This window comes from Corylus avellana, chromosome 7 (genome assembly GCF_965113065.1).
Source record: "Corylus avellana chromosome 7, dhCorAvel1.hap1.2, whole genome shotgun sequence".
Taxonomy (NCBI): Eukaryota; Viridiplantae; Streptophyta; class Magnoliopsida; order Fagales; family Betulaceae; genus Corylus; species Corylus avellana.
The window spans coordinates 19662601-19928152 of record NC_142496.1 but is presented as its reverse complement, the minus strand read 5'-3'; the positions used below and the strand labels follow the sequence as shown (position 1 = coordinate 19928152).

The 265552-nt window shown below is 35.0% G+C and overlaps 14 protein-coding genes across 18 annotated transcripts; 8 read left to right on the top strand and 6 right to left on the bottom strand.

Annotated features, from left to right (window-relative positions):
* Positions 1–16489: 16489 nt before the first annotated feature.
* LOC132184975 (2-oxoglutarate-dependent dioxygenase 19-like) lies at positions 16490–19986 on the bottom strand. The gene is made up of 4 exons (XM_059598782.2): positions 19726–19986; positions 19405–19640; positions 17010–17340; positions 16490–16914 (listed from the first exon to the last, which is right to left on the bottom strand). Exons 1-4 carry the CDS (start codon positions 19936–19938, stop codon positions 16669–16671), a joined length of 1026 nt encoding a protein of 341 aa, XP_059454765.2. The 5' UTR covers positions 19939–19986; the 3' UTR covers positions 16490–16668.
* Positions 19987–34477: 14491 nt separating this feature from the next.
* Positions 34478–35813, bottom strand: LOC132184649 (RING-H2 finger protein ATL11-like). Its single transcript, XM_059598364.2, has one exon. It carries the CDS (start codon positions 35683–35685, stop codon positions 34558–34560), a length of 1128 nt encoding a protein of 375 aa, XP_059454347.2. The 5' UTR covers positions 35686–35813; the 3' UTR covers positions 34478–34557.
* A 40504-nt stretch (positions 35814–76317) lies between these two features.
* On the top strand, positions 76318–78124 carry LOC132184795 (basic helix-loop-helix (bHLH) DNA-binding superfamily protein). Its single transcript, XM_059598556.2, has 3 exons — positions 76318–77126; positions 77457–77831; positions 77921–78124. Exons 1-3 carry the CDS (start codon positions 76689–76691, stop codon positions 78014–78016), a joined length of 909 nt encoding a protein of 302 aa, XP_059454539.1. The 5' UTR covers positions 76318–76688; the 3' UTR covers positions 78017–78124.
* Positions 78125–87700: 9576 nt separating this feature from the next.
* On the bottom strand, positions 87701–89077 carry LOC132184857 (RING-H2 finger protein ATL54). Its single transcript, XM_059598637.2, has one exon. The coding sequence runs from the start codon at positions 89028–89030 to the stop codon at positions 87945–87947; it is 1086 nt and encodes a 361-aa protein (XP_059454620.2). The 5' UTR covers positions 89031–89077; the 3' UTR covers positions 87701–87944.
* A 7751-nt stretch (positions 89078–96828) lies between these two features.
* LOC132185025 (uncharacterized) lies at positions 96829–99896 on the top strand. The gene is made up of 4 exons (XM_059598841.2): positions 96829–97253; positions 97372–97454; positions 97541–97743; positions 99641–99896. Exons 1-4 carry the CDS (start codon positions 96988–96990, stop codon positions 99773–99775), a joined length of 687 nt encoding a protein of 228 aa, XP_059454824.2. The 5' UTR covers positions 96829–96987; the 3' UTR covers positions 99776–99896.
* Positions 99897–103287: 3391 nt separating this feature from the next.
* Positions 103288–104879, top strand: LOC132185615 (uncharacterized). The gene is made up of 4 exons (XM_059599373.2): positions 103288–103664; positions 103802–103884; positions 103977–104179; positions 104599–104879. The coding sequence occupies exons 1-4, from the start codon at positions 103393–103395 to the stop codon at positions 104719–104721; spliced, it is 681 nt and encodes a 226-aa protein (XP_059455356.2). The 5' UTR covers positions 103288–103392; the 3' UTR covers positions 104722–104879.
* Positions 104880–107718: 2839 nt separating this feature from the next.
* Positions 107719–113329, top strand: LOC132184360 (uncharacterized). 2 transcript variants are annotated; one of them, XM_059597973.2, is made up of 7 exons: positions 107719–107999; positions 108267–108604; positions 108691–108963; positions 112186–112343; positions 112521–112626; positions 112720–112845; positions 112983–113329. In XM_059597973.2, the coding sequence occupies exons 2-7, from the start codon at positions 108413–108415 to the stop codon at positions 113103–113105; spliced, it is 978 nt and encodes a 325-aa protein (XP_059453956.2). In that variant the 5' UTR covers positions 107719–107999; positions 108267–108412; the 3' UTR covers positions 113106–113329. The 2 variants fall into 2 exon arrangements, with proteins under 2 accessions (XP_059453956.2, XP_059453955.2); XM_059597972.2 differs by having other exon boundaries at positions 108250–108604.
* Positions 113330–115148: 1819 nt separating this feature from the next.
* Positions 115149–118643, top strand: LOC132185648 (RNA-binding (RRM/RBD/RNP motifs) family protein). 2 transcript variants are annotated; one of them, XM_059599412.2, is made up of 5 exons: positions 115149–115661; positions 115789–115887; positions 116455–116745; positions 117034–117236; positions 118288–118643. In XM_059599412.2, the coding sequence occupies exons 1-4, from the start codon at positions 115257–115259 to the stop codon at positions 117172–117174; spliced, it is 936 nt and encodes a 311-aa protein (XP_059455395.1). In that variant the 5' UTR covers positions 115149–115256; the 3' UTR covers positions 117175–117236; positions 118288–118643. The 2 variants fall into 2 exon arrangements, with proteins under 2 accessions (XP_059455395.1, XP_059455396.1); XM_059599413.2 differs by lacking the exon at positions 117034–117236.
* Positions 118644–125479: 6836 nt separating this feature from the next.
* LOC132184817 (blue copper protein) lies at positions 125480–126803 on the top strand. The gene is made up of 2 exons (XM_059598590.2): positions 125480–125696; positions 126283–126803. Exons 1-2 carry the CDS (start codon positions 125531–125533, stop codon positions 126675–126677), a joined length of 561 nt encoding a protein of 186 aa, XP_059454573.1. The 5' UTR covers positions 125480–125530; the 3' UTR covers positions 126678–126803.
* An 8241-nt stretch (positions 126804–135044) lies between these two features.
* Positions 135045–135916, bottom strand: LOC132185137 (uncharacterized). The gene has a single exon (XM_059598950.2). The coding sequence runs from the start codon at positions 135735–135737 to the stop codon at positions 135291–135293; it is 447 nt and encodes a 148-aa protein (XP_059454933.1). The 5' UTR covers positions 135738–135916; the 3' UTR covers positions 135045–135290.
* Positions 135917–145905: 9989 nt separating this feature from the next.
* Positions 145906–178598, bottom strand: ISA3 (isoamylase 3). The gene is made up of 24 exons (XM_059597932.2): positions 178239–178598; positions 178065–178113; positions 177887–177955; positions 176280–176437; positions 174329–174407; positions 173217–173453; positions 172823–172927; positions 170325–170429; positions 168541–168675; positions 168317–168403; positions 167851–167908; positions 166049–166112; positions 162000–162099; positions 161132–161232; positions 154389–154440; positions 153844–153906; positions 150326–150415; positions 150167–150239; positions 149352–149431; positions 148926–149030; positions 148747–148845; positions 148573–148634; positions 146991–147099; positions 145906–146321 (listed from the first exon to the last, which is right to left on the bottom strand). The coding sequence occupies exons 1-24, from the start codon at positions 178361–178363 to the stop codon at positions 146211–146213; spliced, it is 2316 nt and encodes a 771-aa protein (XP_059453915.2). The 5' UTR covers positions 178364–178598; the 3' UTR covers positions 145906–146210.
* Positions 178599–179759: 1161 nt separating this feature from the next.
* LOC132184336 (FAM91 carboxy-terminus protein) lies at positions 179760–206281 on the bottom strand. Its single transcript, XM_059597931.2, has 12 exons — positions 206035–206281; positions 205413–205565; positions 204250–204367; positions 203084–203180; positions 202126–202232; positions 195193–195315; positions 194865–195018; positions 194045–194105; positions 193563–193942; positions 184843–186457; positions 182226–182587; positions 179760–180136 (listed from the first exon to the last, which is right to left on the bottom strand). Exons 2-11 carry the CDS (start codon positions 205538–205540, stop codon positions 182341–182343), a joined length of 3030 nt encoding a protein of 1009 aa, XP_059453914.2. The 5' UTR covers positions 205541–205565; positions 206035–206281; the 3' UTR covers positions 179760–180136; positions 182226–182340.
* A 32288-nt stretch (positions 206282–238569) lies between these two features.
* On the top strand, positions 238570–247233 carry LOC132185920 (uncharacterized). Of its 3 annotated transcripts, XM_059599735.2 has the most exons (16): positions 238570–238763; positions 238985–239054; positions 239791–239884; positions 240574–240752; positions 240876–240926; positions 241584–241640; positions 242965–243085; positions 243604–243670; positions 243787–243828; positions 244957–245062; positions 245181–245291; positions 245529–245600; positions 245695–245796; positions 245885–245931; positions 246085–246112; positions 246371–247233. In XM_059599735.2, exons 2-16 carry the CDS (start codon positions 239037–239039, stop codon positions 246482–246484), a joined length of 1209 nt encoding a protein of 402 aa, XP_059455718.2. In that variant the 5' UTR covers positions 238570–238763; positions 238985–239036; the 3' UTR covers positions 246485–247233. The 3 variants fall into 3 exon arrangements, with proteins under 3 accessions (XP_059455718.2, XP_088374341.1, XP_088374342.1); XM_088518215.1 differs by lacking the exon at positions 243787–243828; XM_088518216.1 differs by lacking the exons at positions 245885–245931; positions 246085–246112; positions 246371–247233 and having other exon boundaries at positions 245529–245595; positions 245695–245785.
* A 4230-nt stretch (positions 247234–251463) lies between these two features.
* LOC132184564 (homeobox-leucine zipper protein ATHB-16) lies at positions 251464–252722 on the top strand. Its single transcript, XM_059598244.2, has 3 exons — positions 251464–251656; positions 251746–252122; positions 252192–252722. The coding sequence occupies exons 1-3, from the start codon at positions 251596–251598 to the stop codon at positions 252555–252557; spliced, it is 804 nt and encodes a 267-aa protein (XP_059454227.2). The 5' UTR covers positions 251464–251595; the 3' UTR covers positions 252558–252722.
* The last annotated feature ends 12830 nt before the right edge of the window (positions 252723–265552 follow it).

The window sequence follows — 265552 nt, the reverse complement described above, 5'->3', positions numbered from 1 at the left end:
AAATTTTACGCCCCTGGTAACTTCTATTCCTAGATCCGCCACTGTTTAGCGACTTAATTTTTAATGACAACCCAAATGTTGTCACTAATAATCACTAATTAAAATTTAATAGGGGTAATTTTACTAAAAACTTTTGAATTTTCACTCGATTTGATAAATCCTCCCCAACCCCTCCTCCCCCACGCACAACTTCAAAATCTCTCAATTTAGTCCCCTAAACATTCAATTGCTCTCAATTTGAACCTCTGTTAAATTTAGACAGTTAGAAATACAAAAAAAAAAAAAAGACCAAAATATCCCTGATTTTTTTTTTTTTTTCAAATAAAAAAACATTTTGGAATTAAGGGTAAAGTTAGAATTTTCTAAAAAAGTCAAGGGTATAAACGTCATTTAACATTTAAAACCTGACTGAGGGGTCTAAATTAATTGCAATTGAAAGTTCAGGAAACTAAATTGAGAAATTTTGAAGTTTGGATGAGTTTATCAAATCGGGTGAAAATTCAAAGATTTTCAGTGAAGTTACCCCAATTTAATATTAGTGACAACAACTAGTCTTTAGCAAAGCCAGGAAATCATTATTGTAAGGGCCAAACTAAAAATCTCATAAACATAATTTAAAACAAAAATGAAGTAATTTACCACACAATATGTGTATTACAAAAAATATCAATAAAAATTCATAAATATGTGCCAAAATTGATATATTAGCAACGTAACATATCGGCTCTAATACAAAAGATATAAATTCAAAAGTACATGTATACAGTTTACAGAGAATCTGAGCAAATAAACAACAATTATATATATATATATATAAAGTCCGAATAGAAATAGCCATGCAATAAATCATATATGACTGAAATGCTTAATTTTCTGCTTTATTTATTATCGCTTTACTGTTTATAATGGAAAAAATAGGGGCATAAAAGAATTATGAAACATTACCAGTAAAAATGTCACCTAGTACTACCTCTATGTGAAGCTCGGTTTAAATCTTAAGAAGAAGATGAACTAAAGGGTGGCCTATGCACAGATCAAGACTATTAGAACTCCAACCATATTTTAATTTTTCAAATGTTTTTTGAACGAAAAACACATTCAAAATAGACAAACTAGCTAGTCTATGATGCAACAGTTTAGCAACACAAATAATTTTAAAACAAAAAGAAACAACAATAATTAATATATATATATATATATATATATATGTATATATATATATATATAATACAAATTGTTAAAATATATATATTGAAAGCCACATAAACTTGGCTATGATACCATGTGTTAGAACAGTTTTCAACACGGTGGATGCGCTTTCTTCGGGGTTTTCAATACGTCTTCGTGCACTCCAAATCACTACAAAAAAGGCAATATTGTCAAGAGGGTCCCCGAGGAACTGAGGACACTCCGATGCCAAAGTCAGAAAGTTTCTAAGTGAATTATTGTGCGCCGATAATATGTGTGAGGATATTTCAAGATTCAAGATATCTTAGTACCTTGTGTCGGGGCTATTTATAGGCTCGGAGAGATGAAGTAGACTTGGACTGGATCTTCTTATTTGAATTGGTTTGAGAGTCCAGAGTTGAGATAGAACTCAACAGCTATCATGTAGAGATAAACATTCAACAAATATTGTGTAGAGATAATCTTGAGTAGTCATCTTGTAGAGATAAGTAAGACGTCTTTATTCCAATATTATCCTAATTGGAATATAAAACTATCAATTAATTAAATAGTCCTTGATATTTAATTAATATCTTCATGGGCCTATCCTTGGCCATTGGGCCCAGAATTTGGTGGGCTTGTAGTGTGAATTTATTCCCAACAGTTACCCCCCAATTCCCTTAGCCAAGGTACTTGGGTAATGGGAATTTAATCAAAGCCTTTTGGCGGCTTGTTGTTTGACCTTATCCGAGACTCATGTCTTTCTAGTGAGTGTGCTTTGAGCTCCTTAGTTGGAGCTTTTCTGCTCTATTTTTGGCATCGCCTTAGTTCCCGGGAGCACCCCCTAGCTCTATCCTTTGCCTAGGGGGTTAAACTCATCCAAGTTTCGAGATACCCGGGGATCATGCCCGAGTACCTCTCCAATTCATAAAGATAATCCAAACCTGCACAATAACTTTTAAGCAGTAATTTATAAGTCTTTCAATAGACTAATCTTTGTTCCCCGTTCACCTTGGGATGATTCCTTGTTTTGTGACTGGATTGTCTCATGTTGCTTGTTTTTAGCCTAAGGTTGTCTCCTTGTCTTATGGTTGTCGAGAGTACCCCCCAACTAGTTCCTTTGCCCGGAGGGCTAAGCCTGTCATATCCGTGAGATACTCGGGGATCATGCCCGGTCATCTCTCAAATGCCCGTTTTTACAAACTTGGCTCCAGACTTGCATAATAATCTTCAACAATAATTCACAAGTCTTTCAACAGACTAACATTTGTTCCCCGTTTGTCTTGGGGTAGCTCATTGTTTTTTACCGGGTTGTCTCCCGTTGATTGTATTTGCCCAAGGTTATCTCCTTGTCTTCTTGTTTTTTTACCGGGCTGTTTCCCGTTAATTGTTTTTGCCCAAGGTTTTCTCCTTGTCCTTGTTTATTGCCGGGTTGTCTCCCGTTTTTGTTTTTGTCCAAGGTTTTCTCCTTGTCCTTGTTTTTACCCAAGGTTTTCTCCTTGTCTCCGGGGTGAATCTTGTTGTTTTTTACCTGGTTGTCTCCCGTTAATTGTTTTTAACCAAGGTTTTCTCCTTGTCTCCAATGGTGACATACCCGACTCTTCCATTGCCATATCCGGGAATGATATATCCGGTTCTTCTATCAAATATCCGGGGGTGATATACCCGGTTCTTCATTAAATCCCGTTTGACAAGCTAAGCTTTAACCTATATAGTAATCTACAACCATGATATACGAATCTTTCAACATATTAACTTTTGCTCACCTGTCGCCTTGGGGTAGCTCCTTGTTTTTGTCCAAGGTTTTCTCCTTGTCTCTGGAAATGAACCTTTGCTCCCCTTTCACCTCGAGGTAGCTCCTTGTTTTTGTCTAAGGTTTTCTCTTTGTCCTGTCTACCAAAGAGTAATTGTCAAAGGGGGTCCTTGGGGGACCGAGGACACTCTGATGCTTAAATCAGCATTACTCTTTATTCAAATCAAATTTATAATTGAAAGACAATCAAATAATAAAAGCATAAATAAACCAAACTCTGGGCGTACTACTGATAGTACTTCTTCAAATGCTACACCCGATCCCGGAAGTAGTCTTCCTTGTTTTTATCTTCTTTTTGTCCCGGATGTCTCGTGCTATCTATCGCCTCAAGAACATCAGCCTCATTGATGAACTCTTGTACCTTGCCCATCAATTCCTGTAGATTGCTCAGTGGTTTTCGCGCCATTTTCCTCATCACTGGCTCTTTGGTCAAGAGCCCATGATAAATTGCCGAGTATATCAGGTCATTTGAGGGTTCTTCAATTTCTGTCTTTTCTAGGTTGAACCGAGTTATGAATTGCTTCAGGGTTTCATCACTGCGCTGCTTCAGAGTCAGCAAATAAGACGGTGGTTTCTTCCGGATCCGTGAAGTCATAAACTGAGTTAAGAATACCCGGCCTAGATCCTCAAATTTGCCAACTGAGCCCGGGGGCAGCTTCCTGAACCAGCTCCGGGCACTTCCTGATAAAGTGAGGGGGAAGGCCCTACAAGACACCTAGTCTGGGATGCCAAGGAGGCGTACATGTGACTGAAAATCTTCCAAGTGTTCGATTGGATCTTCGACACCCTTATAACTCATCATAGGAGGGGCCTTGAATTTTTTAGGCAACCGGTATTCCCCTACCTGTGGGGAAAAAGGTGAACCGGTTCCCTGCAACATCTTCTCCACGAACGTGTCCTTCCCTTTATTCTTCCGCTCCAGGTTGATGAACCTCTTGTCAAACTCTGCCATCCTCCTGTTGAGTACGTCATTTCTATCTTGGGTACCACTGATTTTGCTATCATTCACCCGATTTTCCTCCTTTCGACTTGCATGTTGCTTGAAGTTGTCTTTTTGGTGTCCTCCTTTTGGTTGATTATGAGTGCTAACACGGCTGATGTGCTCTTCTTCGTCCCGCCTACCACGGGTTTCCTCGCGATGAGACTGCTCTAATACCCGTAGCCGAAGTTTTGCATTTTGCCAATGTCAAAGCTTCGATTTGCACTGCCATTGCTGCAAAGCATTCAGGATCTCCTATTTCCGGTTGACGAGGAGGTATGTTGTGTTGAACCGGTCCTTGCCGAACTATGGGATCAACAGGGTTGATGCTGATAACTGGATCTATCGGGTCAATCTGGCCGACGTGGTTGACCGGTTTCGGATTAGGCTGGACCAATGGACCAACATGGTTCGCTATTTCCGTTCGCGTAGCCACCATACCAGAATTTTTTCTTCCTTTTTGCTTTTTCCTTTTCTTCTTATCCGGGATAAAGTATCCCTGAAATGTAATAATTTGGAATAAGAATTACCTTATTCTCACAACCAATCAAAACCAAATTTGGAATTTAGATCAGAATAGCCTATTCTTAAACTAGAATAAGAATATAAGCTTAAACTAGGATAATCTATTCCTAAACCAAAATAAGAATATAAACTTAAATCAGGATAAGCTATTCCTAAACCAGAATAGGAATATAAACTTAAATCAGGATAAGCTATTCCAAAACCAAAACAGGAATATAAATTGAATAAGAAAAACCTGTTGTCAAACGCCAATTTTCTTCTCCAAATTCCTCCAACATACAGCCCTTCACGTGCTGTTATATATATATTTTTTTATTTCTTTTCTTTTTTCTTCTTCTTTCTTTTTTCTTCTTTCTTTTCTTCTTTTCTCTTTTTTCTTTTTCTTTCTTCTTCTCTCTCCAGCGCAGCACCCTTTCTTTTCTTTCGTTTTTTTTTTTTTTTTTTTGTCTACCAGATACTTTACGCACAAGGCTTCTTCTTCTACGATTTTCTTCGATGCGCAGATGTCGGTCAGTGACGGCGGGACTGATCGTTTGGACTTCAGCTAACGTGGATCTGCAATGTAAGAGGCAGATCGGCTTTGCCAATGCACACCGTGATGATTTTTTTTTTTAATGAGAAACAAATAATGTTTCCCACAGACGGCGCCAAACTGTTATAACAGTTTTCAACACGGTGGATGCGCTTTCTTCGGGGTTTTCAATACGTCTTCGTGCACTCCAAATCACTACAAAAAAGGCAATATTGTCAAGGGGGTCCCCGAGGAACCGAGGACACTCCGATGCCAAAGTCAGAAAGTTTCTAAGTGAAATATTGTGCTTCGGCGCACAATAATTCAATACGCTCAATAATATGTGTGAGGATATTTCAGGATTCAAGATATCTTAGTACCTTGTGTCGGGGCCTATTTATAGGCTCGGAGAGATGAAGTAGACTTGGACTGGATCTTCTTATTTGAATTGGTTTGAGAGTCCAGAGTTGAGATAGAACTCAACAGCTATCATGTAGAGATAAACATTCAACAAATATCGTGTAGAGATAACCTTGAGTAGTCATCTTGTAGAGATAAGTATGACGTCTTTATTCCAATATTATCCTAATTGGAATATAAGACTATCAATTAATTTAGTCCTTGATATTTAATTAATATCTTCATGGGCCTATCCTTGGCCATTGGGCCCAGAATTTGGTGGGCTTGTAGTGTGAATTTATTCCCAACAGTTACCCCCCAATTCCCTTAGCCAAGGTACTTGGGTAATGGGAATTTAATCAAAGCCTTTTGGCGGCTTGTTGTTTGACCTTATCCGAGACTCATGTCTTTCTAGTGAGTGTGCTTTGAGCTCCTTAGTTGGAGCTTTTCTGCTCTATTTTTGGCATCGCCTGAGTTCCCGGGAGCACCCCCTAGCTCTATCCTTTGCCTAGGGGGTTAAACTCATCCAAGTTTCGAGATACCCGGGGATCATGCCCGAGTACCTCTCCAATTCATAAAGATAATCCAAACCTTCACAATAACTTTTAAGCAGTAATTTGTAGTCTTTCAATAGACTAACCTTTGTTCCCCGTTCACCTTGGGGTGATTCTTTGTTTTGTGACTGAATTGTCTCATGTTGCTTGTTTTTAGCCCAAGATTGTCTCCTTGTCTTATGGTTGTCGAGAGTACCCCCCAACTAGTTCCTTTGCCCTGGGCCTAAGCCTGTCATATCCGTGAGATACTCGGGGATCATGCCCGGTCATCTCTCAAATGCCCGTTTTTACAAACTTGGCTCCAGACTTGCTTAATAATCTTCAACAATAATTCACAAGTCTTTCAACAGACTAACATTTGTTCCCCGTTTGTCTTGGGGTAGCTCATTGTTTTTTACCGGGTTGTCTCCCGTTGATTGTATTTGCCCAAGGTTGTCTCCTTGTCTTCTTGTTTTTTTACCGGGCTGTCTCCCGTTAATTCTTTTTGCCCAAGGTTTTCTCCTTGTCCTTGTTTATTGCCGGGTTGTCTCCCGTTTTTGTTTTTGTCCAAGGTTCTCTCCTTGTCCTTGTTTTAGAGGGTTGTCTCCCTATCCTTGTTTTTACCCAAGGTTTTCTCCTTGTCTCCGGGGTGAATCTTGTTGTTTTTTACCAAGTTGTCTCCCATTAATTGTTTTTAACCAAGGTTTTCTCCATGTCTCCAATGGTGACATACCCGACTCTTCCTTTGCCATATCCGGGAGTGATATATCCGGTTCTTCTATCAAATATCCGAGGGTGATATACCCGGTTCTTCATTAAATCCCGCCTGACAAGCTAAGCTTTAACCTGTATAGTAATCTACAACCATGATATATGAATCTTTCAACATATTAACTTTTGCTCACCTTTCGCCTTGGGGTAGCTCCTTGTTTTTGTCCAAGGTTTTCTCCTTGTCTCTGGATATGAACCTTTGCTCCCCTTTCACCTCGAGGTAGCTCCTTGTTTTTGTCTAAGGTTTTCTCTTTGTCCTGTCTACCAAAGAGTAATTGTCAAAGGGGGTCCTTGGGGGACCGAGGATACTCCGATGCTTAAATCAGCATTACTCTTTATTCAAATCAAATTTATTATTAAAAAACAATCAAATAATAAAAGCATAAAAGCATAAATAAACCAAACTCTGGGCGTACTACTGATAGTACTTCTTCAAATGCTACACCCGATCCCGGAAGTAGTCTTCCTTGTTTTTATCTTCTTTTTGTCCCGGATGTCTCGTGCTATCTATCGCCTCAAGAACATCATCCTCATTGATGAACTCTTGTACTTTGCCCATCAATTCCTGTAGATTGCTTAGTGGTTTTCGCGCCATTTTCCTTTTCACCGGCTCTTTGGTCAAGAGCCCATGATAAATTGCCGAGTATATCAGGTCATCTGAGGGTTCTTCAATTTCTGTCTTTTCTAGGTTGAACCGAGTTATGGATTGCTTCAGGGTTTCATCACTGCGCTGCTTCAGAGTCAGCAAATAAGACGGTGGTTTCTTCCGGATCCGTGAAGTCATAAACTGAGTTAAGAATACCCGGCCTAGATCCTCAAATTTGTCAACTGAGCCCGAGGGCAGCTTCCTGAACCAGCTCTGGGCACTTCCTGATAAAGTGAGGGGGAAGGCCCTACAAGCCACCTCGTCTCGGATGCCAAGGAGGCGTACATGTGACTGAAAATCTTCCAAGTGTTCGACTGGATCTCCGATACCCTTATAACTTATCATAGGAGGGGGCTTGAATTTTTTAGGCAACCGGTATTCCTCCACCCGTGGGGAAAAAGGTGAACCGGTTCCCTACAACATCTTCTCCACGAAGGTGTCCTTCCCTTTATTCTTCCGCTCCAGGTTGATGAACCTCTTGTCAAACTCTGCCATCCTCCTGTTGAGTTCATCATTTCTATCTTGGGTACCACTGATTTTGCTATCATTCACCCGATTTTCCTCCTTTCAGCTTGCATGCTGCTTGAAGTTGCCTTTTTGGTGTCCTCCTCTTGGTTGATTATGAGTGCTAACACGGCTGATGTGCTCTTCTTCGTCCCGCCTACCACGGGTTTCCTCGCGATGAGATTGCTCTAATACCTGTAAACGAAGTTTTGCATTTTGCCATGTCAAAGCTTCGATTTGCGCTGCCATTGCTGCAAAGCGTTTAGGATCTCCTATTTCCAGTTGACGGGGAGGTATGTTGTGTTGAACCGGTCCTTGCTGAACTATGGGATCAACAGGGTTGATGCTGATAACTGGATCTATCGGGTCAATCTGGCCGACGTGGTTGACCGGTTTCGGATTAGGCTGGACCAATGGACCAACATGGTTGGCTATTTCCGTTCGCGTAACCACCATGGCAGAATTTTTTCTTCCTTTTTGCTTTTTCCTTTTCTTCTTATCCGGGATAAAGTATCCCCAAAATGTAATAATTTGGAATAAGAATTACCTTATTCTCACAACCAATCAAAACCAAATTTGGAATTTAAACCAGAATAGCCTATTCTTAAACTAGAATAAGAATATAAGCTTAAACTAGGATAATTTATTCCTAAACCAAAATAAGAATATAAACTTAAATCAGGATAAGCTATTCCTAAACCAGAATAGGAATATAAACTTAAATCAGGATAAGCTATTCCAAAACCAAAACAGGAATATAAATTGAATAAGGAAAACCTGTTGTCAAACGCCAATTTTCTTATCCAAATTCCTCCAACGTACAGCCCTTCACGTGCTGTTATATATATTTTTTTTATTTCTTTTCTTTTTTCTTCTTCTTTTTTCTTTCTTCTTTCTTTTCTTCTTTTCTCTTTTTTCTTTTTCTTTCTTCTTCTCTCTCCAGCGCAGCACCCTTTCTTTTCTTTCGTTTTTTTTTTTTTTTTTTGTCTACCAGATACATTACGCACGAGGCTTCTTCTTCTACGATTTTCTTCGATGCGCAGATGTGGGTCAGTGACAGCGGGAATGATCGTTTGGACTTCAGCTAACGTGGATCTGCAATGTAAGAGGCAGATCTGCTTTGCCAATCCACACTGTGATGAATTTTTTTTTTTAATGAGAAACAAATAATCTTTCCCACAGACGGCGCCAAACTGTTATAACAGTTTTCAACACGGTGGATGCGCTTTCTTCGGGGTTTTCAATACGTCTTCGTGCACTCCAAATCACTACAAAAAAGGCAATATTGTCAAGGGGGTCCCCAGATAACCGGGGACACTCCGATGCCAAAATCAGAAAGTTTCTAAGTGAAATATTGTGCTTCGGCGCACAATAATTCAATACGCTCAATAATATGTGTGAGGATATTTCAGGATTCAAGATATCTTAGTACCTTGTGTCGGGGCCTATTTATAGGCTCGGAGAGATGAAGTAGACTTGGACTGAATCTTCTTATTTGAATTGGTTTGAGAGTCCGGAGTTGAGATAGAACTCAACAGCTATCATGTAGAGATAAACATTCAACGAATATCGTGTAGAGATAATCTTGAGCAGTCATCTTGTAGAGATAAGTAGGACGTCTTTATTCCAATATTATCCTAATTGAAATATAAGACTATCAATTAATTAAATAGTCCTTGATATTTAATTAATATCTTCATGGGCCTATCCTTGGCCATTGGGCCCAGAATTTGGTGGGCTTATAGTGTGAATTTATTCCCAACACCATGCATGTATATATATATAAAATACTAAAATATGAAAAAGAAAGAAAAGAGAGCGGAAGCGAAGAGAGGCGTATGGGCTACATCTTATATATTTACTATATAAAACAATATTACATAACTCTCTATTTATAAATAGACAGTGAGTAGTGACCAAGAAAGCCTAAAGTAGACATAAACAAATTAAGTAAGAGAATAAACCTTCCAAGAAAATATAATAACTTAGAATAAAAATATTCTAACATAAAGAGAAATAACTAGTTAAGGAAAATATTAATAAACCTAATTTAGAAAATATAAAATATTCCAACATCCCCCCTCAAACTCAAGGTGTAAGCTTGAGTTTGGAAAACAGAAGAAATTAAAGGCATCCAAAGTCGATGGTTAGATTAAGGCAATGCCGGCGAGAAAGGCTGAAAGTGACAGTTGGAGGAATACTGGAGAACGAAGACAAGCCGCTAAAAGAATCCGGTGAAGGGCCAAGCCGCAATTGACAATGAGGCCGGAGAACAGAAACTAGCCGTCAAAAATCCTGTGAAGGGCCAAACCACATTGTGCTAAGATTCGCCGACAAGAAAGACAAGAAAGGCTAAAAGTGACAGACAAAGAAATACAGGAGAACGGAGACAAGCCACTAAAAAAATCCGGTAAAGGGCTAAGCCGCAACTGACAATGAGGCCGGAGAACGGAAACTAGCCGTTAAAAATCATGTGCAAGGCCAAACCACATTGTGCCAAAATTTGCCAATGAATAAAGCCGTGGATCACAAAAAAAATTGGAGATCGTCATAAGAGAATGCTAGAAAACACCATAGAAACCTCATAAGACTTTTATTGAAAGCCATAGAAACAGAAACATAGCTCTGATACCATGTTAAAATATATATATTGAAAGCCACATAAACTTGGCTCTGAAACTATATATATATATAATACTAAAATATGAAAGAGAAAGAAAAAAGAGTGGAAGCGGAGAGAGACGTATGGGCTACATCTTGTATATTCACTATATCTAACAATATTACATATCTCTCTATTTATAGAGAGACAATGAGTAGTGACTAAGAAACCCTAAAGTAAACCTAAATTAATTAAGCAAGAGAATAAACCTTACAAGAAAATATACTAACTTAGAATAAAAATATTCTAACATAAAGAGAAATAACTTGTCAAGAAAAATATTAATAAACCTAATTTAGAAAATATAAAATATTCCAACACAAATAATAGAACCTCATATTATCTCGAAGAATCAAAGTGTTTTTATTCAAGGCAAATTGATTTCAAATAATATCCTAATAGCCTATGAGACACTGCACACTATGCAAGTACGGATGTGGGGCAAAGATGGGTATATGGCAGCTAAGCCTGATATGTCTAAGGCTTACAATAGGGTGGAATGAGCATTTCTGGAAGCAGTGATGAGAAGGATGGGATTTGATGTCAAATGGATTCGCCTTATTTTGATTTGTGTCAGCTCAGCAACTTATTCAGTTATTGTAAATGGTTCTCCCAAGGGTAGAATTGTTCTATCAAGAGGAATTCAGCAAGGAGACCCTATCTCTCCATATTTATTCATTTATGTGCGGAAGCCTTCAGTTCCATGTTGTCAAGAGTAGAGTTTCAAGGTACACTTACTGGTGTTCCTACTTCGAAGAAAGGTCCTCGTATCAGTCATTTCTTCTTTACAGATGACAGCCTTTTGTTTTGTAAGGCTACTCCTCACCATTGGCGGAAGATGTCAGATTTATTGCAGACCTATGAGAATGCATCGGGGCAACGATTGAATAAGGATAAAACCTCTATCTTTTTAAGTCGTAATACTTTGCCTGAAGTCAAACAAATTATGTTGGTTCTGATGGGGATCATAGAAACCAGTAGATATGACAAGTATCTTGGGTTGCCAGCTTTGGTTGGTAAATCAAGGTCTCAGGCTTCTAAAAGTATAAAGGATCGGGTATGGAAGAGAAAGCAAGATTGGAAGCTGAATTTTCTTTCTCAAGCCAGGAAGGAGGTATTATTGAAAATTGTCATTCAAGCTATACCTACATATAGCATGAGTATTTTCAAGCTCCCCGTTTTAGTGGGGCCACCAACAAAATAATTCTAGAATTCATTGGATGAGCTGGAACAAAATGAGTGTTTCTCAGTCACCGGGGGGGAATAGGTTTCAAGGACATTATGTGTTTTAATAAGGCCCTTTTAGCTAAGCAATGCTGGAGATTATTTCATGACTCGGATAGTTTACCTGCTCAAATCCTAAGGGCTAAGTATTTTCCAACAAGTTCAATTTTGGAGGCTCGGCTCAGTTCATAGCCATCATATGCATGGAGAAGCATTCAAGGTGCTATTGATCTTCTGGAAAGTGGGCTTATATGGCGGATAGGAGATGGGGTAAAGGTAGGAATTTGGGGAGAAAAATGGATCCCAATCCCCAATACTTTTATGATTCAAACTCAACCAAGATTCATGTCTGCTACAGCAAGGGTTCAAGAACTAGTTGATATCGACACAAATTGGTGGGACTTTCAATGCCTGAGTGTTAATTTCAATACGGAGGAGGTGCGGGCTATTGCTTCTATTCTTATAAGTGGAGTGGGTAATAATCCAGATGTGAGGGTGTGGAGGGGTACTGATTCCGGGATGTTCTTTGTTCGTAGTGCATATCATTTAGCTATGGAGTTAGAACACAGGAGTAAACCGGAGTGTTCTAGAAGAATGGAGGAAAGTGAGATTTGGAGGGTCCTGTGGCAGCTTCAGATGCCCAATTCTTATAAGAATGTTTTGTGGAGAGGTTGTCATAATATTCTTCCAACATGTGATAATCTTTTGAAGAGGAAAATATTAACGGATTCTTGATGTCCTTTCTGTGGAATTGAAGTAGAAGCGGCCACTCACATTTTGTGGTCTTGTCCTTCAGCTTCTGATGTGTGGGGCGCTTGAGAAGTATTTTTTCAGAAATTTCATTCTTCAGGTGCAAATTTCTTACAACTAGTAGAAGAGATGTATAAGAAGGGCGATGTGGAAATGCTCATTGTGTTTGCTAGACAGTCAAAGAATATTTGGATGAGGAGGAACGGGGTGATCTATGTGGAAGCTTTTACTAATCCGAATGATCTAGTTCGGATAACAAATCAGGCGATGGTTGATTTTAGTCAAGCTAATCTATCAACTACTCCAACTGTGAGGCAAGAAAGGATGGCACCATCATTAATTTGGACAAAACCTGTTGTGGGTTCGTTCAAGATTAACTGGGATGTGGGGTTCAATCGGGATACGGACAAATTTGGTATGAGAATCGTGATACGTGATTCTAATGGAAGGTTTGTAGCGGCTCATACTGTCCCACAGAATGGATGTGTTGATCCAGCTACAGGTGAAGCTCTGGCGTCATTTTATGCAGTGTCTTTTGGTAAGGAATTGGGTTTGTCATGTCTTGTTCTGGAGGAAGATGCACAAGTATTTGTGAATGGGATTAATTCTCTTGGAGCAAATATGGACATATAATTGAAGATACTCGAAGGGTGCTATAGTCTTTACATGGCTAGAGTTGTCAACATGTGGATCGAAAGGCAAACATGGCAGCCCATACATTGGCTAAATTGGCCGCCGACACTTTCATAGATAGGACTAGGGTGTAGGGGTGTCAATGCGGGCAGTTAAAAACCGCCCGCTAACCGTTTAACCATATTAACCGCTAACCGCCTAACCATTATAACCGCCCAGTGGTTAGCAATTAGCGGTTATTGGGTTTACTAATAGTAACCGCTAACTGCCTTTTTATATAATATATTTTTATAATTATAATTATAAAAATATTTATACATATAACATAATCACTTGATCATTAAATCACAATTTTTTTAAAGAATAATTAAATCACAATTTGAGTATTAATATATTATCACTATAATTTATATGATTATATCATATAATCACTTGATCATTAAATCACAATTTGAGTATTAATATATTATCACTATAATTTATATGATTATATATTTTATATCACATGATCAATTGCTCATTAAATCATTTGATTATATAATAACAAATTATACATATATAATATGACATAACTCATAAGTATACAAATTCATACTAATACAACAATTAAATATCTAAAGACTTATTTCCAATGTATGTTATAAACTTATAAGTATGTATATGTTATAAGTCTATATAAGTTTACATATGCATATGAATAATATAAATGTATAATATCAATACTTAATCATATAATTCAATGATAATTCAAATACTTTATTCAAGACTTCAAGTGAATTATATTATTAATGTACAATGATGATATGATTTGTATAATATTAAATTAAGTAATTGACTTTGGATTAAACAATGACCAATGTGTTACTTATAAACACAATTTAAGTATTAATGTATTATCATTATAATTTTAGTAATTTATGTATTATCACTATAATTGATATGATTATATCACATGATGACTTGATCATTAAATCATATGATTATATAATAATAAATAATACGTATATAATATGACATAACTCATAAGTCATAAGTCTATAAGTTAATTATATGATTCATGTACAATGATAATCACAATTGATTCAGTTGAATTAAATAATATATTACTTATAACTACAATTTAATTAAAGCATTATTAGATAATGCAAATTTAGGATTTAGGAGTTTGAACATTACTGTTTACCATTAGATATTAAGTTCAATTCAAAGAAAAAAGATTATAAGTAAATATGATAATAATTTAAATAATTAATCATATGATATAATTTAATGAGAAAAAAGTTAATCGGTTATGATTTAATATTTAAGGAAATTTTTTAAAAGTACAAGTAAATGTAAATTTTGGATCAAATATTTTTTATTTTTCAATATGGACTCTTTTTACAGCAATTGGGCCCAAGAAAACACTAAAAATAAAAAAAAAAAATAAAAAAAAAAAAAAAAAAGTAAAAAAAAGTAAAAAAAAAAAAAAAAGCCCAAAAAGCCCAAAAAAGAAGACCAAAAAGGCTCAAAAAATCCAATTTTGAAAAAACGATTAGCGGGCGGTTATCTATTTCACTAACTGCTAACAGTTAGGCGTTAGCGGTTGTGGTTAATGAAATCTACTAACCACTAAGGCGGTTACGATTAACGGTTATTGCCAATAACCGCTAACCGTAACTGCCTTGACACCCCTACTAGGATGTGTAATACCACTGGCTGTATTTGTGATATTATTGAGAGGGAACTATAAATCCCCTCATTTTGATTACTTCTAGAATGAGATTTCGTCAAGTTTGTTTTTTTTAAAAAAAAAAAATTATAACCTACGCTCACTTTAAAAAAATAAATAAATAAAAGTCAACATACTCTCCTCAAACTACCACACAATTGACAATGTTCTCCTTAAACTTTCAATTGTGAGTAGGGGTGGGCAAAAACCCACCCAACTAGCAAACCCGCCTCAATCCATCGCGACTTGCCCGGATTTAGTGATTTTTTTTGTTGAAACAGGTTGGATTTCGTTCAAACCGTGTGGGACGTTTGGGAGTTTCGGCTAGAATAAATTTTGGGCCGTGGGTACCCGGCGCGCTAATAACCCCAAAAGGAAAAAAAAAACCCTACTTTTCTAGTTCTAGGTTCTCTCTCACGCCTCCCTCTCTCTCTCTCTCTCTCTCTATCTCTCTCTAGAAAAAAAAAAACAAAAAACTCAAATCCTAAGGTACGTACTAGAATCGTGTCAGGTCAAACTCATCAATCATAACCCTCTAATTTTGTATTGAGTTCGTGGATTATGTTAAAAATTGTCTGTTATTATGTTGTGTATTGGATTCAAATCGTATCAAAATATGAATATAAGATTATATAAGTCAATTATAATCCGACTCCTTAAATTAAACGGGTCAAACTATTAAATCCTAATCCTTTGATTTCATACCGAATTCACGAGTCTTGTCAAAAATTATCAGCACTAATCTCATGGTCTTGCATTGAACTCTACATTAAAACTATTCGTGTGGCTAATAAACCTCTTAGGCTCCGTTTACTTTGACGTAAAATGGTTTTCGTTGGAAAACATTTTCAAGGAAGTCATTTTTCCTAAAAATGTTTTCTGCCGAAAATATGTTACGGTGTTTACCGCGAGCACGAAAAATCAAAACTTTTTTAGATATATTTTTTTTGATTAAATCATATTAAACTCTAAATTATGAAAATGTCCTTACCAAGTCTTAGAGGTGTTTGAACCGATTCCCACAAAGACTGCACTGCGACTCACCTGGGACCTGGCCGGACCCCACCTATACCCTATCAAGACCTCGTCGGGATCAACCTGAGACCCTGGCAAGACCCGCCCAAGATCCAATAGGGACATTTTCGTAATTTAGTGTTTATTATGATTTTGCGTACACACCAAACACCGGAAAATGTTTTCTGCTGAAAATGTTTTTTGACGGCCGGGACCCGCCTAATTTTCCATACATGCCAAACAGCGGAAAATGTTTTCCAAGAAATCATTTTCAAGGAAAATGTTTTCCGCCGAAAATATTTTTCGACGAGTCTTGGGCGAGTCCCACCGGGGTCCTGGGCAGGTCCCAATCAAGTCTCAGGCAGCTCCCAGGCAAGTCCCGGTCAGGTCTCGAGCAGGTCCCGGACGAGTCCCAGTCGGGTCCTGGGTAGCTCCAGGCAGGCCCCGTTCAAGTTCCAACGGGGTCTCGGTCAAGTGCCAGGCAGGTCTCGGACAAGTCCAATTGGGTTCCGGCAGGGTCCCGGGCAAAATAAGGCTAATAATTTTCAAGGTATGCTCTACTACTAAGGCAATAGCATGAGACTACTCCTTCTCCCTCCCCCGCTCTCGTGCCGATATGTTAGAAAAAAAAAAAAAAACAAAAAACAAAAAAGAAGACTACCCCTTTCTCTTTTCTTTATTGTTGGATGGGGAGGAATAAGGCTAGAGTATTACTTGCGTGGCAGTTGTCATCTCTAAAAGAAAAAGGAAAAACAAATATCATATCTGATTTGAGATAACTTAATTTCTGATCCATTTATGGATAAGGCAGTTGAGTTTGTATGGTTCAAATGCGAACACGATCCAAGCACGATTTGCTGTCAAGATGATTGGTTTTCTGAAGCACCAAGTAGTCCTTATATTTGATTCCACGATATGCAGAGCCATAGCTTTCACAATCCACCAACTCCGGCGCAGGGCTTACGACAGTATCCAGCGGTGGCCCGTACGCTGTTCCCAACGAAATTCTTGTCTCTTTGTTGTTCACCACCGCTCGGTGCACCACGCTCTTGTACTTCCCGTTGGTCAATATCTGCATATGTATATATATATATATATATTTTTCTCATCAATGCCCAAATTATATATTAATTGAAGCCCGTAAATGCATGGTGTATATATATATACCTCCATGTGATCTCCCATGTTGACAAGAAAAGAGTTGGGCGGGGGATCGTTGACGGGAACCCACTTCCCATTGTGCATCACTTGAAGGCCGGAAAGCTCATTCTGCATAAGAAGGGTCAAGATGCCGTGGTCTGTGTGAGGGGGCAGACCGATTGCAACCTCCGGCTCCGGGCACGGCGGGTACAGATTCACGACCAGCAGTTGAGACCCCACCTCTAAATCATATGTTTCCTCTATGTACCTTTTTTCCAATCCCAAGCTTTCTGATATTCCTCTCACCAATTCACTCGCCACTTCTCTGCTTCGCTTGCTAAATTCTCGTACGGTTTCACTGGAAGCATAAAACATTAAGATTGATATGAAATATTGGTGTTACTATGCACTCAAACCAAGTGGCATTAAATCTTTTTTTTTTTTTTTTCACTCTATTTGAAAAAAAAGGTAGGAGGGAGTGACTAATTGTTACTATTCTACTAGAGCATTACCATGATATCCGAAAATTGTCTAAGGAGGTGCCTAGACGGCGAAGAACAACAAGTATTCTCTCAAGACCAATTAAATCATAACCTAATACAACTTCATCGAGACATCAGTAGACTTGAAATAGCTAAAAAGAGTGTAATTTTCATTTTAAGATTTGAATTCACTCCTTAATACAACTAATTAAGCCATATTCTGATTCAGTCCCATCAAAATATATGTGAAACCCAATATTGATATGGAATATTGGTGGTGCATGTAGTTTGTGATGATCTTATCAGTCATTGCTTCCTAATTTATCCATGGAAGTTTTGGGTCATTTTTCTTTTTGGAGCTATGTCAGTTGACACTTACTAAAACGTGGACAGCGAGAAAGCAATTTGATACCCGCCTTGCCGGACCATAGGGAAGAGGATCGACGTTGCCAACGAAAAGGAAACATGAATCAGTTGAGGATATAATATCTTTCTTCTTCCTTTTATAATTAACAATTCAAATAATAAATATAAGAAATATTTTATATGGTTTACATATCTTAACAAGTAAATAGACTTAATGAGTTTTTGAAAAACTCTATACTTAATTTGGATCATTTATTTTCTATTAACAATAAAAAATAAATTAATTAATTCATATATTAATTTTTTTTTAAAAAAAAAAAAAAAAAAAAAAAAAAAAAAAAAAACAACAACAACAACATCAAGAGGAGTAGCTTCCACCAAGTGTAACCCGGAATAGAATTCTTTTCATTTCAAATGAAATTGAGAGTTTCCATTTAGTTTAACATAAGAGGTAATATTGTCTTAACAATAAAGTTTAAAAATAAAATTTATAATATTACCCCTTCCATGTAAGCCATAGAAGTGATTGTTGGGTTGGTCAAACCGAACCCAAGCGACCAATAATATATAGTGACCAAACTAGCCTGTTTGGTCTTGGTCGTTGGACCACCACGTACAACATGTGGTGCAAGCTAGCTACCATTATTCTCTCTTTTGTGGGCTGTCACATTTTGGGTCATTAACTTAATATATATATATCGAAGCAAACATTCAAGTTGAGCCAATTCAACATATAGAATCCCAAAAGATGCATCCAAGTTGAGCCGATTCACATGTACACAAAGAAATTTAACATACGTGTATGTTGTAAAGAACGTGCCTTGCTAATGCTTGCTGTGAAATCTTAATATTCTAAGAAAAGAGTAAGAGCTAGGGTTCTCGCTTAATTTCTACCTTAATTAGCTTAGCTCGCTGCTTTGCCCAAAAGACTACTGAAACAGTACCAGTCTATCAGTGTTGCCTCATGTCTTCGAGTTCTAAAACGAAAACCATGTCAATTTAGCAAGGTTTGGGTGGATGCTTTTGGCACATTGCACCCGGGGTTCGCAAAGTCACAATTGTGTTGGATCAGTCCTTCAACCATCTATTGTGAAAAAAGCTAAACTTTTTTTATACCATTCAAAATAGCACATCATAAGACATATTCTAAAAGTTGCACGTTCAACTTGAACTCATAACTCTGGCTCTAATACCATTTGCTAGATTGAGAGTTGCCATTCCTACTAAGATCAATTGGTGTTAAGAGAAAGAAACTCAAGTTTTTTATGAACCTCGACATCGCACCAAGTGGTCCTGTTTTTGAAGTGGTCGCAGGAAGAGATAGGTTTCGGCTTCTCTCACTGGACAACAACTAATTTTTAAATAAGATGATCAAAGGTCTGATTCAACGTGTAGCACGTTGTATCCCGAAGTCACAAACTTGATATTAGAAGGAGGTAATTAATGATATGTTCTATTTTAGTTTTCTGCGTTTTCGTTAAACTATTTTATTAGTATTGCCTAAAAGTAAAAGGTGCAGGTTGCATGAAAGGCTTCCCGTTGAATATAGTTTGGGACTCAAAAATATAAGATACCTGAAACCAGCAGGTTTGTGAGGAGCACGGAAGTTGGGATGAACCCACACCTTTAGATAGTCCCTCCAGAAAAATGATGTGTCAATATTTGTGTTGAAGCTTGTTCCATAGCTTATGGGATCAAATAATTGCTTTCCTGAAAACTCTTTCTTTTCCTCCTCGGTTAGGTTAAAGAAATTTTGGCATCCTTTCAACATCTCATCTCTTAGCGTCTCTGGCACACCATGATTTATTATCTTGAACACATGAAATAATTAGATATATAATAAACACCTTGAGAATCAATAAATTATAAAAAAATAAAAAACTTCAAGAGATTACCATAAAGAAACCCCAGTCGCGGCATGCATTGCCAATGTCTTGGATGACTTTGGACCGTTGATCGGGAGTACCAAAGGTCAGCAGGGAAACATCTATGGTTGGGATCGTCTCTGCTTCCGAGGAAATGCAATTACTGGAGCTTTTATCAAACACATATTTGGGTGGAACAGAAGTGAGACAACCGGATTCTACTTGTGATTTGATGCTAAACATGTTGGTTTTTCGTGGGTGAGAGATCGAGCTTGTAAGTGCAATATTAGGTTAGTCTTGATTGGGTTAGCATTTGGTACTGTTCTTATAAAGAAGTGGAAAGGAGCATAGGGGGACCTGTTAGAGGGTATAGATAGGGAAACTCTAGCCACGAATCGTTTAGGGTACACGAGCATGTGGCATAGAATAGACACACTCAAATTTCTAGAAAAATGTGACATTTTTTTTAAGAGATATATTAGAGTGGTCACCAACCGATAGTTGTCTTTGTGTACGTGCCCACAAATATTTATACCAGACAGGTAGACAACCAATGAGAAAGTGACCGGAGATGAATTAGGCGTTTATTTTCACTAGTATAGTCCTTAGGAATGACATTTTTTAAGAGATATATTAGGGTGGTCACCCGCCGATAGTTGTCTTTGAGTACACGCCCACAATTATTTATATCAGATAGTAGACACAACCAATGAGAGAGTGACCGGAGACAAATTAGGCGTTTCTTTTCACTATTATAGTCCTTAGGGATAAGAATCTCAATCAATTACTGTAAAAATTGATAAATAGTAATTTGAGCACGTAATATGAGATTTTTTCTAGACTTATTTGTCCCTCTAGGTCCTTCGGCAAACGGTGCCATAAAGAAGTGAAAATTAAGAAGCATGTGGTGGGGGAGGGGGAGAGGGTATAGAGAAAATCAAGCCACGAATCGCTTCGGGTACACAAGCATGTTGCATAGAATAGACACACTGAAATTCTAGAAAAATGTGACATTTTTTAAGAGATAGTTGTCTTAATTTGTGTACGTGCCCACAATTATTTATACTACACAGGCAGACACAACCAATGAGAGAGTGACCGGAGATAAATTAGGCATTTCTTTTCACTAGTATAGTCCTTAGGGATAAGAATCGTAGACAATTACTGTAAAATTTGATAACAAGTAATTTTGGCACTTAATATGAGATTTTTTCTAGACTTATTTGTCCATATAGGTCCTTTGGCAAATGGTGCCATAAAGAAGTGGAAATTAAGAAGCATGCACCGGGGGGGTGTGGTGGCTAGAGGGTATAGAGAAAATTTAGCCACGAATCGCTTCGGGTACACGAGCATGTGGCATAGAATAGACACATTGAAATTCTAGAAAAGTGTGACATTTTTTAAGAGATATATTAGGATTGTCACCTGCTAATAGTTGTCTTTGTATACATGCCAATGAGAGAGTGACTGGAGACAAATTAGGCGTTTCTTTTCACTAGTATAGTCCTTAGGGATAAGAATCTCAAACAATTACTGTAAAAATTGATAACTAGTAATTTGAGCACGTAATATGAGATTTTTTATAGACTTATTTGTCCATATAGATGGTCGCATTTTTTGGTCATGTTATAAATCTCTCATACTACCTATCTATTAATCCCTTTAGGATAATACCCAAGAAAATAAGGAAAAAGAAAAAGTAAGAGAGAATTGAATGAAAGAAAATCATTTCTTTTTTCATAACTTTTATAAGTCATTATATTTCATGGGGATAATTAGGTATGAAAATGATTACACTTGTTCTATGGCGTACGTCGATTATCCCTATCTCGTCGTATTCTAAAAAAAAAATTAACTTATTTTTGGTAGACTTTTGTGCGTGTGTGCATGTGTGTACGATGAAGCCATAGCCACATCATATGGTTACCGTATTAATTTCTATTCTGTGCTGATGAGGATATTTGTTCAGGAGAACGTGAATCACGTACGACAACGTTGTCCTCAAGGAAAACGCAAGATTCCTGGGGGGGCAAATTTAATATCCTAGTGCTCGCAACAACGAGGCCAGTTGAAGCCCCAACCAAAGAACCTTACCGACAAAAGACATGGGCCTCGCCAAACTTTCTTCATTTCTTCATTTCGATTGTTTTTTTGTGATTTGTGAGGACAATAAGGAATCGCAAAGCTTTGTGCGTGACGTTGAAAATCAAAGTTACCTCCCATTTCTAGGGTGAAAAGATTAATGATGTAGGATGACATTTACTCTTATTTTCGGTGAAAACAATATATATATATATATATATATATATATATATATATATATATATATATATATATTTATATATTGGAGCAATTTCATTTGAATAAAATTTTATTCATTTTTAGACAATAAAATTAAGTATACAAAAAAAAAGATTTTGTCATGATCAGTATTACTGATTGTCAACCATATATATTTTGTTGACACGTTCTATTTTGGATTAGGATTTTACCAGTTAATTTATTTTTCCATCTTTCATTTTTAGACAATAAAATTAAGTATACAAAAAAAAAGATTTTGTCATGATCAGTATTACTGATTGTCAACCATATATATTTTGTTGACACGTTCTATTTTGGATTAGGATTTTACCAGTTAATTTATTTTTCCATCTTTAGTTTATTTTATTTGCTTTTAAGATTTAAGATTTTGTGATATTTTCCTTCTAATTAGGTGATTTAAATGCTTATAATTAGGTAGGGGTGCAAAGGCGGTTACGGTTAGCGGTTAGTGGCAATAACCGCTAACCGTAACCGCCCTAGCGGTTAGTGGCCGGTTAGCGGTTAGTGAAATAGATAACCGCCCGCTAACCGCTTTTTTAAAATTGGGCTTTTTTTTTGGCTTTTTTTTACCCTCATAATTTTTTTTCTTGTATTTTTAATATCTTCTTGGGCCCAATTGCTATAAAAAGAGCCCATATTGAAAAATCAAAAATATTTGACCCAAAATTTACATTTACTTGTACTTAAAAAAAAATTTCCTTAAATATTAAATCATAACTCGTTAACTTTTTTTTTTTTAGGAAAAAAAAAAATTCAACACAACATACAAAAAAAAGTTCAGAATTCAGATAACTATCACAACATATAAAAAAAAAAATATATAAAAAAAGTTCAACACAGCATATAAAATAAGTTCAAATAAAACATTAAATGATACAAATAGTCAAATAAAACATTAAAACTTCATCAATCTTCTCATTTGGTCCTCTAGCAAATCCTGTGGACATCAAAAGAAGAAAAGTTATAATATTAAACATAATAATATTAAGGCACAAGCATGTACACATATCAAAAAGTGCTTAATATAATTGTATTGTAATTAAAATATTATGACAATTCAAAAAATAATAATCTTCGTTACTAACAAACCTCTAGGAATGAGATTGATTAGGTTTAATTTAAGGTTAGGAAGAGATGAATATATATGGGTATTAAAACGACGTAGTTTTGGCTTGTTCAATTTTAAAAAATTGTTCAACAAATGGTTCAAAAAATTGGTCAAAAAATTGTTAAAAAAAAATTGTTCCAAAAATGGTTCAATTTCTTTTTTCATAAAATGGTTTAAAAATTGTCAAAATAGTGTTCAAAAAAATGAAAAATATATTAATACTTAAATTGTTGTTATAAGTAATTGTTGAATCTAATGCTAATTGCTTAATTTGACATTTTATGAATCACATTGTCATTGTATATAAATATTATGATTAAATATTTGAATTGTCATTGGATCATATGATTAAGTGTTGATCTTATAAACTTACAAACAAACAAAAATACTTCAATTGTAGTTATAAGTAACACATTGTTTAATCCAATGTCAATTACTTAATTTGATATTATATGAATCACATTGTCATTGTACATAAATAATTGATTAAGTATTGGAATTGTAATTGGATCATATAGTTAAGTATTTATCTTATACATTTATATTATTCAATATGCATATAATATAACTATAAGCAATTATATATATAAAATTCAAAATTGTTCAAAATTGTTAATTTTCTTTTTTTTTTTCTTTCAAAAAATGGTTAAATTTCTTTTTCTAAAAAATGTTCAAAAAATACATTAATACTTCAATTGTGATTATAAGTAACACATTGTTGAATCTAATGTCAATTACTTAATTTGATATTATATAATCATATAATCTCATTAAATTATATCATATGATTCATATGATTAATTATTTAAATTCTTATCATATTTACTTATAATCTTTTTTCTTTGAATTGAACTTAATATCTAATGGTAAATGGTAATGTTCAAACTCCTAAATCCTAAATTCCTAAAGTATCTAATAATGCTTTAATTAAATTGTAGACTTGTAGTTATAAGTAACATATTGTTTAATTCAATTGAATCAATTGTGATTATCATTGTACATGAATCATATGATTAACTTGTAGACTTATGACTTATGAGTTATGTCATATTATATATGTATTATTTATTATTATATAATCATATGATTTAATGATCAAGCCATCATGTGATATAATCATATCAATTATAGTGATAATATATAAATTACTAAAATTATAATGATAATACATTAATACTTAAATTATGTTTATAAGTAACACATTGGTCATTGTTTAATCCAATGTCAATTACTTAATTTGATATTATACGAATCATATCATCATTGTACATTAATAATATGATTCACTTGAAGTCTTGAATAAAGTATTTGAATTGTCATTAAATCATATGATTAACTATTGATATTATACATTTATATTATTTATATACATATGTAGACTTATATAGACTTATAGGTTTATAATATACATTGGAAATAAGTCTCTAGATATTTAATTGTTGTATTAGTATGAATTGGTATACTTAAGAGTTATGTCATATTATATATGTATAATTTGTTATTATATAATCAAATGATTTAATAATCAATCTCATGTGATATAATCATATAAATTATAGTGATAATATATTAATACTCAAATTGTGATTTAATTATTTTTTAAAAAAATTGTGATTTAATGATCAAGTGATTATATTATATGTATAAATATTTTTATAATTATAATTATAAAAATATATTATATAAAAAGGCGGTTAGCGGTTAGCGGTTACGGTTAGTAGACCCAATAACCGCTAACCGCTAACCGCTAGGCGGTTATGGCGGTTAGGCGGTTAGCGGTTAATGCGGTTAGACGGTTAGGCGGTTAGGCGGTTGGCGGTTATAGCGGTTAGCGGTTAGCGGGCGGTTTTTAACCGCCCGCCTTTGCACCCCTATAATTAGGTTTTAGTATCCTCAGTTAGAATATTATTAATTAGCAATAAATAGTTTCCGAATTATCATATATTATTTAGATTTTCTCTTTTAAGCTTTCTATTTTTCAATTTAAAGAGAGCTCATTGTATATCAGTTTACAACTCTGATAATAAATATTTGAGAAAATACAAAAATTTCTGTGTTTTTATCCTTTAAACCATGTGTAACTTGTGTTCTTTATATAATTAAAGTCGCAGTTCTTCTCTTCTTTTGATGGCTCTATCAATGGTCTTATGGAGTTAGAATTCGCAGTAATGGTCATTCGTCTTAGAACAGAACAATAGTTTCATGTGTCTTAGAATAGGATATGGTGGCTCGACTAGTTTGTTCTTGTTTTTTAGGAAACTAAATTTACCCCCTCAACCACCATTCAATTTGTAATGCTCCCCTCAATCTTTTAGTTTGTGCAACGTCCTTGAATCTAGTATTGGGATTGTAATGTCTCTCATTCAATAAGAATTTCCGTTAGGCAAAGCAGCAAGCACATCACATAACCCGCAAGTGATATAAAAATGAATATTATATAGTGCTTCCATAACATTTATAAAATTGAAACTCAAAGCCAATTACATAGCTTCTTCATTGATGAATGATTCTCAAACATTGTGCTCCTTTGTGTGATATCTATTAAAGTAGGCCGCTAAAGGTGTTATTGGTTTCTTATGTTGCTTTCCCATAAGATGTGGCTTAGGGACATTGTATGTGCTGTAGTTTTTTCAACCGTTCAAATTTAGTTGTTTTTTTCCTTTTTCTTTTTCATGAAAAACTTAATATTAAATCTGCCCATTAAAAACTTCAAATTTTACTTGGCCATTGAAAAAATTTCAACACATGCATGTAGTTTTTTACAGCACCTACTTCAAATCCCAACATGGAGACGGAAAGAAGAATCTAAATGAAGAACATAGAATTGGGGGGCTGTTTGGCATTGGACTTTGTTTGTTAAGTGGTTAGGAAATTGAATTGTAATAACGTTTGATTGATGTGAAAAAAAAAAAAAATATATATATATATATATATATATATATATATATATATAAATAATTTTGTAATAATTTTTTATTTAAATAGTATTAAAAAATAATTGATGTAATATAAAAAGTAAAAATATTAGGGGGGTGGATTTGAGATAAATAATGAGACTTTTTTTTGTCCATTAGCAAACAACCTTGGGAAATTGCAAAAATGAGTAGATCTAGTGGTGAAAACATTAATGGTATAGTGAGATGTTGTTTATTGATAAGACATTGGTAAGTGACGTGGCTTTATCCGGAGAAAGGAGTGTCCTGTGGTTTGTATTGGTTTGGGCCCTTTGGGGTATGTTTTGGAGACTTGTCAGTGTTGGGATTAGTGCTTTTGTGGAGCTGTCGTACAAATAGTGATTGGTCGTTGAACTGATTGAACTAATTAATGGTGATCCGTGTGACATTAGGTCTGTGTGATACCTAATTGATGCATGCTTGCATGCCTTAGGTCTATATGATATCTCACACACACATTATCAAGAGTAATTTTAATTTTTTTTGTGGGTTAAGTTCACATTTAATACGTAAAATAATCATGTTGTAAAGGAATTGACATAACAAGAATTGGTGTAAGTTTTACTTACCTTGATCGTATGTTTCCTCCGGGTCCTTCGAGAGTCCAATGAAACGATCTAACATTAGTCTTTGATCTAGATGAAAATACTCTTAAATCTAAACTAATGACAAAATGGTCATTCAATCTAACCATTGAACATTCGGTTATCAAATCGATCATTTGACCTTAATCAATAACCTTACCAAACATTTGGTAATCAAGCACAAATTCCATTTATTAACATGACCCAAGGCTCTTTTATCAAGCTTAACACAATCTCAATCCACAATAACACCTTCATGCACCACAAAGTATGTCCAACATCATTAAGTGGTTAATCATCATTAATCTTGTCTTAAAAATAACAACCTTACCATGTTAAACCTAAAACCTAATAAATCTACAAGCTATGGTTGTCTAAACCATAAAACACAACTAACATAAGTTACACAGTAAATAAGCAACAAGATATAATACTCTATTAACACTATCAAACACAAGGTTAGGTAAAGAAATTTTGACGTTACCTCCTTTGAAGATAAAACCACAAGAGAGCTCATTCTCTCTTCAAACCCACACTCTCTATCTCTCACTCTAGGGTTCTCTTGCTCACAATGGCGAAAATGGGGTGTAAGGGGAGGAAAGTCTATATATTTATAAGCTCCCATGTGTGTTCAAAAAATGATGTGTCTTAAAAAAAAACCATCGGATAAACATCGAAAGTTGGAAATCCAAATTCGACCGTCCGAAGTCCAACTTCAATCAGGCTCCATCGAGAGTTCAAGATCCAACTTCGAACATTTGGCTTGATCCTTCGTTGTCAAATGTTCGGCCTTCACAAGAAATCCTTAAAAGCCCAAGGTTCCCTTTCCTTTTTCTTAGATCCAATCCTAAGGATGAATTTAATTACAATTAGAGCGTAATTAGCCCTAATTAAAGGTTAGGGAATTACATCCTAAGTACACCCCATTTTGTGTTTTGTCATCCAAAGTTCAAAAGGCGACATTCAACCTCCCCCTACCTCTCCTCCCCTCAAAAGTACATAACTGTGGCAAGTTAGACTCATTACCAAAAAATAAAGGAAAAAATATAAAAAAGCCCTCCAAACTATCAGCCGTTTTCGATTTAGCCTCATAATGTTTCAAAAGTGATAAAGTAGTCCCCCAAACTACCAAACTATTGCATTTTGGCCACTCTGTTAGTCAAAACCGTCAATTTGGACAGAAACTGCAAAACGACGTCGTTTTGTTATGGGTAAGTTACTACAATGCCCTTTTATGAAAAAAAAAAAAAAAAAAAAAAAAAAAAAAAAAAGCCTCCCAAACTACCAACTGTTTTCATTTTAGCCCCCTAACGTTCAAAAAGTGATAAAGTAACCCCCCAACAAAAAGACGTCATTTTCAGTTTCCGTCCAAACTAACGGTTTTGACTAACGGAGTGGCCAAAATGCAATAGTTTGGTAGTTTGGGGGGGCTACTTTATCATTTTTGAAACATTAGGGGGTTAAATCGAAAACATCTGGTAGTTTGAGGGGCTTTTTTATATTTTTCCCAAAAAAACAAAAAAGTTTTAGTTACATGGTTATTTAGGACGTTTTTGGCCAAAAAAAAAAAGCCCCAATTGATTTAGAAATGCTTGAATAGGGGCACTTGGTGCATGCCTCAAAAGATAGCGACTGAAATCCAATTTAGATACGATTTTTTAGTGAAAAAGGCCTCCAAAATGGAGCATTTTAAGCAAAGCGTTTCTAAATTGAGAAAGTGCAAGCACCCCCTTTTCCAAAAGGGGGCGCTTTCCCATGTGGGCACCCCCTTTTCCAATTGGGGGTGCTTGCACGGTTGCAAGCGCCCCCAATAATTAACATATTGAGAAATTATTTTTCCAATATACCTTTTAATTGTGTTTTAATTTTCTTTACTTGTTTGAAAAACCTGATAACAAATCCAAATTCAATACTATACAACCTCATAATATATATTTGAATCAAAATTTTATTCAAATACAATCTCATAATACAATCTCACAAACAATCCCAATTGCTCCCAATAAATTACAATTCCTCACAAAATACAAGTCATCTTATAATTACATTCAAAACTCTCACTCTAAAACCAAAACCTCAAGAGCATGAACAATATTAATTAAGAGCATTAACCTTGCAAAATGCACAACATTTTTACAATCTATAACACTCTACATAATTGGAGGGTAAGACTCATAATACATATCTAAATCAAAAATCAAATCCAAAACCAATAATTTCGATCTATATCAAAACGATATCATAAACACAAATTATACTATACATATGATCAATAACATATAAACAAATAATCTAAATAATATGTCAATATATATATATATATATATATATATATATATATATATATATACAAATTATACTATACATATGATCAATAACATATAAACAAATAATCTAAATAATATGTCAATATATATATATATATATATATATATATATATATTCGGATTGCTGCAGAAAGAGGAGTCCGGTAGAGGAGCTCCACTGGCGGTGGAATAGGTCGCCGGCTGGAGAGAGAGAGAGAGAGAGAGAGAGGGATGGAGGTGGTTTCGCCAAAATGAGGGAGAGGGAGAGTGGAGAGGGGGGGGAGGGTCGGCCAGGTGAGAGCTAGGGAGAGATGGGGGGAGTACTGGGTGGGACATCAAAACATGTCCTGCGCTCCCATGTAGGGGTGCTTGTCTGCAAGCGCCCCCACCTTGTACAGTAAAACACCCCATTTTCTAGGTCAAAAAATGAGTGTTTTACTGTACAAGCGTTCCATTTTTAGTAGGGTTGTATGCACAGATCCAAACATTTCCATATAAACATGTTTTATTAAAATGCCTCTATTTCAAGCATTACTAAACATGTGATTTTTTGTAATGACCGTTCATCAATTTTTTATGTCTTTTTGGACGGAAAGCCAGTCACATGCATCGTATGTGACATTTTAAGACCCGAACTTTCCAAAATGCTTCCAAGGGGTAAAGTGTCCAAAAATAAATATCTTATATTAATTAGTGAAACTGTGAAAGTATAAACCCAACCCATAAAGCTTGTACTCAATGAATCGTGAGTTGTACGTTTAATATGATATTCAAAGGCCATGCTTTGATCAAGCTCCACTTCTTATCCTTTGCACCACATCGTCTAATCTTACTCCCCGGTAAATCAGTTGCAAAAACTTCCTATTCGATGATATGTACAAACAAAGATGAAATAGTAGGAGAAAAAATTATAAATAATCTCCATCAAAGTTTTGAGGCACTGGGACTATAATAATAGTGATATATCAAAGATATTTATCTATCGGCCATCTATACTCAATTTCAACGTTGCCCTCCTTCAATCAAACTTAACATTCTAAGAGGCTTGGCCCTTAGGCATTAAAGCTCTTGACCTTGTGAAGATCATTTCTGAGTTTGGGTCAAGGTAAGTGCTTGCTAAATCCATTGTTAGGAACCTTCACTCTTGACATTTGACTCTCAACAATGAGCATTCCATCTTATCATCAAATGAAGTCAGAGGTAATGAAGTCAGAGGTATCATTGTGGGCCGCGAAAAGAGCATAGGAATCAAATCTCTTCTACTCACACCCATCTCTTCATGTAGGCCCAAAGGGGTGACTGATATATATATATACTTTGAAAACCTACTGTGAATCGATGACCCAATTAATTTACACATTTGATGTAAGCATTTACAATTGGGTCGATTTGTTAACCTTATATCTTTTCTTTTTCTATTTCTACTAAAAAAAAGTAAAGACATTAATTAACAATTTTTCTCGCAAAACACTTAAAAAAAAAAAACAAACAAACAAACAAAGAAACAAAAAAACAAAAAAAACAAAACCTTAAAATTCATTTATCTCACGTCCAAACACTTTTTTAATTCTTAAAAATGGTTGTCAAACACCACCAATACATATATCATTTGTTTACCAGCTGGCCTGCTAGGTGATTGACATAGCTGCCGGCCTCTTAGAGGAAAATAGCCTGTGTGGGTCTGACTCGATGCAGGAGCCCATCCTCTACAGGCTTTGCTATACAAAAAATCAACAAAAAACTTCGCGGACTTTTTTTTTTTTTTTTGTTCTCTTGGGCAACCTTAAACTGAAGGTTATTTCCATTCATGTGCGCGTGGTGGTGCGTGTCTCCCTGTCTGTCTCACTGTTTACTTTCCACTCAAGGCAGTGGGCCAATAAACAAAAGTACCGCTCTCTGGCGTGCACGACAAGCTCCTCCTCCTAATTTTAACAAAATGTCTTTCGGAACTTTTTTATAAGTCCACATCTAAGAAAAAATCTGCATATGTTACTATACAGTCTATACGAAGGGTGAAGAAAGTTTTGATTTTTTAAGAAGTATTTTATAATTAATTTTCAAAAATTTGTTAGTAGTTGAGTACAGGGCCAAACTTTTAAATTGAGCTTTATTTTTTAAAATATTTAAATATTAATTAAATAATATTTATTTTAATATTACTTTTATTATATTTTTATTTAAACATTATTATTCTCTTCATAATACTCTATGTAAATCTTTTGAATAAATTAGTCATTTTCTATTATGCTTCTCCCCATTTGACAATTTATGTATATAATATGTACTAAAAAAATGCTTAAAATTCTCATCTTTAAGAAAATATATATTACTATCTTATTGGACCCTTTTTCTACTAATAAATCCCTTAATTTTGCATCAATATTATTCTATTGGCCTGAGTCATAAATATTTGTAACAATAGAGATTTTTTTTTTTTTTTTTTCTATTGAAATGAGGAAAGGGATAGAGTTAGATACTATTCAAATATTTGTACCAATAGACTTAGATATATCAATAGTATTTTCATTATCTTCTAATTTTTTTTTGAAGAATTTCTTGTTCATTTACAAGTTTTTCACCTAAATTATCCTCTATATTTTGTTTATTGCTACTAACAAATTTATTTAGAGCTCTTCTTTTTGAGATTTAGAGTTCCACTTTCAGATTCAATCAGCTTTTCTACTTTCTTTTTTTTTTCTTTTTTTTTTTTAAGTTTTTCATATTTAGATGCATTTTTTTTTGTAGAAATATTTGATTAAAAATATTAAAGAATTAAACAAACACGATTTATATATATAAAAAAAATAGAACAATAAAACTGAGTTGTGGTTTTATTGTTCTATTTTGTACTGTATACCCAAGGAAGCATGTTGTGGGCCTTGTGAGTTGTGGTCGTTGTGCAGTGAAAGCATGCTAAGGGCCTCAATATTATAAGAAAATAAAATTATTTTTTTAAAGCATGTTGAGGGCCTCATTATTATAAACAAATAACATATATATTTTTTAAAACATGTTGAGGGCCGTGTGGCTGTTCTGCAGAAAGCATGCTAGGACGTCCATATTATATAAAAAAAAATATATTATTTTTTAAAAGTACGTTGAAAGCCTCAAGAAAGCATGTTGAGGGCCTTGATATTATAAACAAGTAATAATATTTTTTTAAAAGCATGTTGAGGGTCTTAAATTTTTATGCAATTTTTTTTTTTTTTTTTTTTTTTTGGCCTTAGAAAAAAAAAATAATAATTTGGGGTTTATGAAATCGGGGCTCTAGGCGCCGGCCTAACTCGCCTAGCGGTTGTGCCGGCCTTAGTTGAATAACATTTTTCAATAGTAAAACAAAAGTGAGATATTGTGTAGTTTCTCTAGACAAAGAGAAATGATATATGTGTAAATATTACATACTCAACTCTCATTTTGCTGAACTGATGTGTCAATATTTATAAGTTCTTGCATTATTCTTTAAGGTTAATAACTTTTTTGGTACCTGGGTTTTAACATTTTTATTTTTTTCCCCTAGGTTTTAAAACATGACAAATCTAATACCTCACATATGGGAAAAGACGGAATCACTACCTCAGTTAGTTTCCGACAGTCCAAATTAACGGAAGTTCACGTCATCTACGTTTATATCACGACACATGTCTCAAAAATTAAAAATAAAGAATTTAAACCTAAAAAAATAAAAATAAAAAAATGATCTCATCCAACAAAAAAAAAATTAAACCCAACGTCTCTCTCTCCTACAGGTCTCCAATACAAACACTAATCTCTCTCTCCTCTGTTTGGTTGTTAAGAAAATCGAGGAAAAGAAAATAAATCCAACACATTGTATAATCTCATCCTCTCCTTTTGTATTTTCATTTAGTTTAACAACCAAACAGAGAGCGAAATCTCTTTAATCTCTACAGAAAATCCTAATTTTTAAACCTGTGTTCAACGGGATAAAAAATGCTTGAAGGCAGAGAAAGAATGGCAAGCAAACAAGTCTCAGGTGTTGGCGTCGAAGCACGCAAACATCAGGTACATGGAGCAATGGTGCTCGAACAAAAGACCGCACCGCAAAGCTTCAAGATCATGGCCATGAAGTCCAATAAAATAAAAAATAAAAAAATTGAAGGGGTGGCCAAAAAGCCACCCCCTAATCGATCATTTGCTTTCTTCCTTCACTTCAATCAAGAATTGCTGCTCGAAGGGCTCTTGCCCATGTCTAATGCCTTTCTAGATGAAGACAAAGAGCTGGTGCTCTAACCTGATGTTGGAATAGTAGCTGTGAATGGAATGGGGGATTGTTCAAAGCGTTATTTTGCCTTGATTACCCTAGTTAAGATATCCCACGCAAGGAAGAGAATAGGTAATAGGCTGCAGAGAGGATACTTTCGCACTTTCGGATCAATAATGAGCTTTTTCTTTCTCCTACTATTGAAGCACATTAGCATCCGCAAACAATCAGCGGCATTGACTATTTTCTTTCCATGCCATGACATGAGATAGATCTTTCGCAACTAGTTCGTTGGGGATAGACACTGTGAGTTGCATGGAAGATGGGCTGCGAAGATGGATCGTGATGGGTTGCTGGGTTACATATTGGTTTCAAGCGTGAAATATGGGGACCTCAAATTTTTTTTTTTATTTTTTTTATTTTTAGGTTTAGTTTTTTTTTTTTTTTTTAAGGACACGTGGCGTATTATGGGAGTAACACGTGGACTTCAGTTAATGGGGGACTAACGGAAGTGCTAATTTGTCATGTTTTAAAACCTAAGGAAAAAAAATAAAAACGTTAAAACTCAGTTATCAAAAAAAGTTAATAACCTTATTCTTTATTAAAAACTAAAAAACAAATCTAAAGACACAGTTACATTAACTTAGTGAGTATTTAGGGTTTAATATATACCACACCATGCCGTAGTATAATAATCATTGGATCAACCCTAACATATCAAAGAGTAATGTTATATACTATAAAAATATATAAAATGTAAGAAATAAAGCAAGGGAAGAGCGAAAAATAAAGAATATAAGAACTATGGCTACATTTTTACTATATGTATTTAATTGTATTACAATGCATAATATTTATAGATGAATTTACTTACGGTAAATAACCAAAGATAGACTAAATAAAGTAGAAGAAGAATGATAGACCTAGAAAAACCTAAATCATAACTAATCATGACAATTATTCTAATAAATACCACATCAAATTTCCACTTTATCTTTATCCCACTATGCTATATTTTGTAAAAACTGACAAATTTTAACATGAACTCAAAAATTTTAACAAATAAAAACAATGCTTTACATTCACAACTCAAGACTAACAAAATGCATTATATTTTACCTCAATCCCATGACACACTTGTGCAGTAATGTCTCCCAATTCACTGCAAAGTACTTCCCAATCTTCTCATTTGGGTTTCCACGAATTAAAAAGTTTAAAAATGATTTAATAAAAAAAAAAAAGAGATATTTTTTTATATAAAAAAAAAAAAAAAACAAAACAAACAAAAAAACAAAACAAAACAAAAAAAAAAACAATGTACACGTAATCTCCATGGGTCAAGGCCCCAGTAACCCAAACCAGCAACCACCTAAGTTTGACCATCAGGCCGGAGCGGATCAGACGAGCGTTCACCCACGGTGTCCATCTCCAGCTTCGGGGAACGGACCGAACCGGTCCGTGAGATGAAACTCGGCGTAAAAGAAAGCCGCCACAGGTCCGACCGGGCGAACAGATAGTTCCTCCCACGCCCAGTGCCCCCACTTGCACTCCTGTAACCCCTCCTCGAACTCCTCACACGAGGAAACGCCACGCAACTGTTCGCTCGGTTCAAGCTCGAGTTCATGAGCCGACTCCGTACCTCCTCCGGTAACCTTAGCGTAAACCTCTCGTGGTTCTCGCCCGGTTGAACCAGCGAGTGACCCGTTGAGTGTGACCGCGGGAATATCCCGGTGAGTCCAAACCCCGTTGACCAAGACCTGACCGGACGGCTCGGGTTGGTCCTCTGCCCATGATTCACTAAGTTCGCGTTAGGAGATTCTATGTCACACTCGCCGCTCTGATTATCAGCAACCCGAGCTTGGGTGCCGTCGGTATCGGATCCGTGTTCGGGTTGACCCGAGTCGTTATCCGGGTCGAGAATTTGTATGGCGGTGGATTGAATCTCTCCGGGAATGGGGACCATGTTGGCCCGACAAACCGGGCACGTGTTGTGAGAGGCCAACCAGGCGTCGATGCACTCGGAGTGGAAAACGTGGCTGCACTTGGGGAGCAAACGCAGCGTTTCGTCGTCTTCGAACTCGTTCAAGCACACGGCGCACTCGAGCGAGTCCTTGCCGATCTTGAGCCCCTTGACGGTGGAGTACACGAAGGTTGGGAAGTTCCCGATTGTGTCCGCGTCGAGGCCACGCGCCATGCGGGAGCGTCGGTTGCTTCCGCCGGCGATGGCGAGGTCGAGGCGGCCGCGGATTTGCCTGTCGGTGCAGGTCCGCATGTACACAGAGAGGATGCCGATGACGAAGAAGGCGCTGACGAGGATGACCATGATGACGGCCATACGTCTGTCGAACGCGCCGAGGCCGGGTAACTGGTCTTGTGACGGCGACCCCATTCCGATCTGCTGGGCCGTGGAGTGCGGTAACATCTGCGACAGAATAAGCAGCCAAGCGATCCCATTAATCCCATGATTGAATTTGACAACTCTGGAAATCGAACTCATCCCACTGTGTTTTTGATTTTAATGATGTCGTCGTTGGGAAAGCAGAGAGAGGCAAGCGAAAGCGCAAAAAGTCCGCGGTTAACATGTCCTTTGGAGATATTAGTATCAGAGCTGGCGGAGTGGTAAAAATCATATAAAATAATAAAATCAAAGCAAGAGAGAACGTGTATATATTTTTATTTTTATTTTGATTTGTATTTTCCTTTGAAATTATCTTCTTTCTCGGCCGGAAAGAAGGTTTCAGTGAGAGTGAAATATGGGTTTGACTTAGGGAGAGAGTAAGGCCCACAAGGGACCCATCGACGAATAAGGACGATGATGGTGTCCTTGTTTATTGGAGAAAAACAAAAGAGAACAGATGGAGGATGTCTGGTCGTGGCTGCCAAGTAATGGAGCGAGGGGCGTGGTTATCAAGGAGGTGTTTTCCTGGGTTTTGACTTGTATTTAGTATTGTATTGTGTGCTATGAACATACATAGATTTGATAAGATCAACAGTTGCTGGCAATGCATGATGACTTAAATCCAATAACCTGAATTTCGCAATCGAATATGGTTGGATTTATAATTAATTTATATAGTCTTATATACTCATATTTTGACATGATTCAAACCTAACAAATGATATAATGACAAATAATTTTTGATATGATTCGAAAACTCGACAAGAACTCAATACAAAATTAAAGGGTAAAGATTAAGATTAAAGAATTTAACTCGCTTAAATAAATGAGTTGGGTTAGGGTTGATCTATACAGTATTGTTATACATATGCCTTGACATGACTCGAACGTGATATGCGAACACGAATTGTCATCCTTAACTGCATCTAAATGCATTTTCTCTTTTTTCTCTTTTAATCCTCCAAATCTTTCATGTAATCCTGTGTATGCAATTTCCCACGTCAAATGTATATTTTTAAATTAAATTGCAAAAATATGTATCAAATGAGAGTGAGTTTTAAAATGCTAAATTGTAATTTTAAAAGTTAAATTGTGATTTCACAAAAAGCTTAATTGCATTTTTAAAAATTGTATTTTCAAATCGTCCATTTTAAAATTACTATTTTAAAAAATAATAATAATGTTATAAACTATACTTTTGTTTCCAAAACTATCTATATTGTTGATGTGACAATCTCAACTAACCATTGTATCCATCATTGTTAACAAAAAAAAAAAAAAACAAACAATCAGGGTTGGATCATTAGCATTGTGGAGTAGTTTATTATGATCCTTGAACTCATATAGTTAAATCTAATATTAATTATATGTATATAATTTTTTTGAGAACCCTCCCCTTTCAAGTCGGTTTTTAAGGTGAATTCTATCCAAAGTTTGTTTTATTTGGTAGCAGAGTCAAACACTACGTCACGAGTGACGGAGGGGACGGCCTATGGGCGAAATTAAAATATTGATATTTGATCGGATCAGTGTTACGATATTCATGTCTCGCATAAGTTAAAACTTAAGTCTAATCTTAACTATGTGTATATAAATTCTTAAGTACCTTCCGTATGCAAATAGGTTTTCAGGGGTGAGTTATACCAAAGTTTGTCTCATTATTGTAGAATAAAAATTAAGTTTAATCTTAACTATGTGTATATAAATTCTTAGGTACATTCCGTATGCAAGTAGGCTTTCAAGGGTGAGTTATACCAAAGTTTGTCTCACAATTGTAGAATAAAAATATGGAATATAACATTTTTTATTTTCAAATTTCAAATTCAAATAGATACTTAATAATTATATATCCTGATTTGAAATAAATGTATGAACTATAGCAATTTAGTCTTTGCAATTAGGCAATGGGGTAATTCTAAACCTTCATGCTAAAATCATCCGTGGCCTTTCGTGGGAGTCGATCTACTTAACTTAAATATGCACTTCATGAATAATTAAAAGAAAAATGGTTCACTTGCACTTCGAATTTTGGGTTGAGTTCTTTAACTTTTCATAACTCAGAAAAGTCTTCCCTTCAAGGGGTGAGTGAGCCCTTCAATCCTAGAATGAGGTACACCAAATTTTCTCTTAAATAATTCATTGTTCGAATGAGATAGACAAACAAAAATAATTAATGTTTTATATTGTGCTTGATAAGCTAATAAAGTAGTAAATTTATATAGGTTGTTAGATTTCTGTCACCAAAACAAGGAATTTTTTTGTTTCCAATAAGTATTTAATGATTTTTAATTATTTTTTAAGTGTTTTATGTGTTTTTTTTTAATTATTTTTTTATTACAACATAGTACACATGTCAATGTTTTGATTAGTACTTTTGTGATAAAAAGGCAAGCTTACCGATTTTTTTCAATTCATTTATTGATATATAAATATTTTCGCAAATTGAGTTATCGTGATTAAAATTAAAGCTAGTGAACATAAAAGGAATTGGTCGTTGAAGTAAATTTTCCGATTCATCCCAATATATATATATATATATATATATATATATATATATTTTATGTGGCAATTCTTTGCTATTTTAAAAGGCCGCATAATACATCATGCCGTTAATTAAAGAGTAATGTTGGAGAATATCTTTTTATTATCTTTTTATCATCTTAAAGGTGATATACCTTTTAAAATCATCATTAAATTTTAGATGAATCATACTTGAATTTTGATCCAATTGTGATTTTGAAAGCCACATCAGCTTCAACATATATATATATATATGAGAGCGACTTAGGTGCACCTGTTGCACAAAAGTCAACTTTTGTGTCACTAATCAGACACTAACAAATTAGCCAATTTCATTAAGCTTATACTTTAAATAAAGATACAACCACACCAAATTATACTCTATGTAAAATAAAAAATTATTTAAAAAATAAATAAATAAATAAATAAAAGATTTGAAGGGGTGCCCGACTGGCCACCCCTCCCCCACTTGGGATGGCTAGCCGCCACCCGTAGGCCTAGGGGTGGCCGCAAGGCCACTCCCATGGGCTGGGGGTGGCTAGCGGCCATGGGAGTGGTCAGCAAGCCATGGCAGCCACCCCAAATCTGATTGGGGTGGCCGCGCGGCCACCCCATGACCTATGGGAATTGGATTTGGGGTGGCTGCCGGCCACCACCATGGCCTGGGGGTGGCTTGCCAGCCACTCCCATGGCCTATGGGGTGGCTGACGAGCCACCCCATGGCCTAGGGGGTGCGAGCCACCCTCATGGGTTGGGGAGGCGACGCGCCCACCCCATCCAAGCCATGGCGTTGCCGTGCGGGCCCAGCCACCCCCATGGCCTGGGGTGGACTCGCCAGCCACCCCATAGGCCATTGTAGGGCTCTCTTAACATATTGTTGTCATTATCATAATAACTAACATGTTATTTAAATCTTATTTCATTATTCTATCATAATCGTTAGCATCATGATATGATCAATTTAATGTATTAATTTTGATAAGTCAAACAGATTTTTTTCTTCTTTTTTTTTTTTTTTTTTTTTAAATGATACATTCTTTGTCGTGTAAGTGAAACAAGTGCTGCCACCTCAGGGGAGGAGGGATGCCCGTTGCCTGCATCCCTCCTCCCTTCCTTGCTTCCCGATTTTTGTTTAGGTTTGTTTCTGTCTTTGGTGATTTCTGTTTTGTTGTGCTTGTGTTCTCTCTCGGTGGGTACTGCTTTTGGGGGTTTTCACTCAAACTCTCCCCCTCCCTGTTTGTTTGTGTGTGCCGCCGATCTCCTCCGCGCTCGCTTCGCTGCTCATCGCTCGCTGTCGGGTCTTTTCACGTGCCCCTCCTGCGCCAAGCTTTTTGTGCCACCTTCCGCGGCGGTTTCCGGCCAGCTCGCGATCGGCCTCCTCCGGCTGCTGTGACCCGCTTTGAGTGTTTTTCGCATTTATTTTCTTGTTTTGTTGTTTTTCTATTTTGTATTCCCTTTGAGTTCCCCTGTATTTGGTTTTATTTGCTGTAATTTCTTTTCCTGCATTAGTTTTATTGTTCTCTTTGTTTCCCTGTATGATTTTATTTATGCTTGTAATAAGGCTTTCTCCTCCTGCTTTGTTGTGTCCGGTTACTGCCCGATATTACTGGTCCAAACCTTTGATTTGTGGATGTGAAATTTATCCTGGCTTTCAAGTCGAGGAGCATGAGTATCGGCTTGTGAGTTTTTCTCTCAAGGCCGAGGAATAAGTATCGGCTTGGGGGTTTTGCTCTCAAGGCCGAGGAATAAGTATCGGTTTGGGGGTTTTGCTCTCAAGGCCGAGGAATAAGCGCTACCTATGCATTAGATTGTGTCTGTTTGATGAAGATCTGAGTTTTCAACCTGATATTTAGTCATAGGTTAGCAGATGCTGTGTTTGGGTTGATTTGGCCTGTTGTTAATGACTGTATCTTTAGCTTCGGCTATGATTTACTTCAGAGCTTTTTGCTCTGTTTGTATGAGTTTTAGGCTCGCAACTTTTATCAATGAATGAGTATGATATGTTTCAAAAAAAAAAAAAAAAAAAAAACAAGTGCTGAGAACAACCTTGTAATGTGGCTTAGACCAAAACTGAGAATTATTTTTAAGCTTACATGGGGCTGCAATTCATAATTAATGGTTAAAAGGCCACAAATGGTTGTAGGCCCAAAATACCTACTTTGCGGGTAGGCCCAAAATAAAATTCATGGACTAGAGCCTTCTAGAGCCTTTAAGGTTTTAACCATGGTTGGAGAACAATTACATCAACCTTATTATGAGTATTATAGCAGTTTTTTTAGAGGGCTGTTAGGCATCTCAACACTTTTTTTCAAAATTTATTTTCCAAATGATCTGGACTCCACATTCATTTAAGAAAAAAAAAATATATAAATCAATTTATTTATTGAATAGACCAGATCATTTGAGAAAATGAATATGAAAAAAAGTGTTGGAATATCAAGTATTATCCATTTTTTTATTTAAAAATTTAGAAAATTAAGCTAATTTTTTCTTTCTCATTCAAATAAGTCCTACAATAACTTCTCTTATCAATTTTTTATTTATATTTAAATATTTTTTAAAATTAATGCTAGGAAAAAAAGAGAGGGAGTATATATATATATATAAGAACAAGGGAAGCTATATTGGCTTTCCCTTGGTTTAGAGGAGTTTCAACAGCTTCCCTAAATGTATAAAAAAAAATTCTCAAAAACTCACCCACAATGCTACTCAATACATTTAGCTTCCCTATTCATTATTTTGACACAATATTTTTCTCTCCTCTCCTTACTTTTCATTTGAGATTTTGTAAAAAATGTAAGAGTAGATTGAGAACTTGCATTTAGTAAAAATATAATATCTTTTTGGTATTGAGAAAGAGAAAAGAAGCTAATGTGAAAAATTAATGCTAGAAGTCTCTTTTGTGCCATTAGAAAAATGAAATAACTTTTAAAATCATTATTTGATAAAAATTTAATAGTAATTTTAAAAGTGACATTATTTTTAGAGTGACATAAGAGAGATACAAGTCACTTCTATCATTATTGTATTCAAGTAAGAAGTGATTTGGTTTTCTAAATATAAAAAAGCAAAAACAAAAACAAACTGCTAAGAGTGCTTTTAGGGATCATCAAAGAGTCGCTAGGGTTTTTAGTACCATAACCAGCCTGAAAAGCCATTATTTCCAGCCCAATAGGGTATCATTTGCAATTCTGGTCCTGCTCCAAGAGGGCTTCATGGCAATGGATAAAGAAGGTCTTTATCGTAGACGAAAAAAAGAAAAAAAAAAAAACAGTCAATTTTCTGCGCACATTTTTCAAAAGTTGGCGTCCTAAATTGGAAGTTTGAATATGGTTCAAGCATTTTGATTGGTCTGATTTTGTAGGAGGATGATAGTTGGGCAGAGCTAAAGGCATCGCCCATATCAGTGGTTGGAAGGAGGTCCCAGTTCATACTACACAACACTAGGCTAGCTAGGCCCAATGGGCCCATACATGTATTTTTGTAACTTCATTTTTACAAATTATTCATAACTAATCATTGATTTTAAAAGTAACGTACACCTTTAATGTGGCATTACAAAAATAGAGTTAAGCACTTATAAATTATTAAGTAATGATAGAGATGAAATAAATAATAAGGATTATATTAGATAAAGAGTAGTTAGAGGGAATAGTTTGGAGACGTACGTCCATATCAGCAGACATCATATATAAAATAAAAAATAAAAAATAAAGGGGTTGTACAACCATAACGAGAGAGCACCTCAATAACAAAATTCAAACAGAAAAGATAATACCTAAAAAGTAACAAATAGTAACCAATCGATCAACTGATGATCCTAGAAGGACCATAACAATTTGGGCCTTTTTAAGGATGTACAAGGCAGTAACAAGTGGCAAAGGGGCTCGATGAGGAATGTTGCACAAACTCCAACTCCCACATTTTTATTTTCACACTCTGTGATGTAGTTTTTAAAAGTTACATTACTTTTTAAATAACGTGATCCACCTCACATTTAATAGTGATTTTAAAAGTTACATTAAGTATTGTGAGAGTAGAAGTATGAAAGTAGAAGTGTATATAACACTACCAATTTCCCTTATAGTTTGCTACGAACTTATTGAAAAAGACACAAATTTCCTACAAGTTATGAAAAAAAAAATTAGCACATGAGAATTCTTAGTTCGAAAGGCAATTTCGAACTCTATAGGTTATCTAAATACATGAGAGTCATTTTGAATCCACTAAATCAATTGTAACACCCTGCTCTAACTAGTATGATATTGTCCGCTTTAATTTGGACCTCATGAGTCCGCATGGTTTTGTTATTGGGTTAAAAAGAGCATACTCTATATAAATACATGTTTTTTCTCACATCCATATAATGTGGAAGGCCACATTCGAAAAAAAAAACAAACAATATTATGTCATTAGAGTGAGGCGTTACACCAACCCACTTGAAAACTTGATGGTGTTATTCTCTTGTCTTAAAAATAATTAAATGGTTAATCATCATTAATCTTGTCTCAAAAATAACAACCTTACCATGATAAACCTAAAACCTAAATATAGAAGCTAAGGTTGTCTAAACCATAAAACACAACTAACATAAGCTACACAGTAGATAAGCAACAAGATATAATACTCTATTAACACTATCAAACACAAGGTTAAGTAAAGGAATTTTGAAATTACCTCATTTGAAGATAAAACCACAAGAGAGCTCATTCTCTCTTCAAACCCACACACTCTCTCTCACTCTAGGGTTCTCTAAGCTCACAAGGGCAAAAATGGGGCTTCAGCAGAGGAAAGTCTCTATTTATAAGCTCCCATGTGAGTCCAAAAGAATGGTGTATCTTAAAAAAAATCATTGGATAAACATCGAATGTTAGAAATCCAAACTTGACCGTCCGAAGTCTAACTTGATTGTTCTCCATTGAGAGTTCAAGATCCAACTTCAAACATGTGGCTGAATCGTTCGCTATCGAACGTTCGACCTTCACAAAAAATCCATAAAAGCCCAAGGTTCCCTTTCCTTTCTCTTAGATCCAATCCTAACATCCTTGAATTTACAATTAGAGCTTACTTAACTCTAATTAAAGGTTGGGGTATTACATCCTAAGTATACCCCATTTTGTGTTTTATCATCTGAAGTTCAAAAAAGCGAAATTCAGTCACCCCTCCTTCCCCCAAAAATACATAATTGTGGCAAGTTAGACCATCCATCAATTTTTTATGTCTTTTTGGACAGCAAGCTAGTCACTTGCATCGTACGTGACTTTTTAAGACCCGAACTTTCCAAAATGCTTCCAAGGGGGTAAAGTGTCAAAAAAATAAACATCTCATATTAATTCGTGAAACTATGAGAGTATAAACTCAATCCATAAAGCTTGTACTCAATGAATCGTGAGTTGTAAGTTTAATATGATATTCAAAGGCCATGCTTTGATCAAGCTCCATTTCTTATTCTTTGCACCGCATCATCTGATCTTACACCCGGTAAATTGGTTGCAAAAACTTTCCTATTCTTCATGACCGCCACCGATTTAACGATATATACAAACAAAGAGGAAAGAGTAGGAGCAAAAATTATAGAATTATAGATAATCTCTATCAAAGGAAAGAGTAGGAGCAGAAATTATAGAATTATAGATAATCTCTATCAAAGTTTTGAGGCACTGAGGTTGTAATAATAGCAATATATCGAAGATATTTATCTATCAGCCTATACTTAATGCCAACGTTGCCCACCTTCAATCAAAATTAGCATTCTAAGTGGCTTGGGTGTTAAAGCTCTTGACCTTGTGAAGAGCATCAATTGTCTCCCCCGGTTTCTAAGTTCTCGAATCAGCCATAACTTTGACTGTGGCTATAATTTTTCATGACATTGTTTGGGCCAAGGGAAGTGCTTGATAAAGCCATTGTTAGGAATCATTCACTCTTGATATTTGACTCTCAACAATGAGCATATTCCACCTTCTCATCATCAAAATGAAGTCTGAGGTATCTTTGTGGGCCGAGACAAGAGCATAGGAATCAAATCCCTTTTACTCACACTCATATCTTCATCAGGGCCGGCTCAATGTATTTTGGGGCCTTAAGCAAAACTTTAAAATTGAGCCTAATTTTTTTAAAAAAAACAAGTAACAATTTTTTTTTAAAGTCATTTTTTTTTAAAAAAAAAAGTAATATATATTATTTAAAAATTCTTCTTCTCGCTTTTTGAGATGCAAATTTCTGATTAAGTTTTTATATTCAAGATTTTCTAATATCTTTTTTTCAATTGATAATATGGCTAATCCATTTAATCTCTCTTGTGACATTGTTGATCTTAGGTAGGATTTTATCGATTTTAAGTTTAAAAAACTTCTTTCTGCAGAAGCAACTGTAACAGGTATTGTCAATAAAATTCTTAAAGCGATACATGCATTTGGAAAAGAATCAAGTTTTTTTTATATAATTTAATATGTCAATTGGAGCACTTTCTTCAATTTGTAAACTTTCTTTTAAAACTTTTAGTTCTGAAAATAAATCTAAACCATCAAGATCATGTTTTAGGAAACATTCTAGATTAAGACATTTATTTTGCAAACTATCATCATCTAGTGATTTTAATTTCTTAAAATTAAATAAAAAACCAAAAATATTTTCGTGTATTTGAAATTGTTCAAACCTACTTTGAATTGAAGAAATAGCTTGATCTACTATATATAAGAAGTAATCAATTCTAAAAGATTCTTCAGTAATTTGTGTTGTCTCGTCATTAGCATTCTCATCAAACTGTTTCTTTCTACGAATTACACGTTTTTCACGAAAAACATGTTCTATTTCCATTATGGTTGCAATCTCTTTAAATGAAATCATAGCCGATGCAAATCCAGTTTCTCTATAAGTTTTAAAATAGGAAATAAGACCTTCTAATTGATCTATAACAACATCAATATGCATGTCTTTCGATTATAAATTTTTACTAACAGTATTAACAGTAAATAAAATATCATACCACATAGTCATACTCAATAAGAATTCAAAACTTTCAATCTCATAGGTTGCTAAACAATTAGCTTCACTTTTTGTTTTAGGATCTTCACTTGTTTTTGCTAATTGTAGCAGAACCTCACTTATTTGTGGAGTTTGAAATTTTATTACTTTTATACTTTCAATCCGACTTTCCCAATGTGTTTGTGATAACGGCTTAAGAGTTAAACTTGTCACATTATCTAGTAATATTTTCCATCGTTTTGTAGATAACGAAAACAAAGTATATATACGTTGTACAATTCCAAAAAAAGATATAACTTTAGGACATGAATTAGCAATATCACATAATACAAGATTAAGACTATGACAACCACAAGGTATGTAAAATGCTTTAGGATTTATATATAGTAGTATTTTATGCACCCCTCGTTCTTTTCCCTTCATATTAGATCCATTATCATAGCCTTGTCCTCGTATATCACTAATGTTAAGTTCAAGTTTTTTTATTAACCCAATCATTTCAATAAAAAGACATTCTCCAGTAGTATCATCCACTGTTATAAATTCTACAAAATGTTCTTCTATTTTTATTGGATTTTCTGAAATATTAACACATCTTAGAATGAGAGACATTTGTTCTTGATGACTTGCATCTGGGGTACAATCAAATATAATTGAAAAATATTTTGCTTCTCTAACTTTTTCAATAATACTCCATTTTACTTCTGTTGCTAACAAATGTATCAATTCATTTTGTATATTATGTCCAAGATAATGATTATGAATTTCCCCATCTTTAATACGACGAATATACTCTTGCATTACTGGGTCAAATTCTGCAATCATTTCAATTAGACTTAAAAAATTTCCATTATTTTCTTGGTAAATCTTTTCATTTTGTCCTCTAAATGCCAAATTATTCTTACCAAGATTCTTTACTACAGAAATAATTCTCAATAATACTCTTTTCCAATGATCTTTCTCTTTGTTAATTTGTTCTTGGACATTTTTATCAATTGTTTTATTTTTTAACAATCTCATTTCTAAATCAATCCAGCCATTCATGTTAGTAATATTTTCATTGGTTGTTTCATGACTTTTTAGTTTAGCACTAAGATTTTTCCAGTCATTAGTTCTTTCATTAGCTAGTTGCATTCTATTAGGTTTTGAATTAAATAACTTGCAACAAAAACAAAATACTCTATCTACATCTTTTGAATAGACTAACCATTTTCTATTATGTTGCTCCCCATTTGATAATTTTTGTATATAATATGTATTAGAAAAATGCATAGAGTTCTCATCTTTAGGAAAATCTTTAGTATTGTATCTTATTGGACCATTTTCTATTAGCAAATCCCTTAATTTTGCATAAATATTTTTCCATTGGCTAGGGTCATAAATATTTCTAGCAATAAAATTAGATACATCAATAACATTTTCATTATCTTCTAATTATTTTTTATGAGTTTCTTGTTCATTTATCAGTTTTTCACCTAAATTATCCTCAATATTTATTTTATTGCTAATAACAAATTTATTTAGAGCTCCTCTTTGAGATTCAATCAATTTGTCTACTTTTCTCTTCTTTTTTTTTTTTTTTTTTTTTTTTTTTTTTTAAGTTTTTCATATCCAGATGCATATTTTCCAGTAGACATGTTTAATTAAAAATACTAACAAATTAAACAAACACGATTTATCAAAAAAAAATTATGACTATAATAAAATAAATGACAAAAATAGAACAATAAAACCTGATTTGGCAAAGGAATTATGAAGTAGTTTTTTGAGATAGGACAAGATACTCAGTCACTCAGAGTCAGAGATGAAGAGAAAATGATGAGATAGGCAGAGAAGACAAACTCAGAAAAGAGCAAGCAAAGATGAGAGGTAAAGTAGCAAATAGAGAAACTCTGATATTTAAAATGCCCATGGTAGGTTTACTAGGCTAACAGCAGTTTATATTTTTGGCTCTTGACTTTCCCTAGATGGCTAAATAATAAATCGAAAATAAATGGTAATATTTTATTTCTAACGAATATATTTTCTAACCAACAACAAAAAATTTCCAGAAAGAGGCTAAGAGGATGACTGCATGATGTAGGCGTGTACTGTAGTGTTAGGCGTGTAGAGCTCTAGGGAATTGGCATGTAATGATGTAAGGCTTTAATGCTTTGTCCATTTTTTTAATTTATTTTTTGAATTATTTTTAAAATTTATAGTAGGCTTATTAATTGGGGCCTTATTAAATTGAGGCCTTAAATTTTGATGAAAATTTTTTTTGGGCCCTATTAAAAAAAAATTTGGGCCTTCAATTTTTTTTTTGGTCCAAAATATATATTTTTTTTTTCCGAATTTTTTTTAACTCAAAATTTTTTTTTTTGGGACTTATTAAATTAGGGGCCCTAGGCGAGGGCCTAACTCACCTAGGGCCTGAGCCGACCCTGATCTTCATATAGGCCCAAAGGGGTGACTGGACCACGTACCCCTAATATATATATATTGGGGAGTTTTTGATTTATTGGACTTCTCTGATTTTTAGCATTTCTTCTATCAAAACCATTCATGGCTTCCGAACATTATTGTTATCACTGTATGAAGAGTTTTGCAACTATGGGTAGCCTCCAAAGTCACAATAAGGCCCGCCATAGTAAGTATTAGATCCCATGTTCACATTGAAGAAATTGCTTCAAAGATCACAATACTATGGAGCAACATTACAATTTGTGCCACTCAAGGTAATATTTATTTTGACTTTTTAAATTGAGTTTCTTTATCTCTTTTGTAGCAATAAGCAAAAAAAATAAAGATAGAAAGAACAACATTTTCATCATTTCTTATTAAAATAACTCTAAAAAATAGTGTTAACACATGTCTTCCTATTACTAATTGCTTTTTATGTAGACGGGTAAGGCACTGAAAATCTAAAAAGAATCTTGGCTCTAGAAAACATGCATTTTGATAAGAAGAATTTCAGCCCGTCGACAAGGAAAAGTACATGAAGTCAATGTAGTTATGTACGTTTTTGTAAGTTTTTAGGCATCCCTTCTGGATTCTTTAGCTAAGCTGTGTAGAAAATTGTCAAGAATAATCAAGGTTTGCTTGAGTTGGGTATATAATGTCTCCCTTGTTTAGCGCTCTTGGACCCAATATCAGAAATTGATGAACGAATGAAAAGACCAAAAAAGCTTGGTATGATTTGACTATAATACCATACATGATGTTATTAAAGTTACCGTTGAGATCTTTACTTTTTCTATTAAGATCTTTACTTTTATGAGATCTCAGTAGTGATATAATATTGCTTATAGTTAATAACAAAAAACATGAGGTACAGCCATACAAATCCAATAACATACAATTTAAACCATACCTTGCCAACAACTCCTAAATCTAACAACCAATTAATTGAAATTCATTATCAAATCAACCTCCAAAGACATCATCCAAGCCTTCATGTCAGCTATTCTTCTCATTAATTAAGAGTTGGTTAAAACTCACACAAACAAAAAAAAAAGGCTTATGATTTTTCTTAATTTATTTTTTATAAACTCAATTGATAAAAATAAATAAATAAATAAAAAATTGAAAAATAAAACAAAGGATAAAAGAAAGAGTAATGATCTGGGTTACGCGGCGTGCGTGAACAGTAACGCACGCCGCTGACGTGGCACATGCCACGTCGTAACCTCTGATTAAAAAAAATATATATATATCAAAACAAAACACGAACGTTCGTCCAGCATTTCCCCCCCACCCAAAAAATTTCCCCCCAAACCCATTTTCCCTCCACCCCATTCTCCCTCCAGCCAATTTCTCTCTCCACCTGCGCCGGCGCCGGCTCCAGTATCCCACTGAAACCGACGCCGTGATCTGCTCTCCCCCACCGTCGACCGAGCCCTTTCCTTTCTCCATTTTTCCTCCCCAACCCCTTTTCTCCACCGTGCGTCCTCTCCTCTCCCCACCGTCACCGGCATTTTTGTTAGTGGAAACACTTTGATGGCTATCTGATATGAAATGGTTTGTCTCGTTTGCTTAATTATGTGTGATCTCTTTTAGCTAGGTAGAAGCTACAATATTTAAATTTCTTTGTTGGGTACGTTTTGGAGGAAGGGAGCTTTTATCCATTTGATGACTGAAGTTCACGACTGTTTTCTGACCAATAAAATGTTATTTGTGCTGCAGAAATAAGGGGATATTTTTTGTACCCATTGATTTAAAGAGGCCTCTGTCCGATCAAGGTCCTTTCGACGTTGTTTTGCATAAGGTTAGTGATGATTTCTTTTGGAACTCCGCTTGTTGTTTAACTTTGTGAAGTTTCTTTGATTGTTGAGCTTTTCTTGTAGTTTTGTTGGTTGTCTATGGTGTTTTGACTATAAGCTGGTGACCAGTCTATTGCTTTGCCTTTTTTCTTTTAATGTGGATAATACTTATTTAATTTCTCCGATTTTCTCTTGTTGCGCTTGTTTTGGTGAGTTTGATTTCTCGTCCTCTCTCTTTGAGCTTGTTCTGGAAAATGGGGGAAGAGAAATGGTGAGCGTGAAGTAATATTATCATCTTTTTGGGTCTTTAGGAATTGAAAAGCTGATTTGAGTGGAAATTATTTCTGGGTGCTGAGATTTCAAACAAATTTTTAAGCACTTTCACTCTCAATTCCTTTAGTTTTCTCTTATATTTCTCTTCAAGGGCTGTTCAACTTGTTGTAATTTTTAATTTAATTTAATTTATTTAAGATTATTGGTGCATTATTCAACTTGCTGTAGGTTTTGTGCATACATGTAGAATTTTCTGGTGTAATATTGTTAATGCTGATTTTGTGTTTTTGGGCTTGTTTTTCTTGTTTTTGTGCTTTGAATCAAGCTTGTTTATAATTGCTTCAAAAAAGAGAAATTGCAAAAGGTCACTCTATTATCAGTTCTAGCATATTTGGTTTCTTTTTGTCATCCTTTCCAAGAATCACATGGAGAATGTTTAGAGAGTTCTACACCGGTTGGTGTGGGATTAGTTGTGGGTTTGGATGCTAATTGGGCACATCTACCTACTAGCTTAAGTTTTTGGGTCCGATGCTTTAGCACTGTCTCAATGTTTAGATACCTTGTACTCTCTACTTATTTATTGCAAATTTTAAGTAGTTCGGATGGTCAAGGGAGGACTTGCAATGATCTAAGCTCATTTCGTAATGGGCTCATGGGTTGTTGAAGATACGAGGTTTTGTAGAGATGCTTGGGTTGGGTTATTACAAATTGATGTCTCATGGTGACTGGTCTTTATTGCATTTCTTGTTTGGTTGCTGAGAAATTGAAGGAAAAGAAAAGGCTTGTTCAGTGACTTTATCGAAAATCAAAATATTTGTGTAGGTTTTTAAAGTTTCTGCAATTTGAAATTCGTCGTAACAGTCAAAAGTTTGATTGTAAGAACTAATATTCTGTTAAGGATGCTTTGAAAATTTCCTGCCAAATTCAGCATGTGGATTTTCTTTGGTGTTGCAGGAACTATATATAGCTCATCACTTTTCCCCAATCGAGCACCAGTTGGAAGGGTTTTGCTTTTGAACTACATTGGAGGGGCTACAAATCCTGGAATTTTGTCCAAGGTATGACAGTTAGAGATGATTCACTTCATGGTTTTAGCGGTATTGCGGTAGTATGGATGGTTTATTTAGGTCAAAAAAACAAACTGATTTTTTTCGTTAACTGTTAGGTGAGGGCATTCACCAATGACCGAATTTTGCAATTCAACTTATTTATCAAAAAAAGATAATTTGAAAGAAAAAAAGAAAAGAAAAGAAAAAGGAAGATTTTTCCTTTTTTCTTTTTCTTTTTCTTCCTTTTTTATTTTTTATATTACCTTAGTTCAAATATATGCTTAGATATTGCATGCGAAGATCAATGATTGGTCTAACTTTCAGTGGCATCATCTTTACAATCATGGAGCAATCATATTAGGTGTTTCCAAAGTGTTTTAGATTAATGCCTAATCGTGGGGTAGGAGTGAGTGAGGGAGCAAGCCTATGTGCCCATTTTTATCCCATACTGAGAAATTGTTAATGAACATGCATTGAGAGAGTAATGCAAATGTAACCATTTTTTCCTAGGCTGGGAAATAGGCAATGATTTTGTGCTATTTGTAAATCTGGGTTATAATCATTGTAGCATGCTTTGGATGCTCAAAATCATTAAAGAATACACAAACAAAAACAAAAAAGATGGTAGAAAATTTTGAACGTTTGTGTATTGTTAATGCTTACTGAAGCATGAAACACTTCTAAATATGATACATAATTCAATAGAAATGTGGTGCGTCATGTACATTCCATCATAATTGTTTACTTTTGATCAAAATTGGAGGCAGCCCCTTGAATTTATTTCCTTACCCCCCAGTAAGGAAATAAAGTGTTTTAATGTTTTATTCGTTTGACATTTATGGATGCAAATTTGTTTGCAGGTTGGCCAAACAAGGTGTTGTATTAGATTTTTCTAGTGTACCTTCTTTGGTTACTCTATCAACTAAGACGATTATATATAGATATTATTGCGGATATAAGTGATCTTCTCATAAAAGGCATAAGTTGAAGGTTTCTTTTTTTGAAACAACTTGATGGGGATAGGGGAAGAGAGCAAGCCTCCTAATCCTTCCAAACCAGCTTCTTCAGCTCAGGTATCCTTGTCTTTTTCTTAACACCCTAATTATATTCTTTTACATTTTATTATTATTATTTTCAGGTGTTTTAAAGTATTGTCATTTACTTTTTCAGGAAATACCAACAACGCATTATTTTGATTGGTCGAGCTCCTTGCAGGTTCGTGATAAGAATATGTTTAGTTTAGTTTTTTTTAAAGAACCAAAAAAATCATTATGACTATGAATTTTTTTCATTATTTATATGGATTAATTTCGGATACCCAGTGTTTCTTGATTATGCTTATTATTATCTTGGAGCTACGCAGGCCTCATTTTTTACCACCACATCAAAAGTGTACTGAAACTTTAAGAGTTGCATAAGAAACCACAACAAAGAACAACAAACGTCCTACAACTATAGTTGTTTTTCAAGATTACCAATTTGACATAGTTTCCATAGCTAATTCCAAATAGACGGCTTGTGTTAACCTTCCCAAAAACCCAACTTAACACAGTATGATATATGGTGGAGAACCTCCTCTCAGTCATCAGAAATGGGTTCAACAAAACCACGACAGAACTTTATATCACTGTAACAGCAGTGCAACTGTATCATGCTTTGTTTCAAAAACATGTAACTGAACTCTTTCCCTATTTCTCATTATCTGACAAGTTCACCGATGTTTCAACTTTTGCTGACATTGTCAAAAACATAGTTTAATAGTTCTCATAATTCAGCACACTATTAAAAGTAATATTTTCACATATGGGCCTTCAGCTGTTCAGCACTACCAGCTAAACCTATGTTTGGTTCGCGAGAAAATTAAGGGAAATTAAATGGTTCATAATTACATCCCATCAAACCAGATGTAAGTCAAATCAGGCACAAATTACATTTTCTTTTGCAAACATGCATTTTCTAAGCATTCAAAGCACCAAAACCACAAAAAAAAAAAAAAAAAAAGGTACATTTTTAGAAGACTCACTACTGGAGACTATCTTGCATTGAGAGGGCACGGAAATTGGGCTGCTAATTTGTGAATTCGCGGCGAAAACTGCTACAAAGCCAACCAGAAACAACATGGAAAAGAAGATAATGATAGGGAAGAGAAGGGCCAGCCAAGACTAACCAAAGCTTAAAGCCATGCACATTTTGGCATAGGTCACTCAACGTCCAAACCAAATTACATATGATTGAAAGCTTTTGTTCCTCATGCACATATATGACACATGGCAATGATTCCAATCTACTAAATTGGTTGCATTTTGAAGTAAGATCAGCTTCTTATATAGGCTAAAGAGGTCATAGTTGAATTCATTTCAATTTCACCTATTCAACAAAGGTATGTATGAATTGGTAGTTTGGTACTCACAGCGGAAAAGCAGAAGGGTGTTGCAGAACCAAAGGTCAAGAGAGGAGAAGCCAATGATTTCCCTAGCATAAAGAGAAAAAATAACAAAAACTAAAAAAAGTTAGAATGAGACAGTGAATGATTATAGCTATCTGCAAAGAACTATTTAGCATTCAGAGCCCAAGACATTTAATTTCGCATCTGACCTTTAGTTAATTATAAAAAATAAAAAATAAAAACTAAATTCTCATACATATCCACTATCAATCTTTTGGTCAAAAAACTTCCTTTAGATTAAAATTTTCACAACCTAACTAATTTAAGTTCAAAGATGTTGCACAACAACAAATCCACAGAAAGAAGCTATTTTTTCCTTTTGTTGTTTAAGATGACAAATCACTTCTACTACACAGAAATGAAACAGTCGAAGCAAATCCCATTGGCCAAGACTGTTAGCAATATTTATTACCTAGTCCTTTTTTAACGTCACCAAAAGAAAGAAAAGAACAACTTTTGACGATGGGTCAGCCACAATGACATCCTGCTAAAATCAAATTCAAACCCCAAAACTGCAAAAACCCATCAATCTTCATTCATCACCCTTTCAACAACACTGTCCCCAAGCTCCAAGACCTTCCAACATGTTCCATCATTCATGAGATCCCTACAAGAATTTAAAACACTTAACCCTTAACAATATAAAAATGAAAAAGAACAAAACATGCTAAATAACTGCAATAATTGATTTGGAAATACATGGTAGGAACGGTAAATAGATAGGTACCTCTTGTAGTCAAAAGTGGCGTCCATCTATTCAACGCTTAATAAAACCATACAAAAATCATTCCACAAGTTCAGTACTTACAAAAACCATACACCATTCCAACTATTCCATACTCACAAAAACTATACACCATTCCAACTAATTGATACTACAAAAATTGTACACTACCATTAGACAACTACATACTCAAAAGGTAGTATCATCTACTAAAAGCACTAGTTGAACAAAAAAGAGTAGTTCTTTCAAAAAGAAACAAAACAGCATGTTCAATCGCCTAGTTGAAGAGGTTGAAACTTGTAGCCTGCAGCAAAACAGATTTATAAGTTAGCAAATTAAACAAACTTGCCTAAATTATAAAAAGCTTTAAAAAAAATACCGGAGACAAGCAAGTAAATAATTTCTTTTCACAATGGACAAAAAAAAAAAATATATATATATATATATATATATATATATATATATATATATATATATATATATATATATATATATATATATATTGAGACTAGGAGAGAGACACAAAAAATCTAGGTTCTTATAAGCAAAACATTACACAATCAAAAGTGCCACCACCATCAGGTGCTAATGCCAACTTCTCCGTCCCAGCTGCAATAAGCTTTGTGATTTCTTGTGAACCCTACAAGCATTTAATAGTTTTTACACTTACAAATGTATAAATCAAAGGCAATGGAGCTTCTACAATTTAATGTGTACTTGAGTCATTACACTATCTTCAGTTCCAATTTCCCGACCGTGATGAATACAAGTTGTCGAATTCAATGGAACTTCACTTGTATTCATTCCTTCTTCTTCTATTGATTCACAGGTCTTCAATTAAATAAAGTACCAAATGTGTTACAATATGCATGAAATTTTTGTGGATGCAAAACCAATTTTAATAAGCATAATTAAGCACACGTAAAGAAAGAAAAATAATGAGAAACCTGATTTTTTCTTCTCTTCTGTTTCGCAAGGAATTTATTCCGTTGTTTCTTTTTTGCTTGTTCCACAATCCTTTTGGCTATAAGCACCTTCCTTTTTGATAGTCGCACCTTCCTTTGAGTTGCCACACTACCTTCATTACGTGTAAAGAATGCAGCACATTTGCAGTGAAAGGAAGGTTGACTGGATTCAAAACTTGAGCCTCTGTGTTTCAGCATTAACATGCGCAAACCATGTATGACCTCCATGCAACGCTCATTGCTTAATGCTGCAGCCACTACTATTGGAAGAAACATTTCCAACAAGTTGTGAAATCTTTCTTCGTCACAGTTGCCCATTGTCTCTGAAAGATAATCATCATGTTGACATTATTAAGAATTTAAAATAGAAAAATTGAAATCCTACAGTCCCAAAAAAATACTTTACTATCAAACACGTTATCCCAAAAGTAATGAATAAAACAAACATATGGAAACTCCACTTTCTATCTCTATAGAAACATAGAGTAAGGCCCTTTTGACATAAGTAGAAAAACAACCCCCACCTTCTGTCTCTCACTATATAAACGTTGACAATAATGGAAGTGTTACATGTGTCATTTTAGGTTTAAGTTTTATTTACCCAATCTTGATTGTCCTTTGTAGTGTCACTAGCTTTAAAGGGTTTAGGCTGATTTCTCCAGTTATATAGCTTATGCATGTCATGTGCTGCGTTGTTTAGTATATTGGAGGGGTGATTAATGTCTTTCTGGATTTTTTTCATGAAAGTAATTTGGCTGGTTTTAGCATGATTTCAATATTGACTTATAAAAATAGCTATAAAACTTTCATGACACTACAAATTTAAACCAATTTCGAAAAATAAACCCCTAGGCCTCCGTCCAATGACCAATAATAAGATCTAATATAAAATTTATTCTCATCCCAGTAACTTGCACCACATCAAATAAATCAAAGTTTTCAACAGATTCAAGTAAGTCTAGCAATAAATATACAATTAATTTGAATAAGCAACTTCATTAACAAACAAACCAAGAACACATCAACAACTAATACAAGCTTGATTAACAGATTGAAAACAGCCAAATTCAGGAGTCCAAAAAACAACAAACAGCAGAAAACCTCTAGCCAACAGCCCAAAACAATTAAACCAAACCCTTACAGAGGGCTAAACAATAGCCTAAAATCAGAAACAAAAACCAACAAAACAAAAGAAAAATACCCTATCCTCAAACAAGCCACATATAAAATCTGCAGCAACACCCTTACAGAGGAAACATATTATCCTAAAAACCATAAACAAACCACAAAAAATCTGCAACATATCATCAACAAAACAAACTTTCAGACAAGGTCCATAAGAAGCAAAGTAAATTCTGCATTTCCAGCACATTAAACTCAACCCACCCATTACAATTATAATTACAATTTATGAGGATTAGTGTTCAAAGTGAAAAATTTTGTGGAGTGTCAGCTTACCACAATTTGGGGCAGCAACTGATGGAGGAGTGACCGAAGGGGATTGGCCACGATTGGGAGTAGCAGCAGGTGGACGCGGGGCCGTATCTGTCGAGCTGCGGCTTGCAGAACGAACTGTGTCGGTGGCCTTCCAGGCGTTTGTGGAGCCCATTGTTAGTTCCATTGTGGTAGTGGAGGTAGTAGTCGTAGGCAGTGATGAAGATGTCGGAGTGGGGAGCATTTTGGGTTTCAGAAAAATTAGGGTTTTGGGAGAAGAGCTGAAAAGCTGCCTCTCGTGGGGGAATGGGTTCCGGCCGGAGTTGATGGAGGGCAGTGGAGGTGGTCGTCGGCGGCGGTGACGGTGGGGAGGGGAGAGGAGAGGACGCGCGGTGGAGAAAAGGGGTTGGGGAGGAAAAATGGAGAAAGGAAAGGGGTCGGTCGACGGTGGGGGGGAGGAGATCACGGCGCCGGTTTCAGTGGGATCACGGAGCCGGCGCCGGTGGAGAGAGTTTTCGGTGGAGGGAGAATGGGGTGGAGCCGTGGAGGGAAAATGGGTTTTGGGGGGAAATTTTTTGGGGTGGGGGGAAGACGATCGTGTCTCTCTCTCTGGGCTCGGTCGACGGTGGGGGAGAGCAGATCACGGCGCCAGTTTCAATGGGATACCGGAGCCGGCGTCGGCGCCGGTGGAAAGAGAAATTGGGTGGAGGGAGAATGGGGTGGAGGGAAAATGGGTTTGGGGGGGAATTTTTTGGGTGGGGGGAAATGCTGGACAAACGTTCATGTTTTGTTTTGATATTTTTTTTTAAAAAAAAAATCAGAGGTTACGACTTGGCATGTGCCACGTCAGCGGCGTGCGTTACTGTTCACGCACGCCGCGTAACCCAGATCATTACTCTAAAAGAAATAGCACAGCATAGTACAGATCTATATATAATTAGTATTTTATTTCAACAAAAGCTGCAGAAATATTTTATTGCAAAAAGATTCCAGAATAGCAAATTAACATAATTAAGCATTATGTATGCAAGTGCTGCTTTGAGTTGAAATAAAATACGATTAATGTATAAAATTATAACTGAAAGAAAACCCATCTGAACTAATAATGAAATAAGAAAAGAAAAAATACAGCATACTCACGTGTTGCACGCACACGGACTAATTATGTAAACTAAAGGGGGAAGAGAGACGAGCAAAAACAAAAACAAAAAAAATGACATGTTTTAAGGCAGCAAAAAAAAAAAAAAATTAACAAAATAAACAAACAATTCAACAATATTTAATTATTGTTTAATAAACTGAAATTCTAAACTCCTTTTATTATGAAATAGCCATATCCCTTGTACGTAAGATCGCATACACACTAATTTTCACTTTATCAAAATATTGAGAGAATGATAAGAATATATACTTCATTTATATAGTAATTAACAAGTTAATGTATAAAACAAAATAAATGACCTCCATCTAACATACTCCGTTGGACGTGAAAAGTGGTCGAGAGCATGCTTTAATTACACGAGATTTGGAGATCTCCAAGCCATTTTATCATCCCATTACACAAACCCTTCAAGCTTGCAATTAGCCAGCCCCTACCTCCCCTTTCCCAACAAGCTGCCATGGCTCAACCAGTTAAGGTTTTGTGCAACAATTGTTCTAAAGCTTTCCCCACCCTGGAGAGAATGCTGCAACACCAGAAGTCTAGCCATGCTTTTGCAATGTATAAGTGCTTCAAGAGTGGGTGTGGGCGTTATTTTTTCACCAAAAAGGAAATGGACGATCACATGAAAAGTAACGACTATTAATGTTTATCTTTATGTTTATGTTAAATAATTTACTATTTTGATTATGAAGTTATGTTATCATTATGTTATGCGTGATGAATTTCTAAGAAATACCTTAATGTTTTATGTTGTGCTTGATAAACTAATAAAGTAGTAAATTTATATAGGTTGTTAGGTTTTTGTGACCAAAACAATGAATTTTCCTGTTTCCAATAAGTATTTAATGATTTTTAATTATTTTTTAAAGTGTTTTAAGTTTTTTCTAATGACTTTTTTTTTTTTTTTTTAGAACATAGTACACATGTCAATGTTTTGATTAGTACTTTTGTGATAAAGAAGCAAACTTACTGAATTTTTTCAATTCATTTATTGATAAATGAATATTTTGGCAAATTGAGTTATGGTGATTAAATTATTAAAGTGCATATAGAAGGAATTGGTTGTTGAAGTAAATTTTCTTATTAATCCAGAAAAATAATAATAATAATAATAATAATATTTTTATGAGATCCGGCTTGCATGCAATTAAAAAAATCACAGCAGGATCTACGATTAAAAAAAGAACGAATCAGATTAAGAGTAGTAATATCTAAGCTCAAACGTTGGGTTGTGTGTCTAAACACTTGAATCCGTTTCTTTTCAAAAGAAAAAAAAAATGGTTTTGCAGCTGCAGTCATTCTTGCACTTTTCCACCAGGTTCGGAGATTTCACCAAAAAATAATCTCAGTAATTGGATTCCGATGGCTATACTAATTCATTTTGGTTTGGCTCTATATATTCAAAATACTATATAAACAAAGTGAGTTTGAAACAATAAAAGCTTATAACATGCGTAATTACTGCCGGCTAAGCCATCTAGATCCATTGAAATAAAAGTGAGTTTGAAACTTTGAAACTTGCTCTTCCGATTCAACGGCATGGAAGAGAATTTGAGTGATTAAACAATGCTTTCTAGTGCATATTTGTTACTAAATCAAAAGCATATTAAGTGTATATGTTTATCTAAATCTCATCTTGAAATGGAAGAGACCCAACAAGAAGAACGTATAAGATCACTCCACAAGGCCAAATATCCACCTTACACTCGTCGTAACCCTTCCTATTCAAGACCTCCAGCACCGCTGTATATGCCCGGGTGCCACACTGCGTGTGGGGAATCCCATCGTTGCAAAGCTGCTCTAGCAAAGCGGAGAGGACAAAGTCCAAGATCAACTATGAGGTTCTCGTTCGACCAACAGGTTCTCAGACTTTAGGTCAAGTTGCAAAGTGGGAAAGTACAGTATAACAAACGGCGCCAAGAGTTTAAACACACAGCCCAACGTTTTGCCTTCGGTATTGCTACTCTTAATCTAGTCTGTTCGTTTTTTAACCTCAAATCCTGCAGTGAATTTTTTAACCGCACGCAAGTCGCTTCCATTTTTATATGGCAATTCTTTGCTACTTTAAAAGGCAGCACATCATGCCATTAATTAAATGACATATTCGGTCTTCAACGTATTATAAGATGCTAGCTTAGCGCGTGATTCTGTAATTTACTCGAAAGGTCTTTAAAAGATTATCAATAATCAATCAATTAACTAATTAGCCATCAAAAATGAAGAATGTTCATAAAATAATTTGCAACCATATTTCTTAACTCAACAACATAAACTCACATATCAATTAAATTCAGAAATTCGTAAAATTTTATCCTTATAAATTGGAACATATTAAATATTTGTTCACATAAATGTAGTATAAAATGAACGGAATAATAAAAGGAAAAAAATTATCAAAATGAAAACTTTGATTAATTGAGCACGTAAACAATGTGATTACATACAAAAAAAAAAAAAAAAAAAAAAATCCTAAATGAGTAACGGTGTAAATTAAAAATTCGTCATACCTTGTGCCCAAAACAACAATAGAAAACTCTCATACCATTTCCCTAAAGGGTTAAATACCTAATACCCCTGGGGTTTATGAACTTTATTTTTATCCATCTGGGGTTTCATTTTTATCACAGGACCTCCTGGGGTTTTGATAAAGGACCAACTTAGTCCATCCGTTAGTTGACCATTAGTTGACTGTTAAGACTGACACATGGACCAATCAGATGTTGACACGTGCCACCTATTTAATATTTTTTTTAAAATTAAAAAATAAAAATAAAAAAAAAAAAGAAAAGGAAAAAAATTGAGGGTGGCTCTTTAGCCGGATGGGAGTGGCCGAGCCACCCCCATGGAGCCTTGGGGGTGGCCGAGCCACCCCCATAGGGTACTGGGGGTGGTTTTGGCCACCCCCTTGGGCTCCAAGGGGGTGGCCGAAACCACCCCCAAATGGCCAAGAGCCACCCCCAATTTTTTTCCTTTTTTTTTTTTTTTTTTAATTTTAAAAAAAAATTAAATTGGTGCCACGTGTCAACATCTGATTAATTCACGTGTCAGTCTTAACGGTCAACTAACGGATAGACTAAGTTCGTCCTTTATCAAAACCCCAGGGGATTCTGTGATAAAAATGAAACCCCAGGAGGTAAAAATAAAGTTCCTAAACCCCAGGGGTATTAGGTATTTAACCCTTCCCTAAATTCAATGTAATATTTACAAAAAAGAAAAATTAGCAAGTTGAATAAAAATAATACATAAATTAGAATAGAAAATACAGACAAAAAACGGAAACAAAAGAACACAACCACAAAAAAATAAAAATAATTAAATAATTAAAATAATTAAAAAAAAAAAACTAATACAATAATAATAAGGGAAAAATACATTTTACCCTCTTGAACTATTCACCTATTTGCACTTTTAACCCCAATGTTTAAAAAATGACACTTTACCTTCTCAAACTTTCAAATTATTGCAATTCGATCATTCTGACTTTTTTTTTTTTTTTTTTCAAAATGCCCACATCCCAAGTTAAAAAATAAAAAATTAAGGGGTGGCCGGCCACCCCAATTGGGCCTGGGAATAGCTTCGGCCACCTCAGACTGGCCACCTCTTAATTTTTAATTTTTTAAAAAAAAAAACTTGGTATGGGGCATTTTGGAAAAAAAAAAAAAAAAGTCAAAATGGTCGAATTGCAACAATTTGAAAGTTTGGGGGGTAAAGTGTCACTTCTTAACCATTGGGGTTAAAAGTGCAAATAGGTGGATAGTTTAGGGGAGTAAGCACCAATTAAGCTAAGCACGCCAGAAGTAAACAATATGCATTGGACCAAAAAAAAAAAAAAAAGCAGTTTGAATAAAAAAAATAATATATAAATCAAATAAAAAAAATAACAACAAGAAGCAAAAACAGAAGAACAAAACCACAGAGATAAAAAAGACAAAAATGAAAATTTCTAATATAATATAGAATAATTATCTTTTCTTATGATACTTTTTATCAGTTCCAATGAAGTGCATTGAACATGAAAAAAGTATTGAATGAACAATAGCATATGCTAAAAAAATGTTATACCTTGTACCAAAAACAACAATATGAAAATAAACAATAATATATAAATTTGAATAGAAAATGACAACAAAAAAAGAGAAACAAAAGAACATAATCACATAAAATAAAGTAATAAAAAATGAAAAATGAAAAACAATTATACAATAAAAAATAATTGTCTTCACAGTATACTTTTTCCGGTTCCAATAAAATTCATAGGTAGAAGAAGAAGTTTGGTCAAATAATGATTTTTATTCGACCATCATTCACATATATAACATAAAACAAAAACAAAAATAAAAACAAAACAAAAGATTTTATCACACTCTACGGTCGAGAGTAAAAAGACAAATTACAAACAAAGAAGTTCCAACGGTAGCAAAAACTTGGCTCTTTTTGCTTTGAGCACCATTCTCCGGTTATGTAATATTGCAGATCTGCAAACCATTTACTCTCGAAGTCAAGGGGTGAGAGAGCAAGAGATATTTGAGAGAATGAAGAACCGATGATTTCTCTTAAATAATGACCTTGTTTGAGTGTCCGTGAAAGTGTGTAATAGGGGTGCCCTAAATGCAAATATGAATCGATGATTGATGCTTAAGAACGTAAATTGTTTAGAATTAATGCATGCGATACCTATATGGCCGGCGGATTATGGGTGTAAATTTTAAATTTTGTCTCCCTATAGTTTTGGAGAATATTAATTGTGAGGCTATAATTACCATACATTAAATATAATCTCTTATGAAATCCCATATAAGAAAATTTGTTTAAATAAAATATTGGATCATATATTAAATATCACCGCTTAATGAAATCCCATAAAGAAAATTTTGGAAATAAAATCTTGGAGACGGATTTGATGATCACTACATGGCCGGTGGCTATGTAAAGATTTAATGCAATAAATTATTAAAATGACACTTGTCAATAATTTAGATGGACAATTAAAAATCGGTTCAAGCAGTAAAAATATGTCGCAATTCTAGAATACATTTAAAGAGTGATTCAGCTATTATATATATATATATATATATATGGAAAAATACATTTTACCCCCTGAACTATTCACCTATTTGCACTTTGACCTTCAATGTTTAAAAAGTGATACTTGACTCCCCAAACTTCCAAATTGTTACAATTCGACCATTCTACTTTTTTTTTTTTCTTTTTTTTTTTCTCAAAATGCCCCCATCCCATATTTAAAAAAATTAAAAATTAAGGGGTGGTCGGCCACCCCAGTTGGCCACCCCTAGATTTGACATCCCTTAATTTTTAATTTTTTTTTTAAAAAAAAAAACTTGGGATGGGGGTATTTTGGGAAAAAAAATTAAAATGGTCGAATTGCAACAATTTGGAAGTTTTGGGGGGGGGGGGTCAAGTGTCACTTTTTAAACATTTGAAGTTAAAGTGCAAATAGATAGATAGTTTAAGGGGGTAATATATATATATATATATATATTGGTAAATCTTTTTTTTTTTTTTCTTTTTCTATGTCGGGGAACCTCTCTGAGGCAGGGCCCTTCGGACCCATTCCTGCAGAGTAAACCTTGGTTCCGTGTACCACACCCTCGGAAGTTTCCCTACATGGAACTGGTTAAGTCGCTTGCTTTTCACCGAGGGGTGTGACTCCAAGGAATTGTTTGCACCCATAAAGTGTTAAACCTTAGACCTTGAAGGGAGCAATACCTCAAGACCAAGGTCTTCACCACTTGGGTCAACCCTCGATTAAAATTGGTAAAATTATGATAGAAACAACCTTGAAATGTAGCTTGGACCAAAACTGAGCATTATTTTAAAGTTTACATTGGGCCGCAATTCAAAGGCCGCAAATGGTTGTAGGCCCCAAATACGTACTTTGCAGGTAGGCCCAAAATAACGGTTCGTGCACTAGAGCCTTTAAGGTTTTAACCATGGTTGGTGAACAATTGCATCAACCTTCTTATGAGCACTAGAGCAGGTTTTTTTTTTTTTTTTTTTTTTTAATTTAAATATATATATATATATATATATATATATATATATATATATAAAAAAAAAATTAGAAAATTAAGCTAATTTGTTCTTTCTTATTCAAATAAGTTGTACAATAACTTTTCTTATCAATTTTTTTATATTATTTAAATCTTTTTTAAAATTAATGCTAGGAAAAAAAGAGAGGGAAAAAATAAGTTTTTTTTTTTTTTTGAAATAAGGACAAGGGATGCTAAATTGGGTTTCCCTTGGTTTAGACGAGTCTCAATAGCTTTCCTAAGGCCCGTTTAGTTTGCGAAATAAACGGGCCGCAAATGGTTGTAGGCCCCAAATATGTACTTTGCATGTAGGCCCAAAATAATGGTTCGTGCACTAGAGCTTTTAAGGTTTTAACCATGGTTGGTGAACAATTGCATCAACCTTCTTATGTGCACTAGAGCAGTTTTTTTTTTTTTTTTTTTTTTTTTTTTAAATTTAAAAATATACATATATTTAAAAAAAATTAGAAAATTAAGCTAATTTGTTCTTTCTTATTCAAATAAGTTGTACAATAACTTCTCTTATCAATTTTTTTATATTATTTAAATCTTTTTTAAAATTAATGCTAGGAAAAAAAGAGAGGGAAAAAAATAAGTTTTTTTTTTTTTTTGAAATAAGGACAAGGGATTCTAAATTGGCTTTCCCTCGGTTTAGACGAGTCTCAATAGCTTTCCTAAGGCCCGTTTAATTTGCGAAATAGACTCTTGAAATGGAATGGTTATTCCTATGAAATAATCATTTTATTGTTTGGCAAGTGTTTATTCCTGAAAATAGTTATTCACATGGGAATCACTAATCCCTTACACACAGAAATAGTCATTCCTCTAAAAAATTAGAGAAATAGCTATCCAACTTATAACAATAATAATAATAATTAAAAAAATAAAAAAAAAATAAAACTTGTGGGTGGCTGGCCATCCACAGTAGGAACTAGGGATGGTCAGCCACCCACAGTAGGAACTGGGGGTGGCCGTCCCCCGGTAAGAATCGGGGGTGACCTAGCCACCGCCGATATCATCAAGGGTGGCCGCGGCCACCCCCAGTTCCTGTTGTGGGTAGCCTTTTTTTTTTTTTTTTTAATTTTTAATTTTTAGTTTTGAAAAAATTAGAAATTATATGGGCTTTTTAGTAATTTTGGTTCAATTACAATTATAAAATATGTGTTGATACCAAACTAAAGATTGAATAATTATTCAATTTCAACTTCTTCTATTCCCAATAATATATATCTATTCATTTTCCTACTGAAATACCTATTCTGCAAACCAAACGGGACCTAGATGTATAAAAAAATTTCTCAAAAACTCACGTGTTGCATATTTCCCAAAATGTTAACCCACAATGCTACTCAATACCTTTAGCTTCCCTATTCATTATTTTGACACAATATTTTTATCTCCTCTCCTTGCCTTTCATTGGAGATTTTGTAAAAAATATGAGAGCATTTAGTAAAGATATAATATCTTTATGGTATTGAGAAAGAGAAAAGAAGCTAATGTGGAAAATTAATGCTAGAAGTCTTTTTAGTGCCACTAAAAAAATGAAGTGACTTTTAAAATCATCATTTGATAAAAATTCAATAGTAATCAATCACAAGCGTAATTGTGATTTTAAAAGCTTTATCACTTTTACAGTGACACAAGAATGACACAAATAACTTCTATTATTACTGTACTTGAGTAAGAAGTAATTTGGTTTCCTAAATTAAAAAAAAAAAAAAAAAAAAAAAAAAAAAAAAAAAAAAAAACTGCTAAGTGTGCTTTTAGGAATGATCAAAGAGTCGTTAGGGTTGTTAGGATCATAACCGGCCTGAAAAGCCATTATTTCCAGCCCAATAGGGTGTTATTTGCAGTACTGGTCCTACTCCGACAGGGTCTTTATCCTAGACGACGTGCCCAAAATGGCAGAAGAAAAAAAGAGTCAACTTTCTGAGCACATTTTTCAAAAGTTGGCGTCCTAAATTGGAAATTTGAATATGGTCCAAGCATTTTGATTGGGATGATTTTGTGAGAGGATGATAGTTGATCAGAGCTAAAGGCATCGCCCAATGCCCATATCAGTGGTTGGAAGGAGGTTCCCGCTCATACTACACAACACTAGGCTAGCTAGGCCCAATGGGCCCATGCATTTATTTTTGTAACTTCATTTTTAGAAATTATTCATAATTAATCATTGATTTTAAAAGTAACACCTTTAATGTGGCATTACAAAAAGAGAGTTAAGCACTTATAAATTATTTAGTCATGATAGAGATGAAGTAAAAAAATAATAATAATAAGGATTAGATTAGATAAAGAGTAGATAGAGGGAATAGTTTGGAGACGTCCATATATATCTGGTCAACATCATAAATAAATAAATAAAATAAAATAAAAAGTACAACCATAACGGGAAGGGCACTTCAACGACAAAATCCAAACGAAAAAGGCAACACCTAAAAAGTAAAAAGTAACAGATAATAAGCAATTGATCCATTGATGATCCTAGAAGGTGGTGGTGAGTGGCAAAGGAGCTCGATGAGGAATGTTGCACAAACTCCAACTCTCACGTTCTTATTTTCATACTCTGTGATGTAGCTTTTAAAAGTCATGTTACTTTTTAGATAACGTGATTCACTTCACATTTACGAGGGATTTTAAAAGTTACATTAAGGATTGTGAGAGTGGAACTGTGGAAGTAGAAGTGTATATAGCATTACTTATTTCCTTGTAGTTTGTCGCGAGCTTATTGAAAAAGACACAAATTTCCTACAAGTTATGAAAAGTTTTTTCTAATTCAATTTTCAAAAGTGTCATGTGTTTTTTAACGTGTGAAAAGTATATGTTTTCGTAATAGCATATGCTTTTCACATCACATAATAACATTAATTAAAAAACATGTGACTTTTCGGGTGCTCAAGATGCACATATATATATATATATATCATTTTTAAAGACTGAATTAGAAGAATTCTTACTAAATTTATTATTTATTTATATCGGATTGAAACCAAAGAATATTACACAACCGAATATATTTTTAGAAGCAAGTGAAAATTCTTAAATAACAAAACTAAATAAATTCTGAGGGCTAGAATCTCAAAGCTATGTGCCCTAATTTGTGTTGTATTCTTCCTTGAGGTTAACAAGCATCGGAACCCGACATTTTACATGAAACATATCATTCGTAACACTTGTCTTTTATACTTGAGTTTAACCGAAAACAACTCTAAGGTACAATATCACATTGTCATGATGATTGTGCCCATTACTTTTATTTTAACAAAGCTACGGAATTTGGTAGTTACCTGAATTATTATTTTTTAAAGAAAATTCGGATGAAATATTTTAAACTAATTTAAAATGAAGATAGACAGTAGCCTGAGACATTTTTTCTCAATAGAGACAAGGGTATTATTCTTCCCCCCCACCACCCCTTTTTTTTTTTTTTTCTTTTTTTTTTTTAATGGCAAATGAGGTGATTAGACAAGATAGGCTTAAATAGTGAAAATCATAAGTTCATTGAACCAGGCATAAGCGACAATACTTGTTTATTGAAAATTAATGACAAAAATGGCTTATATAGTGAAAATCGTAAGCTCACTAAACCCCAATAAGACATCATTTGTGAAATTAAATGTGATTTACACTAATCAAGTATGAAAATTCTCATTTTGAAAGACAAATTCAAACTCTATTGTTTATCTAACTGCATGAGAGTTACTTTGAATCCACTAAATCAATCAAAACACCCTACTCTAAGTGGTATGATATTGTTCGTTTTTTACCTTATGAGTCCGCACGATTTTGTTATTGGGTTTATCCCCAAAGATCTCGTACCATTTAAAGAGAGCATGCTCTATATATAAGCACATCTCCTTTCTCACATGCATATAATTTGAAACACCACAATCGAACAAAAAAACGAATAATATTATGTCATTAGGGAGAAGCATTACACTAACCCACTTGAAAACTTAATTGTGTCCACAATCGAACAGAAAAACAAATAATATTATGTCATTAGGGAGAAGCATTACACTAACCCACTTGAAAACTTAATTGTGTCCACAATCGAACAGAAAAACAAATAATATTATGTCATTAGGGAGAAGCATTACACTAACCCACTTGAAAACTTAATTGTGTCCACAATCGAACAAAAAAACGAATAATATTATGTCATTAGGGAGAAGCATTGCACTAACCCACTTGACAACTTAATTGTGTCCACAATCGAACAAAAAAACGAATAATATTATGTCATGAGGGAGAAGCATTACACTAATCTACTTGAAAACTTAATTGTGTCTACAATCGAAAAAGAAAAAAAAAAAAAACGAATAATATTATGTCATTAGGGAGAAGCATTACACTAACCCACTTGAAAACTAAACTTAATTGTGTTATTCTCTTGTTGCATGCTGTCATTGATTTCATCACCAGCTTTTTGGAATCTTATAATATAATTACCATCTTGTTTTTGGAAGGGAAGAGGAAATAAAAATTTGCAGAAAACGCAAGTGGTTTCTGAATTCTGGCTGGCCGTGGTTTGGCCTGGTTGCATTGGCACCGCCTGACAACTGACAAAGAGTCAAGTGAATAATGGCTATAACTTGTCTTGTCTCTTGTCCATTCAGAATCAGACAGATGATGGTGTCGAATCCTAGCGTACTATTGCTAGTGACCATGTTTGGCAACAAGTGAAAAAAAACATGGGCGTTTTTAAGTGTAAATATATATATATATATATATGCATGCGTTTTACTTAATTTTTTATTTGTGTGGGAATTCTGATTCCACTCCTTTTCTGCTAAACATCAATTCCTTTTTGCACTTTCCCAGCATTTGTTTTTTCCACCGCCAACTTCAATTCCATCTCCCTTCAATTACTTGCTCTACCTGCGACTGCGATCTGGAAGATACAGTGTTGCTCGTGCACTAAATTTTTGTTTTTGTTTTCTCCCAACATCTATGTATGATACGTTTGTTAACAAGAGACAAGAACACTATGATTTATTATAAAGGTATTTTGTTTGAATTATATTTTATTTTTCTTTTCAACAAGTGGTATGAAAACCAATGAAAATGTTATCTCTTTAACATGAGTTAGAGCAAGGATATATATATCGTGTGTATTCATATTTCATAGATTGTTAGTTCCTTTTGTATTTAAAGCATAAAAAAGGGAGCATGCATACCACAAAAAAGCTCACAAAGTCTCACACAAGTATCTTAGAAAATGGCCACAGCCTTGGTAAAGATTTTCCTTGGAGAAAGAGAAAGAGCATCCAAATGGCTTATGCATTTTGAATTTGTCTGTAAATGCTAATTAACCAAATTCTTAAAAAATATTTTTATTCAGTTTGCTAACCCAAATGCTTTTTGCATTTTATTTAGAGTGCTACTCAAATAAAGGGAAGCACCGTAAATAAATGCACACGTTATATTTTTCTATCTTCCTCTCTCTCGCTATTCATTTCTATATCTCTTTCCCTCACTTTTTTTCGTCAAAGAGCAACTATATGTTTGGAAAATGAAATAAAAGCAAGAATATTTAATGATAAGAAAGAATAGATAATTAGATGCAGAGTGCAAGTCTTTGAAAATTCATTAGCTAAAATATAAAAAGAACTTTTGGTTAACTATTTTAGATAGAAATGTAGAGAATCTATTGGGATTGCTAATTAAGTATACATTTGTGATATAAAAGGTTAATTGTGATGTCAAATAATAGTTACAAGTATGAGTGATTAATATAAGATAATTTGACTTAAACCTATATAGATTTAAGTTTTTGAGTTACAAAAATGCATGTTTATCTCATAATTAACAATGAAAATTTTTGTTCACAATTAGTTTATTAGAAATGGTGAATTAAGATGTATAAGTTATTGATTGAAAATAATAAATTTAGATTTATGTTGTTGGTTCACGGCTGATCAGTGAATTTTCTGATTTGGTTGAAGTAATAAAATAAAAAGGAAATTTCCTATAATCTCTGTTAAATTCGTTCTCTGAGCTGGAAAATGAAAATTGAATTAGTTTATTGTAATATGCACAACCTCAATTCAAAAAGATTGGCAACCTTTCTGAATTGAATGTCACCTAAACCTCTTACACCAGTCAGTATTAATAGTACTGACGAGCAAAATGGTTTTTTTTTTTTAGAAAAAAAAAAGGAAAAAATATATATATATATATTTGCCTTCAAATGTATTCATGATTTTATTCAGACTGATTTCAGAAATTGAAACCATCACTATCCTTGAGTCCATGTCACAATGATGCCAAGTTGACTAGAAGAAAGGATGGAGGAGACATATGTGCTGAAATAAATTGCAGTAGCAGGAGAAGTACCTTTGATGGAAACAAAGAAAAAGAAAAAGAAAAAAATTAAGTGTTTTGTTTCATTGAGCAAATTTAAGAATGCAAATAAAACACATTCTGGATACTCTTTCACTATCACTTCTAAGTTATACTGGAGCCTCAACGAAAGGACCAACTCCGGCAGCAACAAACGAGATTCTTGATCACACAGAATGTTTGTTTGTGGTTTTGAAAAATGAACTTCATGATGTTACATCACTTTTATAATCGTATCTTCAAACTTTAAACAGTTATAATATCGAGTTGTTATGTTTTTAAATTTTGTAATGCCACTCCTATCGTTAAGGTTTATGATTAAATTACTCAAAATTTTGTGACATTGGGATATATGTACCTATTGTTAGGCTATGTGAAACCTGGTTTTGTATCAAACCCAATTCGCACCCTATTGAGAAATAGTCTCACATTACCTGTAAACAAGATCTTGGGCATGTTTATAAGAAATTGGCAACCCTCTCTTATTGAACCGGTTTTATGAGATGAGTTAGGCCAACAAATTTTTTCATAGTATCAGAGTCTACCACAGGACGAATGAGAGCCCACACTACTTACCATCTGACAAGGACCCGAAAAAATATCAGCCTGCACGTGAGGGAGAGTGTTGAGAAATAGTCCCACATTGCCTGTGGACAAGATCTTGGACATGTTTATAAGGAATGGGCAACCCTAGCTCTCTTATTGAACCAGTTTTATGAGATGAGTTAGACACACGAATTTCTTCACACCCGACTAATCAGTTCGATGTTGGGAGCCTTACGGTTTAAATAAGATTTTTTCTGAGGCTTAGTCTATGGAGCATCAATAATACACCCGTAAAAATCCAAAAAAAAAATAAAAAATAAAAATACACCGGTCAAAAAACCCTAGTCAAAATCGACTATAAATATAGCCACTCAACTATGTTAAAATACCAAAACTGGCCAATTAATTAACTAGTAAAATCCCCATGAAACTCTATAAATATAACCTTTAGTGGTAAACCACCTTGTTTTTGCTTCTCACCGGTTTTGAAAATATATAATAAATTTCCTAACACCTAAATGATGCCCGTGGCTTCTACGCTTAAGCCTGTATTAATTTCTTAATTTGTGGGCAGATGGAACTAGCTGGTTGGAACTTGGAACTAATATTCTGATCCACATATAAATGATTAATTTGAATCTGAATTGCAAGTGGAAACAAACAGACAACAAATTAATTAAGAGGAGCCCCGAATTTGAGGCACCCCCGCGGGTTTATATCGTACATGAATAATTTCTGGAACAAGTCAACAAAACCTATATATATATTAATTATAATTATGCTAATACGGTTTTAATTAATTAAGGAATTTAATAAAAGCCAATATCGCAGATCAAATCAGCATTACTGTTTCACAAGATGCATATGATGATTTGTATATGAGCCGACATGTACCTTGCACCCACATGCAGGTTAATTAGGGTTTCCGGTTGCGTGCATTGCGCTCCAACCACATGGGAATCATAATTAAGTTTCTCTAAATCTACAGGACTTCTTTTGGTGTTTTATAATTAGGTGATGAGTTGTGCTAGTACGTACCATCTAGCTTTCTGGATTTAATTTCCAGATAAATTAAAGCATTAGACAAGAAAAAATTCGAACTCATTGAGCATATTTGTTTTCTTTATGTGTTTTGAGGACTGATTCTTGTTTTTAGTTTAAAAAAATTGCTATAATGTGACATAAAGGCCGGTTAAGTGATTAAATTTACTTCTTTTTATAAGTTTAAGTTTTTGGAATAAATAGTAATTTAATAAAAAGATCTATCCACTTTCAAGATGGACCAAGTGCCCAGCGGGGTAGCCCCGGCCCCTTAGAGGGATCACTGACCACCAGTAAACCTTTTGTTATGTGACAAAGAAAAAAAAAAACATTTCTTTTTGTTATGTGTATTTAATTAGCTATCAAAACACTTATTTAAATTGGGATAGGAAAAAAAAAAATTATTTAAATTTAATTAATTACGAAATATATACTTGATAGGATGGATAGTTATGGGACAAATCTAAAGCATCTAATCTAATCCGAATTAGAAAATGATGAATGCCATATACACCACACATTTATCCAATTTTTATTTCACTATACTGATCAAGTGACAGGGTCTAACTGTCATTGATTTTTTTTTTTGGTTTAATACACTTAAGCCTTATGAACTACCGGTCATTCAAAAAAGTCTCACAAAGTGACAAATATGATACTTGAATACATCAAACTATAATTTTGTAGCAAAAAGACCACTTCGATATAAGGGTTGACCATTAGAATATATGGATAAAAAAAAACTAAATATGACCAATTTTTTTTTGAAAATACCCTCACTTTGACCATTGAAGAAACAAATTTACCCTTAATAATTACTAACTAGTAAAAAAAGTTAACCTTAATAATATTTTTTTTTGATTGAGTTTTTTTTATTATTATTAATTATTAATAGACTTTTTCTTTTTTTCTTTTTTTAATGTCAATTTTCTTTTATTTACTAATTAATAATTACAAAGGGAAAATTCAGTTTTTTAATTGTCCTAGTTAGGGTATTTTTGAAAGATTTTGGTCAAATTTAGTTTTTCCATCATTTTGACGATTAACTCTAAAACGGGAACATCATTTCCATCAGTTTTCCATCGTTTTAACGAAAACATAACCGAGTGGCATTTTTAACATAAAATGATAGTTTGATGTATGTAAGTGTCTCACATATCAATTTATGAGGCTAATTTGAAAATGACTGGTAGTTCAGGACCCCCACCACCCCCCCTTTTTTGTAAATAAGAATTGCTTCAAGCTTGTGCTACTATACCTTACCACGTCAATATAGTGTGATAAAAAAAAAAATCCAAATTCAACCTAGATGGTGTTTGTTGGAGTAGGATACAAGTTATTTTCTATGGATTCATATTCAGGCCGGAGTATTGTTCTCTTCATATATATATAAACTTGAAATATTCTTATCTTCAAAAGAGTAATATTAAAAATTACATTTTTATCACACAACTATCTTACTATACTAACATGATCATGACACTGTCAATTTACCTTTGAATTTTTATTTTTTATTTTGAACAAAGAAGTCGCGGAATGGAATGAGAATACCACATTAGCATGGTAAAGTAGTAGTGTAATAAAAATAAATATTGCTCGATCTCCTCAAAATCATGGTGAAGTACTCTTTCATGGTACTTGCAAAAATAAAATTTTATTTATCCTCGAAGACATACGGTAAGTTGATTCCTACCTTTTCCCAAAAAAAAACCTAATCAAATGTTAATAATATTCTTTCTTGGTTCCCTATTGATTTCCAAAGAGATCTTAAGGAAGAAAATGACAGGATTAACGACATAATAATAGTCAAGTTGCATTCTATTAAACACCTAAAATCAGTGTCCGAATCTCATAAACTATGATATTTTGTGATACATTCAAAGGAATGCCAGCTGGATACGGATTTTTCCATCTTTCTTTAATCAATAAACTTGGTAGATCAAAGAGTGACAATAAAGTAATACCCATAAATGGAATAACTTAAGTCGGAGCAATTAAATTATGTGTACTAATTAATTATAGAGCAAACAATTACTAAACAATATTCCATGGAAGAACCCAAGAAAGAAGGGAAGAAATGATAGAGAATGTCTTATCGACGTGGGTTTTTTAATTAGTCAATATTATAAATAAAAAGTGATTAAAAAATAAAAATAAAAATTACAATTTACCCCTCAAAGTTAACAGCGTTTTTCAATTTTCGAACACTAAAGTTTTAATTTTTGCAATCCACCCCCCCAAAGTTCCAAATTTTTGCAATTTAACCAATTATATCAAAAACTTCTTATATTGTCCCTAATTTTTATTTTTTTATTTTTTATAAAAAATAAACATAAAAAATTCGGGTGGCCATCTAGCTATTTTTGCACCCTTAAATTTTTTTTTTTTTTTCATAAAAAATATAAAAATAAAAATGAAAATCAGGGGCCATATGAAAATTTTGGGATAATATTGGTCGAATTGAAAAAAATTGAAACTTTGTGAGAGTAAATTGCAAAAATTAAAATTTTAATGTTCAAATTGAAAAATTCCGTCAAGTTTAAAAAGGTAAACTGTAATTTAAAAAAAAACATACAAACAACAATTTGGGTCCGGGAAAGGGATTAGACACAGAGAGAGTCTTTGTGGAAGATGATTACAGAATGGGTGTGTTGATGAGGTTCACATGGGTTCCTCTGAGGATGTCCGACACGTGAACTGGTTTTACCCGTCTCCGGTCTCTCTCAATCTGATGTAGATGATAATCTTCATCAGAATCTCTGCCTTATTACAGCAACCTTTTCGTCATCTTTCTCTTTTTTACGACGTCCGAGTGTCCGACCACATCATTGCCAAATGAAACCATTGTCACATCGATCGTTTCTCTTAATTAAACACCTTTCTTTTTTCTTTTTCTTTTTTTTCTTTTTTGGGATTTAGCCATCTCTATCATATTTCTTTCTTTTATCACGAATTGTCTGAGAATTCGTCCGATTACTTTCTATTCACATGCCTTTCTTTAACAAATACAGGATATATACAGGATAATGATGAGGGGGGTAATATCTTGTTTTATTGTTAAAATTTTATTTTTATTGTTGCATATTATATGTATATAACGTTACATAGTTCATCTATTTAAAAAATATTACACATGAATATGTTATCACGTCATTTAAAAAATTTAACAAATGACTATATAATTTCGATTAACATTTTCTATACGATTGACATGCAAGGAAATGAGAGAATGAGTTAAATCGAAACTATTATATGTTCAAAGTCCAATTTTAAAATAAGAAAAAATTATTTTACACCATATCTCTTATCCATCTTTATAAAGTTGATGGGTGAATTTATCATTAGATTTATGGGACCTACATGTAGGTTTCGCAAATTCATGATAAATTTGCAAAAGTGATGGTTTGGAGATAGTTGAAAGAATGATATGTAACATGACGAGTAATATTAGAAGCCTCTTTTTTGTCATTTAAAACATGATGTAGTTTTAAAAATTATTACTGAGCTTGTAATTGATTACTATTAAATTTTGACCAAATGCAAATTTTAAAAGCCACCTCAATCATTTTTTGAGTGATAGATGATGAACTTCTAGCATGACTCTTAAAATAATTTTAGAGGTTTGCCTTGACCTTTTTTTTTTATTTTTTATTTTTTATTAATATATATCAATAAGCAGTAATATAAATGAAATTCAAATTGAATAAAAAAAATGTCATGGTAATGCATTATATATATATATATATAGCAAAACATCTCATATGTTAAACATGCATATGGTCTGCCCATGATATTAACCATTTTTTAGGAGGGTTGATGTTGTTTTGTGAGATTTGTAGTACAATACCGATGTCTCGGATGTTGATGCATACCGTCTTTCGCTAGCAGCCCAATCGAGTCCAATTTCATATGACTCACGCTGTTAATGACATCTATCTTGATGACCATCAGTCAAACATGATTGTGCAAGTCACAAAACAACAATTGAATCCACCGTCAAATATAAAAGTAAATCTATTTGATTAAATAGTTATCCTGCTACACAGTCCGTTTCAACAAATCTAATTTGCAAAAGAAATAGACCCCAAATATACAAAAGATGTGCATATAGTAGTAGGTCTCATGTTAACGCATACCACTCACAAGCTACTGTTAAAAACTTAAAATGTTCAAGTATCATAAATATTAATTTATTAACTATAAAAGAGATAATATAAGTATTTACAAAATTGTAGAAAAATAAATTCTTCAAAGATGTCCCACCATTTTTTTCCTCCCTTTTCAATGCCTGAATGTCCCTCAGAAGGTCCTCGGAGTTCTTCCCTTCCCCCCCCCCTCAAAAAAAAAAAAAAGGAAAAATTATAGTTTACACTCTCAAAGTTGACAGCGTTTTACAATTCGAACATCAAAGTTTTAATTTTTGCAATCCACACCCTCAAAGTTTCAAATTTTTACAATTTTATCAATTTTATCAAAACTTTCCATATTGCCCCTATTTTTTTTTTTTAATAAAAAATTTTAAAAAAAAAATTCGGGGTGGTTTGGTCATCTGGTCATTTTTGCACCCCAAATTTGTTTTCGTTTTCATAAAAAATTAAAAAAAAAAAAAAAAACAGGGGCAATATGGGAATTTTGGGATGATATTGGTCGAATTGAAAAAAATTGAAACTTTGTGAGGATAGATTGCAAAAATTAAAACTTTAATGTTCGAATTGAAAAATGATGTCAACTTTAAGGGGATAAACTGTAATTTTAAAAAATTAAAAAAAAAAAAAAAAAAAAAAAAAAAAAAAAAAGCGCCCTTTTCAAGTTTGTCCATAGTTGATTTTAAGGATCCACGAAAGACAATATATATTTCCCCTCCCCTCTAGGAAAATCATAACACGACAGGGGACATATATCTTAGAAATGACAGAGATATATTAACCATTCAGAGCATAAGCTAGTAAAAAATAATTTGTGTGATGGAGAAACAATCTCTGTGTGTGTGTTGTTTAAGAATTATAAAGAGTCTCGTCAGTCCAGGAGAAAGAAAAAAAATGTATTTGTTTTTCCAATACTAAGAGCCCAAGAGAATCTCTCTCTCCTTCTAGGTCTACTAGTGTGTGTGAGTATTGACTACTGACTAGTCTACCATGAAATCTCACGTGCAAGACTCTGTAGCTTGTTGCTCTCTGCCCTTCATAATGGAGTCCATGGATGGATATTATATAAAGGTGAGTTTGTTTGGTCTACAGGGCACGAACTAGTTCTTCTTTCGCCTTTTCCTTCAGATTTTGAGAGCTTTAATTTATTAATTAGCTCTCTGTAATCTTCTCAAAAATGGCGCTAGATGCTGTGATTTACCCACAAGATCCATTCAGTACTTATGGTTGTTCTGACTTTTACTCCATGGGAGGAGCTGCTTGGGGGGGCTATGATCTTGCTCTGAAAGAAGAAGATAAAGCTCTTCTTGGGATTCTTGATGCGAGTTGGGATTCCTCGTCTCCTTCAGTGATGCAGAGTTTTAAGGACTGCGATCCCAATTCTTCCCCTGAGGCGGCCTGCGCCGACGACCAATCTTTTACGGGACTAATTCACCCACCTCCGGCGACCACCACAGGCCGCCGCAAGCGACGGCGCACGAAGAGCAGCCGGAACAAGGAGGACGTCGAGAACCAGAGGATGACCCACATTGCTGTTGAGCGCAACCGCCGCAAACAGATGAATGAATATCTCGCCGTCCTCCGCTCCTTGATGCCGCCTTCTTATGTCCAAAGGGTAGGTGACTTTTTCACCCTTCTCTTTTTCCTTTCTCTTTTCCCATGTCACTTGAAGAAAAATGTTGAACATGTTAATTTTCAAATAATATGTTGTGACATATTTTTTTAAATAATAAATCTTATAAAATTGTAATAGAATAAAATTTAAAATTCGTAGCAGGTCTCTGATTACAATATGATGATCGGCTATAAATATTTACGAAACCCAAGATTTTAATAATTCCACAACTTTCTGAAATCGGCTCTGTTTTTATAAAAAAATTTTCACATCATTGATCCGCCATGTGCGTGTTCCTCACAACGCCATTAATTATATATATATATATAGGGTGACCAAGCGTCCATAATCGGAGGCGCAATTAATTTCGTGAAGGAGCTGGAGCAGCTTCTACAGTTCATGGAGGGCGACAAGACGACAAAGCAAGAAACAGAGTCATGGGTTTCTTCTAATTCCCCGTTGGCCCAGTTCTTCATCTTCCCACAGTACTCGACACGTGCCGCAGAAAACGAATCTACGGCTGCTGCAGCGGCGGACATAGAAGTTACGATGGTCGAGAGCCACGCCAACCTGAAGATACTCTCAAGGAAACAGCCCGGCCAGCTGTTGAAGATGGTGGCGGCGTTTCAAACTCTGAGGCTCACCATTCTCCACCTGAATGTTACAACGGTCGATCAAATGGTCCTCTATTCAGTCAGCGTGAAGGTCAGTTGATTCTTTCTTTTTCTTTTTTTTGCCAATTTTACGATTATATTATCGAAAATGGTTAATTAATCAAATTAAAATCTGGACAGGTTGAGGAAGGGAGCCAGCTGAATACAGTAGATGAAATAGCTGCGGCCGTTAATCAAATGCTACGAAGAATGCAGGAAGAAGCAGCTTTCACCTGAGAACTTTATTACGCTACCTTTTTTCCTTTTTTTTTTTTTTTTTTTTTTTCCAGAAATTTCTTTTGTAATTGGGGTTCTCCTCTCCCTCTCAGAATGACTCAGACTCGATTCTTGTTTTATTCTTCCCCGTTTTCTTCTGAGACTACAATTTTTTTCTTCCCAATTCGCTGCATGTTTCCTGCTGCTCATAAAATAATAGTTATATATATATATATATTCTTTACTCTACAGTCTACGCATCAACAATCACGGAAGGTGCTGTAGGTTATATCTATATATATATATTTTTCACAACAGTTAAACATTGAGGTTTTTTTTTTTTTTTTTTTTTCAGCTTCATTTTTGACACTCATTTTACAACGACCGACATGAAATGTTTTAAATTTTTTTTTAAAAAAATAATTGATATATGACGCCACTTAAAATGAGCATTACTCTTAAACATTTCATTTCCATCGTAAGCTCAAACCTTCTCTTCAATAAGTACGTAAGACTTAACAAAATGAGATATTTAACTCATTATATAAATGAAAGATATAGTACGAAGTTTAGGGTAGTCGAAATCAGGAACATTACTCTAAGATCTAATTAAATTTTAAATTACAACAAAAGATAAAGATGAAAAGAGATGGAAAGAACATAAAGTAATTAAGTTACCTCGACTTTGAAAGGGCTATATACACGTGCGACACTTGGAAGCCCACACGGGTTATATTTTTATTATTGACTCGATTCATAACACAATACATAAAACTCGTAGTTATACTTGGATTTAGACACTTTGAAAATATGTAGTTATTGATCAATTTATTACATGCAATCCAATAATTTTTACTTTAACAACTAATTCTTTGATTTCCTCCTTCTGATATAAGTGTTGAAACACTTTTAGGAGTGTTGTCCAGATGTCGAGTGGACAACAGTCTTAAGTTCAAGTTTGTCAGCCATATGAGAAAGTCAAGCTTGTTAGTCATATGAGAGAGTCAAGCCCAAAACTCACACCAGTCCAGCCGGTTGATGGCTATTGGGGTATTAAAAGCTTGCGATTCAATTAATCAAGTACACAATCTCACAAGAAGACCCACGAGATTAATGACAATTTATTAAAGGGTTCAACACTAATACCAATGATAATTGCAATGAATGATTAAAGGTTTAGTTCAACAAAAATATCAGTGACAACAAAAATGCCAACACTCACCTTTTGGAAGGATACTCTCTAGTGGGTTGAAGGGCTTTGAGCACTTGCTTAAACTATCTTGGGATAATCTCCTTTCTTTTTGTCCCAATTATGGTCAAAATTAGGTTGTATGTGAGGGGTCCCCCTCCTTTTCATGCCATCGGGCGCCAAGGGCTTGAGTAGGCTCTCCTTAAATGGGCAAGCCCCCGTCTAGTAGGGGTGTAAAGGGTTCTTGTGACGTTACTCCCCACTCTTTGGGTAATAAACCTCTTTGTGGATAGGTGAGAAAAGAGATATTGCGTGATCATCATGGGTTAGATGACATGTATGTTTGATATTGTCCTTACCAACCAAACCACCATTTTTGTAACGTCCTCGAAATCAATTAATTATAATAATTAACTTAAAGTGTTATTTGTAGTATCTCCACATTAATTAACTCATAATTAGATTGATTTGTACACTTACGCTAATTATCAAAGTAAATTATACGTGAAAGCAGAAAAAAATTATCTAAGACAAAACTAAATAACTTTGAATACAATATTAACTAGCATCATTAATGCAAACACAAAGCTTCCAAGAATTATAACTACACAACGAAACTAAAGCAGTACCTCAATTGTACTGAAATTTATTATTCCACTTGATGGAGTATACTACGTACCAGAAGTACGGGAGCAATACTCACAAACCCATTACTCCTCAAACTCTAAATCTGACAGGCGTTATGCCTAGGCCTGTCATATTATGTTTGACAGGCGTATTATCAGTTTTAAACCTAAAGACCATGCGTGCTCATTGTATACGCCCCTCCATCCAACATAATTAAAATGTTGTATAGGCATCGTGCAAGCTAGGAGAAACATGGAAGCTAGGAGAAACAAAGGGGATGGTGTCTTTGCAATGGTGAATGATGATGACACTTTGTTCTGCATTACTTACCCTACATGTCTTTTGTTTCATTCTTGGGTAGAAATATTTTCATTTTTGAATCCGACAAAATAAGGTCTCTTATTGAACCTCATTGCGCGCTGAAATGTGTCCCCCCCCATACTTCTGTCTGTGTATAATCCATTCCTTAAATAGTCACTGTTGATAACGGATATTTTGTTTTTCTTATTAGTATTATTTGAAGCAATTTTACATGTATTATCATGTGTAGGATATGTTTGGTGTAATTAGGACAGATTTATAAGCCATCTCTCTTACTTGTCTGTCGTTTGATTCACAGCCTAATTAACTCAGGAATAATTACTTGGTGTTTCTGTATAATTATTACTTTCAGACCGGCTGTTAAAAAGAAAGAAGAAGAAAAAATAAATAAAGAGTTGTTCTGTACTTCTGTTCGATGAATAAGGTATTAAATTACATAATACATTTTTTACTAAATTACAGAACTCCCCTAAAAACTTATATCCGAACATAAGCCTAAGTATTAATTAAGTTTTGTTGGAGATAAAATTCACTATGGGTCTCACTCAAGCACTCTCGTTCAAATAACTCAGTTACTCCACATATTTTAGGAGATTATCTTTCAACCACTATCTAAACGTGAAAAGACCATTATCTCTCAACCATCTTCTACTATCTCTCAACTACCATATGAACGTCGAATGATAAAAAAACAATTACCTAAAACCCTATAAAAGTGATGCAACGCATCATGTAAAGAAGTGGATCCATCTTCAAAAACTCTAGCTCATTGTTATATTCTTACTCCAAATAAAAATGTTAATTTAAGTATCGGAGTTTCTCCAGTTTTTGAGCCGGCGAATTCTTTGACGTTAGCTCTTACTATTTTGCAGGTAACTCATTGCCAATCAGACGGTACCAAAAATTGCTCTTACAATTAAGCTTAATAGAAATTAATTTATCCTGGACTTTGCTCCCCATCCATTGAATAGTTTTCTCTCATTTCTGACAAGCCCAAGGGAGAGGACACTGATTGTGTAGAAGGAGCCAAATGTTTCCGAATATAAAGCACGAAAAGCATAAGAACTCGTGACTTTCCTACATCACAAAGAGCATGAAAAATAAAAAATAGCCGTAGAGTTGTCAATGCTGATAACAACAAATAATGACTTGACGTTGGAGATGTCGATTTGCAGCTACAAACAAATTAATTCCACTAACCAGTTAGACTTTTCAACTAGCTAGGGAGTTGCCTTTTGTTTTTATTTTTTCATTTTGGTAAGTTTTCAAACGGATTGAATCAATCATAAATCTCTTAATAATTAGATGGGGAATTTCAAAGGGTAATTGAGTGATCAAGAATCATGATGACCTGGTGATGGTAAGTGGCAACTATAGAATAAAGAATATTTAATTATTTATTTTATTATACGTGGTGACTGAAACAGCTAAATAATTAGAAATTAGAAATGTTTATCCAAACAATGTCAATACCGACGGGTTGTTGTGTTGAATAAATTTAAATGCATGCATGGGACGATATGCATGAACAGTAACGGTAACTTTAATAATTAAAGCATCAATCCGTACAAGATGATCCCCTGTAGGCTATACATGTGTTCTCACTTTAGGGAAAAAGAAGAGCTACAAAGGCTACCTCTACCAAGAGAAGGACCAACCCCACTTGCCTTACAACGACTTTAGACAAGACCAACCCTTTTTACCTCACTCCATGCCTCCATTGATTCATGTAAAGGACTTTTTTTTTGAAAAAAAAAAAGAAAAAGAAATTGTAGGTTTTAAAATTATGTGAATTCATGCCTTTTTATAATTGAACCGCTCGAAAAATAATATCTATTAAAAAATCAAAAGGTAGTTTTTGCCTTGAAATTTTTTTTATAACATAAAGCGCAAGAAACTGGTATGAATAGATAGCATTTTATAAGCTGTTCGATATAATTAAGGAACGGTCTGAAAAATTATAGAAATATGATCATTGATTCATACCTTTACTTTAACGTTGAAATATTATCCCATGTTTAAATCTTGATCTCCAATCTGAAGGACCCACAATTTGATTGCCTTGCACTTTATTATGTTATGAGATTAATATGGAGGAGGGGAAAAGTGGCAGCTGGTTCATGAAACCTGAGGTTGTCAAATAAAAAAGGGCAGCAGATTCTTTTTTTTAGTGAAGTACCTAAGTAGGGTAGGATCCAAGAAGTTTCGTAAATGTAATGGTGGCAAATTCAAAATCATTTTGATTTTGAAAACATTGCTCACTTCCCATGGAGGGGCACGGTTTCCGACATCTTTTTTGTTTGAATAATTAAAGAAATTCTTCACTTAAAAAAAAAAAAAAAAAAAAAAAAAAAAAAAGTTATTCTGTGTTCGTCCTGTAACTATTATCCTTTTTCTAGTAAACTTTGTGATGTAAATTATGGCCCTCAAGAGGAGAAATAATTGGTTTTATTCTCTTACTTATCTCTTGTCAATCTCCCTACGTATAAGAAATGTGTAAATTTATCATTGAATACGTGAGATTCGCATGTGGATCATATAGATTCAATGGTAATTTTTTTTTTTAAAAAAAAAAGTATACAAGACTGAAACCGTTTCATCTCCCCGCAAGAAAGATTATTGTTACCCACGAAAAGAACTAAAAGTTTTTTATAACAGTAACAACTACGTACAAGGATCGCAAACGAAGAGCGATCACCAACAAGTTTGAGTTTAGTTTAGATAAATTTGACTTGATCTCGATTCATTTAATAAATGGACCAAGAGTAAACATATGAACGATATCCGAAATAAATTGAATAACAAAAGAAACCATATATTTTCAATACATTAAACGAGAATGCCTAAGACATTATATATATACAGCAGGAGAATATCACATTTTGTGGAGTTGTCAATTACAAAGATATTGACAAGATTTTTCTTCATGAAATGAATTGCCAATTTGAATTATGATCATCCTGTTTCCTTGTAGAGCCGGGTCTCTTTTTCTGACTGCACTGAATGAGGATCCTTTGCAATATATTCCTTTTCTACTTTGGCTATTATTCAAGGATCTTTGATCATTGCTGAATTTAAAGTTTCTGCATGTATTCTAACAAGACATACTCGCATAAATTTGGCTCCAGTCAATTTAGACTTGTAAATATCTATAACTTTTATAAACTCGACTCAACTCATTTGCCCTATATATATATATATATATATATATATATATATATATATATATATATATTAAGCATCAATAGTAACATCTATATAAATTATTAAATTATAAGCATTAATAGATTACACATGTTGATACAGTTATGTGACTTATGTGGAAACAAATACTCATGAATAGTCTCTAAATGGTAGCTCAATCGATTGGAAACCACGCTTCAAAAAACGGAGGTTACTAGTTTAAATCCCGGCCCTCTCCCCACTTCCTTTTCCTTATGCGGACATTTCAAAAAAAAAAAAAAAAAAAACTCATGAATATTCTAGTCTAGATGACAAACCCAGTTCTTTTGTGCTGCGCTTTATATGAGTTGATTCGCTATTGCATTTTATTTGGTCCATAAATGAGCTTTGTTGATCTGGAATGGTCGATCGAGTTGACTGAGTTATGTTTAGTGTCTAATTAATTAGAGTTGTAGTTATTATTAAAGAACAAAAAGAAATGAAAGAAGAAGAAAATAGACAAAGGATTTCTCAGCTTAGCCAGTCTCTTATGCGGAAACGTTTGGAGAAAAATGCCCAACCTCAAATCAACATACTGGTGCAGCCTGGGTGTAGTGGGTCACAAAACTAAACAATCACAAGATTTATGACTTTTCTCAAAGCTACAAAGAATCAAGAAATTGAGAAAAATAGAAGAAAACCTAATCTTAATTAAAAGTTTTTTTTTTTTTTTTTTTTTTTTTTTTTTTTAATTAAGAATGATGAAAAGACAACATAAAATGTGGCCTAAGCCATCCTTTAAGCATACATAGAAAGTAGAGTCGTAACCCACAAAAAGGAAATAAAACACCAAACTGCGTTTTTGCTCAAATGAAACCCTAAAAATATTAAAAATCATCCTCAATCTATCTGACCGATCGATATTTTGACTGGAAGCCTTGGCAATAACTATTGATGATGTTGCAACACCTCTTTCAAATGCAAACTGACCGAACTCCAATCGAAGCTCTTGGGAATAGTTTTTGTATGTATTTCTCTTGACGACCTGTTTTGATTCAATAAATGTTAAAATGAAAAATCTTTATGAAATATGAATATGTATCGCTTTGAATTAGCTTTTCAAGATATTGGAGTCATATATATATATATATATATATATATATATATATATATATATATATATTGACATGAACTAATAACTTTCACTTTATGAGACGTGATTTTTAACCGGTTAAGCTAATATGTAGACTAGAAAGACGAGTTGATGCCGCAAAGTAGTCTATAATTAATTTGAGTTTTTTCTTCTCAAAAAAATAATAATAATAATAATTTGAGTTTTTTAAGATTCCTCTATAATTGAGTTACAGGTGTCAGTCCAGCCCTAGCCCTTTTTTTTTTTGTTTTTAGGGAAAACTTTAGTAAGCCCCCTCCTCCCCCGAACTTCCAGCCAATTTAACAAACACCCCATGTACTTCAAACTCTCTCACTTTACCCCCCCTGAACTTTGGTTTGCTCTCACTTTGGACTCTTCTGTTAGTTTTCAACGTTAAAGTCAAACGGTTTGACTTTTTATGCCCATTATACTCTCACCCAAAACTACATCGGTTTGTGCCCTAAAACTATAACACACACCCAGCTCAAAACGACGTCGTTTTAGGCATTAAATTTTTTTTTTTTTTTTAAAAAAAAAAAAAAGAAAAAAAAAGGAAATCGGGGTGGCTCCTGGCCAGTCTGGGGGTGGTCTGGCCACCCCCAAAAGGCCAAAAAAAAAAAAAAAAAAAAAAAGGGGGGGGGGGGGGGGGGGGCGGTGGGGGGGATCGGGTGTTTTGGGGGTGGTTTCGGCCACCCCATACGGCCAAACACCCACCCAATCCCCCCCCCCCCCCTCCTCTTTTTTTTTTTTTTGTTGGTCTTTTGGGGGTGGCCAGACCACCCTCTTTGCCATGGGGGTGGTTCGACTACCCCCAGACCAGCCAGGGGGTGGTTGGAGCTACTCCGATTTCCCCCTTTTTTTTCCCTTTTTTAAAAAAATATTATGCTCAAGACGACAACATTTTGGGCTGGGTGGTAATGTAGTTTTGAAGCTCAAAACGGTGTAGTTTTAGAGCCCAAAACGACGTAGTTTTGGTTTATGGTATAATTGGCACAAAATGTTAATTTAACGGTGAAAACTAACAAAGGGAGGAAAAATAATAGAAATTGAAAGTTTAATGAGATAAAGTGAGAAAGTTTGAAGTACAGGGGATATTTATTAAATCGGTTGAAAGTTCGAGGGGCTTATTGAAGTTTCCCTTTTTTTTAAGACAAAAAATATAGCTCTTGTCTAATCTGTCCCAGTACACGGTCGAAACAGTTAGGCTTGGGCTCCATGCTTGTATTTTATGATAAAGCTCATTATATATCGGCCCATCTAAGAAAGGCACTAACTTGGCCCTCACAGCACCGGTAGGATTTAAAATCAAATTCACGGTCCGACCTACATCAAACAAGCGAGCACGCCAAAATAAAATATTCTTTTCAAATTATTGATTGTGACAAATCATAATGTACTTTTAAACTATTAAAAATTATTAATATTTTCTTCAAGCTAGACAAAAATAATCTTATTAATTTTTCAATAAGATAAAAATATTCTTATAAATTAAAAAATAATTTTGAAAAATAATTAAATAAAAAAATTTTCTTTTCTTTTTTTTTTTTTTTTTTTAAAAAAAAAAAAGCAAAGTTGGACCATGGGTGACTAGGCAAGTGGCTTTCATTGAATATAAATTATGGATTTTTGAGCTACGATGCTTTGCAAATTTGCTTAGCACCGTAGCTGCTCATCAAATTCTTGATAGTTTGAAGAAAATATGTGAATTTTTTCTAAAAAATAAAAAGATAAAAAGAGGATGAATGGGATATTTTTTATATTAATTTTGATATATTTTTTACAAAAGTATTTACCATAACTTTTGGTCTCTTTTCTAGTAGTAAACATAGGTATCTAACATTAAGAGCATATTTGAGACTGCGTTTGAGAAATAGAACTATTAAGTCAAAAAGAACTTTTGGGCAAAAGCTTTATTTTTAAACTTTTGGCAAAAGTATTTTTTAGTAATTTTTAGGCTTTTTAAACTTTTAAAAGCACTTTTAATTTTTTACCAAACAAATACTTTTTTTTTTTTCAAACTGGCTTTTTGAGTATTAAAAACACTTTTAAGCCCCTCAAACGCAATCTCAAACAAACCCTAAACCACTAGTAAAATCTTTTGTCTCAATTTCTCACTTTATACCTTTTTTATATTTAATTTTCCACAGTATTATGAATTTTTCCAAGAAATATTTAGCTAAATCAATTTTTTTACTAATATTTGAAATGCAAATCTTAGATCTTCCAGAAATTATAGTAGCCAATTTCAGTATTTTGAACTTGGCATGCACTGACGATCACCACCAAGTGAGGCCGATATTCCTGTCAAGATCATGTGGGTAAAGTGGAACATTCATAGTGCAGGTAGAATTAGAATAAAATAAATAGTGTGGGTAGGCTTACATCATCTTAAGATTTGGAATCACATCACCAAAAACTTGTTTGGCAATTTATGAAAACTGTGAGCAGAAGTTAACCCATTTCAATGGGTTTAGGAAGGTGGGGTGGTTGAGAAAGGTGACAGGTTTCTGAAATGGGTGTGTGTTTTGACTGGGATGGCTAGTGTTCTTCGCGTGGTCACATAAAATGGACGCCTACGATGTGAAACATGAAGATAATAATACATCAAAGATGAACCATTTAATAAGGAAAATGATTCGTTGAAATTAGCACTCTTGAGTTGGGATTAGGATCCGCTCTATTATTTCACGGTCTAGATTAAATTTTATGATTTTTTTATTATTATAATGTGACACAGTGTTTAAATAATGTGATACCATGTGCACCGTTAAACTGTAAAATAGATTATATTCAATTTATTGTTGGAATAAACCTTCTAAAGGGTGGTTAAAATAAATTGAGATGTAGCAATTGACGGACAAAATAAGAAAATGACAGTTGGGGAGAAATAAGAAAATGGCAGTTGGGTTTTAATGTGAAGTAATTATAAAAGTATTTCTTGTATTATTTTTATGTCTCTTTATAAATGAAATAGCTTTTAAAATTACAATTTAATTAAAATTTAATAATGATCGTTCACTTGGTAGTGATCGAGTTGGGTTTCCAAAAAGTAATTGTTAAGGGAGATGCCACGAAAATTATACAAATTTTACGTCATGACTCATGAGGGAACTTGTTGGAGTCGATATCGTCAATTGCTAATATATATATATATATATATATATATTATCTTTACAGATCCTTTATCATTGAATCGAAGAAGGGTTAGTAAATACATCCTTGGAAAAAAAAAAAGAGAATCCACAGCCAAAAATCAATGACGAGCAAAGTAGTTGCTAGTGGAAGTGATACCTTTGCCTTCTGAGGCATCAATCCTGTCCTGCATTTACCCTTCGTGATGCAGAAAGTACTTGGAATTTCAAACTAGTTTATTCTTGTACACAAGACTTCCTGCAAGAACAAATACTGAGAGTACTTGGAATATCCCACTATATTTCTCAGATTCCTCAACTTGTACCTATATTTTTTCAAAAAAAGATGTTGAACAAACTTTAAAATTACAGAATTGAACTCTGGCTCCGGTTGAATCTCAATGACAAAACCCTTCCACCACCGGAAAACGATCTTTTCATAGCAAGAGGCCTTATATGCAGAGATTGCTCTATTGAAGAATGGCTGCTCATCAGTCTGTGCATGCCGGAGCGTCTACCATCTTGCTTGGCTACGTTATCCAAAAAATGCGACTTTTCAGCATCCTCAATTCGATTAGTCGAGCTCCCTTCAGAATCTCCAGGACAAAAATCATGATCCCCGCCGCCGCCACCCTCTTTTGATGTTCTTTCACCATCGACCTCTGCTAACTCACCTTCATCCCCTGTTCCAGCCCTGTTTTCAGCCGTCTCACGATTTCTTACCTGATAATCACGCAAATCGCTTTCATTCCCAGAATTGGCCATGTGGGTCTCCTCGATTCCGTTCAAATTGTTAGGATTCTGATCGATTGAACCCAATGGATGCCTAACAATGTCCAGATTGACCGTGTCGGTCAAAATATTTGCACGGCAGAGAGGGCAGTTTGTGTGAGACCTCAACCAGGTATCAATGCAAGGTATATGAAATGCGTGGCTGCATTTGGGCAAGAGCCGAAGCGTCTCGTTTTCTTGAAATTCGTTCAAACAAACGGAACACTCCGTCCCTTCGATTAACCCTTCATTCTTCTTGTATTTACAGACCGCAATCGAGCTTATTACAGACTGCTGCAAGCCGACTGTGGTGATGAACCAGATGGGGTGATCGACCTGAGTCTCATCAAGAAACTCTTGATCCGTGCCGTCGGATTGGGAGGGTACAGCGGTCCCGTCGTTTCTCCGGCGGCTGCACCAGCTCGGACAAGACCTTGCTATGACAACGTAGTAGCAAACAAGAACAAGAAAGCCGGCCAAGAAGGAAAAGGAGATGATGAGGTAGGGGGAGATGTGATGGATTGGGTTTGAGTGAGCAGCGCCTGAGAGGGATGGCGGCGGAGGTGGCGGCGGCGGGAAGTAGTAGTAGTCTGGGAAAGGTTCGCAGTTATAAGGCTCGCAGTCTACGGTTTGGTTCGTTGCGGTTAGTGGAGGGAAGAGTTTTCTTTGCTTCCTCGCCATTAAAGAAACCAGAAGAGCATCAAGAAACAGAAGAAAAAAAAAACAGGGGTAAGATATTGAGGGAGTGGCTGATCTTCCAAGGGAGGTGTTAATTTTTTATTGAATTTGAAAGGGCGGTGTTAACTGGTGCAAATAAAACTTTCCAAATAAATAAATAAGAAAAGGTTAAGAACATATCTCTTTCAAAGGTTTAATGGGGGACCTGATATCTACGTTTTACTTGGCATTAGGTTTAAATAATATTATATGGGAAATGGTAGGTATTCTTCTAGTATTTTTCTGGTGTCCTCTCAACTGTAATGTGACTTTTAAAATCACTAATAAATTAAAAGTTAATAATGATAATATGAAATTCAACGATAATTTTAAAAGTCACATTACAGTTAGAAAAACACCAGAAAAACATTAAAAAGAGCAGTAGAACACTTAGCATTTCTCATATTTTATTTCTCCAATTACGCCCTTTCCATGTGTATAAAGTGGTATGAACATCAATAAATATATATATATATATATATATATATATATATATATATCAAAAGTGGTATGAACAACAACAGCAGTGAAAGATGAATACTAGCAGCGATGGTGACTATATATATCAGGTCTACGCATCTCTCTTTTACTTTTTCTGATTTTAAAAAAAAAAAAAAAATTAAGTTAATTAACTTTTTTAAGGTGATAGTGCGGATATGATTAATATTTTATAGTACACTTTATTAAGTTTTCATTTAAAAACAAAATGTTTATTTTTTATAACGAATCAAAATTACTTGTGTTAGAATGTTATGATATGCTATTTTATGTAAGATTATTATGCAAATCGTGCACAGAATATTTATTATGATAATATTCTCAAAATATCATGATAATTTTTTTTTTTTTTTTTTTTGTGGAAGAATATGTTTCTTATTTTCATTGCTGTAGATTTTATGTTAATTATTATAGATTTCATTGAGGATGATGAGTGTCGGCATTGAGTTTTTTCTAATTCGAGGGTCGAGAAATAAAAGCTACATATGCATTGGATTGTCTGCCTAGAGCAGATCTATTGTTACAACTAAAGATTAGTTTGGGTTAGCAGATGTTTGGTATTATAGTTTGGACTTCAATATAAGATCTGTTTATTATTGCCCTCTATGATGTGTAATCTTTTAACTTTGGCTTGGATCTTGATTGTAAGAGCTTTTGTGCTCTTGACCTTTCTATGAACGACATCAGATTGATTTTTCAAAAAAAAAAAAAAATTATAGATTATTATTCCCTATTTCACAAGCCTCATTCAACTAAAATTAAGTTGGGTACATACACAAAAATAAATTTATTCTATTTTTTTTCTCGCGGTGAGTAAAGATTATGAGTTCGTATTCTGATTTGCAAGAGAGTAATAAGAGTCTTAAAATATTAATTAAATGAAATTAAATAGTAATTTAATATTATATTTTAATCAAATATTTTAATAGTGAGTTTAAAATTAAGGCCTCGTTTGGTTCGCGGCATGTTTAATCCATTAGAAAAGGATTAGCTACTGCTGGGAATAGAAAAGTGTGGAATAGATTAGCTATTCAAATTCCTTTGTTTGGTTGTAACGCTGGAATAGACTAACTAATCATATTCCTTCGTTAGGTACAATGCAATATGTTGATGAATTGAATCATATTGTGATCAAATTTCTTAAAATACCATTATAATACAAATACAATTTATATTATTAAGGACTCATAAACAACTTTACTATAATTTCTTTTTCTTTTTTGTTTTTAATTATGTCAGGTATGTGGCCTTTTTTTTTTTTTTTGGCAATTACGCTACAAAATTATTTATATAAAAAAAAAATAGTTGGAGAAAATAGAATCAAACTCAATCTTGAAATCAAAAAAATATAGTTGGAGAATGTACAACGAATCAAAATAAAAATAAATAAATAAATAAAATAAAATAAAAAAACTGAGAAGCGATACAGAGAAGGGAGACGGCATAGAGAAAAAAAAAATTCGTTTGCACTTGCAGAAAAACTATACTAGAAGAATCATAGAGAAAATAAAAAGAGAGAACGAAATATAGAAACGGAGAAAAAAGAAACGAAGATATATATATATATATATATATATATATATATATATATAGAGAGAGAGAGAGAGAGAGAGAGAGAGAAATATAGAAGAATCAGAGAGAGATCGAAATTTCATCTCACAAGTAGGGTTTTTTTTTGCAATTTACACAATTAATTTAATCCCACAGGAAATGATTAGCTAAGCCTATGTATATGAGATTAGTAGTCCCATGAGAATAGACTATTCTCAGGAATAGAGTATTACCAAACAAAGAACTAGCTATACCTAGTGTTAGCTAGTCCAATTTAATGATCTATTCCGTAAACCAAACGGGGCCTAATATTACAAGTTTTTAACAAATATGTTATGCACTCATCATCAATGATTAGTTTGGAATTAAACTGTTCAACCACCAAACTTCCACATCTAATAATATAATTAACATATGAAAACGTACAAGTTAAAGAAAGATCTTCTTGCAAATATACGAATAGTTAGGCTTTCATCTCACAAGATTTTATAACGTCTATGTGAATTAACATTACGAATTACGCCATAAGGCCACTAGATAGATGTACATGTGTTGTTGAAAATGATTTCATGACATTAAAGTTTTTCTTTTCTCCAATTTAAAAACTCTAACTTTTCCTCTATTTTTTTGTCTTACTCTTTGTTCCATTTTGAAAAATCTATGAGAATTTTTTGTGTTTTATAAGGGATTGCCTTTCTTTTATTCTATAATAACTTTTGAATAAACTAGGCCACGACGCGTTAGCTTTTAAGAAAACACTTAGCACTTAACTATTTTAACAGTGATAAACTGCTTATTTACTTTTATAAAATTAAAGTAAAATTTCAGTAAATTCATAAATATTATTTTTTTGATCTTTTCTCTCTTCTTCTCCATTATTGTTATAGAATATTGTAGGGGTAATTATATTTTGCCCTCACGAACTACAGCGTCTTGACACTTTTTCCCATGAACTACCAACTATGACGTCTGACCCCATCAAACTACTATCTTATGACAAAATGCCATATTCCGTCAGTCAAAGAGGTTAAAATTGACGGTCAACAGTCATGTGCAAGTCATGTGTCATTTTAAATTTTGTTTTCTTCCACTTTTGCCTTCATTTTAAATTATTTTCATGTGTTGGATTAGGGTTTAAGAGGGTATAAGCGTTATTTTTTCATCAATTTTAACCCATTTGACTGACAAAATGAAGAATTTTGTCATAAGATGGTAGTTTGATGGGGTCAGATGCCATAGTTGGTAATTCATAAGGTGAGAGTGCCAATGCGCTGTAGTTTATGGGGACAAAAGGTAATTACCCCAATTTTTTATTTAGAGTAGTGTTCAGAATTTGCAATTTACACACTATTTTCATGCAGTATTGTATCCTAAGAACAAAATTGTTTGTATTCCCATTTGCAAAACTTATTATATAACTTGGGAGGCAATATATATATATATATATATATATATATATATATATATATATATAAACATATTCATATTTCCCTTCATGCAGGTAACTGGTTATTTATAATAAAATAAAAAGAGATCATTAATTTTTTACCGACATGTTGTTTTTTTTTATTATCCTCCGTCCCTTTCTTATCTTCTTTCTCTTTCCCTTACCTTTACTATAGTTTATCACTTTGATTAATAATTCTTGGTTCCAAGTCCTAATCATGACGACTGCATCCTATCCTACGGTTGGTGCGTTCGGTGCCGGAGAATGAGATTGTCGAAGTAATTTTCATGGAAATGGACTGCATAGCTGCCCAAGTTAATTAATCTTTTATATTCAACTTTCTACTATTATTATAATTTACAGAATTTATAAATATTTTAAAAATTCATCCTCTTTATTTGATTCATGAATCATATACACTGTACGTAAAGGTAACCGTTAACGACTATATATATATATATGAATCTCCAACCAATATTACTGTTATATATATGTATGTAGTATGAAAATTCTTTATGCCTCAAAACAAAAGCCCTATGTCTCAAAAGAAATAAGCTTTGTGGTTCGTCTTCTCCTTGGTGTTTCAACTATTCTTGCTATTGAAAGCTCAATGGATCGTGCCTTCTTGAACTCAATGAACCTTGCCTTTTTTTTGGGCTCAATGCATCCTACCTCGAAAGGCTCAATAAACCTTGCCTGTTTGAGTACGCATATTTACTACATAACATCATTATCCTGCTATAAGTACTTGTCACATTATGCCCATGTGACAAGTTATAGTAGCCTTTTACATTAGTCATTGATAAAATATAAAATAAAAAATAAAAAAATCCTCTACTTTATTTTTTTTTTATTCAATGCAAGAAGGGGAAACATTTAAAAAAAAAAGAAAAAAAAAAAAGAAAAAAGAAAGAGACAGCGCCATCTTAAGAACAGTTGGAAATGAGTCAAATAAATGATCCAGTCCATCAAAAAAACTGATACCACTAAAAAAGGCAGTTTCATACCAGCAAGAAATGTTATCAACACGAAATCCTTAAAAAGACAGCGTCATACTTCACTTAATCCCATGCTTTTGGTCCTTCAAAATATGGAGAAAGTTGAGAATTGGTTCTCAATTAGATTTTTTGAAGTCTAATCTTTTTAGGGTAGACTAATGATGTCATGTCATGAATTAGCTCAATTCAAAACCAGTAATTGCTCAGGCACTTGAAATTCAATTAGATTCCCGACCAGCCAAGAGGAAACATTATTATATTTCATATGATGAAGTTGAAGGAAGATACGAACCATCTTAATTATATCATGAGCTGGAAATCTTGAATTCTTATCTCTTCAGGAGTTTTGCAACCACATGATATATATGATAAGTGTGAAAAGAACACAGCAATTACGTACATTCCTTGTTAAAACGACATGTTAAGTGGTTAACGTTAATTACCTGTTTGACAATTTTGGTTGGATTGGATGAGCATCTCCGACAGTACTGGCCGGCCGGCAGCCCAAAGTCATTTCAAAATTAAACTTGAATTAATGATTATGAAGAGGATTACCAAATCACAAGTAAACAAACCGTGAGACGCTTCATTTCAAAATGGGACGGTGGCATGCGACTTGACGGTATGATTAATCCATCTCCAAGGAGAAAAACATCTTATACGACAATATATATTGTTGCAGGTCACATATGTTTGTGAACGGACTACTGGTGGAGCGAAGAGACTTTATGATTAAAAGATAAGATCGAAACCAAACTTATTCAAAAGTTAATTAATATAAGTGATAAATAAATAAAAATTAAACAAAAGATTGATTATCTCACAAAATATAATTTAAATGTAAATTATAATTGGACTTGTAATCAACTTAAGTAAGATTCGTACATAGATTCACAAATTAATCCAACTTAATAGGAATTTTTTTTTTTTTTTTTTTTTTTTTTTTTTGAGGATTGATTGTGACCCAAAAAAAAAAAAAAAAAAAAATTTAGTCCGTAGAGTCAAATTTCATTAAAACATTTGACGTTAGATGTCACATCAACGCCAATAAAATGAAGATATGTGTCATTCTTAATAAAAAAAATATAAATATATTAAAATAAAAAATTAATTTCTGATTTTTTATTAAAAAATAATTTTTTTAATTTTTTTAAATGGAAATTTTTATTAAAAAAACGATTTTTTATTTAGTTTTAAAAAACGAAAATTTTAATTTTTTTAAACGAAAATTTTAATTTTTTTTAAATGTAAATTTTTGTTTAAAAAAATTATAAAACAAAAAAAAAATCAATTTTTATAAAAATAATAATAATAATAAAAATAAAAATCTTTTTTCTTTTAAACAATTTTTTTCTTATAGAATGATTTTTTAAATAAAAACAAAAAACAAAAAACAAATTGGCCACCATATGAAATTTTTTTTGTTTTTTGTTAGTTTTAGGTTTTTTTTTTTCTATAAGTTTTATTATTTTTGTTTTTATCTTACTAAGGGTAATTTCATTATTGGGGGAAATATTGACAATTTTTGGTAGTTTTGGCGGGACATTATCACAATTAAAAGTTTGAAAAGGCTTTATCAATTGAGTAATAGTTTGAGGGGACATATAGCCTTTTCTCCAAAGATAATTAGAGGCCAGCACGTGAAACTGCACAGCAGTTGTGAGATAATGAGGGAGGAGGCTTTCCTTTGTGTATTTGGGCTAATGATGATACTACCTGAAATCTTGAAAGTCCTTATAAGATTCTACCAACATTACATGATATGCTCACCAAAATCCAAAGAACTCTGCTAAGACAAGTTTGATATGAACCATATGCAATACTTTTAATACCTTTTCTGTGTCTCCTATGGAATGATCAGTACCCGAAGGTATGAATGAGTATTATCAGAAATACAAGAGAATTGAATGACTTATTTCTATTCATACATTTGATAACAACATAGGAATGACCAAATTTCCTAACTAGAATAAAATCATATTTCAAACAATTTTTTTTTTTTTTTAATAAAAAATAACCTTATGGTCTGAGTCACCCCCAATCATCGTGTGTGGGTGGTCGAATCACTCAATCTGATGGTCGCAGCCACCAGATTGGAGTTCATTGTCAACCACCGCCAGTTCCAGCTCACCCATCAGCCACCCCAATTGCTGGCCATTGTACAACCCGAACTATTGAAAGGAACCATATCTGGTGGTCTTATTTGGTCTTTGGCCACTGCTCTCTGTCTTCTCCAACAATAGTATGTTGTCACCTCCTTTGCCAAAGCAGGGGTGGTTCGCCCAACCCCATTTGGTTGCATGGACAGGTGGAGCCATTTCACATTTTTTTGGGAGAAAACAATATAAAAAATCTCCCTCAATTAATGGATCCGACTTCCATGCGGTAATGAAAACTACCGCATGGTTGTTGTTGCTCAAAACGAGGTCGTTTTGGGCAATAAAAACAATAGTTTTTAAAAAACAAATAATATAAAATTCATTAAATTTTTTTTTTTAAAAAAAACAAAAAATATTAAAAAAAAAAAAAATCAAAATCAAAGGAAAGGGGTGGCTCCCTTGGCCGGCCACCGCAATTTTTTTTTTTTTTTTTAGTTTTTTTATTTTTATTTTTAGTGACTTTTTTTATTAATTTTTTTTTTAAAACCTACTTTTTGCATTGCTCAAAACGGTACCATTTTGGGCAACAATAGCACTACCACATGGAAGCCGGATCCTAATTAATAGTTGTTTTTAAAAGAGCCGCATGATGTTTAAAATGTGCTAAAGTGGTCTATCAAACTATTAAAGTGTGAAAAATGCTATTTTTTTTTAATTATATTTCTATAAAACCCTTATTATAAAAATTTAAATAAAAAAATTAATAAAACAATAAGAACATTTTTATCATATTACTAGTCTTTAAGAAAAATATTAACAATATTTTAATAATTTAAAATGATATTATCATAATTAAAAGTTTGAAAGAATATTATCGATTGAAGTTTGAAAGAGCTGCCTAGACTTTTAAGCACCACGTGCGTCCGTTGGATGTGAGCCGGTTTTACTAATTCCCGGCAACCGAAATGGACTATTTACAACCTCCGAAGGACAACTTGAAGCAAAAGTTAACGTTAATTTCAACCTCAATTATAAAACGTGAAGCACACGAGTCGTAGCGATTGACCTTGGAATTTTTATAGTATTGACCTGAGACTAATCCACGAAGAAAGCGCGTGGGAAACATTTATATATTTGGCTAAACAACTCCTGCACTGTTCCAACATTTAGCTTACACCCAACTTCTTTACCAATCAGTAATTCAAAGTCTCCCTCTCGATCAAGATTCTCTTCTCTTGCAAACTCAGATTGGTTTTGTTGTAACAGAGCAGCTCTACAGAAATTCTTATAGAGACCCAGAAAAAAAGAAAAAGAAAAAAAATCAGATTATGTCGACATCAAGACTAATTCTTCCTTTCAATGGCCTTCCTATTGGCTCTAATTCTCTCGGTCGCAGGTCTCAAGGTTCAGCTCGTAATCCTAATCATCTTCTGGTTGTCTCAAAAGGCATCATCGGCAGCTGTTTTCTTGGAAATGGTTTGCGGCTTCTCAACACCGGCCTGACAGGGCTGGTTGTCGGCAAACCAAAGATGGCTGTCTGTGGCAGTGTTCTACCAGGCGCTCCGCTTCCTTCTGATCCTTCTCCCGGTTCATGGTAAGAATCGCTAGATCTGTTTTATTTTTTTGGCAAGTATGGTTAAAACAAATCTGGGAGTCTATTTGATTTTGTAATATTCGCTCCTATTGTCGTTTGTTTGGATATCTCCTCGCAGGAAAGTTTGGATATTTGGAATGATAGCGACGGTAATTATACCATTCTTGGGGAATAAATGGGGACCATTACTGAAGCTGAAAAGTAAGGAATTTAGTTCTGTTTTTGCTCGCTCGATCATTTTCAGTCTTATTGTCAATAATGTAATAATCTTGGATTCAACAATTTAGGGGAAGTTGACGCGGCTGCGGATCGAGTAGAAGCAGTAGCAGAGGCCATAGAGAAGGTGGCTGAGCAAGTGGATAAGGTAGCAGAAGACATCGGCGATGACCTTCCGGCAGGCGGAAAACTCAAAGAAGCTGTGACGGTTATTGAACATCTAGCCGAGAAAGCAGCCAAGGATGCCCAACTGGTTGATGACACGATAGAGAAGGTTTTACCTAATACCCTTATTATATTATATTATATCTTACTATATTATATTTGAGAGAGACTATACGGAGGTGGCACACGCTTTTGTGCCCACCACTCAGCAACTGACAACTCAATAATTCATAATAAACCTATGTTTAAGAAAAAATATATATATATACCAAACTAGATTATACCAAATATGATAAAAAAATAATAATAATAATTAAAAAACCAATTAATTTTATTTAAAAAAATACAAAAATTAAAGAGGTGGCTGGTTGGCCACCCTATCTCCAATTGGGTAAGGATGGCATGCTGTCACCCTAGCTCATGGGGGTGGTTGGCGAGCCACCCCCAAGCCATGGGGTGGACGCCAAGCCACCCCAAGCAAATCTGGGTGGCTCGCCGACCACGCCATGGCCTGGGGGTGGCTACGCGGGCCACCCCCAGCCCATCTGGAGTGGCTAGCACGCTCACTAGCCACCCCAAATGGGTTGGGCTCCGGAGTCAGGCTGGATTCTGGCGCTTCCAATGGTTCTGACAAGATTTATGCTGCCGCCAGAGAGAGAGAGGAGAAGGAGGGAAAGAGAGTGCACCGGAGGAGTGAGGAGAAAAATGATTTTTTTTTGGATGATGGGGGAATAGATTTTAATCCAGCTTTTTTCGTCTCATTTGATTGTGTGTGAATTTCTTAGCTTTTCAATTTTGAATTGTGAGCACAAAGGACATGGTTTACACTAGATCTTTTATAGGAGTAATGCTAGAAGTTACCCTTATGTTCATTTTGTGTCGCTTTAAGAATGATGTGCCTTCTAAAATCACAATTGAGTATGTAATTGATTATTATTGAATTTTGATCAACATATAATTTTAAGAGCCATTTCATTCTTAGAGTGACAAATTTTTTTTTTTTAATGACAAAAAACCTTTAAAGGCAAGGCTACTTTGTGTACTCACTCATGAAAGGGTAAACCTCATACCCATATAAGGCACTCCCACACATATTGGGTAAGGCTCAATTTTGTCGCAAGCACGCAAGAGAATTCAAACTTTAGACTTATCTAAATGCCTTCCGGACTTGAGCCAACCCTTAAGAGTATTCTTAATTACTTTTGACTAATGAGGTACTACCTTTTTATCACAGAAAGCACATAGATTATTGCTTTCCCGTAATTTGACCAAGTTTCCTGGTTAGGTTAACCATGTCTCATGGTTGGAAAAAGAAGAAAACGTTTCCTACCTTTTCCTTTCCCTTTTTTTTTGATAAAAAAGGTTTGATTCCTTTTTTCATCTTTCCATTTTTTTTTTTAAAAAAAAAAACCCACCTCATGTGTGTGAGTAGTTTGAGCTTTAGTAGGATGTTCAAAGAAATTTTGAATAGGAGTAAAGGTGATATGAAATCAAATTTAAAAAATAAAAATTAAAAAAAAGCAATCAACAAAAGAAAATCAGCTCGCCCACACCATGAGTTTCGGAGGAGGTTGATCCACTCTTAGTAATTTGGGGTGGTTTTCGAACCACCCCTTATTTTCTTTGTTTTTTTAAAAGAAAAAAAAAAATAGCCTTTTGTTTTTAGTCTTTTTTTTTTTTTTCTTCGAATTTATAGGAGTGTTAATCTTGTTGAAAGAATTTATGGTTATTTTTGTCTTTTTACCGGCAAAGACATTCATAATTTTTCGTAGTTTAATGCGGACACTGACGCAATCGATAATTTGAGAGGGACATTGACAATAGAGTCGTAATTTGAGAAGTTGGGTATGTGTATTAATTTATTTATTTCTTCATAACCTCCCAATTCTAGGGTGTGGGTTCCTCTGGTTCTCAGCAACTTTCATGCCTTATAACAGTAGAAATAAAGGAGTTCGATTTACAGTTTTGTTTATGGGGGAGTTGATTGTTCAAATACTATTTTGCAGTTTGAAGAAGTGGAGAAGCAGGTGGAGTCATTGATTGAACCACTGACGGAGGAAGCCAAACCTATGCCTAAAGAAGCCAAAGTGGTCTCTAAAGAAGCCAAAGTGGTCCCTAAAGAAGCAAATGGTCAATTATAATAAGTAGACAATAAATATTTAACACATCCAGGGCAAGTTATGGGCTTTGACTTGTAATTTTTTTTTTTTTTTTTTTTTGGGATATATAGAAAATTAATAACATGCATTATTTATTTCTTCTTCTCTATTTGTAGTTGCAATTTATTTTTCTTTTGGGTTTCATGAAATGGCCTCTCTTTAAGAATTATACGCGACTCTTCCAATTGATGATGGAAAGTGATAATTGTTGGGAAATAAGGCTTGTTTCACCCTACATGCGCCACTGCATTCTCACTACGAGACACATGGTTAATTCTCCAGTCCAAGCAACCACACAAGAGTTGGTTAGCCCCGAACACTGCCTGCCCATATCTCCCATGCATCCATGCCGGTGTCCGTGCTCCCCCATGCAAAAATTTTGGGGAATTTTGAGATCCCTATAAGTAAGCCTAAATCCCATTAATTGGGAGGCTAAACTATTGGGCACGGCTCCAATTGTTAAATAGGTTTAGATGTTGTAGAAGTCCAAGTACTCTATAGGTGAAGCTTCTACCGGGTATGGGGGGACTTTTGGCCCTCAGCAAAATTCTTATAACTTGGTCATTGATACAAAACACTTCTTTCCTTCAAACATAATTCGACTTAGAGCCTGTTTGGGATTGCATTTGACAAATAAAGCTTTTAAGTCAAAAAAAGCTTTTGGGCAAAAGCTTAAAAATGAAGCTTTTGTCAAAGTGCTTTTTGGCCATTTTTAGGTTTTTTGGAGCATTAAAAACGCTTTTAATTTGTTTTATCAAACGAGTACTTTTTTCTTTAAATGAACTTTTTAAGTGTTAAAAGCACTTTTAGGCTCCTTAAATCCGAAACAAGCCCTTAAGCATCGAAGCTATTCCTCACAAGCTCACATCGGTAAGCTCTTGTGCTAATATCTTCTTTTCTTACGGGCTTTATCCAAACAGTGTTCAACGTCCAAAAAATTGTCCCAATAGTTTGGTGTTATATGTGGGAACGACTATGTATAATATTCATGAATAGTTGCAATTGTAATAATTAATCTCAGATCATGTATTTTTGCTTTTCACATATTTTTACTCTGACTTGTTTGATGGGTGATACCACCCGTCAAAATTAAACCAATTAATACCACCAGTCATCAGTTACTCTTCTAAGATTGATTGAATTAATCAGTTTAATTTGTAGAGCGTTATATTTGGAGTCTGTCAAAGACTCTGGCCCTTAATTGACTTTTGAAAGAAAAACCCTCTCGGCATAAAGTAGTTCTGAGTCTGTTAAAGACTCGAATCTTTGTCTTAAAGAAGAAGAAAAAACCTCTGGGCATAAAGCAGCCCCGAGCTCTAGCCTTGAGAAGAAAGGCTTAGGAAGGAAGAAACTTTAACTCCTCAATAGCTTGGGGATCTTTGGGAATGTCCTGTGAAGAGATGTCAACTATGTTAAATTGCTGAGCAGGATCCAAGGGGTCACCTTGGAAAGTCTCAAAACCATAAAGGTAACCATACAAGATAGGTGCTTAAAGTAGCTTCGAGACTTAGCCTTGTATAAGCAATACTTCTTCTTCAAGCAATGGCTCTCATAGTCTTTTTTTCTTAAATTCCCCCTCATGCGTGCGACACAGGGCATTAGATTTCTCCATGCCCTTGAAGTGCTTTAACTATCTCATTTGAAAATTAATTGGTATCCAGTAAGGAAAATCAAAGCATTTTATGACATTCAAAATCGCACTCCGCAAGACATGTTCTAAGAGTCATCTGCATGAGCAGTGACTTGAACCCATGACTCTAGCTTTGATACCATTTGGTCCATTTGTTAGATTAGGCCTTTGATCATCTCATCTGAAAACCAATTAGTGTCTGATGAGGAAAGCCAAAGCTTTTTATTACATTCGAAATTGCACCATACAAAAGTCTTTGACCATCTCATCTGAAAATCAATTAGTGTCTAATGAGGGATGTCAAAGCTTTTTATGTGATTCAAAATCGCACATCGTAAGAAATGTTCTAAGATTCGTACACATGAGCAGAGTAGATACCGTTGCACCACAACATATATAACATTAGCGACAACATATTTCTCGTTGCTAATAAGTTAGTATTAGCCACGACTATTGTCGTCGTTAATGATATATTCTTGAGTGGGAAAAAAGTTCTTACCAAGCTATTAGCAACGACCCAAATATTGTTCCTAAAAATCACTTATTAGAGACAACACTCGAAAGGTGTTGCTAATAAGCAATTATCATAAACAAATTTTTAGTAATAAGGGTACTTGTTGGGGGAGGGAGCTATCACTCCCTCATCCTTGCCCCCTTTCTCCTTCCCCATTCAACCTCTTTTTTCTCACCTCTATCGTAGATTGACCAAGGTGCATGTGTCAATTGTCTTTGGGATGCTTTTTAGCTGCGCGTAGCAGGCCCGTGGAGGCGTGTGGAACCCCGTTAGAGTGTGTTGGGTTTTTGATATTGTATTTTCATTATTTTTAAATAAGGATGTATTCTCTTTAGATGTGTTTTTAGTAGCGATCTATGGGGTGAAGTTTTATTCGCTTTCTTAGATTTTATTTTCACAAATCCTTAAGGATAACGGAATTGGTTCCCGCCTTTCTGGTCAGTCTTTTATTTTCTTGGAGCAAACTATAGACCGATGACGGAAGAGTTAGTAGACATAAAGAAGAATTGTCATTATGGTAGAGGCAACGAATGAGATTACGATTGATAAGACACTAGTAATGGAGATAAAAAAGCGAGAGAATCAATAACAATTTGGCAACGGATAAAGACGTAATTCGTCAAAATTTACTGTAGATCTGAAACTGATTGAGACAATGATTTTTCATAGATGTTGTCTTATAATAGCTCGAAATGTTATTGTGTATGTCATAGATAATATTTAAGTTGTGAAGATTATAAATTTTATCTTAGGCATTGTACGGAGCATTCTGTCCATTTGATTGTTATATTAATCAAGAAATAATTCGTTAAAAAATAAAAAAACAAAGAAACAAATTTTTAGTAACCGTTAAAAATGTGGTCCCTAATGACTAATCTCTTGTAGTATAATCTAGTGTGAAAAGGAAGATTATTATACTCGATCGGACTATTCATCAATCCAGATTGTCTCTTCTCTTGCAAGTTATTATCTGATCTGAATAGTTTTGTATAGTCTAACGTACGTTACAAAACCAGGTCTTGATATATGACCCGGTACGGTACAAAATTATATATAGTTTTGTATATATAATTCTCTGCAACCAACATAGACTATTAGAACCTCCAACGGATAACTTGAAGAAAACGTGGATGCCATGTCAGCATATATTTATCTATATATCTTCCTTAATTAATGTCAATCTCATCATTTCTCAAACATAAAACGTGTAGCAAACGAGAAGCGATATATTGACCTTGGCAAGGAGGGTAATATTGACCTGGTGACTAAATCCACCAAAAAAGCGCGTGGCAAACAATTATATATATTTGCCTCAACCTCTCCAACCTGTAATTCAAACCTCTTTCCTGATTGAGACTCTCTTCGATCTCTTACAAACTCAGATTCATTTTGTTGTAACAGAGAAGCTCTACATAAATTCTTACAGAGACCCAGAAAAAAAAAAGCAGATCGATTATGTCGGCCTCAAGACCAATTCTTCCTTTCAATGGCCTTCCTATTGGCTCTTCTCTTGATCGCAGGTACCATGGTTCAGCTCGGACTCCTAATCATCTTTTGGTTGTCTCAAAAGGCAACATCGGCAGCAGTTTTCTTGGAAATGGTTTGCGGCTTCTCAACACCGGCCTGACAGGGCTGGTCGTCGGCAAAACAAAGATGGCTGTCTGTGGCAGTGTTCTACCAGGAGCTCCGCTTCCTCCGCTTCCTTCCGATCCTTCTCCCGGTTCATGGTAAGACTATATATATATATATATATATATATATATATATATATATATATATATATATCTATTTTCTTTTCTTTTCTTTATATTAATGTTTTTGTCTGATATAAGTAATTAAAAGTTTTATGGGTATATCCTCGCAGGAAAGTTTGGATATTTGGAATGATAGCGACAGTAATTCTACCATTCTTGGGGAGCAAATGGGGACCATTACTGAGACTGAAAAGTAAGCAATTTAATTTAATGCTGTTTTTTGTTCGTTGTACAAATTATCGCTCTATCATTTTCATCACTCATTGTCAATATATATATATATAGGGGAAGTTGAAACGGCTGCGAATACAGTAGAAGCAGTAGCAGAGGTCATAGAAAAGGTGGCTGAGCAAGTGGATAAGGTAGCAGAAGAGGTCGCCGATCACCTTCCGGCAGGCGGAAAGCTCCAACAAGCTGCGACGCTTATTGAACATCTAGCCGAGGAAACGGCCAAGAGTGCCCATCTTGTTGACGAAGCAATCGAGAAGGTTTTTACCTAATACCCTTATTACATTTTATTATATTATATCTTAATATAATATAAGATCACATGGGCCCATGACTCCATGTGATCCAGTTTTCTTATCAATAGATTAACAGATAGATTATTTCTTTTCTGTAATTTGACCAAGTCTCCTCGTTAATTACGTTAATTAGTGTCCACTTGCTTGGTTGTTTATCCTTCCCCGCAAGCAGTAAGAATTTGACTGCCACGCGGGTTGAAGCAACCAAAACATTTCTTAGAAACAACGATTTATATATGTTTTTTGTTTTTCTTTAATTAACCTCCCAGTTTTAAGGTGCGGGTTCCTCTCTGGTTCCTGGAAGCTTCATCATGCCTTACTTTTACGGTAAAAGTACAGTTGTGTAGGAAAAGCTGATTATTAATTCAAATACAATTTTGCAGGTTGAAGAAATGGAGAAGCAGGTGGAGTCATGGATCGACCCATTGGCCGAAGAAGCAAAACCTATGCCTAAAGAAGCAAATGGTCAATTACCTGTGCCTAAAGGAGCAAATGGTCAATTATAACAAGGCTAGAAGTACGTAGATTTAGGGCAGGTTATGGGATTTGACTTGTAATTTTTGTTTTTTTTTGGGTTTATTGTAAATTTTTTATTTTTTTATTTTCTTTTGATGTTCATCAAATTGAACTTCTCTATAAAATGTGTAAGTGACTCTTCTGTTTTAATTGCCTAAGTTATGTGAAAATATGAAATAGATCTTTCCGATGGTTTTCCATTTGAAATTGTGCACTATATGTTAGTTCTAAGTCATCATTTTTGCTACATTACATTAAAATAATAATTTTATTAAAAATCACATATACAAAAACAAATAAAAGGGTGGCCAATGGTGGAGCTGCCAACCCTAGGGAGGCCACTTCCAACTCCTTTGGGGTGGCGGCTGGTCACCCCCAATCTCCGATGAGGGTGTCTTGCAGTTAACCCATAGTTGTTGGAGGTGGCTCGCGGCCACCCCAATCATCTCATGAGAGATAGGGGTGGCCAATATATATATATATATATATATATAAAAGAGACATTGAAGAAATTCTATTTAAAAATCACGCGCTACTCAAATATAAGTATTATCTTAATTTCATCAATTTCACAATCCAAATTTTATAAGAAAGTCTTTAAAAGAATGGTGTAGATAATGGCATCATTTAAAAAAATTTAAATGGCTAGCAACGTGTTCACCATGTGACAATATACTTAAATCTGTAAAATATAATTTACAAAATAAAATGATTTCTATACATTTCAATGAATATATATATTTGGCTTCTCAAATTCTTTTAAACAAATATATATTTCTCGTTTACTTTTTTTTTTTTTTAAAAAAAAAAAAAAAAAAAGCTCTTGAGAGTTTTATGAAATAAATTGGGAAAAAGGTCTTCAAGGAAAACTCTATCCAATCTCCAATTTGATCCCAACAATGATGTCAAGGAGAGTTACCATCATTGGAAACTTGACAGCATCCATAAGAACTGCCACACCATATTCTCATTTATTATTATTATTCTTGAATCAATATTCTTTAAAATACTTTATTACTTATAATTTTTTAAAGATAACTAATTAAAAATTTTCATTTTAATATTTATTATTTTTAAAATACTAAAATTTAAAAATGAATAAATGTAAAATTGGTCATTGTAGTTGGCATAAATTACAAATTACTCCATATTGTATAAAAACTAATTTATAAGTCATGTAGTTGGCCTAAATTACAAATCACTCCATATGGTATAAAAAATAATTATGCCAAAATAACAGTTTACTCCCTAAAATCAATTTATGTTAAGTAACTTAACAGAATCTGTTACTTTGTCATATCATACCTAATAAAAACACGACACATGTTATTATTAATTTTTGACTTTAAAAAATGACAACTAAGATTTTTTACATCATTTTAGGACATCAGCAAAGATTACACATCAGTCTTCCCTCCAAGTCATACTGTTTCTGTAAATTAACATAATATCTTTTATCCCAAAAAATTTACTATGTGTGTGACCCTCTCTCATTTTCATCTTCTTCGCCATGATTTTGGAGCATTTTGTGAGAATTTGGCGGTCACATCTTTTAACCATTGAAAAATAAATAAAAACAACATTCAAGTTAATAAATTATGACAAAGTTTTCCTTCAAATTAAGTTGAAGAAAATTGGGTTACTCTTTTAATTAAACTAGCATTTATCTTTAGAGCATGAAAATTGATTTCAAAAAGTAACTATTATTTTGACTTACCCTGATGACCTATAAATTATTTTTTATACCATAAGAAATTATTTGTAATTTCGGCCAATCACAATGACCAATTTTGCATTTATTCTTAAAATTTTTAAGGGATAAATGTAAAATTGGTCCATGTGATTGGCATAATTTACAAATCACTCCCTTTGGTTTAAAAAATAATTTATAGGTCCCTAGGGTAGGCCAAAATAACATTTTACTCTCTAAACTCATTTTCCGTTAAATGACTTAACGGAAACCGTTACATTGTTACATCACACCCAATAAAAATAAGACACGTATTCCTTTTTATTTATGCTTTTAAAAAATGACAAATAAGTTTTTTCACATCATTTTGAGGCTCCAACACACACTCCACGTCAAATTAAATAAATTTACTCTCTTTATATCCTCTGTGCCGCCGTCGTCTTCATCTTCCCCTACGATTCTTGCCGTCGTATTCATCTTCGTCTTCATCTTCCCCACCGATTCTTGCCACCGTCGTCTTCATCTTCCCCAAAAACAACAACAGAGAGAGAGAGAGAGAGATAGAAGAATAGATTGTTTTCGATGCCCGGAAACAAATTTTGAAGATGCTTCAATGCCCAAAAACAAATCCGAATTTTCATAGAAAGACAGCCCAAAAATGCACTAATCCAAAAATGCAGATGCCCAAAAATTTCAGAGTAACTCACAAATTGAAGATCACACCCATCGGAAGATCAAGACGACAGCAAGAATCGTTGGGAAGATGAAGACGACGGTAGCACATGGGATATAGAGGGATTATGTTTATTTAATTTGACGTTGAGTGTGTGTTTGAGCCTCAAAATGACATGGTAAAGCTTATTTATTATTTTTTAAAAACATAAATATAAAAGAACACGTGTCTTATTGGTTCCCGTTAAGTCATTTAACGGAAAATGAGTTATAGTAAAATGTTATTTTGGCCTACTTTAAAAACTTATAAATTAATTTTTAAACTACAATGAGTGATTTGTAAATTAAGGCAACCATAAAGATCAATTTTGCATCTATCCCAACTTTTAATATTACACTTTAAATTATTAAGAGAGATAAATATTGATATAATAAACAGTTGGGCCCCCTGAATTTCCATCATTCGAAAATGCGCCCTAACGGCTAGGAGTAATTCTACAGAGTACAGAGTAGCAACCCATCAGAAACCATCCGCATCTTGCTGAGCTGGCGTGGTTAGCTGAACCATGGTTATGAGATTACAAAAAAAGAGAAAAAAAAAAAAGTTCAAAATAACGCGTGAAGAGTGAAAGCAGATTAGGATTTCAAATTTTTCATTTTTACCCCTCCTTTCCCTCGTTGATTCCTCCTCACTCAAGTACGGCCTTCGCCACCACCAAGCACTGCCGCTGCCCACCGTCCGGCCGAACGTTACCCGCACCACCACCGGTCTCTGAGTTTGGCAGGCTGCTCCTCCTCCTCCTCCTCCTCTCCCCTCACCTTCGGCCTCTGCCCACCACCAAGCACTGTCGCCGCCACTGAACGCCACCCACGCCACCACCGGCGATTCCCACCGAGTTGAATAAGGTAATATTAGGTTTTTATTTATTTGTGATTTAATTTCCTAAATGGATTTGTTTCGGTATGTTGTTTTGATTTGGGTTTGGGTCTTGTTATGATACCTTGTGCTCATTACGGTTTGTCCGTTTATCTACAATTGGTGGTTTTTTTGTTTGATTTCGAAAATGGGTAGGAATTTTTGGTTCTTTTTTGTTTTTCTTTGGGTAACCGATTATGGGTTTTGTTCTAATTTTGTGATTTCCTAACTGTTCCCAAGCCCCTTCCCATTTTTAGGGTTTCTAATCCTCCAAAGAAAAGCAAAGAAGCAGAAAGATCTCGGACCCAAAACGCCCTCGTTTCCGCTGAGATTCCGTTTCCAACCATCAAATTCGGGTTCTTGGGGTTCTAGTATTTTGATTGGGTCCAAGAATTCCTGGAAGATGGACATTCCTAGCGAAATCGACGATTACATCAAAGAATCTATTGATCACTCCGTAGGGCTCCCTGTATCCACGCACACTCTGGAGTTGAAGCTTTGCGCCTCCGAAAATGCACAGCGCCGACTCCACGACCGCTGTCTTTACCTACAGGCCAAATTGCAGGAGAAAGAAAACCTCCTCGAGCGCGTTAGGGTTCGTACATTGCAACTTTTCAAAGGGCAATTGTGTGTATTTTTTATTTGTTCATTTAAAGATTTCTCTTTTTCTTTTCCCCTAAGGCTGAAGCAAGTATGAATGCGCAAGCTTTGAAGAAGTTTGTGGAGGAGAATCAGAAATTGGCTACGGAGTGTGCGACTCTCTTGAGTCAGTGTAGTAAGTGGGAGAGGGAGTGCTCCCTATACGATCATGACCGGGAAGCCTTGATGGATTTCGGGAACGAGGCTGATCAGCGCGCCAAGGAAGCTGAGATTCGAGTTCATGAGTTGGAGGAGGACATCAGAAGGTTGTCGGACGAATTGCAGTTCTACAAGCATGAGTACGATATGTGTGCGGTAATTTCTTCTGTCTCCCATGTATTTGTATTCTCGATGTCTATTTATGTGCTTGTTTAGTGTTAATTTTGAGAAATTGAAAGAGAAAGGTAAGTGGGCAGCTTGATTGAGGTTGCATGTCAGTGGATTTGGTGAGAATTTTAAAATATTTGATTATGTAAATTGGCAAGATGGGATTATATAGTGAAATGATTTTTCAACTTCATTCAATGAATCAAGAAATAGATAGAGAATGTATTCTGAGAGTTGTCAATCTTGCAATATCTGCCAGAAAGATTGTTATCAGTGACTTAAATTCTATCTGGTTAAAGAATTGATACTATCTGTACATAGTAGGGGCGTTTGTTTTGCAAATAGTTTTGTATGTGTAAGTGGGGGTTGTTAAACCACCACTTATTCCAAAAGCCTAAGTTGATAGGAAAAGGTAAATTTAATTATTTAATCAAATACTTTAATACTCTTCCTCACATTTTGGCTCAAACTCCCTTCTTAATAGGTGAGTTCCAACACGTGGAATATTTATTTAATTGAAATAGGGGTGAATGATTGATACAAAGGTTGAACTTAGCATTTTGAGCTCTGAAACGATGTTAAACCATCACTTATCTCATGTTAAGCTTTTGGGATAGTGGTGATTTAATAAAGATGTGTATGTGACTATATTTTCCTTATGCAGTTATCTATAGCCATAGGAAGGTACTTTTTTTAATATCTATTTGACATCCTATGTTTCTGCATCCAAATATTTCATTCTTGAGAAGCTTGCTGCTCTTTTCAATCGAGTTAAGCTTGATACTTCTGTTCATTGATTTTTGTTCTCTTATTAACTTTTTTTATTGTACCTTTTATACTCTATCAATATTTTCTCTATGCTTGTTTATCTCGGGCTATCATTTTCAGGCATTATGTAGAACAGTAAATAATTGCAGATGGATAAGATAATGTATTGACTGTTTGGGAAAAATATGAATTAAAGAGAAATGCAGTGCAAACCCATAGAATAGACCATTGTGTTATGAGTGAGAAAGGTTTAGCAGTTCATTGTACCCATAGTATGGCGTATTAGTCATGAAGTAGTAGAACTGGTCCTATATTCTTCTATTGCTGGAATGAGGAAAGCAACTATTTTAGTGTCATGTATATTTTGGTATTGGAAAGATGTGCTGCACGGATAGGGTTCTAGAAGGTAAGGCAAATCTGTTGTCAAATTGCGTGATTTTTTTTTTTGGGAAAAAAATAAAAAGGCCCCCCAAACTACCAGTCATTTACGATTTAGCATCTCAATGTTCAAAATGTAATAAAGTAGCCTCCGAAACTACCAACAAGTTGCAATTTGGCCACTCCGTTAGTCATCACTGTCAAATAGGATGAAAAATTCAATATGACGTTGTTTTGGCAAGGTTAAGTTACTAAAATGCCATTTTGAGAAAAAAATCAATTTAAAAAAGGCCCCCTAAAACGACGTCGTTTGGCAAACCCTAAAATAAAATAAAAAAATTAACTAAAAAACAAATTAAAAATTAATTAATTAAAAAAAAGGGCTTGTGGGATGCCGGCGAGCCACCCCCAGGCCATGCGATCCATCCTTGATGATCTTTGATGTCACACGCGACCTTCATGGACATCATTGGCATTTGACGCATCCTTCCGTGGGGGTGCTGTCACTGGTAAAGTTGGTAATGCACTTGACCATAGAGGAAGCAAAGCTCTTAAAAACTTGTGTCGAAATGGACCGACAAATGAGAAACCCATAGGAAGATGACGAAGTCTGTTCAGTCCTAGAGTTTGATGGCTTTGTTTGCCACATTTTCTGTGAACAAATGTCTTGATGAAGAAAAAAACAACTTGAATTCAATTCTGGAAAGCTATCTACTTACCCCTTTTAGCATACTTATTATGATTCCCATCTTCATCATCTGCATAATATGAAATTTCAGAGTTTTGCCATTCAACTTGAAAGACACCCTTTCGGGGTTGTAGCAGGGACAAAAATTCGGCCATTGGAGGAGAATATAGAGGACCAGAGAGAGACGGTGGGGTGGCCGCCCAGCCACCCCCATGGCCTGGGGTGGCTCGCCGGCCACCCCATAGGCCATGGGGGTGGCCGGCGAGCCACCCCTAAACCACCCCTTGTAATTTTTTCTTAAAATTGATTTTTTATTTTTTTTAGGGTTTGCCAAACGACATCGTTGTTCGTTTTGGGGGCCTTTTTTAAATTGATTTTTTTTTTCTCAAAAGGGTATTTTAGTAACTTAACCTTGCCAAAACGATGTCGTATTGCATTTTTCATGCAATTTGACGGTGTTGACTAATGGAGTGGCTAAATTGCAACTGACCGGTAGTTTGGGGGGCTACTTTATTACATTTTGAACATTGAGGAGCTAAATCATAAATGGCTAGGAGTTTGGGGGGCCCTATTTAAGCATTTTCATATGAAACTGGCCAAGGAAATTCTGGATAAAACAGTGTTGTAATATCAGGTCTAGCATATTAAACTAACCACACATTTTTTATGTGTGTAGTCCCTTCCGTTAATGTAGGGTGCTGCTACTGTGCTACATAGATTCGGTTGAATAAGGTTCACCTATAATTTGTTTATTTTTATTTTATGGTGAAATCTCATAGTTTCTCATAAAGTCCTAATGCTTTTCTGTGTATGTTTCCACAAGAAATGTTTGGTACTTGGTAGGTGAAGATGATGAGTACATCTGTGGTATGTGGGAGTTATAGTTTTGAGATGTCTTGTAGTACCAAATTCACGAAATACGAAACTAGACGTCATGCTGCATTTATGGTGTTTATGAAGCTAAACAATGAAACGATTATTTTCTCAAATTTCTATAGTCTTTTATGATGTAACAATGTAGTCAACAAAGGATTGCACTCGGAGGCTAACAGTTCACAGGAATCCTGTTTTCTTTGACACCTGCGTCATGTCTCGCCAACTCTTAGTAACAGTGTCTGGGCCATGCACGAGAGAGTAACGTTTCATAGTTACAGTTTACAAAGAAAAAATACTTAATATACTGTACAAGGAGACTAAAATTAGTGTTAGGTTTTTATGATAAAAGAACTTGATTTTAGCTTTGGTAGCAAGTTGTCTGTGTCTTTTTGTTATATCTTCTCTTTTGTTTTGATAATGACTTTGTAGGATCAATTTAGAGTGATTCTATCTGAAATTGAATTAAGACTGACACACCTAAATTTTTGGTTAACTTGAAGGTTGCTTTATCTGCTGAGGAAAGAAGTACAGAGAACAGCTTACTTGACTCAGTGTTGGCAACATTGATCTGTAAAGATGATGTTGCATCCGCACAGGCATTCTTGGAGGCAAATAGCAGACATGAGTCATGTCAAAGGTTGCTAAAAATGTGGAATTGGTGAGAATAGTTCTTTTACTTTGACACTATTTCCCCTTGGCTGATCTAGTTTGTGGTGACTGTGTTTCTTACAATTACAATGACGGTAGAAAATTTTTCCATCACAAAATTTTTCCCATGCTTGAGTTGCCATTGCTTTTGATTCGTTACTTATCATTTCCTATGATATTGTGGTAGCTTGATGCCGTCAACTCATAAGGTTTTATCCCTAGTTGCTGAAGTGAAGACACTTGAGAAAGATAAGGAGCATTTAAGGATAAACCTTAATAGAGCTGAAGAGGAGGTGAGAAGAGTAGTAAATCTCTTTGCCAAAATGTGGATGCATTGGACTCCATGTTCCCAAAGTAGTAATCTAAGATGTATATGATATATGTAGGTTAAATTGCTATTTGAAGAAAATAACGTATTGGATGAGGAGAATAAAAGGTTACTGAGGCAATACCAGAAAGAAAGAAGCCGGCACGGTTCTAGTGGGAAACAAACCGGCAGTGCTTCTGCCAAGGTGAGAAAAATTGGAGAAGTTTATACATATATATTAAAAAAAGAAAAGACTTGCATGGTGTTTTATATTTACTTCTTTGGCATGATAATTCGATTTCTATGTTCTAATGTTTCATTTTACTTCTTACTTCTTAGCAGTCAAACAAGCGTAAGTCGAGCCCCAAGATGAGCAGCCCGATTGAGAAGAAGCTTGATTTTAATGATCAAGATTCAGCAAGACGGCCCCTGTCACCCTTGCAATATAACTCCATTGACTCTTGAAATGCAAAAGTTCTAACAAAATTTCATGAATAGGTCTGCTGTTTTCATCTTTCCCCTTGGTAATTCTTTGTATTCATAGTGGTGTTGACACTCTAAGCAGATCTTGAACTAATTTTTTTTGTTATTGAGAATTCTGTCACTAAGAGACTTCCAAGTAAAAGAAGGGCTTTCTTCTTTACTCAACGATTTACAGCAATCTAATGAGACTTGAAGAGTGCTTTAAATGTGTTTCTAAGAAAAATTAGAGATCTTGCCATTGTATATGTGTATCTGAAGTGATACCATAGGAAAAGGTTTAACCCTTGAATTATGAATTTTGATGAGAACTTTCCCGGTATCTTATGTAGCTTTTATCTTGCGTTTTGCTTGCTTTCCGGGACACCTCAGAACATGAGGAAGCTTTTTCATTATTAAAGTTTAATTATTTTAACTATGTTGAAAATAATATGATTCATAAAAAAAAAAAGAAAAAAAAAGTCATTATAATAATTTTCATTATAACCATTATTATAGTTAATTCCAAAAATTATTATTATAATGATTTTCTTCAAGCTGCTTTAAGAGGTATCCTTTTTCTCCAAAATCTTCAAACAATCCAATCTTTCTGAAGATTGGTTACATACAGCTCTCTTCTTTCTCCTAATTTACCCGTGTGGTGCAATAGTTTTTCGATACAGCTTCTTCTTAGAGGTTACGAATGCCCGATGCCGGAAAAAAATTTAAACTTTTTTTACCTCCAAATTCTAGCATTTATAAGAATAATGCTACACTTATTCTCACTTTCTTATACAGTTTTCTCATATCTATAGGTGGCTTTTAAAATCACCATTGGATATGAGACAGATCTTTATTGAATTTTTATCAAATGGTGGTTTTAAAAGCCATCAATGGGTATAAAAAATTTTTGTAAATAAATGAAAGTAAATGTAGCATTTCACCATCTGTAATTCAAGCAACCCTTTACAATAACAAAGCCATATCATATCCGAATTAATTTATGACTTGATAAAATGTTAAAAATTACATACCAACATTGATGCTTTTGTAATCTGACACAAATTGCTATTTTGATGCCCAATGAATCGCTCTTTTTGTTGCAAATGGCTTGTGAAGGGCATCTCCCTAAATTGTTCAATACAGTTTTAAGTCATTGCAGTTCTTTTATGGGCATTGCTGATGGTGGCTAGTAAGCATTTATGCATATCCCCCTTAGGAAACTGCCTTCAATGACTAGTAATGGTTGAGGTAAATTCAGCAAGGAAATACATTTTAAAAGCTTAAAGGGCTTGCTTGGTGATGCCTTTGAGTAAGTTTTTATTTTTTATTTTTATTATTTTTTTTTTAACGCAACATAAATGTTTACTCACACTTCTACTTTCATACATATAAAGATTTCTAACAATTTCGAAGAGATTGTAGATTCTCAAATTATGTGAATTTAGACCGTTTCTTGTATCGAATGAAATTCCAAATGCTACCTTATTAAAAAGGTGATATGTTACCAATGAGAATTGAGTATATTTTTATAAGGTTCTTGCACTTTATGTCGTAAAAAAAACTTTTGAGTAAAAATTTGTTTTTTGGTTTACTAAAGAAGAAGTGTTTCTTCGAAAGTGAAGAAAAAGCCTTTAAGAATGACTTTTTTTTTTTTTTCTCGATAACATGCTACATTTTTAATAGTTAACATATTTCAAGTGGTTCGATATAATAAATGACCGGAATTCACATGGTTTGAGAATTTGCAATTTCAATTCCAACTAATATAAGTTGTTCCGTGCATCAAACCATTTGAAAACTGTTATCTTTTAAAAATGTGTCATGTTCTCTAGGAAAAAAAAAAAAAAAAAATTCTTTCAGAAGGTTTATTATTCACATATATTTTTTTTAATAAATCAAAATACAGATTTTGACGTGAAGCTTTTCTAAGACATAAAATGCAAGAATATGATCAGAACAAAGCGCAAGTGTAACATTACTCGTGGGAGATTAACGACGTCGTTATTGGTTAAGGTCGTTTATGCAGATTCTTGCCAGCCAGTCGCCTGGCTCCCACTTCTCTTATCCAAAATCCACACTCTGTGCGCGAAAACTCAAAGCAACACTCTCTTGAGTCTTGAGTCCCTCTTTCAAGAACGCAGCGCGCAAACGTCAATGGCTCTTCTTCGTTTTCTACACCCTCCATCGACGCCGGCGGCTTTGTTCCGCGCCGAACAACAACTCTCACTCACGCCTACTCCTTTATCCACTATCAGTAGCTACAGTCTCTCCTTTTCTTGGTCTCTCCCCTCGCTCTCTCCTCTCTCTCACGCCCATACTAGCACCCTTTCCGTTAAGGCCAAAAGAGTCAGCAACTTCGTTTTGCACTTCTCTTCTACCGCGCAAGAACAAGCTCTCGATTCGTCTTCTGCCAATGTTTCCGTCGAAAGCCAAGAATTGGAAGCGCAGGCCGAAGTGTTATCACGGGCCAGATTGATTGCCCAGAACGTGCCTTGGACTTGTACCACTGAAGACATTCGCGCTCTCTTTGAGAAGCACGGGACTGTCCTGGACGTTGAGGTTTTTTTATTTTTTTATTTTTTATTCTTTTTCTTTATTTTGAGCGATTTATTCTGTTCTCTCTGTTGGGTTATGGTTTTTGTTTGTTTATCTGATCTGGGTTTGTGGTATTTTGCTGGTGGTTAAGCTATCTATGCATGACAAGACCAGAAACAGGGGTTTGGCGTTTGTCACTATGGGTTCGCCTGAAGAGGCTCTTACGGCTCTGAATAAGCTCGAATCGTATGTAAGCATATTGGGTTTTATTATTTTTCTTATATAAGCTTCTTTGTTTAGTCGAGTTGCTGAGTAAACAGAATATAGAAAAAAGAAACCAATTGTTATGTTAATTTAGGATTTTCATCATATTGTACACCTGAGACAACCTTTTTTTTTTTAATATATATATAAGTAATATAACTAATCAAATTATCATTAAAAGCGTAAAGTGTACTAGTTATACAGGAAGTATACAAAGAGAAAAAACTGAGCTAGCTAGATGTGAAAAAAAAATAACAAGGAAATCATGATAACTTATCTCCAAGGGAAACACCTGAGAAAACTCAAGTGTATACAACTATTGAGCTCATTCGTGGCTTTTTGTGTTTGTTTTTCTGTTAAGTTCATTTGTGCTGGTGTTTCTTTCAGGAAAAAGAGAGCATTTCCGCTGTTTTGTTGTTTAGCTCATTCGTATTCAAAGCTTTAGTTCTTTTACCCTGCCATTTTCTGTGCAATTATGTAGGGATCAGTTTTTCTGTTTTTGCTTGCCATCTTGTTGAGTTAATGGTTTTTATTTTCTATGTATGCTTTCTAGGAGTTAGAGGGTCGCACTTTGAAGCTCAATTATGCCAGGGCACAAAAGAAGAAGCCCTCCCCTCCCCCTACTGTGCAACCAAAGCAAATAACATTCAACTTGTTTGTAGCAAATTTGTCGTATGAAGCGAAGTCTAAAGATCTCAGAGAGTTCTTTAGTTCAGGGAGTGGTAATGTTGTTTCTGCGCAAATTATATTTAATGACAATCCAAGAAGGTCCTCTGGATATGGATTTGTGGCCTTCAAATACAAGAAAGATGCAGACGAAGCCCTTTCTGCTTTCCAAGGGAAGGTAATTTGTGCTGTGCTGAATCATTTGCATTTATGAGTTTTGAATATAGTTGTGCGCATGTTTATAATGCTTGATTGTGTTCTGTTTGAATTTTCTAAGACTTCCTGGTGAAGAGCTTCGTAAAATTCATATATAATAATACTAAGTATAGTTAAACTAAGTGAGGTTATCCTGCAGACATTTATGAGCTGTAAATATAGTTGTGGGCATGTTTATATTTCTTGACTGCGTTCTGTTTGAACTTTCTAAGACTTCCTAGTGAAAAGCTTCTGAGAAGTTGTCCTGCAGATGTTTATGGGAAGACCAATTCGAGTGGCACGTAGTAGACAATTTGTTAAACTACCAGAAAAGGAGAGAGCAGAGTCTGGAGATACATCAACTGAGTTGAACTCTAGTGCAGAGCAAGGAGATAATGCTGATCAGAATTGAAAGTGAATTTTTCAAGAGAGTGAAATCACATCTCTTTTTTTTCACTATTTGTGATTTAGTAGGTAAAGCTTCTTAACTTTAATGCTGCAGATCAGAAGCTATTATAATGATCGATGCGGTATGCCCGTTTCAATCATTTGATTAGCTTTGTTATATATTATTTTGTCAATTGCATGCAAGGCTTTTGAGTGAGATAGAGCATTCCTATGTTACAGGTTAACATCTGTCACATAAATTAGCAAGCATAAACGCTGCTGTGTGCATCCCACTTTCCTAGTTCAGGGTTAATAAATTTAAATGAACCATTAGATCTTCCTAGAATCCGTAAATAAATAAAAACCAACTCCAACAAACAGTAGTCTGGATGCCCATCCATTCTATTTAAATGACCAAGAAGAATGAATTGTTTTGGGCCTTATGGAATGCCCTTTTTAGTCGCTTTGGACTGTCTTGGGTGATGCCTAGTAGTGTAGCTGACTTGTTTGCTTGTTGGTTGGCTAGTGGTAAAGCCTGGAGTGCTGCTGTGTAGAAGATGGTGCCTTCTTGCTTTTTGTGGTGTCTTTGGAAGAAAAGAAATGACAAAAGTTTTAAGGACTGTGAGAAATCGTTGGCAAAGCTTGAGTCCTTTTCTTTTTTACTCTTTATGCTTGGACAACCGCGTTTGTAGCTCCTTGGGAGCTTAGTTTTCATAATTTCCTTATTCTTTTTTCTCCTCCTTCCTAGGTGTTTCTCTTGTATACTGTTTGCGTACCTAAGTAGCGCTTCTCACTTTTAATGAAATATCGGCTGCTTATAAAAAAAAAACTTACCCATGAGTTAAATTGTAGAGTCATCTTCTATTATGGTTATTATTTTTTCGAAGACTTAGTTATGGGATGTGGTAGGTTGAGAGACAGTCTGTAGTATTAGCAGTGATAGCCATGGCCAATGGGATATGTGAGTTATTATGGTTGAAAGTTCTAATGAAAGAACTTGAATATGATTATAAGGAGTTTATGAGATTATACTGCAACAAGAAAGCCACAATTAATATTGCTCATAATGCAGTTCAGCATGATTGAACTAAACACATTGAAATTGATAGATATTTTATCAAGTAAAAATTGCGTGCAGGGTTGATTTATACACCTTATGTGAAGACAATGGAGCAATTTGTAGATGTTTTGACAAAGGGAGTCTTCACTAGTGTTCCACATTCAGCTTTATACAAGCTGGGCATGTGAGACATTTTTGCCTCAGCTTGAGAGAGTGTGTTGAAGATATGCAGCTGATTTGATTTTATTCCCAGATTCCCTAGATTTGATTTACATATAATTCTCCTTAATTGTATTTCCAAGAATGTTGGAATATGGTTTCCTAATATTGTTAGGTCAACCATGTCTTATTTGGATAAGGATTCGAATTTTGGAAAGTTATTTCCAAATATGGAATAATTTAAGGTGCCAGCCGATTGTGTTCCTTTTCAACCATTTTTAGGTTTGTTTTGGCTAATAAGGTATATTTCGGCCTGTTCAGATGGCTGTGGCTTGGTTTTTGGTCATTTTCACTCATACGTATAATGCCGGCCATTAACATATGATGACGGCTTAGCTTGTTTAATGTTCTGCAGTCAATTCAGATTGTTAGCTTGTTGCCAGGCAGTAGGTAACTCTAAAATTTGGTGGCAATATTTTCCACTTTTGCTTCTCATTTTCTTCCTTTAGGATATCTCACTTCTGGTGCATGATTTTTGTTTAGCTCATACCAGGTAAGATAAAAGCAAAGATGAACAGAAGTTATAATAACTTCATAGATTCAATGAATTGGTTAACTTTGCAAACCTAAAGAAAAGGGGGAGGGGGGAATTCTATAATCTCTCTTTCTCTCTTTGCAGGGATATCCTTTACTTCTTAACTACGGTTCTTGCATCTGTATGCTGAACCAGGATTACAGGCAAGTTAGTGTACCAGGGGCTTGCATATCTTGGATGCTCTTATACATATTTTCTTTATTTTCATTTTGGGGCTGAGACCTTCTTCTTGATGTAAGCTGGCCTATGAGTGATGTGTTGTAGATCATGATCAATCTTTTAGCTTAACTAAATTATCCATAATGTGAGCTGCATGTTCGATTATTCCAAATCTGTTTTGTTAGCCTTTAATTTTCTAGTTCTCCTATTGTATTGCTGTGTGTTCATGATTTCATAATGTTCATTACTCTATAAAAATCTGATCTGATCCGCCAAAAAGAGAACTTTGAATCCATCAGATCCTTCTGATGCAGTTAACAGAAACTGTCCTCTGAAAACAGTATCTACTCGACATAGAAGCATTCTAAATCTTTTGATATCTACTGTATGTAGTCAAAAGATAACCTAATCTTTCCCAATAATTGTCCTTCTGTAGTCAGACACTTGATAAACATGGGTGTTTATGGAAGTCCATCTCCTCTGATTGTACCTCAAAATCTTAGGTCAAAATCCATCATCTTATTTGATGTGCTATCTCTGGTAGTGGGCCTGATGGCTATAGTTGTATGGTTACTGGAACAAATAATAGAGTGTCTTATCTTTAATGCAAACTTTCTTCCTTGAGATCATGGTTTTTTCTTTTCTGATATTCAAGTTCATGTCTTGATGCCCTTTGGCGCCTGAAAATGTGTTGTTTTTTTCACTCTGAGCTTCACTGGACTTGTGTTATATTCTGTATGAAGCTCTTTTTGTTGTCAACTTGCTTTTCTCTTTCAATTTTTATGGTCCTTTCTCTTCTGGTTTCTTTTTGCGCTTATCAGGCATAGCAATACTCTGTAGGGAAATATTTGGTCTGCATAGTTCTTATAGTGTTCAGTAATAAGAAGTGCATGCAGAGTTCTGAAAATTGGTTCTTGTGGGAATGAATATTAGAGTTGGTATTTAAAAAAGAACAGAGAATTGTTACAGAACTGTAAATGGGATTTCTGTAGCCGACCCTAGGTAACTTTTTCGGGTTTTCTTAATTTTATGGGATTATAAAATTGATGGTAAATTACATTTTACCTCACTAGACTATCATCTCATTTGCACTTACACCTCCATACTACGACTCATTGCAACTCGAACGTATGAAGTACCAAAATGTTTCTAGTCACCCATATGTTCAGATTTAGCCGTTAGTTTTGGATCGAAAATGTTACACACGACTCTCACGTGCATCAAAGCTATTTATGTTGCCAAATTAACTCCATCTTAAAAGTGTCAATTATGGAATTACCTTGCCATCTAGTGTTTCAAAAAGAAAATTAGGAAATAAGGGCTGCCAGTCTACCACCACCCAAATGGTGGTGGCTGAACGGCCGCCCTTTGTCACATCAGATGGGCATCTTCCCCATCTAACAAAGAGGATGGCCACACGATCATCTCTTATTTATCATTCTTTGCATTAGTTTTCGTTTTTTGTTTCCTAAAACGGTGCATTTTTACCCTATGGGTAAACTAGTTACTTCAAAATAACTCTGAGACACATGATAGTCAATTTTAGCGTTTTCTATCCAAAATGATAATTAAATTTGATTTGGGGGCAACTCAAAATATTTTGATGGTAGGGAATTGTAGTAGGCAAGTGTAAGTGCAAATCAGGTTATAGTTTGAAAGTGTTCCTAAAATTTATTATTATTTTACCAGTTTCACAAATCTTTTGCATAAAAAAAGATAGGGGTGTCAAAAATTACCGAGGAACCGGAACCGGATCCGGAAAACCGGGAAACCGGAAAACCGGAAACCGGGAAACCGGGGTCCCGGTTCCGGTTCCGGTTTGAAAAATCTAAAAACCGGGTACCCCGGTTCCGGTACCGGTTTTTGGTACCCGGTTTTTACCGGGAATACCGGAACCGGGTTTCCATTTTATTTAATAATATTTATATATTATATATATTAATATTTTTTACACTTAGGTTTAGGTTTAGGGTATTTTAAAAAATTAAATTTTTATTTCTAAGGCCCAAATAGGCAAAAACATTGATTTTTTAGGATTTTTGGACTTTTTAAGGTTTATTTTTTAATTATTTGAAACAATCACAACAAAGCCCCTTTAATTTAGACAAATAAACTAATAGATTTTTTAAAAAATGGGCCAACCTATGAAAAAAAAATTGGCTTATTTTAGGCCCAATACCTAAAATAAGCCCAAAAATCAATTTTTTAAAAAAACCGGTTACCGGACCGGGTAATACCGGTTCCGGTTCCGGTTTCTCAAAATTGAGAACCGGGGTACCCCGGTTCCGGTTCCGGTTTTGGCCAAAAACCGAGAAACCGGACCGGATTGATACCCCTAAAAAAAGAGATGAAATTTTGAACTATTTTGGTCATAATTTGAGATTAAAATCTTTTAGGCCCTTATCTTTTTCTAAAAGAGGAAAAAGAAAAAAAAAGTGGAAAGTCTACTTAATCCTCTCAAACTACTACACCAATGACAGTCTACCTCCCAAACTATTAATTGCGACAATTTACCCCACAAACTACTAAAACAATGACAATGTATCCCAAATTTTAACAAAATGATAAAATTACCCTTACTAAAATAAAAACAAAATACTAATTTTTTTTTTTTCAAATTTTTTAAAGGTATTTTTTGTCTTATTGAAAATTTTATAGAGGTAATTTCGTCATTTTGCTAGCATTGAGGGGGTACATTGTCATTGTTTTGATAGTTTGAGGGATAAATTGTCATAATTGATAGTTTGTGGGGTAAATTGTCATTGAAGCGATAGTTTGAGGGAGTTAAGTGGACTTTATTAAAAAAAAAAAAGAAAAAAAGATAAAAAAAAGAACAAATGAAAAATAAAATCCTGGTAATGTGGGAATTCAAACTTTCTAAGCATTAGGTAGAGTTTCGTTGAAGATGTTAACGGCAGCACATTCTTAACATGTGACTTGTTTGGCGTTTACGCCTTGTTTGGGTGCAGCGACAGTTACCAACCAGGATTACGTCACATTGATGCAATCAATTGATCTTAATAACACCAAATGCTTCCTTCCAAAAAATAACACCAAATGCCCCTACCACCAGCTACTTTTCTCTAGAGTGCCTTGTGATTTTTATTTTTATTTTTCTAAAAAAAAAAAGTTTATGAGTCCTCCTACTAGGGATGGATATCAATTTGCTTGGTGTCGGGCATGTCGATTTATAAAAGTCGGTTAAATCGATTAATTAACCGACTTCATATCGATAAATAATAGTTTCGTCTTTTTCAATTAATTGGTTAGTTGATTAATAGGTGGTCGGTTAAATCGGTTAATTGTCGGTTACAAATTTTTATGTCAAGATTTATCAACTTCCTTGTAACTGTAAAGAATATGTTTTATAAATAAATAAATAAAGTAAATTTATGGAACACTAGCCAAAATGACAACCACAAATTAGCTGAACAAACACCATAAGGAGAATTACAAGATAAAATTCAAAATTCACTTGCAAATTCGATTAAGTCGGTTAATTGTGGGTTAACTGACAAAAAAAATTTTCTACTCCTTACCGAACCGAATTGATGTTGAAATAGTATTTTTATTCCGTCTACCGAAAACTTAAGGAGTCTTTTCTTTTGAATTTAAAACAAAAACAAACAAAAAAGACCTGACCCTCTCAATGGGGGTAGCTGGCCGTGGGGTGAAGTGGGTCCTCCAGCACACTAGTTCGTTGGGAGGAATCCGATGGACCCCAACGTTCCAAACCAAACTTGCCTTTAACAGATGCAATGCTTTCATGAGTTTTAGCATGTGGTGCTGCTTGAGTGGTTATTCATCTTGGGATCCACACCAATTATTTTTCAAATTATTAACAATTTAAAATTTTTATAAAAATTTATTTAGATAAGTATGTTTCATACGAAATTTTTTTATGTTCAAATTATTAGCAATTTAGACAGATAATTGAAAAATGCCGCTAACGACGTCAAACATTGGTTAGGTGTATGGTTTGGATCCCACCCTTCCTATATTCCTCCAAATCAAATCATCAACTTCTATTTAGCACTAACCAATTTTATGATTTTGTTTCCTTGATGTTCTTTTTGATTGTTAGATCCCTTTTTAGTATTTAAGACTTCTTTGAAAACATTGAGGGATTAGAGAAAATGCATGATCAAATCTCACATGCCTGTGTTTAAATCAAGAGAAATGCTTCAATCTAATAAAAACTTCACATTTTGCTCATAAAAGCCTACATGACAACATGCCAGATCTTTTTTTTTTTTTATTTGTGAAAGGAAAAAGACTAAATAAACAAAAACCAGGCAAAATATTAAGTTTTTATTAAACTTTAATTTAAAATTTTTTCAATAACAATCCTAATTTCCAACCAAATCATTCCGTTACATTTTTCGCCAATTTCTTAACAAAAGTATTGAAAAACATCAACTCCTTAAAATGACTTAAATTAGCTACAAACTAATTTTAAAGATCGAGTGGTAATCATACCAACTCCGCCTTTTTCAGGAGGTTTTAGAGTTAATGAATCACTCCAAAAGTCCAGTATCAACTCATTACTCTTTAACCGTACATTTTTTTATGGTACAACTATTTTATAATATCAACATATCACTCTTAATAAAACTTTAGTTCTTATTAAGAAGAGTATTAATACTAAAAATTACATTTGTATCCCACAGATATGTCATGTTACGTAATAATCTCAACCAACTTTTTTGAACCTGTTATTATCAAATATCTCACAAGTAATTCTCCATGACTTTCAGTTTCATATCAAGGGTGCATTTGGAACATACATGCTACTGATTTTTTAAATTCTAATAGACCCACCACCACTATTGTCAAGTTTGGTGAGATGGAGATTTGCTCTCTAGTTGCATGATCTCAATAATGACTTTTGCTTTATTTTTTTATGCCATGCTAAAAGCACTTTTGAGAGTGACTTTTCTGATAGCTTAAAAAAACAGATTTTTTTTCTTCCTCCTTGTTAGTTGAGTCTATAGTTGTCATCACCATTAATCAATCAAAAGCTTCTTTATTATTATTATTATTATTATTATTATTTTATCTGGCCGAGAAAGAATGATAGCCTTTCTTTTACACGTATGTGATGTCTCCTCCCAACAAACTCCGCTGACCAAACGAGGACACATTTCGTCAAACAGGCACTGTTTTTTTCCCAACTGCATTGAATTGAACCCATTAATTAACTTGTATACTACATTGAGTAGGCTTCAAGCATGTAAAAAAAAAAAGGTGTGTTTAATTCCTTGGCATAATCATGTGCATGATTATGATGTTTTTAGAACCCATTGCCAATCAATTTGGACACGTCTCTCATGAACTCTTGGACTTTACTACCACAACAGCAACGTTGAAAGCTACAGCTGAGAGTACGTAACAACTCATAAATATTGGTACAAGGAAAAAATTATGGTGACTTTTATGCCCTTTCTCCATAGATAGTTTACTATAGTTTGTTTATATCAAAAGCATGAGTAATATGTTTTCCCATATTTATATATAATTAATTTGGGCAAGGAAAAACAACGAACCTACTGTTTGGTCACTATAAATTGCTGGCCAAAAAAATATTTTCCAATCTTATCTGTAATCAAACCACAATTCAAAAGATGATTCTCGAAGAAGAATAAGACAATTGAAAACATTGCTAGCAAAGCTGGTCGTAGCAATTCATAATGAATGATGCGAGTATCAACAAAGAAAACTCATTTCAACTTAGGTCTTAAGTCCTAGTCAGCTTACAAGGGAATTGGAGAGACTAAGTAGAGACAGAGAACAAGAAAGTTGCTAGGTATAGGCTAAGCCCCCGTTTGAATTTTTGTCTATAAGGGGGTAATTTATAGTGTTTAGGCCCTATGATCCCTACCCAACTAAAATTTTGGCTCGACCGCTCATTTCTTATAACTACATACTACAAAATACGAAGTAATTTAGTGTTTACAAGATATGAGGAAGTTGTCTAGAGGGAAAGAAGACACCATCTGAAGCGGTGAGTCAGAAAACTACAAAGATTTGATATTTTTTTAGTTCCAAATTGGGATATGGAATTTTAATCATGTGAAAAGCCCTTGTATGCTTATACGGACTGGTTTCTCAAAACATGAAAATGGACCAACTTCAATTAACAACCATATCTTAAGTGAATATTATATATATATAAAAGAAAAAAGAAAAAAGGTAAGAAAAGAGGACCTACCTTCTCAAGCATTAGGTATAAAGTATGATTTAAGTCATCCCTTTGGAATGAGTTGCCATCAAAATTATTCATGTCAGTGATGAGATTAAGTGGACCAAACTTTACTGACTCCAACCCCTTTGCACCATTATATATATGCAATCCCATTCCTCAACTACCACCCCACAACCCTCCTCCTCTGCTCAATTCCTCAAAAAATGGCCTCCAATGCTTGGATTGTCTGTGCACTAATGTTACTCTTGGGCATGATTGTTCCTAGCTTGGCCACCGTTCACACCGTCGGAGACTCCGGTGGTTGGGCACTTGGTGTTGATTATAGCACCTGGACTAGCGGCAAGACCTTCGCTGTCGGTGATAGCCTCGGTAAGTTTTCAACCCCCATAATTTATATTTGGAGCCTATTTAGGATTACATTTGAAAAATATAGCTTTTAAGTCAAAAAAAAGTTTTTGGGTAAAAGCTTTATTTTTAAAGTTTTATCAAAAGTGTTTTTTTTTTTTTTTTTTTTAATCGTTTTTAGGCTTTTTAGACTTTTAAAAGCATTTTTTTTTTTTTACCAAACGAATGCTTTTTCTTCAAATTGACTTTTTGAATGTGAACATCAGCACTTTTAGACCCATTAAACACAATTTCAAACTGGCCCTTACACTATATTTGGGTTTACGATTTCAAAACGTGCGATTTTTACATTTGGTTAAATTATGCGTTTTTAAAAACACATTTCTTACCTGCTATTTGAATACTCATATTTATTTACATTTTTAAAACTCAATTTTTTAAAAATGCATATCCAAACTATATATTTTTTGCAATTTAGTTTAAAATTGCACTTTTGATATGTGAAATCATAATGGTAAATACAATTCTAAGATACAAAAATGGATTTCCAAAATTTATCAGTAATATTGATTAAAAGTTTGCATATTTCCCCTTTCTCTTTATATATTAGTGTTCAAATATTCAAGTGGGCACTCCGTGGATGAAGTGAGCGGAAGCGACTACAGCAGTTGTAGTTTGGGCAATTCCATCAGTACGGACAGCAGCGGCTCCACCACCATCCCTCTGAAAACCGCTGGATCACACTACTTCATTTGCAGCATCGTCGGCCACTGCGGGAGTGGCATGAAGCTTACTGTGACGGTGGCTAAAGCATCAACTGCTGCCGCCCCCGCAGCTCCGTCCGGCACACCCTCATCGGGTGGTAATACAGCAATCACACCCCCGGCAGGTACCACCACACCCACCACAACCACCACCACCTCAACCCATTCATCTTCGGGGGCTAGTCTCTCTCCGATTATGGCGGTAGTGTCCGTTGCTACTTTTTTGGCCTTTTGGGTGTAGGGAATGTAGCCAGGTTGGAGGCAGTGCTCTTTGCTTCTTTTGTTTCCGTTTGTATTGAGATTTTTATTGTTATCTGAATAGTTTTATTTACAATTCAGAAGAGAATGATATTTGACCAGATCTATATATGCGATTCATAGTGCACAAACAATTGATGATGAAAATCAAAGGGAAAATTAGTTAGTAAATGATATGAGGGGGCTTAAGGTGGTATAGGCATGCACGACAAATTTGTTACGTTGCAAAATCAATAAAGAAGAAATGACTTGAATAAGGAAAAAAAAAAAAAAATTATGAAAAAAGAGTTTTCTATTGAATGTAAAAATAACAAGGGTAAAGTCCACTTAACCCCCTCAAACTACCACCCTAATAACAGTCTACCCTCCAAACTATTAATTGTGACAATTTACCCTCCAAACTACCCAAACAATGACAATGTACCCCACAATTTTTTAAAAATGACGAAATTACCCTTACTAAAATAAAAACAAAAATACTAAAATTAAATTTTTTTTTTTTTTTTTTTCAAAATTTTAATAGTATTTTTGTCTTATTGAAAATTCTATAGGGGTAATTTTGTCATTTTGCTAGCATTGAGGAGTACATTGTCATTGTTTTGATAGTTTGGGGGAGAGGTACATTGTCGTAATTGATAATTTGGGAAGTAGATTATCACTGGAGTAATAATTTGAAGGAGTTAAGTGAATTTTACCCAAGTTTTTAATAGTAACTTTCTTCCAAAATCTTAATGAATCTCATTAGTTCAGCGTCAAATCCAACCATATGACATGTGTCATTCATGACAAAAAGTACATAAAAATTACAAAGAAAAAAAATATATAGAAAAGAGGGTAGCTCATGCCGAGACAATATATGGCCTTAAGAATAGTTCAGCCACCTCCAATTTGGCCAAAAAGGGGATAACTTGGTTGGGGAGCAACCCCCTCTTCGAGCTTTTTTTTTTTTTTTTTTTTAAGTTTATATATATATATTATGGTGACACGTATCATAACGTATCATATAATTGGATTTGACATAGCACTCATCAAAATTTTAGACGGAAGTTGATAATCGAGACTTGTTTCTTATTTTGTCATACCAAGTGAGCTGTTTGAACATTTTTATATTTTCTTGCAAATCAATGTAACCACCTGAATTGATTTTGAGTTTTTCACCAAAAAAGAAAGATAGAAAGAAAGAAGATATAAGAAGTTTAGGTACCCTGTCCCTTCAAATTGATTACTTCCTAATAGGGACAGAGGAAGGGGGGACTGGCAGGGCCAAGGCACCCCAAAATGACAAAAAAAAAAAAAAAAAAAAAAAATTGAGGTAAAATCAATTTTTTATAGTTTTTTTTTTTTTTTTTTTTTTTTTTGCTAATGGACCCTTGTCCATTAAATTTTTTCAGCCATGGCCCCTACTCATTCTCAAGGCCGACTCCGCCCCTGCTTCCTGGTAAAATGGATTAGAATAACATCAATTGAGAGACCTTTATGATAACAATAACATAACAATTAACAACAATGCTCAAATTACCTAATAGACATTCACAATCCCATATAATTTAGTAATTTACCTTATAAAATGTTGCAATTACCATATATAAATTAAGTGCTCTAAATTTAAACTCCACAAAGGTAGGCTTGCTGGCTTTAAATCCTTTCCTGGTCACTTCAATCTGCTACTTCTCCTACCCCGTCCTTGTTTCTGCACTACCCACCAATGAATTTAGATCAAATCAACGGTAGGTAATCCTTTGGGGCCCTCGATCGGCTGAAAAGAAGAAGAAATATCAGCCAAACTGGACTGGCTTCTTATCCAGTAGAAATACGCCATTTGGATTGGGCTCAAACTATTCTCTCGACGTACTTTCGTGGGGCTGATATCCTTTCACCTAATCTAGATCTTTGATATATTCATTTCTTAGGGCTCAAGTAGAAACTAATAAAGAGTAAATCTCTATTTATTTTTTATCTTTATTTTTTAGTCTAATAAAGAATATATTTTCCAAGTCCAATAAGGAGAGTAAATCTCCCGGTCTTAGGTTGATTATAATTCTATACATATCAGAATCCAATATAAAAAGGTATTAGTATGAAATAAAATAGAATCCTAGTCCTGGTCAAATTAGGTCTTCTATTACTCTATGTAACTATTCTTCTATTTAAAGGAAAAATTATCAATGAACAAGTATGCATTGATTATTATTTGAAAACAAGTAAACAAGGCTCCCTTGAAGCCATTAGAGATCACAGCTCTCTCGAAATAGCCGATTTATCATTTTCTATGTTTTGTTATTAGTAAGTTCGCATCAAGTGGTATCAGATTTAAGGTTTGGTTCTCTCTAACAAAACCATTCTCTTGAAGATTTCTAGTAACTACAGCATCCAACATGTTTTATTATTAGTTGGTTCGCATCAAGTGGTATTAAAGCTAGGTGGAGGTTTGGTTCCCCTCTAACAAAACCATTCTCTTGAAGCTTTCAAGTAACTGCGGCGTCCAACAACATGTTTTGTTATTAGTTGGTTCACATCAAGTGGTATCAGAGGTAGGGTGGAGGTTTGGTTCCCCTTTAACAAAACCATTATCTTGAAGCTTTCAAGTAACTGTAGCATCCAACAACATGTTTTGTTATTAGTTGGTTCGCATCAAGTGGTATAAGAGGTAGGGTGGAGGTTTGGTTCCCCTTTAACAAAACCATTCTCTTGAAGCTTTCAAGTAACTGTAGCGTCCAACAACAACTTGGGATCCAGCCACAATTCTCTTCAAGTCCAATAAGTAGAGTAAATCTCCCCGTCCTAGCAGTTTGATTATGATTCTATACAAATCAGAATCCAATATGGAAAGGTATTAGTATGAAATAAATTAGAATCCTAGTCCTAGTCAAATTAGGTCTTCTATTGGTCTATGTAACTATTCTTCTATTTAAAGGAGAAGCTATCAATAAACAAGTATGAGTTGATTATTATTTGAAAATACAGTTTGTTGCGTTTTAGAAGTCAAGGCTCCCTCAAAGTAGCCATTGGAGATCACGGCTCTCTCGAAGTAGCTGATTTTTCGTTTTGTTATTAGTTGGTTCACATCAGACTTCGATCTAATTATAATTTTAAATGCCACCTCATTTTTTAAGTACTACAAGAGTGATTCTTAGAATTATTCTTGAAAAAGAGCTTGCCTAGCTTTAGATGTTGGAATTCTACTACTTTTTCCTAGCACCAAATACGATTCTCAAGAGACTGAGCCTATAAAAAAATATATATATATAATTTTTTTTTTAATTAGTATTTTAACTCTCTTCTATATTAAGTGAGCTCAATACTAATTTAATTAAAATGAAGGGTGATCTCTCGATTTTTATACTCTAGCTAAGATGTCTCCAAGGGGTAACTCAATTAGTTGTGGACCACACCTAACGAAGTGGAGGTCACTAGTTTGAATCTCCCCTCCCCATTTCCCTTGTGTGGACATGTCAAAAAAAAAAAATATATATATATACTCTAGCTAAGATTCTATCTCGGGCACAGCATGAAACGTGGAGCAGCAACATACAAAAAACGAGGATATTGCACCAGGTAAAGGGAACGCTTAGCCTCCCAAAAACTATGTTCTCTCACTTTATTTTACTCCAAACAAGTATGATAACTTAAGAGTGCCGAGATAACTTAAGAATATTTTCATCTAATTTGAATTTAGTCTTTGGACTTTCAATTTTAATGATATATTCTTTAGGTTTTATCCCGTTTAAGTTTTAAGGTAACCTGGCCAAGGGAATGATGAACATACATTTTGATAAATGACAGGGTTGTTGCATTCATAGACTCCCATTGCTTTAGAAAATTGACATAATTCTAATTCTAATTATCTTTGGGGTTAGGACAACTCCAAATCAAATTGACATAATTATTATTTTTTTTTTTTTCTTCGAAAAACTTGGCACTTGTTGATGTGTCATTGCACTAGGGTGGTGATATAGATGCTGACATGTCAAATAAGACACACACAGTAGATGACAAACGGTTAACTTTGACGATAAAATGATAAAGTGACGTATTTTAAATTTAGATAAAACTTAAGGCCGTATTCTTAAAATTAGAAACATAAGAACTAAATCCAATTCAAATAAAAACCTATGTGCTTAGTATGATTTTCCTCTTAATTAAAAATAATGGTAAATGACGAAAACGGGGTTTGAACTCAAGAACTTTACTTTTTACCTTAATATATATATTAAATCGTTACTTATACAAAAAAATTTAAACTAATAAAAATGGATGAATTTAATGGGTTCATTATATTTTTGTTAAAACCTTGTCCTAGTGATTGACTTCTTTTAGTGGTGGATCGAGTTGGATGCCCAAATCGTTGTATACATTGACTAACACCACACATATTACTTATTATTTTTATTTATTTATTTATTTTTCCCATTTTCTAGCCAAATAACAAGCAAACCCCTGGAAAGCTCAAGGGGGATCATGCGGGACAAACTGGATAGTGGTAATTTCCTGGCATCTTCCACGACGGAGGCTATCACTATCTTCCACTCCAATCATGCATTGCCGAATGGAAGGGACCATGCCACGTGGAAAGGATAATTTGATGTCCAACATATTAAAATATTAATTAAATAATTAAATTAATTATTTATTATAAATTCAAGTTTTTGAGACAACTGACACTTACTATTAAATAAAAGTTTGAGTTCATATATGAGAATGAGTATTAAAGTATTAATTATTCTTTTCTACAAGTTTAAGCTTATCAGATAATTGTTATTTGACATAACAAAATCTACTTATTTATGTGCATTTCTTTAATATTAATAACTGTTAGTTTTTAGCAGAAAAAACCAGACCTGTGGGGAGGAGGGAGCTCTCCCCCCTACTCCCCTCTTCTTTCCTCCCCTCCCCTTCTTGTTTTTTTCCTTTTCTTTTTTAGTTTATTTTTTTGGTTTTTTTTATAAGTCCAGTTGCTCCGGCCATCTATTTACTTATGATGCGTTGCCTCTGTCCGCCCTCCACCGTGCTGCATCGCTCTTCGTCTTCTTCGAATCAGTTGGGCTTTTCGCCTCCCTCGCCTATGTTGTTGTAACTGTTTGCTCTTTTCTTTGTTGCGTTTTTGTTTTTTTTGTTTGTTTGTTTGTTTTTTTTTTTTTTTTTTTTAATAAGCATTTGACTTATCCTTAGATTTTTGCTTTCATGAGCAATCTTTGGGGTGAAGATTTTTGTCCTGGCATTTGGGTCGAGGAGGATTAGTTTTGGTGTAAAGGTTTTACCCTTGTGGCCGAGAAAATAAATGTTGAAAATATGGGCTACCTATGTATTAGATTGAGTCTGTCTAAAGCAGATTTGTTCTATAACTGAAGTTTAGACATGGGTTAGCAAATGTTGAAGTTATAGATATGACTTAGTTGTAAGATTTTTATGTCTGTCTCTATGACGTTGTAACCTCATAGCATTTGCTATGATTTATCAGAACTTTATCCTCTTGATCTTTTTTCAATAAATGAATATGAAAGAGTCCCTTCAAACAAAATCAATTTATTCGTTTTTTCTAAGGTAGATTCGTCATTGGGAGAACATGATAATTTTTTGATAGTTTGGGTAGAGACATTGTCTCAATTAAAAGTTTGAGAGAGACATTATTAAGGGCGAGTTTGGCAACCGGATTGTCTCAGACACTGTTTACCATTTGACCGGTTGACCATTAACTTTGAATTTTCAACCTCAAAATTTCACATGCTTTTGACCATATTGCCCCCCTGCGCTCTATCCTTCACTTATTGAATTTTTTTCCCTTGAAAATCCCCAAAGTAGTGAAAGCACAGAACCAGGCCAGGCGTCCGCCCACCCCCGTGCGCAAGCATCCTTCACTTTTTTGTTTTTTTTTCCCTGAAAATCTCCTTGCCCACGAACCAGGCGCCCCCCCCCCCCCCCCCCCCCGCCCCCCTCGCGAGCATCCTTCACTTTTTTTTTCTTGAAAATCCCCTTGCCCATCGAATCATTCACTTTTTTATTTTTTTTCCTTGAAAATTTCCTTGCCCACCAAACCGGGTGTAAGCGACGCCGGTGTCCGTTGGCCGGAGTGACAGAGTGGGTGAGCGAGGGAGGGAGAGGGAAAGGTTTTCTCACAGAGAGGGTGAGCGACGGAGGGAAATCGTGTAGGAGAAGAGTTTGTAGGCTGGAAAAGAAAATAAAAGGGTAAAAATGTAATTTTACAAACTGGATTTGGGGTCACGTGTTGGAAGGCACCAAACCCGATAGTGAACAATATCTAGGCAAGTAACAACCCGGTTGCCAAACGCCACCTAATTGAGAGGTAATTTGAGAAAAATATGCGACTTTTTTCATCATTCCAATGTCTCACAAAAGAATACTTAAATAGACACCCACATCTCTCTTTTTTTCTCTTACCCGCTTTGAATAAAAATTAAAAAAATAAAATAAATAGATTACCCACATCAATAGTGCCCAATGAAACAAATGGTTGAAGTAAAAGAGAAAAAAGAAAGTAGATTGAAAATAAAAGAGAAATACAAGAAACCCGTGAGTAAGAGGGTGGTTAAATGCATCATTGAAAAGAGCGTGCTACCGTTCCCGTTTGTATCCTACTCCAAAATCTACCTCAATTTTAACACTTGTCTCATTCTCACCAGGTCAGGGACCATCCGCGAACCTTCAACCCTTTGCCACTATTCTACACTTTGGCCGCTGACACAGCCTGCAAATGCCACGCATCCCAAAATACTAGTCATTCTGAGGAACACCGCAGCTTGTAGCCTGCTTCCCCTCTGCACACATGTACTACACCATGCCTTGCCCAGGCCTAACACGATCAAATGTTCCATTTAACTTTATCAGGCACCTCCACCTCTTGATCACCTCAAACTATAGGCCACACTCCCTTAATTTTTCCTCTCATTTATAATGCACTTGGTTAACATAACTTGTTGTAAGTAACATATTATTTTTTAATATTTTCTTAAACCACCAAAAAGGAAGAGAAATACGATTATAAAAAAATAAAATATGCTTTAAATTACGAAAAAACAAGCTGATGAACATGAATTTTGTCTAGTATTGATTAAATATATTACAATAATATAAAAAATTTGGACAAACGGTTGAAAGTGACTTTTGCCTATGATTAGTTATATATATATATATATATATATATATATATATAGGAAAATTATAGTTTACCTGTTTTTCAATTCGAACACTAAAGTTTTAATTTTTACAATTTACCCCCACAAAGTTTTAAATTTTTTCAATTCAACCAATATTATCTCAAAATTTTCATATTGCCCATGTTTTTTATTTTTATGAAAAAAAAAACAAAAACAAATTTTGGAGTATAAAAATGGCCAGATGGCCAAAGGGGTGGTAACTACGACCACCTTGAATTTTTTTTAAAATTTTTTAAAATAAAAATTATGAGCAATATGAAAAGCTTTGAATACAATTGGTCAAATTGCAAAAATTTGAAACTTTGGAGAGATGAATTATAAAAATTGAAACCTTAGTGTTCGAATTGAAAAACGCTATCAACTTTAGACGGAGTAAACTGTAATTTTTCATATATATATATATATAATTTTGTTATAACTTTAAAATAATAGTTAAATAATTAAATTTATCTCTTTTTATTAGTGATTTAAGTATCAGAAACCTACGTTTACTAACAAGTCTCGATTAGGTTAGGTTTTACTAACAAGTCTCGGTGCAAAGGAAAACTTTCGACAAAAAAAGGCAATATAACACTCATCAACCCAAAAAATATAAAATAAAACACATGCACCCCGCTTTAAAGCGCTAGCCAACCGACCCAACTCGATGAGAAAAGCTTAAGTATAAATACAAAAGAATAAAAAAGAAAAAAAGAAATACTTTTCAACTTTTCTTTGGCTAAAAAAAGAAAGACTAAAGCTAAGCTATTCTCCTCCCATTCTCTCTCTCTCTCTCTCTCTCTCTCTGCGTGGGGGCTGTCGATAAGCACATGGGGTGCGTAAGATGGAGGTCCGAGAACAGCTGTGAAACACGTGACACGTGTAAAGAAATGTCCACCTTTTTCCACCAACAACGAGAAAAAATAAAAAACCAACCAAACCCACCATTTACTTAATTTCAGAAAAAAATAAAAAGCACCGACCGATGCCTTCCAGCTGTCCTTATTCAGCTTTTCAAAAAGACAAAAACAACCCCATCACCACCACCTCAGGTCCTCAACCTAGTCTCCACTCTCTCTCATGGAGTCTTACTACACACCCACTCTAATCACCATCAAAGAAAATGTCTTCAACTGAACCAAAAATCCAAAGCAGGAATCAAAAATATGAAGCAAAAACTATAAACCAGGAGGAGAAAATAATCGATAATAAGCATACACAATAATAATAATAAACTCAATCCAATCAAGATCACAGACCCAAATAGTATTCATCATCCAACGCTATCACCGCCAGCAAACCCAAATAAATAAATTTAAAAAAGAAAGAAAGAAAAAAAAACAAACGAACTCCTTAAAAATAAAAACAAAAACTAGTACTAGAATCAAACCCTAGTAAATCTAGGACAATGGAGGCGAAAGACAGAAACATAACTCCGATGGCATCTACAGCAACAAAGCCGCGGCCAAGATCGCTGAGGCTACGGATCCGGTGGCGGCGACTCTGTTCAAGGCTGCGTCAGAGCTAGGATTGCCGTTTGGAGACTCGCTCGGCGGCCCACCGATCGAGGGGGTCGACGGACCCGGAGCAGACGGAGGCGAGCTGTTCGGGGCACCGGACGGAGAAGATGTGGGAGGAGCCGGAGGCGAGCTGTTCGGGGCACCGGACGGAGGCGCGGAGATAGTCGGCGCGGGAGTCGAAGGTGGTGGCGAAACGGTGGGGGAAGGAGTCGGGGACGAGGTGTGAGTCGGAGGAGGAGCAGCCGTCGGGGGAGTAGAAGCTGGCGGAGACTTGGTGGGTGAAGCGGTAGGAGCAGCTCTCGGACCCTGAGCTAAAGCCGAGCTAGCCACCAGAGCGACTAGCATCAAACCCACAAAACTGGAGTAAGCCATTGTTGTTGTCGTCGTCGTCGCCTACTCTGAGAAAGAAATGGAAGGGAGTTGGAAGATGGAGAAACAAAAAGGAGGTGAGAGAGACAGAGAGGGTGATGAAGGGTTTATAAGAGAGAGAAGTGAAAAGGTTCTTGGGAAACTCAGTTGACGGTACTAGAAGGTGTGGCTCACATGCCCCTCCCTTCACTTTTACCTTGTCAATGAGCCTCAAAAATCAGATTTTTTTTTTAGCTGAGTTTAACCAACTCCGATAACTGGGTAGCCGATTTTCTGCATCGCTAACCGGATCTTTAAAAAATTTGGCATATTTTGAGCTTAATTTAAACGTTTTTGACATTTTTTTTAATATAATTAAGATTTTTTTCCCAATAAACTAAGCTAAAACTTAAACCATAGACTAAAACGACCTCCTTATATGTTTTTTAATAAATATATATATATATATAAGTTATAAACTATTTTTGCATTTTCATAAACGTAACCAACCCCCACTAGGGCCAGTTACCGGTTATTTCTGGCCGGTTATAATCGGCCGGCTTTACACTCCTACCTAATAATACTAGGGGTAGTAATATACTGCACGCCGGGCATAAGTTTTTTTATTATTATTATTTTAAAAAAATAAATAAAAATTATGCCCGGCGTGCATCACTGTTGATGCACGCCGAGCGTGCAGTATATCACTACCCTAATACTAGATATGGTTATTTTGACAACTCACTTTTTTAAAACATTCCAATAATCTCACTATTTTAACAATCCACTATTTCACTATTCCATTTAAATATTTTTTTTCAAAGATTTATTTATTTACTATTAAAGGAAGAGAGAAACGAAAAGCAAAAAGAAAGAGAGAGAAATGAGTTGTTTAATCAATATGTGAGTGAATAGTAATTTTTAAATTTGGTGAATACTGTCACTACTTTTTTTTGTTAAAGTAGTGAGGCTAAAAAGTGGACATTTAGGTCATTTTAGTTAAATTATCTCACCAAAATAATAATAAAAAAAAATGGTTTTGATAAGGCTGCAAGGAGTACTCTTTTGGGACACATGACTAAATGTGGGTAATTAGCCTTTAAATATATTTTTGTTAAGTAATGTTAAAACTTATATTTTTATTTCATAACCATTCCAAAATGCTTATATAACAGTCCTAAAAAACTTTTGAATCAATCATTGTTAAATAATAATAATAATAATAATAATAAATAAATAAATTAAGGTTTGCTTGAGACTACCATGCCAGTATTATAAGATAATTGTTGTATTAAATTATAATTTATATCATTTATCAATTTTATTAGGTGTTTAAAATTGGATCGAAGGTGAAAAAATTGGAGGCTTTTGAATGGGGGAAACCAATTATAATTATAAAGATACATGAATTTAATATTTAAAATAAAAATAAATAGCATTTTATCGTGTACTTACATAATTTTTCTTTTTTCTTTTTACCAAGGATACTTACTAATCAGACCAATTATATGTGGACTTAAGTGGTTTAATAATTTTATTTTTTGTTAGGGTTTCATCTCTAGCAGAGAGCGCCAGAACCCCCCTCCGGCCCTCCTCCCCTCTCCCTCTTCTGCCTCCCCCCTCCCCTCCCATCTCATCGCCCTCTTTCTCTTAGCGAGATAGCTCATTTACCTAATGCCCATAACTCTTTGGGCAATTTTTCATTTTCCTTCCTCTCCGCCTCTTTCCCCTCCTTTGGTCCAGTTTTTTTGCTCTAGGCCTTTGGATCGACCATTCTTTGCCCGATCTACTGTCCTTGCCGAACCCACGTCGTCGCTCGCCCTTCCGCTTGTCCTCTTCGTCTTCGTCCAGGTTCTTCGCGTTTCGGCCATTTTCCCCCAACAACCTTCCTCCCTGACGTGGTTTATGTTTTGGGTTTCTTGTTTCTTTGTTTTATTTTCTTGTATTCTCTCATTTTCTAGTTTGTAGCTAGAGTTTGTGTTTGTTTCTTTCTGTTTTTTGCTTTTGTTGTTTCTGCTTGTTTAGGTACTCTTCGTGGGTGATGCTCATGGGGTTTCACTCAAACTTCTCCCTTCATTTGAGTGCGTTGTCGATCTCCTCTACGCCTGCTCCACCGCCCACCGTCCTTTGTTGGGCCTTTTTCTTGCGCTCCCCAACGAGCTTCCAACGCCCCCTTCCGTTTTCGATTTCCGGCGAGCGCGCAATCGACTATTCTTTTCGGCTACTGTGCTTTTTTCTGTTGGTTCTTTCCTTTTTTTGTTCTTTCTATCTTGTTTTGTTTCCCTGTATTTATTTTGTTTTTGCTTGTAATAATGCTCGGTCCTCTCTCTCGATCTGCTCGCCTGATGCCCTTCAAGGTTGTTGATTTGGTCCAGACCTTTGGGTTGTGGATGTGAATGTTATTCTGGCTTTTGGGTCGACGAAGATGAGTTTTGACTTGGGGTTCTCTGCTCTCAATGCTGAGAAATAAGAGCTACCTATGCATTGGTTTGAGTCTGTTTGGCGTTTTAATTTGAAAATTAGTCATATATTAGCGGATTTTGTTTGAGTCTAGAATGTAATACATCATCTTTGATGCTTGTAACCTCGTAATTTCGGTTATGGTTGTTTCAGAGCTTTGCTTTATGTTGTTTGAGTTTTATACTCGTTTATCAGTGAATGAGATTGAACTGTTTAAAAAAAAAAAAAAAAAAATTATATGTAGCTCACAAATTACTTAAATAAGAACAACACGTTTCTATCAAAAATTGAATGGAACTACAATTAATGAATAAAAATGCTTGTTTATTGATTCATTAAATGAGATTTCTCAATGCAACTCACCATCAAATATTTCCTTTTATTATTATTATTATAGTTAAATTAACATAAGTGGAGTTAGATTAATAAAATTCGTTTTTCCCCAACCAAAAAAAGTTTGAATTTATTACAACTTGCGCACATATTACTTGCTGTCAAGTCAGGTGGTCAACGGGTCATTTGAATCCTGAATACCTTTTTTTTTTTTAATTTTTTTTTTTTTTTTAAAGTAATCCTGAATATATTATCTGGTTATTGTTAGTTTCCGTTGGTTTTATTTATGAATCGAAATAAGTGAAGTAAAATCTGGAAGGTGACCCGAATTGTTATGAAAATCTCAACCATTAAAAACTATTTACATTTAAAACGTGTTGATTAGGTCACAGTCTTACAAGAGGGGAAATAATTATATGCCACATGATTGGACGATGGGTTTTATATTGGCTTTTGAGAATTCTAAGCCTACTTATGGATGTTTATTATGATTGGCACGTTATTGCTTCAGTTTTTAATTAGATGCAAGGACTATGATTTTATTTCATAACTTTTTTCTCCATTTTGTTTTTTTTTTTTTTTTTTTTTTTTTTTAATAAATAAAAAACAATTATAAAATAAAAATATAATATTGAGCAACAAACGAAGCCTTTCTTTTTTTTAAGGCGCAATAAGTTAAGGACATACAGATCACACCTTTTGACTTTCGTATGATATGTTGTCTTCAAATTATTTTGTCATGTTTGATCACCGTCTCCTTCTATTAAGCACGAAGAAATTAAACAGTTTGTTTGTGTTCTAGTAATACTAATTTGTGTTGATATATTGAATTCTGAACTCTGCTTTTTTTTTTTTTTTTTTTTTTTGGACTTGTTGAATAATGAATTTTTCATGGGCTTGAAGTAATTTGCCCCCACTAATGATTTGTCTCGGTTCACATAGGAAATGCCCTAGAAGAGTAGAATGAGGTAAGAAAGAGAATAATTTCAACGAAGTCTTGGCACAAACCAAGCTTTGTATGCCTTCCATTAAGAAATTGGCACATCAACCAAGAGCAAGAAAAACAAATGTTGGCAAAACACTAGATTCAACCCTTATATCCCTAATCTACCGTAAAACTCTATCTCTCACTACTCTTATAGAAAACTCCCATAGCCACCCTTCGCCAACGCCGCCCTCTGATGAACGCTCCCCAGGCCGGACGCCACCACCCAAGCCAATGGGTTTCTCTCAAGTTCTCTTTTTCTCTTAAGTTCTCTAATCTCTTCCTATGCAATCTCTTGATTGGCCCTTCCTGTCCCTCTCTCTCTCTCTCTCTCTCGGAGCACCGAGAAAAACCCAAGACTGCCATCACCTAGGCTTAACGTCTAGGCTAGACATCTCGAGTTCCTACTATAGAGTTCTAAAAGAGAGACAAATAATTAGAAGGTCACAAAACTCTAATTTCACCCATTTTGGACACTGTTCGAACGTTCTGGAATATGATCGAATGTTCATACTCAAGGTCAAAGGTTCGATTAGAATGCAGAAAACATTTGATCAGAATGTCATAATGCATGTAAAGCTCTTGTATTCAAACCATCACGCAACAAATCTCACCCTAGGCTCGTAATAGGTTCATAAAAACATAATAAGGCGTAACAACATGCATGTCTACGAAAACAAGAGGTGTTTTAAAATATTCTGAAAACCTTTTTGCTTTTTAAGGAGAATCATAGCACAAGCTTATCATGGTACTTTAAAAACCTTGCAAGAAGCATGAAAATCATACTAACAACATGAAAATTAGCTTAGTACAGAGGGTTTTACCTTAATGAGGGCAAAGCAACCTCAAAATCTCATTATCTCTTCTCTAAAATCTCTCTCTTTTTCTTATAGGTTTAGGGTTAGTGGGATGTGGAAGTAAGGAATGGAGGTTCAAGGGTGGAAGCGGGGTGTTGCATGTTGGACAAGGTGGAGAATGGGTTAAAATTGCTTTTCAGACTGACACTGAATGTTTGGTACTATGCTTGAACATTTAGTATACTATTACCCAACAATTTTAGGGTTGCAGGTCGAACATTCATGCTAGAGGTTAAGGTCGAATATTTGATGGTCCCTCATCAAATGTTCGGCCATAAGCTAAAAGTTGAATTTTTGGTTGTTTCTCAAATAAAATTGAATTTTTAAAACAATTGCAAGTAACGTGTTCATTTATGAAAGTGATTAATGTGACAGTTGTTTTTCAAATAATTGTATTTATTTTTTGTTTTTAAAATTTTGGGGCATCACAGTAGTATTCTAATGTTTTGTTAACATTTGATATTTTTGTTTCGGGCTGATGTGTTAACCTCTCATTAGAAGGCACAAAAGACTTTGTTTGTGCTAAGACCACATAGAAGTCGAACTAACAAAAACTATAACATATAGGCAAACTGCAGGCTCCAAAACAAACCGGTGGACTTACCCATTGGTTGCCATTACAACCAAGTTTCACACTTCAAAAGCACATAGGCACGACCTTAGACATCATAAACATTTAACGCAAACCATTCATAAAAATAAAAATTAAAAAAAAAAAAAAAAAACCCATTGATGTAAAATCGACTTTGTGTAAACCAAGCATCTGCTAAAGCTTTACTATCCCCTTAGATTTCAATGCAAATAATAGAAATCAACAAGTCTCTCAATGTTCTTCTTATCCATATTCATGAATAAAGAAATGAAGGAAATGGTATAAACTTGTAATATGAAGCAAGGCAAAAATACTTTGGGTTCACTCCCTCCATTGACTGCAACGACCACCTACTTGACCTCTAATTTCATATTGAGATATGCTATTTTTCCTTTTTTTTTAATCTATTTTTCATTATTTTATTTTTAAATTATCTATTGAATTTGTAAAATTATGATTTAACAGTTGATTTTTTTTTTTTTTTAAATGAAAATGGATGGAAGAGCATTCTTCCATTTTATCCTAAAAAAGTCAATTTCATTTTCTTACATTATTAAATAATATTTTTCACTTTTTTAAAAAAATATTTAATATTTATTTTATTTTATATCACATCAATAATTTTTTTTTTCATTTACACCCATGTCTCCCATATTTGACTGGATCAATTTTTTCTTCATAAATGAAAGAGTTGAATTCAATAACCTTCTTATTAATGCATATTTATAGTCAATCTGCTACCTGACATCCTCACTTAGGCTCCGTTTGAAAATTGCGTTCAATACTATTTACTTTTTTTTAATACTATTTATCTTATTTTTTAACTTTTTTTTTTTATATTCTTTTACTATTTACATCATATAAATTATTTTTTATTATTATTTAAATAAAAAAATCACCACCAAATAAATTTTTTTTACATCAAACATTCTTACCTTTTCACTTTTTTTTTTTTTTTTTTTTTTTTTTTTTTTTTTTACATCAATCAATTTTTACTACAATATCAAACCAAAACTAACCAAAAACTTTTATCAAACACACCCTTAAAGATTTGTTTTGAGTGCACGGCCAATTTACATCACTCCATGATTAAGTAACCTTCTAGATGAAAGTGAGTGAAGGAAGAGCCATGATCGTGGACACTTTAATCATACATTTAGATTAAAAAAATGTTTTTTTTTTCTTCAAAAAAGCCCTAGCCACGAAGATCCACTGCCAAGCTGGGGAGACCTGTGATCGTGGTTCTATGCCCATGGGTCCGGATGAGACTCACACGACTCGAGTCAAACTTGATCATTAAGTTTTATTTTCAACACGTGTTGAGCTCAAACTTATTACCAAGTTAAATAATTGGGGAAAGTCCACTTAACCCCCTCAAACTACCACTCAATTGACAATGTCCCTCCCAAACTTTCAATTGTGACAATGTCCCCCCCAAACTACCAAAAATTGTCAATGTTCCCCCCAATGACAAAATTACCCTTAGTAAAATTTTTTTTTTAAAAAAAAAAAAAACTAAAACTTCTAGAAAAAACCTAAAACTAACAAAAAAGAAAAGAAAAAAAAAATCCAAACGATGGCCAATTTTTTTTTTTTTTTTTTTTTTTTAAAAAAAATCAATTTTATAAGAAAAAAATTAAAAAAATTTCTATTTTTTTTTTGTTATAAAAATTGAAAATTTTAATTTTTTTTAATTTTTTTTTAATTTTTGTTTTATAATTTTATTTAAATAAAAATTTACGTTTAAAAAAATAAAATTTTCGTTTAATAAAATGAAATTTTTTGTTTTTTAAAACTAAATAAAAAAATTAGTTTTTTTTTTTAAGAATAAAAATTTCCGTTTAAAAAAAAAATAAAAAATTTTGTTTAAAAAAAATTGTTTTTTTTTTAAATATTATCTTTCAATTAAAATTTTTTGTTTTTTAAAAAATCAATTTTTTTTTTTGACTTTATAGGGGTATTTTTGTCTTATTGAGAAATCTATAGGGGCATTTTTGTCCTATGGCTAGTCTTGGGGGGGACATTGTCAATGTTTTGGTACTTTGGGGGGGACATTGTCACAATTGAAAGTTTAGGGGGGACATTGTCAATTGAGTGGTAGTTTGAGGGGGGTATGTGGACTTTACCCTAAATAATTTGTTTAAATCTAACTCGTTTCTTTTTTTTTTTAACAAATTTGAACTTATTGTTTATAGCCTTAAATTTAAATAAATTTCTAAGAGCATTTTTAGCAGACTTTTTTTAAGGAACTCTGTCCCTAAGTTTAAGAAATATGTTCAAAAAATTACAAAAAACGTCCTACAACAGACTCCTTAAATAAATTCTAAACATTAGGATTGTTACAGTGAAACCCAATGTTTTGAGTTTCACTATTGTAATCCTTATGATTATTAAAAAAAATAATAATAATAATTCTCTCCTCTCTCCTTTCTTCTCTCATGAGTTATATTTCACAATTCTCTATTATCTCTTCTCTCACATATATAATATAATTAAAACTAACAAATATTTTAATGATATAGGAAATGATTAAGAGAAAGTATTGAGGTGTATTTTGATATAGAAAAGCAAAAAATAGTTTAAATACTTAAATATAAAGAAAATAACGAAGAAACTGTTAAGAATGCTCTAATAGAGAGGACTAAAAGTGAAAGAATTAAGTAGTTTGAAAATAAAATATAACTTTTTTAAAATTTGAAGAAGACACATTTAATAATAATAATAATAATAATTTAAGGGGTGAGAATAATAATATTTTTTGTTCTCAATAGAGACGACTCATTTGTGGACCGGCAGGCACAGGGTCCATTGTGGGGATCCCATAATTGGAAAACAGTAAGACATTACCCAAGCATGAGCTATACTATACATGTCTTTTGTGCTTTTCCTTTTGGTATGTATGAATAAATAAATCTTCAATGGAATCATTTATCTTATAAATTGACTACTTTGTCCCTACATGCTTACCATTAACACATGGGAAGATTATTATTATACTTAGCATCATAAACATGTACATACAATTCTACTCATGCCATGGGATCCATTTTTATATTTACCAACCTTTTTTTTTTTTTTTTCCTCAAAAGTTGACTCTTAAGTGACTTGTCATCATGTTATGAGACGGTAACATATTTGTCAAAATAATATATCTCATCAAACGGTAACACATCATTTAATTACTGATTTTTTATTACAAACCCTGACAGATTATCTATTTAACTCTCTACCGAAGACAAAAAGAGGCTGATAATAACTAAATAGTTATTATCGGCCACTTAGATTATTTGTTTAAAGTGATGTGTTATTATCATCGTCATAGTTGTATAACAGTCGTATAAAAAATTATTATTATTATATATATATATATATATATATATATATTTTATTTTTTTTTGCATTTTATTTTGTATAAGAAAAATGAAGTTAAAATATAATATAATTGGAGGTAATCAAAGGAAGTATTGATTGCGTGGGAGACTGATGGAGAGCGGTCCGTCAACAACAGAGTTAAAGACACGCACACCCACAAAGGAAAGACCGAAAGAGTTGTGGGAGAAGCATCTTTGTCAGCAGTGATTGGCTGTCACGAATCACGATATTGGGGGATCCCATTTGATTGCTCTTTCTCACGCCCATACACCTGGCATCTATGTCCACCTATCAACAAAAAGCACCCCAAAAAGACTATATATACAAAGAAACCGAGATTTTTTTATTTTATTTTATATATATATATATATATATATATATATAAGGAAACCGAGATTTTTCTTAAAAATTTGGTTGCAAATTGATATGTTTATGATCCATCACTTTATATTTTTTATTTACTAAAATAATAAAGATCACATGGGATCGTGAGACATCCATTTGAAATCAAATTTACAGAAAAATCTTAAAAAACTTAACATTTTTCTTTTTAACGAGGGCGGATCCAAAAACGCATAAAATTTTGTAACGTCATTGTAATAACATAAATGAAAAACTTTAGAAAACCCATAAGAATTTTCACGCGTTTTGAAATTATTCTTTCGAAGTTTAAAGACTATCAATTAATGATATCGGACTTTTAATTCATTTTAATTACCTCTCACCAGTTAGGATTTTCCATCAAAACTTGTTAAAACGAAATGAAAGTTAATGAGAATTTTATGAAATTTCCCCTAATATAAAAATAGAATAAAAGTGTGATGTTTCACATTTCTTTCTATTAAAGACTCATCTTCCTGGTTCCTACACCGAACCTTCCACCCACATTGACACAAGATCGTGAAAGCTTTGGTTGTGGTCCAATGGGGGTAGTAGTGGGTAGGAAATAGGAATCAGAATCACTTGCCATTCACCAAAGTCAGAAACTCACAATGCCCAACCAACCATACAACAATAAGAAATGATGATTCACCCTAATCCACGTTTTTTTATCTCCCAAATATATATATATATATATATATATATATATACAAGAAAAGGGGAAGAAGAGATTCGAACTAGTGACCTCTATTTCATGAGGATAAGACATGATTCATAGCCGATTAAATTACCCCTTAAATATGTTATTGTATATTAACTAGCTAGTCGATATACTAACATATTAAATAGTTACATGATAATATAGCATAGCTAGTATTTAGAGCATCTCTAGTAGGAGTGATTATTTTAACTATATATATATATATATTTTTTTTTTCTATTTTAATTACTACATTTTCAATATAAACTCTAATAGATTATTTATTCCACTATCTATTTTAATTATTATTTTCAACAAATTGAATAAAGATTTGCTGAGCTTGCTGAGCACTGTAGCTCAACAAATCATTTGTTATATTAATAAGAAAAAAAAAAAAAACCATTCTTGTTCTCTTTTTTCCTTGGGAACATTCTTGCCATAGCTAATGTATGTACATTGCAGGCACTGGAGGAAAAAAAAAAAATTCTACAATAATAAACCACTTCCAAATATGATTGCCAAGTTCCAGAGTGTTTCTTTATTAAGGTAGTAGCAGAGTATACTTTCTCTCATCCAAAAGTATAATGTATGATCATGAAGTAACTTTATGCTCTCTTACACTGAAAATTCAAGTTTGGGATTGTTTTCTGCATCACATTACTTGCATTCCATGTATGGCATTGTTTTCTCCACATCTTTAGTTCTAACCATGTCGTGGATGCATGGAACCCGAATGGTCAACCGCGTACGTTGTAATCCAGAACAGAACAAACTGTCTGAGGATTTGATCGGCAAGTAGCTCCTGCAAATCATCTCATCACTTTGCTTCAAGAAGAATTGAAGAGTAGGGAGCAACATTATAGGTGCTTCTAATGCCTGGGACACCATCTGGGACAAAGTCATCAGGAGACTCAAGACTAGTGTCCACCTGCAATAAATCAACCACGAATCTAAGTCAACCAAACCCATCTATTTGAGGAGTCCAAGAATTTTCATAGAAGAATGTAAGAAAATCTTGTGATTGTTGTAGCTCATTTTCCTAAACCCTTGTACAGATATAGATTTGTGTCATGTGTGGATTGGCCTTTTATACAAGTATGTCTTCATTAAGTCCAAACTGACGCGATTCTATAAAGCAGATAAAAACCTATTCCAACATGTTTCATGAGCCCACGCTACACAAGTAAAACGAAAAGAAAATGTTAAAGTGGATAGAGGAACGAGGATGAGGGATTATGTCGGTGAACAAAGTTCAAGAAGTACTACTACTGTGCACTCGAGCAGCGTTACGGTCTAGATGTGCTGAAGATCAGTTGGTTCACAGATGGAGTCAAAGAAATGGATGGAACAATGTGAAGATCTAAACTTGTGAGCACAATGTGCCATCATGCAATATTGTTTTAAAGAACAATACCATTAGTGTGCTGAATTTAAAGAACAAACAGGTGAATCTAGCAAGTGGACATGACATGCATTATAATTAGAGAAAGGAAAATTAGGTGATTTGAGGGCAAAATTAATTCCAAAATATGCAGTTAATAATCCATGGAAGCAGTAAACACTTTGGCACATGTATCAAAAAGGGGAGAGAACTAACCACACGAAACCAACTCCTCTTTCCTCGTGGTCGGGTTATTGGAACTCTGACAAAATAGTCGTGAGCATTGAATGCCAAATAGATGTCTGCTCCATTATTGTCATGAAGCCTGCAACATTAAATGTATTAATAAGAGTTCCATACCTAGTAATCATTTTCTGATTTCAAATTATGGAACCTCAGGTCTATGCTTCTAAAGTTAACTACATTTTGTTTGTATTATGATCTTGTATTTATCTCTCCCATTTTATGTCCATAACCGAACATGTTATTTTTTGCTGGTGATGCAACATAATATGCATGTTTTCAACTCTACTATCTTGGAATCATGAATAGTACGCCCAATCTAGAGGTAATATATTAAAAAGTAAAAGTTTTGTTAAAAGAATAAAAGAAGAGAAAAAAGAAGGCTGTAACTAGAGCACAGGGGAGTATACCATAAGTCCCCCACGAAATATAAAATGGAGAAAACTACAACCTAAAATTCAACGAACCCAAGAAATCTTATAAAGGAGAAAAAAATACTGCCCAAAGCAGACATCCTGTCAAAGAGTGATTTTGGGAACATATGCTTAAGCTTATTTCAGGACATCTCAACACCATCAAAAGTTCTACTATTTCTTTCTTGCCAAATGCAACAAACAATGTAGAGGGCATGCATTTGATACCCATACAACTGCTATGCCTTCTAAGCCTCCCTTTCCAAAACTCTAGAGAAACTCAAGCCCTCTTTTAACCCCAAAGAGCAATATAATAATAGCAACCACAAATCTATCAGAACTGAAAGTGAAACGAAACTGAAAAACTGTTTCCACTTTCTCACACACAACACAACACCTATCCACATTGAATCTTCTTTCTCCTAACAGATTCTCCACTGTCAAAATCTTTCGTAACACAGTTGCCCCACCAAAAAATGGAGAAGGGAAGATAAAAATCAACTTTGGAAGTGCCTTCATGTGTCAAATGCCTCCATAGAAACAGAACCTATTAAGGACTCATAATGAAATGAAAATCAAACATGCAGTGTTCTTTTAACTTCCAACACATTCTTACCTCCTTTCTCCAAATCTCTAGTAAATAAAGTTTATATGAAAGAGAACCACAGATTCTAGTTCCCAATCATGCACCACTTTCACAAATATGGATCCAATTGTATTGCCTTTGCTACATATTTAATAGGACAAGATTGTCAGGCAGAAAGGAAAATACAACTCTTAGCACCTCTAAATAAACCATACCTAGCCTCAAGGTATCCTCCAGGTTCTAATTGAAATGCATCTAATATGATATTTAATTTATTGTAATACCAGCATTCACTTGCTTATCGTAGAGGCTGTCAAATGTCAGGTAGAGGGTTCAAGCATTCTATAGTCCATATGTAAAATAGGATTCTTGCAACTGTCGCAAGGATCCTATGAAAACAAAAGCAATCAAGGATATAGTGTCACATGAACAAAAAGAAAATAAAAGATAGTAAATGCCATGAACCTCTGGCTGCATCAAAAGGAGTCCAAACAATCAATCAAAACTGTTTCAAATATCCATATTCTACTCGCAAGCTAAATGTATAACTTCTTACGTAAATGCAAGAAATTTGCTCTTGTAATTGTCCCAGTTGTCTTCATGCCAAGTCACATTATCCTGCAAAAAAGAAGTGCTTCATAAGTCCCATAAGAATTAAGAAGTGAGTACTTAAAGATTCATGTAAAATATTAACTTGATTCATTTAAGTAAGAATTGAAAAAGAGATTACTTTGTTGAGAAAATTTTCCTGACGAAATAGGTGATGTGTTCGCCGAAATTTGATGGCCTCTGAGAAGAATCTGAAATGATTATTCCTCCGTGCATCCAACTGTCTTCCCCCAAATAATTGAAATAATTAGTCATTATCTGAATTGTATCAGAAAGAACAAATGTAAAATAGAGAATCACCTGTTCCCACTGGAAATGGTTAATAATAGTATCATGTCCATAACTGTTGTTATTTCCATAGCGAGTATGCCCATATTCATCCCCCATTAGCATCATTGGAGTTCCCTGTTTATATGCACAGACAAAATTACATCGTTGCTGCAAGTTCACTGGTAGCATGAAACGAATAATTGAAATCTTGCAACTGACAGTTGACAGGGATAAATTCCAAAAAAAATGATAATTGAGTGAGAAAAACTGGTTGAGGAGGTTTTGATAAACTATACACTGCCTAACAATCGTCATAAAAAAGAGTTATTAAACATCTGAATTGGGAAAACCATTTATCCAGGCTAAACAAGTTTTGAAACTTATTTTCAACAAGTTAAATACAGAATAAGATAGTACAAGTAGATGATACATGACATTTCTTTTAAGTTCATTTACCTGAGAGATCATTAATGCCAAATGGAAGTTTTTCATTTGACGAGAGCGTAATGATTTGATACTGGTATCATCAACTTCGCCTGTCAAATTAATAAAAGGTCAAAAACAAGACATCTAGAAATGAAGAAAAGAACAGAAGGAAAAAAAATAAAAATAAGAAGAAACCTAAAAGTTAACGCTACATCATCAGATAGGTTCGCAAAATTCAGGGTCCAAAATTGTCCCTGCTAGCCAACTCACTAAATCCACCCCCCCCCCCCCCCCCCCCCTAGTTGAAGTGACCTTGGTTCTCTTTGTTGCAGACTGCATGATTGAGACACTAGAATTAGGGCCCAGAACTGTCCCTACCCACCAGCTCATTACTCTCTCTCTCTCCCTCTCCCCATTATCCCCCCTAAAAAAATATCCCCACAGAAAATCAGATTTTGGGATGCTATCAGTAGTAACTGTTACTCTAATTAAACATCTAATACGTGTGTGAAGAAAGCATGAAACTGTAAAAAATTTAGGATGCTAGCCATTGATATCAAATGGTTGCACTATCAAAAAAAAAAGAAAAACCCATAGAAATATGAACAGGTCAAGAAAACAACAATGCATCTCCAGTAAGCAACATATGTAACATTATTGCAGTACAAAATGATTCAAGGACAAATGAAAAAGAGTAACGTCAATCAGTAGTGTTGATACAGTTTTTAGAGATTTTATTGAATGCTGACATTTAAAGCTTATACATACTTGTGTAGTGGTGTGATACACAGAATAGAAAATACATGGACTTTTCATCATATCACAACTATTATATCAAGCATCACCTTCAAAACCACAATTCCAGCTCAAATTATCATTGCTTCCATCATTTCCACCTTCTCCATTAGCATCATTGTGCTACAAAACCAAAACTTTTAAGAGAAATAGCCCATGCTATAAGATTCAATAGAGAATAAACTGATGGATTTAAAATTTGAACATACCTTGAAGTTGTATGAAACAAGATCATAAAGTGTGAAGCCATCATGTGCAATAACAAAATTGACACTATGATAAGGCTTGCGCTTATTCATCTGTAGAATCGAGTAAAAAATATGAGGACGACAGTCATATCTTGATTTAAGTGCAGTTACTAACATATTTTTCTTAAAAAACTGTTAGAAACCATTTATCCCAAAAACTTGAGCCACTCAAAAGTGGGCCAACAATGTACATCAAGCTCACAAACACACTAACACCAACAAGAACAATAAACTGACATATATTTCAGCAAACTTGCTGTTCCCTGGTAGTTGGGGATGAAAGCTAATTACGTACCACTAAGATAACAGTTTTCCAAATAAATTTTACAGCTAGCACCAAGCATTAAGAAGGACATCCATACTCAACACAAGCTACCAAAATAAAGGTGCCATATCACAATAAGGATGTATTCCCTCCATCTAGTGTTGATCAAGATAGTTTGGTGAAAAAAATTATACCATTTGGGAAAATAAGGGTAAGCTGGTTTTTTTGAGTTCATATATGAGTAATGCTAGAAAGAGGACAAGAGTCCTCCTTGAATCATCCCAAATGTTAGATCAAAATTCAATAATAATCATCTCAAATTCAATATTGAATTTAAAAGCCACATCATATTTGGGAGGACTCAAGGAGGACTCTAGTACTCCTTCTAGCATTAGTCTATCATATATATATAACAGCTGAATCCTTCAAGAGAATTGGCTAAAATTGCGACAAGTGTATATTTTGAGCAAATATGCTTAAGTTAAACATGCATTAGGGTTTAATATGTGTTTGATATGTTTAGCTTACATATATACCATTTATTTCTCTAAGGCTTGCACCAAAACAATCCACCTCTCTCTCTCTCTCTCTCTCTCTCTCTCTCTCCCCAACAGTAACAAAAACGGAACCTATTGGCCTAAGAATACAACCCCAAGGTAGTTCTTCTTAACCTTCTCTCTCTCTCGTTCTTTTTTTTTTTTTGGCAAACCAAGTGGGAGAGGAGAGTCGAAGAATTTGGTTTCCAACCCATTTGATTCTCATAATTTTTGCATGCAACGATTAACGCTATTTCCTTGATAATGTAGGGAAATTGAGCTCTAAGCGACTGGCAGACAAGGATTGATTATTCTATATTTCTATTTGTGTCCAATTAATGTTTGAAAATTTTGTTTGTGCAATCATTCTTCAGCTTAGTGTGTGTTTTTCTTTGACTTTTGTGTTTTGTATAACAATACTCATACTCTGCTTTTTGTTGCAATTTAACCAAAAAAAAAAAACTTGTATTTAGATATCTATATATAGATATGAAAATTATGTTTTGTGCTACTTTGATAATAATAACGCAACCATCAATAAAAAATTAAAAAAAAAAAAAATTGTGATTGGGGTATTAACTGCATTTAAGAATAGCACAACCCTCTGCAAAAAAATTGTTATTGGGTATTAATTGTATTTGTAGGTACATATTTGTTTTTTCAATTTAAATTTTGTGTGCTTTTTCTTTGATAAAAATTGCAACTTCAGAAGTAAGATACTAAATTTATTGAATTTTTAGTGGGGCTAATGGAAGATTATATTGGGTTTTTATTTGACTTTTGTGTTTTGTATTGTTACTCTGGATTAGCAATACTCATACTATGTGCCATATGTTGTAGTTTAACGAGAAAGATAAATTTTTGTATGAAGCTATCAATATATAGATATAAACTAATGTTTTGTATTACTTTGATAAGAATAGCACAACCCTCTGCAAAAAATTGCGATTTGAGTAATATATATTCAATTCATACTCAATGTGTTTTTACTTTGAGAAAATTGCAAAACTTCATAATTAAGTTAATAATTTTTTTGGATTTTTAATGAGCTAATGAAAGATTATAGTGAGTTTTTGTTCGACTTTTGTGTTTTGTATTGTTAATTTGGAATAGCAATACTCATACTCCATGCCATTTGTTGCAGTGCAATGAAAAAGATAAATTTTTTGTATTCAACTATCAATATATAAGTATGAAACTAATGTTTTGTGCTACTTTGAAAAGAATAACACAACCCTCTGCAAAAAATTATGATTTGGGTATTAATATATATATAAGAGTATGAAACTAATGTTTTGTGCTACTTTGAAAAGAATAACACAACCCTCTGCAAAAATATATATTTTCAATTTGTACTAGTGTGTATTTTTTTTCTTTGATAAAAATTGGAACTTTAGAATTCAGATAATAAATTATTTGGATTTTTTGTGGGCTAATGGAAGAGAATAGTGTGTTTTTGTTTGACTTTTATGTTTGTATTGTTAATCTCGATTAGCAATACTCACACACTGTGTTTTTGTTGTAGCTTAACGAAAAAGATAAAATTTTGTATTTAGCTATCAATATATAGATATAAACTGCTATTTTGCGCTGCTTTGATAAGATAGCACAACCCTCTGCAAAAATACTTGCATAGAGGTTGCAACACACAAATCTTACATCTTGACATAATGCCTCGCAACATTATTTTGGATGAGAACGTTTGCCCAAAATTTTTTTATTTTAGCCTCGCCAAAATATGCTCTAGAAAAGAGAGTAATGTATCAATGTTGGGTGCAAGAGGGAATAGTTTATATAGCTCCGGAAGTATTTTGTTGCAGTTTTGGAGGGGTCTCTCACTACAAGGATGTTTATAACTACAGAATGATGGTGTTGAAATGGTTGGGAAAAGAAGGAATATAGATCTCGATATTGATAATTTGTTTTGTTCTGTTTTTTCATTCTTTTCCTTTTTGTATTGATTCCTCACAAACCAAAGGAAGTATTGATGTACAAAACAACAGTTACATTTTTTTTGATGAATTGGAATTGGTGATTTGTTCTGTGTGGTTTTTGCAGTGTTATATAGTTTTGCACAAAACAATTATTTTGAAATGTGAATGCCACTTTTAGATTCATAAACAATAGGAAAGTTTCTCTCTTTAGTCAATATGTTGTAATAATTCTGAATTTTATTTCATTTTTGTTGCTGAGAATATGTGGAAAATAGTAGAGCTAGAAATTCTTTATCTTGGATTTTTTTTGGGAAAAAAGATAGAAAGAAATCCTTTTCATTATTATTACTCTTATTTTTTTATTATTCTTTTTCAAGAAGATTCCTTGAAAAGATTTTTAAAATTAAATTATACTGAAAAAAAAAAAAGAAAAACCCAGCGCTATAGGGATAGTATTGAAATCCAATTTGCCTGAGAATACCAAAACTGGAGGTAAAGCTTTCAATATCAGTAATGAGCTGATAACCCTATGTCCAATTTTATTGGCAATCCATCTGACCTTGATCAGGTTAAGACACTTGGTTTTAGAATATTTAGGCCAAACCACTGACTTGTGAGTACCAATAAATAGTTTCGTACTTGGCAATAAAGATCAATAATTTAAATTTATAATAATAAAAAATGGAATATAACATATAAATAGCAAAAGAACCATAATGTTACTGCATAAAAAATGATGCTTACTTTGTAAAGGTCAGCAGACCCAGAAACCCGAGTTGCAAAACTTCCCTTCATACCAGAGTCACCCTATGTTATGTACAAGCGAGACAAAAATTAGAAAGCAGGAATAATGGCATGTGATTAATGATATAACTATTCTTTCTCTCCATTGAACACTGTCATATGTGACTTAGGCTAAAAAGCTACAAAGAAATGACTAATCCTGTGAAGAGAAAATGAATGTCAAAGTCTCACATTAAACATATATTCCTACTGGAAGTTACAAAGTTAACCCATTTCTGGACTAGTTAATGCTGTCGCTTCAAACATCTAATAGAAATCAGTTTAAATTGAAAATATTTTAAGAAACTCAACCCAATTATTGAATTTACCAGAGAAACTAGAAGATCCCTTTCAATCAAAATTGTTTATTCATTTTTCAGAATTTTTATTCTCCGATATAGGCTGTTATATTTCATTATTGTTTTTAAACCGTTCTCAAAACAAGGACAACAAGCTATAGAGTCATAGACCCACTACATAGGATAATTGCTCCTTCTTAGCATTACCTTGATAAATCTTCTTATGTCATCACGGTACTTACCATTCCACTCAGCCCACCTGCATAAGAAATGGATTAAGGTACCCAGACAAGCAAAAGAAATCACCAACAAAGAAGGCAACATTTACAACTCACTTCCACATAGGGTAGAAACTCCGAATTTAAAAGATCCAAGTCAAATGTTGAGAGTGAGAATTTACTACTCAAGGAGGTGTCACCCAACACAAACAACCACCACCAATGTTTATGGTGTGCATTTAGCCCTAGCCCACCATTAAATAAAAATTAAAAATTAAAATTAAAAAAGAGAAGAAAACAAAGAAAGGGTGTTCAAGCTCCTTTCTGAACCCAGAGACTACAAGGAACCACTAGAACCCTATCAAACAGCATTGAAAGCATGGACAAAATCCGAGAGTAAACATTTCAGATACTGACAAGTTGGCTCTAGTTCACAAATTTCTACTTTTGCTTAATTTTACTATATTACCTTTATTACAGATGTAATGATGGGACTGCTAACTGTACAAAGCAACAAATCTGCATAGATGTAGATATTATGTCTAGTCAACATCCCTATAGTACTCCCTTAAAAAAAAAAAAAAAAAAATTTTAAGGAATCGACAAATCTCATTAAAAGTGTAAGACACCCCTAAGTACATAGAAAGGCGCTCTTTAAAAAATGTTTCATTTTTTATTGTTACAAAAAAAAAAAAAAATGACACTCCAGTTACTCCAAATTTAAACTACTTAATAAATACGCAACTAGAGCATCTATCTATGGGCAAAATAAATATCTAAGCAGTTGCATTCCAAACTTCTTTTGTCATGCGGAGAAATAAATATCCCTTACTAACCACTGGTAGCATTAAGTGTAATAACCACGACATAATCATGGAATTCTCAGCCCTCCCACTTATCATAAGAAGCATCATCTGCCTTAGGTTCAAACACTTTGCCATTAAGGTATCCCAACTTTCCTCGATTCTTAATATATAACATGGCTGACCGTAGGGCTGTTAAGAGAGCAAGCCGCTCGCGAATGAGCTCGGGCTCGGCTCGCATAAGCTCGGCTCGTGCTCGATTCGAATATTAAATGAAGAGTTTCGTGAACACGAATCCTGGCTCGAATATTAAATGAAACTAGCTCGGCTCGACTCGGCTAAGCTCGTGAGTAGCTCGTATAAGGTTCGAATTGGTAGTTATTCACATAATTCCTCATATTAATATTAAAAATTGATTTTTTTTTTTTTTTAATAGCATCATTTTATTATAAAATGATGCATATCCTCTCTCTTTGAAACCAAGTATCTTGCTGTATTGACTTGAGCTCCATAGTTTGCTAGCAAAACTAAGCAAATGCTCATATGCAAGCTGACTTCTTGAGCCGTTTAAGAATACTTGAAGTTTAAATTTATAATAAAAAAATAAATTAAATATAAGAGCTAGCTCGTGAACTGGTTTGGCTCAAGCTCGAGCTCGAGTAAAATTTAAATAAGCTAAGCTCAAACAAGGAAAATTCGCTCAAACTCGGCTCGTTTACACCCCTAGTTGACCGCAACCAAGAAAGATAATTCAGCCCATCCAATTTCACAGTTGTGATTTGGAGAGCATTTGAACCTAAGGTAAATGACGCTTCTTATGATAAGTGGGAGGCCAAGAATTCCATGATCTTGAGTTCAAATATCCAACCAAATATCTCCAAAACACAACATGTGGGTCAAGTGAATTACAAAACAGTGAAAAGGGATACTAGAACTTAAGGAGAAAATGCACTTTACCCCCTTAAAGTTTCACCCCATTTTCAATGTTTAAAAATTTGCAATGCAACCCAAAAAAGTTCCAAAAATTAGCAATGTGACCTATCCGTTAGCCACCTTCGTCTTCTCAGACGAAAAATTAATCACGTGCGCAAGAGAAGACGAAAAATTAATCACGTGCGCAACACGTGCTGTTTATGTTCCAAAACGCCCCAAAATGCCCACAACCCCATGCGTTCAATTACCTAGTGGTTATAATGCATGTTCTCAAAAAAAAAAAAAATCACCCTCCTCATGCGTGTTTTATTCAATTTTAAACAATAACTTTTATCTTTTTCTCTTAAACTAAATACAAAGACATAAAAGCATATCTCCTAGAAGCTCACTTCGAATATAATCAAAGCATAACAGAGGGAATGTGTTACAAAAATTGTATTACCCGCATCTTCTGATTTCGCTCACAAGGCAAGTGTTTTTCCTTTTCCAATTTGAGGTTAGTAAAAAAATAGGAGTCTTGCAAAATTAGGGTTTTGTGAAATTGGGGGTTTTGGTTTTCTATTGTTAAGATGTTGAATTCGGTTACTTTTTGTTCTTAAATTCAATCAACATTTTGTTTGAATCTTATAACATGAATATTGTTTGACTGTACTAGTGAGGCAATGTTTGTTTCCTTTTGGATCGCCACCTTTAGTTTGTGACGTTGATAGATAATGGCATGAGTTGTATAGAGATATTGCTTTCACATGTGAATGATGCTTTATTATCACATGTGAATTGCTTTGTGCAAAGTTGGATCCATGCGCGTGGTTTTTGGAACAATAGTGGTCCCCATGTGAGTAAATTATGTAATGTTTCAATGTCGTTGTCTAGTATGCGCTGAAACATTAAAATTTCTTTAATATGTTACCGCATATTATGTCTTTTTTAGTACACACTATAAAACTTTTTGTCCAACATTAATATATCATAAAATGTCCTCTGTTGTTATGATAATGAAAGTAACACTCCTGTATTTTATTAATTCACCTTATAGGATGGTGTCTTCCAAATTAGTGTTTGAGGTTACTTACGGGGTAGGTTCGACAAGCACATTGGTTGTGAGTATGTAGGTGGTGAAGTTGTTGTTCATCATGAGAGTTATGATCCTGATAAGTTGTCATTTTTTGTGTTGGATGATATTTCAAAAGAGTATGGCTACAAGTTAGGAGATTTAATGTACTTTAGAGATCCTAAGAAGAGTTTAGTTGATAGTTTGCACTTAATAACATCTAATGATGATATGATCTTTATGGTTGCTTGCCAAATCAAGCACTTTATTGCGCAATTATACATTATTTCTTTTGGGGAGGGGGGAAGTGATGAAGAAAATTATGAAGAAGACGATGAAGATAGAGGGAGGATTGATTTGAATGATCCTTGGTGGGCAGACAAGATTAGTGATGATGAAGACCCTTTTTATGTAGATCTTGATAAAAGTGATGGTGGGGTTGGAACCTCCAAAACAAATTGTAACATGTCCAATGTAGAAGCTGAAAATCGGAGTGATGCGTATAATGAGAATGAGAGTGATTAAAAGAAGGTACCGAAGAGGGTGATGAAGATGGCAATGGTGATGATGAGGTTAATGGTAGTTAATAAAAAAAAAAGATGCTGAGAACCACACCGAAGCGAATGATGGTGGTAAGTCCAAAAGTGGTTGTAAGTTGAAGAGATCAGTTAAAGATGCTGGCACTAATTCAAAAAAATGGGTAGAAGTGACATACTCGAGTCACCATTAATTAGTGATGAAGATGGTGAAATCACATCTATCCCCAATTCTGAATTCCAAGTTGTGGACCTAGTTAATCTAATCCTATCCCTTCGTATGAAATTCCCAAACATACAATTGTTTTTGTTTAGAGAGGTTGTTAAATAGTTTAATCTTAAAAGGGGGAAGAAAATTAAATTTGAAAAAATGAAGAAAATGTATAGTAGTCTAAAGATGACAAGTGTCGGTACCGAGTGTATACCAATTAGATACTTGATCAAGAGTCTTTTTAGATAAAATCTTTACAATCTAAAGATGTGTGTGGTAGGAAATACAAAAACTCTGTTATAAACTCAATTTGGATAGCCAACAAACTAATAGACAAATTTTGAATTCAACCCAACATGTCTTTGGATATGATACAACATGAAGTGAAGGAGAAATGGAAAGTAGATGTAACTCCTAGTATGATGTATAGGGGCCAATAGGGCTAGGGGAAAGACAAATAAAAAGATATATGGCAAACTTGAGGATCAATATGGGAGGCTATGGTGCTGTTGTGAAACATTGAGACAGACTAACCGGAGAAGTTGTGTATTGATGAAGGTGGAGAGACCAAACCTTAATGTGTCTCCAAAATTTCAAAGACTATACGTTTCTCTGGCAGCCATGAAGAAAGGATTTTTAGAGGGTTGTAGGTCTGTCATGGGAGTGGATAGGTGCTTCGTAAAAGAACCATTTAAGGGCCAACTCCAAGCTGTAGTTGGTAGGGATGGGATCAACATGTATCTAATTGCTTCTGCTGTTGTTGAAGCTAAGACGAAAGACAATTGGATGTAATTTTTGAAAACCCATGTCTAATCTTGGAGCACATGAGCAACATGTCATGCCTACATTCATTTCAGATCAGAAGAAGGTAAGTTATGTTCCATTTAACATGAACTCTTCAGTCTTCATGCATTTTCTGTAATTGTTGTAGAAGCTTAATGTATTATGAATTTTTTTTTTTGGTAGGGTCTTACGCCAGTGGAAATCAACTAGCATAACTTACTTAACAAAGGAAAATCATAATACATGAGGGTTTGGTTTGTCCACCTTTATCGACACACAACTTCATTTGTCGATATGTCTCAATGTTTCACAATAGTCTCATAGCCTCCCATATTGATCCTCAAGTTACAATATATCTTTTTCTTTGTCTTTCTCCTATCCCCATACATCATGCTTGGAGTTATATCTACTTTTCATTTCTCCTTCACTTCAAGTTGTATCACATCCAAAGGCATGTTGGGTTGAATTCTGAATTTGTCTATGAGTTTGTTGGCTATCCAAGTTAAGTTTATAATAGAGTTCTTTGTATTTCCTACCACATACATGTTTAGATTGTAAAGATCTTATCGGAAATGAATCTTCATCAAGCATTTGTCTGGCATACACTCGGTACTAACACTTGTCATCTTACACACCACTATACATCTTCTTCCTTCATTTTTGTTTTTTAATTTAATTTCCTTCTCCCTTTTAAGATTAGACTCTTTAACAGCCTCTCTAAACAATTGTATGTTTGGGAATTGCATACGAAAGGATTGGACTAGATTAACTAGATCCACAGCTTGGAATTTAGAACTGTGGATAGATGTGATTTCACCATCTTCATTACTAATTAATGGTGACTCAAGTATGTCACTTCTACCCATTTCTAAATTAGTGTCAACATCTTCAAATGATTTCTTCCACTTACAACCATTTTCAGACCTACCACCATTATCCCCTTCAATGTGGTTCTCAGCATCTTGCCATCTTTACCATCATCACTACCATTTACCTCATCATCATCATCATCACCACTGCCATCTTCATTACCCTCCTTGGCACCTTCTTCATTATTCTCATCCTCATTATATTGATCACTTCGACTCTCAACTTCTACATTAGAAGTGTTACAATTTGTTTTGGAGGTTTCAGCCCCACCATCACCTTCATCAAGATCTACATCAAAAAGGTCTTCATCATCACTAATCTTGTTTGCCCACCAAGGATCATTCAAATCAACCCTCCCTCCATCTTCGTCCTCGTCTTAGTAATCTTCTTCATCACCCCCTCCCCTCCCTCCCCCCAAAACAAAAACAATGTATAAGTGCGCAATAAAGTGCTCAGTATGGTAGGCAACCATAAAGATCACATCATCATCAGATATTATTAAGTGCAAACCATCAACTAAACTCTACATTAAATCTCCTAACTTGTAGCCATACTCTTTTGAAATATCTTCCAACACAAAAAATGACAGCTCATCAGGATCATAACTCTCCTGATGAACAACTTCACCACCCACATACTCACAACCAAAGTGCCTGACGAACCTACCCCGTAACTAACCTCAAACACTAATTTGAAATACACCTTCCTGTAAGATGAATTAATAAAATACTGGAGTGTTACTTCCATTATCATAACAAAATAAGACATTTTATGATACATTAATGTTTGACAAAAAGTTGGACAAAAAGTTCAAATCTTATTTATAGTGTGTACTAAAAAAGGCATAGTAGGCGGAAGCATGTTAAAAAAATATTAATGTTTCAGCACATACTAGACAACGACATTGAAACATTACATAATTTACTCACAGGGGGACCACTATTGTTCCAAAAATCACACGCACATGGATCCAACTTCGCACAAAGCCATTCACAGGTGATAATAAAGCATCGACCACATCATTCACATGTGAAAGCAATATCTCAATACAACTCATGCCATCATCTGTCAAAGTCACAAATTAAAGGCAGCGACCCAAAATGAAACAAGCATTGCCTCACTAGTACAGTCAAACAATATCCATGTTATAAGATTCAAACAAAATATTGATGGAATTTAAGAACAAAAAGTAACAGAATTTAACATCTAACCAATAGAAAACCAAAACGTTCTTTACAGCCACTTGGCAATCGAAAGTGTGGGGTTGGGGGCATTTTGGTAAGTTTTGGAACAAAAACAGCACGTTCTCCGCATGTGATTAATTTTCCGTCTGAGAAGACAGAGGTGGCTAACAGATGGGTCACATTGCTAATTTTTGGAATTTTATTGGGTTACATTACAAATTTTTAAACAATGGAGGTCAAATTGAAAATGATGTGAAACTTTGGAGGGAAGTAAAGTGCATTTTCCCGAAGAAATAATGAGACAAAAAATTTTATTGATAAGTAATCAAGATATCAATAAATGAGGCAAAATTAAAGTTACCTATCCCAATTTGGAAATCTTCCAACAAGATAGAGACCTCCACAATCCCAAGGTTCTGAAACAATCTTACATCTTGACAGCACAGCATCTTTGGCAATTGCCTAGCCCAAAAAACAATGATAAGATCAGTTGCTAAACCAGAAACCTTGCCCCCTTATGCAATGCTATTAAAGTAGAAGGAAAATCCGCATACACGCTGCACATAATGCATTCATTGAATTGAACGACAGAGTTATCTGTACAATAACAGTGCATTTATTTTGGGATTCTAATCACCAAGATGTAAAGAATCCAATTAGAATTTTTACATAAACAGAACACTGTATGCTATACAAAGTGTGATTATCAACTACCAGAAAGTTCATAGCAGTCCTAATTTGAAGGTATTGTCATGAACATATCAAATCAGCATCTCACATAGTATTCCAGTAACTCTCTATTTTAGTTTTCTTTTTAGTTCTAATAGAGTTGCTTGAATGTATAATAATGAACTAGTAATTCAAGTTTTGTTGAACCTGTTGTTCCCGCTTATGGGTTAGTAGGTGGTGCTAGGTAACTACGTGCCTCTCGGTCAACTTCCTATGTCTCTACCTAATGCAACCTGTGCCTATGCCTCTGCGACCTATCCCATCCCTGCTCCAGGGGCACACCAAAGAACTTCACCCCAACAAGCAAAGGCTTTCTAAGATAATGTTCATGATAGTATGGAAAATCTATTCAAGATATCATAGGGATTTTTTGGTCTTTCTTTTGCTGAAAAATTGCCACCACTCCACATCTTCCCTTGGAATCTCCAGAATTTTCAAAAAATCACCATATTGCACTCTTTCCTGTAACAATATATAAGCAGATGCATACGAATTCTTACCCTAATAATCGGGGGAGCATTAAGTGGAGAACCGTCTGCTCCTCGACAAAGAACACTAGCAAGGTCAAAGCGGAATCCATCCACATGGTACTCAGTAACCCTGCAAATAGGTGAAAGAAAAGAATGATAAATTTTGAGACCTAAAATAGCAATTCAGTGATACATAAATCAAACGAATACAACATATGCTACAGCAGGAAACAGTATGTCCATCAAAAAGAAGCATAGCGTCAGTTTCACTAATATTCCAAATCCATTAAATTACTCATGACTGCCTTTACATCAAAATGGGTAAAGAGCTGATTCCTCAGGATGAATCAGGATAGTTTTCAATCAAAGTTCTAGATATTTGTTCCTCTCATGCCGTAATAATATTTACTTGAAATTGTTAACAGCAAGGAGGATCAACAGTGTCAAATATCTTGAAAGAAAATATTCAGAGATTGTCAAAAATGGCCAAAGTATAATGGTCTGTTAATATTTGTTTATTTCACCAAAAACATTCCACTTGATTACATTTCATTCATACACTAGTATTTATAGGAGTATACACAATGTTCTAGATTCAGAACACATCACACTAGGACACCTCAATACCTCCCTTTCTCTCTAACACTCCCCCTCATGCTAGAGCTTATATATCATATTAGCTTAGCTTGTACAAATGAACTCTTATTGTCATAAAGGTTTTGTAAATCCTCATTCGCAGGTTCAAATACCATCAAGTTGGTTGAAAAACATGAAGAACCGGTTGAAAACACCACAGCTGTAAAACCACCAAATCAGTCAAAATCGAACTGCACTGGCTGAAAACCCATTAGAACTGGCTGCAATAACATTGAACTGGCTGAAACATCACGAAACCGGACCAAAAACAACATAAAACAGCCAAAATACCATCAAACTGGCCAAAAACCAAGCTGAATCGGCACTGGTCAAAACATTTCCAGTAACTGGCCAAAACATTGCTGGAAAACTCTGAACCGCCCAAAACGTCTCTGGAAACCACCAAAATCTTGTTGAAAACAACAAATCCAGCTGAATCATGCCGAAAACTCAAACACCGGTCGAAAACTCACTAGGTAACACTAATGCAGGCCGAAACGCAACCAAGAAATGCCAATATCAATTGGGTCAACTCACTCAGGTCTTGGTTGATCTGGTTCAGTTTTTTTATTGGGCCTAGGCTTGACCCAAGTGAAGAAAATTTGGGTATGGACTAGGCTTTGAACTTGGGCTGGACTTGAATAAGCTGGCCCAAAGATAAAACTGGGATAAGGTATTCCGAAGGGGTAATTACCTTTTGCCCCCATGAACTACAGTGTCTTGGCACTTTTCCCCCATGAACTACCAACTATGACACCTAACCCCATCAAACTACCATCTTATGACAAAAAGCCCCATTCTGTCAGTCAAAAGGATTAAAATTGACGGTCATGTGCAAGTTATGTGCTATTTTAAATTTTTTTCTTCTACTTTTGCCCTCACTTTAGACCAAGAAAATGATGCTTATACCCTCCTAAACCCTAATCCAACACATGAAAACAATTTAAAATGAGGGCAAAAGTGGAAGAAAAAAAATTTAAAATGGCACATGACTTGCACATGACCGTTGACCGTCAATTTTAACCCCTTTGACTGACGGAAGGGGGCTTTTTGTCATATGATGGTAGTTTAATGGGGTCAGGTGTCATAGTTGGTAGTTCATAGGGGGAAAGTGCTAAGGTGCTGTAGTTCATGGGAGCAAAAGGTAATTACCCCTATTCTGAATAAGGAATTAACCCAAACCAAGGTTATCCTAATTTAGGATAGGCATAACATACGCCCGAAACCAAACAATCTTTTTCTTCTTTGAAACACACGAGATTTATCGTTGGCAACCAAACGACACCAACCACCACCTGTTGCCAACGACACCAACCACCACCACTACAGGAACATAAACAAACACAACTGACAACCAATAATGATGACAACCATAACTAACTCCGACCATCATCGCAACCACCTTAGATTCATCTCATAATCACAATCACCAAATATTGCCTCACTGCCTTTCACACGACCGTTAACCACAATCGAACAACACAACACACAGCTTGCAATCAAAACACAATCAACGCCAACACACTCAACCACCAACCAGCAGCTACACCCGGTAAACGCCAAATAGAATTTTTTTTTCTTTCATCCATCACTTTATTGCCACCGACCGCCATATTGATGAGGGACCAAATATTGGCTCACTACCTTTCACATGACCGTTAACCACAATCAAACAACAGAACACAGCTTGCAATCAAAACACAATCAACGCCAACACACTCAACCACCAACCACCAGCTACACCCCATAAACGCCATATAGAATTTTTTTTTTTTTTCTTTCATCCATCACTTATTGCCACCAACCGCCATATTGATGAGGTTGATGGCGGTTGGGTGAGGCCGCCATTGACCTTCCCCCTACACTACTGCTGAAGGATAAAAGAGATAAATGAAGAAAAAATGGGCAAAACAAGGGAGGGGCGGGGCTACAATATGATATGATGTTAAGATTTGTGTATTTCACCAAAAACATTCACCTTATTACATTTCATTCATATACTAGCATGTATAGGAGTAAATAAAATGTTCTAGATTTAGAACACCTCACACTAGGTGTAACACCCCAATTTCATATTGGGAAGATGAGAAAAAGCCCATACAGAGTGGGTGGTTTATAAAGATAGTTATGAGTGTTAAGTCTCACATTGCCTAGTTACTAAGTGAAACTGGAATTTATAATGAATTCTAAGAAAGCTCTAAATTGACTAGTCATTTTTGGGTGATAACGCAGATGTAACTAGCGCTTTTTCCTGGGTCCTTACAAGTGGTATTAGAGCCACCTAGTAACACCAATTCATGTGGTACTGAAGCTCTGCATGATGTGACCCTAACGATGACATCATAAATTTAAGGGAGGGAGTTTGTAACACCTCAGTCCCATATTGGGAAGATGAGAAAAAGTTCACATAGAGTGGGTGGTTTATAAAAGATAGCCATGAGTGCTAAGTCCCACATTGCCTAGTTACTAGGAGAAACTGGACTTTATAATGAATTCTAGAGAAGCTCTAAATTGACTAGTCATTTTGGGGTGATAGCGCAAATGTGGCTAGCGCTTTTTTCTAGGTCGTTACACTAGGACATTTAGGGTTGTAAACGAACAAGTCCATTCAACAACCTGCATGTATAAACTCGACTCGAATTTGGTTTGTTTAATAAATGATTCAGTCGTGAGCACAAAATTAGGCTCAATTATTGAATAAGTGTTATGATCATTGCATCTACCTATCAAAAAAAAAATTATTGAATAAGTGTTATGATCATTGTGTCCCACATAGATTAAGTCTAATCTTAACTATTATGTCTATATAAGATCTTAGGCACCCTCTCCTTTCAAGCCGGTTTTCAAGGATGAGTTCTACCCAAAATTTATAAAATTTGGTATTCACTTAGGGTAGAAAAGCACTACAATACTCCACTCAGGGTAAGAGAAGACCACAATTTGACTAAAGCATTCTTTGATTTCTTTATAAATAAAATGGTCTATAAATAGACTACAATTAATAACACGATAACACCTAAAAGATAACATATCAAATATTCAAATAAACCTAATCCTAAATAATTGAAATCCTATTCTAACACAACTATTAATCTAATCTAATCCTAACATTCTAATCCTAATGATTTGGAATTACATTCCAACTCAACCTTATCTTATCCCTATCAATGAGCTATACTTGTATAAAGTCGGCTCAACTCGTATAACTTTATTTTTATTATTTTTCAAAGTATTATTTTAATTTTGTAATTAGAACATCTTAAATAAAGATGAATTCTCTTCCTAATATAATAATTGTGATTCACCCAGAGAATAAAATTTACTATGTGAAAAGAAAACTTCAAGACATATAACAAAGTATACTTTGAATTTCCTACGGTAAAACATGATATATGCCATGAGTAATGTGTTACAAGTGAAATTATTTGTAAATTCTCCCATACCAATGTCTTAAGCTGTCAAGAATCAGTTCCATGACCACAGGATGGTTGCAGTTTAATGTGTTTCCTGGAGAGCAACAAAATACGGCATCTTAGGAAATTTGAATGCTTATAAGAATAGTTTTAAATATTTGTTAGACTAAATAAGTTGCAAAGGCATGCAGATCATACTTCCGGTAAACACTAATGTAAAATGTAATTTGCCATAGCAATTGTCAGTCAAAGTAGAACACAGCTTAACATAATGGAGTTGGCAGCTGCGTACTTGACCAGCAGAAAAGGAATAATTGGCAAGTCAAGCAAGCATTTCCAACATAAGCTTAAAATAGAGTTCTAGCTCCTTTGCTTTCATGGATGTGTGGATTTGTTGCCTCCTCGTGATACTTGATCCCAGGATGCTTCATCCATAAGGATGGAGAAATTTTATAGGTGTTTCGTTCCCTTTATACCAAATTTTCAAGAATATAAATGTTCTTAATAGTCTCCAAAGCTTCAATTTCAGCTTTTAATAGGTGGTAAGCAAATCCAAAAGTTACTCACTTGTCTCACTATTATACTCATACTTTACATTTTAGGGTTGTAACCACTAGATAATAAGTAAAGCCATGTTAGTTTTGCATTATGACCACTGTTTTATGACAAGAAACTACATCTTGTTGGTCAAGGCAAAATTTCATTCTTGGTGAATAGAACATAGAATGTCTTATGAATAACCATAATGATAAGATTTTTCTCATTATTAGAAACCAGAAAATGACTTAATTTTTCCCTACTAAAGCAAACTCTTTAAGAATCTCATATCTTAGTAGTGTCAATTCTAATATCACAGCCACGACTGTCACCACCTCTGCTGCCGCCATCAAACCACCTTCCTACCATTGACAACCAGTGTATCTCTCTACATTCTTTTAGAGGTTGATAAACGCATTCTTCTCCTAGGGACTAAAATAATTAATCTAGTTTGTGTACAATCTTCTTTTGTGCCTGCCTTGATTTTCCCTCTAACCAAAAGAACAAAAAAATTATAACTATAGAGTTCATTACTTTAAAAAATATTAATTACTATATCTAAATTCAGCTATCTACACGTTTGTGTACATATTATATATTAACATATCTTTTATGTATATATATGTCCCATGTTTTTATGAATACCATATCAACACATCGATATTGCATTATTTCAATACCTCATCTGTATGCCTGCTTCAGACAGAAATAAATACCAGCAATGAAAGATGAGATGCACCCGTAGTGACAAACATTATGACTTCTACATAAGAGCCAAAATATAGCATTTTGGAAGTAACATATTGAAAAAGGTGTGGGTTAATAACTTTTTTGATATCTGGGTTTTGAGGTTTTTTAATTTTCCCCCCTAGGTTTTAAAACATGACTAATCTAATACCTCAGATTTTGGAAAATACCAAATCACTACCTCTAGTTTGAAAAATTCTATGGGGATGGCCGAACTACCCCCAATTTGACAAACTGGGGGTGGCCGGGGGTGATTCGGTTGAAAAATTCTATGGGGGTGGCCGAACCACCACCCCCGGCCACCCCTATAGAATGTTTCAACCTGGAGGTGGTGATTCGGTCTTTTCCAAAATCTGAAGTAATAGATTAGTCATGTTTTAAAACCTAGGGGAGAAAATTAAAAAACCTCAAAACCCAGGTACCAAAAAAGTTATTAACCCAAAAGGTGTAAGAAAGCAGTCCAAAGATAATTAAAAGATATATCAGTAGAAGTTTAAATCCTTGAGGAAAATCAGTAAGAAAACTGCCAAGAAATACAATTCGATTACCGCAGCCAGAGAAGTTTAGCAGTTGGCCATTATTGTTCATATCCAGCATGTAATAAACCTGTAGAAGGATTTGAGGCACATTTCATTAAGAAATGAAGAAAAAATCTAATAGATGATAACTGTATGTTCCCATATCCTATCCAATTTGGTTCTTTTCAGCCACTGGTTCATGACCTTCAAAAATTGCAGAATCTAACTTTCCAGTCACAGATTTCTACCTTAATTGTTCTATAGAAAACTCAAATATGAGTAACTTTATATGTCTCAGCAGATGACAGTAACAAAATAATCAAATTATACTATAAGTTGATACAATGAAAATTTCTAAACAAATATTATAGAAATTGAGAACATTCCAACCATCCAGTATAGCATAAAAGCATCCAAGTGCTCCAAAACATAGAACATTAGGAGCATGACAGCGCAAGATGAGTAAAAAAATCTCACAACAGAAGTGAAAAATCACCTTATTGTCTACGCCACGAAATGAAGTGGTATGAGGGTGGGCATCATCTGCCTCATTAGTATGATTATAAACAACATCCAAAATGACCTGTAGAAAGAAAAAAAAAATCTCATTTGACATAACAAGTATTGGAGAATTCTAATTAGTGATACAACAAAAAGAAAACTACTTGCAACTAAAAATAATACATATTTTACTTTTGAGGGAAGAAAAACGCAACACACCTCTATACCAGCACCATGCAAGGCTTTGACCATTTCTTTGAACTCCCGGGAAGCATTAAGTGGCCCTCCACCATCACTGGCATAGCGACTCATAGGAGCAAAGAAATTTATTGTTGAATAGCCCCATGTATTGATCTAGAAAGACAAATAGTCCCAATACCACTTGGTAAGTCAGGTTGTGAGAGAAAAGGAAAAGAAAATCAGAGGATAAGCATTCATGTTTTTTTTGATAAGGATAAGCATTCATGTTCAATTTGCTTCATCGAAGTAAGTAAACCATAAAATTTAAATATATAAGGGAGGAGGGGGGGGACTCAGCCAAAAGATTATTATACTACAGCTTCGCTTCCTTGACTTGAATTTGTGGTTAAACAAAACCCAAAAGTATATTCTGGGAAATAGTTGTAAATTAGAATATGCTTAATGGCACTTTCTTGGTTGATTATTATTCTTCTTTTCTTTGTTGAATTTTTTCAACTTACCAGAGAAAAAAGGCAGTTCATGTAAAGATTGTTAAGGTCTTTGTGATGTGACATGTACCATCAAGTCATGTAAGCCCCAGCTGGTGTTTCTTTTCAGGTCAATTTCTTTCTCCTAGTCGTTAAGTTTTTTAGAGCTTAACTTCTCCTTGTCATGCACAAATTTAAAATACCTATTAGAAACCGCCCATCACTCTACATAAAGGGGCATATTATTCGGCCAGGAGAGCCAAAAAAAAAGGGCACAAAGAAAAGAGGCAACCACACACTTGTTCTCACAGTTTTGTAGCGCCGCATGGTAAAAGTTCTTCAATTTTGTGGTATAGTTGCCTCTCAAGAGAACTAGAGAACGATTTTTCCTGTGTTAAAAAGCTATCTTTTGTGTGAGAGTGAGATTTAAGTATATTGGAGCTTTAGTTTTGAGTAGTTTTTTTCTTCATCACTATTTTGTACTCCATCTTTTGATAGTAAAATTTCTTCTTAGTTGTCTCCGCCTGTAGACTTAGGCTTGTCAACTTGAACCACCTAAATCTTGGTGTTTTGTATGATTGACTTATTTTTATTTTGTTCTTTTCTACTTTTTTGCAATCCTAAATTTCAATTGTCACAACAAACTGGTATGGGAACTTGGATCCTCTTCTGCAGGATGGCTATTATAAAAGTCAAATCATCTAAACATTAAATAATAATATCAAACTAGGGCATTCCATTTCGTTTATGCTACTCAGTGGTAAAATATACATTCAACACACAAAGCAATATAAATTTCATTTACAAATTAGGATATTCAAATTCAGAAACATAAAGATGTACGGAGATATATAAACAAGAAACAGGTACGTATACTTTCACGCATCAAAAAATGTATAAATGGCATGTAGGCAAACAAATAAAATTGTTTTTGTGTTTACGTTGGCATTGAAACATTCAGAAAACCAATTATATAAAAATGAGTACATAAAATTCCACAACTTCACTGATCCAAACAGTAGTGGAACTACAGTCCAAAATTAAAATATACCAAAATCCTTGCAACAAGAAGAATAGTTTTTGAAAGCTTAGGCAATAATATAAACATAGTAATATTGACATAAATTATCCTTTCTTCCATATGCAACAACATGAATACATTGATATCATAGACGTACAAATCTTATAGCATATAGAATTTGAAGCGAAATGTTTTAATTTACCATGTGATCTCTAGGATTTGGGAACCACTGAAACTCGAACTCATCAAATTCAAAGACAGAGAGGTACAAATCTTATAGCATATAGAACTTGAAGCGAAATGTTTTAATTTACCATATGATCTCTAGGATTTGGGAACCTCTGAAACTCCAACTCATCAAATTCAAAGACAGGCAGCAACTCCACGGCATTGATACCAAGCTCTAGAAGATGTGGGATCTTTAAATTAAAATGAGAAAGGAAAATGTCATAAAAACACGATATATCAAGTGTTCAAACAAACATTGATCTTTACATACCAAACGTAAAAAAGATGATATAACTCCACTCATTAGAGAATCATAATCAAAGTCTTCTAATCAATATCTGATTTATGCAGCCATGGTTTGCCACTTTGCTCCCACAAATAAGGAAATTAGCCATCAAAAACAGTAGTTTGGCAAAAGACCAAACAAAACAATAGCTTCTACAGACAATGTATAAATTTATTAAAGCAATAATTAACTGTCCAAAACATCAAACTATGTCTATCTAAGGGTTTTGAAAACAGTTTTATCGCTGCATTAAATAAATGTCATTTGCACCTTAGGTGGCATAAAACCTTGAAATAAGCAAAGAGTTTTTTTTACCCAAACTGCAGTTAAATATCCATATAGCACATGCCATAAATGATAGCCACAAGACCTTTCACTAAGCACTCTTGATAGTACAAACCGCACTGATGTTATTATAATAACTTGTAATAGGTTTACTGGAAACACCAACAGTGTTGGATCTAGTATACATTATCATTAATATTTTCTTGCTTTTCCTTTTCAAAAACGTCCACTCCTCACCAGTGTAAGAAGGCACTAAATTCACCTACATTACAATTCCTCCCCTCCAACTCCAGTGTAGCCTAATACCAATTAAGCTAGCTAGTTATATGTCACTATTTCTAGTCTCGTCAGAATTCTGTGAAAAGCTTTTCAAGAAATTTTTCCACGGCCTGCATATAGGGATTTTACTTATCTCTAGAGATCTTAATTATAATCTTAGTATTTTAGGCTTATTTGAAGGTTTGGTCCTGTGCTATTTCAAAGTGAAAACCCTAGGGTTGGCATTTGGATGTATAAATATCCACAGTTCCACAGAATTGGACTAATTTTTAGTTTAAAGATTTATTGGAAAAGAAAGGCTCCTATTCATCTAGGTTTTGTGAGACCACAATGCCCGCACCTAAGCTTGGAGCTCAGTTTTGTATAGACCCCCCTCTTAATGCATTAACTGTACCAAGTATATCTTTTTTCTAATTAACTCCTCATCCTTGTCCTCTCCCCTAACAAACAAAAAACAACCCAAAACCCCTTCTTTTAGTTAAGAAGAAAATTGAAGCCTGATGTCCTTCCATATGAGGTTGTAAAGTAACTGGAACTTCTATACTTTGTCCATTACTAATGAACGTGGTACCATGATTCCAATTCCCAGAGATATTCATAATATATACTTGGTCATTGTTTAGAAGATCTCGGATCCATGATGGACACCCATATTGCCATACTCATGCCTGTGTCGATGCTACATTAGGTTACTTGCTGGGATTTGGCTTGTATGCGGTAGTGGAAACTACTGCATATCTGCGGTAGTGGAAACTACCGCATGATGGCCCAGATGTTATCAATGGGTTTTTAACCCAAAAACTTAATGGGCGTTTAACAACCATTTTTTGGGTCTATTTTCTTCCATGAAACTGTCCAAAACAGATCCCTATTTTTTCTCTCCACTCTGCAAGTCAACCACTTTAGTGCAACACGGCTGTGATGTTTCCTGTGTCATGATAGGCAAGGTTTGAGGAGTTGAAGGGAAATGAAGAAATGATGGAGCTTTTGTCTGTTGCTGACTGTGCTGGGTCTTTCCATGGTAAGCTGAAGATGACCACGAAAATGAAAAAAACAGCTGGGTTTGGCTTCCATTGCTATAAAGTTGATGCTAGAGTTATGGTTCATGGGTGCCATAGGAGAGAAGTAGGCAAGAGAGAGCAGGGACTCATCTCTGTCTCTTTGGAAATGCCAAATGGAGACGGCTTGAAATTCAAAGGGAACTAAATTCAACTAAGAGAGCCCAAAAAAAAAAAAAAACTAAAAAAAAAAAAATTACATTCAAAGAGAGGAAATTGATGGGAATTGGAGCTTTAGAACACAGACAAATGGAGAGGGGTCTCTATGTGTGTGAGAGAGGGTGAGTGTGTCTGTGTTTGTGTGTACAAAGTAAAACTGAAAGTAAAAGGAAAAGAAAGGAGCTTACAAAAAAAAAAAAAAAAAGTAAAAGGAAAGGATAGACGTTAAAAATGCTTAGTCTTACTACTTGTTAAACGCCCGTTAAGTTTTTGGGTTAAAAATCCATTGATAACATCTGGGCCATCAAAATATACTACCGCAGATATGCTGTAGTTTCCACTACCACATACAAGCCAAATCCTACTTGCTGAATATCATATTGTCAATGTTATTTGAAAAAATGGAAAGTCACACTTATGGCATCTAAGTAGCTATTAATTCAGATGACAGACATTATTGAAAATATTCAAAGGCTATTTAGTAGAATATTATTCAATTATAATGATATACCATTACCTTCTCAATCAGACCAAGGTAGCTCCCACGTATTTTTGGATCCAGCCCACTAGATTCATCCATTGTATATGCACGAACATTCATTTCATATATAACAAGATCTTTCTGAAAAGACAGCAGAAGATGTAATGAAGTTGAGATGTAAAAGAATATACCGACTTAAACACAAAAGAAATGGTGTAATTGTCAACTTAAAGCCAGTGAAAAATTCTTGACCGCAGCCACAGTACTAGTAAAGCTTCAAAAAGAAAATGAATACATTTCGTTATCAGATTTCATCAAACCATAATTTTTAACAGGTGAGGGAGACTGAGATTTCCATATGATAGGACAAGTTTAAAGATAAAAACATATGCCTTGCATAGCACAATAGGCATATCCGTAGCTTTATCACCTCAGGTATATTTGGAAGCTCATAGTTCTCTCCCCAGTCAAAGGGTAAGCTATCAAAATCATAACTTCCAAGAAATCTAGAAAATTTGTTGCTAGCATCTCCAAAATATCGGCGACCCTCAACTAGCTTTGCATATGGATCTATAAGCACAATGCTGCTGTCAAATCGATGCCCTTGATGCCAACCTCGAGGACCATCTATGCGATAACCATAAAGAACATTGCTCCGAGGCAAATCCTGCAGAGGAATTACAAAAACAAAAAAAATCTAAGAAATATATTCTGTTAATATAACTTTCGCACAAGTGGAAATTCCATTTTATTACTATCAAATGGGCCTAGATATAACCAATGCTTCAGCAGTCACTGAACCAAAATCCATACCGTAAATAAAAGTAGACCTATTTCATAATCACATCGTATGATCAACCATTTAGGTTTTTTCACAGCCAAAGCATACTAAAAAACAGATAGCAAATCTTCAGTACCGGCAACATATTCTTCACAGTTTAGGCTTCATAAAGTTTACATCATTTTTTATATGAAATGTCCCAAATACCAATTTATACTACTTCTCTACTACTTTTTGGAAAAGACACAAGTAACTTTTACTTGAAGACAATACAATATTCAAGTCATCTTTTGGAATCATAGTGACGTCCACAGATAGGCTGGCTATAAGAGCAGACCAACATCCTCCCCTTCCTAAACAGCCCAAAATGGAATGAAACACACAGACACATGCACACCAAAACTGGTGTAAGAAGTTAATAATGATGCAGTAAATGCGTTAACTTGCAGCGGAACACATACCATACTCCATCTCTATGCACACATAAACAAGCAATATTATAGGTAATAACATAACTGCAATTACATCAAAACGATGTTGCATAGGCATGATATCCAGTTTCAAAATAATACCAATGTGCACATGCACATGTGAAGACTAGGCAGGGGCACACACTGCCACTGCCATGAGGAAAACCACTAAGAGACCCCTAGTAATGTGTCTTACAGAAAGTTGCAATGAACAGATGAGTAAAGCTATCAACGTCAACCAAAGACAACTAACGGAAGGCAGTGTTTGTAGCAACCTAATAGCAAGACTACCTCAATGCATATGTGCCAAATGTCTCCAGTTTTGTTCACACGAGGATCCAAAGCCAGTTCCATCATTCCACCATCCAGCCTGCCAAAATTTCCAGAGACAATATCAATCAAGATCATTTCTCTTCAAACCCCCCGCCCCCCCCCCCCCCCCCCCCCCCACACATCCCAAAGAAAAGACACACAGTCGCACTACACAAAATAAACCTCAGTAGCATCTTGAACAAACTTAACTCTCACACACAAAACAAAAGACAAATATCGAGTATATAGGAAATATTAAAAAGGAACATTAAATGTGACCAAACAACATCAACTTGAAGAAATATCTATGAGTCTTGAACAAACCAAAGTTTTACAAACAAAAAAAAACTGACAGGTTGAATGCGTTTATCTGTGCCCCACATCAATCATCTTCCCCAAAACACTACTATTTCCATTTTAACCTATGTCAAAATTCTTATGCTTTCAGATCTCTTAAAAACCTGTGGAGTATCTGGTCACCACATTAAAAGTAGGAAAAAAGTTCTTGCTCACCAACTATATTGTTCATAGGCAGACTTTCATGTTTTCCACTCAAAAATCTCCATGTCACTTCTGTTAGGGAGATTGATACCTTGGAGAGTCTTTTTAGTAAGCCCATAACATAACATGTTGAAACACCACACAACCAAAAAGCTTAAGCCTATGGGTTTGGGCCCAACAATACTATATTAACCATTCACACTTATTACATCTTTTCAATATAGGACTTTATCCTTTTTACACTCACACATATATACTCAACAATCTCCCCTTTATGTGTTAGTTCATTACCACATTTACTACACTCCCCCTCAAACGGAAGCATTTTATCAATCTTATGAGCCCTCTCCAAGATCTCTTGTGGGCTATGTGGGTTTTTGCTCACACCAAGCACATTTGCCCCTACTTTATGGACTCTCGTTGTGCCTTGTGCCAATGACTTTTTTTGCGCCTTCTCCAGGGACCCTTGTACATGCTCACAGCTTGCACCTTTATTCCTATTCCATGAACCATCGTCAAGCCCATGCCATGAGCCTTTGCCCTTCACTACAAAGACGCTCCATCCATGCTCGCACCTTCACCTTTTTTGTCCATACTCCAGGGACCTTTTGTTCGTGTTTGCGCCACTCCACCATACCTCACACCACCATTGGCTTTGATACCACTTGTTAGGGAGATTGATATTTTGGGAAGTCTTTTTAGTGAGCCCATAATATAACATGTTGAGACACCACATAGCCCAAAAACTTAAGCCTATGGTTTTGGGCCCAACAATGCTATATTAACCACTCACTCTTATTACATCTTTTCAATATAAGACTTTATTCTTTTTACACTCACACATATATATACTCAACAACTTCCTTATTGATACCATACCAAAGTAGACAAGTAATTTAAGCCCAAATCCCAACCTTCATAATGGAAAAGACCACACACACACACACACACACATACACATCACAAAAAATTGTATATGACCTTATCTACACCTTCTATATAAGAAGTCATAAGTCATTATTCTTCAAACTATCCTTCTTTCCGTAGTTTAATGTGTTAAAACCAAAAGGAAACAGAATTCATTGGCAGAATCTCAATGCAAAAAATACAAGGTCTCAATGACAAATTCTACCAACTACAAGTGCAGTAAGCAGAGTAAAATAGTTTTTTTTTTTTTTTGATAAGTAATAATGCATTAAAGAGCACAGAGGGGCGCAACCCAAGTACACAGAGTAAAATAGTTAAACCATGAACCCTGAAACAAATTTTAACTCTTTTTAACACTGAAATCTATCCAACACCTGATTTTTGTTATATATATAAGTAATCAAAATATCATTAAAAGCGCAAAGAACAACTCAAGTACACAGAAAAGTATATCTAACACCTGAATTTTAACATATTAATTGAAAAGGAAATGAAATGTCACCTCTCGGGAAGCGATAGACAAATGGTCACAGCAGTTGCATGCTGTGAAAAAATAGCAAAGTTGATCCCATTATCAACTTCTGATACACCCAATGGAAATGCCTGACCCGGGAAAATTTTCAATGATGGGGTGGTCTCAGACACTTCAGGAGCTTCTTCCTATAATCACAAAAGGTGAACACTTGGAAAGTGGATTATTCCCATTTTGGCTTAAAACAATGATCTTATACCCTCAAAAATCATGCAGTTCATAGTAGTTGAAATTAATAGCATAAAACCAAAAGATATAATCATGAGAGAAGACATTGACAACACCTTTTATTTAAGAAACCATGTTTTATCCTTAAGAAAGAAAATGTCTATTCAATGCAATATGAAAACAGAACGAAATCCACACTCTGAGGGCCCGTTTGTATCGATGTAAAACGTTTTCAGTTGAAAATATTTTCCTGGAAAATTTACTGATTTTCCAGTGTTTTGGCTATCACCCTGAAAAAATGTTTTCCTAAAAATATTTTCCATTGTTTGGTTTGTACTGAAAATGTGAAAAACATTTAACATCCAAATTTCCAAACAATGCTTGCTTAAATAGTCTCAAAGACTTCTCGTCTTCACAAAACTAAGCATACTCAAGCTCAGCATCCAGAACAACCGAAATACCCATTTAGTCAAGCGATAAAGCATTCAAAATTCAATTGAACATTAATCAGGTGAACCTTGCAGATGTAACAGTAGTCTCTCTCTTTCTCAGCATCTCTGAAGGTGGTTGTCAATCGAGCCCCATGCATTGCCAACATTGAAAGAAGGTGGTGCGTGCATCTATATGTTGGGTTGGGGGGATAGGAGTTACACTGGGGGAGGGTGGCTCTGGTGGGGGATGCATTGGTGAGGGTGGCTTTGATGTGGTAGAAAGGGAGTGGTGTGGCTGTTTGCCAATAAAGGGGATTTGAAGAGAGGAGCTATGGATGGAAAAAAGATTTTATGCCTTAAAAACACAACATTTTCCCATAAAAAAAAAAAGGGGGGGGGGGGGGGGGGGTGTTTTACAGTTGATCGAAAACTTTTTTCAGTTGACCAAGTTTTCCAAGTGCAACCAAACACCAGAAAGTACTGAAAACATTGTACAGAAAATGTTTTACATCAAAACAAATAGAGCATTAGTTTGACTATATTATTCTTAACTATAAGAGGTATCAAACCCTACATAATCATAAAAACTTACTTGATCACAATATTACTAAAATGTAACTGAATACCTTTGTATTTTTTTTTCCATAAAACAACCCAGTGAAGCTCTCGGTAATTAGAGTCATTAGATGATTGATAAGACCTCTCAAAACTTATGCAGTTCTTACGGAGATACCTTAACTTACTATAGATTTTTTAATTTTTTAATTCAAATGCCTGCCTTGTCAGCTACTTTCAAAATGGAAATCCATACAGGTTTAACATTCAATCATACAACGATTTTCTCAAATGCTCTAGTGTTCTAACTACTCTGTAATACTTATTAGGAGTTACCATTGCAAAGGATCCAACTATTTACATATTTGAAAAGTGTCGACCTGATAGAAAGCAATAGTGAAACACGAGCAAAATGGAAAGTACCTCAAGTACACGTTCTTGAGCACGCTGACCATAAACACTCGCTGTCCTATGCTTTACAGGGTCCCCTCTCTAACCCATGCAAAGAAAGCCCAATCAAGCCTTGAATTAATTAATAAGCAGGAGTTTGAAGGAAAAGGAAAATTTTGATATTCATAACATCACAGAAACTCAAACATGCCTTACTGACAAGTCCTGGCGCATTGCCTGCTCGATTACTAAATTTCAATCTGATAAGAAATACCCACAAGTCCAGTAAATGACACTCGTTAAAACATCTTCAAATGAACTAAAACAAGCTGAATCAAGAAGTAGTTGAATTCAAGAACAGGGGAGAAAGATTAGAGTGGATTACCCCGTGTCAGAGATAGGAGAAGGTCCAATGCAAGAACGAGAAGAACTGCCACTCGAAGACAAAGCTGAAGGAATCATTGAAGCTTTAGTAGCAGCGGTGGAATCGCAGAGAAGTGGGTGGAGCATCTCTGATCCTCGTTTCTTGATGAAACAAACGTGTTCTTGAACCTCAATGTCTAGTTGTGCGTGAGTAATTGAGAGAGACGTTTATGGCGAGTGCAGGATTCTTGCCACTTCGCAGGGAGACTGTTGATGTTTTGGACTGTTTCTGGTTTCCGAGCCTTTTCATGTCTGCCACGTGAACGGATACGAAATCGTCGGAGGAAGTCGCTCACATGTCTCGACAAGTGTCTCTCAACCTTTTCTCATAATATAAATATCCAGGGATTCCAGAAGGCCCCCATAAATATCCAGTAAATAGTTCCATGCTCTGCTGATTTGAAGGAATGGCATTGAACGTCTAAGTCCTCGTGCGAATCAGCACATCCATGTGATGTGATCACATCTTGAAAGACGTTTTGGATTCGCAAAAATAGGATTGTCGGCTAACCAAAATGACTTTTGATTTTTTGATTTTTGATTTTTAATGTTTTTTAATTAAAGAAATGTTATTTTGCATTCTCTCAATATACTCAACTAACGTAACATGTTCAATCTACCCTTAAACCATTCTTAGGTTCTGTTTGTTTCGATGTAAAATGATTTTAGTGAAAAACATTTTCTTAAAAACATTTTTTAGTATTTAGTGTGTATAGAAAATCACAAATTATATATATTGTTTCATTCAATCATATTAAACTTCGAATTACAATAATGTCTCGGCCGAGTCTTGCCAATAACCTGGTTGGGTCTCGCAAGTCTCGACCAGGTCCCCGCAAAGTCTTGATGGTAGCTCGGTTGGACCCCGGTGAAGTTCCAACAGTGGCCCGGCCAGATCCTAACAAGTCCCAACCGAGCCCCAGTCGTGTCCCAATCAGGTCTTAGCAATGGCTTGGCGAGTCCTAACCAGATCTCTACAGGCTCTTGACGAAGTTCTAACGATGTCCCCATGAAGTCCTAACGGGGTCTCGGCATCATCGTGGCTAAATTTGTTGATTTGAGAATGAAATGGTCAAACTCAAAAAATGATTTACGGTTTCAAAAATGGAAACCATTTTTTGAAAATCAAAGAGGCTATTTCAGTCAAACAAAAAGTATTTATTATTGTCTATTATTTTCTGTTGCACCAAACACTTGAAAATACGAAAAACATTTTTTAGAAATCATGCCAAAACAAAAAGGAGCCTTTATTAATTTTTTTTTTAAAAAAAATAAAGATAAATTGAGTAAACCACATCAGCTAAATATTCTGAAAGACTGTTAGATGAATGCTGGATAATATTTATCTTTGCGAAAATACGAAAAAGTTTCTCTCTTTTCATGTTATTGACTTGTATTGACTCCCTGCACAGCACCAGCATCCCCGTTTTCAGTTTTAACTTTATCTAGCATCCACTGCTAGATCGATTAATATACCAAAAAAGAAAGGAAAACAACCACGATTAAAGTACTATGCTTTCTCAAAAATAATCACTAGCTGTTGATAGTTCTTGCCGCATCATACATAATTATTTCCTCTACAATTGTGAATCACCATAAATATATCAAATCAAACGGCTAAATGCAGCTTGAGGTAGGAAGAATTTATTTATTGAAAATTGAACTATAAATGAATGTGCCTCATTTCCCTCCATTTATCATGTGGACATAAGATTTTCCTTCGAGAGCCATATATCAACAACACCGTGGCACCATGTCCCGATTTCTGAAAGATATATTGACAAACCATAACTTTCTCCTACTGTACACAGTAACCTGAAGTGCCATGATTTTGACCAAGTGTTGAATGGAAAAAGCCACCTGCATTAACCCAGAACCCAATTAAGAAAAATTTACCAAGCTGGTAAAAACAAAATAAATAAGCCAAAACCATATAGACAAAATGACTCTGTTACTTATTGGTGGGAGAGCACTCTGATGAAAATGGGTGGTAGCAGGAATCAAATGGGGGTAAAATCCTAGAAATGACGGTTGATAGGAAGAAAGAGAAAACTCCATTCCAGTCAGCACTAATTCTAACACACAGTCATAAACAGTTTTCACTGGCATCACTCGAGAAATTTGCACATCTTGACTAAAGGAACACCAAATTTTCCTTGAACATACAAAGTATAAGTGTCTTCCTGAATTTACACACATCATTATGATGCACGCATAATTTTCATTACAGGAGAACGGAGAATTAGCGTAAGTCCCAAAGAGTGATTAAGGAAAAGCCAAAATCCCCTGGCATCATTAAATGCTGCTTTAGATACCCATATAGCACAGAATTTCACCATAGCCAAGACAGGATCTTCAAACTGTGATCCAACTTCAGCCCTTATGCCCCATTGGTCTTCAGAGTAAACTTTTCCTTATATTACTCATGAAAGCAAACTCCTTGATAATAATGTCAAAGAAGCGGGAGTTGAAATTGTACACAAAGAAGACGATTATGATGTTAAGATGGTGGATGCAAAAGATAACCAAGAAAATTGGCAAGAAACTATTGAGGCTAAGGATGCTGTTCAAGAGACTAAAGAATGCGTGACAAAGGTAAGGGAGATTATGAAGGAGCAAGATATGCACTGTCAACAAGTCCAGACCAAGGATGAAATCTTTTCCAAGACAGTCCAACCCATTGACTTTGTGCTTCCAAATAAAATTAATGATGAGGAGCAAAAGAAATACATCCCACAATCATCCTTGCTGTTTCCAACAAACAAATAATGGCATTGGCTCAAAGTATCAACTATTTCAGGGTGCCAGTTAAAGATGTCGAGTTTTCTCCAACTAGGGAGAATGATGCTGCCATGGAAGATTGATTTTCTATTACTACGGAACCTCGTTAATTCCAAGATTTAATTTGTGGCCCACGTGCAAGATCATATGGACCAAATTTTATATGGTTTTGAAGGCCAAGCCATAGGAGACTAGGGTTAAAACTCTTAGTTTGGGATTTTATTTCATGAGCTATAATTAGTTTTGCAATCAGGGGCAGATCTGTACTTTTTTGTAATTCCTACAAGCTAAGGTATTTTGGTAATTAACTCGGTCTAGAACTTTCTAAGAGTTTCTAAGATTCTTGGGTTTGTTTTCTTTTCCTAATTAGTATTTGGGTTAAATACCTAACACCACCTTAGGGTTTCATTTCTTTAGTATTTAACCCTTAGTATTTTATTAGTTTCTTCATTTTACTAGTCAAATTAGGACCCTCAATTCTAATAATTTAAGAAATAAGCAGAGTTTTATTAATATGCTTCAATGTACTCATAATTTCAAAGACTTGGATGGTGGAATATTCATTTTTTAAGTGTTGAGACCAAGCGTGTTCTTTTCTCTTTTTTCTTTTTCTTCTTCTTCTTCTTCACTGCACACTAGTACTGTTTGCAGCCCTTGAACAGGCACCAACTTTTCTCTTTTCTTCTTTTTATCTATATTGCAAAGCCTAAATCATCCCGCATATTTTTCCGACCAAATAGCCACCCAATAGTCTATCAAATCCGACCAAAGCCCTTCAACAGCCACTGCCAGTAAATTTCTGCAACCATTTTTTTCACTTTTGCAGCCTTCTTGCAATTAAATCCAATGTTATTAAACATAAACATCCCACAATTCCTAAAATATTTTCCTCACCATAAGAAACCCTAAAAGCATAATTTCTGCCATCCCAAACCCCACCACAAGCTAAAGTAAACAGGTTGTCCCTATTTGGTCCAACATCAGAAAGTCAGTTGAAGAATTATCAGATTTGAGGCCATTGAAGAAAGTAAATTGTGTGGCAAGCTGGCAGCTACATCAAACAGTTCATAGAGGATGAGTGCTTAAAAGAATAAAATATACATCTTAGCAAATGAATAAATGGCATAGAACTTGTAGACAACATAACAGAAGTAGTCTCGATATTTACCTTCGACCCTGGTGGAAGCCTGCACTCAATGACCATGAAGGACATGATAATTGCTAATTGCTAGCACTGGAACAAATTGTCCTAATTACCGAGCAAGATTGCAGCATAAGAAGCCCTATTTAGTAGCAGCATAAGCAGAGGCCGCGGCAGCCTCTGCTATTAAGGAGACAGGTTGACGAGCCTGCAGACAGGCACCTATATCGAAGGGGTGCAACTCAGAACCATCAAAAAGGAGATTAACACCAGGAAGGACTACTTCTCTGCTATTAGCTTCATCTGGTTCAACTTTTACTGAACTCACAGGTGGGGCTTCTTCAATGGGCCTTGTAGCAGCCTCATAGACAGGAGTTAGCGCATATGATCTGCAAGTAACATTCATTAATTATATTCAGGAGATTCTCAAATTAAATCAGAAAAGCAACAAAGAATACCAAGAAATAACCCACTTTTCTATTAAAAAGAAAAAAGAAAGAATGCTTCATGACTATGTTCCAGAAAGCTGTGTCCCAATAAATGACTTTGTTCTTCCTCACCAGATAAAGACAGTCACATGAATCTCCGAGGATCACTCATAATGCTTCTCAAGATGACTGTTTTGCTGCTTGATAAGACCTTATATGACCATTATTAACAGTCAGTTATTTTAAAATTCTATTGTTGACCACTATTTATCATTCCTAACCAACACTGCATCAAGCTGGAAAACATGCAAAATAAATGACAACAACAACAATCCACAGCAGCAACCACCAAGCTTGGTCAGGTTCCTTGCCACCTAAATAGTTGATATTTCTGGGTTTGTCACACATCTTCCAAACGAATTATTTCTCAGATTTGAACCATAAAACCATGATATTTAAATTAAAAGATAGCAACAATTGGAAAGGTAATTTTAATCACCATCACATTTCCCCATAAAGTTTTTTTATAAGCAAATCAATCTTATAAAAAAACACACAAAGGGGGGCAAACCAATTACATGGGAAGTATACAAAAGAAACATCCAATTAAGAAGATGAAAAACACAAATCCAGAAATTCTAGGAAATTAGAAAAGCAAGAATTCTTCTAAGCTGTCATCCAAATATAAACAGATTTGAACACAATGATTTTTAACTCTAACACCGTCCACTCGTAATTTTTGAAGTTTCGAGCATTGTGTTCTTTCCAAATACACCACATTAAGCACAAAAGAACCATCTTCCAAACTTCTATACTGCAGTGGCTTTCAAACTGACCTCTCCAACAAGCCAACAGCTCCACCACCCATTGAGGCATGACCCACTCTATTCTAAAAAGACGAGATTGATACCCACAAGTCTCTGGCCGCTTCGCAGTGAAGCAAAAGAGGATCAATGGTTTCTCCGCTCTTCTTACATAAACAACATCAATCTATCACTATGAAGTGCCTCTTTCTCATCCCCATAAATAAATACCCTTCCTAAAATGTGATGATATCTATATGAAGATCAAGCTCTTGTGGTAATCTTTTAAGATTTTCGAGAATCCTAAACAATTATTCACGCTAAACATTCTTGCCTCCTCAATCCTCAAAACCTACAAAAACTTTTTAACTTTTTTATGCTACTATTTGGTTTTTTTTTTTTTTTTTTTATTAGATATTGTTATGCTTATACAAGAAAAGTTAGACTAGGTAAAAGAAATTTTTTTTTGATAAATAGACTAGGTAAAAGAAATGAACAGGTTTTTATTTGGTTATAGATGAAAAATAAATAAATAAAAATTTGTACATAAAAGTGAAGAATTATTCCACAAAAATAACGGAAACAAACGGGCTTTATTTGGTTATAGATGAAAAATAAAGAGAATAAATCAAAATTTGTATGAGGAACTATTTTATTCCCACAAAAAAAAAAAAAAAAAAAGGAAATGAAGTTATAGATGAAAAATTAATTAATTAATTAATTAATTAAAATCAGTACCTAGAAGTGATGGACTATTTCTATTCCACAAAAAACAGAAATGAACAAGTTTAATTTGGTTATAGATGAAAATAAATTAAACAGTAGACAGCTTATATTATTGGAAAATAAAAGAAAAACCACGTTTTATATATAGTTTTTCTTCCTCATCATTTTTTTTTATTTTTAAATACTTTTGTATCAAACAACCTTATGCACTTGAAGAGAGAAACATAAGGATATTTTGGAAAAAGCATAAATAATTTCTAGAAGATGCCTAGGAGTAAACCAAACATGGGAATCTCATATTTCCGGGAATCTTATATTTTCGGAAATCCTATCAAATTCCTAATCATTCCTAAACGTGGGTTTAGTCACAATGTGGATGCCAGGGGATATGTTAAATTCCCCGAACCAAACACTACATCAATATCATCAGCAGATAATCACATAAAAGGATCTTCCCATATAAATTTTTTTATTGAAAAACAACCTCCCTCAGCCTTACTAAGAACTTAAAGTAACCACTTTAAAAATTTTAAAAGTAAGGATGTAAATGCCAAAAATTCTATTTTAAAAAGTCTTGTAAAATAAGAAACTATAAGCAAATCCTGGTATGGAGACTAATGATATACAACACCTCAAAGGAGTAAATCAGCTGCATGCATATATTACAATATACTAATTGATACATACCTAAGAATGCTACCATCAAAGCTCAAAACTTCAGTCCGGCAACGATGCCGATTAGCAAGTTTTAGTCTCTGATGCTCACTCGAGGCTCTTGAAATGGGAGAAGAAGGGTCAACAAGCGGATTCCATCTTCCACTAGCATAGTTCATGAGTTGCCGAGGTGGTTCCTTTGATTGCTCTTTCTGGTAAAGAAGTTTTGCAGCAGAACCTGTTGCTTGGTACTCTGCACAAACATCACGTAACTTTTTTCTCAAACTTTGCATTGCTTCATGATGCTCACTAAGTGAATCTGTTTGAAGTAATTGCGATGATACCACTCTTTTACATATGTTGTTACACAATTTTGGACTAAAAAGTGGCATCCCAAATTCTACACTCAATGGGACCCATTCATACTTTTCATCATCAGCAGAAAAGTGGTCCGATTCTCTTTCTTTAAAAAGTTTTAATAGGCGAATGTAACCAACTGTCCACAACTCTATCTTGTTTGCCAAATCAGTTAACAGAGAGTTCAGTTTCAAACTTTCCTCTTCACACAGTCCCAATTCCTTCCCTATACGAGCTGTTGAACCATCAGAATTATTTAAAGGCAACGGAATGTCCATAGTCATGATTCTTCCAGATTTATCAAGATCATACCTGCTGAGAGGCTGCACTAGCACAGCTGAGTATTTAAGAAGTGAATTTAAACAATGTAAAAGTATACTTCCTTTGACTAAATTTCCTTCAAACTTCCCTCCCAGTCCTCCAACAGTAGAACCATCCCAAGACCATATAAGTGCTTTCTCACAACCAGCCAATGGTGCAGGAAGCAAGCGAAGACATTGTCCTTTCATGAGAACAACTGATAGAGGCCCACATGCCACGGTTGAATATAATACCAATTTCATCCATGGTGTCATGGATGAATAAGAGGGAGGACCGAAATTTATGGGACCAGCTGGTCCAGGAAGAATTGACGAGGGAGGAAGAGGAACCATGGACACAACAATGTCATAGTCACGATGAAACAACCTGTCTAAAGTAGCCGGTGCAAGAGAAGCCAAGCTTTCACAGCGCAGAATATCCACACGATATTTTTTTCTCCTCCTCAATGGATCTCTTCCAGTGTTTGGCCCTTCAACCAAAATCGTTTTCTCATCATTCTGCGAATTTGGATCTGATTCAGATACGTCACTTGAGCAATTCTTGTCTTCTGATGAAGTAGCAGAAAATATTCCATCATCATTACTTCCACTAGCAGATTCAGTCAAAACAGAACCCTCAAGATGCATCACAGAACCAGCCGATTCATCCTTATCCAGCCCAGGTTCTTTTATATCAGAATTTCCTGGTTTGTCAGTCAAAGTGATGTCAGCTATCAAAGCGGCTTCATCATTGCTTGAAGCATACATTCCCATTTTATTGCAGACTTCTTCTGCTTTGACATCAGTAGCAACTCCACCAGACTGTAGACATTCCAAAACACAACGGAGGCTGAACGCATGATTTGCAAATTCCTGCAATTCTCCCTCAAATTTTGTTCCCTCTAATGTACTCAGATCCTTGCAAAGATCAGCAATACTAGCATGACCCAACTTTCCTGCTTCATATAGTGTCACAGCATGGGACTTTAAGCCTGAAAAAACAATTAAAAAACAAGGCATATGATTAATGTCATAGAATTTGTTTAAATTCTACATACAGAGTTAAATGTCCAGGAGATGCCTCAACTTTTTCTACATGTTAGTACCACTACTACTTATATGATATATTTTGGTGAAAAAATTGAATCGCTGAGAGAGCCAAGCCTAGAAATTAATCAGACAGCGTGAGCAAATCAACCTGTTAAGTTTCTTTATAAAACATCAAATCAATTGTATGTAAAATTTCGTTCAACCAAAGCCTCCTTCTCATGAAGTTTGGATTTGGAACAGATGCTCATTTCTCTCACAGAAACATGACCTTAAATTTTTGTAACCCATTCTATACACATTTTTTAAATTCTTGAAATATTTCAGGGGGAGACAGTATCAGACAGAGCCGAAGAGGGGAGCACAGAAGTATTGGGAGTCTCTGGAGGTGTGGGTCAGCCCGAGGATCAGTGTTCGAAAATACCTGGCATCACTGGAACTCCTGCCGGAGACTTACCGGCGACAGTTCAGGAAATCGAAGGTGCGAAAATACCCGGGGAGATGAGTTTGGCTATGGAGACATATATGGAGCAGTCTGAAGGAGGGGAAGCTGAAGTTATGGGAGAGGTGAGGGAGATCGAGCAGTGTTTGGTTGTGGGTGAGGGGGTTGGTGCAGAAATAGAAGGGGTCCGTCTACTCGATGAACTGGGGGGGGAAGAATTATTAGATATTTCACCTCTAGCCATAATGGGAGTGGGAGAAAATACACCGCTGTCTCCGGATTGGGTCCTTGAACGGGTGTTAGAATTTTGCCAAGAATTGGGCCTCAAGTGCGATGGGCATGAGGAGGAGTTGCTGGCACTGTTTACTGTCATCGAGAACAATCGAGCAAATGGGCGAAGGGGCAGTGGACACCCGGGGATTGCTAAAGTGGGGAATCGAGTTAGTCGGGAATTAAAGCGACTAGAAAGCACAGTGAACTATGATGTGAAAGGATCGCGAAACGAGAATGGTAACGGGAGGGTTGGAAAATCTTGTCAATGAAGCCAAAAATAATTTCATGGAATGTGCGAGGTATGAATGAGCCGGAGAAAAGAGCAAAAATTAGGCGGAGACTAAGAGAGTGGAAAGCAGATATTGTGTGTCTACAGGAGACAAAAATGGAGGTTATCAATATGAAGGTGATTCGGAGTGTGTGGGGGTGTAATCATGTTGGGTGGTTGTACTTGAGAGCTATGGGTGCATCTGGAGGTATTTTGTTAATGTGGGATAGACGAGTGGTGGAGAAAGTTGAGGAATGTGTAGGTCATTTTGTAGTAGCCTGTGTCTTCAGAAGTGTCACGGAAAATTTTGAATGGGCTTTTGCGGGTGTGTATGGACCAACTGATGCTAGTATCCGAAGCAATTTTTGGGATGAACTGGGAGGTGTAATGAATGTGTGGGATCGACCTTGGTGTGTGGGAGGGGACTTTAATATCGTGCGCAATCCTGGAGAAAGATTACGGGCTACAAGACAAACACAAGCAATGACCGATTTCGTTGATTTCATCTTCGAGCATGGGCTTATCGACCTTCCAATGGCAGGAGGGCGGATCACATGGTCTAATAGGCGTGCAGGGTCCAGACTTGATAGATTTTTGATCTCTACAGAATGGGAGGAACACTATCCAGATGTATGCCAAAAAAGATTGCCTAGAGTATTATCAGACCACTTTCCAGTGATATTGGAGTGTGGAGCTGGAAGAAGGGGTCGGATACCATTCAGGTTCGAAAACATGTGGTTACAAGCGGAGGGGTTCGTGGAGCAGGTAAAGAATTGGTGGAATTCCTATTCCTTCAAAGGTAATCCTAGTTATGTGCTGGCCAGTAAGTTGAAAGCTTTGAAAGGGGACCTCAAAAAATGGAATGTGGAGATTTTCGGCGACATAGGCAAACGTAAAAAGGAGTTAGAGGAGGTTTTGGGTGGGCTGGACAGAATAATAGAAAGTAGAGAATTAACGGACGAGGAGACGATTCGGCGAGATGAATGCTCTCAAAACTTAGAGAAGACACTCTTACACGAAGAAATGAGTTGGAGACAGAAATCTAGAGCATTGTGGCTAAAAGAGGGCGATCGGAATACGAAGTTCTTTCATAGGTTGGCAAACTCACACAAGAGAAATAACACGGTTGCGGCAATGATGGTGGGTGGGAGAAGGACCGAGGATCCGGTAGCTATACAGGAGCACATTGTACATTTTTATAAAGCGTTATATTCTGAGCAGTGTCAGGCGAGACCAACCTCATTATTAGATCCTCTGATGGAACATATTAACTCTATTGAGGAAGGGGAGAGAATGTGGCTGGAGAGAGATTTTGAGGAAGAGGAGATTTGGGCGGTGGTGAGGAATCTGCAGGGTGATAAGGCACCTGGACCGGATGGTTTTACTATGGCATTCTATCAGAAATGTTGGAAGGTCCTTAAGGAGGATTTGATGGCAGTTTTCAAGGAATTCCATGATAGTGGTAAATTCGAGAAGAGCATTAATGCTACTTTTGTGGCACTTATCCCAAAGAAAGCTGGGGCGGTGGACATAAAGGATTTTCGACCTATTAGCCTGGTAAGCGGAGTGTATAAAATAATCTCAAAGGTGTTGGTTAGCCGGATGAACTCCGTAATGGGGAAGCTTGTATCACAAACCCAAAATGCTTTTATACCAGGCAGGCAAATTTTAGATTCTGTTTTAATGGCGAACGAATGTGTGGATAGTCGGATTCGATCTGGGGAACCGGGTCTTATTTGCAAATTGGATTTGGAGAAGGCTTATGATCATGTCAACTGGGATTTTCTATTATACATGTTGGAGAGATGTGGGTTCAGGGAAAGGTGGAGAGCATGGATTCACCATTGTGTCTCTACTGTACGATTTTCAGTGCTCATTAATGGAACACCGGCAGATTTTTTTGGTAGTTCTCGGGGAGTGAGACAAGGGGATCCTTTGTCCCCTCTTTTATTTGTGTTGGTGATGGAGGCTTTTAGTAGGATGATGAAGGCAATGGTGGAGAGAGAGCTTATGGCTGGTTTCTCGGTGGGTTCGCGGTTTGATGAGGTAATGGAAGTGTCGCATTTACTTTTTGCTGATGATACTATTATCTTTTGTGAGCCAAAGGTGGAACAACTTCGGAATTTGCGCTGTTTGTTGTTGTGCTTTGAAGCGGTTGCGGGGTTGAAAATAAATTTAGCAAAGTCGGTGATTGCTCCTATAGGGGTGGTGGAAGATGTAGAAGGATTGGCAAGTATACTTGGATGTGGTGTGGATTCAATACCATTTATATATTTGGGGCTACCTTTGGGGGCTCATAATAAGGACCCCTCTATATGGAATAAGGTCATAAAGAAGTTGGAGATGAAATTGGCAGGGTGGAAGCGAATGTATCTATCCAAGGGGGGGAGATTAACGTTGATCAAGAGTACGCTATCTAGTATACCCACATACTATTTATCGTTGTTTCAAATTCCAGTGAGTGTGGCGAAACGGATCGAAAAAATACAAAGAGACTTTCTATGGGGAGGTGTCGGAGATGAGTTCAAATTCCATTTGGTCCGTTGGTCCAACATTTGCATGCCTATGGAGGCGGGGGGATTAGGGGTAAAGAATTTGATACAATTTAATCAAGCTTTATTGGGTAAATGGCTGTGGAGATTTGCACATGAAAGAGATACATGGTGGAGGAAATTAGTGGAGACAAAATATGAGGTGATGAGGGGTGATTGGTGTACCAAGGAGGTAGGAGGGTCACATGGGGTGGGATTGTGGAAAAGTATCCGAAGGGGGTGGGATGAGTTTAGGCAACATGTACGATTTGAGGTGGGAACCGGATCTCGTGTGTTGTTTTGGCAGGATGTGTGGTGTGGGGAGGCACCTCTGCAGAATTTGTTTCCCGCCTTGTTCAATATTGCATGTGGTAAGGAGGTATGGGTAGAGGAGAATATGGAGAGGGTAAATGGAGCTATATATTGGAATGTAAGATTTACTCGACCTGTTCATGATTGGGAATTGGAGGAGGTTTCAAGTTTCTTCGAATTGCTGTATTCACAACAGGTAAGGCAAGGTGGGGTCGATAAAATTTGTTGGTTTCCCTCGAAGAGGAAAATCTTTGAGGTGAAGTCTTTCTACAAGGTGAAGTTAAATCCAGCCCCGGTGGATGGTCCGTGGAAGCTTATTTGGAAGAGTAAAGCTCCTCCGAGGGTGGCTTTTTTCGTTTGGACGGCGGTTATGGGAAAAATTTTAACATTGGACAACCTACGAAAAAAGAACATCATTGTGACAGAATGGTGTTGTATGTGCAAGAAGAGTGGCGAATCTATTGATCACCTTTTAGTGCATTGTGAAGTTGCTGTAGAGGTATGGAATATGATACTCCAGCTATTTGGTATAACGTGGGTGATGCCGAGGAGTTTGAAGGAATGTTTGGAAAGTTGGAGAGGGCAAAGGGGAAAGCGATCAGCCGTGCACATTTGGAGGATGGCTTCTTTGTGTGTAATGTGGTCCTTATGGAGAGAAAGGAATGTGCGGAGCTTTGAGGATCATGAAATGGGCAATACAGAATTGAAGCAAAGGGTGCTACAAACTCTCTTCTCTTGGAGGATATTGGGGTCTTCTTCGCAAGCTTCAACGCTTACGGATTTTATAGATTTATGTGCGTCCTTTTCTGTTTAAAGCTCGTGTAGTGGGCTCTTTTGTATACTTCCTGTGTACATGGGTTGCGCCCCTTGCGCTTTTTATACAATGACTTTTACTTATAAAAAAAAAAGGCGGAATCACACCAAGTTCATCTCTGTTCCAGCCGCATTTTGCACTTCTTAGAACTAAATGCAGCCATATTCCAATTTCACCACTTAATATTATGGAGAGAGGAGGAAGTTGAGATGGATAAATATAGCACTCAAGCAAGACAAATCAAAACCAGAAAGTTGAACAGGGTTAACTAGCAAGCATGAAAGCAATTTGCTCTAGTCCAACCTGACATCCTTCTCATGAGAAATAAAATACAAAACACTAATAACACTATTTAATCTTGCTCTTACAGTCTATGCAAACTTAGATCAATTCTTGGTAGCTCTTATACTTAATGCAACCGAGATTATCATCAGGTGCCTTAAATGATGATGGCAAAGGAGATTCAGAATCCCACAGGTAAGGTCACACAAACTCTCCGCTGAAATGAAATAGACATGAGAGAAGCAAGACACGTTTCCAGCATCTCTATTTGCCACTTTTGCTACAAAATTGCATAGGATCATAGACTGTAAGCTGAGTGCTTCTAAATGTCTAAAAATTTAAGAAGTTGATAGGCAGCATGAGCAATGCCGGATCTAATAGTTCAGTACCAAGTAACTAAGACTTTAAGGATTCTGAGTCTGGTGTATGGGAAACTAACAGATCTAATGCAAATCTGGGTAAGATTAGCTGTTTAGGCTGTACTTGAGCTGAGAAAACTAGTATGTTCTATGGCTACAAAAAACTGACAGAAGGTTGTAACACAGTAGGCCATAAGTAAAAAGAGAATAAAGAGACAGAAAATAAAATAGGGAAAATTGAGGTTCTTTAGTATCACATGCAAGAGAGATGCATCACAAGCCAAACGACCAGTCTGGCTGTACTTTTTTTGATAAGTAATAAAAAGTTTTATTAAAAGCGTATAGGCGCCCTAAAGTACACTGGGAGTATACAACGGAATCACCTAACAAGAAGAGGAAAAGCGAAAAAGAAAATCATCATAAGTAATCGACATTTGAAAGACATGCGCCACAGTCCAGAGATACAAAGTATGAAAACAAGAGGCTAATATGTCTTCCAAGATCCCCTCTAAAACCTCAAAACACCTACTATTTCTTTCTTTCCATAAACACCAAAAACAGCAGGTGGGCACCATCTTCCACACCGCGGCACTCCCCCTCCTCCCCGAGGACCACCAACCGGCTGTACTTCTAACCAAAGTAATAAGTTACAGAAATATACACACACTAAGGAGGATACTTAATCCTGAAGTACTTCAATTTGAAGTAAGTTAAATAAGAATGCTCCATTGGTGAAACACTTAATGGCTAATTAACCTGCTATATAAACAAGCTACTGATTAAGCATCTAATCTTCCTTAAATTTCCATATTACAAAATGCCCCCTCTATTCCACAAAATAACATAAGGCCTCAAAGATTAGGCTCCCATGTCAGTCCTCTGTTCCATGCCAAATCCAAACTGACTTTCTTTTGTATTATTATTATTATTTTTTTTTTTTTGATAAGTAACTTTCTTTTGTATTATAATCTTGAATGTACCTTTTCTTTCCCTATCAATTAGGATTTTTCTTTTTTTCTCTGAGCGCCCTGTCAAGGATTAGTTAAATTTCTGGAAAGTTTTCTCCAGCATAAAGCAGGACCATATTTGAGTCCTGGAGAAGGCTGCTTACCAAGTACAGTCCATCAAAGGGAGGGAAAAAGAAGTGTAAGAGGAGCACTATGCTTCCACCCTTTTGAGATGAAAATTTGCTCTTGCCTCACTCAGATGACTAGAGTTTAGGAAGCTTATTGAACTTGCACTTCGGAAGAAACTAACAGGGTCCTTCGGACCCACCCCTGCAGAATAAACCCTGATCTCGTGCACCGTACCCTTGGAAGTTTCCCTACACGAAACTGGTTAAATCGCTGGCTTTTCACCAGGGGTGTGGCCCCAAGAAATTGTTTGCACCTATGAGGTATTGAACCTTGGACCTTGAAGGAAGCAAACCCCAAGACCAAGGCCTCCACCACATGGGCCAACCCCTTGGGGTAGGAAGAAACCAACATACAAAGAAGACAAATCAGAAGTATGGAAGAATAGCCATTCAATATGACCTTCCCTCAAGCACAGAAACCGGTAGAATACGCATTCTATTTCTAGGTCCCTCAAATATCATTGTTACCCGAGGTTCTCATTCTGAGGTCAGAGCTAGTTTGTCAACCTTATTCTGTTTGACAGATAAAATTCAGGGTAAAAGCACCATAAAAGGTACATTCAAGATTATAATACAAAAGAACTTGACATTGGCAAGAAGAAAAAAGTATAGAGCAAAAGAAGAATCAACAAACCTGGTGAAACAGAGCCCATCATAAGATAGGATGTTATATTAGCATCAACTACAAAAGCAACACGAGCATGGGAAGAACTGGGCCCGTAGTTTTCTGTCCCTGAAACATCTCCTTGTTGAGCAGCATCACCATCAATGAACATGTTTGCTGAGCTTAGAGTAGCACGAGAAGCATCTTCATCACTAAGAGTGGTTCTAGGAGAACCAGGCATGCTTGCATCTTGAAGAATAGATGCTGGATCAATTACTTTTACTGCCCAACCCAATCGACATGCAAAAGATGCAGCAGCCTGCAGCTGCAAAAGGTCAGCCTGTAGCGTTGTTGCCAATTCAGCAACAGTTGCATTCTCACTTGAAACAACAAAAACTGCATACAGTAACCTGAACGATAGATTACACAAGAGTTAGGATCTTAATTAAACCATTTGCAAAAAACATTTGAATGAAAAAGCAGTTATCTACATAGTAGGATAACGGCCTTACTCCTCAATAGGATCTTCATAAGACTGCTCCCTGTTGGAAACAAACCCTTCAAGCCTGGAAACTGAACAGCCATGAATGTTAACATTGTGGATTTAAACAATAACCCTCCCCCCCCCCCCTCCCCCCCCCACAAAAAAAATATATATATTTGTTATCCTATTATGATGTTTTATTATTCAAAGGAAAATTTTCTATAAAGCAAAGCAGATGGATCCACTATAGTAGTTCCAGGTATAAATTTTAATTACTTAATTAAAATAGACATCGAAATACATAATTTTCCCGTAAGGCCCACAGCCAGCTTCACCAGAAGTCCACAAAACTATGCCCCCTATGAAAATCTTTCATTGATTAACTTAATGAAAAAAGGCTTCAAAGCCAAAAAATAAAAATAAAAAACATAATTTCTTAACTTGTACGCCAAAATGCTTTGAAAATTTCTTTTTTCTCTTTAATCTTCTTTGGGGGAAGGACAGGTGATGTGCACGGATGACAAGTTTATTACAATATATAGCACAACAATGAAATACTTCATGCCAACATAAAGCTAATGTTCCAGAATTACAAAATAATTTAAAGAAAAAATCATAATTCATTGGCGCATTGGATGGATGACAGAAACAAATAAGAGCAAAATCAAAATCAGTTGAGAGAGAGAGAGAGAGAGAGAGAGGAACAAACAATTTGTCAATGATTTTAGGCACAAATGTATGTTTCAGGTAATTGATCATTACATGGAACTTAAGATATAGAAAACTAATGATATCAATTCCTTAACAAAGATGTAAACAAATATATACTCTAAAAATATGCAACTTACCTTTAAAACGGTCATCAGGATAAACAGGGACATCGAAGTAGACCAACCCCCGTTTGAAGAGACCCTTTACAATATCAGGATCGAACAAAATAAATGAATTTCCTTCCTCCTTACAGACTTTATCAATTGTTGCCATTTCTTCTTCTGAGAGTTTCTGTAAAAAGCAGGAAAAGTTGGTAAGTTGACATCAATCACCAAGAGCTTGACCAGAAAGCACATAGATAGAGATTTCTGTGACCAGACTCCCTCTGAAATCAAAGGATTTTGTTTAGGTAGAAACTCCTATGAATTCAAAGAAGTAAGAAAAAATAATCATTAAGGACCTCACCTTGAATTCTTCTAGAGTAAAGTTCACAAGACAAACTCCCCACCATGGTTCAATTACGAAATCTACAGGTTGTATCGGTAACAGTTCTTTTGCAATTGACTTATTCAGCTTCCACATTATTTTCTGGGTAGCTCCAAAAAGGTAAATAACAGGTAAGATAAAGATGTATGGTCCATCTGAAGGCAAAGGAAATTATGATGCCAATATAAGTTTATAAAGCAAAATCCATGAAAATGATAAATATTTTGGCACAATAAGAGGACCATCAAAATGCATTTTCATTTCCTCCAGAGGTGCATTAGGGATTTGGGTTTTTAGGGCTGGTGTTGGGCTAGTGTGGGCTTTAGTCTTTGGGTTCTCTTTTTGGTTTTTCCGTTTGGTTGTGGTTACTTGTTGGGTTTTTGGGTTGGGCCTTCTTGGGTTTTGTCTTTGGGTTTTAAGTTGGGCTACCTATGTATACTTTCTTGTGTACCTAGAGGCACATTGCGCTTTTTTTTTATATATACAATATTACTTATCAAAAAAAATATATAAAGCTCTAATTCCTAGATATAGCTGATATCAGATAGTGCTAATCATCCACAACTAAATCAAATGGTCCTAAGAAAAGAAGTGTGTCTCTCTAGGCTCTCAAACCCTAGAGGAGAAGAAAATCTTTTCCTAGTCTTGACGGCTGTGGAAGGTGGATTGCTACCATTGGAGATTACGAACGGTTGAAGTTTCTGATGGAAGAAGATCTGTCAAGGTTGTGGGGAAATCTTTCTCTAACTGAGGAAGAGGAGATAGAAGTGGAGATTAAGAGTGAGGCGTTATCTGGGATTGTCTCTAGAGGGAAATCCTGCGTAGTGGGGAAGCTGCTCACGGAGAGGTTTATCGAGAAAGAGATCATCAAATCCCAATTAATCCGATGGTGGAAACCAACGGGAAGGCTAACCCTTAGAGTTGTGGGGGAGAATCTATTTTTAATAGATTTCGAGCACAGCTGGGACAAAACTCGAATTTTGGAGGGGTGCCCATGGGTGATTGAAGGAGTTGTGTTTTCTGTGGCAGACTTTGATGGGGTCACGCCACTGGAAAGGATCGATTTTGAGAAAGTGGCGTTTTGGGTACGCATGTATAAATTACCATTAGCATGCATGGGAACTAAAGTTGGAAACCAGATAGGATCTACGGTAGGCTTTGTCGAGGAGGTGGAAACTGATGAAGATGGCATCGGATGGGGGAAGTTTTTACGTGTAAAAATCAGGATTGATTTAACAAAGCCTCTTGCAAGGGGTAGAAGATTAAAAGTTGAAGGTTAATCAGTATGGATTAATTTCCAATACGAACGAATTCCGCGTTTTTGCTTCCATTGTGGAGTTGTGGTTCACGGTAGGGTGGGTTGTCTGAAGAAGCCTGGACCTGGAGTGTTGGAGAACGCGACTGCGTATGGGCTGTGGTTGAGGGTGCCACCGCCTGGCCAGCGAATCCGGGGGGGAACAGATGCAATGTCAAAGAGAATGGAGTCAGATTAGTCTCAAATGGGAGAACAACACAGGAAGGGAATGGGGAGCATGGCCGAAGAGGGGACCAAGACAACCTCCGGTGATGACAGCGGTGGTTTCTTTGGAACGTCGGCGGGGATGGAGGAAGAAACCAGACCCTCTGATCCAACGGCAGAGATGGCTCTCAAGGGGAATGATCAGTTTGGAATGGGAAAGGAAAGCAATCATGGATGCATTGATGCTGTTTCCGAAAATCCTAGCGACAACCGTTACTTTGGAAAAGGATCTGCCGCGAATCAAAGAGGAATGGAGCATATTAATGTTGAAAGCGTTACGTTGACACCACCGAATATGGTAGGTGGGAGAGAGGGATCAATATTAAATGGTGGAGCTGAAAATCTGGGTGGAAATTTTATCGAAAGTAAATCGATTTTAAATGGTGGGGTAGAAAATCTGGGTGGAAATTATATTGGAAGAAAACTTGCTGAGGGGGCGCCATTTGTTCAAAAAGGAGCTGAACCGAATCGCAGTGTGGAGAATAGTGGCAAGGGCAGCTCGTGTCCTGGGCCAACCATCGTTGACGTGGAAAAAACGATGGCCAATACATCCTTAACTGATTGTGTTGGATCAAGAAAGGAACTAAAAAGTCTGTCGTGGAAAGGGAGAGCCCGTGGTGCTACCCAAGCCCGGCAATCCTCTCCTGTGGAACAATTGGGTAAACGAAAGCCGGATGAAACTAAGGTGGTGGGAGCTAGTTTTGGAAAAAAGGGCCGTAATATTTCAAAAAAAAACAGTAGTGCAGTCAATGGTAGAAGATGCTACTAATAAAAAGGAGCTTGGATCGGGAGTGGCTGAGGCTGGTGGACAGCCCCGCCGACCGCAATGAACATCATGAGTTGGAACTGTCGGGGGCTTGGAAACCCCCGTACAGTTCGAGACCTTTGCCGTTTGGTGAGGGCCAAGAGACCCATAATGGTTTTCCTTATGGAAACCATTCTAAGGAGAGATAAAATGGAGGGAATTAGGTGCAGGCTGGGGTTCCCCAATATGCTAGTTGTTGATTGTGTAGGGAAAAGTGGTGGTTTGGCACTATTATGGACAGAAGATGTCGATGTGGAAGTTCAAATTTATAGTGGGAGCCATATTAATGCGAAAATTTGCACTAAACCTTCTTTAGGTTGGTGGAAATTTACGGGTTTTTATGGTCATCCGGAGGCGAGCAAACGTAAAGAAGCATGGGGTCTCCTCCGCTACCTTGCAACTATGGATCCTAATCCATGGATTTGTGTGGGGGATTTTAATGAGATTTTGTATGCGTCGGAACAATGGGGTGGGAATAGTAGACATAGCAGTTTGATGGATGATTTTCACTCCACCTTGGCAGATTGTGATTTAGCGGGCTTGGGTTTCAGGGGGCCAAAATTCACATGGAACAATGGTCAGGATGGTGAAGATTTTATTCAAGAACGTTTAGACAGAGCAGTAGCAAATGATGGCTGGAGATTATTATTTCCCCATGCAGAAATTTTAGTGGAGGGTTCTATTTGTTCTGACCACCTTCCTTTGTTTGTGGTACTGCATGAGCCCGGTCGGTTGGGGAGATTTTCAAGCAGGTTTATTCACGAAGCCTCATGGTGTTTGGATGGGTCTTATACAGACATCATTAATTCTGCCTGGCACACTGAATACCCACGGGCTGAACATTGGGATGGACTAATGACTAAATTGGGTAGGTGCACAGTAGAGTTGAAGAAGTGGCAGGCAAAGAAAAAAGTCCCGAAGCAGAAATAAAAAAGTTATGTTCATTAGTGGCGGATTTGCAAGCTCAGGAAGGAGTGGAGCATACTGACGAGATTGCACAGCTTAAACAAAAGGTGCAGTCCCTCATGGAGCAAGAGGACATAAAGTGGAAACAGCGTGCGAAGGTGGAATGGCTCAGAGATGGCGACAAAAATACAAGGTTCTTTCATGCTTGTGCAAATTAGCGGAGAAAGTCCAACCTGATACGTATGGTTTGTGATTTAGCACGGAACCGGGTGGAATCTCAAGAGGCTATAGGGGGTGCTTTTGTAGAATACTTCAGGGCTCTATTTACCTCGGGAGCACCGAATCATATGGGGGAATGCTTGGAAGTCATTGACAGAAAAATTACGGGTGAAATGAATGAGGAGTTGCTACGACCCTTTACCGCGGCTGAAGTTAGTGGGGCTCTCCACCAAATGGCGCCTCTCAAAGCGCCTGGACCGGATGGACTTACGGCTGGTTTTTCAAAAAAATTGGGCGGTGATTGGACCAGAGGTTTGCAATGCTATACTTTTTTCTTTAAATTCTGGAGTTATGAATAAAGATTTGAATTCTACGTATATAGCCCTGATACCAAAGTCAAAAAACCCTCTGTCTGTATCTGATTATCGCCCTATTAGCCTTTGTAATGTGCTATATAAGTTGATTTCAAAGGTGTTAGCCAATAGACTTAAGAAGGTGCTGCATGCTATCATATCACCGTTCCAAAGTGCTTTCAATCCGGGGCGTCTTATAACGAACAATATTCTGGCTGCCTATGAAACCCTTCATACTATGCACTCTCGGATGTATGGGAAAAAAGGGTTCATGGCAGTCAAATTAGATATGAGTAAGGCATATGACAGGGTGGAGTGGGGTTTTTTGGAGGCAGTGATGAGGCGAATGGGTTTTGATAATAGATGGATCAATCTTATTATGATGTGTGTTTGTACAGCTCATTTTTCAGTTGTGGTGAATGGAACCCCAGTGGGGCCGATTATTCCTACTAGGGGGCTTCGTCAAGGCGACCCAATTTCGCCCTACCTCTTTATTATTTGTGCCAAAGCTCTTAGCTCATGCTGTCTCGGGCTAATCGTGACGGACCCTTGAGGGGTATCCCCACCTCCAAGAAGGGCCCTCGCCTGAACCATCTTTTTTTTGCTGATGATAGTTTATTGTTTTGCAGAGCTGATGTAGCACATTGGAATCGCTTGTCTCATGTCTTGAGGCTTTACGAACAAGCGTCTGGCCAAAAGTTGAACGCTAATAAAACGGCTATTTTTTTTAGTCGGAATACGTCGGTCGCAGACCAGGATGCTATCTTAGCAATCGCCGCTATACTAGCGACTCAGCGATATGACACTTATCTAGGACTTCCGGTGTTGGTTGGAAAGTCACGGATGAAGGAGTTCAAGTCCATCATTGATCGGGTTGAAAAACGATTGAATGATTGGAAATTAAAATTTCTGTCGCAGGCGGGAAAAGAGATTCTTTTGAAGGCGGTAGTGCAAGCAATTCCGACGTACAGTATGAGCGTATTCCAACTGCCAAAAATGTTATGCAAGAAGATTAACTCTTTTATGCAGGTTTTGGTGGGGCCATAAAACGAATGAATCTCGGATTCATTGGATGAGCTGGAGCCGAATGGGGCTCAACAAGGAGAAGGGGGGTATGGGATTTAGAGAGTTTACTTGTTTCAACAAGGCACTCTTGGCAAAACAAGTGTGGCGTCTATGGAAAGTACCAGATAGTTTGGTAGCAAGGATTTTGAAGGCCAAATACTTTCCAAGGGGTGGGGTGTTGGATGCTTCTATTGGTTCAAAATCCTCATATGCTTGGAGGAGCATTATTAGCTCGAAGACGCTTGTACAAGAGGGGCTGTTTTGGCGTATTGGAAATGGAGAAAAAACTCGGATATGGGGGGATAAGTGGGCTCCTTTACAGAATAGCTTTACGATCCAATCCCCTCCAAACCCGGCTTTTTGTGATTTAAGGGTCAGTGCGTTAATTGACCAGGATCTAGGTTGGTGGGATTCAACTCTGCTTGGAAGTCTATTCAGCAAGGAGGAAGTTGTAGCTATTCAATCCATTCCGCTTAGCAGTACGAATCAAGAAGATGTACTGATCTGGAAGGGCACGGCAAATGGCTTGTTTTCGGTAAAAAGTGCATACCATTTGGCCAAAGAAGTAGAGGATAGACAAAAAGCTAGTTGCTCCATGGGTCTGCATAAGAGTAATGTCTGGAAACTGATCTGGAATATTAAAATACCAAGTGTGGAGAAGAATTTTATATGGCGCGCCTGTCAAGATATTTTACCCACTCGGGACAACCTTTTGCGACGGAAAATTGTCAAGGATCCTCTATGCCCGGTTTGTGGTCTAGAGGCTAAGACACCTTTACATATATTGTGGAATTGCCCATCGGCTATGGATGTGTGGGGAGCAAGTTGCAAAAAGTTTCAGAAGAGTACATTGAAGGGGCCTATGTTCATTAACATAGTGGAAGAGGTATTACAAAATGGAACCGAAGAGGAAGTCAAAATGTTTATGGGACTCTCACGGCAAATCTGGCTTCGAAGGAACGAGATGCTTCATGGGGGGCAGTTTAGGCACCCAATTACGTTAATAAGGCAAGTCACTAATGCAGTGCTGGAATATGGGAGAGCTGTAGGGGGCGAATGCAATGAGCAGCAACGTCAAGGAAATAGGGAGGAGCAAAAGTGGATGGCACCACCGGCGGGTCGACTAAAAGTGAATTGGGATGCAGCTATAAACTTCAACGGGGGAAGAATTGGCATGGGAATGGTGATCCGTGACCATACAGGACGTCTTATGGCTGCCCAATGCAGTTTCAGACAGGGGGTAGTACAGCCTGCAGCTGCGGAGACCTTGGCTTTGATAAATGCTGTGCGGTTTTGTCAGCATTTGGGGGTGCAGCACCTTAGCTTGGAAGGGGATGCAGATAATGTGGTGAAGGCTGTGAACGCACAAGATGATAATTGGAGTAGATTTGGTCACTTGGTTTCTGATGTTAAAAATTTACTTAATCACTTTAGTCACTGGGAGTGTCACTCTGTGGGACGTCAAGCCAATTTTGCAGCCCATTATCTTGCAAAAATGGCTGCGGGAATGGGAATAAATAAGGAGTGGCTGGGAGAAATCCCTGATTGTATCTCGGAAACTATTCAAGAAGAGCAATCTGTAATCTCTTATTGATTGTTTAATAGAGCAGTGAATGTTTTTATTCAAAAAAATAATAATAATAATAATCAAATGGTCCTCTTATAGGAGTTAAATCAATATACAAATGAAGCTTTATGAAGAATGAAAATGGAAGGAAAGGCAAAGAGACTCCTGCTATAGAGAAAGCAAAATGTGAAACAGATGGTTGAAGCTTAAAACATAACAATTGTGGCTGTTGTTGCTAGTCCACTTAAAAAGCATTAACAAACAAAATAGCTTTAAGAAGGAAACTGCTTCCTCGTTTTCAAAATTTATCTTTCTTTAAGTTTCATTAATTTCTCCCTAAGAACCCTATATTGCAAATCAAATCAAAATAACATCTATATCATGTTAGAAACATATGTGTGTTAGTGAATCCTTATGATGCAAATTAATGTTTTGTGACATAAATATCTATAAAAATAAAAGCAAACCTATCCACTACCTTAGATCTGCACTTGTTCATGATATCAATGAATTCATTTCTCCCAATTCCTGTAAGCCGCAAAGCATCAGCAGCACTGAAATTTGGGATGCTGTCATAAGGTTGCTCTGTAAATGATAATAAATGCTTGAGAATGACCATCCAACATTTAATATATTAAGCTAGTAAATATAAAACAGGCACAAAAAAATATGAAGGCAAATGTTGCATAAATATGCACATAAGCACACTTAACCATGATAAGTATCTATCTGTGAGTAGAAAAGCAAACAATGAAGAGATGAAGGCAACTTAGATTTAGAACGCAAATTATGGTTTCAATCATGAAAAGTATTTTAAGGATATGGTGACAGGTCACTGATGAAAATAGCAAAGACGGTTGGACTTAATGAAACATTTAGTCAATCCCATGTACACCCGACTCCTAACCAGGACTTATCATGATTCCCATTTGATAAGAGTACCAAGACTATGGGAAATATCCATCACCTTCTTGTTATTTTCCGAAGTAGATATATTGACTACAGAGTAAAAGGATACCAAGAAGCAAATCAGCCTCTCTTCATTCCCCACCCCAAATATTTCTATTGTGATGGATATGTTGAATACAGAAATTGTAAGAACCCATAAAGAAAAAATTATTTTTTTATTTAGATAATTAATAAACCAATCTCAATAATTTATTTATTTTTATTTCCAATGCAACATTAAATGAACCTTCTCTAGAAGATCTATTCCGCCAAATATAGCTTCACGTTGAGAAAAAAATTTATCAACAAAGATAGTTCATTAGAATATGAGAAGTTGTAGATGATACTAATTGGAAGGGAGGCTCACAAAACAACACATGTAAAATGATATGAGAAAACTACTTAATTTAAGTAACAGTACAACAATGTGATAGCTGGACATTTCAGCAAACTCATATCAGATTTGTTTAAAAAAGGCAACCTATTACCATTTTTCATAACCTCGAATATCATATCACAGTAATATCTGAAAGGTGATATCCTCATTACACGGCAAACATACTCCGCTAGGTGATAGGGAAATAGCTGCAAGTAATAAAATCAACATGTAAACTGCAAAAAATACTATAGTCTGAAGATAATAGCACCTTCTGTAAGCCAAGAAGATAAATTGGTTATATTGTAACATTTATTTGCACAAACGTGTAAGGATGTAGTACAGCAAAATGTTGCAGCAGTTAATCAAAAACGTCAATCTTGTCACCAATTAAACATATCCAAGGTCTGTTCCAGCATCATAATAAAATCTGAAATGTGATATTAGTCTTACTTCTTTATATCATATAAGCTGTACAGGAAGGAAATGGGCACTCACATTACAACTTCAAGTCCAATCAGCCTCTAACATAAAACTTCCAACCTAAGAAGCACCAATAATCGACACGAAACAGGGAAGGATACAGCAATACAAAAATTCTTCAAACACTAGGATATAAAACAACTGCTACATGTTAAATAATTAATATATATATTTGTGTGTATATATTATATTAATTTTTATTTAAAGATAATTAACAAGCACCAAAAGGCTAAGAGAACATATTTAAGACTAATATTCAAGCAATTATATATATACATTTCAAGTAGAAAGTAACTGTCATCCATATTTAGCTTTCATAGATATTCTCAAAATACACTATTCGTAAATATCCCTAAAATCATATTTACTCAATTTGCTATTCAGTCGTTCGCATGTTTAAAAATACACCATTTAATCTCCATTCCTAACATTTGACTCAAAGCATTTTAACGTAGCATTTAGAATCCCATTTTTTTATTAAGAATTTTTTTTTTTTTACCACAGTTGTTTCCCAGCTGTACTTGAACCGTGTCTCAGCCGTATCACCAATGAATCCAACCTTCTCTGAATGCATCCAACTTTAAAATTTATTTATTTTTTAAAATTCATATACACGTATTAGACACATATATGGCCATGTCCAAGTAGTATCCATGTTCAATACAGGTCAAACATAAATACTTCAGCCTTTTTGAAGTATTTGTGCGTCCTGACTTTCAACTATCACTTTTTTAATCATAAAATTTTGGAGCAATGCACAAGCAAAAATTTCAATAAGATTTTCATATGACGCACCGCTAGATTCTTTCGCAAGTAACGCATCATATCTTCATAATATTCACTTTCTCTGCATACTTTGCGAGCAAAACAAGTGTTCCATTGGAGTCTTTTCTTTATGCAATGTTCAATAATCCTGCACTCACAGAATGAAAAACAGAAACAGGTAAAGCAAATGGAAAAACTCATTTCAGGACTTACCAAAAAAATACTTATTCAGGGATGTCAAAAAAAAATAGCACAAATGGTTCAGAGATTGTCAGTAGCAAAATTATAAACTCCCACTATACTAGAACAGATTCTAAGAAACTAAACAATCCAAGATCTACATCCTAAAGTTATTAAAATGAAGGGAAAAAGCCTTAAAGGTTGAATAAAATTCTAAATAGCGTTACTCGTAGAAGCATTTATAGGCAGTTGAGTGATACTTACACCCTTGAATAGATTTACAATTTCTATAAAAGAATTTCAATCATTCATCAGCAAAACCTTTCTCACCCATCTCTGTGTACTGATTTATTCTGGTTCGCAAAGATACCCAGGAGCGTTGGTTCTAAAATAGAATTTCTGTGACTCCCTACTGAACCAACCTGAATATTCATTTCTTCTATAAATGACCAATTTGGAAAGAAACTTTTTTTTGGCATTAATAATAAACCATATCTTAATGGATCTAAGCAGATATATTAGCATGCACATTTCCATTACAGGATTAAAACTTCACCCTGTTCCTCCCCTTCTTACCCCACCATATCCCCCCCAACAAGCGGCTGATCACCTATATGCCCCTTGCAATCTTCAGTCTCTACCTCAAGTATATTAGTTCAAAATAAAGCAAGAAATTTCAGCACATAAAGAAAAAATCTCAGTAACTGACCTAATAGAATTTTTTCCGGTTTATAGGTAACTAAAACTCATGCACCTGTTTGGAATTGAACCTATAATCTCACCCTCCACCCATTTTTCAAGTAGAGGAAATGCAATTTGGCCCAAAGACCATTGTCCTAATAGGTTGCTGCTTGGTCATTTTTTAAGTATTTTATCTCCTTTTACGAGCTAGAACCAACAACGTTTTTCCTTTCGAAAGTGAAAAATAACAGAGAAAAATGTAGAACAGAAAACGACAGAAACTATTAATGACCAAACACCCAAAAAATAGAGAACAAAGAAACTCCATTCACCTTCTGTGCCATTCCTCTTTAGAAGACAGCGTTGCTTGAAGTCGTTTGGGGAGACTGTCCCACGGGCATTCTTCCTTGACTGCTTTCAATATCAACTGTTCCTCCATTGTAGGTGGAGCGTGCTGCATCTTGTGAAACCGCTTAATCTACTCCCTGCAAATAAAACCACTCACTATAAACGACCACCAAATTTGGAACAATTGAGAGCAACCACACAAGCTCAATCAAATCCCTAAGTAAATCCCACAAAATTAAGAGTGAATAATTGTCTAAGAGCGTCACAATGACACAAGCAATACGAATTGGCAATGATGTCTTACAGCACATGACTTTCAAAAACGATTACATATGTCGTGCTTAATACGATAAACATCAATGGACTGAAATTAGATCGCGAACATCAATTATCTGAGATGTTGAAGAGTAATACAACATTTAGAAGAAAAAAAAACGTTAATCAAAACAGATGAAATCAAAGATGACAAAAAGGTAAAGAATTTGAAATTATGGTCACAAATTATGTATGACATTACAATGGTGCAGATCAAAGATTCGTAGTCAGTAATGCCAGTGATGAAATTATAGTTTCTATTAGTGCTGAAAGAATAGAAAGATGAGGTACCCGATCTTGATGGCAATTGTGGATTAAACTAGGGCTTCAATTTCGCGGGACTTCTTCTTCCTCGTCTTCTTCTTGTGTTCTCTTTTGGCTGTGGAACTGCGTACGAGATCTGACCAAGAACCAATGCTGCATTGGCCTGTCACCGGCCTGTCACCTGTGCGTGACTAGTTGTCATGATTATGGTCGCTAGACCCGGTGGGGTTCCCGGCCCGTCACAGTTGACCCGCATTTGATCCCGTATTAAGAAAATATAAATTTACTTTTACACTTCTCAAATCAAAAGTTTGTTCTAATGACCTTTTGTTGAGAGCATGAATTATCATCTAGGAGACGGAAATCAACATTACTTTGGCTTGAGAATGTTTTCATTTTTTCTTAAATAACAAGAATGCCCAACCATATCTTAATTAATGCACACTTTTAGAAATAAATAAATTTTTTTACATATAGGCAATGATTTTTTTTTTTTTTTACATATTCGCACAATGTGAGGGAATGGGGTAGGAGAATTTGAATCAGTGACCTATGTTTCATAAGGTGTGGTCTCCAATCAATTAAACTACTTCTTGAAAACCATATCCGCAATGATTTTGATAAAAGTTTTCAAACTAAAAATAGATATATATGTGACTTTCCATTTGTTTTGTGTACACACCCACCAAATAATGTTATATTCACAATAATTGCTGATTTGATCTCTTTTCCTTGTATATATATATTGATATTATTTTACAATATTGTACATTAATTCTGCGATTGAATTTCCTATTTTATCTGGTCTTATTCAACTATAAATAGGCACACTTTGTATACAGTTTACACACAGAAATATAGTATTTAGCTCATCCCTATATTTTCTAGTTATTTTAACATGGTATTAAAGCTTATATATTTTAACATGGTATCAAAGACACTTTCTTGTGGCCTTCAACGTCATTGACGTTTTCGGGTGTTCTCTCCAACAATCTCATTGTTCCGCTGCATCCACCTTCCACGCTCCTCTATGTGTCATCATGTGCGCCACGCCCCGGTCAGGTTCGGTGCGCCGATCTGATAACCATCCAAGTGTGCTCATTTTCTTTTTATTTTTGGCCCTTTTTTGGATTTTGGCCCGTCGTCGGCCCCTTTTGAAGTTTGGTTCATTGTCAGTCCCGGCCCGTTGTCGGCCCCTTTTGAAATTTGGCTCATTGTCAGCCCTGGCCCATTGTCGGCCCCTTTTGAAGTTTGGCTTGTTATTAGCCCTGGCCCGTTGTTGGCCCATTTTTGGAGTTTGGCCTTTTGTCGGCCCTTTTTTGAATCTGCATTCACCAGCCACTTGCTGCCGTTGCTGGCCACCCCCTAGCCTCTATCTTCTTCAGCAGCCTCCACCATCTACGACTCGTTCTCGGCCTCCGCCACTGCCGTCATCATTGTTTTGGATTTCAAACTCAAAGTCTAGAATATTCTACCTTGAGTTTGAGGGGGATGTTAGAATATATATAAAATATATAATATTTACCGTATATTCCATAATTAGATTGATATTGAAATATTCTCTATTTATGGGTTGATTGTAATCATATATTGAGATTATACTCAAATAAAAGGGATTTGATTATTATACTTGTATTTAGTCATTACCCTACAAATAAAGACCTTTGTACTGTAGACAAATCAAGTTAATGAGCACAATGTAGCCCTTAGGGGTATTTCGTGTGGTGGACGTAGGTGTCTAACACCGAACCACAAGTACTTCTTTGTGTTCCTCTTATAATCCAAATGGTTACTATCTCTCTCAAGCCAAATATGCTTCAAATCTCCTCTCACGAGTTGGCCTTACTGATTGCAAAATTGTTGATAGCCCTCTAAAGACAAATGTCAAACTTCGTGCCACTGATGGTTAGTTACTTTCTGATGCCACTCTCTATCAACAGTTAGTTGGAAGTCTCATCTATCTTACTGTGACACGATCGGATCTTGCCTATGCGGTTCATCTTGTTAGTTAGTTTATGACCGCACCACGCTCAGTTTCTTTATGCGGCTGTTCTTCGCATCCTTCACTACGTGAAGGGCACTTTGTTTCATGGTTTGCATTTCTCTTCTCACTCATCATTAGACTTACATGTATATTCAAATGCTGATTGGGCAGGTGATCCCACTGATCGTCGTTCCCCTAAGGGTTATTGTTTCTTACTTGGTGATTCTCTTATCTCTTGGCGTAGCAAGAAATAATATGTTGCTGCCCACTCTAGCACTGAAGCTGAGTATCGTGCTCTTGCTCGAAGTGCGATTCAGATTGCGCATAATGATGTATTTCATGAACGTACTAAACACATTGAGATCGACTGTCATTTTTTGTGCAATCATCTTTTGAAAGGAACTCTCAGTCTCTATCCTATTACTTCCGCTGATCAGTTGGCCGATGTGTTCATCAAAGCACATTCACCTGGACTGTTTCATTATCTTATTTCCAAACTCAAGTTGGCATCTACATTAACACCTTGAGTTTGAGGGGGGATGTTAGAATATATTCAGAATATATTTTGATATTCACCATAATTGCTGATTTGATCTCTTTTCCCTGTACATTAATTATGCGATTGTATTTCCTATTTTATCTGGCCTTATTCAACTATAAATAGGCCCACTTTGTATACAGTTTACACACAGAAATATAATATTTAGTTCATCCCTATACTCTCTAGTTATTTTAACATGGTATTAAAGTTTATATATTTTAACATGGTATCAAAGGCACTTTCTTGTGGCCTTCAACGTCATTGACATTTTCGGGTGTTCTCTCCAACAATCTCATTGTTCCGCTGCATCCACCTTCCACGCTCCTCTATGTGTCACCACGCGCGCCACGCACCGGTTAAGTTCGGTGCGCCGATCTGATAACAGCCTAAGTGGACTCATTTTCTTTTTATTTTTGGCCCTTTTTGGATTTTGGCCCGTCGTCGGCCCATTTTGAAGTTTGGTTCATTGTCAACCTTGGCCTGTTGTTGGCCCTTTTTGAAGTTTGGCTCATTGTCAGCCTTGGCCCGTTGTCAGCCCCTTTTGAAGTTTGGCTTGTTGTCAGCCATGGCCCGTTGTCGGCCCCTTTTTAGAGTTTGGCCCGTTGCCCGCAACAGCCACCTACCGCCGTTGCTGGCCACCCCCTAGCCTCTATCTTCTTTGGCAACCTACACCATCTACGGCTCGTTCCCAGCCTCCGCCACCACCATCATCATTGTTTCGGATTTCAAACTCAAAGTTACAGAATATTCCACCTTGAGTTTGAAGTGGATGTTAGAATATATGAAAAATATATAATATTTTCCGTATATTCCATAATTAGATTGATATTGAAATATTCTCTATTTATAAGTTGATTGTAATCATATATTGGGATTGTACTCAAACCAAAGGGATTTGATTATTATACTTGTATTTAGTCATTACCCTATAAATAAGGACCTTTGTATTGTAGACAAATCAAGTTAATGAGCACAATGTAAGTTATATAACCTTTAGGGGTATTCTGAGTGGTGGACGTAGGTGTCTAACACCGAATCACCCATACTTCTTTGTGTTCCTCTTTTGATCCAAATGGTTACTATCTCTCTTAAGCCAAATATGCTTCAGATCTCCTCTCACGAGCTAGCCTTACCGATTGCAAAATTGTTGATAGCCCCCTAGAGACAAATGTCAAACTTCGTGACACTCACTGTGAGTTACTTTCTGATGCCACTCTATATCAATAGTTAGTTGGAAGTCTCATCTATCTTACTGTGACACGACCGAATCTTTTCTACGAGGTTCATCTTGTTAGTCAGTTTATGACCGCACCACGCTCAGTTCATTATGCGGCTGTTCTTCGCATCCTTCACTACGTGAAGGACACTTTGTTTCATGGTTTGCATTTCTCTTCTCACTCATCATTAGATTTACATGTATATTCAGCTGCTGATTGGGCAAGTGATCCCATTAATCGTCGTTCCACCACGGGTTATTGTTTCTTACTTGGTGATTCTCTTATCTCTTGGCGTAGCAAGAAACAATATGTTGTTGCCCACTCTAGCACAGAAGCTAAGTATCATGCTCTTGCTGACACCACCTCTGAGCTCTTCTGGCTCTTACATGATATTGGTGTTTCTCAAACCTCTAGTTCTCTTATATTTTGTGACAATTGAAGTGCGATTCAAATTGTGCATAATGATGTATTTCATGAACATACTAAACACATTGAGATCGACTGTCATTTTGTGCGCCATCATCTTTTGCAGGGAACTCTCCGTCTCTGTCCTATTGCTTCCGTTAATCAGTTGGCCGATATGTTCACCAAAGCACATCTACCTGGACGGTTTCGTTATCTTGTTCCCAAACTCAAGTTGGCATCTACATTACCACCTTGAGTTTGAGGGGGGATGTTAGAATATATTCTGATATATTCTGAATATATTTTGATATTCACCATAATTGCTAATTTGATTTCTTTTCCCTGTATATATATATTTTGATATTATTCTACAATATTGTACATTAATTTCATGATTGTATTTCCTATTTTATCTGGCATTATTCAACTATAAATGGGCCCCATTTGTATACATTTTAATACACACAAAAATATAGTATTCAGTTCATTCATATATTCTCTAGTTATTTTAACAATTAAAATGGCAAAAATAAAGTATTATATTTATATACTCTAGAACGACTACAATAACCTTTGATTCTTGTAGGGAAAATTGCATGTATTTTCTTTCTTTTTTTTTAAACAAAATATATATATATATATATATATATATATATATATATATATATATATATATATATATATACTACAAACTAATTTTTGTAAATAAAACTGAACATTAAGGGCTACAGTTAGCAATTATTGTCTCTGACTATCAACTGCAACCACCTTATGCGATTATCCAAATTTTCATAACCGCTCCACCTTAGGCGGTTAATGGTTTTAAAATAATTGCCAGTTAGCGATTATTAAAACTTATAACCACATCGCATAATTGCTTTTTATAAATTGAATCGTTTGGGCCTATTTTGGTTTTTTGGCCTTCCTTTAGCCTTTTCTTATGGATTATTTTAGATGGTTTTGGACATTTTTTAACATACCTCTATCAAAAAATAGGGGTGTCAATGCGGGCGGTTAAAAACCGTCCGCTAACCCATAACTGCTAATCGCTTAACCGTTTAACCGTATTAACTGCTAACCGCCTATCAATTAGAGGTTAGCGGTTATTGGGTTTACTAACCGTAACTGCTAACCGCCTTTTTATATAATATATTTTTATAATTATAATTATAAAAATATTTATACATATAACACAATCACTTGATCATTAAATCACAATTTTTTTTTAAAATTAATTAAATCACAATTTGAGTATTAATATATTATCACTATAATTTATATGATTATATCATATAATCACTTGATCATTAAATCACAATTTTTTTTAAAAAATAATTAAATCACAATTTGAATATTAATATATTATCACTATAATTTATATGATTATATCACATGATCAATTGATCATTAAATCATTTGATTATACATATATAATATAACATAACTCATAAGTATACCAATTCATACTAATACAACAATTAAATATCTAGAGACATATTTCCAATGTATGTTATAAACTTATAAGTCTATATATATTATAAGTCTATATATGCATATGAATAATATAAATGTATAATATCAATACTTAATCATATGATTCAATGACAATTCAAATACTTTATTTAAGACATCAAGTGAATCATATTATTAATGTATAATGATGATATGATTCGTATAATATCAAATTAAGTAATTGACATTGGATTAAACAATGACCAATGTGTTACTTATAAACACAATTTAAGTATTAATGTATTATCATTATAATTTTAGTCATTTATATATTATCACTATAATTGATATGATTATATCACATGATGACTTGATCATTAAATCATATGATTAGATAATAATAAATAATACATATATAATATTACATAACTCATAAGTTATAAGTCTACAAGTTAATCATATGATTCATGTACAATGATAATCACAATTGATTCAATTGAATTAAACAATATATTACTTATAACTACAATTTAATTAAAGCATTATTAGATACTTTAGGAATTTAGGATTTAGGAGTTTGAACATTACCATTTACCATTAGATATTAACAATTCAAAGAAAAAAAGATTATAAGTAAATATGATAATAATTTAAATAATTAATCATATGCTATAATTTAATGAGATTATATGATTATATAATATCAAATTAAGTAATTGACATTAGATTCAACAATGTGTTACTTATAATCACAATTGAAGTATTAATGTATTTTTTGAACATTTTTTAGAAAAAGAAATTTAACCATTTTTTGAAAAAAAAAAAAAAAATTAACCATTTTTTGAACAATTTTGAATTTTTTGAACCATTTGTAACAATTTTTTTTTTTTAAATTGAATCATTGATGGTTAATAGTTTTACCCTTGAACCTATTTTTTTTTTTTAAAAAAAAAAGTTATATAGAAGGCAAAACTACGTCATTTTGCACTTCTATATATTCATCTATTTCTTCCCAACCTTAAATCTCACGAAAATCATTTCAAAATCACTCAGCAGGAGCACAGCAGCCTCTCTTAAACTCTCACCGTGACACCATCTCAACTCTCGTCTCTCAGCTCTCTCAAGCTCACCCGCTACTCACGCTCGGCTCAACGAAAATATTGGGCAGTTTCTTTCTCAAATTAGACAGCCAAGGTCAGTGATTTTGGGTTCATTTTCTTGGAGTTTTTGAAGTGCTCTGTGTATTGTGTAGTTGCCCGAGCTACTTTGATTTTTGATTTCCTACTATTTTACAATTTTTTTTCCAATGATTTTGGTTGTTTATTGTGTATTTGTGATTATTGGGGTATAATCGAAATGAGTTTTGGATTATATTGTGTATGGCAGCCGTATGGGGTATTGGGGGTTGATTTGGTTTATATATATATATATATATATATATATATATATTCAAAAGGCTTGAATCATTCAATATATAACGATAAATTGCATTTTCTTCTCCAATAATGCAAATAAAAACAGGGAGACATATTTGTTCTTTTAACTCCTTTTCGAGTACTCCAAAGAGAAAAGGGCAATGTGAGCAACCTAGCTCACAGGCCTTTATGGGATATCCAAATTACATGCAACTCCAATTATAGAGGATCTCAATCTTATGGACATCTAGTTTTCAGAAAAATACATGCATTAACAAATAGGTATAATTTTTCAGAACTAGACTTTTGAATCTCAGATTGGATATAAGACATCAGGTCTTGCAATCCAATGCACACACAGATATATAGATATTTGCACAGTCATCATGCCTGTTGAACAAGTGTTTAGTAAACTTATCAAAAAAAAGTGTTTAGTAAATCTAATTAATCCTATAAATTGTTCTTTGTATTCTTTGATAACCCACTCAAAACTATGGCAGTCATATTGGCGGGGTTGATTTGGTTTATATATTAAGAAGTGGTTTATTATTATTTGCTTAGAAAAACAAAAATAATTGCTAAAGGAGAACTGATTTTGTAAACTAATTTATTGATTTTTGTGCTTTTCCTTAGTTTTCTTGGCGACAGTAAGGCTTCAATCTTGTTGATTGAGTTATTTAAAGGAGTTGACGACTGTGGAATTAGAGTCAAGAGAATAGGTACTGGACATAACTGATAATCATGTTTGCTTATTAATATTTGTGTTTTGGTTGATGGTTTGTACGTTTGTGATGATGGCTTGGCTTCTTTACTGAGAAAATATATGAAGGCTAAACTGTTGTGTTTTATATTGGCATTTTTTAGGTGTGTTTTATATATATACTTTGGGATTTTGTCAAGCATCAACGAGTTTCAGTAGATTATTGCCAATCTCAGGTATATTATTTGTTCTCTTTATATATATTATATATACATATCTATTACAAACTCATTGATAAATGTTTACAGCTCATTGTACATATCTATTAATTTAAGTAGGTTTTACAAATAAAAGTATGTATATTAAATTGTTTACTGGTGTTTATCAACTGTATTAGATGGATGACACTTTGAGTGATGCAAGTATCTCACCAACGAGTAGCCCTCCACCTGTTATGGAAGTGCAAAATGTTGAAACACATTCCTCTGAAAATGTTAGAAGTTCCTCACCTTCCCAACAAACCAAAAAACCTACAAATCAATCTATTGTGTGGGAGCACTTCAAAAAAGTGGAACCAATTGACAAGGACAACCCTAAAGCTAAGTGTAATCACTGTAGCAAGTTGATAGGGTGTCACTATAGGAGAAATGGTACTTCACCCATGATGACCCACCTTACCCATGGTTGCCCAACATCTCCACTTTTGAAATCGAAATTACCTAAAGGCCAAACTCTGTTGCAAATGTCACTTAAGAAATCGGTCAAAGGCACTACTGGCAACCAATTGGGATTCAAGAAGTATGATCCGAAAATTTTAAGGAATGGGTTGGCTGAGTATTTCATTGAGAGCGAGATGCCTTTTAGGCATGTGGAGAGTCATTCATTTAGAAAATGGATGAATTTAGTTGAACCTAGGTTCAATATACCAAGTCGTAATACTCTACAAAAATATTGCATGAAAGTGTGTGAAAGAGAAAAGCTTGCGTTGAAGAGTGTTTTGTGTGGTAAAAGGATTTGCATCACTACTAACATATGGACATCCATTCAAAATTTGAACTACATGTGTGTTACCGCTCACTTCATAGATAGAGATTGGATACTACATAAGAAAATAATCAAATTTTGTCTAATTTCCAATCATTCGGGTGAGCAAATTGGAAAAATGTTGGAGAGTACATTGTTAGAGTGGGGGATTGGTGGTGTTTACACCTATTACAGTTGATAATCCTTCGGCCAATAAATTGGGGATTGATTATTTAAAGAAGAGGTTGAAGGATAAGAATTATATTGTTTTGGGAGCTGAATTTCTTTACATGCGGTGTGCTGCTCACATTTTAAATTTTGTTGTACATGAAGGCTTGGATGAGTTGGGCGATTGTATAGATAATATAAGGAATGCGGTAAAATATGTGAGGTCTTCATTGTCTAGGATGGCAAAGTTTAAAGATTGTATACAGCGGGAAAATATTACATGTGTGAAGATGGTGTGCCTAGATGTTAAAACTAGATGGAACTCTACATACTTAATGTTGTGTACCGCTGAAAAATACGAAAAAGCTTTTGAGCTACTGGGTGAAGAAGATCATCAGTTTGTTGTTCCTTCTATTATTTATTGGGAAAATGCTAGGGCATTTGTGAAGTTTTTGAAACTTTTTATGATGCCACATTGAAATTTTCAGGTAAATGTTTATAAATTAGTTATTTTCAAATTCACTGTACTTTTTATTATGTATTAATTCATTTTAGTTATATTACGTTTCAGGTTCAAATTGTGTCACTTCCAATTCATATTTCATGCAACTTTGTATTATTCAACATACATTGAATGATTGGTGTTTTAGTTTTGATCTTATCATGAGGAGTGTGAGTCTTAGTATGAAAGAGAAGTATGAAAAGTATTGTGGAGGATATAGAGAACAATACGTACAACAACTACTTGATGTTTGTTGCTTTTGTTCTTGACCCGTGTTCCAAGATAAAGGCGTTAATGTATTGGTTGATAAAATGCCATTAGCCTAAGCGGGCGGAAGATATAGTAAAAATAGTGAAATCCCTCATAAAACGTTTGATGGACCAATACAATAAGTTTAAATCTAGTGAGTCATCTACCATTCAGGCAAATGTAGGAAGTTCAAGTGGTAATTTGAATGTTGGTTGTGATGTCTTGGAAGATAGCGACTACCAATTTAGGAAGATGTTTTCCCAACACATTGAGGAAGAGGATGATTTGGCATGTAAGTCGAAGTTTGATTGGTATTCATTGGATGAGTGTGAAAAAACAATAAAAGATTTTGATATTTTAGGTTGATGGAAGGTTAATGCGTCCAAATACCCTATCCTCACAGAGATAGCTCGTGATGTATTTGCCATTCCTATTTTCACTGTTGCTTCTGAATCCGCATTTAGCACCGGTGGGCATGTATTGGATTGCTTTAGGAGTTTATTGTCTCCACTTACCGCTGAAGCCTTGATTTGCACACACAACTGGATAAAGAACTGCCTAAGCGATGCCGAGTTGGAGGAGTTTTTGACAGAATTTGATAAGTTAGGTAAATGTTTATAAATTAGTTATTTGCAACTTTATTTAGTTTTCATTATTTATTAATTTATTCTAATTATTTATTCATAGGTGTGACTCAACCTTCAAGTTCAAGTGCTGCTTCATCTTTTGCCTAGAGGTCTGTTAGTAACGAAAGTTATCATTTTTTGAATTGTCATAGTATTTTAATTACAATACAATTATATTAAGCACGTTTTGATATGTGTACATGCTTGTGCCTTAATATTATTATGTTTAAGTTTATAACTTTTCTTCTTTTGATGTCCACAGGATTTGCTAGAGGACCAAATGAGAGGATTGATGAAGTTTTAATGTTTTATTTGTATCCTTTAATGTTTTATTTGAACTTCTTTTATATGCATTGTGTTGAACTTTTCTTATATATATATTTTTTATATGTTGTGATAGTTGTCTGAATTCTGAACTTTTTTTTTTTATATATTGTGTTGAATTTTTTTTTTTTTTATATGTTGTTTTTTTATTAAAAAAAAAAAAAAAGTTAACCGGCTATGATTTAATATTTAAGGAAATTTTTTTAAAGTACAAGTAAATGTAAATTTTGGGTCAAATATTTTTGATTTTTCAATATGGGCTCTTTTTATAGCAATTGGGCCCAAGAAGACACTAAAAAAAAAAAAAGAGTAAAAAGAAGCCCAAAAAGCCCTAAAGAAATCCCAAAAAGGCCCAAAAAGCCAAAAAAAAAAGCTCAATTTTGAAAAAGCGGTTAGCGGGCGGTTATCTATTTTACTAACCGCCTTGACACCCCTACCAAAAAAGCTATCTAGATTTTACTTTTCTTTTTTTTTTAGACATGTCCACACAAGAGGATGGGATTCGAACTAGTGATCTCCGCTTTATGAGACATGGTCCCCATCCGATTGAGTCACCCCTTAATGACAAACGACAATTTTACTACATGGGTTTTTTTTTTTTTTTTTTTTTCCAACAAATTATAACTAAATTATTTTTTTCAACTATATCTATAAAAGCTTGTTCCATGTAAATCAAAATTCTAACTTCACTATTGTTTATATACATTACTTTAATTCAAGTACGTAACCTCTTATTCGCTCATAAATATTTTGTACCAATTCTTAATCAGTATACAATTCTACCAATAATAGTAGATGCCATTGACAAAGTTGTCATGGTACTTTAGGAAGGCCTTAACAATTTCAGGGGAGAATATCAAAAGAAACATATTATACATCATTCTCTCAATCATCTCATTTGAAAATTCATCATTGGATTTATAAACTTACATGTAGATCCCACAAATTCAATGATAAATTCACATACTCATAGTACAAAGATGGGTAAAAAAGATGGGATGAAAAATGATTTTTACATTTTTTTTTTTTTGGTAAAAGTGCATCCCACATGTAGTTAAATGGTATTTCACTTTCTAAAACTATTACTATAAAAATAAAATAAAAAAATAAAAAAATTAAACAATGTATTTCAAACAATCATCGCTTGAATGCAGCACACATGGTTTCTCATAATAAGAACAACCGAAAGAAAGAAAATCTAATCTCGCATTTTACTGAAGCCTAAGCTTGTAATTAAGAAATTAGTGATGATATAAGAGTGATCACACCATAACAAGTGTGGGCATCCCCACACATAATTATCCCCATGGAAGATAATAACTTCCACGGAGGTTATTTGAAAAGAGAATTGTGTTGGACTCTATAGATAGAGTATAAAGGGATCAATTTTATGTTAATTTTCTCTTTGTCCTTTATTGGATTTTCACCATAAAGGGAAAAGTCCTTCAATAAGATCATCTACGAAATTCTATCAATGGTATCAGAAGGACAGTATATGGAAGATCAAGAGAAAAGTGACAACTCACAAAATGTTCTGTCTAAGATCTATTAAACCATTCGTATGCAAGTATTAGATTTGGCTTCAACAATGTCTTTTTATAATCTTCATCAAACACTAGCAAAGCTAGAAGAAAAAATCTTATTATTACTATGGGTGACTTGAAGTATACAATCAACATTGAAGTATTGAAGAGAAGATACACGTTAGAAGAAAAATATTGAAAAAATTTTCTTTGGATTTGGAGTTATATCAATTGGACGTTGTTGGGACATTTTTTGGTCTAATAGTCTCTGATTGGTGAGATCTATACGTTCTTTGCCCTCTTCGAGACGTCTTTGATCTTCAATCTTTGCGCTCCTGTAAAATAACAAGAGTGTCAAAGGGTCCCGGTGTAGTGCCCCAGATTTTAAAAGTCTTATTTTAGATATATTTATTTGATGATGATTAGGTAATGACATTTATTCTTGAGGAATTTATTAGATTATATGATATTGATTTGAGATTATATCTGATTATTTTATTGGGTGATTTAAGAGATATGATAATTGATGACCGATTAATATAATTTGGAGTATGATTTTAATAGTTGGTGATTGATTAAATGAGGACAATAGACAAATTATTTTAAAATGCGAGTTAACCTACAATACTTGCTCATAATCACCTTATCTTTCTCTTTTCTTTTATTATTACTTTTTACTATTTTTCCCCACATCTTTACCGACCAACCCACCTAATTCTTATTTTTCTTTCTTCTCATTTCCCCATTTTTCTTCACAGCAGCCCCACACCCACTTATTCTCCTACTTTGAATTATTGACTAATGCTTTGTACTTTACTTTCTCTCTATCTTTTCATGAAGCCCCTACCCACTTTCTTTTCTTCCTTCTTTCTTCCTTTCTTATTTTCTACCAGCACACTAACCCAGCTCCTCCCCCACTTTCCCCAATGTCACTTATTACCACTCATTGCTCCTTCCATTTTTCTTCCTTCCTTCTCTTACCACACGGTTTGGACTTTCCTTTTTCATTTTCTTGACTTCACCTACTCTCATTTCTTATTACTTAACGGAGAAGAAGAAACAAGAAGATAGAGAGAGGGAGCTTTACGGATGTAAGAAAGAGAAGACAGAGGGAGAAAGAATGTTGCAATAGAGTGAGAGATGGACAAAGAAGCGTGAGGAAGCGTGAGAAAGAGAAAGCGGGTGAGATGCTGAGGGGAGAAATAGAGATTTAGAGGATGACCAAAAGAGAAATTCGCAGAATAATAAAAATGGGTTCTTCAAAGGTAAAATTCTTCTTCCTTTAACTATGGGTATTTGATTTTAAGTTGAGTAACGGGTCTTAGATGAGAACCTTTTGATTTAATCAAGATAATATTGGGTGGTTTCACTCTTGAGAATTTTGAATTAGTGTTGGGAGTTGATTCTCTATTTTTGGGCTTAGTTATAAGATGTTTTAGGTTGGATTTTAATGGGTTAACTTCCCTAAAGGAGTAGACTTGAGTTAATTGATTTTCGTGAATTGTTATTAATTTAGCTGTGAATAAACAGAGTGGAACAACAAGATATTTTTCAAGATGATTATTTAGCAGTTTAAAGGCTGCTCATAGCTTCAATCTAGAGGTAAGTAAATTCACTACCCCTTCTAAAATTACTTCATGTCATGCTATTTATTCATTCTTGTATTAAACTGTAAATTATTATTTTATTTATCTGTCATGGAGATATGTTGCATGCATGAAGGATTTCTAAAAGAATTATTTAGAAAGTTTATATTTCTTTAAACACTTTCTAAGTACAAGTTTATATTTGGAAAAGTTTTTATTTTGAGAAAAGAAAGTTGAGAAATGATGATGATTATAAGAAAGAAGAATAATGATAAACCCTCCTACATGTTGCCATAAGATGTATCAAAAGAAGTATAAAGAAAAGTACAAGAAATGAGCTCAATGTTTATGAAATGAGGGCACATGTATGGAGGAGAGTATTTTTTGCCCCAAGATAAGTAAGGATGAAAGGAGTTCGGTACCGATACTCGGATGGAGGCGAAACCACTGAAGGAGGCTATGCCAGAAGGTGGTATTCCATCAACATGACCATTGAGTGCACCAAGAAAAGAGTTAATTGACGGTTGGGCATGGCTGAGGCCACAGTTCAATGCCATGGTCACAAGGACCCACAACCCTCGTACATAGTGGTAATAGTGTACATAGGCCCTAAGATGAGAAAATGATATACTATGATGATTTACAACGAAGATATACTATGATGATTTACAATGATGCATTATAATGATGATTTATAAATATGATTTATGACGATGATCTATTACTAGATGTAATAGTACGTATATGCTACGGGAGATGCAACCGTACATACATGTATTATTATGGCTGGATGTATATTTATATGTGAAAACAATTTTCAAAACTGAGAACAAGGAGTAAAACTATTTATAGTTGTGGATTTTACTTGTTGGGCCCCCTTTGGGCTCATTCAGTTTTATTTCTTGTTTTCAGGTATAAAAGACGCTGAAATAGGAGGCTGAAATGGCGGCGGGAATAATTATTAACTTTCAAAGTCTTTTCATATCAGTTATTGTAATAATATGATATTCCGCAACTAAAGTTTAATGTTTTCTAATTTCGCTTGTAATAAAATCTCTTGAAGAATGTTTTATACATTTATCGTATCCTTTAAAATCAAGTACTCTGATAGACCTTATAGATCTTTGTAAAAATATTTGCCGTAAAAGAAGAAAAGTGACAAACTCAGCCTTAATAGGTTGGGGATGTTACACCTGGCCTTGGCCAGAGACTCTGATGCTTAAGTTAGCATTCTTATGTCGAGTCAAAATATAGCATGAGCTCAGGTCCCTTTTTGAAGGATCTGATCGATCCATTTTATTGGATTTTTTATAACTGCTCTATCCATGTTCCATCTTCAGGCGGTTAATGGATAGTGAGAGGTAGTTTAGAGATAATGGAGGGTGGACAATAGATCATGGGTTGACCACATTTAGATAATGGTTAAGAGATAATCTCATAATGCTTGAGTGGGACCCATAGTAGATTTTATCCCAACCCCGATTCACATGACTGACTTGTCCAGCTAGTCGGGCATTGGGAATATTCTGTGCACTCGTGACTGAAATTACCCTTGTTCTTATACCGAAGGTGAAATGTTAGCTGTCAGGTGCTTGCTGGGACCCTGGTTGTTGGGGTGCCTTAGGATGTAGCATAGGTCTTACCCTTTGAGCTTGTGGCTCGAATTCTGTCAAATTGCTGTTTGGCGAACTTCTTAAGTTTTTACTGCTTGTCGAGTTGGGCCCAAGGCAAGGTCTTCATGATGGTGCGCGGGACGAGACCGCGTCTTTTGTGTCCCAGGTCTAGCATAACACTTGAGAGCTAAAACTGTACATTCGATAATAAGGAGCAAAGATATTTCTCAATAGTTTAAAGCCTAGTATAGAGTGAAAGCATATTAACTAAATTATGCTATAGTTAAAAAGAAAAAAAAAAAAAAACACAGCGGAAATAAAAGAATTTTAGAATCACCTACAGCCATCGCTTTGCTCAAGCAAAGTGAAGAAAATTCCTCAGCAGCAGAGAATCCAAAAAATTAGAAAACAAGATTTTAGAGAAAAGTTCTTCTGACATATACCTACCAGTACAATACCATGTAAAATGATGGAATACACATGACTTTTTATAGGTAGGTCAGGGACCTTTGCTCTTAATTGTTATTGATTTTGTTCCTCCCATCAAGGAGCAAAATCACTCAATGGAATAAATTTCATAACATCCTTTTGAATTCCATAAAAGAATTATGCTATAGTAAAAAAAAATGGGAAACTTCAGAAAGCCCCCCATGAACTTTCAGCCATTTTGAAAAAACCTCTCAGAATTTCCAAAACTCTCACTTAGGCCCCTTGAACTTTGATTTTCTCTCACTTTGGACCCTTTTAACGTTAAAGTCAAACAATTTGACTTTTTATACCCATTTTACCCTTCCCCAAAACTATGTCGTTTTGTGTCCTAAAACTACAACACCTACCTAACCCAAAACGACGTCGTTTTAGGCATTAATTTATTTATTTTTTTTAAAAAAAGCAAAATATACAAATAAATAAATAAATAAAAACCGGGGGTGGCTGTAGGGGTGGTCCTTGGCCCAAAAAAAAAAAGGGGGGGGGGATGTCGGTGCTTGGCCGGTATGGGGTGGCCGAAACCACCTCAGCCCCTTGGGGGTGGTCCGGCCACCCCAAATGCACCCCATCCCCCCCCCCCCCCCCCTCCCAATTTTTTTTTGGCCTTTTGGGGGTGGCTGGACCACCCCCATGGCCAAGGGGGTGGCTAGCCAGGGGGTGGCTGAAGCCACCCCCGATTTCCTTATTTTTATTTTTAATTTTTTTTAATATTATGCTCAAAACGACGTTGTTTTGGATTGGGTGATGATGTAGTTTTGAAGCCCAAAACGGTGTAGTTTTGGAGTTCAAAACAACGTAGTTTTGGTTGAGGGTAAAACGGGTATAAAACGTCCCAAACGACGTAGTTTAATGTTAAAATGGTCCAAAGTGAGAGAAAACCAAAGTTCAGGGGGCCTAAGTGAGAGTTTTGAAAATTCATGGGGGTTTTTTCAAAATGGCTGGAAGTTCAGGGGGGCTTTCTGAAGTTTCCCCTAAAAAAAAACACAGTGAAAATAAAATAATTTTAGAATCACCTTCAGCAATTGCTTTGCTCAAGCGAAGTGAAGAAAATTCCTCAGCAACAGAGAATCCAGAAAACTAGAAAACAAGATTTTAGAGAAAAGGTTCTTCTGACCTGTGCCTACCAGTACAATACCGTGTAAAATGATAGAATACACATGGCTTTTTATAGGTAGGTCAGGGACCTTTGCTCTTAATTGTTATTGATTTTGTTCCTCCCATCAAGGAGCAAAATCACTCGATGAAATAAATTTCATAACATCCTTTTGAATTCCATAACGTCTTTTGCTAGAATAAATTCCTTTATATTGTAACCGAAACAATTATAATAAATATAATCGTAACTGAAATTATATTAAATATAATTGTAAATAAATGTGGCATAAAGGTCATACCTCATAGGATTTTCTTACATTCTCCCACTTGGCCCTTATGACACATAAATTCCTCATACGATTCAGTTCTATAATATGGTCATTACTTTATTTATTCTAACCATTTATAGAATCCTCCAACTCACACAAGGAATACTACACATGAATCATGGCTGTAAAACCATTATATAATAAGACATTAAGTTTATTCATATGGGCAATCAAACTTTATGAATAAACTTCTCATAAGCTATTCAGGTCCAACTTTATTTTTATCTCCATGGATAAGGTAATAAATGTGCACAAAAACTTTAAAACAATAACTTGATGCCTATAAACTAAAGGAAAGAACTAAGTACAAAATGAATCAATGAGCCACATATGCTCCACATGACTTTTAAATAGCTTTACCGGTAAACCTTTAGTCATAGGATCCGCAATCATCAATTCAGTACTAATATAATCAATGAACACTTCATTTCTTTTTATGTTCTCTCTCACACGAAGGTACTTGATGTCAATATGCTTGCTTCTGTTTCTACTTTTATTATTCTTAGTGAAAAATATGGCAACACGATTATCACAAAAGATCTTTATTGGTCTTGCTATAAAATCGACAATTTTGAGACCACTAACAAAATTTATCAACCATAATGCTTGTGTAGTGGCTTCATAGCATGCAATAAATTATGACTCCATTGTAGATGTAGCAACTATAGTTTGCTTGTTGCTTCTCCAGGATATAGCCCTTCCAGCAAGAAGAAAGATATACCCTAAAGTAGACTTTCTGCTATCTACATATCCAGCAAAATCCGAATCTGAATATCCAACCACCTCCAAATGGTCAGTGTGTCTGTATGTCAAACTGTAGTCCTTGGTTCATTGCAAATACCGCATGAATTTCTTTGCAGCTTTCCAATTTTCCAATCTTGGGTTGCTTTGATATCGACCTAGCATTCCAACTGCTATTGCAATGTCAGGTTTAGTGCAGACCTGTGCATACAATAGGCTGCCGATTACAGATGCATATGGAATATTCTTCATCTGCTCTTGTTCCAATGCATTTCGGGGACATTGATCATTACTGAATTTATCCTTTTTAATGATAGGTGCTACAAAAGCCGAAAAGTTCTTAAGTCTAAATCTCTCTAAAACTTTTTCAATGTATGCCTTTTGAGACAGTTTTAATATTCTTTGTTTTCTATCTCTGTGAATCTCTATGCCAATGACATAAGAGGCTTCACCCAAATCCTTCATTTCAAAATTTTAAGAGAGGAACTGTTTGGTCTCGTGTAGTAAACCTAAATCATTACTTGCAGGCAAAATATCGTCTACATATAAGACTAAAAAGATTACTTTATTCCCACTGACCTTAAGGTATATACATTGATCAACAAAGTTTTCAATAGAACCATATGAGGTAATAACTTTGTGAAATTTGATATACCATTGACGGGAGGCTTGTTTTAGCCCATAAATAGATTTCTTTAGTTTGCAAGCTTTCTGAGTGTTATCATCAAAACCTTCAGGTTGTTTTATGTAAACCTCATCTTCAAGATCACCATTTAAAAAGGTTGTTTTCACATCCATTTGATGTAGCTCTAGATCAAAATGAGCTATTAATGCCATGATTATCATAAATGAATCTTTCTTTGAAATTGGAGAGAAGGCTTCATGATAATCAATGCCTTCATTTTGCATGAAACCCTTGGCCACAAGTCTAGCTTTATATCGTTCAACATTACCGGAAGCATCCTTCTTAGTTTTGTAAACCCATTTGCAGCCTACGGCTATAGCTCCCTTCGGTAAGTCAACGAGATCCTAGACTTGATTTTTAGCCATGGATTCCAACTCTTCCTTCATAGCATTTAACCAAAATGTGGAATGATCTCCACTCATGACTTGTAAAAACAATTTTGGATCATCCTTAGGCCCAACATCAAATCGGACTCTGGGAAGCATACAACATAATCACTAGGGCTTGCTGGTCTAGCTATTCTAGAGGATCTTCTTAATCCTACTTCCTCTGCATTTGAAGGAGGTTGAGTAGGTTCATCCTGAACTTGTTCCTCATGAGTTGGTTGTTTTGAAATTGATTGTGGTTCAAGGTAATCATTTTGAATTTCCTTGAGCATAATCAAACGTCCTTTAGATGAAGAAGCTTCAATCAACTCTTATGCTTCCTCTAATTCAATCCTTTGAGGATAAGCACTCCCACTATGTTCAGAATCCTCTAGAAATTTTGCATTTATAGACTCAACAATTCTAGTACTATGAGAAGGACAATAAAACATAAATCCTTTAGAGTTTATTGCATAGCGAATAAAATGACAGCTGGTTGTCCTTGAATCTAATTTCTTCAGATTTGGATTATAAATCCTCACTTTAGCAAGACAACCCCATATGTGTAAGTAATTTAAAATTGGTTTCCATCCATTCCATAATTCAAAAGGAGTCTTAGGGACAGCCTTGGATGGGACCCAGTTTAATACATACACTACAGTTTTTAAGGCTTCACTCCATAGAAATAAAGGTAGCTAAGAATTACTAAGCATGCTCCTAACCATGTCCATAAGTGTGCGATTTCTTCTTTCTGCCACACTATTTTGTTGTGGTGTGCTAGGCATTGTGTATTCAGCAACAATGCCTTCCTTTTCAAGAAATTGCGCAAATGGACCTATCATTTGTCCATTTTCTGTGTATCTTCCATAGTACTCTCCGTCTCTATCAGATCTTACGGTCTTGATTTTCTTTTTCTTTTGTTTTTCTACTTCTACCTTATAGGTCTTGAAAGCATTTAATGCTTCAGCCTTATCATTTAGAAAATAAAGATACATAAACCGTGTATGGTCATCAATAAAAGATATAAAATATCTTTGACCATTCAGGCAGGGAGTAGAGAAATGTCCACAGATATCTGTGTGTATGATTTCAAGAATCTCAAAACTCCTTTTGGCACCTTTAGTGGTCTTGTTGGTTTGCTTTCCCTTTATGCAATCCACACAAGTACCAAAATTAGTAAAGTCAAGAGTTTTTAAAACTCCATCTTTTACTAATCTTTTGATTCTCTCTATGCAGATATGTCCCAATATCCTTTGCCATAACAAAGTGGAGTTCTCATCCATAAGGCTCCTTTTTATGCCAACATCAATATGCAATGATAAATAGTTGTTTTCAAAGCTGGGATCTAGATCAATTTTGAATAAACCATCAATTTTTATTCCACCACCAATAAAATGTTCACCTTTAAAAATACTGAAAGTTGAATTGATAAACCAAAATCCAAAACCAACAACATCCAATTTTGACACAGAAATCAAGTTTCTAAAAAAACGTGGAGTAAAAGATACATTATCTAGATCCAAAACATATCCAGATTTTAAAATTAATCTAAAAGTCCCAACTGCCTCCACATGTGAAAACAATTTATTTCCTGAGTAGACCTGTTGTTCATTGCTTGCTGGTTTCCTTGTGTTGAGAAAACTCTGTATTGTATTAACAATATAGATTGTAGAACCAGAATCAATCCACCATGTATAATTAGGAGCCTCAACAAAGAAGATTCATGACATACTAGAGATATGTTATTACCTTTCTTTTCGAGCCATCTTTGATACTTTTGGCAATCTTTCTTCGTATGCCCCTTTTTCTTTGCAGAAGAAACAAGTATCCTTATTGCCATTTTGCTTGATCAACAACTTGTTCTCTTTCTTGAAATGTGGGGCATTCTTGCCTCTCTTGGTCCTTCCTTTATCATGAGTAGCCATGTGAACACTTTGTGGCTTCTCATGCTGCTTTACCTCTCCTCTTCTTAAACACACATGGTCAGAAGTTCATTTACTAACCATTTATCCTTATGTGTGTTATAAGAAATCTTAAAAGTAGTATATTCAGAAGGAAAAGAGTTCAAGATGAAATGGACCAAAAATGACTCAGATATATCAACCTCTAGGGACTTTAATTGAGTAGACATGTCCCTCATTTCCATAATGTGCTCTCACACACTTCTGGAATTGTCAAAGGTTTTGCTTGAAAGCTTTTTCATCAGAGTGTTGGCTAAGGCCTTATCGGAACTCACAAATTGTTCCTCAACGGCCTGAATGAATTCTTTTACCTTATAGCATTCTGGGATAGAGCCCCTAATACCCTTAATGACATGAGATTTCATAAACATGAGACTTAAGCAATTAGATCGCTCCCACTGTTCATGCTTAGCAATCTCTTGTGGCGTACTTATGTCTATGAGGGTGGGTGGTTCGTCCACACGGAGAGCCAAGTCAAGTTCCATACACCCCAAATAAAAAAGCAAATTTTCGTTCCATTCAGAAAAATTATTTCCATTTAGCATTGGAACAATACTTTCAATAACAGCACTAGGAATAGCTGCGATAATCAAGGAAAATACAATATTTTAATGCTATAAAATTAACCTTAATTTAAATTAACCAATGCTAATTTAATAGTAAATTTCAACCTACCTGTGGGCAAAGGTTGCATCACGCATAAAATTTACTCTTTATTAATAGGACTAATAAATTTAATATTAATAAATAAAATTTTATTTAAATTTAAAATTTACTTGTGGGCTGTAACAGAAATTTTATTTTCAATGTAAAATTTGCCATCTTATTCTAATTAATTCATAAAAATAAAAACGTCCCTATGGGGATTAGTAATTAAATTTATGAATTAATTACAATATGATGTTAATTTTCTTTATAAAGTTTACATATATAATCTTGATGCAATTATCATTATAAAATTGAGATGCTGTGGCTCTCCCAAAATTATTTTGATAATCACGACTTCATTAACGTCTAATAACTGTATAAATGCCAAATAATGTTCCCAAGAACAAAGACCAACCAACATGGAAGCGGTAAACAATATTTTTCCAAAGTACAACCGGATAAGTTCCCAGAAACGTGAGGGGGCACACAATGGCACACTTAAATCCCAAGACTTTTCTTAGCCATAATTTTCCTAAACATTGTAATTTTAGATAGTACCATAAACATTAACTAACATTTGTGGCTTAGTTAATTATTCTTAGGTCTAGACATCAAGCAATTTATATTTAAACAATATAAATTAAAAGAATAAATATATTCCTAAATTCATGCATTAAAGAAATAATAATTTAATACCGAACAATTTAAATCACAAGAGAAATAAAAATGTATATTAAAACATATTAAATTGCATAGCTTAATGGTCTTGAAAGTGATCTTAGGCCCTTTATAAATTAAGGACCCAAGTTCTAAGCCCACATGAGCCCAAAACCCTTTCCCCTTTTTATTTATTTATTATTATTTTATTATTATTATTATTTTTTAATCTTGATGGGCTACTTGAAATAGGTTGGGCTTATGGGTTAGTCCGCTTAATGACCCAGTTTTTTTTTTTTTTTTTGAAATTGAATCAGGCTTGGGTTAAAATAAATCCATATCCAGTGGCCCAAACCTATTGACCAGATTTCTGTATGGGTTGAAATACTACCCGAAAAAACTTAACTCCCCAAAGCCGATTAAAACCAGACTTTTGCTTATGAAGTTGTATATTATCTTAATCATTTACAGAAGGTGGACGCATAGTGGTGGTCTCTCCAACAAGAATTTTCGGTGAAATTGCATAATACAAATATAAAAGATCAATGATTCAAACATGAAAATATACAAACAGTGTTAATAGTTTTCATGCTTTGCTGTAACAGTATATGAACAATGAATATATCTAAACAGTGAAAACAAACCACCAAATACGAACTGGAGTTTATGGCAAAACAAAATATATATAAGCAACAGTGTTAAACTTGCATGCTTTGTTTCTACCAAATGTGAACAATAAAAATATAAGGCTAAACAATATTCTCAATAATCACCGGATGCTAACATAACTATATGCTGAGCAAATATAGCCTAGAGATGGCTCTGATACATGAAAGCATATAAACTAAATTATGCTATAGTAGAAAAAAAAAAAAACACAGTGAAAATAAAAGAATTTCAGAATCACCTCCAGCCATTGCTTTACTCAAGCGAAGTGAAGAAAATTTCTCAGCAACAGAGAATCCAGAAAACTAGAAAACAAGATTTTAGAGAAAGGTTCTTCTGACTTATGTCTACCAGTACAATACCGTGTAAAATGATGGAATACATATGGCTTTTTATAGGTAGGTCAGTGACCTTTGCTCTTAATTGTTATTGATTTTGCTCCTCTCATCAAGGAGCAAAATCACTCAATGAAATAAATTTCATAATATCTTTTAGAATAAAATTCCTTGATATTGTAACCGAAACAATTATAATAAATATAATCGTAATATAAACTGAAATTATATTAAATATACTCATAAATAAATGTGGCATAAAGGGCCATACCTCATAGGATTTTCTTACATAGAGTAACTTCATAATTTGTCCAAAAATCCTCAATATCATAAATTGAATCTTTGTAAGACACGAATATCTAAATAACTCCCAAATTTAATTAATAGTCCTCGATAAAAAAAAATTGGAACCTAAAGTTTGTATGGTGTGCATCGGAGCTTAAGTATCCTCGATAAAAAAATATCATGATCAAATTCCTCAATGATTAAAAATTAAAGCCTACTAGTATTCTCCAAATAAAGATACTTCAATGGTAGAAATTAGACCTTTTTTCTCGAGGAGGATCATATTTTGACTCATCCTGAAAACGAATCAACTATCCCATTTTTACTCAAGGCAGAGGCAATTGTGGAGTTTCATACCAGTTGTGGATATTCTTGTTGTAGATGATATACTGGTGCAACATTGGATATGGCAGGTCGAGGCATATAACATTCCGACCAGTATGTTGCCATGATGTCTAAAGAGAGCCTTATATGTTCAGGTATTTCTTGTGGACACTCTTTTGGTCTTTGATCCCTCTCCCTTGTCGAGCATACTCGAGGCAAGGGCACATTGGGAAATCTTTGGCAAATAAGGACATCTAGCATCCCTATCGGCAAGTTGCCTTGACAATTGAGTAGAGCTTCATGGATTCAAGTATTTCCTGTAGAAGCTTTTTAAGAAGCAAATATATTTGGCAGCTATGCTGCTTGTTAGTTCAAGTATGGCTAGACCGTAATCCAAATTGATCTAGCGCTTTAATTGATGAGGAAAAATAATTTAAACCATCATTTTTCAACTACTGCAATAACTTAGCAAGTGTGCTAAAATTGGATGTCATTGAGCAATTCGTGCTCAATCATCTCAATTATACAAGTAAATGTAAAGTAGATGGTAAAAGTTTTACCGAAATTTGATGGTTACAAGTTGTTGAGCTTTTTGATGCTCGAGCTTTGTCCTTCGAAGTTGTGACTCTTGGGATCTTCTTCCGTAATCCATATTGATCTAGTGTTGGGGCTTTGTCGCCATTTTGGTCCCTTGAAGCTTAGGACTTGTCTCTCGGAGGAGTTGGTTTTTTGTGCTTTCTACGGGCTCAAAGTGGAGCTGCTTGTTGTACGTTGCTGTGTTGCCACGCACAATGAATAAAAGGAATTCTGTGAATTGTTCAAGACACATCCAACAATGACAAATTACTACAGTTGTCTATCGTCTTCCTTTATCTTTATAATCTGTAGGGAGAATCCGATTAGTATGAATTGCTCGTGAAAGGTCTCCTTTGCTCAAAATGAGGCTAACACGGTTCCTCTGGGAGGAGACTTTGATGATGCTCGGAATCTCAGAGGCTGTTATGAACCTCAATGGTGCTAAAAGTCTTGGTAGGAGTCCTTCAAAGCAGCTTGGAAGATGGCCTATTGATTGTGATGATCACCAGAGGTGCTTGGATTGCCCAAGTCACGAGTATGAGATTCTTGTACTCGTCACCTATGCCCAAACCCAGATTTGAAATTGCATGTGTGCTAGACGTGTAGCTCTACTCTAGGAAGCATTAAAAAGCCTCTCTCTATTGATAGGGCTACATAGGAATTTGCTACACTAGTCACTTATGAAACATAATTAATATTAAGTATAAAAAAGCACCACAAGGGTGCAAAGGGAGTTACACAAAAGCAACTACATATCTCCTTTACAATCCCCAAAATCAAAGATTTGTATTATATTATATAATCATATCCCTTTCTAGACATGGACATATATTTATAATACAAAAATGAGTTATCCACACTTAGCAGCGTCTTCCTTTATGGCAATGATGGGTTAGCCCTTTTTCTTTTCTTTTCTTTTTTTTGGAAAAATTACAGTTTACCCCCCCAAAGTTAACAGCGTTTTTCAATTCAAACATCGAAGTTTCAATTTTTGCAATCCACCCCCACAAAATTCCAATTTTTTTCAATTCGACCAATATCATCCCAAAATTCCCATATTGCCCCTGATTTTATTTTATTTTATTTTTTATAATTTTTATGAAAAAGAAAACAAATTCGGGGGGGTGCAAAAATGACCAGATGACCAAAGGAGCCACCCCGAATTTTTTTTAAAATTTTTTTTTATAAAAAATAAAAATAAATAAAAATTAGGGGCAATATAGGAAGTTTTGGATAAAATTGGTCAAATTGCAAAAATTTGGAACTTTGGGGGGGTAGATTGCAAAAATTGAAACTTTGGTGTTCGAATTGAAAAACGCTGTCAACTTTGAGAGGGTAAACTGTAATTTTCCCCCCTTTTTTTTTTGTTTTTTTTTTTTTTTTTGTTTTAAAGGCAATGAGTTATCAAAGCACATATATTTATATATGCAAAAATGCTCCCATAAACAGTTAACTAAGCATGAACTTATCTTGCTTTTGTACGGAGATTAACACTTTCATTGACCCATTTCTTGGTCTAGCAGTCTCTAATTTTTCCTTTTTATTGATCTGTAATAATTTGACAAAAGAGAGCATGTGCACCCAAATAATAGCATGATATTTCTCAATCAGTGAGTTGAGAAGTAAGAAAATTAAGCTCTCCTTTACACTTACATTGTTATGGTAGGCACATATGTTAATTAGAAATAAAAGATCTCCTTTATTTTTTTTTTGACTTCCGTCAAACACATATGAAGGAATAGAACTTTCAACTTCCCTTTTACATCCAGAAGTGTACTCATAGGACAAACGGTACTCCTACTTCTTGGTCTTTATTTTCTTTTGTAATCAAAGATCATTTGCTCTTGTTTGTTCTTTTCAGGTTTTCAAAATAATGAAACCATCTTGTTGACACCACGAATTGGACTAAGAAGTGTTGAAACATTGAAACAATATCTGAAATCTTGTGAATAGAATGCTAAATGCCACAATTAATAAGCAAGAAGGCCCAAATAAATTAGTAAATGTCACAGTTAATAAGAAAAACTTATATCTCCTATCCTACAAAAGGCAAACACCTATTTGGTGCTACAATGCCAAATATCTTTTTGTCCAGCTGAGTTTGGGCATTCTTTGATCCAGTTGTTTTCCAGACTTTCTCCTGCAATATCTTCTAAAATTTGCACAAAATCGTGGACAATTGGCACATCAGATAAAATAGGCACTTGGCGTATTTGCTAAGCCTTTGATTCACTCAAGGAGGAGCCGTGGCCTCGTTGGGTGCTGATTTTAGAGCACTAAAACCAAACAATGATGTGCTCTTATTCATGTGAAGCATTTTTCAAGCACATTTAAGCATAGCGTTAGATGGTGCACAATTAAATATTTAAAAGAGTAAGTCTTCAAGTGCTACAGATGTGTTAGATGGAAAAGAGATTTTTTTTTTTTCTTTGACCCAAGCCTTTTGCTTTGAAAGGCTTCTAGGTGCTTGCTTTGAACACAACCATGTGTTTAGCCATTTGAGAATTACTCTCAAGTTCTTTTCCAATACCAAAGCAAAATTTTGAACACATGACAATTAATGCAAACAGATATATCATTTTTGGTCTTAAATGAAACATCTGCAAAAGCCATCTTCTTTTTATGAATCCGTAGTAACCTGATGAGGGCAATGAGCTTTTGCTTTTAAACAAAGCTTGCAAAAATACAAATAAGGCATAAAGAACTAGGATTTTCTTTTTTCAATGAATGTCAATGGTACATCTCTTTTTTGTCTATCCACGTGAAACCTATGCAAAAGGTGAACGTGCTTTTTCATAGGCTTTGACTAAAAAGTCACATATTTCACATTTCAATAAATTGTCAAATGCTATTAAGTTCACAAATTAAATGAAAAAGCGTAAGTGAGACTTATCTTGCAAATCTTGATGGGTTTATGATCCCAGACACATCTCTAAGGATTGTGAATTTTGTTCTCTTAGCCAATCTGATTCTGCAATGCTTCTTGTAGTATCCGACAAGAGTTGGAAGAGCTCTTATTTACACGATCTCGTAGTTCCCTAAAGAATTTATCATTATCTTCCTCGACAACGTTAGTCCCTCTCCATGAACTCCTACCTATTGTTGGCATCAAGTTTCCTAGTATCCATTTATTTGTGGAATATCTTGGTGGTATGGTTCTCAACTCCCATAACAGATTGCATGATAGGTCGAAAGCTTCTCTATGACAGCCCATCTCAAAGCTTCCTTGTCTTATTTTCTCGATCTCGAAGGGCTTGCAAACATATTCTACGCTTGCCCATTCCCCAGCTTCCTACCACTCATTAAACCCTTTTTAGCCCTTATAAAAACATAGATATTTACTCATGTCGTAAATTATCAATTATCACAAGTTAATAAAAAGGTGAATGAAAACAGGGGCTAGACTTATCTCTTGCCTATTCCCCAGCTTCCTACCACTCATTAAACCCTCTTTAGCCCTTATAAAAACACATATATTTACTCATGTTGTAAATTTTCAATTATCTCAAGTTAATAAAAAGGTGAATGAAAACAGGGGCAAAACTTATCTCGCACACCCTTGGAGATGAACACTGTTGGTGTTAATGTACGCAGATCGCCACAGAGTGGATCTGGGATTCGTGATTATAGATCACACAGACGGTGCCAAACTGTTGGGACATTTTTTGGTCTAATAGTCTCCAATTGGTGACATCTGCCATGGATCTTCAGAAATTTCGAGAAGGACACCATCTCATTCTGGCTGGTTGATGTATCACTCGAACGCGTGATCACCACCATAGCGGATTTTGATTTTGTAAGAACATAGTCATTCTCACATACAGCGCCAAACTGTTGGGACATTTTTGGGTCTAACAGTCTCTGATTGGTGAGATCTGCATGTTCTTTGTGTTCTTCGAGACGTCTTTGATCTTCAATCATTGCACTCCTATAAAATAACAAGAGTGTCGAAGGATCTCGGCCTTGGCCGGAGACTTTCCGATGCTTAAGTTACCATTCTTACGTGGAGTCAAAATATAGTATGAGCTCAGGTCAATTTTCAAATGATTTGATCAATCCCTTTTATTGGATTTTATATAACTGCTCTCTCCATGTTCTATCTTCAGGTGGTTGATGGATAGTGGGAGGTAGTTTAGAGATAATGGAGGGTGGTCAATAGATCATGGGTTGTCCACATTCAGATAATGGTTGAGAGATAATCTCATGATGCTTGAGTGGGACCCATAGTAGATTTTATCCCCAACAGATGTGAAAACAACATTTCTTAATGGATAATTGAAAGAGGATATCTATATGATCCAACCCGAAGGATTCAAAGTGGATGGACATGAAGAGAAAGTCTACAAATTAAAAAGATCCTTGTACGGACTCAAGCAATATTAAAGACAACGGTATTTAAAGTTCCACGAGGTTGTAATAGAGATTGGTTTTGAGGTGAGTTTACTAGATTATTATGTTTACACATGCAAGGATAATGATAAGTTGACAATATTATCATTATATGTGGATAACATACTGCTAACTAGTAATTGCTCATAAATGATCCACAAGACAAATAATTTCTTAGCATCTAAGTTTGAAATGAAAGGCATGGGTGTTGCAACCATGTCTTAGGAATAAAAATTTATAGGTATAGAACTTCGAAATTGTTATACTTAGATCAAGATAAATATAAAAAAAAAAAAATGCTTAAGAGGTTAAAAATGGATAAATGTAAACCCTTAAGCACATGTGTTTCAAAGGGTCAGCACTTAAGAAATGCATTGTTTCCTCATAATGAGACATAAATTATCGAAATGGAATCAGTCCCCTATGCACAAGCTATGGGCATAGGCCAGATATTTGCCATGTTGTAGGATTGGTGAGTAGATATCAATCTATTCTAGGAAAGACACATTGGCAAGCAGTGAAAATAATATTTAGATACTTATAAGGCACTAAAAACATGGGTTTATGTTTTGGATTTGGTGATCTATAAATTGCAGGATACACAGATGCAAATTTTGTAGGAGATGCAAATGACAGAAAGTCAACGAGCGGTTATGTATTCCTGTTCGGTGGAACAACTATTTATTGGTTAAGTAAGAAACAAAATTGTAACGGTAAATAATACGGCATGAATTAAGCGTTTTACTGACACTTTCAAATTATGAATACCTAACAGGCCAGTCAATGTGTTATGTAATAATAAGTCTGCTATCTCTTTAATAAAAAGTGGAGCTCAAAGCTCTAAAGGCAAACACACCGACATAAATTATCATTATATTCAAGATATAGTGGAAATATGTGAAATAAAAGTTGAGTTTATTCCCTCAATAGAAAATGGTGGCCGATCCTATGACCAAAATGATTGTCTCTAGATAAATTTAGATGACATGTACCCACAATGGGACTAAAAAGCACCTAGGTGATAGCTACATGGTTTGGGGCATAATCAAAAAGATCCAGGAACGCCGGGATGAATGATCATATGCACTTCTACCTAATATGAAATATGTATAGCCAATTAAAGCGGATGACATTGATGATGTGTGAATATTACAACTCACATTAATGTAAAGTCCACTAGAATGTATTATGATGAATTTGGTTTAATATATATGCTTGATAGTGTAAAAAAAATTTGATTAGGTATATCAAGGAAAATCTCAAGAATAATAGCTTTTGAGGAAGTACTTGATCGAAATTTCAACATAGGTCGACACATGATTTTGTGTATAGCTAAAGTCATCAATTGTGGGATGAGTGTGGATTATGTTCCCAACTACGGATAATTGATGCCATTCGCTTGAAAACATAACAAAATGAAGTCACTCCTAATATGCTGCCAATAAGACACATATGGTAAATGGTGCAATCAGATAAAATGACATAAGTGTACACATGTAGAGCGTGTCATCATCTGATGCTGATCTGTTGATCCCACAGGTAGGAGTTGATATGAAATTGTTTTTTGGTACCAAGGTAATCATGTGCAACTAGAGTTTATTACAAGATATTATAATGTAATCAAGTGGGAGATGATGATATAGGAGTGATCACACCATAACAAGTGTGGTCATTCCCACACCTAATTATTCCCATATAAGGTAAGGTTATTTGAAAAGATAACCAACACAATTGGTTGGACTCTATAAATAGAGTACAAGTGTAAGAGCATTCCCAATGGAAGAACCAAATGTTACTTTTATCTAAAATGGTTATTCAAATGTTTAAAAAACCTCTTACATTGGATTTGCCAAAAGGAAATGTAAAATAGATATTTGATTGGAAGAACTAAAAAAAAAGTTAAATGTAGCAACACTTTTCAAGGGAGCCATTTTATTTTTTATTGTTTCTCTCACCTGTTTTTTCTTTTTCCCAAATCTTTTCCTACTTTTTCTTTGCATGCTCTCTTTTTCCCAAAACTTTTCTCATTTTTCCTCTCACATATTCTCTTTTTCCCAAAATGTTTATCACTTTTAATAATATTTAAATGATATAGATAAAAATATAGCTAATCGGATGTATATGCATTAAAAATTCATTAACTAAATTATATAAAAATGAGTTTTGAAGAGCCATTTTGTATAAAATTTGGCTCATCCATTGTGAATGCTCTAACGTTACTTTTCTTTTAACTGTTTTTCATCTATTTTCTCTTTGTCCTCCATTGAATTTTCACCCTAAAGTGAAAAATTTGTATAAAATTTAGTTCCTCCATTGTGAATGCTCTAACGTTACTTTTCTTTTAACTGTTTTTCATCTATTTTCTCTTTGTCCTCCATTGAATTTTCACCCTAAAGTGAAAAATTGGTTGAAACAGTGTTTTTTTTTTTTTTTTTGCCTTTAAAACTATCGGGTAATGCCATATGCAGTGATTTTTAAGATTACTATTAAATTTCAGTCATAAATTTAATAATAATTTTAAAATCACGTCACCTTTTAGATGGTGCGAGTATGAAATAACAAATAGTTTGAGGAGAACTCGATGGCAAGAATGTGAAGTTCGCCACTCAAAGAAAAAAAAAAAGAAAAGAAAAGAAAAAAAAGAATGTGAAGTTCGTAGAAATGTCCCAGGTCAATGACAATGATATCATATTCTCAAAGTCTAGTGTCAAAATCGAAAAAAAAAAAAAAAAAAAAACAAAAAGAAAAGACAATTTTGTTAGATTCCACTTTCCACGAGCCAAGCAACTCCCGAAAGGTTAGCTGAAGCTGAAGGGTCGGTATTTTGCCCTATTTAGCAAAACTATCCATTTATAATTTTGGTTTTAAGGTTGAGGCATACGTACTTGAAACAAACCCATGAGTCATGACGGCAGCGTTGTGGTGGCCCGTGGGTCACCATTTTTTTAAATCTAAATTTTACTAAGAATATTTTTTTATAAAAATATTTTTTAATTTTTGATATTAACAATCAGACAATTATTGTCTGAAGGGCACAGTTATTTTTTTTTCCCTAAAAATAAAGACGAAGAACCCAAAGTCGAACAAAAGAAAAAAGAGGAATGCTATTTTAAGTTCTCTTTAATTTTGTTTCATTTTTTAATTAAGACTCATTTTGTTTTGACATAAAATGTTTTTAGAAAATATTTTTAATATTTTTAGTGTTTGGTATGACGAAAAATAATAGATAACTAAAAACATTTTAAGTTTATCCGATTTTTTTTTTTAATTTATGTAAAATAAATTTTCTTTTTTAAAGTTGTAAATAATTTTTCGAGTTAAAGCTTCTCATTCTCAAGTTGTTGGAGTTCTTTGAGGCCGCCGCCGAACCTCTGTTGGACTACCACTGAACTTCTGTTAAACTACCGCCGGACTTCTGTTGAACTACCTCTACTGACCATCATTGGAACTCTCCACTATTTAGGTTTTTTTTTTTTTTTTTTAAAATTTTTTTATATTAATATTTTTAATGTTGTGAATAAAAATTAATCTGATTGTATAAAAATATATATAAAAAATATTTGTAATTTTTTATATGCGTCACCTCAAAAAATACTTTCAGGAAAAAAAAAATATATATTTTCTTAAAAAATATACGAAAAATAAGGTAAGAATGCTTGGGAGAAAAAAAAACATCGCAACTCCCCCATTCAGTTGGAAAGCAGAACAAGAGAAAAGAGCGCGTAGCCGGCGCTCACAGACCCAGCCGCCTTGGTGGACTGGACGGTGCTTTTGGTGTATTAGGGCAACTCTTTTCCTTTCCCAACTCAGAGCCTCTTTCTCTCTCTCTTAGTTTTATCACCAATATCTTCAACGCATTTACATTCCCTCTGACTGCTTCTCTGTAAGTCTCTCTCTCTCTCTGTGCGTATTATATCATATGGCATGGGATATAGACATTATAACGTTGTGACTTGAGGAGATAGAAGAGGCAGGAGTCGGTGTGCAAATTGCTTTATAGGATTTTTCGTTTTCTTTATTTTCTGCTCTTTTCATCGTTGTTTATGTTTCTTTCTTTTCGGTTTTTTTTTTTTTTTTCCTAAAATATATTTTTTTGAATGACAGTATTTATCAGTTATCACCGACTCCCTGTAGAACAGAGAAACAAAAGTGCTCGATGGCGCTTCGTTTTGAGGTATGGCTTTGTTATGTTCCCTAGTTTCACCTGTAACTATTGTCTTTACCTCATTCACATTAGAAATACACACTTTTTGAAACAATAGAAAGGAATGTTTCATAAGCTGACAGTTTTGTGGAGATAATGCCGGTGATAGCTACAATAGCATCTGTTAGCCACACTTTTCCTTTTTGTTTTTTGGGAATAGTGAGAGGAAGGACAGGAGCAAGTCTGAAAAGGGTCAAGGAAGGATTTTTGTTTTGATTAGAGGTTAACTCAATGGGAATTTGTTATGGGTCTCAATTCTGCTCCAGTTAACTAATACTTTTTCTGCTTACATTTTCTTCCTCTTACTTCTCTGGATATTTGAAGCTGTGCTTTGTTTGGTTATTGTTGTGGTAGAGGGGAAAATAAAGTAACCCAGACAATAATCTGTGCTTCGCCAATCAAAGGTTGTTTCTTTTGGTTGCTTGGTGTCATTATGTTTTTAGGTTGGGACAATGGCGAATCCTCAAATCAAAGGAACAATTACATATCATATGGGCAAACCCATTTATGTGGTTTTTGGTGACATAATCTGTAAACATTATATGAATAATCCATTATAAATTATAAATTACACTGATGGCAGTTTCTAATTGTTTCGTACATTGTTATTTGCTAATTTGGTCTAGTATAAACCACGCTGTTGGGCATTTTGATTGTTTGTTTAATTCTTACTTGCTGATTTGTGATTTCTGTTTCTTACCTTTAGATTCTCGGGAGATTCAATCGTGCTCGTGCAGCTCAACTAACACTCCCTCACTTTGGGTGCCAGACACCCCTGTTTATGCCTGTGGGTACACAAGGTTAGAGTTTTTACTATCTTATTCCTTCTATGGATTTTTTTTTTTTTAATCAAGAATGTTGTTTGCTTCATTTCCTTGCTGTTTTAGGATGAAAAGAGCATTAAGTTAGTAGTAAATGTTTAAGTTGCCTACTAGTTTAGATGGTAATATTTTATGGCACTGCACTAATGACCTTGATTGAGCATTTGTCTGAGATGGGAGAAAGTTTAATTTCCATTTTGAAGCCCATAGGCCCAGGTGGCTTTCAATGGGTAATAAAAGAAAAGAAAGAAAAATACAAACAACTTTTTATATCAACTTCTTCTTCTTCTTCTTCTTCTTCTTCTCTCTCTCTCTCTCTCTCTCTCTCTCTCTCTCTCTCTTTTCTTAAAAAAAAAAAAAACTTTTGACTGTCATTTTCCTTATAATTGGAGACACTATTCCTAAGATAAATTAGTAACACTATTCACAAGATAACAAGGAGATGAAAACTGGCTTATTGCCATTCAATTCAATTGATGAATCACATGACAAAATGCACACCAGGTATTGTTCTACCTTGACTCATTACTTTTAAGGCTGGGCCATATGGGTGTTGATTGATACGCTTTTGGTCTATCAGTTTGAATACACATTATTCATGCAGGCAGGCAGAAATGGTCATCCACGGGTGGAATTTTATAACATTACTAAGGTTTTCCTGGTTACAGGGACTATCAAAGGGTTGGCAACTAACCAGCTTGAGGAGATTGGTTGCCAAATAATACTAGGAAATACGTATCATTTGGCACTTCGTCCTACTTCTGAGCTTATTGATGAATTGGGGGGTCTTCACAAATTTATGAACTGGCCTAGAGCATTGCTAACAGATTCCGGCGGCTTTCAAATGGTTGTTATCACCTTTTAATGGATACTAAATATTACTTCTATCAAAGGTCTTATGGCAATAGCTACCCTGGTTTGATAACATATGCAATTCAAGCTCATAATTTATTTCTGCTGACGTTTGCAGGTATCATTATTGCATTTAGCCGACATCACTGAAAAGGGAGTTACATTTCAGGTTACTTTTTATTTATTTATTTTTTAAATTTTATGATTATAGGTGAAGTTTGCAATGTGGTTCTTGTTGAATGCGATGGTTTACGAGATGAAGGTTTATTTTTTAAGCTGTTGGAGAAGAAAAGCAGCTTGCCTTTTGCTATAATTTATATACCAAATCTGGTAAAATTAAAATCAAGAAGTGAGTATATGTGTATTAGTGTTTGTATGCGTCCATGTGCAGGCATTTAGGTGCATCATATTGATTGTTGAGTTTGCTCTATTTTTGTTTTGATTTTTTTTTTTGTTGGGGGGAGGGGGGACCCTATTCAGATGAATTGTTTCAGGATTTAGGAAAACTTATATATCCATCTTTTCCCCTCATACATATCTCTCTTATTGTATAAGCATATGCATAAGTCTAATGTTGTGGAAGCAGTGAATGTTCTTATCTAATGCGGCGCGCCTTCTTGTTTTGATTTCTCTGTATAATTTTTTATTTTTCCTTTTTTATTTATTTTTTTTCTTGTGATGAATTATTTGTATAGCTTTGTTATTGCTCTATGAATTTCTACTTTAGTTTTCTTTTGAACTCTTTATGTTTTATTTGTTACAAAGAATTGGAGTTTATTGCTGTTTTGGTTTTGCTTGTAACTGAGGCTTCATTTTCTTACATCAGTCACCAGTTGATGGAAAGCCCATGCTCCTAACACCTGAGGAATCAATTCAAATCCAAGTGGGTACTTTTGTTCTGATTGTTTACCTTTGGGCCTGGATTTTATGTACATAAGTCCTAAGTTTCTGTAACAGAATATATGAGATCTTTTGAGATATATCTCACATAGGCGATTGGAATTTTTTTTTTGGGGGGTGGGGTGGGGGGGTTGGGGTTGTTAACCCTTGATTCTAGCTATCAGTGGTGCTCTTTCTCTGGAGGATTTTCATAGAATCTCTACAGCTTTATTTTTTGGCTCTTGCATTAATATTTTTCATTATTCATTTCCCCCCTCTTTAATCTCTTCTGGTAGATACTGAATTCTCTTTCTTGTACTTATACTTTGCTCCTTTGCTGAATAATAATTTATTCTCTTGAAAAGTTGGCAGATAAATTTCAAGAGGAAAGCATAATTGATTATGCAATTGAATGAATTATCAATTGCTAAACTCATTGATTTATTGAAACTGAATAAATTTATGCTCTCTATGTACTACTAATAGCCATAATAGTTGATGAGTATCTAGAAACCGATTTTTTTTGTTGGGGGGTCCGCGGGGGGAAGGGATTGAAGCTTGTGCCTTATTGGATATGATGATCTGAATATGCTACTGTTTTTTTAGTCTTTTCGTGGTAGATTTATAATCTCCCAGAAACTCCCTTAATGTGAACTACTCCATGAATAAGTGGCAATGTAAAGTTGAACAGAAGTACACCAAACTCAAAACAGCCAATTGCTTACCCCCCCCCCCCCCCCCCCCCGATGTGCTTGCATGTGTCTTTATATACAGGACATTTTTAATGAAAAAAAGGTTTCATGGCCACTCCACAAACAGAACATATGTTTTCTCACCCTTTTTTTTTTTTTTTTTTTTTTTGGGTGGGGGGGTGTTGAAAAAAGGCTCGTCTTTTTTTAGAAGGTCACCTTTATCTGCCATCATTTCCTGTGGCTCTATCATTGATTAAGAGCATGTTTGAGTGTGCGTTTGAGGGGCCTAAAAGTGTGTTTAACACTCAAAAAGTCCGTTTGAAGAAAAAGTACCTGTTTGCTAAAAAAAGTTGAAAGCGCATTTAAGGGTTCAAAAAGCTTAAAAATGACAAAAATGCACTTTTGACAAAAGCTTAAAAATGAAGCTTTTGCCAAAAAGTGTTTTTTGACTTAAAAACTCTATTTCTCAAACTCAATCCCAAACATGCTCCAAGTCAGAAGTCAAAGTACAACAATCACCAGAAAGCATAACATGAGATTCCAAAGGCTTTAGTGCTAAAGAATGGGTTTTGTTTCTCGAGTATTTCCTTCTTGAATACCTCGTGTGCTCTTATGTTTCCCCAACAAATTGTGCAGAACAGAATTGGAGCAGATATTATCATGGCTCTTGATGATGTAGTGAAAACAACCATTACTGGTCCACGTATAGAGGAAGCCATGTACCGCACTCTTAGATGGATAGACAGATGTATAGCAGGTAAGTACATTGGTACTTGGAGCCCCTCATGTTTTATTGCACTAATGGATTCATAGCACCAACCAAAAATGTCAGAAATCTGAACTTAATCAACCTTAGTTTTCGAATGCAGTAGTTATGATCCACCTGCAGCTGCCTAGGCTTCTTACCTAGAAGATCTTTCCTTAGGTTCTTGTGAAATGCTGAGTGATTGAATTGGTTAGAAGCCTTGCTTTTTAAGGTAGAATGTAATGGCTAGGTTAGTGAGTTTGTTTTAGTTATTCTAGACCTGTACAGCCTGTAGAGCTTACATGTGTATAATAACAAAGTGTGATATGTTGGTCTGTACCCATTTTCCCTGGATTCCTTAGTCATTCATGGATTATCCAAGACTTTTTGCTTGCATCTGGCATTTAAGAACCGGTCTTCATTGAGAAAATTTTCAGGTTAATATTTTTTAGGTATGTTTTCATTGTTCCACCTTTGGTGTATCTGACCCAGTTAGATATTATTCTCACTGTATTGCTTCCTGTATGCAGCTCACAAGAGACCGCATGAGCAGAATTTATTTGGTATTGTACAAGGTGGATTAGACCCTGTTCTAAGGTCGATCTCAACTTATGGTGTAATCTTCTTTTGTTTTTTGGTTGAGTTATGTATCTTTCAATATCCCTATCTTCTTTTCCTTTACCAATCATTTTATGCCATAATATTGTAAACAGGGATATATGTGTTAGAGGCTTGGTCGAGCGGAATTTACCCGGGTAGGTGTATGGTACTTTCAGTTAGTGACTGATTATTCTCAGTTCAAGCTTGACATTACTTTTAGTACTTCATTGTTTTCATGGTAATCCTATGTAGTTTTTTTTTTTTTTGGATGAATTAATCATAAGTAGTTGAAGGTAGTTGGGAACCAGAGTCACGTTTTCTTGCAACATGTGCTGGGATACATTTGATCCATTTGATAGTGCAGTTGACATTTAAAAATGAAAAGATATTTCACCTTAACCCTATCCCATTGCATAAAATATGATTGATAGCAACATAAGATATTACATGTATACACAAGGAACAGCTCCCATAGCAATTGTTTTCAAATAAAGTTGTCTTATAAATTTTGGTATGTAATAATATTCTTTTAGTGAAAATTCGTGCAATGTATTTTAAGGTTTTGAAGAAAGCATTTAAAGCTCTCTTGTGCCATCTTTTGCTACCTCTACATATTCTCTTCATTTTTGACGTTAGAACATGATGGGTCCCAATTAGAGTCACACAATAGAATAGAATTATATTAAGGATAAAACTCCACTTCGGGTGGGAGTTGGAACCGCATACATATGACAATAGAAATTCACACACTCATAACATAACATAACATAAAGACCCTTAAATACTCTACTACTATCAGTTACATGAACTCCCATGATAACATGTCCAACACTACAACTTCTCTCACACTATAACACGTCTCACACTACAACACATAACTGCCCATACTAAATAACCTCCCAGTAGTTAAGTAGTAAACTCCCTACTAACTCTTATTTTAAGAAAACACTAACTCTTATTTTAAAAAAACACTAACTCAACGCCTACCACCATTAACCAAGCCACGTTGCCTATCATTTGCCACATCATGGGTAATTAACCTACGTGGCCTATCAGAATACATAAGCTCAATGCTTACAATTGTCTTCAAAGCTTTTAAGGCATATAAAGTTTACTGTCTTTCAGCCCAATCAGTTCAACTTTGTTTCAAGCTTGTCAGAGATTCTAGTCCTATGCCAATATGCACAAATACATGCATTCAAGTGATCACTGTGCTTTAATTTAATTACTGTTATGGTTCACTGGTCAAGGACCAATATTAAATAAGTTTACTCTTGTGACAGGTACGCTATTGGTGGTCTTGCAGGTGGTGAAAGTAAAGATTCATTTTGGCGTGTTGTTGCTCAGTGCACTGCTGCATTGCCTGAGGATAAACCACGATATGTTATGGTGCAAATTCCTTTCATCATATCAACCTACATCCACCTCCAGACATCTCAAATTCTTGTAAACTGGATGGCTATTTTCATATTTTTCCATGTCACAATATTTTCTCATATCTTTTCAGGGAGTTGGTTATCCACTGGATATTGTGGTTTGCAGTGCTTTAGGTGCTGATATGTATGACTGTGTTTATCCCACTCGTACTGCTCGCTTTGGCACAGCTCTTGTACCTGAGGTGATAGCTTCTTTTTTTTGATAGCTTCTTGTGAACATAGACTATGTAAACTGTACTTTAACAACATTCAGGATATTTGTACTTTTAAATCATTTTTTGATCTATAGTGTAAATTTATATATGATTGATTTATGCAAATACCGATTACTCCATTTGTATGTTGTGCTTATCGCCTTGTAACTTAATATCTTGCCTGTCCCATCTTTCTCTAAAGGTATGATATTTTGCTTAATGCAGGGAGTGCTGAAGCTAAAACACCAAGCGATGGCTGATGATACTCGCCCCATTGATCCTACATGTGCTTGTATGGTGTGCTCATAACTGAAACTTGTAGGCTAAAATTATCAATGTATAAATTGATATTGTGTTCCATATCAGGTTCATTATATTTTTTTCGCTGTAGGTCTGTAAGAATTATACTAGAGCCTACATCCATTGTCTTGTTACAAAAGATGCCATGGGATCTCAGCTTTTGTCATATCACAATCTGTACTACATGATGAAGGTATAAATAGAACATTTTCATTTATTTGTTTTTGATATTTCTTTTCTTATCTATAACTGAAGCGAATTTCTTCAAAAAAAAATTGCAGCTTAGCCGAGATCTACATACGTCAATAATCCAGGAAAGGTTTCCAGAGTATGTTTTTCATTTGGTTCTCACTCCCACCCTTCTATCTTTTTGATTTGACCATTCTTGTTCAGTGGATAACTTTATGCTGATTGATATGCTTTACAGTTAAATTCCTCATCCGTATCTCTTTGGTAATGGCTATTTTAATATTTGTTGTAGGTTTGTATGCGAGTTTCTGCAGAAAATGGTAACTCTTTGGCTTCTTGCACTCAAGTTGAACCTTTTGTGTTTGTGTGCATATAGATGTATATAATACTTATTGTTGGGGGATTCCCATCCTGTTTTATGTATTCTCATGTTTAATATTCATCAGCCACCTCCCATTTTATTTACTGCTTATTACCAAAGCATTGGTAGAATCATTTAAGCAGTTGTTGAATTATTCATTTGGTGAAATCGTTAGCACATAACTCTTGAATCTTTTCATTTTATTTTTGTCTTGTAGTTTCCTGAAGGCAATGTCCCTGAATGGGTATGCAATGCCATGGAGGTTGCCGGAATTGATATCTCTTGCTGCTGCGGCAAAACCTCCGGAATTGATCTCTTATTGTTGCAGTAACGACTCAAGGAAGAACGCTAGTCATTTTAGTCAATTTTAAACAGGGGCGGAACTACATGGGGGCTGAAGAAGGATTCTCTCCATTTCAAATGAAATGAAGGGGATCCATTTAGTTGTTTTAAGAGGGCATTTTTGTCTAAAAGAAAATAAAATGGCAAAATTACCCCCTAAAAACTACTAACTGGTTCCTCTCCATTTCATTTGAAATGGAGAGCATCCAAGTCCATGGGGGCTTGGGGGGCTGCCCGTGTTTCCCCAAAATTTTTTTAAAATTCTCCTAGTTTTTTTTTTTTTTTTTTAAAATTTAGAATATGTCCCCCCAAAATTTTTTTATTTTGCACTTTTGCCCTCCCCCCCAACTATGATTGCTAGTTCCGTCCCTGATTTTTGAGATTCTCTAAACTTATAAAGCCCACCTAATAAGAAAACAATATGAGACTAGCACCCATGAGATTCACTGGGCAAATCCCGGAGTATTACAGCTGCTCTCGATTCTCTTCATCTCAAGAATAGAGTTTAAAAGATACCCAAAATGAGGCTGCATATAGCCTTTATATGGTGTTTGACATGAAGTTCACAAGAAATCTGACTTATATAGGTGATAACACGTGCAGCATAAATTTTGTAGCCCATTGATATGCTGTTTCATTAGTTATGCCCATAGAGGACTTCTCTTTTTTCCTTCTTTTTCTTGTTACTTTATTCTCAACGTACAATTGCAAGAAAAATATTTGTATTGTTCATTTCAACTCTAAGGCCTCGAAGGTTAAAAATTTGTGGTCATTGATGAAATCTAGTTATGCTGCTTTAACGTACTATAGAAAAAGGGAAAAAAGAGCAAATCCACCGATAAATAAATTGAACATAGATTTCAGATCTATGTTTGTGACATCACTGAAATGCAGCTTCTTGGAAGTACGAACTTCTTGATGCCAAAGACGCCTGTGAATTTATGCAATGTGAATTTTTGGATAAATCAGTGCTTTTCTGCACAATCAGAGCTAGTTTGAGATTGCATTAGAAATGATAGAAAATATTTGTAATATTTAGAAAGCTGTGCCAAACAAAGAGTTAGTATGTGTGGTAATAAATTCTAAAAGTACTTTTCTAACTTTTAATAGAGGTCAAAACGTACTTTTTAAAAACATTTAAAATTATGACTTTTTTTAAAAAAGTTATTTTTAACTTTAAAAACTTTAGTTTTCAACACAATTTTAAACATGCTCTCGGTCTTTGAAATTGCTTTATTTTTCGGATCTCACTCCCTTGTGTCTTACTACAATAAACTCCATGGAACTACAATTCAACAGTAAAATGTTCAATTGGGTGTCACAAATGGATCACCCTAAAATATCAAAGAGGAGTGTTACAAGTTTCAAATTTTTTTCTCTCAAAAATTAAATTTTAAATGATGTGTCACAATTTCATGAGATCTATTAATTTGAAAAGTGTGTCACCCACATCATTTGATAATTAATTTTTGAAAAAAAAAATCCTGGGGATATCGAGAATTTTCCAATATCAAAATGTGCTCTTAATGTTGCTAAAAAAGGTGATTTCTACTTAAATACGTGTCACTGGGTTGATGGATTGCTTCAATTTTCGTGAAGCAATTGGGTATGACATGACATGTACCCCTTGGCACATGTTTGCCATTCTGGGTTTTTTCAAGAAGAAACAAAAAAGGTTGTCGGTGATACAGAATGTGAAATGACTCACTGGATCTGTATGTCAATGGCTTGAAAAAAGAAAATCTTCGGAAAGTGTAAGATTTAATTGATGTATAAAAAAAGTAAGAATATTTGATATAAAAAAGGTGAAAAAAATTTGTTTGTAGTGATTTTTTTTATTTGAATAGTTATAAAATGTGATTGATATGATGTAAAAAGTAAGAATATTGGAAGCTAAATTTAAGAAGAATAGTATGAGACTGATTTTTGAGTCCATTGGCAAACAACCCCACTAAGCTATCAATGTAAGGCATTGCAAGGGTTAAAGCTTGTGCTTTATTGGATTTGATGATCTGAATATGGTTTTTACAAGGAGCTTAAAAAGTCCACTTAACCCTCTTAAACTATCACCCCATTAACAATTACTCCCCAAATTTTCAATTGTGATAATATTTCCCTCAAACTACCAAAGTATTGGCAATGTTTTCCTCAAGGCTAGCAAACTAACAATATTACCCCCAGGGACGGAGCCAGAAAATTCTATGGAAGGGGGTCAGCCAAATTTTTTTATTAAAAAAAATTATTTTGGTTGTTTTTTATGAACTAAAGACTACTATAAAGGCAAAAAAAAGTGGACATTTGAAAGTAAGGACCAAAAAAAAAAAAAAAAAAAACTTAGTGGGTATGGGCCAACAAAATTAAAAATAGGGCCAAAAATTTTTATTGGATATGGCCAAAAAATTTAAAAATAGGGCCAATTTTTTTTTTTTTTGGAAGGGGCCAAATGACTAAAATTAAAACTTTAATTTTACTTTTTTTTATTATTTTTTTAACTTATAATTTTTTTTCCTTATTTTGGGGTTTTTATTATTATTTTTTTACTTATAATTCTTTTTTCCTTATTTTGGGGGGGACCATGGCCCACCCCGGTCCCCCCCTCCCTCCGTCTCTGATTACCCCTATAAAATTTTCAATAAGATAAAAATATCCCTATAAATTTGAAAAAAATTAATTAATTTTTTTAAATAAAAATTTTAATTGAAAAAAAGTAAAAAAAAAAAATATAAATATATTTCAAATTAAAAAAATTGAAAAAAAAAAAAAAAACTGGGGTGGTTCGCGAACCACCCCATGGGTGGTAGGGGTGGCTCTGCTGCCCCCCAAGTGCCTAGGGTGGCTGAGCCACCCCTAGAGGGTGGATCGGCCACCCTCGAAAACAGCTTGGGGGTAGCCGGCCACCCCATTTTGAGACAGGCCACCCCTGAAAACGTCTCGGGGGTGGCCAATCCACCCCTGGTGGGTGACTGGACCATCCCCAGTTACCTAGGGGTTGTTCGGCACCTCTAATGTTTTTATTTTTATTTTTATTATTTTTATTTTTTTATTCTTTTTTGGTTATAAATTTAAGCATTTTTTGTTTTTATCTTATGAAGGTTAATTTTGTCATTTTTCTAGCCTTGGGGAACATTGTCAATGTTTTGGTAGTTTGGAAGGGAGTAATTGTCAATAAGATGATAGTTTGAGGAGGTTAAGTGAACCCAAAATGATTTAATGATCGGAATGGGCCTTATTGAATCCTGGCAGGGGTGCTGCACATGTCCACACCCCAATTCTGACAGGCTCACAGAGTAAAACGTAAGCTTCATTCGACCATCTATAAAAAGACGCACACCAAAGGAAAGGCTACAAGATCATGAAATTAGAGGAAAATCAGGAGATAAGAGCGCGAAAAGATTTTTTTTCTACAGAAAGGAAAATCAAGGAATAAGTTCTATATATTTTACTCTCGTTATTTTTGAATATTCTCTTGTCTTTTCTTTTTCTGTTTTAATATTACAAATATTTCTTTGTGTCTAACTTAAGCATTAGAGGTGGTGTTGCCGCCTTCTCCCTTCTTGCGCGGTGCCTAAATACCATTGTTTTTCATGCAAGACTTAAAATCGGGAATTACTAGGGGTGACAAGTGCATCAACAATAATACACATAACATAGATTTAATAGATGAAAATACATAAAGGTAAAACCTCAAGTTATTAAGATGGTGTTTGGCAAATCCCTTGATTTTACATGGCACTATACACCTTTGGGTTGGTGCCGAAGTATCAGGTACGGTTTGTGGTTAAATAGACTGACACAGTATGTAATACTCGATTTAAAAATTAAAAGTGTAGATAATTCCTATTTTGCCCTTCAACATTGGTTTAAACGTTGGTTTTCTATCTTTCATAAGGGCATAATTGTCTTTTAATATAATTCAGCTTGTCCGATACATGATTAACCGTGTCTCACTGCAGCATGGTCAGATGACATTGATCGAGGAACAGTATTATGAAAGTGGGGGAATGTGCTGCAACTTAATAAACAACTTAATAAACAAGGCCTAACGCTTCATATGGACAAATATGACATCTATGATTGACTAGTGTATTTTTTTTTTAATTTATTATTATTATTGATAAATGTGGATACGTACAGCAGCTAATTCTCCTTCGAGAATATTTTTTTTCAATATAATCGTGGCAACCTTCTAGCCAGAAAAAGTTTTGTATGTCATCTGACATAAAGTATTTTATGAATATAATTATAAAAAGAATTTCAAATCATTTGAAAAGGACAAATTGTTAGTAGGGGCAGTTGCCCTCAACTCAATCAAACATCAATAATTACTAACAAAACTAAACCGTGTGTTTTCTTGTAATAGAACAACTTCACATGGCAATTTATGTGACAACAAGATTATTGTCATTCATTTTGACCCACCAAATATATATATATATATATAATTTTAAAAGAACTAATTATTTAGTAAGGAAATAATATGAGACTTAAAATTTGTTTGGGTGTGTGTTTGAGGGGCTTAAAAATGCATTTAATACTAAAAAAATCTGTTTGAAGAAAAAAATACTTGTTTGGTAAAAAAAATTAAAAGCGTTTTTAAGAGTCTAAAAATTTTAAAAATAACCGAAATACACTTTTGGTAAAAACTTAAAAATGAAGTTTTTGTCAAAAAAAAAAAAAAAAAAAAAAAAGATTTTTGAGTTAAAAGCTCTATTTCTTCAATACAATTCCAAACATACTCTTAAATCTTAATATATATGAATCTCTTTATAAACCAATCATTTCATTTCAACTACTCATCTTTTCAATTTGAGAATAGGGCTACAGCATATATACAGTGTCTCGACTCTAATACTATTAGCAACAATAGCTAATCTTCCCAACGTCAAACGTCAATGTGTTTATATATATATATATATATATATATATATATATATATATATGTGTATGAAAATAGGACCATATATCACGTTGTCATATATGGTCCGAAGACTTGGAGCACATGAGTCAAGCTAAAAAAGCACTTGTAGTTTTCAACAAATTGGGAGTGGGAATCAACTTCAAGTTCACATCAGTGTAGAGAAAGTTCAAAGGATAAAGGTAATGAAGCGGTTCAGTAGCTCAGAGTCCTTGGGTTCTTTGATCTCCATTTGTCCAGCTAAAGGTAATTAAACAAAATTCAAGGACACATTTCTGGGATCAAAAGGAATTAAATTAATTTTCGTTTTCTTTCACCATTGTTTATATGTGCAGAGAAGAAAGAGCAACCCAACACACAGGGTTACAGTGAAGAATTCCAGGCAATGCTCGACAGGTTTAACCAAGAAGACATGGGGTACGATACCCACCACCTCGTATTGGGAAAGAAACGGCGGCTAAGCTTGGATCAGGTGAAGGCATTGGAGAAGAACTTTGAGGTGGAAAACAAGCTTGAACCAGAGCGGAAGGTGAAACTCGGCGAAGAATTAGGCTTGCAGCCACGACAAGTAGCTATATGGTTCCAAAACCGCCGAGCCCGTTGGAAGACTAAGCAATTGGAGAGAGACTACGGCGTTCTCAAAGCCACTTATGATGCTCTGAAGCTTGACTATCACAATCTTGGGCAAGAAAATGAAGCTCTAACCTCAAAGGTATATGAATAAATTCTCATTTTTTTGGGTTGAATCTTAAAGTCTCATTTTTGGGTTCTTGGATTGCAGCTGAGAGAGTTGAAAGCGAAGCTCTGCAGAGAAAGTGCAGAAAGCATTAATTGCCCTGTTAAAGAAGAGTGTTTAATCTCAGAGTTGGACAACAATGGTTTACGTGAGAAGGAAGGGCATGAGAATTCAAAAGATGGGTCATCGGATAGCGATTCCAATGGGGTCGTGAAGGAAGAAATGAGCAAAATGAATATTTCTCTCTGCTTCAATAATGGGTCGTCTTCATCTTCAACTTCACTGGTGAAAACATACCAATCTCAGCATGTGAGGATGGAAGACCAGAGCTTGTTTAGTACAGAGGAGGGCTGTAATTTCTTTTCGGTGGATCAAGCTCCTACTCTCCACTGGTACTTCCCTGAGCAGTGAAGCCATTGTCTCTAATAAAGAAGTTGCAGAAAAAGTTCGCAATTCCATGTTTGCAGGATGCCTCTAGTTTTTTGTTTTAAATTATTATTTCTAGTGTAAGATAATCCCTACTCCTGCTTAAGACAAGCTAATTTCGTTAAGTTGATATCTATCAATGAGAACAGATTTTGTTCCAAATGCTGTGGCATGATGTACTTTAATATGAGTCTACGAATCTCTCTTGGGAATTCAAAAAGCAAGAGCTGATTGAGTTGTTAAAAGCAAATTTCCTGGCATGTTTGCATTGAACAAAAACAAGGCCAAAAAGTAGGGGTAGCCATTTGCTAATTGGTATGTTGTGTTTGAATCGTGTTGAAACATCTCACTAATTTCGTATTGAATAGTTATTGATCTCGCACACAATCAAAACATCAAAAGGCTGGCTGGATGACACATTTTTTTTTTTTTTTTTTTTTTTTTTTTCTGTTTTTTCAATGTTTTGGTTTGTGATGGGTGCCCATCATCAACACACCCGCATGTGGTTGGTGAAAAGTAGATATTGACGCATAGCTAACAGTTTGAATGAGAAAGACTGCTATAAAGGGATGGGGATACCTCTATACCTCATACTGTAGACTGCACCATTTTAGCTGCCCTAGACTTTCAAAAGTGACTTGGATGGGGATGTGGGACGACAAGGGTTCATGTATGCAACTCATCTTTCATTGCCTCCAGCACATTCTTGGAGGTCTCTCAGCATAAAGTAACCTCTGAAAATCAGTCGTCTTTTATTACTTTTTATCATATTTTGTGTTGAGTTCATACCAAATTTTATGAGTTGTATTAATGTATAGGTATACAACTATAAATTATCAACTATAATACAATATATTTAACTAAATAGGTCAAATTCTTCCAACTCTTATCTATTAATTTTGTATTTGATTAGCATCAAATTCTCGTATCAAGAAAGAATTGAACAAGTTGAACCAACTAACTAGGGTACTGCTCATGAACAGATTACAATATCAATCAATTTGAAGCCCCTCTAGCTCACTGTATTTTGAAGTCTGTCTTGTGTAATAATGGTAACCCACAATCTATTGAACAGAGCTTATCCAATTGTAGTGTGATATTCCATTTTTGCTAGCTTTTTTAGAGCAAGATCTATAAAACTAATGAAAGGTGGAGAGTGGGAAGAGTCCCTTTCCATATACATACAACTTTATGTGAGAAAAAGACAGATAAAAAAGCTGCTGCGACAACCTCCATGTCTCGTTCATGGCAGAGGTGGGACCCTTGTGTCATCCATGTTTGACTGTTAGTGCCCTATGGAATCTAGCTGACTGCAGTGAAAGCCACCCATTCCCTTCCTCCTCATTTCGGTGCATTTTGCTTAATAAAATCAAACACTAGGCAATTGGTCGCAACAATGATTCAACTTTTTCTCCAACAGAGCAACACTTTTCATGGATGACATGTTACCAGTAACCACGGATGTTGGTTGATGATGACCAAGCAATATACGTTGCTGTCAAAGTGTTGGCCAGTACAACACCCAGCTCGAAAGGATTCATTGGATGAGGATTTCATTTGACAACAAATAGAAATTAAGGAAGAGATGTTAATGTGAAAGAATTTTCTTCGCAAATTCATAGCTTAGCTACCCAACTACTAGTTATTCAAATTACACTATCATAATTAAGTATTTGAAATTAGTGAGGGAATGAACAAGACCCACCATTAATGATTAATTTATTAATCATTTCAAAGATTAAATTGGGTAACAAAGTTCATACCTAATAAATGTGAACAAGTAATTTAAGAGTGTAATTAAAGAAAGAACAATAAAATCACAATCGAGACAAATTGTTTATGTGACTTGGTACTAATTAAGGTCCATGTTTGTGGGCAATCCGACTTATATTAGAAAATAAAATGTAAAATAGAGAGACAAACCAAGATTTGTGGTGGTTTAGCTTTGAAGGCCTACTTAGACCATTGCTAATGTCCAGTAGGGCTTCATTTTTTTTTTTAATTTTTTTTTTTTTAATATTGAATTGTATATTACCGTATATGAAATTGAGTTGTATTTATAAAGAGGGTAAGGTGTGACAAAAAAAGTTAATATGTGGAAAATATCATAGTGTGCCAAACAAGGTAAGGTGAGGTGTGCTAAACAAGGTAACCTAATAAGGATACAGAAATGTTACGGTTCTTTCTTGTGTTTTCCTAGTATTCTCTTGGTTCTAGGTGGATATTGTTTTACAAAAAAGTAGAAAATATATATATATTACCCAACCGGTCCTTAAAAAAAATAATAATAATAATATTCACGTAGGATTAGGAGAACACCAACTATAGCATTCCTCATCAGAAAAATATAATAATTTCAACATACTCTGAAACTCAAGGTAAAAAATAGAATTCTAAAGGAAAAATGAGTAGGCACCACACATAAGGCGGAGCATGAAAATACTTGTAGGAGAATACAACGGTTCATGAAGTGAGAGAATAAAATCACATGAAAATACTTGCAGGAGAATACTACAGCTTATGAAGTGAGAGAATAAAATCACAGGGTAAGGTTGGTGACCATTCGACGCACCTTGGCACACATGACTATGGTTAGGGGTGAGAATCGGATAATGCGGTTAGGGATTTGCACTTGCCGCATTTTGCTCTAACATGGTCGGCAAAGTCGGTAATATCACCGACTTTTGCCAATAGTGATTCGTACTGCTACCGACAATTCAGTTTAATGTGACGGTCAGTAATGTCGGTTTGGGGTGGGCCACGATTTTTGTATTTGGACTATTGGACCAACCAGCAAAAAATAAATTCAAACAGAAAGAAAATAAATTCTTGGCACTTGCTTAGCCATGGAAGCTTGGCTCCACTTTCTCGGCAACCAAATAGCAAGAAAATAAATTCAAAATCAGATTAAAAAACACACAATCAGAGACCACAACTTGAAACAAAAAGGGTAGAGGAACTCAAAGCCAATCACTGTCTAAAACATTGTTTCTGAGCAAGCAAACCTTCAAGAAAATTCGAAAGCTACAATAGGCTGAGATGAGAGTGAGAGTGACAGAGAAAGGCGGAGATGAGTGACAGAGAGAGGTGGAGATGAGAGAGTGAGAGTTATAGAAAGATCCAAAGATTTTGAGCGGCTAGGGTTAGGAAATAGGGAAGCTATGCATATATATAGGTAATCAAAACGATGCCGTTTTGAATAGATTATTCATTATATTATTCACTTCTCAAAACGGCGTGGTTTTGAGTACCTGTATATACATATAGTTTCTTCCCCATTTCCTAACCTTAGCCCCTCAAAATCTCTGGATCTCTTTGTAACTCTCACTCTCTCATCTCCGCCTCTCTTTGTCTCTCATCTTCACTCCGCCTCTCTGTGTCACTCGGTAATGTCGGTCGGTGTCGGTCGAAAACCGACTTCCCCAAAACCCCTTTCACCTACTGCACCGACACTGTCAGAATAGACAAAACCATGCCGCCTTCCATCCGTCATCTAGGTGGTCACAATCGGCTATGGGTAGCACACGGTCGGAACATGGACAATAAGCGGCGCTCTGTGAATTTGCTCAGCTCTAACTACGGTGATCGATGCGGTTTACAACATGATAGTAACATACGATGGCACTCTCAATGAACCGGTGGACAGAGATGCCGACGGACCGGTAGACAGAGGTGTCTAAGCCGTTGAGCAAATAGTTTACATTGCGTTATTATGTCTCCTAGTTGATAATAGCTAGTTGAAAATTTTCATTTCAAAATGGCACTAACAAAACATTTTCTTTGTTTCTTCCTAAATTTCACGAACAAAATTTTTATAAAGGGGAGCAAATTTAATGCCCCGTGTAATTAAACCTTGTAGTGTAAATAATAGATCACGAAACTTAATTAACTCAATCTCTTGCACGCTTTAAATTCTCTTTGGAACCATGTAGTATTTAAAAATGAATTTCTACTTTACTAATAATTTTATTTAAAAATAGTAACGTTCAAGATTGAGCTTGAACATTCGCCAGAGAACACGATCGAAGTTGGATTCGAACGATTGTCTTTGAACAATTGAAGTATCCAACGAACATTCTAACCATCTAGACAACCTTTTTTTTGACATGTGAGACACCTCGATCATCCTTATTCCTTAGCTCGCCTATATAAAGGACAATACGTCCACTAGCCACCGTTTTCAACCCTTGTAGTCCAGAACACCCTAGACTTAGAGAGAGAGAGAGATTTTTCCCCTCAAAGCTTGAAGAACTCCTACTTTGTGGTCAAGAGCTTGATGCATACTTCTAGTCTTTAATTTTCAAGTATATGCTTTTACTATTTAAATTCGTATTTGCTTATATTTAAGTCTTTTCATAGATATATTAAGGGCATAACATGGTAATCTACCTTGAAGAAATTGGTTTTTACATGGAAAGGCATGAAATTTAAAAATGGGTTTCATTGTGGTAATATGGTAGCAAGATAATCTTAAAACAACATTTTCAAACCCTTGTTCATGATGTTTTAATAATGTGCTAAGAATGATTAATGAAAGTTACTACCTTTACAATTTTTTAGTAATACGTGAGGATGGATCTGATCATTATATGTATTTACATAAATTTGTGTGTTTCTAAGATTGTTGGGTTGAGTAGAAAGTTATGTTACTGCATGAAAATAGGGTTTAAGGTTGATTTTGCATTTTTTAGTTCCTCACCTAGGGGAACAAACGTTCGACCATCGCTAGAACGAACATTCGAACCTAGTAGGTTGAATGTTCGACCCTCGAGGAACGAATGATCGATGCCAGTAGGGAAGGATAAGTAGGGTTTTTAATTACAGATTAAGATTTCGATCACATGATTAGGGTTTTACGTGTGTAGATTAGGATTCTTAGCTTATGGTGTTTAATATTAGAGTGTGATTTGTGGTGATTGGTGATTAAGATATTCGTAAGTGAGGAAAATCGTGTGAGGTAAGTAAATGCTTATGAAACTATTTTTAGACAAACATTTGATATGTTAGTGAACTAAGAATGCTTTACTTTTCAAATAACATGTCTTGAGCCTAGTGATTTTTACAATATGTTTATAACTAGTTCAAATAAGTATATGCTTATACGATTTACAATAAATGAACAAAATACGTCTCACAGGATAGGCCCAACATGAGTGGAAAGGGGTTAAGAACCCAAGTAGACGATATGGAGGATAATTATGACTATTAGCTCTTGTATATAGTATAAAGCACGATTTATTGCATTAAAACACAAGTGAGATGAGTTTCCGCCGTCTCTTAGCATCGACTAACCCATGTGCAAGTGATGTTCACATGGAACATTTCCCCTCTTCGACCTTCAAAGTTCTCATTTGAATATTTGCACCGACAGCCGCTCCACCTGGGCTCGCGCACCAAGTTTTGCAACGACCATTGCGCCCTCCTACTATTTATTATCAAAATTATGCAAGCTCTTTTCCTTCAAATTAATCACATTTCAACAACGTAATAATGAAGGCAACACATATCATTTGAAAAACCCCACATTTAAACCTGATGATGGTTACTAACTATTCCTTAAGGCTCATTACATAAGCTAGTTTCCTAATAATTTACTTACTAAATCTTGGACTTACGCAATTATTTCCCTCCCACATGTGGAACAATTCGATGTTTTGCAGATTAGCAGGTTGCCAAGCCATAGAGTGAGAAATTCACTAGGATAAAGATGTCAAGCAAACAACTTACGTTGTCAAGTTTTATGTAGATTGTAGTTAATTATTAATGCTATAGTCATGTCTGTTTGGAAGCTCTAAGTCCATATTAAAGATACTTGATGTTATTTAAGGTCATTTAAGATCTAAGTGCCTACCCATAATTTATCAATCATGACTCTCCACCCATCTTAGGACTGCTGACATGGCATTAACAGGGGTTGAAAGAGAGAAGAGGCACTTGGTTTTACGTCAAATCGAATTTTTTTTTTTTGCCATTTTTAAAATGATTTTCTTACACAAAACTAGAAGATTTTGGGCGTCAAGAGAGCCATTATAACAATCTCAATAAGCAAGCCAATTAGCCAAGCACCACCTACCTTTTTTCTGCAACTCTCCTGTCAGCTAATATCCTCTGCACCTCTCTTTTCAGCTGATATCCGGTTCACCTTCATAATATTGCTTATCGTTGGGATTTTTATTTACTTTTTCTATTGAGATCTTTACTTTTCTGAGATCTTATTGAGATCTCAGTAGTGATATATCGGCCGATATCCTTTGCACCTCTATAATATTCACTACAAAAACACGTCATCTTATGCGTTTTTTTTTTTTTTTTTTTTTTTTAAATGTCATTTTGCTCAAATGGCACGAAAACTATGTTTTTATGTTGTTTACTATGCAAGGGACATAAATATAAAATATTTTACACCGTTTACTATACAAACAGCACAAATTACAGAATCCAGCTGTCCCTAGTGACCCAAAGTCCAATTAATCCCCTAACCAAGTTGTCTTAAGCCTAATTAATTATTTTGGGTTACTACATTCTCCACTCCTTATAAAAGAGAATTAATTTAAAGTTTGATTAACTATAAACTAATTAATAAGCATCAGCCCAAATAACACTTTCTCCCACGGAACACGTGTAACTTACCAAAATATATATAAAAGCTAAACAGAGAAAATGAGATTATATACTATTTTGGTTTCTTCATCTTCAAAACATTCATAAAACTCTTTCCTGTGCTGATTGAAGCTTCACTCCGCCATTGCTCTCACTAGTCTCATATCTTTCAGAATAAAAACCCATAAAATCCACGCTTTATGAGGAGTGATCCCCTTAGTGTGTTAATCTATGAGTTTCATGACCCTTGCATCTTCCGCTAAAAATCTTCTTGAAGTTTGAACCGAAAAAGAAATTGGAATCAGAAACCATTTATCCTCCAAAAGTCATATATCTCGCCCATCACCTATCACCTACTCAGCATATGAGCTCATTTTTAAAAACATCACAAGCGGACATTTGGCCCCAACTAAGCAAAATATGGTCTTTTGCGCATCGTAGCCTCCAAAATGTTGGATTGTAGGTAATATTTCAATTTAATAATTTGGCCAACCAAAGAAATTACCACATACATTTTTGGGTGCATGCTTATTGCTTAAGTCATTGCTTATATATATATATATATGAGTAATGATACAACTTACGCCGGCGTGCATCAACAGTAATGCACGCCAGGCTTAAATTTTTTTTTTTAATTATTATTTTATTATTTTAATTTTTTTTTTAAAAAAAATTAAGCTTGGCGTGCATCACTGCACGCCGGCGTAAGTTGTATCATTACTCTATATATATACACATTTTTAGTTCTTTTTCTTCAAAGTCAAACCTTGGTAAAAGCTTAAGGATAATAGAAAAAAAAAAAAAAAAATTATAGTCTGGTCACAAAACATCAATCATCCAGCAAATTGTTGCGTCCATGAGTAAGTAATGAAAGATATCAATTGGGGTCCCCCCTGCAAAGAAGAGAGAGCCAATCGCCATAAACTGCATAAGAATTACACGTTTGAGTTCCTCCTCCTTTTTCATCTCTCATGACATTTGCATCTCTTGCCTATTATTTTCATGGGTGGTCAAGAACTAAGAGAAGAAAAAAAAAAATCATTTGAAATAAAGTTCCTTTTAATAGTCCCAAGCAAAAATCATACACCTTTGGAGGAATGTTCTTACAAATCTGTTGCACCGAATTCTTCCACTCCGGTATATTAAATTAATATATATTTTATATGCGTCTTTAAAATTATAATCATTTTTAAAAATTTATGACATATATCAGTTTAATAAAATTAGTCAAAATAATTTTTTTTTCTTAGCATGAAAACTTTATCTCTATGCAATTGTTGAAGTAAGCCATATTCAAGATTTTTTTTTCCCCCTCTTTTTAGGGAAGTGTCCTTTTCTAGTTAGGCATCTTTACCACCATATTTCTATGCATATTAACATTCTATTTGATAATCGTATTTCACTTTCTTACAATTGAATTTTATTTTCCATTCATAGGAATGATGAGACAAGGAAAAAGAGTTATGACTAAACTGCCCCTAAACCTTGTAAAGAATTACAAAGCCAAATTGTGAAGCCATGAATTAGATGTTGCCAATAAGTTTCATCAACGTCTGGTGACAAAACCCCTATCCAATCAACAATAATTACTCATTAGAAAACTTTATTTATTTCTTTAATCTAATGAAGTCACTATTGAATTTGTGCAGGATTTGTCTACAAATTTATAAGTCCAAAATAATTCCTATCATCAAGTCATTTGATCGAAATCGTTAAATGCACACATGGATCATGACTCAGCCTATTGTAAAACTACAATTTCATCCCAAAATTTTATATGTGTATGTAGGGACGAATCTAGAAATTCAATTTTAGGGGCACAAGAATGTATGAAAAAAAAAATTCAAAGCCAAAATCTGGAATGACATGAATGTTACAAGTGTTTTAATGGTTGGAAGAAGAATTAAGTTGTGTGGAAGAAATAAGGCATGTAGCTGAAAAGGAGGGACACGTGGATGGAAGTTAGGAGAATAACAGCTATGAGTCAATTGAGTAATTGACACGTGCAATACAGCTGGTATCAACTGAATGTAGTTGTTTCAGTTTAGTAGTTGTAACTGCTGGGGTTTTTATACTCTGTATTCGGACCTATTGTATTTGGTCACAGGGTATAAATACCCACTCTGTTTTCCATTCGCATTTCATTCAAGCTTTCTCATCTGAATTGTAATCCAACTAGCTTAGCCTTCTTTGTAGCTAGAGTAATCTGTAGCATGAGTGCGATCATACTCAGAATGATCTTTGTGATTACAATTTTTGCTTGAATCAATAATACTTCATCTTCTTCTCTCTCAAATCCTTCCTCTGTTTCTTCTTTCTCTTAAACATTTTTCCCTCTCAAAGTACACTTCCAACAACCAGAGTGTAACAAGTGGTGTCAAAGCAGCACTTTCTTGAACAGCAATGGCAGATGGTACTCGCATGAACTAGATGGGAGAGAGTATAGCTACTATGAAGAAGCAAATGGAGAAGTATGACAAAGAATCCAAGAGGATTGATAATTAAGCAAGGCAGAGAAATGCTGATGTTGACAAAAGATTTGATGAAGTGATGAGCAAACTCTCTCAACTGACTGATATGATGGTGGCACAAAAGAATCCAGGAACATCTCATCATGTAGCAGATGCTACGGGCTAGGAGGCAGAAGTTGAAGGAAGCAACAATTTGCTTTACCAACTGCTGGCGGCAAGAATAAGGAAGTGATGAGAGAGGAAGTGGAGTGGCCTGGTGGAAGTATTCTAGTGCAATGGCAGAAAAGATCTCCCATTCAGCAACATTCCAATGATTTTCATCATCTTAGAAACAGAGAGGGAAGGACGAATTGGAAGCAAGGCTTTGTTGATACTTATCATCCAAAAGTGCTAGAAGAGAAGATGGACGGGAGAATTCATCAACCTGCACAACAGTACTGAAGAAGGCCACACCAGGAAGATCGAGGTTATGGAGGTGATCATTATGGAGGTTATGGAGGTGATCAGCAAGGAGAGGAGTAGCTGGCCATTATAACCAGATCAGTAAGAGTAGAATTTCCTACATTTGATGGCAATGATCCCTCGGGGTGGATTTACAAAGCCAAAAAGTTTCTTCATGTCCATAGAACTACATATAATCAGAAACTCTTGCTTGCCTCTATTCATATGGAAGGCAAAGCACTAGTTTGGTTTCAGGATATGGAATTATCTAGTAGTTTGCATAATTGGAATGTATTAACTCAGGCTTTATTAGAACGGTTTGGACCCTCCGGTTATGATGATCCTCTGGAGACACTTTCTAAATTGAAACAAATCACTAGTGTTGATGATTACAATGAGAGATTTGAGGCATTGCCAAATAGGGTGAGGGGAGTAGATGATCATAATAGAGTGAGTTATTTCTTGGGAGGGTTAAAAGATGAGATAAGGTTACCTGTAAGAATGTTTAAACCTCAAATCTTATTGGCAGCCTATGATTTAGCTAAAGTGTATTAAGAACATGTCTTGACAGGGAGGAGGTATAGGAATGCAAGTGGGAATTTTGCTAATATACCAAGGAGTGGGGTTTATAGTAACCAGAATTCTGCCATAGGAACTCCTAAAGCCACAGTTCCTGTCCAAAAAATTTCTCAATCACAGATGGAGGATAAGAGAAAAAAAGGGTTGTGTTATAATTGTGATGCCAAGTGGCAATATGGGCATAACTGTCAGAATCCTAAATTGTTTCTATTGGAAGGATTAGAAGAGTTAGAGGAGAATCCTGTCTTGGAAATGGAGAAGGAGGATTTGATGGAAGTTACTTATGCTATTACTAGCAACAAGCGCTAGCATCCTAATGCTATACGATTCGTAGGTTGGGTTGGGAGTCACAAGATCATAGTGTTAGTAGATAGTGGTAGTACCCATAACTTTCTAGATTCCTCAATTGCCAAGAAGGTGAGAGTGTCAATTTCTAGGAAGTAGAGGATTAAAGTGAAGGTAGCTAATAGGGAAGAGGTTATCAGTGAGGGGAAATGTATACATATGGAAGTACCGCTTCATAATTTTTTTTTTACTACTGATGCATATATGATCATGTTAGCTGGTTGTGATATGGTGCTAGAGGTTCAGTGGCTGGAATCTTTAGGTTCAATCTTATGGAACTTTAAACTTCTCACTATGGAGTATACAATTGCTAATAATACTTTTATGTTACAAGGCCTTATAGCTCCTTACTTATGGGAAGAAACAGAAGTGATGGTTTCTAAGGGGGAGAGTACAAAAGGTTTATTATTGTAATTGTTAGATAATGTGGAAGAATATGTGAAGGAACCTTTGGGTTTGAAGTTGAGGGGTTGTTGGATACATTTGAGGATGTTTTTGCTGAAAAGGATTGCCACCTAATCGTTCACATGATCATGCCATTACCCTAAAAACTAATGCTCAACCAGTATGTGTGAGGCCTTATAGATACCCTTACTTTCAAAATGAGGAGATTGAGAAAATTGTGGGTAAATTATTAGCTACAGGAGTCATTAAACCTTCCCGAAGTCCCTTTTCATCATCTGTTTTGTTGGTTAGGAAAGCAGATGGTTCATGGCGTCTGTGCATGGATTATAGGGCGCACTAAATAAGAAGTTCCCTATTTCTGTGATTGATGAGTTACTTGATGAGCTTCATGGAGCTATGATTTTTTCTAATTTGGATTTGAGGTCTGGATACCACCAGATTCAGGTTAAGGCTGAGGACATACATAAAACTGCATTTAAGACACATGAGGGGCATTATGAGTTCTTAGTAATGCCCTTTGGGGTAACTAATACACCATCCACCTTTCAAAGTTTGATGAATGATATTTTTAGGCCTTATTTGAGGAAATTTATTTTGGTGTTTTTTGATGACATTTTGGTTTATAATTCCAACATCCAGGACCATTTGATTCATCTTAAAATTACCTTAGAAGTATTGAGAGCTCATCAGTTGTTTGCTAAGAAGAGCAAGTGTTGGTTTGGTTGTTCTGAAATCGATTACTTGGGGCATTTAATTTTTGCTGAAGGTGTGAAGGCTGATGCTAGGAAATTGAGTGCTATGGTGGAATGGACAAAACCTAAGTCTTTGAAAGCCTTGAGAGGGTTTCTAGGGCTAACAGGGTACTATAGGAAATTTATAAGAGGGTATGGGTTATTGTAGCACCTTTGACTAATTTGTTGAAAAAAAATGTTTTTGTTTGGAGTGAAGTGGCTAAAGCAACCTTTGCGGAGTTGAAGACAGCAGTGACTAACCCTCCAATGTTAGTGTTACCAAATTTCAGTTTACCCTTTGTGGTTGAGTGTGATGCTTTTGGAAGGGGTACTGGGGCAGTATTGATGCAGCAGCAAAGATCTTTGGCTTACTTTAGTCAAGTCTTAAAAGGGAGATTCTTATTAATCTCAACATATAAGAAGTTATTGGCTTTAGTGGCAGCAGTTAAGAAATGGAGACCTTATCTCTTAGGTCATTTCTTTACAATAAGAACAGATCATCAGAGCCTTAAGTTCTTGTTAGAACAGAAGATTGGTACTCCTATGCAACAATGGTGGGTATCTAAGTTGCTGGGTATGAGTTTGTAGTGGAATACAAAAAGGGGCAAGAGAACAAGGTGGCTAATGCCTTGTCTAGAAGAAATGAAGAAGATTTGCAGACTGTTTCTTTGGCAGTAATTTCATACCCTTCTCTGGAATGGTTACTGGAAGTAAAAGAGAGCTATGCAACTGACCCTACTTTGCAGTCCTTAGTGCAGAAGGTTGAAGAGGGGTTAATGGCCAATACAAAGTTCTCTATTCAAGAGGGGATTTTTATATAAGAAGAGAGTGTATGTTCCAAAAACCTTGTAGGAAAAGGTGTTACATTTTGTTCATTCCAGCTCTTTGGTAGGTCATGCAGGGTATGACAAGGCCATACATAGAGCTAGGAAGGACTTCTTTTGGCCAAGTATGAAAGCTGATGTTAAGAGGTTCATTAGAGAATGCGACACTTGTCAAAGGGTGAAGGCAGAGAGCTTATCTCCTGCTGATTTGCTTCAACCCCTGTCTATACCAGAGAGGCCTTGGTTAAGTATTTCCATGGATTTTATTGAAGGTCTTCCCTTATCTCAGGGTTATGGTGTTATTTGGGTTATTGTGGATCGGTTGATCAAAAATGCCCATTTTATACCTCTTAAGCATCCTTACACAGCTGAACAACTAGCCCAAGTTTTCATAAACCAGCTTTTCAAATTGCATGGGATGCCTCAGTCAATTATTTCTGATAGAGATTCTACCTTCACTAGTAAGTTTTGGACTGAGTTCTTTAAGCTTCAAGGAGTTTTCTTATTCTTTAGCACTGCCTACCGTCCTTAATCCGATAGCCAATCTGAAGATGTGAATAAGTATGTGGAAAACTACTTGAGAT

Coding starts and splice junctions, on each gene's coding strand:
- LOC132184564 (XM_059598244.2), top strand. CDS start 251,596: ATGAAGCGGTTCAGTAGCTCAGAGTCCTTGGGTTCTTTGATCTCCATT. Junction 251,657..251,745: donor CTCCATTTGTCCAGCTAAAG/GTAATTAAACAA, acceptor TTATATGTGCAG/AGAAGAAAGAGCAACCCAAC. Junction 252,123..252,191: donor ATGAAGCTCTAACCTCAAAG/GTATATGAATAA, acceptor CTTGGATTGCAG/CTGAGAGAGTTGAAAGCGAA.
- LOC132185648 (XM_059599412.2), top strand. CDS start 115,257: ATGGCTCTTCTTCGTTTTCTACACCCTCCATCGACGCCGGCGGCTTTG. Junction 115,662..115,788: donor GGACTGTCCTGGACGTTGAG/GTTTTTTTATTT, acceptor CTGGTGGTTAAG/CTATCTATGCATGACAAGAC. Junction 115,888..116,454: donor TGAATAAGCTCGAATCGTAT/GTAAGCATATTG, acceptor TATGCTTTCTAG/GAGTTAGAGGGTCGCACTTT.
- LOC132185137 (XM_059598950.2), bottom strand. CDS start 135,737: ATGGCTTACTCCAGTTTTGTGGGTTTGATGCTAGTCGCTCTGGTGGCT.
- LOC132185920 (XM_059599735.2), top strand. Junction 241,641..242,964: donor AGGAATCAATTCAAATCCAA/GTGGGTACTTTT, acceptor CAAATTGTGCAG/AACAGAATTGGAGCAGATAT. Junction 243,671..243,786: donor GGATTAGACCCTGTTCTAAG/GTCGATCTCAAC, acceptor TATTGTAAACAG/GGATATATGTGTTAGAGGCT.
- ISA3 (XM_059597932.2), bottom strand. CDS start 178,363: ATGCTCCACCCACTTCTCTGCGATTCCACCGCTGCTACTAAAGCTTCA. Junction 150,416..153,843: donor GGTCTGCTGACCTTTACAAA/GTAAGCATCATT, acceptor TCGATTCTACAG/ATGAATAAGCGCAAGCCTTA. Junction 150,240..150,325: donor TTGTTTCATACAACTTCAAG/GTATGTTCAAAT, acceptor TTGGTTTTGTAG/CACAATGATGCTAATGGAGA.
- LOC132184649 (XM_059598364.2), bottom strand. CDS start 35,685: ATGAGTTCGATTTCCAGAGTTGTCAAATTCAATCATGGGATTAATGGG.
- LOC132184360 (XM_059597973.2), top strand. CDS start 108,413: ATGGACATTCCTAGCGAAATCGACGATTACATCAAAGAATCTATTGAT. Junction 108,605..108,690: donor ACCTCCTCGAGCGCGTTAGG/GTTCGTACATTG, acceptor TTTTCCCCTAAG/GCTGAAGCAAGTATGAATGC. Junction 112,627..112,719: donor TTAATAGAGCTGAAGAGGAG/GTGAGAAGAGTA, acceptor TGATATATGTAG/GTTAAATTGCTATTTGAAGA.
- LOC132184817 (XM_059598590.2), top strand. CDS start 125,531: ATGGCCTCCAATGCTTGGATTGTCTGTGCACTAATGTTACTCTTGGGC. Junction 125,697..126,282: donor CGCTGTCGGTGATAGCCTCG/GTAAGTTTTCAA, acceptor TTTATATATTAG/TGTTCAAATATTCAAGTGGG.
- LOC132185615 (XM_059599373.2), top strand. CDS start 103,393: ATGTCGGCCTCAAGACCAATTCTTCCTTTCAATGGCCTTCCTATTGGC. Junction 103,665..103,801: donor GATCCTTCTCCCGGTTCATG/GTAAGACTATAT, acceptor ATATCCTCGCAG/GAAAGTTTGGATATTTGGAA. Junction 103,885..103,976: donor ACCATTACTGAGACTGAAAA/GTAAGCAATTTA, acceptor ATATATATATAG/GGGAAGTTGAAACGGCTGCG.
- LOC132184857 (XM_059598637.2), bottom strand. CDS start 89,030: ATGGCGAGGAAGCAAAGAAAACTCTTCCCTCCACTAACCGCAACGAAC.
- LOC132184795 (XM_059598556.2), top strand. CDS start 76,689: ATGGCGCTAGATGCTGTGATTTACCCACAAGATCCATTCAGTACTTAT. Junction 77,127..77,456: donor CGCCTTCTTATGTCCAAAGG/GTAGGTGACTTT, acceptor ATATATATATAG/GGTGACCAAGCGTCCATAAT. Junction 77,832..77,920: donor TCTATTCAGTCAGCGTGAAG/GTCAGTTGATTC, acceptor AAATCTGGACAG/GTTGAGGAAGGGAGCCAGCT.
- LOC132184336 (XM_059597931.2), bottom strand. CDS start 205,540: ATGCAGCACGCTCCACCTACAATGGAGGAACAGTTGATATTGAAAGCA. Junction 195,316..202,125: donor TGAACAAGTGCAGATCTAAG/GTAGTGGATAGG, acceptor GGAGCTACCCAG/AAAATAATGTGGAAGCTGAA. Junction 194,106..194,864: donor TCCTGATGACCGTTTTAAAG/GTAAGTTGCATA, acceptor ATGGCTGTTCAG/TTTCCAGGCTTGAAGGGTTT.
- LOC132185025 (XM_059598841.2), top strand. CDS start 96,988: ATGTCGACATCAAGACTAATTCTTCCTTTCAATGGCCTTCCTATTGGC. Junction 97,254..97,371: donor GATCCTTCTCCCGGTTCATG/GTAAGAATCGCT, acceptor ATCTCCTCGCAG/GAAAGTTTGGATATTTGGAA. Junction 97,455..97,540: donor ACCATTACTGAAGCTGAAAA/GTAAGGAATTTA, acceptor TCAACAATTTAG/GGGAAGTTGACGCGGCTGCG.
- LOC132184975 (XM_059598782.2), bottom strand. CDS start 19,938: ATGTTTAGCATCAAATCACAAGTAGAATCCGGTTGTCTCACTTCTGTT. Junction 19,641..19,725: donor GCGACTGGGGTTTCTTTATG/GTAATCTCTTGA, acceptor CATGTGTTCAAG/ATAATAAATCATGGTGTGCC. Junction 16,915..17,009: donor ACATGGGAGATCACATGGAG/GTATATATATAT, acceptor ATACATATGCAG/ATATTGACCAACGGGAAGTA.